The following is a 235,499-nucleotide window of genomic DNA, read 5'->3' as shown; positions in this document are numbered from 1 at the left end:
ACCTCCTGAGGTGGAAGAGGCACTATCGCACCTTCTTCACGATTGAATGGAGGTGTGTGGACCATTTAAATTCTTAGTGATTTGGACACTGAGGAACTTGGAGCTCTCGACCCGCTCCACTGCAGCCCCGTCGATGTGGATGGGGGAGTGTTCGGCCCCCCATTTCCTGCAGTCCACGATCAGCTCCTTGGTCTTACTGACGTTGAAGGAGAAGTTGATGTTCCGCCCCACAATGCCACGTCACTGATCTCCTTCCTGCAGGAGGGGACTAAGCCCTGTGGGGCCCCTGTGTTGAGGGTCAGCATGGTGGAGGTGATGTTGCCTACCCTCACCACCTGGGGTCGGACCATCAGGAAGTCCAGGATCCAGCTGCAGAGGGAGGTGTTCAGACCAAGGCTCCTAAGCTTGGTGACGAGCTTGGAGGGGACGATGGTGTTGAAAGCTGAGCTGTAGTCAATGAACAGCATTCTTACACAGGTATTCCTCTTATTTGGGTGGGTGAGGGCAGTGTGGAGTGCAATTCAGATTGCGTCGTCTTTGGATCTGCTGTGGCGGTATGCAAAATGGAGTGGGTCTAGGGTGTCTGGGATGATGGCGTTGATGTGTGCCATAATCAGCCTCTCAAAGCACTTAATGATTACCACAGATGTGAGTGCTACAGTGTGGTGGTCACTGTGATATGAAGCCATACATGCTGACCATACCACCCGGCTTGTGTGATTGAGCATTGCAAAATACATTTACATACACTATATACAGTGTATGCACGCCCAATTATTCAGTTTTTGATTTGTTAAAAAAGTGTGAAATATCCAATAAATGTCGTTCCACTTCATGATTGTGTCCCACTTGTTGTTGATTCTTCACCAAAAAATACAGTTTTATATCTTTATGTTTGAAGCCTGAAATGTGTCAAAAGGTCGCAAAGTTCAAGGGGGCCGAATACTTTCGCAAGGCACTGTATACACAAAAGTATGTGGCCACCCCTTCAAATTAGTGGATTCGGCTATTTCAGCCACACCGTTGCTGACAGGTGTATACAATTGAGCACACAGCCATACAATCTAGATAAACATACATTGGCAGTAGAATGGCTGTATTGAAGAGCTCAGTGACTTTCAACGTGGCACCGTCATAGGATGCCACCTTTCCAACAAGTCAGTTTGTCAAATTTCTGCCCTGCTAGAGCTGTCCCGGTCAACCGTAAGTGCTGTTATTGTGAAGTGGAAACGTCTAGGAGCAACAAAGGCTCAGCCGTGAAGTGGTAGGCCACACAAGCTCACAGAACGGGACTGCCGAGTGCTGAAATCGTCTGTCCTCGGTTGCAACACTTACCGAGTTCCAAACTGCCTCTGGAAGCAACATCAGCACAATAACTGTTTGTCGGGAGCTTCATGAAATGGGTTTACATGGCTGAGCAGCCACACACAAGCCTAGATCACCATGCACAATGCCAAGCGTAGGCTGGAGTGGTGTCATTAGAGTGGTGCCATTAGACTCTGGAGCAGTGGAAATGGGTTCTTTGGAGTGATGACTCAAGCATCGCCAACTGGCAAACTGAGGGACAAATCGGGGTTTGGTGGATGTCAGGGGAACGCTATTTAACCCAATGCATAGTGGCAACTGTAAAGTTTGGTGGATGAGGAATAATGTCTGAGGCTGTATTTCATGGTTTGGCCTAGTACCCTTAGCCTTCCCAGAAGAGTGGACGCTGTTATAGCAGCAAAGGAGGGACCAACTCCACATTAATGTCCATGATTTTGGAATGAGATGTTCAACGAGCAGGTGTCCACATACATTTTATCCAAACTACTCGAGAGTGTCTGCATAGCCAGGCTCTAAAACATAACTTGGTTCTAGTCCCTCCTCTCCCATCTCCTCATTGGTTTTTAGGAGCAATTACTGTACCCAGGTGGGTGATGAAAGATGAACTGAGGTCCACACTCCAGTCCAGTAATCCACAGAAATCCACAGAAGAAGAAGAAGCAGACTGAAGGAGGAGAGATCACTAGAAAGAAACAAGGTTTCCGCTTTGATCTGTGGATTAATTGTCGGAGTAGAGAACACATGATTGTGTAAAATGGGTTCTACAAAGATCCAAGAATAATAACAAATAACAACCTAATGTTTATATCCCTTGACAAATTAGCTAGCAACAACAAGCTAGCTAGCTAAATGTCCATAAATGTGTCATGTGTGTTTCAACCTGTCCTCAAATTAATATAGTTGTTTCAGAGTTCGTTTTGATATTTCAACCTGCGTGTCCTGATCACGTCTGGTGGGGATAGACAAACTCAACATGTGCATGATGGCACACATGGACGCACGCCTGGAGCAGGTTTGGTCATCATGTTAGAGTTCCTGGGAACAGGAATGATGGTGGTCATCATAAAACATGTGGGGATTACAGACTGGGACAAGGAGAGGTTGAAAATTACCGTGAATATACCTACCAGCTGTTCTGAGAATGCACCCTGAAATACCATTGGGCCCCGCGGCCTTGTGGGTATTGACCTGATTAAAGACTTCACTCACGTCGGCCTTGGAGAGCGAGATTTCCAAATCTTCTGGATCTGCAGCGAACCTCACACCCGGCTCAATGTTGTTATTGTCAAAGCGTGCCGAAAATGCATGGATTTCGTCTGGTAGAGAGACATTGTTGGGTCTTCGGTTGGCTCTTCCTTTCTAATCCGTAATTGACTGTAGCCCCTGCCACATGTGCCGGGCGTCGGAGCCTGTGTAATATGATTCCACCTTATTCCTAGATTGTCATTTGATGAGTCTGGTAAGGTCATAGCAGGACGTATTGTACGTGTTCCTGTCCTCAGCAGTAGCATCAGGATTGTTTGCAATAGCTCTGTGTGTGGTGGCCCTGTCCTTTAGTTTAGCACCAACCTCAGTGTTCATCCAGGGCTTTGATTGGGGAAGCAGAGAACCTTCACCGTGGGGACAACGTCCCCGATGCATTTCCAAATGAAGTCAGTGACGCAGGTGGTTAGCTCGTCGGTGTTATCCGCAGTCCTGAAAGTCTTGAAACATATTCCAATCAGCGCTAGCAAAGCAGTCCTGTAGCATAATCTCTGATTCTGGAGACAATTTCTCAACATAGCGAGTCACGGGTAATTCCTGTTTGAGCTTCTGCTTGTAAACAGGAAGCAGGTGTACAGAGTCATGATTTGATTTGCCGAATGGAGGATTAGGGGGGGCCTTGTATTCCAATTGGCTCCTTCATCCCCTCTCCCCCCCTGTAACTATTCCCTAGGTCATTGCTGTAATTGAAAATGTGTTCTCCGTCAACTTACCTGGTAAAATTAGGGTTATATAAAATGTAAATAAATAAAAATGGTATGCTTTCTTGTGGGTAGAATAACAGTGGTCTAGGACTTTATCGGCCCTAGCGGCGAGGGAGACGTGTTGATGGAAGTTGGTCATCACATGTCTTAATAACACAGAATTAAAATCGCTGGCAACCTGAAAAGCAGCGTCTGGATGTAAGTTTTCCTGCTTGGTTATCTTGTACAGTTTGTTAAGTGCCAGCTTGTTATTTTACTTGTCCTGGGGTTGAATGTATAGAACAGTCACTTCCACCATGCTCAAGTCATCACACCAGTTATTGTTGATGAACAGGCAAACCTCCTCCCCCCTGTATTTCCTCGACTCCACTGTTGGCACAGTGAATGGAGAATCCATCGAGTTGGATAGTCATGGGGGATATCTTGTCCGAGAGCCATGTTTCAGAAAAACAGAGAATATTGCAGTTTTGACAGTCCCATTGGTAGCAAATCTGCGATCGGAGGTCATCCATCTTATTATCAAGTGGCCAGTAGAATGTAGGAAAGAGGTGTCCGGTTCTCCCTTCGCCTTAATCTTACCAGGATCTCCCCTCGCCTTAATCTTACCAAGATCTCCACTCGCCTTAATCTTAACAGGATCTCCACTCGCCTTAATCTTAACAGGATCTCCACTCGCCTTAATCTTACCAGGATCTCCCCTCGCCTTAATCTTACCAGGATCTCCACTCGCCTTAATCTTACCAGGATCTCCCCTCGCCTTAATCTTACCAGGATCTCCCCTCTTGCCTCTGTAATGTCAGTGTTTCCACTTGGGTAGCCCAAAAATTGGGTTGAAATTACAAAAAGAGCTCAGGGAAGATGAGTCGAAGTCGAAGCCAGAATTGAGGTAATTAACTGCCGATCTGATGTTCAAAAGTTCTTGATAGCAGATATATTGAGAAAAAAAGGTAAAATAAACGATAAAAGAATCACAAAATATCCATCCAGTACGGTGCCATCTTTCGGCTAATCAATGTGGAGATGAATAATAAGCGACTGTTTTTTCTGAAATATGACTAAGGCTACAAATGAGTACAACTGGATCGATAGCCATGAAACACAGCCCATCGATTCCTCATCTCTCTCCATGTCTTTCTGGTTCTCTTTCTTTCTCTTTGTCTCCCTTTCTCAGCTTGTGTGATAACACAAGCGAGTAAACTCCCAATGCCTTCCATTCTTCTTGCTAACGTGCAATCATTAGAAAATAAAATTGATGACCTATTAACATTATGCTACCAAAGGGTAGATAAAAACTGTAACATCTTCACCAAGACGTGGCTGAACGAAGAAACAGACAATATAGAGCTTCCATGCACCAGCAGAACAGACACGCTGCCTCTGGTAAGACGAGGGGTGGGGGTATGTGTATTTCTGTCAATAACAGCTGGTGTGCAATGTCTAATATTAAAGAAGTCTTGAGGTATTGCTCGCCTGAGGTAGAGAACCTTACGATAAGCTTTTGTCCACACTATCTACAAATCGAGTTCTGTATTATTCGTAGCCGTCTATTTACCACCACAAAGCGAAGCTGGCACTAAGACCACCCTCAACCAACTCTATGAGGTCATCAGCAAAGAAGAAAATGCTCATCCTGAAGCGGCTCCCCTAGTGGCCGGGGACTTTAATGCAGGCAAACTTAAATCAGTTTTACTACATTTTTACCAGCATGTCTACTAGCTATTTGTTTGTTACCTACAGTTGAAGTCGGAAGTTTACATACACTTAGGTTGGAGTCCACAAATTTCTTGTTAACAAACTATAGTTTTGGCAAGTCGGTTAGGACATCTACTTTGTGCATGACAGTATTAATTTTTCCAACAATTGTTTACAGACAGATTATTTAATTTATAATTCACTGTATCACAATTCCAGTGGGTCAGAAGTTTACATACACTAAGTTGACTGTGCCTTTAAACAGCTTGGAATATTCCAGAAAATTATGTCATGGATTTAGAAGCTTCTGATAGGCTAATTGACATAATTCGAGTCAATTGGAGGTGTACCTATGGATGTATTTCAAGGCCTACCTTCAAACTCAGTGCCTCTTTGCTTGACATCATGGGAAAATCAAAAGAAATCAGCCAAGACCTCAGATTTTTTTTTTCAATCTCCACAAGTCTGGTTGATCCTTGGGAGCAATTTCCAAACCCCTGAAGGTACCACGTTCATCTGTACAAACAATAGTAAACAAGTATAAACACCATGGGACCAGCAGCCGTCATACCGCTCAGGAAGGAGACGCATTCTGTCTCCTAGAGATGAACATACTTTGGTGTGAGAAGTGCAAATCAATCCCAGAACAACAGCAAAGAACCTTGTGAAGATGCTGGAGGAAACAGGTACAAAAGTATCTATATCCACAGTAAAACGAGTCCTATATCGGCATAACATGAAAGGCTCCTCAGCAAGGTTGAAGCCACTGCTCCAAAACCGCCATACAAAAGCCAGACTACGGTTTGCAACTGCACGTAGGGACAAAGATCGTACTTTTGTAACTGCACATGGGGACAAAGATTGTACTTCTTGGTGAAATTTTCTCTGGTCTGATGAAACAAAAATAGAACTGTTTGGCCATAATGACCATCGACATGTTTGAAGGAAAAAGGGGTAGGCTGCAAAGCTGAAGAACACCATCCCAACCGTGAAGCATGGGGGTGGCAGCATCATGTTGTGCGGGTGCTTTGCTGCAGGTGGGACTAGTGCACTTCACAAAATAGATGGCATCATGAGGGAGGAAAATTACATGGGTAAATTGAAGCAACATCTCAAGACATCAGTCAGGAAGTCAAAGCTTGGTCGCAAATGGGTCTTCCAACTGGACAATGACCCCAAGCATACTTCCAAAGTTGTGGCAAAATGGCTTAAGGACAACAAAGTCAAGATATTGGAGTGGCCATCACAAAGCCCAGACCTCAATCCTATAGAAAATTTGTGGGCAAAACTAAAAAAGCTTGTGTGAGCAAGGAGGCCTACAAACCTGACTCAGTTACACCAGCTCTGTCAGGAGGAATGAGCCAAAATTCACCCAACTTATTGTGGGAAGCTTGTGGAAGGCTACCCGAAATGTTTGACCCAAGTTAAACAAATTAAACGCAATGCTACCAAATAGTATTTGAGTGTATGTAAACTTCTGACCCACTGGGAATGTGATGAAAGAAATACAAGCTGAAATAACTATTATTCTGACATTTTGTATTCTTAAAATAAAGTGGTGATCCTAACTGACCTAAGGCAGGGAATTTTTACTAGGATTAAATGTCAGGAATTGTGAAAAACTGAGTTTAAATGTATTCAACTGTAAGTATTCACACCCCTAAGTAAATACTTTGTAGGAGCACCTTTGGCAGCAATTACAGCTGTGTCTTTCTGGGTAAATTGCTAAGATTTTCCACACCTGGATTGTGCAACATTTGCAACATTTTTCAAACTCTGTCAAATGGGTTATTGATCATTGCTAGACAACCGTTTTCAGGTCTTGCCAAAGATTTTCAAGTAGATTTGAGCCAAAACTGTAACTCGGCCATTCAGGAACATTCACTGTGTTCTTGGTAAGCAACTTCAGTGTAGATTTAGCCTTGTGTTTTAGGTCATTGTCCTGCTGAAAGGTGAATTAATCTCCCTGTCTGGTGGAAAGCAGACGGCATCAAATTTCCCTCTAAGATTTTGTCTGTGCTTAGCTCCATTATGTTTATTTTTATCCTGAAAAACACTCCAATCCTTACCGATAACAGGCATACCCATAACATGATGCAGCCACCACTATGCTTGAAAATATGAAGAGTGGTACTCGGTAATTTGTTATATTGGACTTGCTCCAAACATAACACTTTGTATTCAGGACAGAAAGGTAATTGCTTTGCCAAATGTTTTACAGTATTACTTTATTGCCTTTTTGCAAACAGTATGCATGTTTTGGAATATTTGTATTCTGTACAGGCTTCATTCTTTTCACTCTGTTAATTAGTTTAATATTGTGGAGTAAATACAATGTTGTTGATCCATCCTCAGTTTTCTCCTATTACAGATAGGCCTTTCAACTCTGTAACTGTTTTAAAGTCACTATTGGCCTCATGATGAAATCCCTGAGTGGTTTCCTTCCTCTCCAGCAACTGAGTTAGGAAGGAAGACTGTATCTTTGTAGTAACTGGGTGTATTGATACACCATCCAAAGTGTAATGAATAACTAGCTTTTTAAATTTTTACCCATGTACCAATAGGTGCCCTTCTTTGCGAGGCATTGGAAAACCTCCATGGTCTTTGTGGTTGAATCTGTGTTTGAAATTCACTGCTCGACTGAGGGACCCTGCAGTACATACAATTGTATGTGTGGGGTACAAAGATGAGGTAGTCGTTCAAAGATTATGTTAAACACTATTATTGCACACAGAGTCCATGCAACTTAGTATGTGACTTGTTAAGCACATTTTTACTCCTAAACATATTTACAGTAGGCTTGCCATAACAAAGGGGTTGAATACTTATTGACTCAAGACATTTCAGCTTTCACTCTAAAATTATGGGCTATAGTGTGTAGGCCAGTGACAAAACATCTTGTTGTAATCCATTTTAAATTCAGGCTGTAACCCAACAAAATGTGGAAAAAGTCAAGGGGTGTGAATTGTTTCTGAAGGCACTATCAGCAAAATTGTATTTACACATAACATACATTTTTATTCAAAGCAACTTAGTCATGCGGGCATACATTTTACATATGGGTGGTCCTGGGAATCGAATCCAATACCCCGACGTTACAAGAGCCATGCTCTACCAATTGAGCTACAAAGGACCACAAAGGACTTTCTGTGTATGCATTCTTGTTGACTCACAGATGAACAAAAGTGTTTTGATTGATTACTGCTAGTGATAAAGTGGCGTTCGACAAACTAAAATGGTTCCAACAGGGCTTTTGCTCCCTTGCACACAGTGCTTTATGTTTGGATGGATTAAGGAACAAAATTTAAATTTGGTTGTTGGGAGGCTTTCCATCCGTCGTGATAATTGATCGTTCTGCTGAATGGTCGGAAAACAAATTAGTGTGCTCAGCTTGGCTCTCAGTCCGACTCCGCACTCTGTTTTACTACACTAGTTCCTCTTAAATGGCCTCTGTGGAAGTCTATAGCATTGTTTGTGTGACTCATCTAAGGAAAGGTTTAATTTAGTCATTTGTGTTGAGTCAGCCTTTGTTGATCATGTTGAATCTCTTGTCTAATTTGTTAAGTAGTGGTGATCTCCTTTGTATGATCATGTTGAATCTCTTTTGTCTAATTTGTTAAGTAGTGGTGTTCTCCTTTGTATGATCGGCAGTGCATTTGTTCAATTCAGTTTAACACCATCCAGTAAAAGTCTGACATCTCAGTTGTCTTTTCTCGGGAGTCTGGCACGATCTAGACATCCACCTCCCTATTTCCCCAACCCCCCTGCTGCCTTTCTTCACTTAGGGAATCCTGTTTTAAAAGACAATTGCTGCATTTCATAGAGCAGAGTTGGACAAATGGGCACGGCGCCAGTCTATATCTAATCTTTTCCCTATTCTTCTTTTCCCTTCAGTGGAGAACAGACGAGAGCGAAATGTCACGGCTGTCCGAGTGTAGAGGAACAGAGGTGGGTGGCCAAATGCCAAACGCTTCTCTGTCACAGCCTGGACCCTTCTACTGTACGGTAGAGGGATGAGAGAAGGAGATAGAGAGGGAGAGACAGAGACAGATGAAGGCAATGAGAGAGAGAGAGATACAGTAAAAGAGACATAAAAAGAGCGAGTTGATACCGAAAAAGACAGCAACACTGAGGCCCAGAGAGGCACAACGAAGTGAAGACACTTCAATCCACAAGATGGGAATAGAGAGTGTCTGACTGTATAGGGATCACTGTCTTGGGATCATTTCATCTCACATCTCCTCATCCCCCTCTCACAGTAAAGCAATGAGTAAACCTACACCGTACAGTACATCACTGTCCCACTCCCACCACTGTATAATCAATGGGATTCATGACAGTGGGTCAGATAAAACAAATACAGGATGCGTCCCAAAATGGCACACTATTCCCTATACAGTGCACTACTGCTATATAGTGCACTACTTTTGACCAAAGCTCTATAGTCCCTGGTCAGCACTGGTCAAATGTAGTGCACTATATAGGGAATAGTGTGCCTTTTGTGACGTACGCACAGTGTAGGGAAGAAAGACACTTCAAAGGGGAACTAATAGGATGTCTGTTCAGCTCTCCTCACCTGAGACATGTGCTCTCTAACCCCATAGAGTCACTGTGTTGGGTGTGTGTTTTTTATATTGTAGCTCAACCTTTTCTTACTGCTATGAGATCAGCTCTGGTCAGCTTTCAACTCTCTCTCCCATCTGATTCACTTAACATGCCATGCCTTCATCAAAATCCTGATTTAGTTCATACAGGTTGTGTATTGGTCAGAGAGCCACTGTGATATACCATTAATCCAGTGGTGGGTGGAGATATAGAAGTAAAATCAAATTGAATGGCTGGAATGGGATAAAGGAATGGTATGCGTTTGATACCTTTCCATTCAGTCCATTCCAGCCATTAAAATGAGTTGTCCCCCTATATCTCCACCCACCAATTTTCCAAGCTGGTTAAAGGCACAGTCAACTTAGTGTGTGTAAACTTCTGACCCACTGGAATTGTGATACAGTGGATTATAAGTGAAATAATCTGTCTGTAAACAATTGTTGGAAAAATGACTCGTGTCATGCACAAAGTAGATGTCCTAACCAACTTGCCAAAACTATAGTTTGTTAACAAGAAATTTGTAGAGTGGTTGAAAAACAAGTTTTTATGACTCCAACCTAAGTGTATGTAAACTTCTGACTTCAACTGTATATAAAGGAGACATTTCTGTATTTCAATTCCAAAACATTAAAAAAATTATGGGATAATGTGTGTAAATGGGTGAGAAAAATGTTTTATATTAAACAAATATTTTATCCATTTTGAATTCAGGCTGTACAATGTGGAATAAGTCGAGGGGTATGAATACTTTCTGAAGGCACTCTAGTCTCCACTCTGGTTGGTGTTAGTAGTCAACTGCACTGTTGTCCATAATAGTTTGTCTGCACATACAATGTTCATCAGAGGCGTCAAACCCATATGTCGTGTTAAAAAAAAGTATGTTGTTGTTGTTTCTCAGTGTTACCTCTAACCACAGCAGTTTTATGAAGTTGGCTTTAGCTAGACAAGATAGGTTCAGAGTAGCTAGTTTGTTTAACTACCTTAGCTGGCATGCCTGCTGGCAATGTTGGTAGCCTTTAAAAAAGCAAGCAAAAACTAAATGTACTGAATAAGACTCTTTTACCCAGATTTTTACAGAGAAGCATATTTAGTTTCTTTAAAAAACAAATCACTAGTCAGGAGGATACAGACAGCTCAAGAGGTGTGCAGACAGCTTAGATATGCAGACAGCTTAGGTATACAGACAGCTCAAGAGGTATGCAGACAGCTCAAGAGGTATGCAGACAGCTCAAGAGGTATGCAGACAGCTTAGGTATGCAGAAAAAGCTGTTTCAGGTGTTCGAAAAATGCGAACCACCTCCCAGCCATCCTCACATACTTTGTGCCTCTTTAGAGTTTTGGGGTGTTTGATGCCCCTGGAGTTCATTAAAGGACAGCCTTAGTGTCAGCAGGAGTTGTTTCATCCGTAGCTCTGACACTGTGTTATTGTATTGATGCTGGTGCGCTTGGCATGACCTTTCTCAAGACATTGAATTCAATTAGACTGAAGCAGCCAGGTGTCATGAAAAGGGCAAACGACTGTCAGTAGCCGTTTCCACCATGGAGAAAGCTGTCTCTGGGCAGAGCACTTTACCAGCAAAGACCCATACTGTGTCCCAAATGGAACCCTATTCCCTATTTAGTGCACTACTTTAAACCAGAGCCCATGGGGAATCGGGTGCCATTTGGGAAACTAGCTAGCTGTTATAAACACCCCAACACTTTACAACAACACTTACAACACTTACAAGGCCTCTGGAGTGTAGAGCCATAAGGCTGGAGAGTAAAGCCATAAGGAAGCTTTTACAAACCCCAGTCATTTGGTGTGCAGAGAGAAAGGGAGAGAGAGAGACAGACCGAGACAGTGCTGCCACCATGACTGGTTGGGATGTTTTTATACAAGCCTGGCAGGGATTGAACTGAGCAAATCCATCATCCCAATGCTAGATGACACACAGTAACCGTACAGTCATCCCCTGGTTAATATGACTACAGTTAGAAGGACTTTCATTCCTGTCGGGGGCTGTGGACACTGTGTACAATAATATTCCAAAATATATTTTAGAATTTAGACATAAATGGATTGAAGGCCCCCTCCAGAGTGAATTACAGAGCTATAATCAACATGTCATTCATTTACAGAGGGATAACAACAGGAATAAACCCACAAGATGACTTACATTCTCAATGATGCAGAGTCACATCCCAACGGGGATTTAAAGACACCCTATGTGTCCCAAATGGCACCCTATTCCCTATTTGGTGCACTGCTTTTGACCAGGGCCCATGGCACTGTGAAGTTTAATGTATCATTATTTAAAAGTTCGCCCCATAAGCTTTACAACAAATAACAACCATCATTGCTAGCTGTAAGCATCTCTGACTGACCCCATCTTGGTGAATGAGGTGCTACTTCTGAACATGACCAGTGGGTCGTAGCTGTGTGTTACCCTGTTAGTGTTACCTTCCATGCTATCCCACTGTCCTAGGGCTCTATTTTCGGCTGGTGGTAAGGAGGCACAAGTGTCAAAAGCACGTTAGTTTGCAATTTCATCGTGTGAAAACTGGTGCACTGGCATTTTCTAGCCCTAACACCAGGTTCGGCAATTTACTTGTCCAACATCAGCTGAGGTTGGAGGGGTGGCTATATTTGAGGCGTGTCCTTAAAAACACACGCCAAGGTGACAATTTCATGCAGCGCTAATGGGGCATTTTAAGACCCACACAAACATGTTGTTAAAGGTAACACAGTTGATAATGTCATGGATTTAGAGAGCAGAAGTGTAGCCTATCCAGCCAGTGTCCATGGATGAGAGATATGCATTTTCTGTTGGTGAATCTCGTTTTTAGAAACATAAAAAACTTTGGTTTTCCCCCCATTTTGTTTAATTTGATTAAAAACCAAGCATAGCTTACCCTCCACTTAATCAATGCTGGTTTAGCATAAAGTGATTTTAAATGGTCTACTGAGAGTGCTTTGAAATAATTTTGAGGTTTTTGCCCTCATGATTATTTACTCCTGTCTGTCCTGTGAGCGCCCCGGTGGCCCTTAAATTAAAATGAGAAAACCCTGGTGTCCATCGAGTCAACTGTCAGTTGGGCCTGGGCTTTGATCTGTGGCCCTCCAGGCTGCAATTAACCATCCATCACAATTCACATACCTGCATACTTCATTCCGATTGTTCGAGTAGGCTATCCACACTCTTAGAATTTTTTTCTCCCTTATAGAACCAAAAAAGGTTATATTGCTTGCTTCATATATGGTACCCCAAAAAGTTATATGCAGAACCCTTTTATAGGATTTGAACAGAACCCATGAGGTTCTTCTTCACTGAACCAAAATGGTTCCATATAGAACTCTGCATGGTGCCATTTATGAATTATTTAATAAACAGTAAAGTTATGGACAAAAGAATACCAGCATAGTTTTTAGAAAGTGTCATTATATGCATAGTTTGGAAATATGCACTGGTAGCCAGAGAGGCATCTCTTTGTTTGAATGACATGCCCAGATGACTATAGCCCCGTCGCGCTCACTTCGGTCATCATGAAGTGCTTTGAGAGGCTGATCATGGCCCACATCAAGGCTGGCATGCCAGGCACACTGGACCCACTCCAATGTGCTTACTGCTCCAACACAGCAGATTCATGGAAGATGCCATTTCCACCGCTATTCACACGGTCGTAACACATCTGGACAAGAGGATTACCTATGTGAGAATGCTGTTCATTGACTACAGTTCCGCACCACCCTCTGCAAATGGATCCTGGACTTCCTGACGGGCAGACACCTCCTCCACACTGACTCTTAACACAGGGCACCCCAGTCCTCTGCTGTACTCCCTGTTCACATACGACTACATGGCTTTGCACGACATCAACCCCATCATCATGTTTGCTGTCGACACCACGGTTGTAGGCCTGATAACCAACAACCACAAGTCAGCTTATAGGGAGGAAGTGAACTAGCATTGTGGTGTCATGACAATATCAGCAAAACAAAGGAATTAATTGTTGACTTCAGGAAGCAGAGTAGGGAACATGCCCTGATCCACATCAATGGGGCTGTAGTAGAGAGAGTCATGAGTTTTAAGTTATTCGGCGTCCACATCACCGAGGACCATGGACCAACAACACCACCATTCTTGTCAAGAGGGTGCAACAGTGTCTTTACTTCCTAAGGTGGCTGAAGAAATTCGGCACGCCTCTCCACAAACTACCGCTGCACCATTGAGAGTGTTCTGACCGGTTGCATCACGGTGTGATACGGAAATTGCTCCATCCACGACTGCAAAGCCCTGCAGCGGGTGGTGAAGATCACTGGAACCATGCTTCCATCCAACCAGGACATCTACTCAAAACAGGGCCTGAGCATGAGGCATCATCGAAGACCCCACACACCCCAGCCATGTGCTGTTCTCTGGGCAGAACATTCTGGACTAATATTGAGGGTGATAATGTGTTCAGAGCTGACAAACAGGGTACAGATGGTGGAGTAGCCATTCTTATTAAAGTCCTTTCTCTGTCTCTTTACTGAAATTAATTTATCTTGCCAAATAACTTTAGCTGCTATCTTTATGCCTTTGTCTGGGGAAAAATGTTTCCATAACTGTTATAGGAGTATATCGTCCTCTCTCAGCTAACCGTTGTGCACTCGAGGAGTTAACTAGTTTGTCTTCTTTTACTAAATCAGAAATTATTATGCTGGGTGACCTAAATTATAATTGGAAATTGCAGGCTTTAGACAATCTAAAAGGCGTGTAATGATCTCAACCAAACTCAGCTGGTGACTAAGCCTACACAGTTCAACCCCAAAGATCCTTCAAAGTTAACTCTGATTGATTGTATTTTACAGAATACACCAAAGAAATATGCTTCTACTGGTGTCTTTGCCCAAGACATTAGTGACCTTTGCCCAGTTGTTTGTGGTAGAGATGTGAGAATACAAAAATTGAAGCCTTGTATCATCACAACGAGGAACTTTAAAAACTTCAGTGAAAAGGCTTTTTTTCATGATGTTTATTTTAGTGACCTTGATTGTGTTTCAGCTATCCCTTTACCTGATATAGCTTTGAGCCTTTTTGATGATGTCTTCAATACTATTGTGGATAATCGTGCTCCATAAAAAAAAATGAAGGGTTAAAGGTAGATCGAATGCCTGGTACACTCCGGAATTATCAGAAGTCATTCATAAAAAAGAGGATGTTTGGGTCAAGGCTAGGAACACAGGCTTAGGCCCGGACTGGTAAGATTTTAAGCAACTGAGGAAACATTGTGTAAAACAAATCAGAAAGGCTAAATCTGATTAATATGTAATGTTTTTTTCAGATTGTAATGGGAACCTGGCTAAATTCTGGAAAACGGTCAAATCCCTGAAGGGTTCTACTTCCTCCTCTGCCACAACAAATTAATTCAGACACTTGCTTCATTACGGGAAAAAATTACATTAATGATGCATTTAATCACCATGTTATATCAGCGAGCTCTGTCTTTGAAATTACATCTAAGCCTATTCACAATGATATTGGGCTCGACCCTGATAGTGGAAACTTAATGAATTTTCAGGGAAATCAGAGTCAAATATTTTCTTTTAGGCTATTTAAAGAAAAATAAGACCTGGATGCTTAGCTAGCAATAAACATGAAATCAACAGAGGCCGACCAATTGGATCCTGGTCTGCTTAAGTGTGCATCGCCCATCATTGTTGGCTCCATAACACACCATAACACACATTTTTTATTTGCAGTTTTTTATGGTAGGGAAGATAGATGTGTTTGCTTTCTACTAAATGTATTGGTAAGTCATGTATTTAACAAACCTCAAAGTGCTTTTCTTAGGAGTGAATGGTCTGCCTGCAGGCAGCAGGAAGACAGACTGCACGCAGGAAGACAGACTGCACGCAGGCAGCTCGAGATCATTTGATTGACATTTCTGGTTGCCTTGTGAAGTGTTTCGATGTTTTCAATGAGAGCACAAATGCCATTGAGGTTGGCGTTTGAATGCCGTCAGCTGCCACAGTAGACAGGACTTGTCGCCTGAGTTAAATTATTTAAACGTTTGCCATCTGCCGTGCTGTTATATTTCTACCGCATGTTGATTTTCACTGATTGTTTACTGAAATCACCATAGCAATTCATACCGGCATACTGGCTTGCTTTTGCCATCACCCTCTTTCTTGCTTTCTTGTCCCTCTATGGCGACTGGTATGATGTTTTTTAGTTCTGCTTCAGAAGTGGCATTACTTTACAGACAAGATAAATGCCAGTTCAGTGGCGCTTCAAAACTATCTTTAGAGAAGGTGTTGTGGTGCCATTTAAAAAGCCGTAGTGTACCCTTTCAGACAAACAAACATGCCGTATCTGAAAGGGGTACAAGAGTCTGCGGAGCTCCTCCTTTTCCTCACCACTCTACAGAACGCTAACACACAGCTAGAGAAATGATATATTTCACCGGATGTATAAATGTGAAGCATCCGGTTGACGTTTCCACTCATACCATGTCGCAATTGTAAATGAGAACTTGTTCTCAACTTGCCTACCTGGTTAAATAAAGGTGAAATAAAAAAAATAAAAAAATACCAAATATGGTGATGAGAGGAAGCCCAGTGGGAGAAGATGGTGGATTTTGGCCGACATTCTGCAAATCTTCTGAAACATTTTATTTACATACAGTTTTCTGTTTCCAAAACTATATAGAATCTGTAACAAACCGTTTGAACTGTGTTTTGTTGATTTGACCTTTTGCCAAAGTCTGTAAGTTGTTGTTTTGTTTGTATTCAGATTTGGTTAGAATTATACAGTCTTTTAAGACCTTATCAATAACCTACTAAATTGTATCTTGCTTATTAACTATGTTTGGCATGTCTATCCCTAGCCTCTATATCAATGTGAATGCCGTAGTTTAACTATGTATTTCGATATTGAAGCAATGCAATTAGAACAATATGGACTGCAAACATGTTCAACATATTTTGCAAATGGGGCAGGCTAATTAACAAACTAGGCTATAATGGACTAACATTCCAATTGGAGTTGATGACAACGCAATACATAAAATGCCTTCAATACACAACTTGAAGCAACCACGTATTTAACCATGGAGCACATTCTGATTGGCCAGGGAGGGAGCAAGCCTCGACACACCCACAACTTGTTTGTTCAGAAAAACCCAGCCCTTTCACGCCACCGACTGCAAACCATAATTGTGGTAGCAAATATTTCTGACACACCCCCAAACCTACAGAGCTACCGCTATTCACTTAGCTTACCCATTCCATTAGATTTGTTAAAATAGAGGCCCTTGTCTGTATCCCACATGGCACCCTTTTCCCTATGTAGTTCACTACCTTTACCAGGGCCCATAGGGATCTCGTCAAAGGTAGTGTTAAGGGGTGTCAAACTCATTTTACCCCGGGGGCCGCAAAAAGGTCTTCAACGAGGTCCGGAGGGCCAGGTCCGTTCCATAGAGGGGCAAGGGTGGAGATGGACCTGCCTGCTACGCCTGTAATAACCCCATCAGTCAAAGTGTCAGCCCAGCTGGCTCCAGCTGGGAGCTGGGTCTCCCACCACACTGTCCCTCATAACAGTACACAGGGGGCCATTACAGAGCACAGGGCTGGAACATTACAGAAAAACACCAAAATTGACAAAACTATACACTGGAATAGACTATTGTAAAACTTGAATTAATAGCATGGGCTTTTATTTGCTGAAATGTGTGCCATTGGCCAGCTGTTAATTAAAAGGGACAGGTGGCTATTTGAGCCTCAGCATTTAATTGAAGTTTTACGGTAATAACGCACATTAAGGTTGCAGCATACTGTATGGATGCATGTTGAATCCATTGTGTGTGGGAGTGTGTGCGTGTCCGTGTTTTGACCTATGCTCCCTGAAAGTCGTCAAAAGCGTGTGTCTCGGCACCAGGATACCAGGTGTCCATTGAAGCGTTGTTCATTCTCCCCCCTGTCAAAAAAAGGTATGGGCCCAACACATCAGAGACGAGGCTATATTTAGATCCTGCTCCAATGCCTCCCCTTTCTTTTTCCTCATGGCCTAAAGTGAAATGTCTACATGCTGCTCACTAGAACAGAGGACATAACTGGTCCATAGCCATGTCCCCATTTCAATATATTCAGATGACAACATTGCCTTCCCTATCAAATCACATCAAACCACCATGCATCAAAACTCAGAGATGTAAAAAAAAAAAAAAAAAATTACTAGTTGAAGATTTCAGAAAAAACAGAACCAAAACAATCCCCTCCACTCAACAAGCACACACAGGTAAATTGTCTTTAAGATGACAATGAAGCATAAGGAGAAAGCAAGAGAGAGATGGAGTGAGGGAGGGAGATGGACAGAGGTAAAAAGACAAGAGTCTGGAACACAGCAAAGAGAGAGATGGAGTGAGGGAGGGAGATGGACAGAGGTAAAAAGACAAGAGTCTGGAACACAGCAAAGAGAGAGATGGAGTGAGGGAGGGAGATGGACAGAGGTAAAAAGACAAGAGTCTGGAACACAGCAAAGAGAGAGATGGAGTGAGGGAGGGAGATGGACAGAGGTAAAAAGACAAGAGTCTGGAACACAGCAAAGAGAGAGATGGAGTGAGGGAGGGAGATGGACAGAGGTAAAAAGACAAGAGTCTGGAACACAGCAAAGAGAGAGATGGAGTGAGGGAGGGAGATGGACAGAGGTAAAAAGACAAGAGTCTGGAACACAGCAAAGAGAGAGATGGAGAGAAAGAAACAGAAGTATTTTCCCTTGAAGCCCCTCTCGAATGTAATGATGATGTTGAGCCTTTGAGCCTCCTCCATCTTTGTCTACCTCTGTCTCTCGCCCTCCCTCCCGCTCTCTCTCCTGCTCTCGCTTTCTCTCACCCTAAATTTCCCTTGGGAGGTCTTGTCAGTCGCTACTAACACGGAGGATCAATATCCTGCCATGAGTGTGAGCCATTGATGGGAGTCTGATCCTTCAGCAGTGGCCACACTTCAACTGTCTTTCCTGTCCCTTAATGACCTAATGTGTGATAAACTAGGGAGAGAGAGAGAGAGAGAGAGAGAGAGAGAGAGAGAGAGAGAGAGAGAGAGAGAGAGAGAGAGAGATGATATTCAGCATTATGGACAGTTCTGGTGACCTCCTTAATTAACATGCCTGTCTTATCAGACATATTGTGAATGTTTGTATGTGTGTGTGAGTGAGTGCTAGCTGGGTTGGTGGTATTCTCAGAAGCTTGCGCTAGCTAAGGAAATATGTCACAAGAGGTTCAAAAGAAGTGCACTATGTAGGGAAAAGGTGCCATTTGGGACGCAAGCCATGTCGGTGGTTACCTTAAGTCCACCACACTCTGCGGCAGAACCCCGGTCCACTCCGGTGATGTAGATCCCCAAGGCATACTCTGCCCCACCCCGGATCATCAGACCTAGTGAACGGCCATCGTCCAATACCAGGTTCACCTGACAGAGAAGTGGAGGGAGGGGGAGAGAGAGATTTGACATAAAAAAAGCATTCAAAAAGCATCCAGCATTGTCTAAGATTCTGAATGCCCTGTCTTTTTTTACAACAAATTGAGCAGCTATTTGTAAGTGAGTTATTGTTGTCTAAGAAGAGTGAAGTGGACTAATTTGTCGAGACAATAAAACATGATGATTTATGTGAAATCCCTGAACAGCTGAATCTGGAAACGCCCAACACTAAATTACACTCTTAAATGCTAAACTAAGCCGTTTCAGAGGCCAGTGGTAATGTGAATGCTCAGTCTGAGTGGGCACCTGTGTGTGTGTTCAGTGACCTGTCACCCTAACAACCAACCAACTATAGGATCAAACCATGCACATCACAGCAGACCCTACAGAACTAGAGTGCTGGTATATGTGTATTTGTGTGTGTGCGCGTGTGTGTCTACATAGAAAACAGGCTCACCTTCTTCTCATCTCCCTCCTGCAGTATCTGCATGGTGCTGCGTTGTTGGCTGTCGGTGCGTCTCAGGGTGGCACTGCGGTGCTCTGGGAGGTCAGGGGGAGGGGGGACACTGTGACCCTGAGGGTCCACCCAGGTGTACACATGGTTAGTGACATAACCCCCTGGGATACGTCCCACCGACTGCACCGACAGGGACAGCTTCTTACTGCCCTTCAACACCTAGAGAGAGGAGAGGAGAGGAGATGAGAAGGTGGATGAGAGGAGAGGGGGGAGTAGGGGAGGAGAAGAGAGCAGGGGAAAGAGATGAGTCAATATTTCACAAATCATCCAAATCATCTATTCATACATGAGCAAGCACTTCAAAGCACGGAGTACATACAGATCATTCTGGCAATCAATCATACATTCACACATGCAAGCATGCACCTGTGTACACACACACACACACACACACACACACACACACACTTGATATGCTGAGACAAAACACTCTGAGTTGTCCCTCATTGATTTCTGATAGTCTGCTGTAACTGCAATCATGTTTGTGCAATGTGTTGCGTTGAATGCATCCATGTGTGAAAAAATCATACTATTCCTTTGTTGTACTGTCAAACAGTCAGATTCTAAAAAAGCCTGTCTTCCAGACTATTCTCCTAGCGCTGTATGCATCAAGCGTCTCAGAGTAGGAGTGCTGATCTAGGATCAGGTCCCCACTGTCCATGTAATCTTATTCATATATAAACAACTTATAAAGCCCAACACATACAAATAATATAAACAACTTATAAAGCCCCACACATACAAATAATATAAACAACATATAAAGCCCCACACATACAAATAATATAAATAACCTATAAAGCCCCACATATACAAATAATATAAATAACCTATAAAGCCCCACATATACAAATAATATAAATAACCTATAAAGCCCCACATATACAAATAATATAAACAACTTATAAAGCCCCACACATACAAATAATATAAATAACCTATAAAGCCCCACATATACAAATAATATAAATAACCTATAAAGCCCAACACATACAAATAATATAAACAACCTATAAAGCCCCACATATACAAATAATATAAACAACCTATAAAGCCCAACATATACAAATAATATAAACAACATATAAAGCCCCACACATACAAATAATATAAATAACCTATAAAGCCCCACATATACAAATAATATAAACAACTTATAAAGCCCCACACATACAAATAATATAAATAACCTATAAAGCCCCACATATACAAATAATATAAATAACCTATAAAGCCCCACACATACAAATAATATAAACAACCTATAAAGCCCAACACATACAAACAATATAAACAACATATAAAGCCCCACACATACAAATAAAATAAATAACCTATAAAGCCCCACATATACAAATAATATAAATAACCTATAAAGCCCCACATATACAAATAATATAAATAACCTATAAAGCCCCACACATACAAATAATATAAATAACCTATAAAGCCCCACATATACAAATAATATAAATAACCTATAAAGCCCCACACATACAATAATATAAACAACCTATAAAGCCCCACACATACAATAATATAAACAACCTATAAAGCCCCACACATACAATAATATAAATAACCTATTAAGCACAACACATACAATAATATAAATAACCTATTAAGCACAACACATACAATAATATAAAGAACTTATAAAGCACAACACATACTGTACAAATAATCTAAGCCTATGGGGAGGTTTTTCTCTGGTCACCGAGAGGCGGGGCAGGATGGTGCATGTAAAAGTATCTCGCTTGTTTATGAGAGTGGGGGGGCTTATGGGATAAGTGGTGGGGGTGGGCAGATAGAGATATGGGGGGGCTGACAACTACCTGGGTTGATAGGCGGGGGGGGGGGGGGGAGGGGTGGAAACATTTGTTTATTTTTCTTTAAATGTCAATTTTCTTAATACAAAATCCTGTGTGATCAATATGATAATTTCTTTGTATGTATTTATTTAGTTTTTCTTTTGAGTGTCAGCCCACGGGTACATGTAAACTGTTATGTAAACTGAATATATGAATTTAAATGAATACTGGACCTGTTACCCACCCCAACAAAAAATGCCATAACAAATTAAAGCATCTTTATTGTTAAAACCAACACATTTCAGACACAGCCTTCATCAGGGTTTGACACCTGGCTCAGAGCACTAGTTACACTAGTTACAGTTACAGTTCACATTACAATCACAGATGCATAATGAAAGTGCCATTACAAACACTTCTAAATTGATCAATCTCACCTAATAATCTTGGGACCCAAATCTTGTGTCAGCTAGCTGGCTACCTCCATTCTGTCACCAGAGATTACACCTGAAAAGCCTATTGTGGCACTAACATCATCAGTATTCTAGAGGAGGAGATGCAGATAAAGGAACAGACTTCATATTCTAGTGAGTCTGACAGTAAGGGACTAGATGTGCGTCTTTGCCAAGCAGCCTCTGAGTCTGTACTGCTGTGATTTATGTGATCCAACAGGCTCTCTCCCTCTGGTACGTGCCGCCTTGCTGGGCCCAGAAACGTTCCTTTGCATTTAGGGGAAAGAGAATAGGAAGCCGGAAAATTAACTGTTTAGATTAAATGGAAACTGAAAGGGCAGATACAGTTTGGTAGAGTAGTAATTAGGAAGGGGGGATGTGAGGAGAGGCAGAAGTGGGGAAGGTCGAAGGGAGAGAGAGGTGAAAGGAGAAGAGGGGGGTAACAACAGTAATTTAGGGCAGAGCTTCTCTACAGTGGCAGCAGCAGCGGTCCTAATGTGGTGTGTCCCAGCAGGAAAGTACGGACTGGGACGGTGCCTGATGGAGTGCATCGGTAAGGCCCACACCAACGACACATAATGGGTGGTAATGGGAAATAAAGGGAAATAAGAAGAAATGGTAAAGCCAAGTAATATACAGTGGCAATCAGGCAAGACCGTACAAAACAAGTTCCCTAATGAAAATCCAGACACACCCATATATGCTACAGGACCAGTACTATGCATGCGTGTATGTGTGTGTGTGTGTGTGTCTCAGATAAAAGGGTTGTGGTAGGGACAGTTGAAGACCCACATTGAGCCTCTAGAAGGACCAATGGATTTATGCCACCCAGAGAAAAGGCTCTTTCCTTGTATCCTGGTAAAACTGTTTTTTATGGGGCTACGTGGACGTCTTGGCTCCTATAGTGGAAACACTCAAGGCTAATTGTTCCCGGTAATTGGCGTCGCTTGGACGGTTTATTTAACTGGCATGCACACATGAATGCACACACATTGACACACGTGCACACACACACTGCCACTCCCTGTGTATTTACCGCTGTGTCCGAAGGGAATTATAAAACATCTGAGAGATGAACAGGGACGAGGGAAACAGCTCAGTGCTCAGTGAGAAAGAGAGGAATGTGTGTGTGTGGTAACGTTAGCATCGACAGGGGAACAGAAACACAGACGTACTAAACAGAGCATGTGTAAACATTAGCTTAACAAAAGAGGGCCAATTAGGGGATCATAAGAAGTAATTGGGTCTTTGCTGGCAGTGGCATGTGTTTAGAATGTTCAGAATGTGATTATATGATTACAAATGAGAGGGGGAAATACAGTTGGTCCAGAAAGGACATTTGCATTGGTTTGGTATGTTGTATTTATTTAAAAGCAGCAGTTACTCTTCCTGAGGTCCACATGAAACATGACATAATACATAGTACAGAACATTATTAGTCAAGGACTGAACTACATACATTTACAACGTTACACATAGCCTACATATCAGTACATACACATTATATTTAGGTCTAATACATAGCACTGTGCAAATTACAATACATGATGAATAAAATGGCTGTGTCTCTTCACAGTCCTCTTTGTGCAGTAAGCTGTGCTTTTATATGTTTTTTTAAACTGGTTTTATTGCTAGCTTGAGTTACAGAGAGTTCCATGTAGTCATGGCTCTATTTAATACTATACGTTTCCCAGCCTCTGTTCTGGACCTGGGGACTGAAGACAACAGGTCGCATGTCTTTGCTGACCGATGAGTGTCCGAACTGTGCCAGCTGCTTGATCAGACAGTTCGGTACCTTCAACACATCAATACCTCACACAAAGGCCAATAGTGATGCAATCAATCCTCCTCAACTTTGAGCCAGGAGAGATTGAAATGCATGGTACTGACACTTTCCCTCTACATCTGACTGTGATATGTGTTGCTTTGTTCTAGACCAACTGTCCTTCTTTGCCACACATGACCACACAGCTGGGCAGTAGTCCAGGTGTGACAAAACTAGGGCCTGTAGGACGTGTCTGGTCGACTGAGATGTCAAGAAGGCAGAGCAACGCCCTATCATGGACAGACCTCTTCCCATTTTAGTAACCATTGAGTCTATATATGTTTTGACCATGAAAGCTTGCTATCTAGGGTTACACCGAGCAGTTTAGTCTCCTCAACTTGCTCAATAGCCACATAATTCAATAATAGATCTAAATGAGGTTTAGCATTGAGAGAGGGATTTGTCAGAAAAATGATGCTTTTAAGTTGAGATATTTATCACCAGCCTATTGCTAGTTACTATTGATAGTTTCTTGATGGGAGCCTATCAGTAACCGGAAGAAGCAGTTTCATAAATGCTTCAAGTGCAGCGTCCAGATGTTCCTCATTACACACATCAGACCAACAAATATATTTCACATCTTCGACATAGGAATCCTTGCAAAACCTCTTGTATGAGCATTTATACACAATTTTAGGAACTATTACATTATGATCACTACATCCAATGGGTGTGGATCCTGCTTTAGAGCAGATTTCTCCAACATTAGTAAAGTTTTGATCAATAAATGTGGATGATTTATTTCCAGTTATTTTTGTAAATACCCTGGTAGGTTAACTAATGACTTGAACCAGATCACAGTCACTGGTTACAGCTTGGAGCTTCTTTTTCAGTGGGCAGTTTGATGACAACCAGTCAATATTTAGGTCACCTAGAAAATATACCTCTCTATTGATATCACATACATTTTCCAACATTTCACACATATAGTCTAAATACTGACTTTTAGCACTTGGTGGTCTATTGCAACTTCCTACGAGAATAGGCTTCAGGTGAGGCAGATGAACCTGTAGCCATATTAGTTCCACATCATCTGACATGAAATCCTCTCTCAGCTTAACAGGAATATGACTCTGGAGATGCATGGCAAAACCTCCTCCATTTGCATTTCTATATTTCCTATATTTTCTATAACCTTGTATAGTTACTATTGCATCAAATTAGCTACAGTGCCTTTGGAAAGTATTCCGACCCCTAGACTTTTTCCACATTTTGTTAAGTTAAAGCCTTACAATCTACACACAATACCCCATAATGACAAAGTGAAAACAGTATCCGCTCCGAGACAGGATTGTGTCGAGGCACAGATCTGGGGAAGGGTACCATAACATTTCTGCAGCATTGAAGGTCCCCAAGAACACACATCATTCTTAAATGGAATAAGTTTGGACTCTTCCGAGAGCCAGCCGCCTGGCCAAACTAAGCAATCGGGTGAGAAGGGCTTGGTCAGGAAGTTGACCACCAACCCGATGGTCACTCAGACAGAGCTCCAGAGTTCCTCTGTGGAGATGGGAGAACCTTCCAGAAGGACAGCCATCTCTGCAGCACTCCACCAATCAGGCCTTTTTGGTAGAGTTTCCAGATGGAAGCTACTCAGTAAAAGGCACAAGAAAGCCTGCTTGGAGTTTGCCAAAAGGAACCTAAATACTCTCAGACCATGAGGAACCAGATTCGCTGGTCTGATGAAACCAAGAATGAACTCTTTGGCCTGAATGCCAGAGCGTCACGTATGGAGGAAACCTGGCACCATGCTTAAGGTGAAGCATGGTGGTGGCAGCATCATGCTGTGGGGATGTTTTTCAGCAGCAGGGACAGGGAGACTAGTCGGGATCGAGGCAAAGATGAATGGATCAACATGAACCCGACTGAACATCTCTGGAGAGACCTAAAAATAGCTGTGGAGCAATGCACACCATCCAACCTGACAGAACTTGAGAGGATCTGCAGAGAAGAATGGGAGAAACTCCCAAAATAGAGGTGTGCCAAGCTTGTAGCGTCATACCCAAGAAGACTCAAGGCTGTAATAGCTGCCAAAGGTGCTGAGTAAAGGGTCTGAATACATACAGTTGCAGTCGGAAGTTTACATACACTTAGTTTGGAGTCATAAAAACTCGGTTTTTCAAACACTCCGCAAATTCCTTGTTAACAAACTATAGTTTTGGCAAGTTGGCTAGGACATCTTCTTTGTGCATGGCACAAGTCATTTTTCCAGCAATTGTTTACAGACATATTATTTCACTTATAATTCACTATATCACAATTCCAGTGGGTCAGAAGTTTACATACACTAAGTTGACTGCTTGGAAAATTCCAGAAAATTATGTCATGGCTTTAGAAGCTTCTGATAGGCTAATTGACATCATTTGAGTCAATTGGAGGTGTACCTATGGATGTATTTCAAGGCCTAACTTCAAACTCAGTGCCTCTTTGCTTGACATCATGGGAAAATCAAAAGAAATCAGCCAAGACCTCAGAAAAAAATATGTAGACCTCCACATGTCTGGTTCATCCTTGGAAGCAATTGCAAACCCCTGAAGGTACCACGTTCATCTGTACAAACAATAGTACGCAAGTATAAACAGCATGGGACCACGCAGCCGTCATACCGCTCAGGAAGGAGACGTGTTCTGCCTCCTAGAAATGAATGTACATTGGTACGAAAAGTGCAAATCAATCCCAGTATAATAGCAAAGGTCGTGAAGTTTTTGATGGAAACAGATACAAAAGTATCTATATCCACAGTAAAACGAGTCCTATATTGACATAACCTGAAAGGCCGCTCAGCAAGGAAGAAGCCACTGCTCCAAAACTGCCATAAAAAAGCCAGACTACGGTTTGCAACTGCACATGGGGACAAAGATCATGCTTTTTGGAGAAATGTCCTCTGGTCTGATGAAACAAAAATAGAACTGTTTGGCCATAATGACCATTGTTATGTTTGGAGGAAAAAGGGGGAGGCTTGCAAGCCGAAGATCACCATCCCAACCGTGAAGCACGGGGGTGGCAGCATCATGTTGTGGGGGTGCTTTGCTGCAGGAGGGACTGGTGCACTTCACACAATAGATGGCATCATGAGGGGGGAAAATTATTTGGATATATTGAAGCAACATCTCAAGACATCTCAAGACAAAAACTACCACAGCAATCTGTTTTGCCATGGATCCCAAAAACTATTAATTAAACACTAGCCAAATGGATGAGCTCCTTTTCTTAGAAATGTGAGTGCAGATTTGGGGCCTCAGGTGGGCCCGGTGCCTGGCGGTTTCTCCTATCATCAGCAACAGTGGATCAATTACAGTTCCTATTCTCATAGACACATTAATGTACTGCCACACTTTAACAATGCGCTCTCCACCTCCCCCCGCCGGCATTGGAAAGGCGTCTGAAATATAAAATGCAATGCTTTCAGAGTAATTATCAGCACTTTGCTCCAAACGCAGGAAAGTAAGAACAATTTGATTCATTCTGCCATTGGTTCCACCCTATAACTGTCTCATTCCAGGAAATGCAGATCTACAATTTTTACAAATAAGCTGCTTATCAGGTGAAATGTTGATGAGGGCCAGTCTATTCTCTCATTAGACATACAGTACATACTTAACCTGTACACTATCATATATTTATAATTTCATTGCAAGAATTGGCATTTCTGGAAAATACATAATATTATATGATCCATTGCTGGTGTTTAACTTACCATGTATGAATGGTACAGTATATGAATGACGTATCAAAGGTATATGAATGGTATATTGATGGTGTATGAATGGCCTAATACATGGCATTTTCATACAGCGGTAAAATGCTGTCATGACTTGTCCTCCTGGATGGAGATCAAAGGTGCCGGCTAACAAAAGATTTCAAGACCCCCCCCACTCCTGGGGGAGTTGGCCAGTTTTATTATGGTCATAAATACCTTGCAGGAACTCTCTCCCACTCTGCAGAAATGGAAGTTAAAAATCCCTTCGTTACAACAGAAAGAGATTTTGCAGTGCTGTAACATCAAAAGGTTGGACAATGAAACAATATTTCTAAAGTAAATATTGTGGGAAATGGTTGGTGGGACTTAAACAATAATCATATCAAATCAGTTGTTGTTATGCGATATCATTAAGGACAATATAACTAAACAACTGTATCTCTGAAAGTGTACGCATTCAAAGTGTCAGGTTTACATCTAAATGTTGTAAAACTTCTATGAGTAAATATTAAACTATTTGTGAGAAGATTAAATGTGATTTTAGCCTCCTAAATGAGACAATGGTTTTTCATATAGACTTTTGCCAAGTCAGTAACCACGTCCACGTGAGCACAGACATTGTGGCAACGGGATGGAACCGCCCTCCAAGGCAAGGGCTTAAAGGACTTGCTGATGAATTAATATATTAGACCAGAGAACGTGAGGATCATCCACATGTTGAAATGGTTGGAATCTCTACAGACCAGACAGCGTGGAGTGGTGGCTACACGGCTGAGAAATGGTTTAAAACTTAAGACCAGTATACGTGCAGCGCGAGCTGAATACATTACGAAATGGTTTGAAGACTACAATACCAAAAAATGTTGAGACCCTCTGAAACTCATTCCTCTCTCGAAGAAGACTACACAGGAACATTCAGTCTGCAGCTGTTTATGCACTGTTAGCCTAGCCTCTTTGGGCTAGGGGGCAGTATTTTGACATCCGAATGAAAAGCGTACCCAAAGTAAACTGCCTGTTACTCAGGCCCAGAAGCTAGGATATGCATATAATTGGTAGATTTCGATAGAAAACACTCTAGTTTCTAAAACTGTTAAAATAATGTCTGTGAGTATAACATAACTGAAATGGCAGGCAAAACCCAGAGGACAAACCATCCCCCCCAAAAAACATTTTCAACCTACCACTATTTTCAATGACTGTCACTTTTATTATAAGGCTAAATCCTCCCAGATTGCAGTTCCTAGGGCTTCCACTAGTTCCGCTAGTTTTTGTAAAAATGAGGTAGAAGTTGTAGTTCTTCTATGTGGCTCTCATTTTGGCTGTAGTGTTTCCATGTCTTTATCTCTTGTAAAGACAATAACGATCCTCCGTCTTGAATTTTATAGTTTATTTACGTATTAGGGTACCTAAGGTTTGATTATAAACGTTGTTTGACTTGTTTAGATTCATTTTATATGCATTTTGATTAAGGGAAACCGGTGGATTATTGACTGAAGCGCGCCAGCTAAACTGAGTTTTTATGGATATAAAGAAAGACTTTAGCGAACAAAATGACCATTTGTGATGTAACTGGGACCTTTTGGAGTGCCAACAGAAGAAGATCTTCAAAGGTAAGGCATTTATTATATCGCTATTTCTGACTTTCGTGTCGCAACTGCCTGGTTGAAAAATGATTTTCATGCATTTGTATGCGGGGCACTGTCCTCAGATAATCGCATGGTGTGCTTTCGCCGCAAAGCCTTTTTGAAAGCTGACACTGCGGCTGGATAAACAAGAAGTTAAGCATTATTTTGATGTTTTACACGTATATTGTCATGAATGTTAAATATGTATAATACTGTAGTTTGAATTTCGCGTTTTACAATTTTATCGGATGTTGACAAGGTGTCCCGCTAGCAGCACGTCTATCCGTAACAGGCTAGGAAACTAAACCGAAGACGAGAGACAAAGAACAGTTTCCTCTCACCACTATACAGTCATGGCCAAAAGTTTTGAGAATTACACAAATATTAATTTTCGCAAAGTCTGCTGCCTCAGTGTGTATGATGGCAATTTGCATAAACTCCAGAATGTTATGAAGAGTGATTTGATGAATTGCAATTAATTGCAAAGTCCCTCTTTGCCATGCAAATGAACTGAATCCCCCCCCAAAATTCCACTGCATTTCAGCCCTGCCACAAAAGGACCAGCTGACATCATGTCAGTGATTCTCTCAGTAACAGAAGTGTGAGTGTTGACGAGGACAAGGCTGGAGATCACTCTGTCAGGCTGATTGAGTTCGAATAACAGACTGGAAGCTTCAAAAGGAGGGTGGTGCTTGGAATCATTGTTCTTCCTCTGTCAACCATGGTTAGCTGCAAGGAAACACGTGTTGTCATCATTGCTTTGCACAAAAAGGGCTTCACAGGCAAGGATATTGCTGCCAGTAAGATTGCACCGAAATCAACCATTTATCGGATCATCAAGAACTTCAAGGAGAGCGGTTCAATTGTTGTGATAAGGCTTCAGGCCGCCCAAGAAAGTCCAGCAAGCACCAGGACCGTCTCCTAAAGTTGATTCAGCTGCGGGATTGGGGCACCACCAGTACAGAGCTTGCTCAGGAATGGCAGCAGGCAGGTGTGAGTGCATCTGCATGCACAGTGAGGCTGTCAGCGTCATGTGTATAGGTGGCAGGGAAGTCAGGCGCAGGAGAGTCAAAATGGAGTGTAAATGGAGTCTTTTAATAAATGTCAACAGAACATGCTCCATAACACTAAAAAGTACAGACATGAAAAAACATGGGTAAAAGGACCCGTCGCGCCTCAACACAACAAAATAACAACACTGACAATAAAACAATCTCTGACAAAGACATGAGGGGAAACAGAGGGTTAAATACACAACAGGTAATGAATGGGATTGAAAACAGGTGTGTGGGAAGACAAGACAAAACCAATGGAAAATGAAAAATGGATCAATGATGGCTAGAAGACCGGTGACGTCGAACGCCGAGCACCGCCCGAACAAGGAGAGGCAAAAGTCGTGACAGAGGCGAAGACTTTTGGAGGATGGCCTGGTGTCAAGAAGGGCAGCAAAGAAGCCACTTCTCTCCAGGAAAAACATCAGAGACAGACTTATATTCTGCAAGAGGTACAGGGATTGGACTGCTGAGGACTGGGGTAAAGTCATTTTCTCTGATGAATCCCCTTTCCGATTGTTTGGGGCATCTGAAAAAAATCATGTTCGAAGAAGACAAAGTGAGCGCTATCATCAGTCCTGTGTCATGCCATCAGTAAAGCATCCTGAGACCATTTATATGTGGGGTTGCTTCTCAGCCAAGGGAGTGGGCTCACTCACAATTTTGCCTAAGAACACAGCGATGAATAAAGAATGGTACCAACACATCCTCAGAGAGCAACTTCTAACCATCCAGGAACAGTTTGGTGATGAACAATGCCTTTTCCAGCATGGTGGAGCACCTTGCCATAAGGCAAAAGTGATAACTAAGTGGCTCGGGGAACAAAACATCTATATTTTTGGTCCATGGCCAGGAAACTCCCAAGACCTTAATCCCATTGAGAACTTGTGGTCAATCCTCAAGAGGCAGGTGGACAAATAAAACCGCACAAATTCTGACAAACTCCAAGCATTGATTATGCAAGAATGGGCTGCCATCAGTCAGGATGTGGCCCAGAAGTTAATTGACAGCATGCCAGGGCGGATTGCAGAGGCCTTGAAAAAGAAGGGTTAACACTGCAAATAATGACTCTTTGCATCAACTTCATGTAATTGTCAATAAAAGCCTTTGACACTTATGAAATGCTTGTAATTATACTTCAGTATTCCATAGTAAGATCTGACAAAAATATCTAAAGACACTGAAGCAGCAAACTTTGTGGAAATTAATATTGGTGTCATTCTCAAAACTTTTGGCCACGGCTGTAGGTTTCTCTATCTATTCTAAGCAAACAGAGCGACGGACAAGCGCCACTGAACACCGCGTGGTACACCTCTGGAAAATCTGTTCTTACAGACACTCCGAGACCAAGAAGCTACGACTACTGAGGACATGGTGTCCTCTGGTGGACAACCAGAGAATTACATAACCAGAGACTTTCTGTGGAACTATTCCACAGATTGATCGAGTGATTTCAACAGAGCGAGACGACAAAGACATACAAGAGTAAATATGTACTTTGCGTTTCAAAATACGAATGAGCGGTTGTTAGGGTGCTAAATATCCACATTTACGATGAGCGTATTCCTCAACTGTATGTACGATAATTGAATTCCTTTGTCTCTCCTCCTCCCGCTCTTTTGCACCCCCCCTTTCATTGTGTAACCTGTCGTCATATCGGGTTAGTCCACTAGGGACTTTCATTGCATTATGTAGTAATCAATGTGTAATCTATCCTTTGTGTGTGTTTATGTATTTCTGTGTGATTATTTAGTTGGTTAGTAAATCAATAATTAAGCCAATTGGTGTAAGATGATTCATCATGGAGACCCGGGTTCGTGCAGATTTATAGGATATTACGACGTTCAGAATGAGACTGAAATAGGAGCAAATGATTGATGGATGACGGATAGTATCTCGAGATATTCTGATATTTTTTTATAAATTCGGGATACGGTAACTCATTAAATAAACATTTCCCGTGGTGCCCCAGATTACTACTTAATTAATTGTTACATGTTTAAATTAATTGCATAATAATTGAACGTGGTATGTAATTATTAGATAACTAGCATTCATCGCATTAATGGTAGCAACTTCACGACAATGCTATTGTGTGGATATCTTAGAATAGATAGTTGAAAATGCTGTTCAGAAAGTAAAGTGCTTCCATCAGGTAAAGTCAGTGTGATGTTGATATTGTGCAGCTGCCTGCCTGCCAGCCATACAGAGAGAACATAGGAAACACACCCTCTGCTTGTTTAGCAACCTGCTAACCATCAACCATCTGTTCAGGCCGACCACAGCCTGTAGGGTTTCTCCGGATCCAAACGCACTGAAAGATAACAATACAACACACACACACACAGTCTTACACACACACACACAAATATCTCTATATTTGCACGTGCTGTTAAAGCACTACTAAATCTGTACGATAATGTAAATGTCATACGGGTGTCATTGCATTCAGATAATGTTGCACTAGAGATGCAGGGAGGGAGGAGGTTGGATAGGGAGGGAAGGAAAGATATTAAGTGATGATGATTGCTTATTCTCTTTAATCAGGACAGTGCTATCGGTGTAAAATCTATGTGAAAAGCTGTGTTTTACACATATTCTCTTTCTATTGATGAGAAAAGACTTGCTTCTCATACTGGAGAACTGCATTAGCTTGAGGATATGAGGATGTAAGAACATCCTTAGTTTCCTTCATTTTAGTCCTTACTTATAGCCTATATACTAATAGCAGACGGTTTAATCCAAAGCCACTTACTGTAGCGTGTGCATACATTTTCACATGGACGGTCCCAGTGGGAATCGAACACGACTGCAAGCACCATGCTCTACCAACTGAGCCACACAAAACCAGACGTCTTACATTTATGAGTTGCAGCAATTCATTGTCTTGTACCAAGTCCAATAAAATTATTTCACTGAGGCCCACATACACTTTATATTTACCAAGACATATAGACAGCCAGACAGACAGGTATACCAAAGGCCACATAATAAGTGAATCCACACGGTTGACTGACGGGATATTGAAAGCCTCGGCCTCATCCCCAGACTCAACCATCTTTTCCCACATATCTATCCCCCCCCCCCCCCCCTCTCCCGCTGGACTCCAAGAGAATGGAGAGTGCTTTTGTGATTAAAGAGTGAGCGTTCAGTGTTCAGTCCAAACCACATCCCTGCAGGGAGAAGAGATGAGAGGCAGGTGAACGTTGGCTTGACATGCAGGCAATGAACAACAGATAACATTCCACAGAAAACCACGGGAAAATGACAAACAAGTCAAATTGAGGCCTTAGACAATACTCTCTGCCGAGCAAACTATTACACCGGAGAAAGGGCTGAGGTAACGAACATAGCTCTGAGGCTTCCATATAGAATACAGTGGGATGTGAACTGTGCTATAGGGAACTCTTAAAAGCTCTATATCGCCCCTCCACCCTGCCAGTTAAAAGCTATTTAAGGCTTTTATTTCCTGTCCGTTTATGACTATATTGAAGATATTGATGGGGTTTTCATGGGCTTGCTGGCCCAGCAGTGCTGCCCTCAGAATTCTGCTGTCAGCAATTAAATAAATCACAGCATCTCAGAACAGAACTGAAGTTACTGTAGTACTGGAGAAGGATAGGACTCTTACTCCCTCAAACTAGACAGGCCGGTCTGTGATGAGACACTATGTCCCGACCCCTGAACTATAGCCTGAAGATGATTGGTTTCGATGGTTTGCTGCTGTATGTTACAGTGTTTCCATTTGGCCCATCAGGCTGGTGTTGCATCAGAGTCTTCTGGGCTGTCACAGTGCTGTCAGACAGTGCTGCTGGCGCACTGAGATGATGCATTGTCCCATGAGCGGCTCTTCGCTGCCACAAGCGACTGTTTTTCATAGTTTCAGTGCTCAGTTATGCGGAAAATGTACTCCCAAGAGCCAGGGTGAGTCCACTTCCAAAGGGGGAAGTATCAACACACACTCATTCATACATTCACTGACATTGCTTCAAATACACCCACTTTTAAACAAACAAACAAACAAACAAACAAAAACACACACACACACACACACACACACACACACACACACACACACACACACGGGCCATAGGCTACACAGATTCCCACACCATCATATAAACAATCTGATATACATCTGACAGTACATCTGATCTCACATCAGCAGTGACGATGAACTGGGCAGCTTTTCATTACATACGACAACCTTATGACATCGTATGTACCTCTCATATAACAGTGTATCAATTCCAATAATCTCTATCATTACTTCACTGGCACAGCATTCAGGAAGGGTTGTGTCAAGATCTGATTCCTGTGCCAGACATTGTGTGTCAGTGATAAGGGTGTGACAGAGGTGGAAAGTACCCTGATGCTGTCACCAGACACTCCTCCACCCACCAGGTCAGAACCAGGAACAGGGGAGACAGGCACATCTGGGGCTGCCAGTGCCAGCAGTCCTTTGGCAAGGAGGGGACGAGGAGAATACAGAAACATCTTACCTGATAAATAGAGGCACAGAAGAAGAGATTTTACGCTAAAACCAAACTGGTTCCTTGTTATGCACTACGAACACCAGCGACCATGTATCAAGCATCTCAGAGTAGGATTGCTGATCTAGGACCAGGTTTCTCCTCTCCACGAAATGTTATTCATTGTGATTGAAAAGACAACTGATTCTAAATCAGCACTCCTACTCTGACACATAGTTGAAATACACTCTACACTGTACATTCCTGTAGTTGGTATACACTCTACACTGTACATCTCTGTAGTTGGTATACACTATACCGTACATCTCTGTAGTTGGTATACACTCTACACTGTACATCCCTGTAGTTGGTATACACTCTACACTGTACATCTCTGTAGTTGGTATACACTATACCGTACATCTCTGTAGTTGGTATACACTCTACACTGTACATCCCTGTAGTTGGTATACACTCTACACTGTACATCTCTGTAGTTGGTATACACTATACCGTACATCCCTGTAGTTGGTATACACTCTACACTGTACATCCCTGTAGTTGGTATACACTATACCGTACATCTCTGTAGTTGGTATACACTCTACACTGTACATCCCTGTAGTTGGTATACACTATACCGTACATCTCTGTAGTTGGTATACACTCTACACTGTACATCCCTGTAGTTGGTATACACTATACCGTACATCTCTGTAGTTGGTATACACTCTACACTGTACATCCCTGTAGTTGGTATACACTCTACACTGTACATCCCAGTAGTTGGTATACACTACACTCTACATCCCTGTAGTTGGTATACACTCTACACTGTACATCCCTGTAGTTGGTATACGCTACACTGTACATCCCTGTAGTTGGTATACACTCTACACTGTACATCTCTGTAGTTGGTATACACTCTACACTGTACATCTCTGTAGTTGGTATACACTCTGCACCCCGGTAGTTGGAATACAACTCTATATCCCTGTAGTTGGTATACACTCTGCACCCCGGTAGTTGGAATACAACTCTATTTCCCTGTAGTTGGTATACACTCTGCACCCCGGTAGTTGGAATACAACTCTATATCCCTGTAGTTGGTATACACTCTAGATCGTCTAGTTGAATTAGCCCAGCTTCAAGCCTTATGCACAGAAATCATTTTGTCCACATGCTGGTTTTTAGTTCAAATCTCACTTAGAGAGAAGGCTAATAAACAGCGATTTCACTTAGGAGTGGAGCACACTCAGAAAACATTTCGTACATTGATTCTGTCAGTAGCTAGACCATAATGATGATGAAGAGTCCAAGTCCTTCATTATTCTCAGGTAGCATACGCTAATAGCTTTCATTAAAGTTCATTAACAGGTCTGTTGAATCAAACCATTTTGTAGACGTTGGGATTGCCACAAGCTATTTCTTCCAATGTACTAACGACATACCTCAAATGCATATATAATCTATAATTGAAAGACAATTAATTGTGTATGTGAGTGTTATTCATGATAATGTGCTTGCATGACTGAGTGTCCAAAATAATGTGTTCAATTATTATACATTGCGGTGCACTTTTGAGTCCAGACTGCCTCATATAATGAGACATTGTAGAACCCAAACATCCCCTGTCTACACCAACTCATTGCACTAGGAAACAAATGGCATCCTATTCCCTACATAGAGCACTAATTCTGGTCAAAAGTACTGCACTATTAGGGAATAGATTGCCATCTGGGACGTACCAAATCAAATCAAATCAAATCAAATCAAATTTTATTTGTCACATACACATGGTTAGCAGATGTTAATGCGAGTGTAGCGAAATGCTTGTGCTTCTAGTTCCGACAATGCAGTAATAACAAGTAATCTAACTAACAATTCCAAAACTACTGTCTTGTACACAGTGTAAGGGGATAAAGAATATGTACATAAGGATATATGAATGAGTGATGGTACAGAGCAGCATAGGCAAGATACAGTAGATGGTATCGGGTACAGTATGTACAAATGAGATGAGTATGTAAACAAAGTGGCATAGTATAGTATAAAGTGGCTAGTGATACATGTATTACATAAGGATACCGTCGATGATATAGAGTACAGTATATACGTATGCGTATGAGATGAATAATGTAGGGTAAGTAACATTTATATAAGGTAGCATTGTTTAAAGTGGCTAGTGATATATTTACATCATTTCCCATCAATTCCCATTATTAAAGTGGCTGGAGTTGAGTCAGTGTCAGTGTGTTGGCAGCAGCCACTCAGTGTTAGTGGTGGCTGTTTAACAGTCTGATGGCCTTGAGATAGAAGCTGTTTTTCAGTCTCTCGGTCCCAGCTTTGATGCACCTGTACTGACCTCGCCTTCTGGATGATAGCGGGGTGAACAGGCAGTGGCTCGGGTGGTTGATGTCCTTGATGATCTTTATGGCCTTCCTGTGACATCGGGTGGTGTAGGTGTCCTGGAGGGCAGGTAGTTTGCCCCCGGTGATGCGTTGTGCAGACCTCACTACCCTCTGGAGAGCCTTACGGTTGAGGGCGGTGCAGTTGCCATACCAGGCGGTGATACAGCCCGCCAGGATGCTCTCGATTGTGCATCTGTAGAAGTTTGTGAGTGCTTTTGGTGACAAGCCGAATTTCTTCAGCCTCCTGAGGTTGAAGAGGCGCTGCTGCGCCTTCTTCACGATGCTGTCTGTGTGAGTGGACCAATTCAGTTTGTCTGTGATGTGTATGCCGAGGAACTTAAAACTTGCTACCCTCTCCACTACTGTTCCATCGATGTGGATAGGGGGGTGTTCCCTCTGCTGTTTCCTGAAGTCCACAATCATCTCCTTAGTTTTGTTGACGTTGAGTGTGAGGTTGTTTACCAATACGCACTTCTATACAAAGACCATTCATTAAACAGGCCGCACTGTCACTGATGGCCTTTATAAAGGAGATGAGACCCGGTGTACCTGGTGACCAGCCTGGTGATGAGACCCAAACAGACATGTGAGCATGTCACCCAATATCTCCACATCACACCCAACCAAATCACAGATTCTGTCTGCAACGTCAGCGCAATTACACTGCAAGTAATCTGCTAAAGTTAAGTCTGAACACACACACACACACACACACACACACACACACACACACACACACACACACACACACACACACACACACACACACACACACACACACACACACACACACACACACACAAAGATACACATACTAGGACATGTAGTCATACACAAAAACAACCCCAAAGCCAATACACACACAAAGAACACACACTACAATCCACTTTCCTCCAAAGCTTAATCAGTAGCACTTTAACATCTACATTCAGTTACACAAGGTAATCTCTTAAAGTTGTGTTTAACACTCACACCCACACACATACATTCCACCCCCCCACCCCCACCCCCAGACGCACACACACACACACACAAAATACACACACACCCCACAAGCTACTCCCAGCATCACAAAAGCTAATTGAGGTGAGTCACCTCTAGATCAATCCAGCTCTCAACGTGTTCCTCTCAATCCTCACAGAAGAGGGGTTTAAAAACTGAAAGTGGACTTTTTTGTCGTCTTAGCCCCACTATTACACCTCTACTTCCCCTGGCAGGCAGACAGGCAGTACTGGCTGTTTTCTGTTTTGAAGCCTCTGGTCCTGAGACTAGCATCATAGTGGCCTTCATGATAGGTATAATAGCTACAGAGGCACTGCCTGCTTAGCCATCACACACATACACACATCATGCTTGTCACATGCACACCGGAAGTTTGTCTGCACACATGCACGCATGCACACAGGCCCACGCACAGTTTTCCTGTATATCTGAAGCTGATTATAATTACACAGCATACACACACCCACATGCACAAAACAACAGCAACCAACCAAATGCACTACCCTTTCCGACACAGCCAAAACATTTATATTCTAAATTGAATTTCACAGCAGTATATTTGTTATTGCTTCAAATAGTCTGCTGTTTACAAAACAATACAGGAGAAAAATGTGAAATGGGAGATGGTATTTCTCCTCCTGTGAACCCTGCCACAGACACAGCATCTCAACAGCCAGAACACAAACTAACATGACAACCCAGATGAAGCAGGCTGCTCCGTTTGATCACTGTCTATCAGCAGAGTTGCTGCAGTATTTCTCATTGCCTTTTCTCTCTGCATTGTTAAATCGAAACAAATGACATTTCCTCTTTCACGCAGCTATAGGCTTTCTCTCTTTCTGGTCCCAGAGTGCAGTAATTAGCTGGTCTGTTCCGTTCTGGTGCACTGGGCTGTATATGGACCTGCTGTTACTGTACAGGGCACTGAATAGAGTGGGGCTGCTAGCTACCAGACATGGACTGGGAGTGGAAGAGTCATGCATAGTTGGAGATAGAGGAGTAAGAGAAAAAGAGGGAGTGCGAGAGACAGACGGGCAGACAAACAAACGGACAGACTGGTTTATGGTGTTTGTGATTGAAGGTCTGGGAGACGAGGCAGCCGTCTGCAGCATTTAAAGGAGCGTTGATCTGGGTTAAACTGCCTTTCTAGGGTGATGAGAAAGCAGAGGAAAGAAAACACACACAGCTGCATATCAGAGGACTACAAAATGTTAGATCCCTGGGATCTACAAAGATTTTTCATCCCTTTCAACATGTCTCTTTTCTATTAATGCATTTCAAAAGAAGGATACGCTCAGGGCCTCCAGAGTGGCTCAGTGGTCTAAGGCACTACATCGCAGTGCTAGCTATGCCACTGGTTCGAGTCCAGGCTCTGTCGCAGCTGGCCACGACCGGGAGATCCATTGGGTGGCGCACAATTGTCCAAGCGTCTTCTGGGTTAGGGGAGGGTTTGGCTGGCAGGGATGTCCTTGTCCCATTGTGCTCTAGCGACTCAAAATCAAATCAAATTTATTTGTCACATACACATGGTTAGCAGATGTTAATGCGAGTGTAGCGAAATGCTTGTGCTTCTATTTCCGACAATGCAGTAATAACCAACGAGTAATCTAACCTAACAATTCCAAAACTACTACCTTCTACACACAAGTGTAAAGGGATAAAGAATATGTACATAATGATATATGAATGAGTGATGGTACAGAACGGCATAGGCAAGATGCAGTAGATGGTATTGAGTACAGTACATAGATATGAGATGAGTAATGTAGGGTATGTAAACAAAGTGGCATAGTTTAAAGTGGCTAGTGATACATGTATTACATAAAGATGATATAGAGTACAGTATATACATATACATATGAGATGAGTAATGTAGGGTATGTAAACATTATATTAAGTGGCATTGTTTAATGTGGCTAGTGATATATTTTACATCAATTTCCATAAATTCCCATTATTAAAGTGGCTGGAGTTGAGTCAGTGTCAGTGTGTTGGCAGCAGCCACTCAATGTTAGTGGTGGCTGTTTAACAGTCTGATGGCCTTGAGATAGAAGCTGCTTTTCAGTCTCTCGGTCTGCTTTGATGCACCTGTAATGACCTCGCCTTCTGGATGATAGCGGGGTGAACAGGCAGTGGCCCGGGTGGTTGTTGTCCTTGATGGCAGGTTGTTTGCCCCCGGTGATGAGTTGTGCAGACCTCACTACCCTCTGGAGAGCCTTACGGTTGTGGGCGGAGCAGTTGCCGTACCAGGCGGTGATACAGCCCGACAGGATGCTCTCGATTATGCATCTGTAGAAGTTTGTGAGTGCTTTTGGCGACATGCCAAATTTCTTCCGCCTTCTGAGGTTGAAGAGGCGCTGCTGCGCCTTCTTCACAACGCTGTCTGTGTGGGTGGACCAATTCAGTTTGTCCGTGATGTGTACGCAGAGGAACTTAAAACTTACTACCCTCTCCACTACTGTCCCATCGAAGGGGATAGGAGGGTGCTCCCTCTGCTGTTTCCTGAAGTCCACAATCATCTCCTTTGTTTTGTTGACGTTGAGTGTGAGGTTGTTTTCCTGACACCACACTCCGAGGGCCCTCACCTCCTCCCTGTAGGCCGTCTCATCGTTGTTGGTAATCAAGCCTACCACTGTAGTGTCGTCCGCAAACTTGATGATTGAGTTGGAGGTGTGCATGGCCACGCAGTCGTAGGTGAACAGGGAGTACAGGAGAGGGCTCAGAACGCACCCTTGTGGGGCCCCAGTGTTGAGGATCAGCGGGGTGGAGATGTTGTTACCTACCCTCACCACCTGGGGGCGGCCCGTCAGGAAGTCCAGTACCCAGTTGCACAGGGCGGGGTCGAGACCCAGGGTCTCGAGCTTGATGACGAGTTTGGAGGGTACTATGGTGTTAAATGCTGAGCTGTAGTCGATGAACAGCATTCTCACATAGGTATTCCTCTTGTCCAGATGGGTTAGGGCAGTGTGCAGTGTGGTTGAGATTGTGTCGTCTGTGGGCCTATTTGGGCGGTAAGCAAATTGGAGTGGGTCTAGGGTGTCAGGTAGGGTGGAGGTGATATGGTCCATGACTAGTCTCTCAAAGCACTTCATGATGACGGAAGTGAGTGCTACGTGGCGGTAGTCGTTTAGCTCAGTTACCCTAGCTTTCTTGGGAACAGGGACAATGGTGGCCCTCTTGAAGCATGTGGGAACAGTAGACTGGGATAGGGATTGATTGAATATGTCCGTAAACACACCAGACAGCTGGACTCCTGTGGCGGACCGGGGCAGTGTACACTGACATGGTCGCCAGGTGTACAGTGTTTCCTCCGACACATTGGTGCAGCCGGATTCTGTGTTAAGCAGGCATTGTGTCTGGAAGCAGTGTGGCTTCGTTGGGTTGTGTTTTCAAGGGACGCATGGCTCTCGACCTTCGCCACTCCCGAAAGGCATTTCACTGTACTTGTGCACGTGACAATAACAACTTGAAACTTGAGATCACCTGACAGTCACAGAGCCACTTCACCAACAACCTCTAGAGAGAAACTCTGCTCACTTCCGCTGAACCTCAACATTACTTGAAGACTTTGTTGCTATAACTACAAATGTGGAGACCACTGGCCCTTTCAGTAAGTAAATCAATATCAGTTTAGAGGCTATTTTGCTCTCTCTCTCTCTGCTGGTTTGCTGACACATGGACTCAGGGAGAGTTGAGGTGGTGCCATTACTCAAGACCTCCCAGCTTAGCTCCTCTTCAGCTGAATGGAGGCAAATGGAGGCAGATTGTGGAGGCACGACACAGTGTTCTTAGAGAGGGAAAGGAAACGCTATGGTTATGTTCCAAAATGCAGCCTATTCTCTATAGAGTGCACTACTCTTGACCAGGGCCCATTGGGAATACGGTGCATTTTGGAACTCAGGCATTGATCTAACACGCAAAGTGTTGAAAAACAAGTGCTAGCATCATCATGCCACAGACAATGCTCCACATGATGTTTGATTGACTATATGACAACGAGGTCTCTGTGTGTGTGCCTACTACCAGTGATCATCAATTAATGATGTGTTTACCATGCTCCAGTGACTGGTGTCTGTAGAGGAACCAATAAAAAGCCTTGTTAGGTTGAGCTCTACAGGGACTACAGGGCTCGGTGTTGGGTTATTTAGAGAGCAGGGTTGAGAGGAGAGGGCGAGGGAGGATTTTATAACCCTTATCGCCCCTCCTTATCCACTACCTAAATGCCTACTACTATACCTTTTGTCAAAATATCGTCGGATACACATATTACTCAAATGTATACTTGCGTACTTGCTAGGTCTAGACCCCTGCCTCTGGAGCGTAGACATTAACCTTTTACTGCAGTGGGCTAAATCAGGGTCACACAGCGTGATTCTAGTTCATCTTAAACAAATCTACTTTGAAACAAAAGAATACACCTCACACACATGGTTATGGGCTTACAAAAAAAAGACACCTGTACCATGTCAGAGTTGAAATGTATTACATTTTGAGTTTGCATCCCAATATTACACTTTATATACTTCACAGATGACTGAAATACCTGATCTGCTGCATAAAAAAACAAACATTTGGCCACTACCTCATTTGACTGCAGGAAAGGGCTACAACCAGTAGATAGAGAGAGTGCTGACATTCCTATGGAATGTCACTGTTAAGAACATTTTGTTCTCAACGTTCATAAACTGAACTTCAATTAACTACTCAGTCTGTAACCCAGAATTTGTAAGATACTGGTTGAAATGAAAACAGACAGAGGCCCAGCCTACAATAGTCAAATGTTTATTCACGGGAACGTTCTGAAGTCCACAATACAAAGACATCCATTTTATAGCGGCGCACATACTTCCACACAAACATTAGGTATCCTGCACACACACAAACAGGTATCCTACGCACACACTGTCCTACTACCCAGCCGACAAAGATTAGAGGAGGCCGTGAGAATCACTCCCCGTTCTCCCTCAAGATAGGGAGACCGTGGGAAGTACTTCCCATTCTTTCCCCAATCTCACAGAGGCCCTAGCCAGGTCGGCACCGAATTCTGCTACGACAGTCTGTGTTTAAGATACTGTAGAGACATATTTGTACAGATATATTGTTTGACTGACTAAAACTACACCCATCATTAATTAATTATGATTCATACAATTATATGGTTTCAGGGCGGAGTATTCTAATCATTCATTTAAACCTATAAATTCCATCAACAGTCACGTATTCCTATGTAAAACTCCCGATGGCGCATAAAGCCGGAAGAATTTACATTTAAAGAGTGCCATATTGTTGAATGGGACTGATGTCTCCAAAAAAATCACTAAGGATCAAGTGGCAGTAACTAGCAAAGGAACATGGTCAATCTAGCCGTCTTCATCCTGCCTGAGTTAACCCAGCGCTGCTAGATGACGTCGGCGTCAATACCGGAAGCCTTGGACATAAACAGTCGAGAACCCACCTTCTATGTTGAGAACACGCAACCAGATGTTACCTGCATTAACATTAATAAAAACATCTAGCTACATCCTATATTGTCTCTCGTGTTTTTAGTTTTTTTGTGTATTGGACCTCAGTTAACGATAGTATGTTCTCATGCATCCTCTAATATTAAACTAGTCCTAATACTCTTATGTACCTAATTCCTTATCATTTAGAACTCAATGGCTCTTTCCTGCAAATTGTTGCTGTATAGATTATTTGGATAAAATGTATTACCGTCCTTTTCGTATAATGTCTGGCGATAATAAAAGCAATCTGGACCAGTTTTGTCTAGTAGCTTAATATACCATTTGTCTACTCAGCTAACTTAATGCATCATGTTCATTTGATCTATTTATACAGTAAACACTTTTGAAAAGACCAATACTCAGCAAATGACATGTCTACAATGGGGTTCCTGCAATGCCATGCAATGTGGAGTATAAAGCTAATAGACAACAGTGCTTTAACCTCGCAAAATTGGATGATAAAAGATTGAGACGAAGAACACTGACATATGCATAATTCAATAGTCTTTATTACAATATTCTGTCTGTAACGAAAGGTTACAATAAAAAGATTTTACAGCAGATGTGTGTGTCTGTCTGTGTGTGTGTGTGTGTGTGGGGGGGGTTTACATTATTGTATTGCCAATGTTTGCCTATTTAAAATTATGTGCGGCAGAGTGTGTGTGAGAGTGTGCTTGAGAGTGTGTGTGCAAGAGAGAGAGAGCATGTGTGTTACAGCTGAGAAGGGGGCCAGAGAACAGTATATTTTCAGTCCCAGGTGGATGGCATTCAGAGAGATTGCAGAGTGGCAGTGAGATGAACACCATCCCTCAGAAATGGCTGTGGGGGACTGTGTTTAATGTCTGTGTGCTTTATTGCTGCTCCCCCCAATCCCCTGAAACAGACTGTCATCACATTGCTGACCCAGATCCATGCCCTGTTGATCTTCACTGGATGAGCATTCCTCCAGTGCACGCGTTGAATGATACAGGACTAGAGGACCTTCCTCGAGGGAGAACTCTGCACACCGACTCTGCATGTCTCTTCAAACCAGCTCCACACTTTTAAACCTTCCTAAATCCCAGTCCCCTGCATGCACGACCAGGATGTCAGGAGCAGGACAACACTCCGATACATGCCTCCTTGTCCAAACCAGGATGCTGTGGCATTCAGCCTGAGGTCACTCCCTAAAGTTTCGATAGCCCTCTGTTCAGCTCAGTGCACTAGACTGGAACCCACAATCCAAATCCTTTTCACTGTAATGAAAGTTTTTGCGTTCACTTCACTTGCCTCTTTCTTGGGTACATTGTATATAAATCCTTTTTTGGGCATGAAATGGTCCTAAAATAATGCCATCACCCTATCACAGCTTGTCATGAAAACGAAAGGACCAAATGAAGTTATAGCTAAATCGAACCGGTATGCCCATAACCTGCATAATCATGAAATAACCTGATGCTAGCCTACTGTTAAACCTTTGCAGCAGAAGGTTCATTTGAAAGCTCAGAGTTACCTAGAACCTAGCCAGGTCAACAATGGAAAACAAAACGGACAGCAAGTATTAACTATGATAATCAGAATTACAAAATAAAAAAAATGAAGATGAGACTCTTTTGAGTTTAGTACAGTTAAATACAGAACATGTCGGCATGCTGACTCTCTTTGTTTTGGGTTGGTGTGTGTAGGAGTGTGTGTGTGTGTAAAGGTTTCAAAGAGCAGGTTTGAAATAGAGAGTCAGACAGAGAGATAGAGAGAGACTGTAAGAGTTTTTTTTCTTCTCCTAATTATGTCTACATCATACTGTCAAATCAAATCAAACGTTATTTGTCACATCCGCCGAATACAACGGGTGTCGACCTTACAGTGAGACGCTTACTTACAAGCCCTTAAACAACAATGCAGTTTTAAGAAAATAGAGTTAAGAAAATATTTATTAAGTAAACTAAAGTAAAAAATAAAATAAATAAGTAACATAATAAAATAACAATAACGTGGCTATATACAGGGGCTACCGGTACTGAGTCAATGTGTGGGGGTAAAGGTTAGTCACGATAGCATGGTTAGATTATCAAACATGTTAGCAACCAAGTTTATATAGCCAACAATGAATAAGTCCATGCTGTCATGATTCCTACCGATGGTGGCGCCCCTTCCTGTTCGGGTGGCAGTCGGCGGTCGTCGTCACCGGCCTACTAGCTGCCACTGATCCTTTTTTCCCCTTGTCTGTTTATTAGTTACACCTGTGTTTAATTAGGTTTATTGGTGGGGCTTTATTATCCAGCCGGCCCTACTGGGTGTGCGGGATTATTCTCTGTGTACATTTGTGCACGACTGTAGGTCACGGTTGTCCGTGGATGTGTGTATTTTCTGGACTGTTTAGTTCCCCGTGTTTTGGGGCATTTGTTTGGGTTGGCGTCGGTTTCACCTGTGTGGTGAATTAAAAGTATCGCTACCCTGAACTCTCTGTTTCCTGTGCCTGACTTCTTCCTCCACTACACCCCAGGCATTACACATGTGGGGAGAAATGGAGGGATATGTTGCATGTGACAATGGCTCACAGGCTTATTGTCAAACAACCATACAATCTCTATCATAGAGAAATAACAGTATATAATATGTTTGAAACAACTTAATGTTACTTTCATTAGAGATCTGTGACTTCCTCCCAAATGGCACCCTATGAGTGCAGAAGATCCCTGGTTAAAAGTGGTGCAGTAGGGAATAGGGTGCCATTTGGAACTAATCCTTTCTGCATGATGTGTATCAATCAGTCCAGGATGTGGAGTACCTCTCTGTACACAATCCCTTGAGGTGTGGGCCAGGGTTCAGGGTGTAGGTCACTGATAGTCAATATCGCAGTAGGAGAAACAAACCCCTCCCTGCCCTCTGTTGTCTCCTGCCCCCATGTTGAGCTATTAAGAGCCACCACCAGCATGTTAGAGTCTATTCCAACTATGAGATGTGAAGGATAGTCTGAGGAGAGGGGTGGCAAAAGAGAATTCTACTTTTCAATTCACATTACGTTCTTGGTTTACCTTTCGCTGTGGCTGGCAACACAACATTATTGGCCCGCAGTGAAAATTGACCGTAAATATCATAGTAGCCCCTAGCCAGTAAGCAGTAAGCAAACTTTTCTTCTAAAATATATTAGACTATTGAATAATGCAACCAAACCATATTACACTCTTGAATAATGCAACAATTCACAAGCATGTACAGTATGTGCAGACAATTAAACGGTTAGTTTCTTGTCTGTAGGCTACACTCATTACGTTTGAACTTAAAGACAAAAGCACAGAGTTGTGGCCTCCCGAGTGGGGCAGCAGTCTAAGGCACTGTATCGCAGTGCTAGACGTGTCACTACAGACCCGGGTTCGATCCCAGGCTGTGTCACAGCTGGCCGAGACCGGGAGACCCATGAGGCAGCACACAATTGTCCCAGGGTCGTCCGAGTTAGGGGAGGTTTTGGCCGGCCGGGATATCATTGTCCCATCGTACTCTAGCGACTCCTTGTGGCAGGCTGGGCACCTGCAAGCTGACTTCAGTCGCCAGTTGTACGATGTTTCCTCTGATACATTGGTGCGGCTGGCTTCCGGGTTAAGCGAGCAGTGTTTCAAGAAGCAGTGCAGCTTGGCAGGGTCGTATTTCGGAGGGCGCATGACTATCAACCTTTGCCTCTCACGAGTCCGTATGGGAGTTGCAGCGATGGGACAAGACTGTAACTACCAATTTGGATATCACAAAAATAGGTAAAAGTAAAAAATAACAACAAAATACTAATATCCACTGCCATGCTTCAAAGACTTCCTGGTTGCTGCCGCCGACTCTATCCTATGGTTGTTCTATTTCTCTGGTTGTCTCCCACTCTATCCTACGGTTGTTCTATTTTCTCTGGTTGTCTCCCACTCTATCCTATGGTTGTTATATTTCTCTGGTTGTCTCCCACTCTATCCTATGGTTGTTCTATTTCTCTGGTTGTCTCCCACTCTATCCTATGGTTGTTCTATTTCTCTGGTTGTCTCCCACTCTATCCTATGGTTGTTCTATTTCTATGGTTGTCTCCCACTCTATCCTATGGTTGTTCTACTTCTATGGTTGTCTCCCACTCTATCCTATGGTTGTTCTACTTCTATGGTTGTCTCCCACTCTATCCTATAGAGAATTAGTTCATGCTGGTCCACAGTGCAGAGCCAGTGAGAAAATAGACCACTCTGACAACAGCTAGAATGAAGCATGGGTTTCAAGGGCTATTGTGCTCCAACAGCGGCACACGGCTCTCATCATGCAGGCACACTGAAGTGGCGTGGGTTGAAATTTGCGTTCTCCTACATGGTGTGTGTACGTGTTTGTTTGTGTGAGCGTGTGTGTCATGTACAGTAGACGACAGAAGTGGATATTTATAGGGAGAGGAAGAGGGTGAAAGCAGAGAGAGAACACCACTACTGACTTCAGATCAGGTTCTCTTCTCACCTCGTCCCACAATGAAAGCAAGTAGAGTACTAAAGAGGACCAAAGATTTAGGCCCTGTTTCGAATACTATGGAAATGCATCCTTTCCTTGATGTACAGTAAGCACAGATCTATATATGATTTATAGCTTTGAGAGGCTAGTTAAGGATCATATCACCTCCACCTTCCCCGACACCCTAGACCCACTACAATTTGCAAACTGCCCCGGGATTTCCGAGTGGCGCAGCAGTCTAAGGCACTCCATCTCAGGGCTAGAGGCATCACTACAGACCCTGGTTCGATCCTGGGCTGTATCACAACCGGCCGTGATCGTGAGTCCGATAGGGCGGCGCACAATTGGAGTAGCGTTGTCCGGGTTAGGGGAAGGTTTGGCCGGGGTAGAATTTCATTATAAAATAAGAATTTGTTCTTAACTGACTTGCCTAGTTAAATAAAAAAGGAACTGATCCACGGATGATGTAATCGCCATCACTGCACACAGCCCTATCCCATCTGGACAAGTAAGAATGCTGTTCATTGACTACAGCTCAGCCTTCAACACCATAGTGCCCTCCAAGGTCATCACTAAGCTTGGGGCCCTGGGTCTGAACCCCGCTCTGTGCAACTGGGTCCTAGACGTCCTGATGGGCTGACCCCAGGTCACGAAGGTAGGCAACAACACCACCGCTATGCTGATCCTTAACATGGGGGCCCACAATGGGGTGTTCCCCCTCCTATACTCCCTGTTCACCATTGACTGCGTGGCCACGCACGTCTCCAACTCAGTCATCAAGTTTCCAGACGACACTACATTTGTATGCCTGATTACCAACAACAACAAGGAGACAGCCTACAGCAGGGGTCTCCAACATTTTCTAGCATGAGATTTATACATTTTTTCTATCATTCAAATAGGCACATTCTTCTCTTCTCCGCTCCCCTGCAACTCTTCCCCAGGTCCTTGGTGTACAAGAGAAAGTAGTGCATGATGTTTTCTGTCAATATACCTGCTAAAATAATGGTTCATAAACAACTCTAACAGGGGCCCTATAAAATATTTTCTAAAGAGATTTTCTTCCCCAAAATGTTTCCTGATTCTGTTTTCTCCGATGTATTATTTCTGGATTTAGATTATTATTTTTTACTGTCAACATTTCAATTGTTCATTGACAATGTTTTTATTGGATGTTCTGAGTCCATGTCAATACTTAAAACTCATCAGAAGACCATTTTGTTTTAGGTATGGAAGAAAAATATATATATTGGGGTGTAATTTCCCTTTAATTGCGCATCTGACTCTTTGTGCATCTAGCAACTAAGGAATGTGCTGTCTAGTGTGTGCTGCTGCTGCTCATTCTATGGCCAAGTTTGCAAATAACAAATTATAGATACAAATTATATACTTACTCATGATATGCTTCTGCCAGGTAAGCCTAAATTGCAGTTAACATTTAACTGAGAAGGTTATGGGGAAAGTATTTCTGTCAACCCACAAGAAAGTTACCGTATCAACTGGCTACACACGGACGGAGTGACAGACAAACTTGCAGATATTGTGTTAGGTTTGGCTTTTTAAGCAATTGTGGCAAACCAGGGGTGGGATAATGTCAATGTTGCGTTGATTAGATAGTAGCAGGGAGCTTGCGGTATCTGATACTTGTGAAATTTGTTTATGATAGTTTGTGTGGAAAACATTAACAATTGCATGTACTTTCAGAATTGTTTGGCGAGCTACTCATATGTGCTACTGGTAGCTGGTGGTAGACCTGTTGGAGATCCCTGGCCTACAGGGAGGAGGTGAGGGCCCTGGCGGAGTGGTCCCAGGAAAATAATCTCTCCTTCAACGTCAACAAAACCTTAGGAGCTGATCGTGGACTTCAGGAGACCACATCGACGGGGCCACAGTGGAGAGGGTGAAAATCTTCATGTTCCTCGAGGTGCACATCATTGACAACCTGAAATGGCCCATCCACACAGACAGTGTGGTTAAGATGCAACTGCACCTCTTCAACCTCAGGAAACCTCAGAAATTTGCCTAGGCCCCTAAGACCCTCACAAACTTCTGCAGATGCACCATTGAGAGCATCCTGTTGGGCTGTATCACCACCCCTGGTACGGCAATTGCACCGTCCGCAACCGGCTGGGCTCTCCAGAGGGTGGTGCGGTCAGCCCAACGCAACATCGGAGGCACAATGTCTGCCCTCCAGGACATCTACAGCACTCGGTGTCACAGGAAGGTAAAGATCATCAAGGACCTTAGCAACCCAATGCCACGGCCTGTTCACCCCGCTACCACCTAGAAGGCAGAGACAGTACAGGTGCACCAAAGCTGGGACCGAGAGACTTCTATCTCCAGGCCATTAGACTGTTAAATAGTCACCATCCTGCCCTGAACTTAAACACCATTATTAGCCGGCTACCACCCGGTACTCTACCCTGCACCTTAGAGGCTGCTGCCCTATGTACATAGTCATTGAACACATGTCATTTTAATAATGTTTACATACTGATTTACCCATATCATATGTATATACTGTATTCTAGTCAAGGCTTGTCCTAAATTGCAACTGCTGTACACACCTTTTCTATAAATTTTCTGTCCATACTGTCTATATACATTATCATATACACACACACACATACAGTGCCTTGCGAAAGTATTCGGCCCCCTTGAACTTTGCGACCTTTTGCCACATTTCAGGCTTCAAACATAAAGATATAAAACTGTATTTTTTTGTGAAGAATCAACAACAAGTGGGACACAATCATGAAGTGGAACGACATTTATTGGATATTTCTAACTTTTTTAACAAATCAAAAACTGAAAAATTGGGCGTGCAAAATTATTCAGCCCCCTTAAGTTAATACTTTGTAGCGCCACCTTTTGCTGCGATTACAGCTGTAAGTCGCTTGGGGTATGTCTCTATCAGTTTTGCACATCGAGAGACTGAATTTTTTTCCCATTCCTCCTTGCAAAACAGCTTGAGCTCAGTGAGGTTGGATGGAGAGCATTTGTGAACAGCAGTTTTCAGTTATTTCCACAGATTCTCGATTGGATTCAGGTCTGGACTTTGACTTGGCCATTCTAACACCTGGATATGTTTATTTTTGAACCATTCCATTGTAGATTTTGCTTTATGTTTTGGATCATTGTCTTGTTGGAAGACAAATATCTGTCCCAGTCTCAGGTCTCCATCAGGTTTTCTTCCAGAATGGTCCTGTATTTGGCTCCATCCACATTCCCATCAATTTTAACCATCTTCCCTGTCCCTGCTGAATAAAAGCAGGCCCAAACCATGATGCTGCCACCACCATGTTTGACAGTGGGATGGTGTGTTCAGCTGTGTTGCTTTTACGCCAAACATAACGTTTTGCATTGTTGCCAAAAAGTTCAATTTTGGTTTCATCTGACCAGAGCACCTTCTTCCACATGTTTGGTGTGTCTCCCAGGTGGCTTGTGGCAAACTTTAAACGACACTTTTTATGGATATCTTTAAGAAATGGCTTTCTTCTTGCCACTCTTCCATAAAGGCCAGATTTGTGCAATATACGACTGATTGTTGTCCTATGGACAGAGTCTCCCACCTCAGCTGTAGATTTCTGCAGTTCATCCAGAGTGATCATGGGCCTCTTGGCTGCATCTCTGATCAGTCTTCTCCTTGTATGAGCTGAAAGTTTAGAGGGACGGCCAGGTCTTGGTAGATTTGCAGTGGTCTGATACTCCTTCCATTTCAATATTATCGCTTGCACAGTGCTCCTTGGGATGTTTAAAGCTTGGGAAATCTTTTTGTATCCAAATCCGGCTTTAAACTTCTTCACAACAGTATCTCGGACCTGCCTGGTGTGTTCCTTGTTCTTCATGATGCTCTCTGCGCTTTTAACGGACCTCTGAGACTATCACAGTGCAGGTGCATTTATACAGAGACTTGATTACACACATTTGGATTGTATTTATCATCATTAGTCATTTAGGTCAACATTGGATCATTCAGAGATCCTCACTGAACTTCTGGAGAGAGTTTGCTGCACTGAAAGTAAAGGGGCTGAATAATTTTGCACGCCCAATTTTTCAGTTTTTGATTTGTTAAAAAATTTTGAAATATCCAATAAATGTCGTTCCACTTCATGATTGTGTCCCACTTGTTGTTGATTCTTCACAAAAAATACAGTTTTATATCTTTATGTTTGAAGCCTGAAATGTGGCAAAAGGTCGCAAAGTTCAAGGGGGCCGAATACTTTCGCAAGGCACTGTATGTGTATATATATATATATATATATTCTGGACTCTGACATCGCTCATCCTGATATTTCTTAATAAGAAAATGTAATATTTGTATTGTTAGGTTGGGTATTACTGCACTGTTGGCGCTAGAAACATAAGCATTTTGCTGTACCTGCGATAACATCTGCAAAATGTGTACGTGACCAATAACATTTTATTTTATTTATACATGATTGGATAGTGTGTAAGCATGGTTACCACCCTGATACTTTCACCAATCCAACAAATTCAAGGAAGTAAGGATTTCTGAAGTATTCAAACAGGGCCTGAGAGGAAAAGCCTCATCCCCTTCACCCCCTTCCTCTGCTTAAATCTTGTGGCAACATACCACGTGGCCCCCTCCCCGTAAACCCCAACAGCATATTGTAACTCAATCAGCTCAATCTACTTTTACATCACATCAACTAAATCAAATGACAACAAACAGCATTGCCCTCAAAAGCATCAGTATTAACTCTGTCAGTTTACTTGAACAACTGATTCCTTAAACCTAATAGTGGACTTCTGTACAGTGAACAAATGAACACTATGCGTGCCTACTAACAAAGGGTTAAGCTGATTAGCCTGAGAATATTGTGGAAGCGGTTAAGTGTCTGTATCTAGTCCACATCATATGACTCTTTAATGCAGCCCTGCCCTGCCCTGCCCTGACCTGACCTGACCTGACCTGCACAACACCTCTGGGCTTTTATAACTAGTCTCAGACTTACCATTGAGCTAGCATCATGAATTAAAGCTGAACGTATCTTTTCATACACTAATAGAACCTGGCTGTGGAGTTGTGGAGCCAGAAAAAGCTCAAGAAAAATAGAGAGATAGAAGAGAGGGCTCTACACCCCAACCCGAGCACTCTGGTCTCTTGGCACGTCCAGCCCTACAGGAGGGCAGCTCCCACACTGCCCAGTCCAAGCTCTTCTCTGTCCTGAAGCTAGGAAAACAGAGTCCTTGCCCATCTTCCGAAAACATCTGAAAACATCCCCCCCCCCCCCCCCCACACACACACACACACACACACTTACTAGCTCTGACTTTGCTGATAGCTACTTTATTGAGGAAAAATTTACTTACTATGACTGTGATATGTGGTTGTCCCACCTAGCTATCTTAAGATAAATGCACTAACCGTAAATCGCTCTGGTTAAGAGCATCTGCTAAATGACTAAAATGTAGGTTAGGGAGTTGTGGAGCCAGATAAAGAGAGAGATGGAGAAGTAGAAAGGTGGAAGAGATGGAGGTACAAATGAACAGGCTGATCCGAGTAGCTCCTAATCCCCTTTAATTAACTCCAAAATCCTCGGCCGTTTCATCAAAGACAGCCAGGGGGAAGAGAAAATATTACAGATTGCGTGGGATGTCATTTTAAAATCCTCCCTCCTCTTCTCCATCTCCTCCCCCACTATGTGTGTGTGTGTGTGTATGATTGTTCCACAGGTCCTTCAGTGTTTCCGCCACGCTGCTCTGAGTGACTATTAACCAGACGCCACGACACGCCACAAGGCAAGCCAAGCCCTCCCAGAATGCATGGGGGCACAGCTTTTGTTACGGCGAGTTCCGTTATCCTAGCAACCAGACAGACACTCCCGCCTCTGTTGTATGTCCACTTAGGAATTGATTTTCTCAGTGCCACTGCCTACAAATAAACTGTATTGTGACAGCTTGGTTTACATGGAGATATGCTGTCACTCAAAGACAGTTTCTCTAGTCTATACAGTGGCAAGAAAAATTATGTGAACCCTTTGGAATTACCTGGATTTCTGCATAAATTGGTCATAAAATTTGATCTGACCTTCATCTAAGTCACAACAAAAGACAAACACAGTCTGCTTAAACTAATAACACATACATTATGTTATTTATCTTGTCTATATTGCGTACATCATTTAGACATTCACAGTATAGGTTGGAAAAAGTATGTGAACCCCTAGGCTAATGACTTCTCCAAAAGCTAATTGGAGTCAGGAGTCAGCTAACCTAGAGTCGAATAAATGAGACGAGATTGGAGATGTTGGTTAGAGCTGCCTTGCCCTATAATAAACTATCACAAAGTTTAAGTTTGCTATTCACAAGAAGCATTGCCTGATGTGAACCATGCCTCCAACATAAGAGATCTCAGAAGACCTAAGATTAAGAATTGCTGACTTGCATAAAGCTGGAAAGGGTTTACAATAGTATCTCTAAAAGCCTTGATGTTCATCAGTCCACGATAAGACAAATAGTCTATAAATGGAAAAAGTTCAGCACTGTTGCTACTCTCCCTATGAGTGGCCGTCCTGCAAAGATGACTGCAAGAACACAGCGCAGAATGCTAAATGAGGTTAAGAAGAATCCTAGTGTCAGCTAAAGACTTACAGAAATCTCTGGAACATGCTAACATCTCTGTTGACAAGTCTACGATACATAAAACACCAAACAAGAATGGTGTTCATGGGAGGACACCACAGAAGAAGCCACTGCTGTCCAAAAAAAACATTGCTGCATGTATGAAGATTGCAAAAGAGCACCTGGATGTTCCACAGCGCTACTGGCAAAATATTCTTGGTACAGATTAAACTAAAGTTGAGTTGTTTGGAAGGAACACACAACACTATGTGTGGAGAAAAAAGGCACAGCACACCATCATCAAAACCTCATCCCAACTGTAAAGTATGGTGGAGGATGCGTCATGGTTTGGGGCTGCTTTGATGCCTCTGGGCCTGGACAGCTTGCTATCATCAACGGAAAAATGATTTCTCAAGTTTATTTGCAGGAGAATGTAAGGCTATCTGTCCGCCAATTTCATCTCAACAGAAGTTTGGGGATGCAACAGGAGAACGACCCAGAAGTAAATCAACAACAGGATGGCTTCAACAGAATAAAGCCCGCCTTTTGGAGTGGCCCCGTCAGAGTCCTGACCTCAACCCAATTGAGATGCTGTGGCATGACCTCAAGAGACCGGTTCACACCAGACATCCCAAGAATATTGCTGAACTGAAACAGTTTGTAAAGAGGAATGTTCCAAAATTCCTCTTGAACGTTGTGCAGGTCTGATCCGCAACTACAGGACAAATTGGGTTGAGGTTATTGCTGCCAAAGGAGGGTCAAACAGTTATTAAATCCAAGGGTTCACATGCTTTTTCCACTATGCACTGTGAATGTTTACACGATGTTTTCAATAAAGACATGAAAACATATAATTGTTTGTTTGTTAATAGTTTAAGCACACTGTGTTTGTCTATTGTTGTGACTTAGACGAAGATCAGATCAAATTTTATGACCAATTTATGTAGAAATCCAGATAATTCCAAAGGGTTCACATAATTTTTCTTGCCACTGAATGTGTGAGCTGTGCAGAGAAGCTAGACTAAACTAGATAAATATAGTCACTGAAATTGCCAACTGACATTTTGACAGATGCTTTCCAAATTAACATTTGAATTCTTCTAAGAATAGGCCATGTTGGTGTGTGGTTAAGTAGGCTTAGAGCCAAACCAGTGGCTGGGATCTCAGAGGGAGGGGGAGAGAGGGAGGGAGGTCACTTGTCTGTGAGAAATAGATTCAGGAGTGGCTCCCTAAATTAACTGTCACCACTAATCTCCTGGCCAACTCCAACACCCCTCTCCCATTACCTACCTTACCCCTTTCCATCAATCTGCTCTCATCCCTCATCCCGCTCTCATGAGCACTCTGTCACACCGCCTGCAACCCTCCTTCTGAATCATCCTCCTCTCCTCCCATCGAGTGTGTGTATGCTCCCTCCACCCCCCCCCCCCCCCCTCTCCCTTTGCATCTCATCCATCCATCACTTCCTCCTTAGCGTATTGTCGGCTTTGTAATATTTACGTGTGAAAGGTGTGTCTGTGAGTCACGTGTCTATCCTATCCCCTCTTACATGTGTGTGTATGCTTGTGCGAGTGTGTTTGTTAGTCTGTCTGTGTCGTGCCAGGTTTGGGGATACAGTAATTCAGTCATATCAGGAAGTAAACTGAAATTCTAATTCTCCCTCATATCTTCTCTATAAGAAAAACATCTCGTGTTCAGGGACATCCAGGCAACGGTGTTATAGAAGGCAGATGGATAGATCAACATCTGTTGAGGTAAAAATGCAAAATGCCATGCAGCCTCCCAGACTAATGTATCTGCTATGTGTCGTGTTCGTCATTCCATCTTTCTCCTTGAGGCATCATTTACAGGACCCCAGAAGCCGGTACGACCACCCACCCACACAAGCACATACACACACACACGCCGACCGCCTACTCTCCAGCTGTCTGCGGTCCCCCAGGATCCTTCTCAATGGAAGCAAACTCTATGACAGATAACAACCTATCCAGAACATTCGAAAGGTTAGCTGCGTACATCGGACTTAGAGAAAAGCATTTGGATGAAATAATATGCCTGCGGTATAGTAGGCATAACTGAGAAATACTGAGAGATGTTTTTCAGCCTTTTACAACTTAGAGAAATGTCATAGGATGCATCCCAAATGGCACCCTATTCCCTATACAGTGCACTACTTTTCACCAGAGCCCTATGGGCACACACACATAGGGAAGGGAGGGACATTTGGGATAGATCCAACTCCTCTATTTGGCATTTGGTCAAAGTGCCACTCAATGGAGAGTCCCTATTTCACCTTGAGTTTAAACAACAGGCCACAAGTGTTTCTCTTACCTTCTACAGAGTGGTTCTGAGCTGATAGGAAGACTGACACAGAGGTGAGCAGCCTTATGTCTACATTGATCCACAGCTTCTATAATTAAATAACAAGTACTGTGATTCTGGGGATGTGTGTGTGTGTGTGTGTGTGTGTGTGTGTGTGTGTGTGTGTGTGTGTGTGTGTGTGTGTGTGTGTGTGTGTGTGTGTGTGTGTGTGTGTGGCGGGCTATGGTTAAGGGGGTGGGGGGCGGTGATGGGTTTAATTGCATCATGGGAGAAGCCAATGAATGGAATGAGGCAAACTGAGCACTTATCATAGAGCCCTATGGGAGCAATTACTTCCTCCACGCCTCCACTCCCCCTTAGAGACAGAAAGAATGCGCCCCAAATGACACCCTATTCCCTATATAGTTCACTAGTTTTGACCAAAGCCCAAGTGTGGCCAGGGTGTCATTTGGGGTGCAGACAGAAAGTGAAAAAACTGCCCTGGAGGTTCAGCCTCACTCACAGCTGGAGTCTCCACAGTGGGCAGTTCAGACGGAAGTTACTCAAACTAAGTGGTAGAGATTAGAGAGATTATTTTTCTGCTCCAAAAAGAATAATGACTAGATTGGGAGAAGACAGATTCCTTCTAGCCCCACATTGTGCGTGTGGGTTGTATGTGAACTCTGGCTATGTTCCAAAATGTACCCTATTCCCTTTATAGTGCACTACTTTTGACCAGATCACTAGTGCACTATATCGGGAATAGTGTGCCATTGAGATGCAGTCTGTGTCAGGTCTGGCCTATAGGGTCCAGTTTTTCACCTGTCTTTTTTCAGCAGCGGACACAAAGTTTGTGTCTGGGGGAGGGGTGGGGGTGTGGTAGTGGGCGTGGCCATCGACACCATCTCTGACCTACTCTTGGCCACAGAGACAACATTTAGCTGTTTTAAAGCATCTTCACATGGCTTATGCTGTGTTCTCATGCTATCTGAGTGACTCAAACAAAACAATAATAACAAAATAATTTGGAGTCCCATGCCATTTTGGGAATTTTAGTATTTAGGTGATTGTTAGTTCTCAAAGATGGTCTTATTTAAAATATATATATAGCTCCCTTTTCTTGTCTACATACTTTAAATCTGATTTCACTAAAAGTGCAGGCAAATCCCCTTCTGTGAAGTGGAGCCTCTAGGGAGCGGTTTGTCTCCCCAATGCTCAACCTGTCCTTAACCTGCCTGTCCACACTGAACTTCAGAACATGTCATACACTGCTGACTAAGCAAAACACCCATACACACACAAACACACCCACAGAGACCTGTGTGCACACATTCACACAGGCATTACCTAAGTTACAGTGGTGTAACGTACTTAAGTAAAAATACTTTAAAGTACCACTTTTTGGGGTATCTGTACTTTACTATCTATATTTTAGACGTTTACTTTTACATCACTACATTCCTAATCAAAACAATGTACTTTTTACTCCATACATTTTCCCTGACACCAAAAAGTACTGGTTAGAATTTGAATGCATTGCAGGACAGGAAAATGGTCCAATTCACACACTTGTCAAGATAGCATCCCTGGTCATCCCTACTGCCTCTGATCTGGCAGATTCACTAAACACACATGCGTCATTTGTAAATTATGTCTGAGTGTTGGAGTGTGCCCCTGGCTATCCGTAAATAACAAAAACAAAAGGATTAAGATATTATTTATACTTTTAATTTTGATACTTAAGTATATTTTAGCAATTGCATTTACTTTTGATACTTAAGTATATTTAAAACCAAATACTATTAGACTTTTACTCAAGTAGTATTTTACTGGGTGACTTTCACTTTTACTTGTCATTTTCTATTAATGTATATTTACTATTACTCAAGTATGACAATTGGGTACTTTTTCCACCTCTGCTAAGTTTGAACACAGCTGTGCAAGAAACAAAACACCTCTACATCCTCCAGTCACTAAGCCCCTCAGGCCTACAGTATAGTCACCACATGCCCACACACCAGCACAAACATGAAGAGTGACTATATTCTCGCCCCACCTACCCTCCATTTTGGTTCCAGGTAGAGCCCTTTTGGGTCCAGGTAGAACCATTTTAGGTTCCATCTAGATCCCTTTCCACAAAGGGTTCAACATGAAACCCAAAAGGGTTCTACATGGAACCCAAAAAGGATTCTTCAAAGGATTCTCCTATGGGGACAGCCAAAAAAGCCTTTTAGGTTCTAAATGTTTTTCTAAGAGCGTAGTCGTCATGTCTGTGATTGATCGAGAGTCTTTCATAAAGAAATAATGTTACAGATTATCTGCTTTGATGCAGCAGCACTGAGGAATAGATAATAATAGGAATAGCAGTGGGACAAAGCCAGCTCAATCACTCATCTAACTGTTCCTCCCAATCTCTGTGTTCACCGGTCTCTGTGGAACCATCTGTTTCATAATCAAGTACATGCAGATTCAGGAAACAATCGCAATGAAAAATAATCTGTCTTGAAACAGATTCAATTATCCAGCATGGTGGCGGGGTTGGCTGCTGGCTAAGTCTTAGAACATGGCTCCTCATATCACCTCAAACTATTCTAATCCACCCATCTAGCTCAGCTACAACTCATAATGAAACACTATGCCCTATGCTGACCTGTCCTTAATCTCTGGTGAATTACTCTCCCCATATTTCTCCTAGGTGGTGTCATGACGTTGGCCTGGGGAGTAGGTTTATGACAGTCATAAATACCTCTTCCCCCCTTTTTCCTCTCTCTACCCTACTGAGGTAACATTTGCAAAACCCTTGGTTAACATAGAGATTCTGGGAACTTCAGTAGGTGGGGGGAAATTAACTATATTCTGGTAATCCGAACAATTGAACATATGCGGTGGAATTTATGAATATGATGTCAGTTCGGATGTCATCTGAGACATTCTCATCAATGATAAGATGACATAAACTCTACAGTGGAAAGTCTACACATCAGAGTTATCGGATTCACATGGAATTATTGTTCAATTTAAATGTTTGAATATGAAATTATTTGTGATGGGATGAAATGTGATTTTAGCTTCTAAAATGTGAGATTTGGGTTTTCATAAGATATGGCTCTGCTCAATCAGTGGCCCACCCCTGTAAAGGGACATGGGCTATAAAACGTTTCAAACACGGCCTCCTCTCCCTTCCTATAGAAGCCCTTGACGACAATATAACTTCCTGTTCCGATGATGTGAGGACGACGGTCCTATGTCAGAATGGTTCAGATAATAATTACAGAACGAAGCCAACATCAGCGTGAGCTTTGGTTGCAAATGGTATGAACTTCGAACTCTTATTTACTACAGAAGTGATACCTCCTAGCCGTTGAGTTAGCAACAGCAGATGCAAACAAGGGTTAGGAAGGAACAGACAGAGTATCCCGTCTATCACACAACAAAATTACTACAACGTATCCAATTGACCATCAGAGCCATTCTTCAAAGGACTCGGTTGGGCAACACGGCCTTCCATCTACCACCAACCTACTGAAGCGTAGCTCAGAGTAAATATTTATTGCATTTTCCTTTTCCAAATGGGCGGTAATTTAGAATGCATAAGATACTGTATTTACGATAGCACAGCTTCTTCCCTTTGTTCCTCAGTCTTCCCGCTCTTTTACTCAAACCCAGCCCTTTTCTTTTGTGTAACAAGCTGTCATATCTGTTCCGCCCGCTAGGGACGTTTTCCTTTCTGATGTAATGTGTAATCAAGTTATGATTTAAATATGTGTATGTGTAATTCTGTGTGATTAGTTAGGTATTTAGTAAATAAATAATTAAACCCAATTTTGTATTGCTGATTCAAATTGTTAGCAAGGGTTCGTGCAGATAACCAAGAATTTACAACTTTCAGATGAGACTGAATTAAGATGAAGATTAATATTGACTGCTATTGATGTAAAATATTACTAGGTCTTTAAGAGTTTATTCGGAAGATAACAGCTCTATAAATATTATTTTGTGATGCCCGACTCTCTAGTTAATTACATTTAGCTCAATCAGATGATATTAATTACGGATAAATTATTTTATAGAATAGCATGTCATATCACTTAATCCGGCATAGCCAAAGACACGACAGTGGTGTCCTAAACGGCACCCTATTCCCTATATAGTGCACTACGGTCAAAAGTAGCTCACTATATAGGGACATGTTAGTAATATTGGATCCAGTCCACTCCAGTCCACTTCAGAACCTATTAGGAGAAGGAGATTTTAATCCTTGTCTATGGCGTCCCAATCATCCTTCAGTTTCCCATCGCTCTCCAGTGCTTTTAAAAAAAAACGGGCATTACTGTATGTTCTAATTTTAAAAGGAAATTGCTTTTTCATTGGACCAAAATTGGTGATAGGAAAACCGTAACTGTAAATGTGCTTCCCTGATGTAATAAAATTAGGAATTCAAAACAGAAGGAGGAAAATAATGTGCCCAGTATTGGCCCCAATAGGAGTCCATTACTTCAGGTTACCAGAATGGCATTGTCGTGGAAATTCTTACACAGGGCCACTCATAGTCAATCTTAAATGAATCATTGTTTATTTGGCAGCGCGCTGGAGAGGGTCCACCCAACTCAATGCACCATAGCAAACATGTCAATCAGGAGCTCTCCCTGGGGAGACCCAGTAGTTCTTATAGACGGCTATACTCAGACAAGTTATATTTGCATGATTTAGCATAATTAATTAATCATTACCGGTTTGTTCTATTCATGTGACGACCAATACTGTTTCATAACATGTGACAGACCAACACCTCACAAGGTTTCTCCTCTCTAAGCTGAGACCTTGAAACTGAGATATCTTTCGTTTGTTCTCAAAACACGATCTGTCCATACTGCCAAATTGCAGCTACTTATAGGTGGGATTTGTACAGTCAGCCATTTGCATGGGCACAGAATTTGGTTATTAGAACCGCACATGAACAGAACACAGAAATCAATCATAGCACAAACATAAACATTCCCCTTACAGCAAAATAGATAACTGCATTTGGAGGACAATGAAACATAAGAAGCCAACAACGTTTCAGTGCATACAAAAAGTATTCAGACTCCTTGACTTTTTCCACATTTTGATTAGGGATGCACGATATATCGGTGAGCATATCGGAATTGGCCGATATCAGCTTAAAATTCCAACATTGGCATCGGCCCGATGTCTAGTTTAAAGACAATGTGCAAAACCGATGTCATTACGTACCTATATAACGTAGGTAGAGGACGTAATGACGCCACGGGGGCTGTCATGTAATTTTACTGAGGAGTCGCTTCCATCTGGCCACTCTAACATAAAGATTGGTGGAGTGCTGCAGAGTTGGCTGTCCTTCTGAAAGGTTCTCCCATCTCTACAGAGGAACTCTAGAGCTCTGTCAGAGTGACCATTGGGTTCTTTGTCAGTTCCCTGAACCCTCCCCCGATTCCTCAATTTGGCCGGGTGGCCAGCTCTAGCAAAAGTCTTGGTGGTTCCAAACTTCTTTCTTTTAAGAATGATGGAGGCCACTGTGTTATTGGGACCTTCAATGCTGCAGAAATGTTTTGGTACCCTTGCCCAGATCTTTGCCTCAAAACAATCCGGTCTCGGGACTCTATGGAAAATTCCTTCAAACTCATGGCTTGGTTTTTTCTCTGACATGCACTGTCATCTGTGGGACCTTATATAGACATGTGTGTGCCTTTCCAAATCATGTCCAATCAAATGAATTTACCACAGGTGGACACCAATCAAATTGTAGAAACATCTCAAGGATGATTATTGGAATCAGGATGCAATAGAAACAGGATGCAAAGGGAAACCCAGCCGCAGGCTCCCAATGACGCGAGCCTACCAGATGGGCTAAATGCCTATAATGCTCGCTTCGAGGCAAGCAACACTGAAGCATGCATGAGAGTAACTGCTGTTCAAGACGACTGTGTGATCACGCTCTCTTTAGCCAATGTGAGAAAGACCATTAAACAGGTCAACATTCAAAAGGCCACAGGACGGATTACCAGGACGTGTGCTCAGAGCATGCGCGGACCAACTGGCAAGTGTCTTCACTGACATTTTAATACCTACATGTTTCAAGCAGACCATCATTTACATTTTAATTTTTTTTTACTTTAGTTTATTTAGTAAATATTTGTTTAACTGTATTTTCTTAAAACTGTATTGTTGGTTAAGGGCTTCTAAGTAAGCATTTCATGGTAATGTTTACACCTGTGGAAAAATAGAAGGGGTCTGAATACTTTCCGAATGCACTGTATGTACTGTATCATTGTGGCCAAAATGTCACCCTATTCCTTATGTAATGGAGCATAAGGCTCTTGTCAAAGGGTAGTGCATTATATGGACTAGGGTGCCAGTTCGGAAGCCAACAGAGGGACCATATATCTGGCTTTAATGGCTATGCTGTGGCTGTGACCCGGTACTCTGAATGACACCTGGGTCAGTTGTGTGACTGTCATGATCTAACACAGATTCCCACATACATGCAAACATGCATGCATGCATGCATGCAAGCACACATATGCACGGCATTGCAGGCCCATATGTAAACACATGCCCACAGTCCAAATCCGATCGGACTCTCCAGTGGTCATGCAGAGGTCGGGTCACCGATGTGTGTGTGAAGCAGGGTGGGGGTCAATTTGAATTGAAGTTAGTCAATTCCGCGAAGTAAACGAAAATTCCAATAATTAATGAAATGTAAACTATTTTCATTGACTTCTCAATAAACTGAGAAGTGGAAGCTACTTATTTCAAATGTTTTTTCTTCCATTTGAATTGACCTCAACCCTGGTGTGAAGGTCTATGGCCATGGTAAGCTAGGTGCAGCTAGACAACGGTTGCAAAAGTACAGTAACTTTCCCAAAATGGCTAGGTATTCCAGAAGTGTTCACACTGGAATTTGTGTGACCCTACACCAGACTGGTTTGCACATTATGGATTGGCCCTGTAGCGCTTGTCCCGTGCCAGAGCATTGATTAGAGAGTGTGACAACAACGACACAGACTCAAAACCGGAAGGGCAATGTAGCACAAATGACAACAGATGCTATTAAATGCTGTGTGGGGAATACACACCCAGAGTACACAGAGACAAACCCACTGGATCAATTATCAATACTAGAGCAAGCCAGCAGCTATTGGCAGTCTCTAATATAGTCTAGAGCTGAGAGTTTCTGGCTGGGAGTGTTGTGTGGTTAAGAGTTGACACTGTTCCAGGAGCAATATGAAAAATACAAATCACAGAGGACAAATTCATCCAATGACCCCCAAAGCTTAATGGTTTGTACTCTCTCTATCACTCTCTTTCTCTTTCCCTCTTTTATAGACACGGATAATGAGGTAAGGGTTAGCTCTTGTTCAATAATTCAGACCCAGGTAACCCTGAGCAGAGGACACAGCCAATCAGACCTCCAAGGAGAGGGGACTGGGCACCCAGGCTCTCCCGTACGCTTTAAATTGATACTTTCCCAGATCACTCATTATCAATGCAAATGCAAACAGCTAGCAGTGGTACACAGAGCTCTTCAGCACAGTACAAGAAGGGCACATGTTCACTGTGTCTTTGTCTCTGTCTCCTTGCCTTCTCAAATATGTGTGTGTGTGTGTGTGTGTGTGTCCGCAGACTGTGTGTCCAGGGTCATGTGATGTGGGAGAGAGGAGGCTCGAGGATGACGTGTATCAAATGACGCCGGAGAGAGACAGAGCTCCTCCCAGGGGAACTTGGAGATAATTCAGTTATCTGGATCTCCTAGATACAAGTTGTGTCCCGGCACCATATATCCCTACATACATTAGTAGGATCTTAATTTGACAGCAAGAAAATAATCCTGCAGCAACAGGAAATGTAAATTATTGTGTGGGTTATAATAAATTGACATTTTTGTAGGGGTTGATCCATTTTTAGCAAATCAAGTCTAACATTTGAAAGTGGAAATGAATAACTTTAGAAGTGTTATTCAATCCTTAAATACAAGTTTCCTGCTGTGCAGGACATTTCCTGAAACAACAGGGTGATCAAATTATGATCCTACATCTGTAGGGCACTGACCTACGAGCCCTGGTCAAAAGTAGTGCACTATATAGGGAATAGGGTGCCACTTGGGATGCATAGAAAGACAAAGTTTTCATACTATCATGCTCTGTAGATAGATCCTTGTTGTAGCTATAGGGCAAATCATTATCTATTGACCCCATGACACAGTTTGATGACTGGATTAGTAGAATCGACTAGACCAATTAGCGCACTATGTCATGCCAGACTCAACAATGCATGCAGTTGAACATAGGTGTTCCTTTTGTCCAGGTGGGAAAGGACAGTGTGGAGTGCAATAGAGATTGCATAATTTGTGGATCTGTGCGGTTTGCAAATTGGAGTGGGTCTAGAGTTTATGGGAGAATGGTGTTGATGTGAGTGATAATTTTATGACTACAGACATGAGTGCTACAGGTTGGTAGTCATTTAGGCAGGTTACCTTAGTGTTCTTGGGCACAGGGACTATGGTGGTCTGCTTGAAATACGTTGGTATTACAGACTCGGTCAGGGAGAGGTTACAAATGTCAGTGAAGACACTTGCCAGTTGGTCTGCGCATGCTTTCAGTACACATCCTGGTAATCCATCAGGCCCAGCGGCCTTGTGAATGTTGACTTGTTTAAAGGTCTTACTCACATTGGCTGCGGAGAGCGTGATCACACAGTCATCCGAAACAGCTGACGCTCCTGCATGTTTCAGTGTTACTTGTCTCGAAGCGAGTATAGAAGTTATTTAGCTTGTCTGGTAGGTTTGTGTCACAGCTCCTGCATGTTTCAGTGTTACTTGTCTCGAAGCGAGCAGAGAAGTTATTTAGCTTGTCTGGTAGGTTTGTGTCACAGCTCCTGCATGTTTCAGTGTTACTTGTCTCGAAGCGAGCATAGAAGTTATTTAGCTTGTCTGGTAGGTTTGTGTCACTGGGCAGCTCTCGACTGTGCTTCCCTTTGTAGTCTGTTATAGGTTGCAAGCCCTGCCACATCCGACGAGCGTCGGAGCCGGACTAGTACGATTCGATCTTAGTCCTGTATTGATACTTTGCCTGTTTGATGGTTCGTTGGAGGGCATAGTGGGATTTCTTATAAGCTTCCGGGGTTAGAGTCCCGCTCCTTGAAAGTGGCAGCTCTACCCTTTAGCTCAGTGCGAATGTTACCTGTTGGGGTATGTACGTACAGTCACTGTGGGGACGACGTCCTCAATGCACTTATTGATAACTATCTAACTACCTTAGCTGGCATGCCTGCTGGCAATGTTAGACTTTAGAAAAGCAACAATTACTAAATGTACTAAATAAGGCATTCATTTTAATCTTTTACACCGATTTTAGCAGAGATTCAGAGAAGCATATTTAGTTTCCCTGCCAAGAAGATGGATACAGGCACCTCGAGGTATGCGAATAAATAAACACTTTTTGAATAGAATTAATGATTATGGCTCGAGATTGCAGGAAATTTATTTTTGCAAGTGTTTGAAAAATTCGAAATTCTCCAACTTCCTGACGGGGAATAAAGGAAAAATAATAAGCAATATATTGTAATAACTTGATGTTCCTAAACGGACTTCCTACAGTCACTGACACCTTTCATTCAATGGGCATCGCACATAGGCTTAATGAGTCCAAAACTTTTCAGAGAAGCTGCATGGACAAAAATAATGTCCAATGTAAAGAAAAAACTGCTGCTCGTGATATTTTAATAAAACATTGGTTAGGCTACTGATTAGGCTACTGATTAGGCTACTGATTAGGCTACTGATTAGGCTACTGATTAGGCTACTGATTAGGCTACTGATTAGGCTACTGATTAGGCTACTGATTAGGCTACTGATTAGGCTACTGATTAGGCTACTGTGCGCCTCCGCTGGCAAACTCGAAGCCATAACCAACTGCATTACCGCTATAACCAGCTTTCTGTGAGTCTTAAAAATCGGCAGTAGCGCTGCTTGAAATTGGCACATTAGCACTCGTGTTTTAAGGACACACCCAGAGTTGGAAAATACCAAAGCGCTGGCTTTTACAAGTCAAATTTTCCAAAGAGTGTAAATTCGACACTAGCAACGCATTTAACGCCAGCCGAAAATAGAGACCTGGGTCCTGTAACTAGGGACCTGGGGCTTTTTCTGTTCATGTCTTGTGGTTAGGAACACTTCTGGTCCTGAACATGAGTATACCACAGTGAAACATCAGAGAACTTTCCAGGAAGTCATATCCCTTGACATTCTTCCATTCCTATACCATTCTGCAACTCTATCAAATCCCCCCTCTTTCTATCTCTCTCTCTTCCTAAACTGGAGGGAAATTGTTAGCTGGCGGCACACATCAGGCTGTGAGCAGCAGCAGTGACTGTGTGTGTGAGAGAGTGAGAGGGAGAGAGAGAAAGAGGGAGATACTGTATGTTTGTTTGAACTTCTCAAACCAAAAAGATTTTCTCTCGGCATGTTTCAGTGTGATACTCTTGAAAAGCCCCTGATGCGCTCCTCTTTCTTCCTCTCTCATCCTCAGAGAGCAAAAACAGATCATCAACACACCAGCCAATGTGGTCTTCCTTTCCTCTGCAGGATAACTAAGCCACAAGTGTGTGTGTGTGTGTGTGTGTGTGTGTGTGTGTGTGTGTGTGTGTGTGTGTGTGTGTGTGTGTGTGTGTGTACACCTGTGTCAGCACGCCTGTGTAAATCCCAATCCTATATCAAACAAACACCTGCCAAAAGCCACTGAACTAAAAAATGGGCCCTGGTCAGATGTAGTGCACTAAATAGGGAATAGGGTTCCATTTGGGATGCAAATGAAGTAATAAAGCTGCAAGTCCCAGACCAGCGTTTCCTTTGTCTGAGTTTAGCCCTAAATTCTCATGGTGTCAACTAAACCATGTACCACCCAGACAACTTAACTGTCACTTTAATAGTGCTCCTAATACAGTCTCCATTGAAATCAATGTCAGTACGGTATAAGTGAACCGACCCGGACACTAATAGAATGAGTGATATTTCTGCACATATCTGACCACAGCTCTGAGCAGTGAATATAGGATATTATTGGCTAGTTAAGCGACACTCTGCCAGCAGAGAACAAGTGAGAACAGGTGATAGATTAGAGACATGTTGGTCATGAACCAAACCTTCCCTGCAGTCCATTGTAAAACAATTACACAGACACAATGGAGTCCCTTTAGCAGGGCAGGTGTGGAAGACCCCAGGAGAGACTGGGGTGAACACAAACAGTGCTTTGAGACAGACAGGGGGTGAAAAAAGTTGACAGAGAGAAGCTCAGTCTGACAGTGTTCTTTTTGTGTGTGTGTGGGTGAGTGTGAGTGCCTACGTGACCGATATATGCCCAGGGTGAATGTATACTAAGCATAACGCAGCAGCATAAAAGGGGGAAAAAACATATCATATCAACAAAGACAGTACCATTGCCAGAAAGAGACACTGTGTTTTCTGTTCATGATAATGAAATATAGAAAGATGAGTTTGAGTATGAGCGCCAACAAAAAGAGTGGAAGGATGATGGCTTAAAGATTGTGTGAAGGATAGCCTCATCTTCTCCCCTGGCTGTCAAGGCATACATTGTGGTCAGTGAGACGGATGTGACTTTTCTGCATCCCAAATGCCACCCTATTCCCAATAGAGCCATGGTCAAAAGTAGTGCACTACATAGGGAATAGGGTACCATTTGGGATGAAATCTTCATTCTACTCTCCTTGTTCTTCATCTACGCCGGTAAACATTTCAATATTAATCACACCAGAGCACAGTCAATCTGAGGCAAGAGGAATTAGTCTCCGCTTGCATAATTAAAGCATTTGATAAATAATTCACTTCATAATTAAAAAAGGGAATGGAATCAAGAGAACACAGCAGACCCCACCTGGCCTCAGCACTTAGTACAGGCCTCTGTTTTCTTCCTAAGCCATCTGTGTGGAGAGGACAACACAAATCAGACCCCCTTGTCATTACAAACGTGGGTTGGCCCTACTTTTAAACAACAAATGGTGAGCAAAAAGACCCTGGCCCGGACCACAACTCTTTCGGGCAGAAAACATAGGGGTGTCACAGCTGTTTGAAGGAGAGGACCAAGGTGCAGCGTGGTGAGCGTACATGATCTTTTAATGGTCAAAAATGAAGCCGACAAAACAATAAACAATACAAAAACAAACCGTGAAGCTCAAAGGGAAAGTGCCATAAACAAAGTCAACTTCCCACCAAGACAGGTGGGAAAAAAGGCACCTAAGTATGGTTCCCAATCAGAGACAACGATAGACAGATGTCCCTGATTGAGCACCATACCCGGCCAAAACGTAAGAGATAGAAACACAACACATAGAAATGCCCACCCCAACTCGCGCCCTGACCAAACCAAAATAGAGACATAAAAAGGATCTCCAAAGTCAGGGCGTAACAAGGGGTTGTTGAGCTGCAGCCAAAGTTTATTTTGGTAAATCATTATCTGTTGCCCAAGAGACTGCAATTTGTAGCAAAGGTCCACCTTTTAAAGTGCTTAAAATGTTTAAGTTACCTGTCGAAAACACCCCTCTCCCTTGTGGAGAATACATTTAGCAGAAGTGTAAACATAAACAGCACTGAGCTCTGTTAATCCGGGATAGGAGTCCTGCTAACGGTGAAACTGGCGCGCAATTCAAATAAATAAATCATAAATATTATGGATTTGAAACATTTAGGTACATAGAAGTGTCTTATAGCGGCTGAAAGCTTAAATTCCTGTTAATCTAACTGCACTGTACGATTTACCGTACAGTGGGGCAAAAAAGTATTTAGTCAGCCACCAATTGTGCAAGTTCTCCCACTTAAAAAGATGAGAGGCCTGTAATTTTCATCATAGGTACACTTCAACTATGACAGACAAAATGAGAAAAAAATCTAGAAAATCACATTGTAGGATTTTTAATGAATTTATTTGCAAATTATGGCGAAAATAAGTATTTGGTCAATAACAAAAGTTTATCTCAATACTTATACCCTTTGTTGGCAATGACAGAGGTCAAACGTTTTCTGTAAGTCTTCACAAGGTTTTCTGGCCCATTCCTCCATGCAGATCTCCTCTAGAGCAGTGATGTTTTGGGGCTGTTGCTGGACAACACGGACTTTCAACTCCCTCCAAAGATTTTCTATGGTGTTGAGATCTGGACCACTCCAGGACCTTGAAATGCTTCTTACGAAGCCACTCCTTCGTTTCCCGGGCGGTGAGTTTGGGATCATTGTCATGCTGAAAGACCCAGCCACATTTCATCTTCAATGCCCTTGCTGATGGAAGGAGGTTTTCACTCAAAATCTCATGATACATGGCCCCATTCATTCTTTCCGTTACATGGATCAGTCGTCCTGGTCCCTTTGCAGAAAAACAGCCCCAAAGCATGATGTTTCCACCCCCATGCTTCACAGTAGGTATGGTGTTCTTTGGATGCAACTCAGCATTCTTTGTCCTCCAAACACCACAAGTTGAGTTTTTACCAAAAAGTTATATTTTGGTTTCATCTGACCATATGATATTCTCCCAATCTTCTTCTGGATCATCCAAATGATCTCTAGCAAACTTCAGACGGGCCTGGACATGTACTGGCTTAAGCAGGGGGACATGTCTGGCACTGCAGGATTTGAGTCCCTGGCGGCGTAGTGTGTTACTGATGGTAGGCTTTGTTACTTTGGTCCCAGCTCTCTGCAGGTCATTCATTAGGTCCCCCCGTGTGGTTAGGGGATTTTTGCTCACCGTTCTTGTGATCATTTTGACCCCACGGGGTGAGATCGTGCGTGGAGCCCCAGATCGAGGGAGATTATCAGTGGTCTTGTATGTCTTCCATTTCCTAATAATTGCTCCCACAGTTGATTTCTTCAAACCAAGCTGCTTACCTATTGCAGATTCAGTCTTCCCAGCCTGGTGCAGGTCTACAATTTTCTTTCTGGTGTCCTTTGACAGCTCTTTGGTCTTGGACATAGTGGAGTTTGGAGTGTGACTGTTTGAGGTTGTGGACAGGTGTCTTTTATACTGATAACAAGTTCAAACAGGTAACGAGTGGAGGACAGAGGAGCCTCTTAAAGAAGAAGTTACAGGTCTGTGAGAGCCAGAAATCTTGCTTGTTTGTAGGTGACCAAATACTTATTTTCCACCATAATTTGCAAATAAATTCATTAAAAATCCTACAGTTATTTTCTGGATTTTTTTCTCTCATTTCGTCTGTCATAGTTGAAGTGCACCTATGATGAAAATTACAGGCCTCTCTCATCTTCTTAAGTGGGAGAACTTGCACAATTGGTGGCTGACTAAATACTTTTTTGCCCCACTGTAGCTATTACAGCGAAAAATGCCATGCGATTGTCTGAGGATGGCACCCCACATCAAAATATTTTTCCACCGGCACAGGTTTTATACATTCACATATAATGATAAAATAGTCACTTACTTTTTGAAAATCTTCCTCTGATTTGTCATCCAAAGGGTCCCAGCTATAACATGTTGTGTAATTTTGTTAGATAAAATTCTTCTTTATATCCCAAAAAGTCTGTTTAGTTGGCGCCATCGATTTGAGTAATCCACTTGTTCAATTTACAGAGAAAGGAATCCAAAGATCTACCCCTAAACTTTGTTTCAACAAGTCAAAATCCGTTTCTATTTCCTCCTCAGATACCCTAAAATTGTAATCAAACAATAATATTTCTTTCGGAAAGTAGTATGTTCAATAGGAAACTGATTTTAGCAGGTGTGTAATGTCTTCATGGCGCGTGCAAACACATATTTCCAAGACTGTGTCCCTTTACTAAAACTGGTATTTATTATTTGTTTTTGAAGTTACAAGCCTGAAACCTTGAACATAGACTGCTGACACCCTGTGGAAGCCATATGAATTCCAGGGAGCTAATTTTTAATATGACCTTTCTCTTGCCTTTCTAAGAGGATGATCTCACTCTCAAAAACATTCTGGTTGGTTTATCTTTGTATTTTATCCTACCATATCTATTGTGTTATATTCTCCTACATTATTTTAACATTTCTACAAACTTTAAAGTGTTATCTTTCCAATGGTACCAATTATATGCATATCCTGGCTTCAGGGCCTGAGCTACAGACGGTTTACTTTGGGCACGTCATTCAGAAAGGAAGTGGAGAAAAAAAGAGGCCTAGCCCTAAGAAGTTATTAAGCTATGACCACTCAGTATGACCCTATAGTGTAGCCTGAGCTATGAGGAATAGTCAACAGAAGTACTCTAAAAGTCTCATAAGAAATACATAGTAAACATGTTGCTCTTTGAACCTCTGGACACAGAAAGAAGAAGGAAGAGAAATACAGGAGTGCTTCCCCCAGCCATTCACACACAGGCAGCTCAGACAGCAGCACAAGTCCTAGTGGAGTTTGTTTTTCAGCTGCAAGATCCCAATAGCATATCATGCTCCGTGACTGGTATGAACTCAATTTACCGAGTCAGATAGCTAGCTACCTGTTCATTCCTAAACAGCAAAAGAGTGAGCTGCCTTGGGACCCTCTGCCTATGCCTCTTCCCAATCTCTCTTCTTCTGGCCATTCCTCTGCTGGGCACCACACCACCTCAGACCTCAGCCCAACCCAGAGAGCCTGCACTCAATTCTCTCCATATTGTAATCCTCAAGGAGCTGTCAGCCTTGCAGGGACCAGCTGCCCATCACAAGCTGTGTTGGCACCAAGAGAGGGAGAGGGAGAAAAGAGAGAGGGAGAAAAGAGAGAGGGAGAGAGAGAGAGAGAGGGAGAGAGGAGAGACTGTAGAGAGGAAGAGACTAGCAAAACCAAAGGGAAGGTAATTTAATCTCCTGCCTCCTCTGTTTCACAGACTCAGAGACTCAGATCAATCTGATTAAGCGGTAGGTAGACAGACGTCTTTCTCTGCTGCAACCGATTGGACGTGGCCCCAGGAGGGCAGGATTTATGACCCTGTTCCCGTCACGGTGCTGGTCCTCGCCGCCAAGCATGTCATGGAAAAGATTATCCTAAAAAAGCTCTAAGCGCTGACTGTGGGGCACACCCTGGCACAAGATCCAGGAAGAAGAGCCAAGACAGGCTCTTAGGAGACTGGTCAGCTAAAGAGCTTCAGGGGAAGTTTCAAACAAAGTGGAGCAGGGGAGAGCTGGTAGAGGTAGGATGTACAGTGGGAGTAAACATATTGTAAACGAGCAATGCTGCTGTAAATCTATGAAGTTCTGCTTGAAGGTATTTCCTCTCTGTCTGTCTGTCTGTCTGTCTGTCTGTCTGTCTGTCTGTCTGTCTGTCTGTCTGTCTGTCTGTCAGTCAAAGAGAGGAGAGGGAGAGAGAGAGCGAGAGGGAGAAAGAGGCCACCGTAGGCCGACCTGGCTCTCAAGAGAAGACAGGCAATGTGCACACTGCCCACAAAATGAAAAAAAATGAAGTGGAAACCGGGTTGCACTTCCTAATCTCCTGCCAAATGTATGACCATATTAGAGACATATATTTGCCTCAGACTACACAGACCCACAAAGAAAATTAAAAACAAATCCAATTTTGTTAAACTCCCATATATTTTGGGTAAAATACCACAGTGTGTCAACACAGCAGCAAGATTTGTGACCTGTTGCCACCCACAAGAAAATGGCAACCAGTGAAGAACAAACACCACTGTAAATACCACCCATATTTATGTTTATATATTTTCACTTTTGTACTTTAACCATTTGCATATCATTAAAAACACTGTACATAGCCATAATATAACATTTGAAATGTCTCTATTCCTTTACAACTTGTGTTAGTGTAATGTTTACTGTTTATTTTTGATTGTTTATTTAACTTTTGTTTATTATCTATTTCACCTGCCCTTTGAATTGGAGACCGAGACAGAGAGAGACCGAGAGAGTTACCATAGAGGACTTACGATTCAGCACCATGGACAGCACAACTAGCACCATTAGTCGCGGTAGATGCGATCCATACTATTCAACACCATGGACAGCGCTCAATACCTCAACACCGTACTCTTGTTTTATCAGACCTATCTAATGGATAAATTACTATATAAATATGCTCTTATCTTATCAGTTAATAAGTCAATTATATAGCCGGTTGAGGCAAAGATTCAAAGACATTTGTTTACCAACAACCTTTTCGGTACAATTTCAATTGACACAAAAAAATACTACTGATTATGGGAGACATGAGTCGACCATGGACAGCTTAGTTGACAGTGTTCAATTACAAGGTTCCGGTGCTACACCAGGCGGCACAATAACCGGCCTGTGACTACAAGTCAACCGCTACAGGGCTTACATGAACCAATTCCTCTCGATAACGAAAGTTATAAATCACTGGCCTGTTTGCTCCAGGGGTCCATTTCAGCCACCGTGGCCAAATACATGATTAACCACGGATTTGGGGTCAGAGGCGCAGGCCAGTGTAAACGACGCACATCATTCTGCCATTGGCACATTTGGAGCCACTGGCCCCGGATCCATGCGTTGGTTGCATGGCCTTGGCTTGCCCATGGGCGCATTATATTTCTCTACGTGTAGGCTAGTGACCCTGGCGACTGGTGAGGGCAGTTACTTCTTGTAGGCCTGTGTATTAACTCTATACTGTGCTATCTTAAGTGCCATACATTGCTTGGCTGAAACGTGACAGCCAATAAACACACACACACACACACACACACACACTTACCTTCACCGCTTCAGCGTGCGTGACTTTATCGAACACTGTGCTGTTGACTTTCATAATCTGATCCCCAATCCTCAATCCCTCTTTCTCGGCCAGGGATCCTGGCTCCACCAGAGACACATAGATTCCGACCCCGTGCTCTGAGCCGCCGCGGATACTGAAACCCAAGCCCTCGTTGCTCTTGTGCCGTTTCAGGGTCACCTGTCGGACCTCTCCTGGAGGCTCGTGCAGGAAGCTTCTCCCGAGCAGCGGCACGAGGGGAACTTTCCCATCACTGCATGTGCTGAAACTATCCGGAGAGCTGCGCAGCGCAACCTGAGATCCGGGGGGAGTTGGACTCGCACTGGAACCTTCGCCCACCGCTTCGGCGCTCCCATTTCTGGCAAGTAAATCCGATTTCAAGTAAAGGCCCTCCGAGGTGTACTGGTCAAACAAAAGCTGGTCGGAGCGGGGAATGACCAGCCGTAGCATGGGCAGAAGTTGGCGTTTGCTGGGCGCATTGAGAATGACTTTGAGGGTCTGAACCAGGTCGTAGACATTACGCTTGGAGTGGTACACGTTGAGGCAGTGAATGAACTGCTCCCGCTCCAAGTCGTTAAGCAGCAGGTTGAGCGCGTTGTGCAGCTTCTTGACGTTGGCTGACAGCGTGCGGGCACTCGAGGCCACAGAGTTGGCCGAGGAGGAGTTGAGCGACATGTGCTCTAGATCCGTGCTCATCCTAGACGTGTGACTGGGTCACAGAGCCACGCTGGAGCAGGGAGACATTAGTCATTAGGCCGAGAGCGCTGGGCTGTGCTCCTTTAAAACGGAGCCTGGCATAGCGTTTTGTGCAGGACGTCCACTCCACTAATATACATATTGGCTAGGTCTGAGGCTGAGGGCTGTCTAACACAACCGGCTGAATTACAACAGTCTTTGATCGCATCCTTGAGCAATAACTAAAACAACGTTTCAATGTTAGAATTTCAAACACAAATTATATAACATTTTCATACGATTTTCAGTTTAATAATAGCCTATGATATGAACTTCAGTACTTCGTTTGGCTAATCAACCGTCAAAAAGGCACATGAAATAGACTAAAGCACATAGAATAAACATTTCATAGCCTTGGTCTTGTTTGCGTGCATTAAGGTAGCGAGCTGCTTCTCAGGTATCCACATATATCACCTCGTCAACAGGCACAAGAAGCTCGAGCGCCAAAAGAATAGGGCTACTACAAATTAATATCAATTGATAAACGTACTACTATATGAACACAAGATTCGGAAAATAATACCCAAGACGTTCTAGATAGAAGTTGGTATTTTGCTTGGTTCCTTTACCGGAGACCGAAGTTCATTTTGTGGAGTTGTTTTATCCCTTGCAAATATGTCCAGCCGGAGCTTTAAACGTGTTCCAAATAACGCAAAGATAATTAAGCCATTTTCAAGTAAAGTTAATGTTTCCCCCGGTAGCTTTTGGTTTATATAACTATTTACTTGATTCCAGCCGTGCGTTGACAGTCGGCTGTTGTCTCCGCAAGATTCCCGACCAGCTGCTAAATGCTGCTGTACTGTCTGGGGTATCGCTCCCTCCCTCCAATCGCTTGTCAGGAGGAAATGACGCAGCCGATCGTGTGGAACGAATACGTTGCTTGGTAACCAACAACACACCCTCGTGGGAACCACCAAGTGCAGCAATAACTCTAATTTGCAAAACCTGCGTGGGGTTATTTTTAGTTTGATTGAAAATGTTAACATTCGAAGCTCACTACAGAATCACGCAACCGTTATGCACGCACACTCAGGTGCATGCATAATAATAAGGACGAAAATATACATGGCATCAATATCCAGTGAGTGAGACAATTCTGCTTCAATTGGCTTTACCACAGAGATCATATGTAATTATATAGCCTTTAGTACACAGACAATGTATTCCATTCCCCTGTGAATAGACCTATTCTAAAAGTCTAAGAATGACACAGTCTAACACTTGCCAAGGTAAACATTTTAACCAAGAACCCCCAAAAACGGTGATAGTAGAAAGATAACAATATTACTAATTATAGTCAGAGATTGTTATCATTGAGTGGGTAGCATGGCAGGTGGCACACATATACGCATGACTTATCTCACTGGAAACATGATATCACATCTAGCAGTCTAATTGTAGACTATCTGTGATACTGGATTATCATTGGTCAGAATTATCCTGCCAGTCCACTTTGTCCACTGACCAATTGATGGATGGGAGTTAAATAGTAAATAAACACAGAAGTGAGCCACATGACAGAAGAGCAGGGCAATGTTCAGTAGGCAAGCGTTGCAGATAGAAGTATCACAAAGAGCCAAGGTTGGGGAGTAACGGATTACAAAACTAAACAGTAAGGATAATCCCTTACTTTACCAGCAAAAATATCGTAATCAAATTACCAATACTTTTGAAAAACTAGATGATTACTTCGAAGATTACTTTTAAATTCAGAAAGTGTGTTTGCGAAAACAAAATCTTTGACACTTCTCAGAAGTTTACATACTCATTTAGTATTTGGTAGCATTGCCTTTCAATTGTTTAACTTGGGTCAAACGTTTCATGCAGCCTTCCACAAGCTTCCCACAATAAATTGGGTGAAATTTGGCCCATTCCTCTGGACAGAGGTGGTGTAACTGAGGCAGGTTTGTAGGCCTCCATGCTCGCACACGATTTTTCAGTTTTGCCCACACATTTTCTATACGATGGAGGTCAGGGCTTTGTGATGGCCAATCCAATACCTTGACTTTGTTGTCCTTAAGCCATTTTGCCACAACTTTGGAAGTATGCTTGGGGTCATTGTCCATTTGGAAGACCCATTTGCGACCAAGCTTTAACTTCCTGACTGATGTCTTGAGATGTTGCTTCAATATATCCACATCATTTTCCTCCCTCATGATGCCATCTATTTTGGGAAGTGCACAAGTCCCTCCTGCAGCAAAGCACCCACACATCATGATGCTGCCACCTCCGTGCTTCACGGTTGGGATGGTGTTCTTCGGCTTGCAAGCCTCCCCCTTTTTCCTCCAAACATAATGATGGTCATTATGGCCAAACAGTTCTATTTTTGTTTCATCAGACCAGAGGACATTTCTCCAAAAAGTACTATCTTTGTCCTCATGTGCAGTTGCAAACCGTAGTCTGGCTTTTTTTTGTCAGTTATGGAGCAATGGCTTCTTCCTTGCAGAGTGGCCTTTCAGGTTATGTCGATGTAGGACTCGTTTTACTGTGCATATACTTGTACCTGTTTCCTCCATCATCTTCACAAGGTCCTTTGCTGTTATTCTGGGATTGACTTGCACTTTTCTCACCAAAGTACATTCATCTCTAGGAGACAGAACGCGTCTACTTCCTGAGCGGTATGAAGGTTGCCTGGTCCAATGGTGTTTATACCTGTGTACTATTGTTTTACAGATGAACGTGGTACCTTCAGGCGTTTGGAAATTGCTCCCAAGGATGAACCAGACTTGTGGAGGTCTACCATTTTCTTTCTGAGGTCTTGGCTGATTTCTTTTGATTTTATGATTATGTCAAGCAAAGAAGCACTGAGTTTGAAGGTAGGTCTTGAAATACATCCACAGGTACACCTCCAATTGACTCAAATTATGTCAATTAGCCTATCAGAAGCTTCTAAAGCCATTATATAATTTTCTGGAATTTTCCAAGCTGTTTAAAGGCACAGTCATCTTAGTGTATGTAAACTTCTGACCCACTGGAATTGTGATACAGGGAATCATAAGTGAAATAATCTGTCTGTAAACAATTGTTGGAAAAATTACTTGTGTCATGCTCAAAGTAGATGTCCTAACCGACTTGCCAAAACTATAGTTTGTTAACAAGACATTTGTGGAGTGGTTGAAAAACGAGTTTTAATGACTCCAACCTAAGTGTATGTAAACTTCTGACTTCAACTGTATATATGTAACGAATCCCGCCGAAGATGGTGCCTCTTCCTGTTCGGGCAGCGCTCGGCGGTCGTCGTCGCCGGCCTACTGGCTGCCACCGATCCCCTTTTCTGTTTCATTTAGTTGTGTCTGATTAGTTGCACCTGTTTTGTGTTTAGGTTTGGTTGTGGGCTATTTAAACCCAGTAGGCCCACCGGCTTTTGTGCGGGCTTGTTTTTCTGTTTATGGTGTTTGATTATTCTTGTGGTTTCTTTTTTCCGATCAGTTTCGTCCTGTTTGTTTGGACTGGGACTTTACGCGCCCTTGTGTGCATGGCGTGACCGTGTCTCTGGTTTTGTTGGAATATTAAAGATCCACATCTTTTTGAACTACCCTGCTCTCTGCCCCTGACTCCTGCACACACTACTTATTGAAGCCGTGACAATATATTAGATATATATGCATTGATTCTTGAGGAATATAACTTGTAAATGTCTCATGAGCTTAGTTCAACTGTCACACTCCATGAGAACACAAAATATAAGCTTGTTTTACTCCAATGTTTGTAAACAGTGTAAATGTAAACAAACACTGTATAGCCTCATAACGTGGTTAAAACAATACTTTTTATATCATGGATGGTCAATCATAGCACACATAGCTCTGTCTATTAATCTGAGAATGGTTACATTTCTCTAGGCACATCCCTCAGCTTTTACCAAGGCGGGGTGCCCATTTTGTTATTGTTTCATCTGTGGATTTTCCCTTTAAACAGCTGCATATTATCAAGATATCAAAGTGTCACCAACAAAAAGGTAAACAATAGGCCTATAGCAAATGCAGCATATGACATTCATTTTTCACATGTACTATAAATAGAACTTTTCAGTAGTGCTCAAAGCATGCCATTCCATGAGCGCAGCATTTATTTTTCATCTCCAAACAATAAGCCCATTCAGTCCTCCATAAACAAGAGTAGGGCTGGCTAATAAGTCCTTTGTTTTGGGGTCACGCTAACGTAAAACAATTTGGCTGATTTATACTTCCATATTTCCAAGTCCTATTCTTGAAGCTCAAGAAGTATAACATTTATTGGAATGACTGGAATTCTGATAGACTTTGGTTTTTAATGTAAAGACATAGTTGAATTGTATTATTATATGTAGTAGAAAGCGATGGGTTAGAAGAAACCTACATAACCAACCCATAAAGTCAAATTTAACATCCATACTGTATATGACCAGCTATGTAAACTTCAACATTGTTTTATCCTGCAATGGCTGTTGTTCAAATGGTTACATACATGTTTGTCTTTTTCTAATGCCTCTTAAGGGAAAAGTCATCTAAAATGAATGGAATGTAATCAGATTCTGTTACTGAGTTTGGGTAATCCAAAAGTTATGTTACTGATTACAATTTTGGATTACTTTTAGAAAGTAACGTAACCAACCCTTCAAAGAGCTGACGTGATTCTATATGTCAGACTCAGAGAGGCATGTTTGTTCTAAATCATTATTCTTTTTTGAATGTTCCACAATTCTGTACCCTGCTGAACGTGTCCCGGTTTCCCAGTTTCCCAGAGGAATCTTTTTAAAACAATGTCAATTGAACTGTGCTTTACACCATGCACAATGCATCACGCCATTAGCATGTATTTTTTTTTGGTTTTGTTTTGTTTTTTTGAATTTTACCCCTTTTTCTCCCCAATTTCGTGGTATCCAATTGTTGTAGTAGCTACTATCTTGTCTCATTGCTACAACTCCCGTACGGGCTCGGGAGAGATGAAGGCTGAATGTCATGCGTCCTCCGATACACAACCCAACCAGCCGTACTGCTTCTTAACACATCGCGCATCCAACCCGGAAGCCAGCCGCACCAATGTGTCGGAGGCTACACCATGCACCTGGCAACCTTGGCTAGCGTGCACTGCGCCCGGCCCGCCACAGGAGTCGCTGGTACGCGATGAGACAAGGAAATCCCTACCGACCAATCCCTCCCTAACCCGGACGACGCTAGGCCAATTGTGCGTCGCCCCACGGACCTCCCGGTCGCGGCCGGTTACGACAGAGCCTGGGCGCGAACCCAGGGACTCTGAAGGCACAGCTGGCGCTGCAGTACAGCGCCCTTAACCACTGCGCCACCCGGGAGGCCATGCCATTGGCATGTTAAACCTCCAACCTCGATGTCTGCATCACTGTGGAAATCTAATCAGAATAATACAAAAATCCCCATCAAAATATGTCTGTTTAAACTAGAGATATCCTAAAATTCTAAATCAAATAGCTAATTAATCCTTGGTATGACCATCTTAAAACAATTCCATATATTAGCTTAATAGTACATCCCCCCCCCCCCCCCCCCCTTTCCAAAGGTTCCCTATGATATCTGTTTATGACACAGAAGCACAGGCATGTTCAATTATGCTAATCTGAGAGACATCCAGGGGGCTCTGTGAGATACGGTCCAATCGTCTCTGTAAAGGATAACCTCTGAAGAATAATGAGGAATGGAGTCCTTGTCTTCAGTGAGCTGAGCTGTGGGTATGGGAGAAAAGTAGAGGGAGAGAGGGAGGGAGGGAGAGAGAGATGGGGGAGTGATTTATAGGACTAATTAAAGGAGTTAGGGGGCAATCGCCAAGGGAAAGCAAAAGTAAACACTATTATAAAGCAAAGCATCCTCAATCGGACGGAGATAGAGTGACAAAAAAGCTACATTCCACTACAATATACACAGTAGAGAGAGAGAGGCAATTAACTGACTCTCTTCCCTCACAGCACCGGCACAGCTTTGGCTATCAGCTTGATTTTCAATTTCTACTGCAGACTGTTGCAGCTCCTCATTGCGATTGCAGAAACAGACAAATCCTAATCCTTATAGTTCATAGTGGCAGACAAAGTATAATTGAGGCACCGACCACTGTATGCCATCACCAACAGAGCCATCTGAATGGTCTTAGGTGTGTGTGTGTGTGAGAGCTGCAGTAAGGAGATAACATTCAGCACTTTGAACAGTGTTTGTGTGTGTGTTTCAAGTGTTTTACCTATCAGCGGTTGTGAATGACATAGATAATGAAAAATTATATGAATAGTAAACACATCTGAATTATCACTTGAACTGTTCCCGATTATTTTAATCATTTTGTACAGAGAAAGAGACTTAAGCACTTTATATAATAGGCTTAGCTGAATCTGACTCAGTCCTATCCCGTCATTGGTTTTGTGCAAATGGAAACTGTTTATGCCCTCCACACTGCTGGAATGGACTCAATCAAACATCAGAAACTTGAAAAACAAAACAAAATCCATATAAACTGAACAAAAATCAAAACGCAACATAAAACAATTTCAAATATTTTGCTGAGTTACAGCTCATATAAGGAAATCAGTCAATTGAAATAAATTAATTAACTTCTCTAGGGTAGGTAGCAGCATTCTGAATTTAGGATGAAAAGCATGCCCAAATTAAACGGCCTGCTACTCGGGCCCAGAATATATCATATGCATGTAACTGGTAGATTTGGATAGAAAACACTCTAAAGTTTCCAAAACTGTTAAAATAGGTGTCTGTGAGTATAACATAACTGATTTGGCAGGCGAAATCCTGAGAAAAATCCATTCAGGAAGTATTTTTTTTGTTGGCTTTGTAGTATTCTATTCAATGCCATTACAGTATCCATTGACTTAGGACTCAATTTGCAGTTCCTATGCCTTCCACTAGATGTCAACAGTATTTAGAAATTGTTTCAAGCTTGTATTTTTATGAATGAGGGAGTAAGACCAGTCTGAATGAGTGGACCCTGACGTGTCACAGAGCTTTTTCGATCGCAATCCTGAGAGAGTGCATTTCTTGTTTACCTTTTATATTGGCGACGTTATTGTCCGGTTGAAATATTATAGTTCATTTAGGCTAAAACAACCTGAGGGTTGAATATAAACATCGTCTGACATGTTTCTATGAACTTTATGGAAACAATTTTGATTTTTTTGTCTGCCTATTTTGACTGCGTTTGAGCCTGTGGATTACTGAATAAAACGCGCAAACAAAACAGAGGTTTTTGGATATAAAGAGACTTTATCGAACAAAAGGAACATTTATTGAGTAAATTAATGTCTTCTGAGTGCAACCATATGAAGACCATCAAAGGTAAGGGATTAATTTTATGTCTATTTCTGAGTTTTGTAATGCCAACTGGGCTATGTTCTCAAATAATCGTAAGGTATGCTTTCGCCATAAAGCATTTTTTAAATCTGACACAGTGGTTGGATTCACAAGAAGTTGATCTTTAAACCTATGTAAAATATGGTTTGTTTTCTGAATTTTTTAATTAGTATTTCTGTATTTGAATTTGGCGGTCTGCAATCTCACTGGATGTTGGCCAGATGGGACGCTAGCGTTCCACATACCCTAGAGGGGTTTTAAGCCCTAATCTATGGATTTCATATGACTGGGCAGGTGACTGACGATCCCGCAGGTGAAGAAGCCGGATGTGGATGTCCTGGGCTGGGCTGGCGTGGTTACACATGGTCTGCAGTTGTAAGGCCGGTTGGATGTACTGCCAAATTTTCTAAAACGACGTTAGAGGCGGCTTATGGTAGAGAAATTAACATCATCTGGCAACAGCTCTGGTGGAGATTCCTTCAGTCAGCATGCCAATTGCACATTCCCTCAAAACCTGAGACATCTGTGGCATTGTGTTGTGTGAAAAAACTGCACATTTTAGAGAGGCCTTTTATTGTCCCCCGGCACAAGGTGCACCTATGTAATGACCATGCTGTTTAATCAGCTTGTTGATATGCCACACCTGTCAGGTGGATGGATTATTTTGGCAAAGGAGAAATGCTCACTAACAGGGATGTAAATACATTTGTGGACAAAATTTGAGAGATAAATTATATTTTTTGTTAAATAAAGGTTATATAAATAAAATGGAACATTTCTGGGATCTTTTATTTCAGCTCATGAAACATGGCACCAACACTCCACATGTCATGTTTAGATTTTTGTTCAGTGTATCATGATTACAATGTCCTATTACCACTCCTAGTAGAAAGAGCCATTTTTGTAGTTAGCTCATTACAGAAAAATATGCTGTAGTCATAGATGGGTTAATAACAGTTAATAACAAACACTGTAATAACAAACCTTCTGATACAGATAACAGTATGATATTCCTGAACTGGGATAGTGACTTTGGTAAGCAATTTGACTGAGAGCTTAGTGCATTAATTGAGTTTAAGTGGAGTAAAAAAAGGCTGTTGAACTGGAAGAAAGAGTTCCTTGGGGATTAGCAACAATGCTTAACCTATATTTCATGCATGCATTTATTTATTTTGGTCCATTGCACAGCATCAGGAAGTTAATTTGTATTGCGTGTTATCCAGAATGAGTAAAGGTGATCTGTCCCTAGATTCATATACATACTTAGGCAATAATGCCCAAGGAGATGTGGTATATGGCCAATATACCACAGGTAAGGGCTGTTCTTAAAGCGGAGTGCCTGCATACAGCCCGTAGCCGTGGTATATTGACCATATACCACAAACCTCTGAAGTGACAAATTTGCTAATTTAAACCGGTTACCATTGTAATTAGAACATACCCATGGAATACATCTGATATACCATGGCTGTCAGCCAATCAGCATTCAGGGCTTGAACCACTCAGTTTAAAAATATAATTATACAGCCAATCAGCATTCAGGGCTCGAACCACCCAGTTTGAAAATATAATTAAAAACTGGGTGGTTTGAGGCCTGAATGCTGATTGATATACTGGTACCACACCTCCTCTGGCCATATTGCTTAAATATACACTGCTCAAAAAAATAAAGGGAACACTTAAACAACACAATGTAACTCGAAGTCAATCACACTTCTGTGAAATCAAACTGTCCACTTAGGAAGCAACACTGACAATTAATTTCACATGCTGTTGTGCAAATGGAATAGACAACAGGTGGAAATTATAGGCAATTAGCAAGACACCCCCAATAAAGGAGTGGTTCTGCAGGTGATAACCACAGATCACTTCTCAGTTCCTATGCTTCCTGGCTGATGTTTTGGTCACTTTTGAATGCTGGTGGTGCTTTCACTCTAGTGGTAGCATGAGTTGGAGTCTACAACCCACACAATTGGCTCAGGTAGTGCAGCTCATCCAGGATGGCACATCAATGCGAGCTGTGGCAAGAAGGTTTTCTGTGTCTGTCAGCGTAGTGTCCAGAGCATGGAGGCGCTACCAGGAGACAGGCAAATACATCAGGAGACGTGGAGGAGGCCGTAGGAGGGCAACAACCCAGCAGCAGGACCGCTACCTCCGCCTTTGTGCAAGGAGGAGCAGGAGGAGCACTGCCAGAGCCCTGCAAAATGACCTCCAGCAGGCCACAAATGTGCATGTGTCTGCTCAAACGGTCAGAAACAGACTCCATGAGGGTGGTATGAGGGCCCGACGTCCACAGGTGGGGGTTGTGCTTACAGCCCAACACCGTGCAGGACGTTTGGCATTTGCCAGAGAACACCAAGATTGGCAAATTCGCCACTGGCGCCCTGTGCCCTTCACAGATGAAAGCAGGTTCACACTGAGCACATGTGACAGACGTGACAGAGTCTGGAGACGCCGTAGAGAACGTTCTGCTGCCTGCAACATCCTCCAGCATGACCGGTTTGGCGGTGGGTCAGTCATGGTGTGGGGTGGCATTTCTTTGGGGTGCCGCACAGCCCTCCATGTGCTCGCCAGAGGTAGCCTGACTGCCAGTATTTACTGAGATGAGATCCTCATGACCCCTTGTGAGACATTATGCTGGTGCGGTTGGCCCTGGGTTCCTCCTAATGCATGACAATGCTAGACCTCATGTGGCTGGAGGGTGTCAGCAGTTCCTGCAAGAGGAAGGCATCCAATTGAGCACATCTGGGACATCATGTCTCGCTCCATCCACCAACGCCACGCGGCACCACAGACTGTCCAGGAGTTGGCGGATGCTTTAGTCCAGGTCTGGGAGGAGATCCCTCAGGAGACCATCCGCCACCTCATCAGGAGCATGCCCAGGCGATGTAGGGAGGTCATACAGCCACGTGGAGGCCACACACACTACTGAGCCTCATTTTAATTACATCAAAGTTGGATCAGCCTGTAGTGTGGTTTTCCACTTTCATTTTGAGTGTGACTCCAAATCCAGACCTCCATGGGTTGATACATTTGATTTCCATTGATAATTTTTGTGTGATTTTGTTGTCAGCACATTCAACTATGTAAAGAAAAAAGTATTTAATAACAATATCTCATTCATTCAGATCTAGGATGTGTTATTTTAGTGTTCCCTTTATTTTTTTGAGCAGTGTATATCTCTAGCCCTTCCCATTACCGAACATTCTCTATTTTTATTTGTATCCCTGTTAAAGCCAAGCACTTGTCAGGTAATGCTCGCTACACCATTGAATTGCAGGAATAATTTACTTCAGCTATCCACTCCCATTCCTCCAAGGCTGTATGAAGATGGAAACCGACCAAGGCTGTCATGGTAGTTTGCTACTATGCTAGTTTTACTATAAATGGTACACTCTCAGCTGTGGGATGTTTAAATAAAGATAGCTCAGTCCCTATGATACAAATATGGGTCCTGATCATGTTGTATCCCATCATTATTTCCCATCATAGGCCTATGTGATACCATTTACTTACAAATGACAAAACAACTTGGGACTAAATTTAATTGAGTTTTTAATGGATTGTTTCAGCCTTGGACTACAGGGAGAGACACAACCATCTCAAACAATCAATAGGTGTTTTCGAACAAGCTCTACTATTTACTATGAGAGTTGTTCGATGAGGCAGCAGGAGCAAAAGTTGGGAGACAGAGACTGTATCCCCACCAAATTGTCAGCATTTTAAGTTGAGATACTTAACCATGTACACTTAACACATAAACAACCCAATGCAAGTACAGTAGCCAGCAAGAAAATGTAACATGAACTGGGTTTGCCCAATGTGCTCGATCATGCTCACAGCATAACGATAACGGGTAAATCCAAGGTGAGTATCTATGCAGAAGGCTGTGGTGCATATTGCAGGTTTCTACCCTTATCCAGTTGATTTCTCTAAACATATCAGTGTGATGAAAAAGGTAATTCTACAGCGTCCACTACACAAAGTAAGCAATTTTCCAGCTGATTAGCTCACAGTCTATGGTAGCTCCCCTGTTATGTACAGGTAACTATCAAAATAAAGAGGAATACCAAGTATATTGAAAGCAGGTGCTTCCACACAGGTGTAGTTCCTGAGTTAATTAAGCAATTAACATCCCATCATGCTTAGGGTCATGTATCTTGGTCTTCAACCAAGATCTCAGCGATCACTGCCTCATTGCCTGCATCCGTAATGGGTCAGCGGTCAAATGACCACTCATCCACTCATCACTGTCAAACGCTCCCTGAAACACTTCAGCGAGCAAGCCTTTCTAATCAACCTGGCCGGGGTATCCTGGAAGGATATTGATTTCATCCCGTCAGTAGAGGATGCCTGGTTATTTAAAAAGAAATGCCTTCCTAACCATCTTAAATAAGCATGCCCCATTCAAGAAATTTAGAACCAGGAACAGATATAGCCCTTGGGGTGCCACAGGGTTCAATTCTTGGGCCGACTCTCTTCTCTGTATACATCAATGATGTCGCTCTTGCTGCTGGTGAGTCTCTACGCAGACGACACCAATCTGTGTACTTCTGGCCCTTCTTTGGACACTGTTAACAACCCTCCAGGCAAGCTTCAATGCTATACAATTCTCCTTCCATGGCCTCCAATTGCTCTTAAATACAAGTAAAACTAAATGCATGCTCTTCAACTGATCGCTGCCTGCACCTGCCCGCCTGTCCAACATCACTACTCTGGACGGCTCTGACTTAGAATACGTGGACAACTACAAATACCTAGGTGTCTGGTTAGACTGTAAACTCTCCTTCCAGACCCACATCAAACATCTCCAATCCAAAGTTAAATCTAGATTTGGCTCCCTATTTCACAACAAAGCATCCTTCACTCATGCTGCCAAACATACCCTTTTAAAACTGACCATACTACCAATCCTCGACTTCGGCGATGTCATTTACAAAATAGCCTCCAATAACCTACTCAACAAATTGGATGCAGTCTATCACAGTGCCATCCGTTTTGTCACCAAAGCCCCATATACTACCCACCATTGCGACCTGTACGCTCTCGTTGGCTGGCCCTCGCTTCATACTCGTCGCCAAACCCACTGGCTCCATGTCATCTACAAGACCCTGTTAGGTAAAGTCCCCCCCCTTATCTCAAAAGACAATAAAAAAAATTACAAAATTGAAATTGAAATTTGCGATCGTAAATGTTAGCAACACCTCCGCCTTTCCGGGATGCATGGGGGATATGGTCACTTGTGTAACCAGGAGGTGAGGCCTCCTTTAACACAGTAAATTCATCAGGCTTAAGCCATGTTTCAGTCAGGCCAATCACATCAAGATTATGATCAGCGATTAGTTCATTGACTATAACTGCCTTTGAAGTGAGGGATCTAACATTAAGTAGCCCTATTTTGAGATGTGAGATAACACAATCTCTTTCAATAATGTCAGGAATGGAGGAGGTCTTTATTCTAGTGAGATTGCTAAGGCAAACACCGCCATGTTTAGTTCTGCCCAACCTAGGTCAAGGCACAGACACGGTCTCAATGGGGATAGCTGAGCTGACTACACTGACTGTGCTAGTGGCAGACTCCACTAAGCTGGCAGGCTGGCTAACAGCCTGCTACCTGGCCTGCACCCTATTTTATTGTGGAGCTAGGGGAGTTAGAGCCCTGTCTATGTTCGTAGATAAGATGAGAGCACCCCTCCAGCTAGGATGAAGTCTGTCACTCCTCAACAGGCCAGGCTTGATCCTGTTTGTGGGTGAGTCCCACCTCAATTTGCATACCGCCCAAACAGATCCACAGATGATGCAATCTCTATTGCATTCCATACTGCCCAATCCCACCTGGACAAAAGGAACACCTATGTGAGAATGCTATTCATTGACTACAGCTCAGTGTTCAACACCATAGTACCCTCAAAGCTCATCACTAAGCTAAGGAACTTGGGACTAAACACCTCCCTCTGCAACTTGATCCTGGAATTCCTGATGGGCCGCCCCCAGGTGGTGAGGGTTGGGTAGCAACACATCTGCCACGCTGATCCTCAACACTGGAGCTCCCCAGGGGTGCGTGCTCAGTCCCCTCCTGTACTCCCTGTTCACCCATGACTGCATGGCTGGGCACGACTCAAATACCATCATTAACCTCTCTTGGATAGGGGGCAGTATTTTGATGTCTGGATGAAAAGCGTGCCCAAAGTAAACTGCCTTATAAGGCAAAATCCTCCCAGATTGCAGTTCCTAGTGCTTCCACTAGATTTCAACAGTCTTTAGAAAGAGTTTCCTGTTGGTTTTTGGAAATATAAGCCAGAAATGTAAGTTTTTCTAGGTGTGGAAGAGAGCGCCTTTGGTATTTTTCTCCGGTAAAGACGATAACAATACTCCGTCTTTAATTTGATCATTTATTTACATATTAGGGTACCTAAGGTTTGATTATAAATGTTGTTGGACTTGTTTGGAAAGTTTATTACTAACGTTTGGGATTCATTTTGCATGCAATTTGGTTGAAGGGAAACTGGGTGGAAACTGGTTGGATTATTGAAACTATTTGCATTGTGTTCATCCCCCCAACCCCTCTTTTACACTGCTGCTACTCTCTGTTTATCATATATGCATAGTCACTTTAACTATACATTCATGTACATACTACCTCAATTGGCCTGACCAACCAGTGCTCCCGCACATTGGCTAACCGGGCTATCTGCATTGTGTCCCACCACCCGCCAACCCCTCTTTTTACGCTACTGCTACTCTCTGTTCATCATATATGCATAGTCCCTTTAACCATACCTACATGTACATACTACCTCAATAAGTCTGACTAACCGGTGTCTGTATATAGCCTTGCTACTGTTATTTTCAAATGTCTTTTTACTTCTTTACTTACCCACACACACACACACACACACCTTTTTTTCGCACTATTGGTTAGAGCCTGTAAGTAAGCATTTCACTCTAAGGTCTACACCTGTTTTATTCGGCGCACATGACAAATAAACTTTGATTTGAGTTGATACGTAAATGCCAACAAAATAACTTTTTGGTCAGTGTAGTGTGGGGTATATCCTGCCTCTTTGGCCCTGTCCGGGGGGTATCATCGGATGGGGCACAGTGTCTCCTGACCCCTCCTGTCTCAGCCTCCAGTATTTATGCTGCAGTAGTTTATGTGTCGGCGGGCTAGGGTCGGTCTGTTATATCTGGAGTATTTCTCCTGTCTTCTCCGGTGTCCTGTGTGAATTTAAGTATGCTCTCTCTAATTCTCTCTTTATTTCTCTCTCTTGGAGGACCTGAGCCCTAGGACCATGCCTCAGGACTACCTGGCATGATGACTCCTTGCTGTCCCCAGTCCACATGGCCGTGCTGCTACTCCAGTTTCAACTATTCTGCCTGTGGCTATGGAACCCTGCCCTGTTCACCGGACGTGCTACCTGTCAACTCTCTAGAGACAGCAGGTGCGGTAGAGATACTCTCAATGATCGACTATGAAAAGCCAACTGACATTTACTCCTGAGGTGCTGACCTGTTGCACCCCTGATAACCTCAATGATTATTATTATTTGACCCTGCTGGTCATCTATGAACATTTGAAGATCTTGGCCATGTTCTGTTATAATCTCCACCCGGCACCGCCAGAAGAGGACTGGCCACCCCTCATAGCCTGGTTCCTCTCTAGGTTTCTTCCTAGGTTTTGGCCTTTCTATGGAGTTTTTCTTAGCCACTGTGCTTCTACACCGGCATTGCTTGCTGTTTGGGGTTTTAGGCTGGGTTTCTGTACAGCACTTTGATATATCAGCTGATGTAAGAAGGGCTATATAAATACATTTGATTTGATTTAGTGTGGTGTGTGTGTAACCTTTTATTTAACTAGGCAAGTCAGTTAAGAACAAATTCTTACTTACAATGACGGCCTACCCCGGCCAAACCCGGACGATGCTGGGCCAATTGTGCGCCTCCCTATGGGACTCCCAATCACGGCCGGATGTGATACAGCCTGGATTCGAACCAGGGACTGTAGTGACGCCTCTTGAATTGTGCCTTAGACCGCTGTGTCCATGTGTGTGTTAACTATATAACTGTACTAGAATGCTTAAAAGGCCGCTAACATTTTAAAAATCGGTTATAGGTATCGTTTTTAATTTGGCAAGGAAAATATTGAGATATCAGTATCGGCCAAAAATTTAATATCAGTGCATCATGAGTAATGGTCATGCTGTTTAATCAGGTTCTTGATATGCCACACCTGTTAGGTAGATGGATTATCTTGGCAGGTGAAAAATGCTCACTAACAAGGAAGTAAACACATTTGTGCACCAAATTTCAGAGATATTAACATTTTTGTCCATATGGAATATTTATTTTATTTCAGTTCAACTGTACTTGCACTTTGAAACTCAGAGCACCACTTTTAGCAAGGGGAAGTATTTGACTTTTTCAGGGGGTATGTTTAAAAGGGGCTGGATATGCTTGGAGGGTAACTTATTTCTGTGGGTGTCTTCATAGATCTTTCAGAGCCCAATTTCCTAGCAAGGGGCTTACTGACAGCTTGTGGAAACTCCCAAATTCCCTTCCAGGCAACAATTAGAAGCTTCCAGAAGTAAAGTTCCATAGTAAAGTTGTATGTTCTCACATTGCCCCGTGCTGCTGTCCATCCCATCACGAACTGATAAGAGTTCTAATTAGAGATACCCTCCAGGCAGAAGGTTTCTGTTTTGGCAGATGAAGAAATGCTGAGACAGACGAGGGGCTGTTTTGACACCAGATTAAATCCACACCTGTGGTTTAGTGACTCCAGAAATCCTGCAAGGCCTTAATAATGCTTAATGTTACATTCTCTACAAGCTCTCGTCCATGTTTCTTAAACCTCAAATTTCAAAGTTGTTACAAATGTCAAGTTTAGAAGTGTTTAATGTTAAGTTTAGTCATTAACTACACATTTTAAGGTTAAGTTTAGGCATTAACTCAGAATTCTTAAGGTAAGAGTTAATGTTTGGGATAGGCAGAAAAATAATACAATTTAAATAAATACTGTATTTGTATTTGTATTGCTGGATTTGAAAATGCAAACTTTGGAACCAGAGGTAGATGCTTACGTCCACACCGGCCAAGCAAAACCGAAGTTGAAGGTAACAGCTAACACTGTTGCCCCTAGTGGACGGTTTGCACATCTTCTCCCAACGTCCTCAGACATGGATGAACGTCAAATACTGACTTGTATCATGTGTGATCTGACTGACATTCCTACTCTTCTGTTCTGAAGCAATCCAAATGCATACAACATACAGTTGAAGTCTTACACTTAGCTTGGAGTCATTCAAATTCAACCACTCCACAAATTTCTTGTTAACAAACTATAGTTTTGGCAAGTCGGTTAGGACATCTACTTTGTGCATGACACAAGTCTTTTTTCCAACAATTGTTTACAGACAGATTATTTCACTTATAATTCACTGTATCACAATTCCAGTGGGTCAGAAGTTTACATACACTAAGTTGACTGTGCCTTTAAATAGCTTGTAAAATGCCAGAAAATGACGTCATGGCTTTAGAAGCTTCTGATAAAATAATGGACATAATTTGAGTCAATTGGAGGTGTAGCTGTGGATGTATTTCAAGGCCTACCTTCAAACTCAGTGCCTCTTGCTTGACATCATGGGAAAATCAAAATAAATCATTCAAGACTTCAGAAAAACATTTGTAGACCTCCACAAGTCTGGTTCATCCTTGGGAGCAATTTCCAAATGCTTGAAGGTAACACGTTCATCTGTACAATCAATAGTACGCAAGTGTAAACACCATGGGACCACGCAGCCGTCATACCACAAAGGTGCAAATCAATCCCAGAACAACAGCAAAGGACCTTGTGAAGATGCTGGAGGAAACAAGTACAAAAGTATCTATATCCACAGTAAGAGTCCTATATCGACATAACCTGAAAGGCCGTTCAGCAAGGAAGAAGCCACTGCTCCAAAACCGCCATAAAACAAGCCAGACTACGGTTTGCAACTGCACATGGGGACAAAGATCGTACTTTTTGGAGAAGTGTCCTCTGGTCTGATGAAACAAAAATAGAACTGTTTGGCCATAATGACCATCGTTATGTTTGGAGGAAAAAGGGGGTGCACTTCACAAAATAGAAGGCATCATGAGGCAGGAAAATTATGTGGATATGTTGAAGCAACATCCCAAGACATCAGTCAGGAAGTTAAAGCTTGGTTGCAAATGGGTCTTCCAAGTGGACAATGACTATACTTCCAAAGTTGTGGCAAAATGGCTCAAGGACAACAAAGTCAAGGTATTGGAGTGGCCATCACAAAGCCCCGACCTCAATCCTATAGAAAATTTGTGGGCAGAACTAAAAAAGCGTGTGCGAGCATGGTGGCCTACCAACCTGACTCAATTACACCAGCTCTGTCAGGAGAAATGGGCCAAAATGTATGGGCCAAATGAGCCAAAACGTATTGTGGGAAGCTTGTGGAAGGCTGCCCGAAACGTTTGAATCAAGTTAAACAATTTTAAAGGCAATGCTACCAAATACTAATTGAGTGTATGTAAACTTCTGACCCACTGGGAATGTGATGAAATAAATAAAAGCTGAAATAAATAATTCTCTCTACTATTATTATGACATTTCACATTCTTCAAATAAAGTGGTGTTCCTAACTGACCTAAGACAGGACATTTTTACTGGGATTAAATGTCATTATTTTTGAAAAACTGAGTTTAAATGCATTTGGCTAAGGTGTATGTAAACTTCCAACTGCAACTGTATGCTAAACACTTGACATGGAATGTACTGTATCAGTGCTCCAATAAAAATAACGTCACTTTTAAAGGCCAAAGTCATAACATTGAATTGGAAAGGTTTATTGAGGTAAATGAAGAGGTACTCAAAACCACTGTGGCCCCTCATGATGAGTTCCACTTTTTTTAGGGCCCCCACCCCCATCAAAGTTGCCCATCCCTGGTTTAGATGAAGGAGAGGAGACAGGTTAAAGGATTTTTAAGCGTTGAGACAATTGAGACATGGATTGTGTGTGCCATTCAGAGGGTGAATGGGCAAGACAAAATATTTAAGTGCCTTTGACCGGGGTATGGTAGCATTGACAACTTCGTCAGGAAACAAATACTGTAAACACTTACCGGAGACTCTCTGCACAGCCACAGGTTGCAAACTGACTTATATAGTTAGGCTAATTAACACTGCAAGCTCGCGCTAGCTGTGACGTCAGTCACTCTTAAAGGGACAGGCTTTCTACCAGGTGAATAAAACAGAAATGAATATAGAACTGTTGTTTTCGATCACTGAAAATGTTGTAAATAATGGTGTTGTATTGTGCTGGAACTAATGACAACAAAATATAATTTAATGGATTCAATTAAGAAAAAAGTTATAATAGAATTCTGATTGGGTTGACAAAATGCAACAAGAAATCAAAAACTTATGGGATCCAATCAAATTGCTTTTGATTTACAATAGCAAAACAAGTAGATTCCAATAGGATTACTTTTGATTTACAATAGCAAAACAAGTAGACTCCAATAGGATTACGTTTGATTTACAATAGGAAAAAATATAGGATTCCAATAGAGGAGAAACAAAATCCTATTGGAAAAATCACTAATCCTATAGGAATTGACTAGGGAGTGGGACAGAGAGGAGATGTCCACATGGCATCATATCTACAGACAGCCTGATCACAACACAACATAACTCTGCACTTACAGACAAACAGCTGAGTGCACAGGAGACACACACCAACCCACCCCGATATTTATTTAACAGTTATTTTACCAGGTAAGTTGACTAAGAACACATTCTAATTTACAGCAACGACCTGGGGAATAGTTACAGGGGATAAATGAGCCAATTGTAAGCTGGGGATGATTAGGTGACCATGATGGTGAGGGCCAGATTGGGAATTTAGCCAGGACATCAGGGTTAACACCCCTACTCTTACAATAAGTGCCATGGGATCTGTAGTGACCACAGAGAGTCAGGAGACCTGTTTAACATCCCACCCTACACAGGGCAATGTCCCCAATCACTTCCCTGGGGCATTGGGATATTTTATTTTAGACCAGAGGAAAGAGTGCCTCCTACTGGCCCTCCAACACATCTTCCAGCAGCATCTGGTCTCCCGTCTAGTGACTGACCAGGACCAACCCTGCTTAGCTTCAGAAGCAAGCCAGCAGTGGGATAGAGGGTGGTATGCTGCTGGCCTTGGGCCCTGGTTAAAAGTAGTGCACTATATAGGGAGTAAGATGCCATTTGGGACACAGTAACAGTGAGATCTTTCCATTCGTCCTCAGATCAGATGCAGTCTTACCTTGTCATTGTGAGCAACTGATAGAAATAAGCCCCATTCCTATTTGCTGACTGACACTTAATTGAAGGCAGAAGCACAAATGACAGATGATAGCAGTACCCAAATCCGATCTAAAAAAGTGTCAATCTAAATTAGAACACACACATGCACAATCAAAAGCTTGATATTGACAAACCTCATGCTTTGGTTATAAAATCTCAAATTCAAGCAAAACTTCAAGCTTCAAGGTAAAACACAAAGGTACACATTAATCGTGTTTTTGCTGCCCCCTGGTGTTACAACTATGTACGGTATAAATAAACACGTGGGTGTATGAATTAACCAGTTGGCAACCCATCCCTTATGGGATTGATTGACACATAAACAAACATTATAATAATTCACTGTGATAATTCAGTGATCATTATTCTTCCGGTGTTCTCTGCAATGCAGTGAAAAAAAATCTATACATAACAGTAAAATAAGCTTGTCCAAACAATAATTATATCCCTAGGGCTTTAAAAAATATATACATACATATACATGTATGGAAAGCGAAACAGCTAAACTGAGCAGATTTGTTGCCACTCAACCGTTTTGCATGACTGATTGGGCTGCAAGACAAGTCTATAAGAAGGGATCCAGCTTTTGTCAAATTAACGTCAGATTTTACTTTTATTTAGTTATTCCAACATGCTACGAAAAGTTAACGTAGCAGGTCATGAGAATTAGGTTAAGGTTAGGAAAAGGGATAGGGTTAACTAAAATGCTTTTTTGTTTTTTTTGTTACTTTTGACAAAAGCTGGATCCCTTCTAACCATGACCGTAGACTAGTGGCGGTTGCGTTAGCTAACATAGGTCAAGCTTGGGTGTTGTATGGCGGTATCTGCCGACCTGAGGTGTTTCCCACTGGGCATCTGTATCACAGTGTCGCCGGCGTTAGCTAACATAGGTCAGGCTTAGGTGTTGTATCGAGGTGCCTGCCAACCAGAAGTGCCTCCCAATAGGCAGTTGAAGTGCCTCCCATTAAGTGCCTCCCATTATATTATTTAAAGTAGGCTAGCTGCCCATAGCCGCAGGAAGTAGGGATGATGCAGGACCCCCTGATAAATGGAAAAATAATTAGAAATAAATGTGGGAATTCCTTCAAGACTGTTGGAAAAGCATTCCTCATGAAGCTGGTTGGGAGAATGCCAAGAGTTTGCAAAGCTGTCACCAAGGCAAAGGGTTGCTACTTTGAAGAATCTCAAATGTATTTTGATTTGTTTAACACTTTTTTGGTTACTACATGATTCCATGTGTTATTTCATAGTTTTGATGTCTTCACCATTATTCTACAATGTAGAAAATAGTAAAAATAAAGAATAACATTGGAATGAGTACCGGTAGGTGTGTCCAAACTTTTGACTGGTACTGTATATATAAATATATGCTGCCAAATTAGTACACTAGGCCTTTATTTCTTCTGTATCAGCTGAGAAAAAAATACTCGTCAGCAGAGCAGAGAAAAATACTCCTCAGCACTCCCCTGGTCAACAAAAAATCTCCTAAACCTACACAAGTAATAACTAATATTGATAACCATGTAGATCACCTTGATACTGTGTACTCAATGGGGAGGTCATAAACGGCAACAACACCGGGACAGTGTCCTTCGCTGCCGCCTGGCAAGCACTGTTGTGTAGTGACAGCCAATATCAGAGTGACAGTTACAGTAAGCACACACATATAACGCATACAAGCAACAATACACCCATCATCAGTACTTTTAATGGAAAATAAACAATCATCAGTTTTAATAGCTAAAAATTAATAATTATTTGTTACAGGGAAATACAACTCAGACTCATCCTCTGGCTTCAAAACAGAAGTCCAAACTCTCGCAGTACGGTAAATAATAACAGCTAAACTGAGCATAATAAATAATGAAAAACAACACCGCTCAATCCAAACCGTCCAATAATGGAGCGCTGATGTTACACCCTGACACATCGCTGTTGATCCACCCACTTCTTTCACCACGCCCACTTTCAGACACACTTCAAGTATGCAGTTAGCTTTTTTAACAGGAACAATTTCAAAGTAAATGTTTACTTTAAAAGCCGGGTCTGAGTCATAATTTGCACACCGAATAGACACTTATGGATATAAACCCCAGATTATTGTTTTAAAACTTCTTCGGGCTAGGGGGCAGTATACTGAAAACTGCCTGTTACTCAGGCCCAGAGGCTAGGATATGCATATAATTGGTAGAATTAGATAGAAAATACCTTGAAGTTTCTAAAACTGTTAAAATAACATATGTGAGTATTACAGAACTGATATGGCAGGTGAAAACCTGAAGAAAATCCATCCAGACTTTCTTTTCTTTGGAGTTCACAGACCATTCCAATGGAAGTCTATGGGTCTATATATCAAAATTAAGCTATGGCTTCCACTAGATGTCAACAGTCTTTATCCTGGGTTTCAGGCTTGTTTCTTGAAAAACAAACGAGTAGTTGTAGTTTATCCAAGGTGTTGTCATCGGGAAAGGTAGGCTTTTGGCGCGCATTAATGAGGGCGCACTCTTCGTTATTTTCCTTTCCTATTGGACACCGTTCTTTCCATCTGAAATATGATCATTTATTTACATATTAGGGTACCTGAGGATTGCATAGAAACATTGTTTCACTTGTTTGGACGAAGTTTACCGGTAGCTTTTTGGATTCCTTTGTATGCATGTTGAAGGAGTGGATTACCGAAATTAATGACACCAACTAAACAGACTTTTTTGGATACAAAGAAGACTTTATCGAACAAAACAAACATTCATTGTGTAGCTGGGACCCTTGGGATTGCAAACAGAGGAAGATCTTCAAAGGTAAGTGATTTATTTTATCGCTATTTGTGATTTTTGTGAAGCCGGTGCATGTTCAAAAGGTATTTTGATGTGGGGCACTGTCCTCAGATAATCTCACGGTATGCTTTCGCCGTAAAGCCTTTTTGAAATCTGACAATGCAGTTGGATTAACAAGAAGTTAAGCTTCTAAATGATGTAAGACACTTGTATGTTCATTAATGTTTATTGTATGTTCATGAATGTTTAATATTACTATTTTGTCATTTGAATTTGGCGCTCTCCAATTTCACCGGATGTTGTCGGAATTATCCCGCTAGCGGGACACCTAGCCCAAAGATTAACCTCTAAAACAATTTTAGGATCCCTTCAGCCTTTACAAAACTGAACAAAAATATAAACGCAACATGTTAAATGTTGGCCCCATGTTTTATGAGCTGAAATAAAAGATCCCAGAAAAGTTCCATATGCACTTAAAGCTTATCTCAAATTTTGTGCACAAATGTGTTTACATCCCTGTTAGTGAGCATTACACACTAGCCAATATAATCCAGCCACTTGACAAGTGTGACATATCAAGAAGCTAATTAAACAGCATGATCATTACACAGGTACACCTTGTGAAAAAAAAAGATGGCGCCGAAGAACATGGCTGACGTTTTACATTCTCCCAAACAATTGTGCTATCTATCTTTTTTAAAATTGTGTTTTGTGTAACTTATTTTTTTACATATTGTGTACATAATGTCGTTGCTACCATCTCTTATGACCAAAAATAACTTCTGGACATCAGAAAAGTGATTACTCAACGCGGACTGGAAGAAACCTTTTCCTTTAACAAGTCCGACGAGAAGGATATCCTGCTTTCACTTTCCACGCCTTTTGCGTGAAGAAAAGATGCTGGAAAAGGGGACGCAGATCGGGGATCCTTCTGAGAATCCGTAGGCGAGCAAGTAAACTCCCAATGCCTTCCATTCTTCTTGCTAACGTGCAATCATTGAAAAATTGATGAAGTTAAGTTATCCTACCAACAGGAAATTAAAAACTGCAAACATCTTATGTTTCACCGAGACGTGGCTGAATGAAGATACGGACAATATAGAGCTTGCGGGATTTTCCATGCACCGGCAGAACAGAGACGCTGCCTCAGGTAAGACGAGGGGTGGGGGTGTGTGTCTTTTTATCAGTAACAGCTGGTGCGCATGTCTAATATTAAAGAAGTATCGAGGTGTTGCTCACCTGAGGTAGAATACCTTTTGTTAAGCTGCAGACCACATTATCTACCAAGAGAGTTCTCATCTGTATTATTTGTAACCGTCTATTTACCAACACAAACCAAAGATGGCACTAAGACCGCTCTCAAACAACTCTATAAGGCCATAAGCGAAGAAGAAAATGCTCCCACAGGAGCGGCGCTCCTAGTGGCCATGGACTTTAATGCAGGCAAACTTAAATCAGTTTTACCAAATTTTTACCAGCATGTCACATGTGCAACCAAGGGGAAAAAATCCTAGACCACCTTTACTCCACACACAGAGATGCATACAAAGCTCTCCCCCGCCCTTCATTTGGTAAATCTGACCATAATTCTATCCTCCTGATTCCTGCTTACAAGCAAAAACTAAAGCAAGAAGTACCAGTGACCCGCTCAAAATGGAAGTGGTCAGATGTAGCTAAGCTCCAGGACTGTTTTGCTAGCACAGACTGGAATATGTTCCGGGATTCATCCAGTGGCATTGAGGAATACACCACCTCAGTCATCGGCTTCATCAATAAGTGCATCGATGACGTCGTCCCCACAGTGACTGTACGTACATATCCCAACCAGAAGCCATGGATTACAGGCAACATCCGCATCGAGCTAAAGGCTAGAGCTGCTGCTTTCAAGGAGCGGGAGACTAATCCGGACGATTATAAGAAATCCCGCTATGCCCTCAGACAAACCATCAAACAAGCAAAGCGTCAATACAGGATTAAGATTGAATCCTACTACACCGGCTCTGACGCTCGTCGGATGTGGCAGGGCTTGAAAACTATTACGGACTACAAAGGGAAACCCAGACGCGAGCTGCCCAGTGACACGAGCCTACCAGATGAGCCAAATATATTTTATGCTCGCTTCGAGGCAAGTAACACTGAAGCATGCATGAGAGCACCAGCTGTTCTGGATGACTGTGTGATAACTCTCTCGGTAGCCAATGTGAACAAAACCTTTAAACAGGTCAACATTCACAAAGCCGCTGGGCCAGATGGATTACCAGGATGTGTACTCAAAGCATGCGCGGACCAACTGGCAAGTGTCTTCACTGACATTTTCAACCTCTCCCTGACCAAGTCTGTTTCAATCAGACCACCATAGTCCCTGTGCCCAAGGAAGTGAAAGTAACCTGCCTAAAAGATTACCGCCCCGTGGCACTCACGTTTGTAGACATGAAGCAGGAGCAGGTGACAGATATAGGGGAGACAATCAATAACATGATGGAGTCCAGGTGAGTCCAATGAAGCGCGCGTAACGATGGTGATAGGTGTGCGCAATGATGAGCAGCCTGGCGACCTCGAGCGCTAGAGGGGAAGTGGGAGCAGACGTGACAGTACCCCCCTCTAGTGGCGCCACCTGGTGTCCTACCTGGGCGAGCATGATGGGCCGGCCGAGGCGCAGGAGCCCGACGAACCGGCTGAGGCATGCCCGGTTGCTTCGGCAGCGGCACCCGGACCCAACATCACCAACAAAAAAACACAAAAAAACGAATTAATGCTTCCAATTGTGGTGTCTGCATTCTGTAACGGTTCCGTAACCAGACGCTCGGAGACGGGAAGCAAGTACAGGGTGAGGAATTAATAATAAATAGACATGAAACTAAACAAGAACAGCGCCTGGACAAGAGAAACAAAACAACATCAATGCAGACACGGGAATGAAACTGAGGAAGTGACAGATATATGGGAGGCAATCAATAACGAGTCCAGGTGAGTCCGATGAAGCGCTGGTGCACGTAACCAGTGGCGGATTTAGGTACAGGCGACATGGGCAGCCACCCAGGGCGGCATCTTGCCGGGGGCGGCACGGGGCACCCGCACAAAATTATTTGGAATGGTGACATTTGTTCGATCGGTTTTCTATCGCTCATTTGCACGTCACTTCAATGGTATCATGTCACCATGTGGGACTGTGGATCAATTAACCTTGTCGGAGAGGGCACCCTGATTCTAGTTTGTGAGTTAGGCAGGCTACTGCTGGGAAGGTCTGTGAATACAGTGCCTTGCGAAAGTATTCGGCCCCCTTGAACTTTGCGACATTTTGCCACATTTCAGGTTTCAAACATAAAGATATAAAACTGTATTTTTTTGTGAAGAATCAACAACAAGTGGGACACAATCATGAAGTGGAACGACATTTATTGGATATTTCAAACTTTTTTAACAAATCAAAAACTGAAAAATTGGGCGTGCAAAATTATTCAGGCCCTTTACTTTCAGTGCAGCAAACTCTCTCCAGAAGTTCAGTGAGAATCTCTGAATGATCCAATGTTGACCTAAATGACTAATGATGATAAATACAATCCACCTGTGTGTAATCAAGTCTCCGTATAAATGCACCTGCACTGTGATAGTCTCAGAGGTCCGTTAAAAGCGCAGAGAGCATCATGAAGAACAAGGAACACACCAGGCAGGTCCGAGATACTGTTGTGAAGAAGTTTAAAGCCGGATACACGGGTGCAGCACTTTTTGGATACAAAAAGATTTCCCAAGCTTTAAACATCCCAAGGAGCACTGTGCAAGCGATAATATTGAAATGGAAGGAGTATCAGACCACTGCAAATCTACCAAGACCTGGCCGTCCCTCTAAACTTTCAGCTCATACAAGGAGAAGACTGATCAGAGATGCAGCCAAGAGGCCCATGATCACTCTGGATGAACTGCAGAGATCTACAGCTGAGGTGGGAGACTCTATCCATAGGACAACAATCAGTCGTATATTGTACAAATCTGGCCTTTATGGAAGAGTGGCAAGAAGAAAGCCATTTCTTAAAGATATCCATAAAAAGTGTCGTTTAAAGTTTGCCACAAGCCACCTGGGAGACACACCAAACATGTGGAAGAAGGTGCTCTGGTCAGATGAAACCAAAATTGAACTTTTTGGCAACAATGCAAAACGTTATGTTTGGCGTAAAAGCAACACAGCTGAACACACCATCCCCACTGTCAAACATGGTGGTGGCAGCATCATGGTTTGGGCCTGCTTTTCTTCAGCAGGGACAGGGAAGATGGTTAAAATTGATGGGAAGATGGATGGAGCCAAATACAGGACCATTCTGGAAGAAAACCTGATGGAGTCTGCAAAAGACCTGAGACTGGGACGGAGATGTGTCTTCCAACAAGACAATGATCCAAAATATAAAGCAAAATCTACAATGGAATGGTTCAAAAATAAACATATCCAGGTGTTAGAATGGCCAAGTCAAAGTCCAGACCTGAATCCAATCGAGAATCTGTGGAAAGAACTGAAAACTGCTGTTCACAAATGCTCTCCATCCAACCTCACTGAGCTCGAGCTGTTTTGCAAGGAGGAATGGGAAAAAATGTCAGTCTCTCCATGTGCAAAACTGATAGAGACATATCCCAAGCGACTTACAGCTGTAATCGCAGCAAAAGGTGGCGCTACAAAGTATTAACTTAAGGGGGCTGAATAATTTTGCACGCCCAATTTTTCAGGTTTTGATTTGTTAAAAAAGTTTGAAATATCCAATAAATGTCGTTCCACTTCATGATTGTGTCCCACTTGTTGTTGATTCTTCACAAAAAAATACAGTTTTATATCTTTATGTTTGAAGCCTGAAATGTGGCAAAAGGTCGCAAAGTTCAAGGGGGCCGAATACTTTCGCAAGGCACTGTATATAGTTTCACATACATATTGTTGCATTTTTTTCTGGTTTGTGCAAAATCATTGCGAATAATATAAAACCAGTCTGCACACCACCAAGGTGAATTGGTTTAGTCTTGACACTTGGTTGACAGTGTTGGGGGATGGGTAATGTATTGATGCTCGAGTGCCAAATCAACACACATTTGTTTCTGTCTTTGTTACTTCTTTTTGATATTTATGAGTCTTATTTTTGTATATACGCTGCTCAAAAAAATAAAGGGAACACTAAAATAACACATCCTAGATCTGAATTAATGAAATATTCGTATTAAATACTTTTTTCTCTACATAGTTGAATGTGCTGACAACAAAATCACACAAAAATTATCAATGGAAATCAAATTTATCAACCCATGGAGGTCTGGATTTGGAGTCACACTAAAAATTAAAGTGGAAAACCACACTACAGGCAGATCCAACTTTGATGTAATGTCCTTAAAACAAGTCAAAATGAGGCTCAGTAGTGTGTGTGGCCTCCACGTGCCTGTATGACCTCCCTACAACGCCTGGGTATGCTCCTGGACAGTCTGTGGTGCAACGTGGCGTTGGTGGATGGAGCGAGACATGATGTCCCAGATGTGTTCCCCAGATTCAGGTCTGGGGAACGGGCGGGCCAGTCCATAGCATCAATGCCTTCCTCTTTTGCAGGAACTGCTGACACACTCCAGCCACATGAGGTCTAGCATTGTCTTGCATTAGGAGGAACCCAGGGCCAACCGCACCAGCATATGGTCTCACAAGGGGTCTGAGGATCTCATCTCGGTACCTAATGACAGTCAGGCTACCTCTGGCGAGCACATGGAGGGCTGTGGGGCCCCCCAAAGAAATGCCACCCCACACCATGACTGACCCACCGCCAAACCGGTCATGCTGGAGGATGTTGCAGGCAGCAGAACGTTCTCCACGGCGTCTCCAGACTCTGTCACGTCTGTCACATGTGCTCAGTGTGAACCTGCTTTCATCTGTGAAGAGCACAGGGCGCCAGTGGCGAATTTGCCAATCTTGGTGTTCTCTGGCAAATGCCAAACGTCCTGCACGGTGTTGGGCTGTAAGCATAACCCCCACCTGTGGACGTCGGGCCCTCATACCACCCTCATGGAGTCTGTTTCTGACCGTTTGAGCAGACACATGCACATTTGTGGCCTGCTGGAGGTCATTTTGCAGGGCTCTGGCAGTGCTCCTCCTGCTCCTCCTTGAACAAAGGCGGAGGTAGCGGTCCTGCTGCTGGGTTGTTTTCCTCCTTCCTCCTCCACGTCTCCTGATGTACTGGCCTGTCTCCTGGTAGCGCCTCCATGCTCTGGACACTACGCTGACAGACACAGCAAACCTTCTTGCCACAGCTTGCATTGATGTGCCATCCTGGATGAGCTGCACTACCTGAGCCACTTGTGTGGGTTGTAGACTCCGTCTCATGCTACCACTAGAGTGAAAGCACCGCCAGCATTCAAAAGTGACCAAAACATCAGCCAGGAAGCATAGGAACTGAGAAGTGGTCTGTGGTCACCACCTGCAGAACCACTCCTTTATTGGGGGTGTCTTGCTAATTGCCTATAATTTCCACCTGTTGTCTATTCCATTTGCACAACAGCATGTGCAATTTATTGTCAATCAGTGTTGCTTCCTAAGTGGACAGTTTAATTTCACAGAAGTGTGATTGACTTGGAGTTACATTGTGTTGTTTAAGTGGTATTTGTTTGAGCAGTGTATTTTTTATATTTATAGAGTTTTAAATGTTATGATTATTTATTTGTGTTGTTCCAAATATCTGATTTAAAAATGACAGTTTGTGCAGGGATGAGCAGCCTGGCGACCTCGAGCGCCAGGGAGGGGGAGCAGACGTGACATAATTAATTTATTACAATTGACTGACTTCCTTATATGAAATGTAACAGAGTAAAATCTTTGAAATTGTTGCATGTTGCATTTATATTTTTGTTTAGTACACTATATCCCATAGAAACACATTAAATAACAGATTCATAAATGGCAAAAAATACAGTCAAACATTAAATCATAAGGAATAAGGTTTTGACGTGTCTGTCCTATATCTAGGAGATATAAGAAAGCTCAGGATATATTTGAGTTTTTTGGACACATACTTATCCCCATATTTCTGTTGGACCCTTCTCTAATGACGCTACTCCTTAAACAGCGCAATCAATTGGTCTTGGATGCCACGGTCACATTTGCAATCTCCGCAAACAGATTACTACATGGAAGAGCATGTTATCAATCTATAAATCAGTATTGAATGGATTACTTTTAAAACACACATCACTTCAGTGAGAGGGCTATTACCTAATTGTGAATAATTTCTTAAAATGTTTATATTTAATTTCCATTCCAATAAAAGTACTATTGGCGGATCTTAATTCAATCTTTGGACACTTTTCATTATGGTCATGTAGCAGAATCAAAAGGAAAAATGATTATGTGTTAAATATAAAAGGACCTTTCTGAAACTTTCTGAATAGCGTAATGAAGTATTTGCCGTGGTGACAAATGACTCTGTTCCTTTTAATCCCCTCCAATGTTTAAACCTCACACCAACTAAGCACACATGGCGATCATTAATATTTGAGTTTAGAGCCCGGCTGGGGCCAAAGCTGAGAGAAGCAATTATAGGAACAGCACACTGAGTGCTTATCTGAGGAAGCTGCCACTCGCTAGTCACTATGGCTTGGAAGGCACAACATTAGAGAGACACTAGAAAAACTCCCAACACACCACAAAGGTGGTAGGGAAGGTAAGCTGTGCAGTGGATGATGGAGGAGGATGCTGCCAAGCACTGGTGCAGGGCCAGGTCTGCCTGTTCAAGTCCTGATGGTTGAGGTCAGGATTGGGGCACAGAAAAATCAGATCCTAGTGCAGTGTTTAAAGGGATACTTCAAGACTTTGGCAATGAGGCCCTTTATGTACTTCATCACTCAGAATAACTCATGGATACCATTTTCATGTCTCGGCGTGCAGTTTGAAGGAAGTTGCTAACTAGCACTAGCATAATTGCTAACTAGCGTTAGCGCAGTGAGATACCATACACCTCCAGTTACTATGCTAACGCTAGTTAGCTTTGGCTCACGAAACTACCTCAAACTTCCTTCTTACTGGGCACAGAGACATACAAATGGTATCCACGAGTTCATCTGACTTTGGGAAAGTAGATAAAGGGCCTCCTTTATCAAATCCTTCAAATCCTGAAGTGTCCCTTTAAGGACCATGTCTGCCTGGAGTATGAAAGAGAAGCCGATGCAATATAGCCTTCTGTAGCTAGTTATTTTAAGTTGTGCTTGGCTAAATTATGTATTTTGAAATATACAGCAGTTGATCAACTAGAATAATTATAGTTAAACACAAACAGAAGCACAATATGAGCCATGTCTTAGGCCAATTAAATTGAGCAATTAATGTCAGACAACTAGTGTGACTTCAGGGCAAACTATGTGTGCATCTGAAATGGAAACCTATTTCCTATATAGTGCACTACTTTTGACCAGGGCTCTGGTAATGTAGTGCACCATATAGGGAATAGGGTGCCATTTGGGACACACACCATCTCTCCACCTCACGGTTTACATATTGCATACTGGGAGAAGCACAAAGAAGCAGAAGTGACACCGTTGCTTAACACATCAGTAGGGGAGCACAATCACAACATTCAGTAGACAATTTAAAAACAATGCCCACAAAATATTTACACATAATCCCACTCAATATTTTACTTGAATCCCCAAAATAGGGAGCTATAAGGAGACATCTCCCTGGCCAAAGTGCTCTACATAAATAACTAATGACTTAACATCGCTTCAGCAGGCACAGCATCCAATTGGGGGAAACAACCATTTCATGATTGGGCGTATTGTATGCCTAACTAACTATGTTCCCACCCATCCAGGACATCTACATGAAAAGGTGGCTGAGGAAGTCTGGCAGCATCACCAAGGAGCCCACACACCCCAGCCACGAACTGTTCACAATTTAAAACACTTGGTAACGTCTGCGTCCAACTCACACTCCCAAACACTTAGATCCCCGGAACGCAAACCCACTTTCCAGCTCACTCTCCAGAGTCCAATCACCTGAATTATAATCACCTGTTCACACACCTGTATGTCATAATCCCACACCATTTAGTTCAGATCCTTGTACTCCATCACTGTGAGGTATTGTTTGTTTTTAGACACACTTTTGCTGAGTTCTGTTTTTTCCCGTCCTTCCTCTATTATACTTATGCTAAAATGTTTATTCTACTCTACTGAGCCATGAACTTTATTTGTGTATTATTTCATTATTTGTTATTGTTGTTGCATTATCGAGAAGGAACCTGCAAGTAAGTGTTTTGTTGAACGGTGTATACCATGTACAGCGCCTTCAGAAAGTATTCACACCCCTTTACCTTTTACACATTTTGTTGTTACAACCTGAATTTAAAATAGATTACATTTAGATGTTTTTTGTCACAATAACCCATATTGTCAAAGTGGAATTATGTTTTTTGACATTTTTACAAATGAATAAAAAATGTAAAGCTGAAATGTCTTGAGTCAATAAGTATTCAACCACTTTATTATGGCAAGCCTAACGTTAAGGAGTAAAAATGTGCTTAACAAGTCACATAAGTTGCATGGATAATAGTGTAAGACTTTTTTATAAAAAAATATAGAAATAAAATTAATGACTACCTCATCTCTACATCCCACACATATAATTATCTGTAAAGTCCTTCAGAGGTTTTCCAATGCCTCGCAAAGAAGGGCATCTATTGCTAGATAAAAAACAAACAACAGACATTGAATATCCCATTGAGCATGGTGAAGTTATTAATTACACTTTAGATGGTGTATCAATATACCCAGTCACTACAAAGATACAGTTCTTCCTAACACTGGAAGGAAACCGCTCAGGGATTTCACCACGAGGCCAATGGTGACTTTAATTACAGAGTTTAATGGCTGTGGTAGGAAAAAACTGAGGATGGACCAACAACATTGTAGTCACTCCACAATACTAACCTAATTGACAGAGTGAAAAGAAGGAAGCCTGTACAAAATTTAAATATTCAAAAACATGCATCTTGTTTACAACAAGGCACTAAAGTAATACTGCAAAATAAAATTTGACCTGAATACAAAGTGCTATGTTTGCAGCAAATCCAATACAACACATTACTGAGTACCACTCTCCATATTTTTATGCATAGTGGTGGCTTCATCATGTTATGTGTATGCTTGTAATTGTTAAGGCCTGAGGAATGTTGCAGGATAAAAAAAAGAAAAAGAATGGAGCTAAGCTCAGGCAAAATCCTGGTTCAGTCTGCTTTGCACAATCCAGGTGTGGAAAGCTCTTCAAGACTGACCCAGAAAGATATGAAGCTCTAATCGCTGCCAAAGGAGCTTCTAAAAAGTATTGACTCAGAGGTGTGAACTTATGTACATTTGATATTTCTGTATTTCAAACACAATAAATGTGAAAACAAATTATAAAACATGTTTTCACTTTGTTATTATGGGGTATTGTGTGTGGATGGGTGAGAATTCAGGCTGTAATGTAGAATAAGTCAAGTGGTATGAATACTTTCTGAAGGCACTAATAAAACCTAAACTTGTAAGGAAAACATTAACCATTATCACCCACACCTCAAGAAAACAAGTACCCTTCTCATAGGGACTGACTAGTCTATATTCATTCTGGTAGTTCATTAGCCTAATTCTGATAATACTTCTGACTGATGATGAGTCTGGGTTTGTAGATTTAATTCAAGCAAACAAGAAAATATTCTACCCAGAATAGAAACATCTAAAACATGAGAATGCTGTGTGGCAGCACATCACTTTAATTAGGCAGTGGCATGTTGATTCATCTCGGAACCCAAATCTCACAGTTCAGTCATGAGAGACGAGCCTACAGGTCGATTGCATAAACTTGAACTCCCTCATGATGAGACGGATTCAGACATATTGGCCCAAATAAAATATGCATTCAATTCTCATCACATAACAATATTGAGTTATTTAGCTACACAAATGATGTCTGCATTGGATAAATCACATTATCCAAACTGACCATTACTTCATTGCCTAGAAGACATTACACTCTCAATTACCCTTCATACAATCCCATGATACGGGACAGTTAGACTTCTCATAATTGCTCACAAAAAACTGTACGGCATTACGGCATCATTGATTTGAATGGAGACCATTCTACTCATTCTATTTCTGTGGTAATTGTAACGGCATTCAGAGGTGGAAGAAGGATCGGACCAAAGCGCAGCATGGTAAGTTTTCATAATGTAATATTTAATGAAACGAACTGAACACTGAAATACAAAACAATAACGTGAACGAACGAAAACCGAAACAGTACCGTGTGGACCAAACACTCACACGGAAAACAAACACCCACAAACCAAAAGTGAAACCCAGGCTAAGTATGATTCTCAATCAGGGACAACAATTGACAGCTGCCTCTGATTGAGAACCATATTAGGCCCAACTCAAAAACCAACATAGAAAAACAAACAGACTGCCCACCCCAACTCACGCCCTGACCATACTAAAACACAGACAAAAATAAAAAGGAACTAAGGTCAGAACGTGACAGTAATGCCTATCAAGGAGAGGGACTAGTGAAAGAGCCTTGAGATAGGAGCGTTCCCTCTACCATTATAGGCTCTCAACATGCCAACCGATGTATTCAGTATTCACTTCTTCAAGGCGACTCATGCTTGAACATAAATGTACAGGAACAATCTGTGCAAAACCATGACCAACTTGAGGTATTTCCACCATATTTAATATTCTTTGTCAGCCCGCCAGGGACGGGAAGGGAGAGGATGATATTACTGTCTGTGTTAGAAAATAATCAAACAGGTACCTGGGGAGGCTTAGTCTAATTTCTCTCCTAGTCATCCCACCTCTGCAATAAACCTACATGTAGTATATTTTAAGTTAATTTCGTAGACCTGTCGTCTTGTTTCTTTTGAACTGAAAATAAAGCCACCCATGTTCTCAAATTAAAAATCCTTAGTACAACAGAGACCAGCTCTATGGCATCGCCCCGATCCCAGGATAAACCCAAACTTCTCCACTTGAAAGCCTATTGAGTCTTTGACTGTGCACCGGCACACCACAGTGAGTCAAGCCGGATCCCTTGAGAAGAAGCCAGCCGTTTGGCTTCTAAACCCTAGAAAGGAGGTTAAAACCAGGATCTTGGTGGTAAGTCACTCCTCTATGACATCACTTCATGTCTCAGACCGGAGGAGATTGCCAGATGGGTAATGGGTGGGCCTCGGTGTTGAACACATACTTGTCCAGGCTGAGCAGCTCCAGGTTATTATTTTTTACATTGTAGAATAATAGCGAAGACATCAAAACTATGAAATAACACATATGGAATCATGTAGTAACCAAAAAAGTTATTCTTAAAACTAACCACCCTTTGCCTTGATGACAGCTTTACACACTCTTGGCATTCTCTCAACCAGCTTCACCTGGAATGCTTTTCCAGCTGTCTTGAAGGAGTTCCCACATATACTGAGCACTTGTCGGCTGTTTTTCCTTCACTCTGTGACCCAACTCATCCCAAACCATCTCAATTCGGTTGAGGTCAGGTGATTGTGGAGGCCAGGTCACCTGATGCAGCACTCCATCACTCTCCTCCTTGGTCAAATAGCCCTTACACAGCCTGGTGGTGTCCTGTTGAAAAACTAATTATAGTCCAACTAAGCGCAAACCAGATGGGATGGCGTATTACTTCAGAATGCTGTGGTAGCCATGCTGGTTAAGTGTGCCTTGAATTATAAATAAATCACTGACAGTGTCAGCAGCAAAGCACCCCCACACCATCACATCACCTCCTCCATGCTCCTTCATGGTGGGAACGAAACCTGGTCTGCGTCTCACAAAGACACGGCAGTTGGAACTAAAAATCTCAAATTTGGACTCATCAGAGCAAAGGACAGATTTTCACTGGTCTAATGTCCATTGCTCGTGTTTCTTGGCCCAAGCAATTCTCTTCTTCTTGTTGGTTTCCTATAGTACTAGTTTCTTTGCAGCAATTAGTCCATGAAGGCCGGATTCACACAGTCTCCTCTGAGCAGTTGATGTTGAGATGTGTCTGTTACTTGAACTCTGTGAACCATTTATTTGGGATGCAAACTTATCCTCTGCAGCAGAGGTAACTCTGGTTCTTCCTTTCCTGTGGCGGTCCTCATGAGAGCCAGTTTCATCATAACCCTTGATGGTTTTTGCGACTGCACTTGAAGAAAAGTTTTTCTAACAAATGAGTTAGACAGGAGGAAACCAAAAAAATGGTCAAAAGCCACATACCCATCCCGAAAACTAGTATATAGTGTCAGTTCTCTATGTCTGACAAGTATTATGAAGCTGCAGCTTTAAGTATTGTTTCTTCATCCTATGTAATGTATTTCCAGAGGATTTTGGTGATGTTTTTTTTTTACCCTGTTCAGCTAAATTAATTATTAAGTTGTTAATTAATTAAGTTGTTAAGTTTATGCCCCATCCTACCTCCTGATATTACCAGGTTCAGACCACTAGATAATGCTGTTCCAGGTGATTTTTTCTTTAAATGGATAGTTCACCCAAATTACAAAAATACATATTTGATTGTTTATCCTGTAAGCAGTCTAAGGATAAGGCATGACAGCAATCCATGCGTTGGTTTTGGTGTCTACTGTTTCTAGCATTTGTGGCACAAATCCCATGCAGGTCAATGGTACCTATATTAGCATGTTGGTCCAGATAAACAAAACCAAAGCATGAGTTGCCCTCATACCTTGTCCATAAACTGCTCACAGGGTAAGGAAACCAATCTGTCTTTCTGTAATTTGTGTGAACTATTACCTTTAATATTGAGACGTTCTTAAAAAAAATCACCTAAGTAGTAACAGCAGCATTCAGAACTTGGTAATATCAGGATGTAGGATCGGATATAAATCTAACCTTAATGACTAACGGGGAAAAAAAACAGAGAATACATTAGATAGGATGAAGAAAGAAAAATACTCAGAGCCACAGCTCCATACTACTTGTCAGACATAGAGAACGGATACTGTATACTCGTTTTTAGGGTGGGATAGGAGTGGGGTGGCTTTTTATTTGGGGGGGGGGGGGGGGGGGGGGGGGAATTCCTTGTTAGAAAAAAGTTTGGTCCAAATCAAATGTCAAGTACCCTATTTATTGAATGTTATAAGAATCCTATAAATTAAAATGGTCAATTTGGGTGCAATCAATTCGCTCAATTTCTCAGAGATCAAATTAGATTTAAAAATAATACAGTTGCAGGAATGCTAATCTTATTTTTTCTTAACTACATAAATGATTTCAGAACAATCTGAAATGGTGGGTGTCATGGCTTGCTGAAATGACATGGAACAACCCCACAGTGAGTCATGTAGGATCCCTTGAGAAGGCGGCATTGGTATCACAGCTCAGATGATTATGTTGATTGAGAATTTCAAGTAGGCTCACCCTATTGTCTTCCGACAGATGGCGTCATTCTAACGAGACTGCATTGCCATGAGCCATCTATCATGCAAATCGTAGCGCTAATCTTTAACAATAAAGATTCCTCTGCATCCGCATGAAAGTAGGATCTGGGTTTTAGAAATGACTGCATTCTCGCATTGACACGCTATGAACCAGCTGGCAGATTCAATGACTATCTGAAACCATGCACCAGTCTGTCAGTTGATCAAACTTGTTGTATTTAGCAGAACACAGCTTACTGACATAAATGTGCTAGCTTGTTTAAATGGCCCTTACGGTAGCTAGTTAGCCAGCATGCTAATAAAGTTGACCTGCACAAAATTATGGGACTGTTCTCATAATTTAGCTCATTTGGCTTCTTAATTCAGCCAGTGAGACTAAGCTAGCTATTATTTCATACTTAATAAATACTGCTTCCTCAACTACAAAACTCCTTAGCTTGATGTAGAATTTGGTAGTTAAGAAAACGTAAAAATTGCCTACAGGTTTATAGTTTTGTTAAGATAAATTCTGACTGTCAGGGGGTTTGTTAGACGAAGTCACTTTAGTAACATTTTCTAATGTTATGCAGCATATTGTTGCCAAATGACTTTTGATCTATCCAATAAAAGTTTGCAAGTTATCAGACAGATCAGTCCAGAGAGAACTGTTGCGCTATCTGGCGTAAGACATTGGACTCACCCTGGTGTATCTGTTGAAGCTCTCTAGAATGTCCCAGTCCCAGTCTCTGTATTTAGTTTCCTGAGTGAATCTGTACAGGTAGAACAGACTCTCCACTATTTCTGGTCTCAGGAAGTTGTGTCTGTCTGCAGGCTGCACGAGAAAAGACATGCAAACACACATAGGGTCTCTGAAATTGCACCCTATTGTCTATATAGTGCATTACTTTTAAGCAATAGGGTGCCATTTAAAAATCAACAATACACATTGACAGTCTTGTGAAAAGTGTTATGAAATGTAATGTCATGTAATATTTTAAGTTGCATTGAATTGTCTTAATGTTGCTGGACCCCCAGGAAGAGTAGCTTATGCCTTGGAAGCAGCTAATGAGGATCCTTAATAAATACAAATGCTTATCAGGAGGACAGACAACCAGAACCAGCAGCATACCACCCTGTATCCCACTGCTGGCTTGCTTCTGAAGCTAAGTAGGGCTGGTCCCTGGATGAGAGACCAGATGCTGCTGGAAAGGGTGTTGGAGGGCCAGTAGGGGCCACCCTTTCATCTGGTATAAAACAATTATACCCCAGGGCAGTGATTTGGGCATTGGTTTAAGGCACTGCATCTCAGTGCTACAGGCGACTTTCGGGTGGGATGTTAAACGGGTGTCCTGACTCTCTGTGGTCACTAAAGCTCCCATGGCACTTAATTGTAAGAGTAGGGGTGTTAACCTCAGTGTCCTGGCTAAATTCCTAATCTGGCCCTCATACCATCATGGTCTCCTAATCATCCCCAGTTTACAATTGGCTCATTCATCCCCTGTAATTATTCCTGTGTCGTTGCTGTAAATGACCATGTGTTTTCAGTCAACTTACCTGGTAAAATAAAATGGTCCAATTCACACTTATCAAGGGAACATCCCTGGTTATGCCTTTGATCTAGGAGACTCACTAAACACACTTAGTTTGTAAATGGTGTTGATGTGTGCCCCTGGCTAAAAATGTAATGGTGCCGTCTGGTTTGCTTAATATAAGGAATTTTAAATGATTTATACTTTTTAAAATACTTTATGATTTATTAGATTTACTTTTGATACTTAAGTATATATATAAAAACAAATACTTTTACTCAAGTAGTATTTTACTGGGAGACTTTCACTTTTTTTAAGGTATCTTTACTTTTACTCAAGTACGACAATGATGTACTTTTCCCACCACTGTTGAAGAACTCTTTGTTGAAGCGGTTGACACCCCTGATATAGTCTCTCACTCACCATTTTAGTGTTGAAGCGGTTGACACCCCTGATATAGTCTCTCACTCACCATTTTAGTGTTGAAGCGGTTGACACCCCTGATATAGTCTCTCACTCACCATTTTAGTGTTGAAGCGGTTGACACCCCTGATATAGTCTCTCACTCACCATTTTAGTGTTGAAGCGGTTGTGGTCAGCGTGCTGGGGCCCGTGGGAGGTGCTTCTTTACCCCCTCCACTGTCTCTAGGTAGTCCTCCAACAGACTGAGCATAACATACCCCTACATCTCTATTAGTTTATCTGTAATGCTGCAAGACAAGTCTCCTCAACGCGAATGTGATCTGATTGAAACAAATATACAGTAGAATGCAACATTGCTTTAACTCCCAGGTTTAAGAAATCAAGGGAATAAGCAAGAAATCTGGAATCCTCCAACCAGGATATCCAGGAATTTGCAAACAGAATAGAAAGGTGCTAACTCTGGTTCAGTCTTGCCTCTCTGTATCCACTGTTTGAGCAGGTACTCGTAGTAGCTGTCTGCCCAGGCCCCCAGGGTGAACTCTGCTTTGTGGCTGAACAAGCCGCTGTTGGTGTTGATGAACATTGTCACCAGGCCGTCATGTTTCCCTGGCAGCTTATGGATCAGCCTCATCACCTCATTCACCACCTCCTAGGGAGGCATAGGCAGGTTGATAAATACTTTATTATTAGAGCACACAGTAGAAAAACATTTTGCAAAGGAAAACTTCTTCTCAAGTTCAAACCTATGCAATAATGAGTTAAACTCCTTTAACTTCCATCTATGCGGTCAGACAGATATTTTGTGTCCAGAAATTACAGATTGAACCAACGTTGGTTTTTCAATGGGGGTCATCCGTTGACAGATAATGGAGATCATTGTCTGTCAAAAAACACAATATGTCTTCATAGTTGACTTGAATTGTTGACAGACGTAGCCTACACCCAGAAAACACAACATGACCCACAGGAGGCACAGAGCACCTCTCTCTGGCCTCACCTGGCACTGAGGGTCGTGGGTAAGACGCCTGAGCACTCTGAACTCCAGCTGGACACTGGTGACCTCGGCCAGGGTGCTGTCGGACATCCAGCGAGGTGTGTGGGCCGTGCCCTTCCCAATGTTCACATCAGAGAAGGGGATCTTGGAGGGGGTTTTGAAGGCAGGGATCAACCTCAACCCAATATCTTTCTACAGGAGCAGAAGGGAAGAAAAGACCAGAAAATACGTATCAATCACCATCAACAGTCATTACTAAATTAGCTAATTGAATTAGGTACTTGTCTGACTTATTCATTCTTAAAGGGAAGAGAAGAGCATTTATCCTGCTTTGATAATAATGTCAGTCATGAGAAACAGTGAACAGGGGAATTAAAGCGTGAAGCAAGAGACGGAGGTATAGTCAGAAGTAAAGACCTTACTCTTGTCTAGTAGCCCTGTGACAATCTGTCCTAGCCTTCCTTCCCATGTCACTCACAGCCTTCTCCAGGAACATCTCATCCCCAGTCAGGTGGTAGGTGCTCAGCATGACTCCCACAATCCGGATGGTGCTCTCAAACAGGTTAACGTCCATATTCTTAGAGATCAACAACTCAGTCTCCAACCACTTCCTCGCCTCCTCAAACTTTGCATATGAGAGAGAGAAACAGACCTTTTCTATGGAATATATAGATATTCCATAGAAAATCAGGCGTTTCCAGCTACAATAGTAATTTACAACATTAACAATGTCTACACTGTATCTCTGATCAATTTGATGTTATTTTAATGGACGAAAAATGTGCTTTTCTTTCAAAAACAAGGACATTTCTAAGTGACCCGAAACTTTTGAAAGGTAGTGCATATTTGTGAAGCCAAAAACACAACTGTTCAAGCTGTGGAGTGGGTAACGATGTACAGTATGGTTGAGGGTATGAGATGGTGCGTGTGGCAGAGACTTACCTCGTGCCAGTGGGGCAGCATCCTCAGGGTTGATTAGTACAGCGGGCACAGCTGTATCCTTCTCATGTGCAGAGGCTGGGCGTTCTGTAGCCTGCTCCGCCTCGATCATGGCACCTCGCAAACTACATGCATGAAACAAGCAACACACAAATTATAAAGGATATGAAACTGTAAACAAATAGTAAGAACAGTATTACAGCAGAATGGCCCTGATTGGTCAAGAGATTAATTCAATATCAAATGTGGTTAATCATGACAATATGTAAAGTAAACAGAGAGGTCTGCTTTCTTGGGGACCTGAATATCCGCTGGTTTTTCATCAAGCTGTCCACTCAAGAGGAAGCTTTTCACTGTAACCAGTGCCTGTAATCTGGTTTAGGTTATTAATCAACCTACCAGGGTTTTCACAAACACTACAGTAGCAAGATCATCCACATGTATCAATCACATGTTTACTATTACTGTAGAACTTTGTTCTAAAGCTGTATCCGTACCCATTGGATGCAGTGATCACAATATAGTGGCTAAATCCAGGAAAGCCAAAGTTCCAACAGCTGGACCTAAAATAGTATATTAGTGATCATACAAAAGATTTTGCCGTGACTCTTATGTGGGTGATGTTAAAAATATTTGTTGGTCTGATGTCTTTCATAAGGGGCATGCAGACATTGCTTCTTCCAATTATTGATAAACATGCACCTGTTAAGATACTAACTGTTAGAACTGTTAAGCCTCCATGGATTGATGAGGAAATTAAAAACTGTATGGTTGAAAGAGATGGGGCAAAAGAAGTGGCTTATATGTCTGGCTGCACATCAGATTGGCTGATTCACTGCAAATTGAGAAATTATGTGACTAACCTCAACAACAACAAGAAGAAACTGTAATATGAAGCCAAGATCAATATAAAGAATGATGGAAAAAGCACTTTGGAGTACTTTAAATGAAATTATGGGCAGAAAGACAAATTCAACTGCTTTCATCGAATCAAGTGGCTCAATCATCACAAAACCGTTTGATGTTAAAACCTCTTACTTCTACCCCCTCCTTTTTCGAACATTCTGTTAAAAATCGCGCAACTTTTCAGCGTCCTGCTACTCATGCCAGGAATATAGTATATGCATATGATTAGTATGTGTGGATAGAAAACACTCTGAAGTTTCTAAAACTGGTTAAATCACGGCTGTGACTATAACAGATCGTGTGTTTCATTGAAAAACGCAAGAAAAACTGCTCTCTGAAAGCTAAAAATAATTTCCATAAGTCACTTTCATGGGTTGTTAAAAGAGGACAAAATGTAATATCGACCTGCATGCAATTCATACAAATTCGTCATTTTCAATTGAATTTTTTGTTGGAAAATCCAACTATCTGGCTTCCGTTTCTTCCAGTCTCCACCAGGACGCTGTAAATGTGGACATTGGCAGCCATTGATTTGCAGACGAGGAGCTATTGAATATACATCGCCCTGTAATCATTTTGATAGATTATAAACGTTTACTAATACCTAAAGTTGGATTACAAAAGGATTTCGAAGTGTTTTGTGAAAGTTTATCGTCGACTTTTTTAATTTTAAAAAATGACGCAGCGTTTAAAAACGATGTTTTTTTCTGAATGACACAGCTTCCATAGAAAGCTATTTTGGGTATATATGGACCGATTTAAACGAAAAAAAGACCCAATAGTGATGTTTATGGGGCATATAGGAGTGCCAAGAAAGAAGCTCGTCAAAGGTAATGAATGTTTTATATTTTATTTCTGCGTTTTGTCTTTGTTTACGTCGCATTCAGGCATTTTGAGGTGGTGCATGCTATCAGATAATACCTTCTCATGCTTTCGCCGAAAAGCATTTTAAAAATCTGACTTGTTGGCTAGGTTCACAACGAGTGTAGCTTTAATTCAATACCCTGCTTGTGAATTTTGATCAAGGTTTGAGTTTTAACGAGTACATTTAGCATTTAGCATAGCGCATTTGCATTTCCAGGTGCCTACTTGAGACATATGCGTCTCAAGTAGAATCAAGAAGTTAATGATTACTTAATGGGCAAAGGGGGCAAATTTAGGCAGAAAATGCCAACAGTGAGCCATCGTACTCAAGCATAAAAAATCTAATAATGAAAGAAAAGCATTGCAAGTTTGAATTGTGTAAAGTTAGTGTAGGAGAGGTGGACAAATTATTGTTATCAATCAATAATTACAAACCTCCTGGCATTGACAACTTAAATTGAAAGCTCTTGAGGATGGTAGCTGGCTCTATAGACACTCCTATCTGTCGTATCTTTAATCTGAGCCTTGAGGAAAGTCTTTGTCCTCAAGCCTGGAGGGAAGCAAAAGTCATTCCACTACCCAAGAGAGTGGTAAAGCAGCCTTTACTGGTTCTAACAGAAAACTGCCAGCTCTTAGCAACCTGTTGGAAACATTGTGTTTGACCAAATACAATGCTATTTCGCTGTCAACAAATTAACAACAGACTGCTTACAGAGAAGGGCACTCAACATGTATTGCACTGAATTCACAGAAATACTCATTATAATTGTTGATGAAAATTCTAGTGTTATGCATGGAACTTTAGATACACTTCTCCTTAATGCAACCGCTGTGTCAGATTTCAAAAAAACTTTATGGAAAAAGCATAATCTGAGAATGGCGCTCAGAGCCCAAACCAGCCAGAGAAATATCCACTATGTTGGGTAGTCAACATTATTCATAAATAGCATTATAAATATTCACTTACCTTTGATGATCTTCATCAGAATACACTCCCAGGAATCGCAGTTCCACAATAAATGCTTGTTTTGTTTGATAATGTCCATAATTTATGTCCATTTATGTCCAATAGCTTCTTTTGTTAGGGCGTTTGGTAAACAAATCCAAAAGAGTGATCTGGTCCAGTCGGACAAAACGTTCAAAAAGTTATATTACAGGTCGAAGAAACTTGTCAAACTAAGTATAGAATCAATCTTTAGGATGTTTTCATCATAAAAGTTCAATAATGTTCCAACCCGGAGAATTTCATTGTCTGTAGAAAAGCCATGGAACGAGAGCTAACTCTCTCGTGACCGCGCGTCATGAGGCTGTGACACTCTGCCAGACCACTGACTCAAAGAGCTCTCATCCGGTCCCACTTCACAGTAGAAGCCTCATTCAAATTTCTAAAGATGGTTGACATCTAGTGGAAGCCTTAGGAAGTGCATCTTGACCCATATCCCACGGTGTATTCGATAGGGCCGAGTTCAAAAACTACAAAGCCTCAGATTTCCAGATTTTCTCAGGTTTTTGCCTACCATATGAGTTATGTTATACTCACAGACATCGTTCAAACAGTTTTAGAAACTTCAGAGTGTTTTCTATCCAATACTACTAATAATTTGCATATATTAGCATCTGGGACTGAGTAGGAGGCACGCTGGGCACAAAAGTGAAAATGCTAATGCTTAATAGGACCACAGGGAAGTCACTAACTATAGTTTCAATGGCCACGGTAAGACAAAGAAATGTAGCGAAAAAACATCAAAAGCGTAGGGAGATAGTCCCACATCTAAAACAGGGAGCTATCGGACTTTGGAAGAATGTGTGTAAGTAGGAATGGAACCTTCTGCATTCGGAGGAAATGCCTCTATGCAAGTTGGTGCATTTTTCAATTTGATCAATAGTGATTCATAGAGATTACAGTGTCTATGTGAAGGAAGACGTATGAGATCACATCTTACCTAACTTTTTAGTGGAGGCCAGGAATCAAATATTGCGGATTCCTTATGATGAGAAATTGGCTAAATTGGCACAGGAAAACATATTTTGGGTTGAAGAATCTAGGCAAAATGCCAGGGGGATGGATTCTAAAGGTTAAATTGTTTAATTATATGGCCAAACACTCCTTGTAAACTCAGAAAGCCTTGGGGTTTTTTTTGATCACGAGACATTTTATGTGGTTTTATTCTGAAATATATTTCTAGAATGTACGAAAAGGTGGAGGGGTAACGAGGAATTAGCAAAGGGGTTACTAAATCTAAAATTAACAGTTTTTTAGATTTACAATTATCATGTTTGATTTATAATTACTACTTTTGGATTGCTGATTAAAATATAGCATAGTGAATGCCAATGAAATGTAAACTTTCTTTTCCAGAAGGGGAGGTTTCATTATCTCTCGTTGAAATGTCCCCAGAGACTGTGGTATTGGGGAGAGCAGTAAGTAATATTTGGCAGATTTAAATATAAATGTATCTGGATTAGGCCATATACGGAGTTCCAGATAAGTAAGGCCTGTTCATGTGTGTTTTTGATTTACGGTTCACCAGCACGCACGCACGCACAATTTAACAGTTACAAATATGCATTAGTGGTGTTGATACAGTGGGATGTATTTTGGATGGGGTCTTTTCGAATCAGTTTTAAATTGGGTCTGCAGAAAGATGGAAATGTTTGGAAGGTTTTGAAATGGTTTCTGAAGGACAGGGAAAGAAAAGGGAGAGGAAATATTTAATGGTGTCGAATGCCCTGTATCCTGACTTTCTGGTGAGGCCTGATCAATCTCACTAGAAATGATAGAAACAGGTGGGATTTAATTATAAAATGAATGAGAAATACCAGTTTCTGTTCTATTTTTCCATTACTTTGTGAGATATTATTATTTCCTTATGGGGTTATCAATAATTCTACTTTCATTGGTTATTTGAATTTGTTTCTTTTTTATTTAACATTTTTGAATCACGATGTGAATCATGTGTTTGAAGGGAAAATTACCAATTCCCTGGGATCTTTGGTCTTTGGTTAAATATACAAATGGAATTTGTTCAGTCTGCATATAGAAGGGAAAATATATATTAAATAGGGATGACAGTTACTCCAAATGGATTGTGATATGTGAATTGTTGATTTTCCATTTGTGTTTTTGTTTCGATACAAATTTCACCGGATTAGGATACTGGAGTGTTGGATTCTGCGAGGGGTTAGGGTGCTAACTTCCTGATCTGGTAACTCTTCCGAGAGGTCGACAGTAAAATAAGGGAGTATGAACTAATTTTGAAAATGGTTTTAGCAGTAACAGTATGTTGTTATGCTCTTTGACATGTGTCATAGAGATAATGTTATTAAGAAAAGGTTCATGTAATAATTTGTCAAATAGTCCATGCTTGTCTGGATTTCCTGAAACAGAAATGAATTAAACTGTTGTTCTGATCTGTGCTTTTTTGAGGTTATCATGGAAGGTGACGTCAGATCGTGTCTTAAGAAAGGCATTGATGTTTATGGTTAGGTACATTTGTGAAACGATTGTGCTTTTTTCATAAATGCGCTTAAATCATCACCCGTTTGGCGAAGTTGAAGTAGGCTGTGATTCGATGATAAATTAACAGGCACCGGATTGATTATATGCAACGCAGGACAAGCTAGTTAACCTAGTAATATCAACCATGTTTAGTTAACTAGTGATTATGTGAAGATTGATTGTTTAATGATAAGTTTAATGCTAGCAACTTACCTTGGCTCCTTGCAACCACAAGGTTCTTTTGATGCTGCACTCGCGTAACAGCTGGTCAGCCTGCCACGCAGTCTCCTCGTGGATTGCAATGTAATCGGCCATAATCGGCATCAAAAAAGGCAGATTACCGATTGTTATGAAAACTTGAAATCGTCCCTAATTAATCGGCCATGCCGATTAATCGGTTGACCTCAAGTGCTGAGTAATCTCAAGAGGATGTAGCATTGATTATGGATACGCACTTGCCAATCAGGTAACATACCTATCAGGTGACAATGTGGGAGATAGGGAACAAAGTGAAAATGACTTGGCTTGGGAACAACTCTTGGAACCTGGGACAGGAAAGGGGAAGACTGGGCGAAAGCATAAGGAGGCTTTTTAGGGCTTTCATTTTTGGGGAATCCATCAGAAAAGTATCCTAGAGGCATAGAGTCAGGTGAAGAGAGATTGGGAATTGTCATGGTCTCAGACTGATTTTCATGCACATGTAATTATGCATAGCTTACCACATTGTTAACACTGTTTTGTTTTGTGTGTCTTTTTGTTGTTTTCCAAGTCTTATGCTATCACTCTCTTAGGAACCAGAAGGAGAAAGTGGAGAAACTAAAAGCAGCTCTAGCTGGAGGGGAGAAAGCCAACAGATTCAGCTGGAATGGCATTCTGTTGTATGATGAGAGATGGAAGTAAGAGGGTGCATATATATATATATAGAACAGAGGCCATAAGCCTAACTGTGAATGTTAATAATGTTTTATTTTTTGTTCATGTTTTATTATTATTGTTTGTCCAATTCTAAGTAATTTCCAAGTGAATGTAATGTTGAACAGTGTGGAGTTAAAATTTTCAAAACGGGGGATTTTTAGATTATGGGTTAAACTTGGAACATTGTTATACTCAGAAATATTGTATCTAAGGAGTGATAGAGACTGGTTTCAGAGGTTAATGGTTATCTGTAGGAGCCAGATGGCTTTGGAATGTGTTGGGTGGACGGGAGGAAGTCGCAGGATTGCTATAGGGGATACGGATGGACATCTGTGGATTAGTCAAATGAGTGGTTGAGGTCAGGTCAGATCCCCTTAAGGGAGAAATTACGTTTTTATACCCTATTACCCTCTTCCTGTCGAACCATAATTGATGTAAGGATTGGAGAGAAGGAGGAGTGCCTAAATTGGAGTATATATACTTGTGAGTATATATAATTGGAGTATATATACTCTAATGTGAAACATGTAAAGTGTGGTGTACTGAAGGGCAGCTCTCTAGGTCCTCTACTCTTTTCTTTTTTTTACCAATGACCTGACACTGGCATTAAACAGAGCATGTGTGTCCATGTATTCTGATGATTCAACCATATACACGTCAGCAACCACAGTTAAGGAAGTCACTAAAACCCTTAACAAAGAGTTGCAGTCTGTTTTGGAATGGATGGATAGTAATAAACTGGTCCTAAATATCTCTAAAGCTATGAGCATTGGATTTGGTACAAATCATTCCCTAAGCTCAGCTGAATTTGTTAATGAATGGTTTGGCTGGTGAACAAACTGAGGAGACTAAATGACTTGGTTTTACCTTACATTGTAAACTTTCATGGTCAAAACATATAGGATAAATGGTTGTAAAGCTGGTGAGACGTCTGTTCGAAAAAAAAGAGATGCTCCGCTTTCTTGACACCACACTCCAAAAAGCAAGTTATGCAGGCTCTTGTTTTATCTTATCTTGATTGTCCAGTTGTGTGGTCGAGCGCTGCAAGGAAAGACCTAGTTAAGCTCCAGCTGGCCAAGAACAGAACGTCTTGCTCTTTATTGTAATCAGAGGGCTAATACAAATACTATGAATGCCAGTTGCTCTTGGCTAAGAGTTGAGGAGACACTAACTGCTTCACTTATTTTTAAAAGGAACATTAATGTGTTGAAAATACCAAATTGTATGCATGGTCCACTTACAGCTCTGACACACACACTTACCCCACCAGACATGCCACCAGGGGTCTTTTCACAGTCCCCAAATCCAGAAAAAAATTAAGAAAGTGTACAGTATTAAATAGAGCCATTATTGCATGGAGCTCGGTTCCATCTCATATTGCTCAAATGAACAGCAAACCTGGTTTAACAAAAGCAACACCTCAGGCACAACACCTCTCCCTTATTTGACCTAGATTGTTTGTTTGTATGTATTGATGGGCTACATGTGCCTTTTTTAAATTGATGTAATTCTGTCCTTGAGCTGTTCTTGTCTATTTATGTTCTGTATTAAGTCATGTTTCATGTTTTGTGTGGACCCCAGGAAAAGTAGCAGCTGCTTTCGCAACAGCTAATGGGGATCCTAATAAAATACCAAATAGGGTTTTCCCTGACAAGCGGCTTCTCTCCCTGCTCTTCCTCTTCAGCTTTCTTTTTCAGCTAGTTTTACCAGTGAATCGGATACATTCCCCTCCTTCTGCAGGCTTGGAGGTCCTCTCTTGTTTGGGAATAGTCTCTTCTATGTAGGTAAACACAGTTAATTACAATAGATTACAGTATGTTCTGACAAAGGCGCTGAAGGACAGCCAAAACAGTTGCTTCACTGTCTGTTCTTGGACCCAGAATCACTTGAATGTTTGGTAGGTTTAATTAAACATAAAATCAATCGAAACTGATAATTTACTACAATAGCCAGACTGGTCCTGACTTTGGCTACGGGTTTGGGTAGAGAAGGGACTTTTGGTCTTTGGGGTTCTGGTATGAGTCCTGGAACCACTGCTGGACCCAGCTCTGGGCCGACAGCTACACCCGCCAGGCCAACAGCTGGACCTCCAGCTGGGCCGATGGTTGACCCCTGGGGGGACGGGTTTCAGGCCTCTTTCCCTGTCTCCATCCCAGTTATCCCTTACCGCCCTGTCAAACATGCCTAAGCGCACATAAACACACCACGACACAGAAATCAATACATAGCAATACAAAGCACATGATCCTGCGCGTTGTACTCTCTGTGGTCACTAAAGATCCCATGGCATTTATCGTAAGAGTAGGGGTGTTAACTCCGGTGTCCTCCCAATCTGGCCCTCATGCCATCATGGCGATCATCCCTAGCTTCCAAGTGGCTAATTCATCCCCCTTCTCTCCCCTGTAACTATTACCCAGGTCTTTGCTGTAAATTAAAATGTGTTCTCAGTCAACTTACCTGGTAAAATAAGGGTTCAATAAATAGACATCAACAGCAGCATACAAATACAAAATACTAATCAGCTTTCTTTATCTAACAGCCAGTGGAGTGTGGGAAAGGAGAACTACCTCTCCATTGCTCTGAGAACCTGGGGTAGGAGAGCAATCCACATATCAGCAGCAGAGCTAGCAGGAAGAGGATGAGACTGCGCTGCAGCTGAGACAGCTGGAAAAAGCACTCAAAAGCAATCTCTCAATTCAAATGACAGTAGGACCCCGGATAATTTCCCCATACCAGATCACCATTAAAGAGGGACAAAAGCTTTTGACAGACTCTGTGATAGCTATTGTTTTACTTGCCTGGTACAACTCCAACATCTCTAGATGGTTGTTTTTCCACTAGCTCACAAACTGATCTAACCAGGGTGAGAGCAAGCAGTGAGGATTGAGGGATGCTCTCTCTTGGGAGACAACAAAAATAGCTAGAGGCACAACAAGCTACACTCAGACTGGCCACCTACCATAATTAACACCTGTGCTGAGCCACAAATGCCTATGTGAGCAATTATCAGTGAACCATGATGAAAAACAATGCATCATTGTCTCAAGAGGCTTTGTCACTGGAATATATCTAAATAAAACAATACCCAAGAAAATGTAGCCTAGTCTGCCCTATACAAATTAAAACTTCTCCTCACATTCATGACACTGCTTTTGCATATTGCCTGGGGCCGTATGTCTCAAGCCTCTCTGAGTATAAGTTCTGATTTAGGATCAGTTTAGCCTTTTAGATCACCCTGAATAAGATTCAACAGACAGGGGGTCGCTCTTACTTTGAGTCGCTTGATACATATGGCCCCCATTCACAGTACTGTTGTGAGCGTTTTGACAGGTGTGTGGCTGTGGGACAGTGGTCACCAACCTTTTCTGAGTCAAAATGCAAGCTAAGATATACTGCTCATTTTTTCTTTAATAATGGATGGACTCCCTATGTGTGCAATAATAGTGTTTAACATTATTTTTGAATGACTACCTCATCTCTGTACCCCACACACATAGCTGTGGGAAGTAGGGGTGCTGCAGCACCCCCTGAAAAAACACATTTTCAGATCAAGCATAAATTGGCTTTTAGCGGACCAATATATCCATCTGTAGCATGGGCGATATTTGCATTATTTGTATTTATTTTTAAATTCACAAAAGTAGTGCACTGGGCCTTTACTAGTCCTGTATTAACAGACCGATATTGCCGCCTGTAGCATGGCCATTAAGCAATGGGCCTTTAGTAGTGCTGTATTAGCAGACCGATATAGCCGTGGGCAAAATAAAAATAGCGGCATCCCCACCCCAAAACATTTTCCGGCAGCTATGCCCAAACATACAATTATCTGTAAGGTCCTCAATCGAGCAGTATCTTTCAAACATAGATTCAACCAAAGACTAGAGCTTTTCCAAATGGAAAACTTTGGACGGTGTTTCAATAAACCCAGTCAATACAAAGGTACAGGCGTCCTTCCTAACTCAGTTGCAGGATAGGAAGGAAACCGCTCAGGGATTTCACAATGAGACCAATGGTGACTTTAAAACAGTAAAAGTTTCATGGCTGCGATAGGAGCAAACTGAGGATGTACATTGTAATTACTCCACAATACTAACCTAATTGACAAAGTGAAAAGAAGGTAGCTTGTACAGAATAAAAATATTCCAAAACATGCATCCTGTTTGCAACGAGGCACTAAAGTAACACAAACAAAATGTGGCAAAGCAATTCACTTTTTGTCTTGAATACAAAGTGTTTTGTTTGGGGCAAATCCAATACAACACATTACTGAGTACCACTCTCCATATGTTCAAGCATATTGCTGCTTTGCATCATGTTATGGGTATGCTCGTTACGTAATGGGGAGTCTTTCAGGATAAAAAAAAAATAGAATGGAGCTAAGCACAGGCAAAATCCTAGAGAAAAATCTGGTAGATGTACTCACTTTAAAGCAGGAAAATAACCTAAAACACAAGTCCAAATCTACAATGGAGTTGCTTACCATGAAGACAGTGAATGTTCCTGAGTGGCCGAGTTACAGTTTATACCTCAAATTTACTTAACCTGTTGAGTGTAGGGGGCAGTATTTTGATGTTTTGATGAAAAACGTACCCAAATGAAACTGCCTATTTCTCAGGCCTAGAATCTAGAATATGCATATAATTGTCAGATTAGGATAGAAAACACTCTAAAGTTTCCAAAACTGTCAAAATATTGTCTGTGAGTATAACAGAATTGATATTGCAGGCGGACACCTGAGGAAAATCCAACCAGGAAGTGCTGTTTTTCCTGAAACCTCTCTGTTCCATTGCATGCCTTCCCTCCATTTAAAGGGATATCAACCAGATTCCTTTTCCTACGACTTCCACATGGTGTGAAGAGTCTTTAGACATAGTTTCAGGCTTTTATTCTGAAAAATGAGTGAGAACGATCACATCGCATCAGTGGATGGCTGGGTGCCAGCAGAGTTTTGCATGCACAACAGCTTGGAGCAGACATTTTCTCTCTATTGAAAAAGCTACGGTCAGGTTGAAATATTATCGATTATTTATTGTAAAAACAACCTGAGGATTGATTATAAAAAAAGTTTGACATGTTTCTACGAACTTTACGGATACTATTTGGAATTTTCGTCTGCCCATCATGACCTGCACGAGTCATTACATACATTGACAAGTGGTTTGATTTTTCACCAGAACATGTATTGGTAAAACTGATCGGCCTCTATGAGGATCTCTCCTTCACTGACCTGGAGCAGGTGGTTGCCCTCAAAATGACAGAGACAGTCAGTATGGACCAACTCTATGAAGAGTGTTGTGCTAGCCAGGAGGAAATACAGAAAGCCAGGCAGGATACCACAAAATCCACCCGTGAGAAGTAGGCAGTTTTCCAAAACCTAGGAAAAGCCAACTTGATCAACATGTTCAGGATTGTCTCATTTGTCCTCAGTGTACCAGGCTCAAATGCCTTTGTAGAGAGGATTTTCTGTCTAATGACCATTAAATGGTCAGATTAAAGAAACTGATGTAGCACAGAGCTGATCAAAAATTAACTTCAAATATCTGGGAACTGTGACTCTGGCTATGCAAGAGGAGAAAAGAAAGGACTGCTTGAATCAGTCAAGAGCATCAAAAAATATGTAGACTTTGTGAGTGACTCATGCCCCTTTTCCTCTTTTGCATCTTTTTGCTGTAAAAGATCCAAATTGTGATTTCTTTGATAATTTATTTTGGAGGTATATTCACATAAGTTTACATAATGATACAGTTTTAGTAAAGCTATAGGCTAATTGGAATATACAAATGTTTTGCCTTTCCAATTGAATAAGAATACACAACACCATACCCCGGTGACACCGTGCACTGGCACTAGACCTTTTGTCCCTTATTTGGTAGTGAGAAAGTTGGCAACCCTACCTACAACCGAATATATTTGCTCCTTGCTAGCTATCCAATTGTTGACTTGTAACGTTACTTTTGAGAATTGATCCACATTTTTCGCAAGTGAAGAGAGAATACCTTTCATTTTCCCAAGTAACATGGCAAGCTAGCTTGTTAGCTAACGTTCTATTTTTTACTTTTCGTTTGCTCCCAAACAGTGGACGGTTTTGCAAAGACCAACGTTTAGCTACATTCGGGTGCCCAGTGTAGTAGATTTTACAAACCTCAACTGCTGAAAATGGTAGTTTAGCAGCAGTTGCATCCTCGTAAACACAACTCACCAGTGACAGTTCAGTGTGGGTCACATGACTCGAGGCCGCGTCATCATTGGTTACGCGTGCGTTAACCCATACTCACATTCCGTACTGTCTATGCCCATACTTTCTGAGATTGAACAAAGCACAAGCTAGTCTTGGAAATCCTAGACCTAGAGCAACTGAAAGATTGTTTACATTGTGGGAGGCAACCGGTCTACCTATGGAGATTAAGCATCATTAACCTTTTTACATCAAGAAACCGTTTCTTTTAAATAAACCCATGGTCTTTTGGGCTATAGTTGATACAATATGAAAGTACAGAATACTGTTATGTGATTTTTTTTATTTAGCTAATACATTTCTCTGAATGAGATGCTGAATTATACACAGGTATTAACATGTCCAGTATATAATTTTCTGACAATAATAACATAAAATCAAATGATGAGAATTTTTACAAAACAAAAACTAAAAAAGCACCAATGATCAGTCTCAGCCAGCTAAGGCAATCATGTTGAATGTTGATGTTAGGCTACCAATTGCATGTGTTTAGGATACCAAAAAAATGGGATAAATTAATAACACATTGACTTTCTAATAAACCCTGAACATTGTTCCTGAGAAATCAAATCAAATGTTATCTGTCACATGCACCGAATACAACCTTACTGTGAAATAATTACACCTACCTATCCCCCCTACCTATCAGTGATCCAAGTGTGTTCGGAGACAACATTTAGAGAATAAGCCTTCTACCCTTTTACCAAACATTTATATCAGCAATGCTTGGAAAGTTCTTTCTGGAGTTTGTAATGGAAGGTGGTTACTGATTTGGGGTTGAGTACTTATAAGACGTAACATAATACATATTCCTTTATGCAAGCTACTGCATGCTAAGACTGAACGCTCCCTGAGACCTTCCTGAATTCCCTGTTCGTTGGTTGGCCGTTACGCATAGAGACAGACCACTACAGCACTGAATTGTTCTGTGACTGAAAATATTAAATGCACTGCTCTCAATGGCCCATATTCACAGTCTCAGAGTAGGAGGGCTGATCGAGGATCAGGTCCCCATATCCATATAATTATGATCTAATAGGCTAAACTGATCCTTGATCAGCGCTCCTACACTAAAATGTTTTGTGAACACAGGCCAATGAAACCACCTCTTCAGCAATCCTAGCTTTGCTGAGCAGCTACAGTGTACACTGCCCTTCTTTGAGCCTCAGCACTTAATTGGTTGAACAAAGAGAGGACTCGGAAAGCGATTGCTCAGTGCTAAAGCAGGAGAGCCAGCAGCCCAACATAATGCCCCTTTATTAGAACACCTAAAACAGATTTAAAACACATCCAATGAGTTATGTTTTTAATCATACACATCACGTAGTGTGCACATCAGTGTCTGTGTTGAATATCAAGACTGTACCTGAGACTGTACCATAAGAATGAGCTGAAACAAGCACGGACAGTATGCGGTACATCATTTTTTTACAAATAAGAAATAGGCCAGTAACAGAACATGTCAAGCATGAATGAAATAAGGTTTCTTGCCTCAATCACTGCCAAAAGGGAGGGAATAGGTTCATTACAAGAGATCAGGGTTTTAAAACCTATTGGTTCTTATCTCATCTAAAGAAACAAGATCAACAACTCAACAGCAAGTTTTTTGGACTCCTCAAGTACAAGCAGTGGTTTCTCAGTAAGCACCTTTTGAAAGGTCAGTGATGACCCATAAGACAACATTAGTCGTGTCCAAATGGAACACATTGTTGACCGCTTGAATCTACTGCATCAGATAAAAAACAGACCATTCTGGAATAGGACTGTTCATACAGATGTAGGATCTAATTTGAGCCAGTTTGCTACAGCAGGAAAAGAATCCTGCATCAACAGGAAATGTGAATTATTATGTGGATTGTAATTAATGGACATTTTAGGGGTTGATACATTTGTTTTGTTACGGCAAATAAAGTCTGACATTTTCAAATGGAAATTACAAACTTTAGAAGCCGTTTTTAACATTGAATACACTACACGTTTGCATGTCCTGCTGTGCAGAAAAATTATCAGCAACAAAAGAGTGATTAAATATCTGTATACAAAATAAGTTGTTGGCTGTAATGGAAGGCTTTACAGCATAAACTGCTGTTCTAAAATGTTTTTGAAAAAATTCTAAATAACCATTACATATAGAAATCAAAACAACATTATATAAATTATTCATTACACAACAAATGTCTCTGTAAACAAAAATACAATTGTCCGAAAGAATTTGAGCCTGTGGAAGTTAATGCCCTCTCAAATATTAATTTATGTGGAGCCAGTCGACAAGAGAATTGATCGATGTTCTCCAACGAATATATCACATGGAAAGAGGAGTGATGCCCTCACAAAATGGTGGAGCGATTCCCTTTGTCCTCTTGTTCTCTAGATGTATTGGGGTCCTGAACACAGGCTCTTGTCCTGGCTCTGTGAGTCCAAGCAAGTTGAAAAGGAGCATTAAGGGCCCCCTCTCTCCCTCTCTAGCTGAAACAGATGGGCCCGATGGTGAAGCCAAATTCATGTGTGAAGTTTCCACCCCCGAAGACAGCCACATCTCTCACAGGAAGCAGGTTGAGGTCCTCAAATTCAAACACAGACTCCCGCGGCTCCAGCGAATCCACCTCTTCTCCAGGCTGTCCCAGCATAAACACAGAAACACAGTGAATCAGAAATAGTTGAATCAGTAACACATTTGAATCAGTAACACAGTTGAATCAGTAACACAGTTGGCCTGGGATAAGCATCAGAAATCCTGCAAACAGATGTCTTTCATGCTTGATATGCAGATATTGTATCTCTTTAATGATACAGTTACTTTAACAATGGGTGAAATATTTAAATAAATGTTTGTCTATTGCATCAAAATCAATGTACCATACAGTCTTTAAGTGCTCCCAAGAAACTCTGCCTCCTTGTGTCTGCCAGGAACTTGACCTCTCTGTCTGTGTGACCCAGCCTGTGTCCCGGGTGGCATGAGTAGATGATCCTTTGCACGGCTTTACAACTCTGCAACCTCAGGAAACGCATCTGAACCACATTGGCCCCTGGGTAATAGAACTGCCAGTGGCCAGGGGAGACGGAGTGGTTGTTTGTGAACAATTATTCTTTATACCTCTGCTAATGACAGTCTGAGAGACACCAGTACAAATTGAAAACAGCCAGTTGATGCATTTTTTATTGAATTGAAGTAACTATGAATTGGCATGTTCAGAGAATAGTTGACAGAGGAGAGAGAGCATGACAGGCTGAGGAAGAGCATGCATCAAAGAGGAGAGTGAGAGAGTGATAGAGAATGATATCATGAAAGAGATAACAGTAAACCTGAAATCCTTGTTCCTGCTTGCTGAGCCATTGGAACGAGCTGTTTGTCTCTGAATCCTTTAGCCAGGCCTTCATGGTCATCTACAGGTATAAACAATTATGATTATGTATGAGTATGGGTATTAAGTATGAATATGATTGTGGACATTAGGTTTCAATTGTCAGACACAGAATGCTTGATGTCTTGAGTTCTAAAACGTTGACACTGATATCTGGAGGCAAATCACTTAAAAATGTGTCTGTTCACAGTCCTTGATATTAGCATTTAGCTCAAAGGCAAACAAATCTATTGGATTCCTGTCATAAATGGATTTGTTCTCCGCTAGTCCAGACAGTATCTCATTATTCTGTAGCCACCTGCTGTATTTGGTATTGCAGGAGCATCCCCACTGAGGGATAAATAGAGAGGTGTGAGAGGTGAGGTGTGTGGGGTACTGATGATGTTGTTGTCTACCTGGGCGTCTCGGGGGTGAAGGCAGGTCTGTGCGGGTGTGCCAGAGAAGTTGCAGTAGACTAGGAGAGCATCATTGGGGCTGCCCTGGTTGGGGTCAATATAATACATCCCTGTATAGACACACAGCAACCATAACCTCAGAGTTAGTGTACCCTCATCCTAACCTGAAAAGCTCCTGTATATTCACTAGTTTTCATGTGAAAATTAGTGAATAGGGACACATTCTCTAGCGTGCACTTCTCTAGGGACATATTCTCTAGGGACACATTCTCTTGCGGGTACTTTTCTGGGGACACATTCTCCAGGGACACATTCTCTAGGGACACATTCTCTAGCGGGTACTTCTCTAGGGACACATTCTTTAGGGACACATTCTCTAGTGATTACTTATAGGTTGAAAGGCCCAGCGGTTCTAAATCAAATCAAATTGTATTTGTCACATGCACCGAATACAACAGGTATAGATAGACCTTACTGTGAAATGCTTGCTTACTTAAGACATTTTTTATTAAATAAACTAAATAAAAAATTAAAAGTAACACAATAAAATAACAATAAAGAGGCTACACTGTATATACAGGGGGTACAGGTTAGTCAAGGTAATTTGCACATGTAAGTAGGAGTATAGATAAGCATAGATAAGAAACAGTGAGTAGCAGCAGTGTAAAAACAAAGGGGGGGGGTCAATGCAAATAGCCCGGGTGGCCATTTAATGAATTGTTCAGCGGTCTTATGGCTTGGGGGTAGACGCTGTTAAGGAGCCTTTTAGACCTAGACTTGACACTCCGGAACAGCTTGCTGTGCGGTAGCAGAGAGAACAGTCTATGACCTGGGTGATTGGAGTCTGACACTTTTTTTGGCCTTTCTCTGACACCGCCTATTATATAGGTCCTGGATGGCAGGAAGCTTGGCCCCAGCGATGTACTGGGCCGTACGCACTACCCTCTGTAGCACCTTATGGTTGGATGCCGAGCAGTTGCCATACCAGGTGATGCAACCCGCCAGGAAACTCTTGATGGTGCAGCTGTAGAACTTGGAGGAACTGGGGACCCATGCCAAATCTTTTCAGTCTCCTGAGGGGGGAAAGGCGCTGTCGTACCATTCTCACGTTGAGGGAGAGGTTGTTGTAATGGCACCACACTGCCAGGTCTCTGACCTCCTCCCTGTAGACTATCTCATCATTGTAGGTGATCAGACTGTTGTGTCGTCAGCAAACGTAATGATAGTGCTGGAGTCATGCTTGGCAACGCAGTCGTGGGTGAACAGGGAGTACAGGAGGGAACAAAGCATGCAGGATCCAGTTTCAGAGGGAGGTGTTTAGTCCCAGGGTCCTTAGCTTAGTGATGAGCTTTGTGGGCACTATGGTATTGAATGATGAGCTCTAGTCATTGAACAGCATTCTCACATAGGTGTTCCTTTTGTCCATGTGGGAAAGGGAAGTGTGGAGTGTGATTGAGATTGCGTCATCTGTGGATCTGTTGGGGCGGAAAGCAATTGGAGTGGGTCTAGCGTTTCCGGGATGATTGGTGTTGATGTGAGCCATGACCAGCCTTTCAAAGCACTTCATGTCTACCGACGTGAGTGATACGGGGCGGTAGTCATTTAGGCAGGTTAACTTCACTTTCTTGGGCACAGAGACTATGGCGGTCTGCTTGAAACATGTAGGTATTACAGAGGGAGAGGTCAGGGAGAGGTTGAAAATGTCAGTGAAGACACTTGCCAGTTGGTCTGCGCATGCTCTGAGTACACGTCCTGGTAAACCGTCTGGCCGTAATCCGTCTTGTGAATGTTGACCTGTTTAAAGGTCTTGCTCACATCGGCAACGGAAAGCGTGATCACAGTCGTCTGGAACAGCTGGTACTCTCATGCATGCTTCAGTGTTGCTTGCCTCGAAGCAAGCATAAAATGAATTTAGCCCGTCTGGTAGGCTCGCATTACTGGTTAGCTCACGGCTAGGTTTCTCTTTGTAGTCCATAATAGTTTGCAAGCCCTGCCACATCCTACGAGCATCAGAGCCAGTATAGTATGATTAAATCTTAGTCCTGTATTGATGCTTTGCCTGTTTGATGGTTTGTCTGAGGGTATAGCGGGATTTCTTATTAGCGTTCGGATTAGTGTTGTGCTCCTTGAAAGTGGCAGCTCTAGCCTTTAGCTTGGTGCGAACGTTGCCTGTAATCCATGGCTTCTGGTTGGGATATGTACATTTGGTCACTGTGGGGACGACGTCTTCGATGCACTTATTGATTCTAATTTGCATTGAAAACGTGAGAGTCCTGAGATTAGGATGCTGTGGCCATTCTTATGTGCCTTTAAATTAGCTTTGGGTTATAGATATACAGTACAGGTATAGACAGAGAGTTTCTGACCGCTGGCGTAGTCGGGGTGGCAGAGCCACAGCTCCATGCAGGTGGTGGAAGGGTGCTCCTTGCTGCCATCAGGGGGGTCTACCAGCAGCCTCAGGTCCTGGTGCAGAGAGTCCAGCAGGGTCTGGATCAGGGGGTAGTTGGGCTTATCTGACAGGTACTGAAGGTCCTACAATTGTGATGAGAATGATATGATCATTATGGAGTTATTCCCTCCACCAGTTCATCTAATGGCCTATTACATCTGCATCCCAAAAGTAGTGCACTAGGTAGGGAATACAATTTGGGACACAGACCTACTTGCTGATCATAAATGACTTGCCTTGAGTTGAGTAAGGGTCATGTTTACTGAGGGTCCTGGAAGTCCTGGGAGGCCAGGTGCCCCCTGAAACAAACGCAACAAAAGAGTGGGACTAGAGTTGGAAAATTCCAGTAACTTTCCCAAAATTCCCAGGTTTTCCAGATATCCTGGTTGGAATAATGCTACAATCAGGTGGTAATATGCAGGAAATCGGGGAATCTTCCAAGCAGGATTTCTGGAAAACCTGGGAATTTTGGGAAAGTAACCGGAATTGTGCAACCTTAAGTGCTGTGTAATGGATGCAATGGTATTGAGTCTCTGTGGTCAATGGACCAATGCATATGAAATCAATGTCACTTACCGGCAGGCCCCTTGTCCCAGGTTGCCCAGGAAATCCCTCAAAGCCTTTCAAACCCTATGGAAATACAGCCCATAATGCGATGAGAGTGGACTTATACCATTCCATACTTGCAATGGCATATTCAAATGTAATTTGATAAGGAAATGCACAATTCCTATTACGTTCCTTTGTATCTTCCAGTGTGATGACATGATGTGGTTGTGAATGTTTTCTTTTAATCTAGACACTGTGAGACAAAGCTAACACACAACTCTACATGGGGTTTGGTTTTGAAAGAAGATAATGTGTGTATGATTTGAAAAGACGAGAAAATAAGATGTTATATCATACCTTCTCGCCAAACAAACCCTACAGATAAAGAGAGAATAAAAGGAGATGAGTTTGAATATCAGTTCTGAAGCACACTGCTCTGCACTAACAGCTGTTTCAATCTTTCAATGCATTCACTGCATTACGCTCACATTAGCCACAGCTTCACTGCTTTTAGAGGCGTCTTCAATGGCGTCTTCAATGGCCACAAGTTGAAAAGAGTAATAATCTACAGCTAAACCCGGAGAGAATGGCATAATGGCAGGACAGTCTGGTGATAATAAGGAAATGGACTTGAGTTAACAGAGTCTTGCTTATTAAGACAGTCTGCAATTAAAATGGAATTCGAGACATTATCCTAATCGTCATAATAACGCCTCGATGAAGCATGCATAGTCTTCGTCTTGATGGTTAATAGACAGGGGGGTTTTTAAGCTACGTGGCTGAAAGATGAACTTTGTGGTCTAGTGCTCGTTTGTCCTCGCAAGAACTACGATTTCCCATTGGCTGTGCCCCAAATGGCACCCTATTCTATACTGCAGTACATAAGGAATAGAGGGCCATTTGGGCGGCAGTGAGTGTTGTGCCAGTAATCGAAATGTCACCGGTTCAAATCCCCGAGCCAACTAGATGAAAAATCTGTTGATGTGCCCTTGAGCAAGGCACTTAACCCTATTTGCTCCTGTAAGTCGCTCTGAATAAGTGTGTCTGCTAAATGACTAAAATGTCAAATGTGTGAAGATTTAAAAGGGATTGAGAAAATATTTCTGAGATTATCCAGAAGGGGGACTTACAGGTAGTCCTGGCATCCCAGGTGTTCCTCTTGGCCCAGACGGTCCAATATTCCCCTGGTGGGAAATAATAGATAATGAAACGTCAATGAAAAGTTATCAATCAATCTTTTCAGAAAGTAAAATAATCAAAACTCTGATAGATCAGTTTAGATTGAATGAGCCTCATCATGGCTTTTGGCAATTGTTACTAGTGGATATGGTGTTATCATAGCAAGAGTTCTTGCTATAGATGTTTTGAGAGGAACAGTGTGTTTAGATAGTGTTGTTTTACCTGATCTCCCTTCGGGCCCACCTGTCCTGGCACCCCAAAAGGACCCAGACTACCCTGTAAAACAAAGTTTGTCAGTCTGTCTGTCCTGGCACCCCAACAGGACCCAGACTACTCTGTAAAACATAAAGTTAGTCAGTCTGTCTGTCCTGGCACCCCAACAGGACCCAGACTACTCTGTAAAACATAACGTTAGTCAGTCTGTCTGTCCTGGCACCCCAACAGGACCCAGACTACTCTGTAAAACATAAAGTTAGTCAGTCTGTCTGTCCTGGCACCCCAACAGGACCCAGACTACTCTGTAAAACATAACGTTAGTCAGTTTGTCTGTCCTGGCACTCCAACAGGACCCAGACTACTCTGTAAAACATAACGTTAGTCAGTCTGTCTGTCCTGGCACCCCAACAGGACCCAGACTACTCTGTAAAACATAACGTTAGTCAGTCTGTCTGTCCTGGCACCCCAACAGGACCCAGACTACTCTGTAAAAAATAAAGTTAGTCAGTCTGTCTGTCCTGGCACCCCAAAAGGACCCAGACTACTCTGTAAAACATAACGTTAGTCAGTCTGTCTGTCCTGGCACCCCAACAGGACCCAGACTACTCTGTAAAACATAACGTTAGTCAGTCTGTCTGTCCTGGCACCCCAACAGGACCCAGACTACTCTGTAAAACATAAAGTTAGTCAGTCTGTCTGTCCTGGCACCCCAACAGGACCCAGACTACTCTGTAAAACATAACGTTAGTCAGTTTGTCTGTCCTGGCACTCCAACAGGACCCAGACTACTCTGTAAAACATAACGTTAGTCAGTCTGTCTGTCCTGGCACCCCAACAGGACCCAGACTACTCTGTAAAACATAACGTTAGTCAGTCTGTCTGTCCTGGCACCCCAAAAGGACCCAGACTACTCTGTAAAACATAACGTTAGTCAGTCTGTCTGTCCTGGCACCCCAACAGGACCCAGACTACTCTGTAAAACATAACGTTAGTCAGTCTGTCTGTCCTGGCACCCCAACAGGACCCAGACTACTCTGTAAAACATAAAGTTAGTCAGTCTGTCTGTCCTGGCACCCCAACAGGACCCAGACTACCCTGTAAAACATAACGTTAGTCAGTCTGTCTGTCCTGGCACCCCAACAGGACCCAGACTACTCTGTAAAACATAAAGTTAGTCAGTCTGTCTGTCCTGGCACCCCAACAGGACCCAGACTACTCTGTAAAACATAAAGTTAGTCAGTCTGTCTGTCCTGGCACCCCAACAGGACCCAGACTACTCTGTAAAACATAATGTTAGTCAGTCTGTCTGTCCTGGCACCCCAACAGGACCCAGACTACTCTGTAAAACATAACGTTAGTCAGTCTGTCCTGGCACCCCAACAGGACCCTGACTACTCTGTAAAACATAACGGTAGTCAGTCTGTCTGTCCTGGCACCCCAACAGGACCCAGACTACTCTGTAAAACATAACGTTAGTCAGTCTGTCTGTCCTGGCACCCCAACAGGACCCAGACTACTCTGTAAAACATAAAGTTAGTCAGTCTGTCTGTCCTGGCACCCCAACAGGACCCAGACTACTCTGTAAAACATAACGTTAGTCAGTCTGTCTGGCACCCCAACAGGACCCTGACTACCCTGTAAAACATAACGTTAGTCAGTCTGTCTGTCCTGGCACCCCAACAGGACCCAGACTACTCTGTAAAACATAACGTTAGTCAGTCTGTCTGTCCTGGCACCCCAACAGGACCCAGACTACTCTGTAAAACATAAAGTTAGTCAGTCTGTCTGTCCTGGCACCCCAACAGGACCCAGACTACTCTGTAAAACATAACGTTAGTCAGTCTGTCTGTCCTGGCACCCCAACAGGACCCAGACTACTCTGTAAAACATAAAGTTAGTCAGTCTGTCTGTCCTGGCACCCCAACAGGACCCAGACTACTCTGTAAAACATAACGTTAGTCAGTCTGTCTGTCCTGGCACCCCAACAGGACCCAGACTACTCTGTAAAACATAACGTTAGTCAGTTTGTCTGTCCTGGCACCCCAACAGGACCCTGATTACCTTGTAAAACTTACGTCTGTCACAGCCCATCTACTATTTACAGCAGAGTATTTTAGGAAACGTCATATTTCTAGATTGTTGCCAAACCTGTCAGTATGTCGTTTTTCTATGGTGTTAAAACTGACACCAGGGCTCGTTTGTAGTGTCTCAGATTAAGAGTGCTGATCTGGAGACTTTTTATGAATGCCAGAAGTTTTTCACACAGAAGTCAGAACTAGAAGTACCTTTAGGCCATCACGCCCTGGCAGACCGAGCGGCCCTATGTTCCCCTTTTCTCCCTGTGGGGAGAGGAACACAGAGGGTGAAGTCTTCACAGTGCATTTCTCTCTAAATTCACTAGTATCAATAATTCAGCCTGATCTATTCATACCTCACTCCCTTTTTCACCCTGATCCCCCCTGTCTCCTCCCAAGCCTGGGATTCCCTGAGAGAGAAAAGACATCCATCAGTTGTGTATCAATCATCAGCTGATCTAAAGCATTATCATGTAGCAATGCATTGCTTTCAACATCCTTTTCTCTAATCAAATAATACTTCTGACAAAGGTGAAGTACATAAGAGACTCTCCTGCCTGGGATTGAATTATGAAATGGTGAAATAGATGACGACAGTCCTAATTGATGAGAGTAGAAATCTGTTGGACTTACTATAGACCCCACCCATCCTGGAACACCAATCAATCCGACATGTCCCCTCTCTCCCTGTAGGAATGACAGGAAATGTTGGTGCACGCCATGAAATATTATAGTATCATGGTTAAGAGATCGTTGTGTATGTGTGCGTGACCCTTCACATCACCCAACATCTTACCTTTGGTCCTCTCTCTCCTCTTGTGCCCCTGATTCCAGCCTTGCCTCTTTTCCCCTGTGGATGTTTACAATGTTGGTGAACGAGGCAATACACACAGGGTAAAACACACTGACACATCTCGGTCATCTCCAAAATGACACCCTATTCCCTTTATAGTCCACTCAAAAGTAATGCACTATAAAGGGAATAGCGTGTCATGTATATATGGAACAGGGCGCCATTTGGGATGCATCCCTCATCTTTCATTCAGGAACCTGAATAATATTTGTTATTTTTCTAGAATACACCCCTTTTATTTACACTGTTACATTGAATGGATTGAAGGAAGGGGCTCTTACACTCCTTCCGATGTGACCTGTCTTTCCAGGTGATCCATCTCTGCCGTCATCTCCCTGTAGAGAAAACACAGCATCAACAAACAGGGGGACCTAGTCTAGCCTCTCTGTATGCATGAGTGTCTCCAGAGAGGTGAGGAGAATATGGGACCTGAGACTGGGTTTCACAGCACAAGAAGAGAAGAGAACAATAGAGAAACAGAGAATCCTGATCTCACCTTCTCTCCTTTCAGTCCCTGCTTTCCCTCAGGTCCTGGGTTTCCCCTGACACCCTGAAACATTCAACACAGTAGAATGACTTAAAGAAACTTACCAGATTTCAGAGAAAGATAATAGGGTAGAAAATATCAGTGACCTTCTGGTAGTGCTGCTAGTTTTTCAATATCACAATATGCCCATTTGACACTGCTTGAGGTCATCAATATCGGCTAAATAATAAACTTAGACGGACATCGGTTGCTATAAGAGCATAATGAACTAATTACATAATCTGTGGCGTTCCTTTGCCCCACCCCTGTGTTTGTGAACTCACCAATGCCCCTAGGGGACCTTCTGGCCCCTGGGCTCCCACCTCACCCTGTGGCCCCTGTGGTGGGAGAGGAGACAACAACAAACAAGGAAGAATGAAGCAGAAGCAAAGAGTAAAATATAGTACAGAGTTAATGGTAGATATGTGTATGAGGAAATATTTTTGCTAGCCTGAGTGCGGGACATGTTTGACTTGATAATGAGCAATGGAGTTGGCAAGTATACAAGCAGATCTGGGACCAGGCTAAGATGTTGCTGTTCTTTACCTCCAAACCAAGAAGCGCTGGGGGCCCTCTGATGCCTGGCAGACCGTCAACCCCCTAGAGAAACAATTACAAAATCAAAACATACATTGTAGACTATTTTTGATTTGGTACAGTATATTTTGAAAATGATATTCATAATAAAACCCGACATTAAATTGGGGTTAAATGGGCTACTGTCTATTTCCCATGAACATTGGACTTTCTTTAGGGGCCAAACTGACTGCAACACTGAATGGGCTCACCTGTTCTCCTGGCTCGCCTGGGCCCCCTGGCTCCCCTTTCTCTCCATCTAGTCCTGGCTCACCTTTATGGCCCAAGTCTCCCTCAGTCCCAACCTTCCCTACTGGACCCTGCAATAGATACCACACCAGCACATGGACAATGTTATTTGTAGGAGAATCACTGGGAACATGGCTGACTTGACTAGACCATGGTCTAAGAGACAGTGAGACACTGACCTGTGGTCCTGGCTTCCCTGTGTCACCTCTGACTCCTTGAAGTCCAGCCACCCCCTTAGAATACAACAACAAGACAACATGAAATCAGACCAAAAGGACAAATGGATAATGCCATTCACCATGCACTTAGGTTATGAAGCGACTCTTACCGGAGGTCCTGTTTTGCCTTGAGGTCCGATGGCTCTGCTAGGCCCAGACTCCCCCTGGGGAGAAAGGGACAGAGAAAACAAATTGGAATTATAGATGGAAGCATTTATAATTTCCCTATCCTGAATTGCTACTCCATTTGGTGTGCAGGCCAGGGAATCAAGATATTACCTTCTCTCCTTGAGGTCCATCTGGCCCTGGAGGCCCCCTAGGGCCCATAATACCCTGGGAAGAAATAGAAGAGACCAACGGATCACTGTACATCCTGACAACACTCATCGCAAACCTGCTTTCCCCGATTCCTTGCATCCTATCTCCTTGCTTCCTTCTCAACCATACTGGAGGAGAAGATTCAAGGTCCCTCACTTCAGGCCTTCTTCTCCAATGGGTTTTGAGAAAGAAGCAAGAAAAGTGGGTGTGAGGAGTCGAGGAAAAATGAATCGAGAAAGGGCCTAACAGAACAGAGAAGTCTAACCTATTGGGAAATAATTAGTGCAAAAGTGGACATTGATCAATGCCAGTTAATGTCAACTTTTTTACATTTATTTTTTACTTTACTCTTATTTTTTACTTCGACATATATAGTATCTGATGCTTGTCAAAAAAAAACACGTCACTTCCTGACTCACCTGTAGCCCTGACAAGCCTGCAGGTCCTATTTCTCCCATGAATCCTGACTGACTCTGGTGGATACAGAACAGAGGTGATGTACCAGTCATCAAATTGATCACCCAAAGTCACGTCTAAAAAATCATATTGAAAATCACTTCAGTTGATTCCATTTCATGGTTTCAAAACATAAACTAGAATGTGCAATTCATTATGTATTGGCATCTGGGCACTCACCATAAGTCCGATGTGGCCCTTCTCTCCTTTTGGTCCCTTCTCCCCATTTTCCCCCAAGGTCCCCCATGGACCCTCCCGCCCTGTGGGCCCCAGAGGCCCCACATCACCCTACAAATAACAGCCATGTCAGTCAGACATCACCATGATGTAATTTATTTTTATTTTTTTATGTTTTGAATTCTACCCCATTTTCTCCCCAATTTCGTGGTATCCAATTGTTAGTAGTTACTATCTTGTCTCATCGCTACAACTCCCGTACGGGCTCGGGAGAGACGAAGGTCCAAAGCCATGCGTAACACAACCCAACCAAGCCGCACTACTCCTTAACACAGCGCGCATCCAACCCGGAAGCCAGCCGCACCAATGTGTCGGAGGAAACACCGTGCACCTGGCGACCTGGTTAGCGTGCACTGCGCCCGGCCCGCCACAGGAGTCCCTAGTACGCGATGAGACAAGGATATCCCTACCGGCCAAACCCTCCCTAACCCGACGACGCTAGGCCAATTGTGCGTGCCCCACGGACCTCCCGGTCGCCGCCAGCTGCGACAGAGCCTGGGCTCGAACCCAGAGTCTCTGGTATATGATGTAATTTCAACCAAATGTTAAACTGTTTGTAATGAGGTTATTTCAACCACAAATCAACCCATTTGTAATTTCATTATTTCAACAAGATTTTAACCTGTTTGTAATTACTTTATTTCAACCAGATTTCAACTTGTTTGTAACCACAACCAACACTTATATGGCCCTGTCAATAATTTGTGTCAAACGCACAAATCTTAATCAATGACTGTACACACAGCACATTTATATTGATGGCTTAAATATGTAAATCACTGAGTGCCGAAAAGTCAGTGTTTGTTAACCTTCTCCCCTTTGGAACCTGGACCACCAGCATCGCCAAGAGGTCCAACATCACCCTGAGAACCAAAGGAGACATCTCTTGAATTACTGTACACTGCTGAGTATACTGTATGTGTATGGTCTGGCTGTGTGTATGATGCCTGGGTAAATGGATGTGCACTAGGTACACATGTGAGAATCTACAGGTGATGGTTCAGGTATGTACAGTAGATGTCCAATGCCATAGGCAGGTGACGGTGCTCACCTCTTTTCCCATTGGTCCAGGAGAGCCTTGTAACCCTTTGAGTCCTTGTAGACCTCGAGCTCCAGGCTGCCCTGGAGGACCAAGTTTCCCACAAGGCCCTAAGTCTCCCTGGAATACACATGAAGTAGTGAGAAGTGAAAGATGGTGAAATATATCTCTAGGTGTTTGTTTAGGCATCATAGTGTCACTATCACCAACCTTTTCCCCATTCGTTCCTGTTTGCCCCTCCAACCCCGATTGGCCAGGAGTGCCCTGGAAATAGGAAATGGAAGAGAACTGTCAGAAAACTCACCTGGCTGAGACCACAGAGTTCCTGTTCGGAGTGTGTCCTACAAACCTGTTCGCCATCCAGTCCAGGAGGACCTAGATCACCAGAAGGTCCCAGCATACCCTGTGATGTTCCAAAAAAGTGTGGTTTAACACACATCACAAATTGCTAGATTATACATACAGTTGAAGTCAGAAGTTTACATAAACAAGTTTTAATGACTCCAACCTGAGTGTTTCAACCACTCCACAAATTTCTTGTTAACAAACTATAGTTTTGGCAAGTCGGTAATTTTTGCAACAATTGTTTACAGACAGATTATTTCACTTATAATTCACTGTATCACAACTCCAGTGGGCCAGAAGTTTGCATACACCAAGTTGACTGTGCCTTTAAACAGCTTGGAAAATTCCTGAAAATGATGTCAAGGCTTTAGAAGCTTCTGATAGGCTAATTGACATCATTTGAGTCAATTGGAGGTGTACCTGTGGATGTATTTCAAGGCCTACCTTCAAACTCAGTGCCTCTTTGCTTGACATCATGGGAAAATCAAAAGAAATCAGCCAAGACCTCAGAAAAACAATTGTAGACCTCCCCAAGTCTGGTTCATCCTTGGAAGCAATTTTCAAACCCCTGAAGGTACCACGTTCATCTGTACAAACAATAGTATGCAAGTACTATACACCATGGGACCACGCAGCCGCCATACCGCTCATGAAGGAGACGCATTCTGTTTCCTAGAGATGAACGTACTTTGGTGCGAAAAGTGCAAATCAATCCCAGAACAACAGCAAAGGACCTTGTGAAGATGCTGGGTACAAAGTATCTATATCAACAGTAAAACGATTCCTATATCGACATAACCTGAAAGGCCGCTCAGCAAGGAAGAAGCCATTGCTCCAAAACCGCCATAAAAAAGCCAGACTACGGTTTGCAACTGCACATGGGGACAAAGATCGTACTTTTTGGAGAAATATCCTCTGGTCTGATGAAACAAAAATAGAACTGTTTGGCCATAATGACCATCGTTATGTTTGGAGCAAAATGGGGGCTTGCAAGCCGAAGAACACCATCCCAACCGTGAAGCACGAGGGTGCCAGCATCATGCTGTGGGGGTGCTTTGCTGCAGGATGGACTGGTGCTCTTCACAAACTAAATGGCATCATGAGGAAAAATTATGTGGATATATTGAATCAACATCTCAAGACGTCAGTCAGGAAGTTAAAGCTTGGTCGCAAATGGGTGTTCCAAATGAACAATGACCCCAAGCATACTTCCAAAGTTGTGGCAAAATGGCTTAAGGACAACAAAGTCAAGGTACTGGAGTGGCCATCACAAAGCCCTGACCACGATCCTATAGAACATTTGTGGGCAGAACTGAAAAACTGTGTGCGAGCAAGGAGGCCTATAAACCAGACTCAGTTACACCAGCTCTGTCAGGAGGAATGGGCCAAAATTCACCCAACTTGTTGTGGGAAGCTTGTGGAAGGCTACCCAAAACTTTTGACCCAAGTTAAATGATGTAAAGGCAATGCTACCAAATACTAATTGAGTGTATGTAAACTTCTGACCCCCTGGGAATGTGATGAAAGAAATACAAGCTGAAATAAATCATTCTGTCTACTATTATTCTGACATATCACATTCTTAAAATAAAGTGGTGATCCTAACTGACCTAAGTCAGGGATTTTTTACTTAAATTTGGCTAATGTGTATGTAAACTTCGGACCTCAACTGTATATAGGGGTGCAAAATTGTGGTAACATTCCCAAATCAGGGAATAAGCAGGAACCAGGATTAACCAGGATTTCTTGAAAACCTGGAACATTTTGGGAAAGTTACCACAATTTTGCAACCCTAGACATATCATTATCATCTATTACAATTGCTGTACTTACCATTTCTCCTCTTTCCCCCGCTGGTCCAATTAGTCCACCAGCACCTGTCATTCCCTGAGGATGGACCACACAAGGTTTACAAAGAAGGACAACAAAGCATCATAATGGAACACAGATGACATTTTTTGATGACATTTTTATTTATCCACATGCACAGGATCGCAGATGTAGTTGCACTCAAATATAAAATATATTTTTTGGTTACTACATGATTCCATATTTATTATTTCGTAGTTTTGATGTCTTCACTATTATTCTACAATGTAGAAAATAGTACAAATAAATAAAAATGCAGGAATGAGTAGGTGTGACCAAACTTTTGACTGGTACTGTATACATGTTTACAACTGTGACAATGATGAATATAAATGTCCAAGCTAAAGGGCTGTGCTTGGCATCCCAAGCCATGCCAAATAAGCATCCAATGGGCTTTGAATCGTAAGCCATGTAATAAATTACAAATAAATGTATTGAATTCACCCACTGAAGCCTGACATAAAATGCATCCAACAGGCATCAGAGACTTAATGTCCCATAGCCTAGGAGTTTAGGAGGTTCTATAGAGGTTCTACACACTTAGAAAAACGTTTTTTTTTTCTAGGGTTCTTTGGTTAGGGAGATGGTTTTATGTGGAACCATAATGACTCAAAGAATGCTTTGAGCCGTTCAATGGTTATTTGCCATTCAGAAAATGGTTCTTTCATCTTTTAGTGATAATTAAAACGTAGGCGTGGCGGCTCATTCGAATATTTTGGGGCACGATTTGCTCACAGCTCTTTTTGTGCAACTTTGAGTGAGAGTGTCATTCCAATTGATCTAATCTGTTGTGTTATGTCATTACATGTAAAATATGAGCATGGCCAGCAACAGTGTCTTGTGAAAGAGTAACGTAAGGCCTTGTGTCAACTGAGAACTGTTGACTAAATCAGTGGTTCTCAATTTTCCCCTCAGGGACCCCCAGCCATTCCAGACACCTATGGAATTTTAACAATATAATATGGCTAACCAGAATACAAAACCTTGTATGGATGTTCAAAAAGTTATTTGTAGAACCATTGAGATGGTTACAACCCTTTTTTGGTGCTTTAAATAACCTTTGTTTAATGGCCGTCTTAATGGTTGTCTTTTTTTTATGGAACATTCAAAAAAGGGTTCTATATTGCACCAAAAAGGTACCCGCTATGGTGACAAGCCAAATAACCCTTATTTGGCACAATATAGAACCATTACACACTTTTTAGTGTGTACAGAGGTTACAGTCCTCAGAGGTTGTTTAGAGGAGAAGAGAGCAGTGTCTGCAAAGTAGTACCCACTAGGATTCCTGCTGGTCCGTTAGAGCCTTGTGGCCCCGGAGGCCCCCTGCTTCCCCTTGGTCCCGGTTTCCCCGTGGCTCCATCTGAGCCCTGCAGACCCGAGGGGCCCTGGAACACACATACAGGTGAGTAGCTTCATCTATTAGTCTTGTTCCCATTGTGTATTGTGTCTACACCATTGCTCTGGCCAAGCAAGACTAACTATATATTGGCAGTGTATAGAGCATGGATCTATAAGAACTGCTGAGGGAGTAGTGAAAAGGCCTGTTCTGCTGTAATTTACCTGTGGGCCCTCTAGCCCTGTGGGTCCCAGATCCCCTAGCCGACCCTGAGGAGAAAACCCAGAGACACCATTGATAGGGAAAGGCATGGACTACATTGCAGATTGATTTTTCAAGATATTTAGGAAATGTAGTTCTGGTATGTGATTCCTGTTGATCTCACCTGAGGTCCTGGAGGGCCTCTATCCCCATGAGGTCCTGATACACCCTATAAAATACAGCCCAGTCAGAACAGGCTCAATACACACATAATTTAAACTAACACCAGACTCAATGAAGTTGTCTACAAGGACTTGTCACATACTGTATGTGGACTTGTTAATGACAGCACAGTTACTTACTGGAGGTCCAGGCTTCCCAGTAAGACCAGACAGGCCTCTTACACCAGTCTCCCCCTGGGACACCAACACACAGTCCACCACACCAACCATTACACATTTGAAAGGAAATACACAATGTGTTGCTGTTGGTATAAATTGAGGCCCACAGGTCTGGGATGGCCATTTGGAATAATGTCCACTGATTACATGACTCAAATGCTGTGTCCTTACCCTATGTCCGGTGTGACCATTTGTGCCACGCATTCCCATGCTACCCGGGAAACCCTGGGGGACGAGAAACACAGGACTGGTAACATAAATAAGCTAAGTTGCACACACAGGATGACATGGCAGTGTCTTCAGTCAAAAATACCAAACAGAGACATTGTCAGTGTGTCGGTCAAACCCCTTGCCCTGTAGGCCCTACAGAAGCATCACTTACATACATGCCTACTGGCCCCTGGGGTCCCTCCACACCTTCCTTCCCAGTGAAGCCCTGATGCAGAGAGACAGCAACACACACACACGGTTCAAACCTGTCCTATTTGAGAATCACATCAATCACATCCATCTTAAATGTGTCACTTACCCTCTCTCCCAGTGGCCCAGGGATACCTGTTGGTCCTGTCCGTCCAGGTGGGCCCTGTCGTGGGACAGTAGTCAGTATCACTGCACTCTGTGTGTGATGATGGCCTAAGTCCCCAACACTAAATCAGTATTGGTTGCAATAGTGCTGTCTACTCATGCAAGACTCACCAGAGGGCCTGAACGGCCATCTGGACCTGGCTCTCCAGCAATGCCCTGGAATCCCTGGATGAAGGACAAAGAAGGTGAGAGCGTGATGGAGAGAGTATGAGTAGAGGATGAGAGAACGATAGAGAGAGGAAGAAAGAAGACTTATCGCATGGGTCCAGACAATGAGAACCATTTAAATGCTAATATTAAACAAATCCGAATGGATTACTTACAATCAAATTAAGATGTAAGCACAACGCTGTGAGTCACATCAGTGTTTAATTTAGTTTATTATTTTTTTGCTTACAGTTGTTTAATCTTCTGATTAATGACTTTGTAATTATGATTATATATGCGGGGCTATTGAGTAATTGTGTCTCTGGTTATGTACAGAGGTTAACTGCACCCAATTTAATGATGTAAACATCAACAATGAAGCAAAACTGTACCAATGTTCCTGCAAAGGACATTAAATCAATGAAGAACCTTCAGTTATTTACAGGTATTAATGAATATGTAGATGTCACATAACTTTTTCAAATGGATCATTATTGGTCATATTGCCCAGATGCCACAAATATTTATCTTAGTCATCCCTCTTCCTCTGCTTCCTACTCCTGTCTCCCTGTCCCCCCTCACTATTCTCTCTGCCTGGGTATGAGTCTATATTATATAGCAGAGGTTGTAATACAATACACTGGCCAGGTGACTAACTGGGGTACAAACCACTTTCACGCCACCTCATATTATATTATTCACATCCCACATAATCATACGTTTATATGAGAGTGTGTGTGCGCGAATGCACAGGTGTGTGTGTGTGTGCCTGTGTGTGTAGTGATGATGCAATATCCCTGACCTACCACCTCATAGTCCTAAACCTTTTAATGCTCCCGTTTACAAGTATGGAGAGACACCTGATATCGTTAACTAGCTCAGTAGCAGGTACTTTTCTGCCCTATTAAAATGTTTGCCCTAGTCTGCGTTTGTAGTGGTCATCATCATATAAAACCCATCATATAATCCAGGGGTGTCCTATAAATGAGATAAGGTGTTTATATTTGCTACCTTGCACTGCCCGGCCAAAAATAGCTGAGCCTGGAGAATGATATAATTTGCCAACCAATGAATTTAAACATAAAGGTCACTATGAGACTGAGTAACTATAAGAAGTTCTTAGAGTTACTTATACTGAACCAGAATATAAACGCAACATGTAAAGTGTTGGTCCCATGTTTCATGAGCTGAAATAAAGAAATCAGAGAAATGTTCCACTCGCACAAAAAGCTTATTTCTCTCAAATTGTAAGCAGAAATTAGTTTACATCCCTGTTAGTGAGCATTTCTCCTTTGCCAAGATAATTAATCCACCTGACAGGTGTGGCATATCAACAAGCTTATGATCATTACACAGGTGCACCTTGTGCGGGGGACAATAAATGGCCACTCTAAAATGTGCAGTTTTGTCACACAACATAATGTCTCAAGTTTTGAGGGAGCGTGCAATTGGCATGCTGACTGCAGGAATGTCCACCAGAGCTGATGCCAAAATTGAATGTTCATTTGTCTATCATAAGCTGCCTCCAACGTCATTTTAGAGAATTTGTCAGTACATCCAACCTGCCTCACAACCACAGATCACATGTAACCACGCCAGCCCAGGACTTCCACATCCGGCTTCTTCATCTGCGGGATTGTCTGAGACCAGCCACCCGGACATTTGATGAAACTGAGGAGTATTTCTCTGCAATAAAGCCCTTTTGTGGGGAAAAAATATATTCTGATTGGCTGGGCCTGGCTCCCCAGGTTGGCCTGGCTCCCAAGTGGATGGGCCTATGCCCTCCAAGGCCCACCCATGGCTGCGCCCCTGCCCAGTCAAGTGAAATCCATAAATTTGGGTCTTATTCATTCATTTCATAGAACCTCATTTCATTCAATTGACTGATTTCCTTATATGAACTGTAACTCAGTAAAATTGTTGAAATTGTTGCATGTTGCATTCATATTTTTGTTCAGTAGTTTCATAGTGACCTTTAAGTGAACCACATGTATTGTGTTTCTGTCTCCATGATAGGACTATGCATACTGCTTGTACTGTACCTTTAGGCCTTTATCGCCAGTTATTCCCACTGAACCAGAGAGACCCTGTAACACATGAGAAACAAGTGTCAACTCAATACACATCAACAGAGGTCATATTGTATACACAAGCACTAATGTGAAGAAGACACACAGGGCTAACCATTAACAACTACAGTAACTACATAACTACACATATTAAACAAGGACACAAATTCATTAATCTTGTCATAATAACTTTAGAATGTAATGATATGAGGTTGAAGTTGATAGGTGATTAATTAAAGTTGAAAATTCCCCACATACATTGACAATCATTTGTGAATCTGTCACATTGAGCAGGGTTGTGAAGATTGCCATCTGCTGTTCAGAACCAGAATGACTACAGTTGTCCAGCTATTGTACTGTATATACAGAAACTCTCAGGAGTATGTTTGCAAAATTTGCACTTCCAGGAATTTTCCCCAACTGGGAATTCTGGAAAACTGGGAAAGGTAACAGAATTAACCATTTTGGGAAAGTTAACAGAATTTCTCAACCCTACTCAGGAGACATTTTACTAGAATCCTTTCTGATTACACTAATAGTTTTCTTGAGCAATCTTTCAAATATTTTCTCAATTATATGTCAATATACAGATGTAGGATCTTAATTTCAGCCAGTTTGCTACAGCAGAAAAATGATCCTGCAGCAACAGGAAATGTGAATTATTATGTGGATTATAGTTAATGGAAAAAAATAGTGGGGGGATGCAACATTTTTTGTAAGGGAAAATCAAGTCCAAAATTCCAAACTTCAGATGCCTTTTTAAACCTCAAAATCACTAAAAGTTTGAAGTGTCCTGCATTGCAGGAAGGTTCTGCCGCAACAGGGTGATACAATTAAGATCCTACATCAGTATGCAGTACAGACAGGGGGGAAAAAACAGACAAAATACATTTGAGATCTATTTTGTGACATTGCTCTATGTATACATAGTGCCTTGCAAAAGTTTGTTTAGGCAAGCCTAAATTACTTCAGGAGTAAAAATGTGGCTTAAGAAATCACATAAGTTATATGAACCTCACTCTGTGTGAAATAATAGTGGTTGATATGATTTTTGAATGACTAACCTTTTCTCTGTCCCCCATACACACAACATCTCCAAGGTCCCTCAGTCAAGTATTGCATTTCAAGCACAGATTCAACTACAAAGACCAGGGAGCTTTTTAGAAAGCCTCATAAAGAAGGAAAGTGGTTGGTAGATGGTTAACAATAATAAATCAGACATTGAATATCTCTTTAAACATGGTCAGGTTAATAATTATGCTGTGGGTTATGTATTAAACCACCCAGACACATCAAATATGCAGTTGTCCTTCTGAATTAAGCTGCAGGACAGGAATGAAACTCCCTAGGGAGTTTTCATTCCTTCTTGTGGGAAGTTACTATAGACCACCAAGTGCTAACAGTCCGTATCTGTGAAATGCTTGATAATGTATGTGATATCAACAGAGAAGTATCTTTTTTTCTGGGAGACCTACATATTGACTGGCTTTCATCAAGTTGTCCATTTAAGAAAAAGCTGCAAACTGTAATCTGTGCCTGCAACCTGGTTCAGGTTATCAGTCAACCTACCAGGGTATTTATAAACTGCACAGGAATGAAATAATCTACATGTACTGATCACATCTTTACCGAGGCTGCAGAAATCTGTTCTGAAGCAGTATCCACATCCATCAGATATAGTGATCATAATATAGTAGCAATATCGAGAAAAAAACAAGGTTCCAAAGGCTAGGTCCTAATATAGTGTATATGATATATATATATTTTTTACCTTTATTTAACTAGGCAAGTCAATTAATAACAAATTCTTATTTTCAATGACGGCCTAGGAACAGTGGGTTGACTGCCTGTTCAGGGGCAGAACAACAGATTTGTACCTTGTCAGCTCGGGGATTTGATCGGTTACTAGTCCAATGCTCTAACCACTAGGCTACTCTGCCACCCCGATATCATACACAAGGTTTTGTAGTGATTCCTATGTTGAAGAATTGCTCATTCCAGCTACTAATAAGCATGCACCCATTAAGAAAATGACTGTAAAAATGGTGAAGTCCCTGTGGATTGATGAGGAATTGAAATATTTTATAGTTGAGAGGGATGATGCAAAAGGATTGGCAAATACAGTGCATTCGGAAAGTATTCAGACCTCTTGACATTTTCCACATTTTGCAAAAACAGTTTTTAGACATTTTTGCAAATTTATACAACATAAAAAGTATTCAGACCCTTTGCTATGAGACACAAAAATGAGTTCAGGTGCATTCTGTTTACATTGATCATCATTGAGATGTTTCTACAACTTGATTGGAGTCCACCAGTGGTAAATTCGATTGATTGGACACGATTTGGAAAGGCATACATCTTTTTATATAAGGTCCCATATGAGGTCCCATAGTTGACCGTCCATGTCAGAGCAAAAACCAAGCCATGAGGTCGAAGGAATTGTCCGCAGAGCTCCGAGACAGGATTATTTCGAGGCACAGATCTGGGGAAGGGTACCAACACATTACTGCAGAATTGAAGGTCCCCAAGAACACAGTGCCTCCATCATTCTTAAATTGAAGAAGTTTGGAACCACCAAGACTTCCTAGAGCTGGCCGCCCGGCCAAACTGAGCAATTGGAGAAGAAGGACCTTGGTCAGGGAGGTGAGCAATAACCTGATGGTCACTCTGACAGAGCTCCAGTTCCTCTGTGGAGATGGGAGAACATTCCAGGAGGACAAGCATCTCTGCAGCATTCCACCAATCAGGTGATACAGCGTCCAGATGGAAGCCACTCCTCAGTAAAAGGCACATGACAGCCCGTTTGGAGTTTGCCAAAAGGCACCTTTGGCCAGAGCCTGGACTTAAACCCGAACGAACATCTCTGAAGAGACTTGAAAATAGCTGTGCAGCGACGCTCCCCATCCAAACTGACACACTGTCTGGCTGCACAGCCGATTGGTAAACATACTGTGAATTGAGAAATCGTGTGACTAAACTAAATAAAACGAAGAAAAAAACTGTTAAGATAACTGATATAAAGGATAATAGTAAAAAGATTTTGAGCATCTTAAATTAAATGTTGGGCAAAAAGGCGAGCTCAGTTTCATCATTCATTGAATTAGATGGCTAATTTATCACGAAACCCACTGATATTGGCAGATATTACTTTAATGACATGCCAACAACAACTTATGAACCTACACCTCAATGCGTAACTGACCAAATTATGAAAAACAAGCATTGTAATTTTGAATTCAGTAAAGTGAGTGTGTAAGAGGTGAAAAATGTATTGTTGTCTGCCAACAATGACAAGCCACCTGGGTCTGACAACTTGGAAGGAAAATTAATGAGGATGATATTGGACTATAATATTATTGCCACTCCTATTTTCCATCTCTTTAATCTAAACCTACAAGTTAGTGTGTGCCCTCAGGCCTGGAGGGAAGCAAATGTAATTCCCAATAATAGCAAAGTACACTTTACTGGCTCAAACAGCTGACCAACAACCTGTTACCAACCGTTAGCCAAATTTTGGAAAGAAATGTGTTTGACCAGATACAGTGCTATTCCACAGTAAACAAATATACAACAACTTTCATCACACTAATAGGGATGGGCACTCAACATGTCCAGTACTTACACAAATGACTGACGATTAGCTGAAAGAAAATTATAATAAGAAGATTGTGGGAGCGGTTTTGTTAATCTGCTGCTGTAAAAATATACAGTACCAGTCAGAGGTTTGGACACACCTACTCATTCCAGGGTTTTTCTTTATTTTTACTATTTTCAACATTGTAGGATAATAGTGAAGACATCAAAACCTTGAAATAACACATACAGTATGGAATCATGGAATCATGTCTCCAAAAAAGTGTTATATTTTATATTTCAGATTCTTCAAAGTAGCCACCCTTTCCCTTGATGACAGCTTTGCACACTCTTGGCATCCTCTCAACCAGCTTCATGAGGTAGCCACCTGGAATGCATTTCAGTTAACAGGTGTGCCTTGTTAAAAGTTAATTTGTGGAATTTCTTTCCTTCTTAATGTGTTTTAGCCAATCAGTTGTGTTTTGACAAGGTAGGGGTGGTATACAGAAGATAACCCTATTTGGTAAAAGACCATGTCCATATTATGGCAAGAACAGCTCAAATAAGCAAAGTGAAATAACAGTCTATCATTACTTTAAGACATGATGGTCAATCCAGAAAATGTCAAAAACCTTGAAAGTTTCTTCAAGTGCAGTCGCAAAAACCATCAAGCGCTGTGATGAAACTGGCTCTCATGAGGACCGCAACAGGAAAGGAAGACCCAGAGTTACCTCTTCTGCAGAAGATAAGTTCATTAGAGTTAACTGCACTTCAGAATCCAGCCCAAATAAATCCTTCACAGAGTTCAAGTAACAGACACACCTCATCTCAACATCAACTGCTCAGAGGAGAATGTGTGAATCAGGCCTTCATGGTCAAATTGCTGCAACAAAAAAAACACCACTAAAGGACACCAACAATAATAAGAGACTTGCTTGGGCTAAGAAACACGAGCAATGACATTAGACCGGTGGAAATCTGTCTTTTGGTCTGATGAGTCCAAATTTGAGATTTTTGGTTCCAACCACCATGTCTTTGTGAGACGTAGTGTAGCTGAATGGATGATCTCTCCGCATATGTGGTTCCCACCGCGAAGAATGGAGGAGGACGTGTGATGGTGTGGATTGCTTTGCTGGTAACACTGTCTGTGATTTAATTCGAATTTAAGGCACACTTAACCAGCATGGCTACCACACCGATACGCCATCCCATCTGGTTTGGGCTTAGTGGGACTATCATTTGTTTTTCAACATGATAATGACCAAAAACACACATCCAGGCCGTGTAAGGGCTATTTGAACAAGAAGGAGAGTGATGGAGTGCTGCATCAGATGACCTGGCCTCCACAATCACCTGACCTCAACCCAATTGGACTGCAGAGTGAAGGAAAAACAGCCAACAAGTGATCAGCATATGTGGGAACTCCTTCAAGGCTGTTGGCATTCCAGGTGAAGCTGGTTGATAGAATGCCAAAAGTGTGCAAAGCTGTCATCAAGGAAAAGGGTGGCTACTTTGAAGAATCTAAAATCTAAAATATATTTTTATTTATTTAACATGATTCCATGTGATATTTCATAGTTTTGATGTCTTCACAAGTAAGTGTGTTATGTCTTTACATCTCCTGCAATGTCGTGAATCAAGAGGTACCTGTCTAACAGAACACAGAGGGTGTTCTTTAAAGGAAGCCTTGTCAACATAATTTAGGTAGAGTCAGGCATTCCCCGGGGCAGCTGTCTGGGCCACTTACTTTTTTTTCAATCTTTACTATTGACCTGCCAACTGGCACTCAGTAAATCCTGTGTGTCTATGTATGCTGATGACTCAACACTATACAAGTCAGCTACCACAGCAAGTGAAATCTCAACAAACGCTTAACAAAGAGCTCCAGTCAGTTTTAGAATGGGGTGGCCAGAAATAAGCTGGTCCTAAATATTTCAAAAAGTTAAAGCATTGTATTTGGGACAAATAATTCACTAAACCCTAAACCTCAACCACATATTGTAATGTATAATGTGTAAATTGAGCACGTCGAGGAGAATAAACTGCTTGGAGTAAGCCTGGACTGTAAAACTGTCATGGTCAAAACAAATATATGCAACAGTAGCTAAGATGGGGAGAGTATAATAAAACGATGCTCTGCTTCCTTGACATCACTATTAACAAAACAAGTCCAACAGCCACATGTTTTGTCGCACCTGGATTACTGCCCAGCCATATGGTCAAGTGCCACAAAGAGGGACACAGGTTAATTACAGTTGGCCCAGAACAGAGCAGCACAGCTGGCCCTTAAATGTACATGGAGAGCTAACATCAATAACATGCATGTCAATCTCTCCTGGCTCAAAGTAGAGGAGAGATTGACTGCATCACTACTTGTCTTTGTGAGAAGCATTGACATCTTGAAAGCACTGAGTTGTCTGTTTAAATGATGAGCACACAGCTCAGATACCTATGCATACCGCACAAGACACGTCACCAGGGGTCTCTTCACAGTCCCCAAGTCCAGAACAGACTATGGGAAACACACAGTACTACATAGAGCCTTGACTAGATGGAACTATATTCCACATCAAGTAACTCATGCAAGCAGTAAAATCACATTTAAAAATCTGATAAAACTACATCTTATGGAACATTGCGAACTGTGAAGAGACACACACACACACACAAAGGCACACGCATTCCACACACATGCTAAGCCACGCACTGTACACTTCAATATTGCTGTATTATAGATTTTTGAAGATATGTTGTGGTAGAGTAGTATGTAATAATGTGTTGTGTGATGTACTGTTTTATTTTGTATGTAATTACCTTCATCTTGTTTGGACCCCAGGAAGAGTAGCTGCTGACATGGTAGCAGCTAATGGGGAACCGTAATAAAATACAAATACCATGAAGCCATTGGTGATTGACAGAGTTACAGAGTTCAATGGCTGTGATGGGAGAAAACTGAGGATGGATCAACAACATTGTAGTGATTCCACAAATGACTTAAATGACAGAGTGAAAAGAAGAATACAAATATACAGAATAAACACGGCAAAGAAATACACTTTTTGGCCTAAATGCAAAGTCTTATTTTTGGGGCAAATCTAACACAACACTCCCTATTTTCAAGATGGTGTGGGCTGCATCATGGTAGGGGTATGCTTGACATCCAAAAATACTGGGGTTTCTCAGGATAAAAAGAAATGGAACTAAGCCCAGGCAAAATTCTAGAGGAAAACCCGCTTCAGTCTGCTTTACACCAGACACTCGGAGAGGAATTCACCATTCAGCAGCACAATAACCTACAGCACTTGGCCAAATCTACACTGGAGTTTCTCACCAAAAAGACAGTGAATGTTCCTGAGTGGCCAAGTTACAGTTTGGACTTAAATCAACTTGAAAATGACTGTCTAGCCATGATCCCCTACATCTTGAAAGAGCTTGAAGAATTATGAATAGATGAATGGACTAATATTGCACAATCCAAGTGTGAAAGGCACTTGTAATCGCTGCCAAAGGTGTTCCTAACATGTATTGACTCAGGGAGCTGACTATATTTTAGTTCATTTATATACAATTATTTGTGTTTTTTTTTCATTCTTCCACTTTGACATTACAGAGTATTTTGTGTAGATTGATGACAAAAAAATACAATTAAATCCATTTTAATTAGACTTTGTAACACAAAAGGTGAATAAATCCAATGGGTGTGAATATTTTTGCAAGGCACTGTATACAAGCTCAGTGTCTTCAGGGGTGTGATCATGGTATTGAAATATGATATAGAATGGGAACCTGTGTACCAGGCTTTCCTTCTGGTCCCTCTGTCCCAGGTGGGCCTGGCAAACCCTGTTGGAGACAAGTACACACACTCATAATAAGTGTACTGTGATTACGTAATATTCAGCAGCCTACAGTATTCACCAAGGTGGCCGGGGGGGGGGGGGTCAATAGTGGGATGATGGACGGTAATTCACACTAGCTTTTAGTCAGCTCCATTAGATAAGCCCATACAGCCTTGGATGCTCTTCATCACCAAGCAGAAGTGTTAGTATTAAGTGTTTTGCCACTTATCTGCACACACACCACAGATCTGCTGTTCTGACAATCACAGATGTTGCCCATTGAGGTGTATACTGTATATCTGATTTGTCAAGAATATTGATGTGTTTTTCATTGCAAATTGATCAAGTAGATGGCTCCACTAGTGTTTGTCTGTGCATGGTATGTGCTTACCAGTGAACCAGGCTGGCCATCATTCCCTCTCTGTCCGATGCGACCCTGGGTAGAAGAAGGCAGTGCCAATCAGGTTACCATTCAAATATCAAGAGCAGGACTAAAATCACGCTTTACTAAATACTAAGGTTGAACAAAAATTCCTGTAGAATTCCAAATCCCAGAAATTCTGGATAACATGGACATTTTGTGAAAGTTCCCAGAATGTTCCAACCCTCATAAACACATTCAATAGGAGAGGGTCCTACCTTGGTCCCTCTGTGTCCAGGCTGGCCGTTGCGCCCATCTGGACCCCTATTCCCCTTCAGAGAAACAGACATTTTTTATGAGACTATAGCTGTTTCCCAAATGGCACCTCCTACAGGACTCAAAGTAGTGCACTATATACTGTAGGGTATCGGGTGCCATTTGGGACACACGTTTTAGGACATGAAATCCACAGTTTTATCATCATTTTGACCAATCTTAACAGGCAGGCTGATGAAAGAATGACAATCTAAATGTTACTTTCACTATAATGCATCAATTTTTTAAGTCTTCTCTGACCTTCAGCCCATCTCTGCCCAGTTTTCCCTGAGGGCCAGTTTCTCCATTCTCTCCCTAAAAGAGGAGACACAAAATCCATCAGTCTTCCAGTGGTAAAGTAGCAGTCTATATAACTGTAGATACAGTGATAAGGCAGGGAGACAACCTACCCCAATGCCTTTAGTGCCAGGTTGACCATTGAGCCCTGTAAAGCCAGGGAAGCCACTAGGACCACTCTCTCCCTGAGGCCCTTGGATGCCCGAAGCACCCTGAACACACTGAGAGATAGAACGAGAGAGAGAAGACAAATGTGTAACTCATAATTTAGATGTCAAAGAGTATGAATCAAGAGTTTTAGTTTTGTTGAATGTCTACACATCTCCAGAGGCTGGGTTCTTACTCTCTCCCCCTTCAGTCCAGGGTCCCCTTTGTCCCCGTCTGGTCCCCTCTTACCCTGTGGAGGTCAGAGAGGAGTCAGAGGACTGCAGGTACAGTAAGTAGTTGAAAAGCATGCAACCTGATTCTTCAAAGTGTTTTGAATCAATCTAAGGACAATACAACAATGTATTATGTCTAATTCAAAATGTATTTCAGTAAAACGCAGAAGCAGTACTAATACTTACAGTAATTCCAGGGAAACCCTTTGGACCTTGTGTTCCCAGTGGCCCCTTCAATCAAAGAATGACAGAAAAGGGATTGAAGTGTTAGTTCCTTTTAGTTAGATTTTCTTGCTTCAAGTAGATAGACATGGAGGCATGTAACATCATGGCTCCAAAACTCCAGAAATATTTCACAAAATCTTCCCTTTCATGATGATCTCATTGTCTAATCTATAGCCACACTTCAGCCATACTGATTGACAATGTAAACTGACTAGACTGAAAACCTTTTTTCCTCACATTTCCAAAGAATACATTTATATTTTCCAACAGGGCTATACATTTGGGTGAGTTTTTTTTCTCGCCTGAGTAGCCTCGTTTCACTGCCAAAAATAAAATTAAACCATCTAGTGGTCAGCGAAATAACAACAAGGTCAAATACAGGTAGCCTAGTCAATAGTTAACATCTAATCACATTAACCGTTACTCTCTCGCAGGAAACCTTCACTCTTGCGCAGATATTTAGAAACAAAACATGACAATTTTGAAAAATAAGCGAGAATAAAGATGACTTTCGAGTAGTAAGACGTATAAAAGCAACAGATACCATTAATAAGAAGGGTCTAGAAGCGACTTATACGGTGAGCTACCGAGTGGCTAGGACAGGCAAGCCCCATTCTATTGTGGAGGACTTAATTCTTCCTGCTGCCGTGGATATGGCTGGGACAGTGCTGAGGGAAAAGGCCAACAAAACTATACAGACAATGCCTTCATCAAACAACACTGTTTCACAACGCATCAGTGAATTATATGCGTTACAGCTAGATGAGTCAACAGACGTGGCGGGCCTGGCACAGCTCCTGTCCATTACGTTTATGGGGGGTCAATTAAGGAAGACATTCTCTTCTGCGAACCACTGGAAACCAGCACCAGAGTGAACTGGGTGCGCAATTACGCAGGTACTTTCCCGAAATGGACGACACAAACAACTGCATTCGTTATCCCTTTCATGCCCTGCCTCCAGTCCACTTACCGATATCTGAACAAGAGAGCCTCATCGAACTTGCAACAAGCAGTTCTGTGAAAATGTAATTTAATCAGAAGCCACTGACAGATTTCTGGATAGGGCTGCGCTCAGAGTATCCTGCCTTGGCAAATCATGCTGTTAAGACACTGATGCCCTTTGCAACCACGTACCTATGTAAGAGTGGATTCTCGGCCCTCACTAGCATGAAAACTAAATACAGGCACAGACGTGTATGGAAAATTATTTCAGACTGAGACTCTCTCCAATACAACCCAGCATTGCATTGAGTTATGTGCATCCTTTCAAGCACACCCTTCTCATTAACCTGGGAGTTATTCACAATTTTTTGATGAACAAATAAGGTTTAATATGTATGATGGCTAAATAAAGAGCAAAATGATTGATTATTAATATATTATTATTTGTGCCCTGGTCCTATAAGACCTTTTTGTCACTTCCCATGAGCCGGGTTGTAACAAAAACTCACACTCATTCTTATGTTTAATAAATGTATTGTGTGTGTGTGTGTGGCAGGCTTACAATGATGGCAAAAAACAACATTAGAGAGTGTGCTTCCCCTGGTGCTATAGAGGGGGTACGCAGCTGGAGGTTGAACGTTTGAAGGGGTACGGGACTATAAAACGTTTGGGAACCACTGGCCTTAGAGGAAGTCTGGATAACAGCTAAACTCACATGCAAACCGCCTGGGGATGGGTTTCTACACTATGGCAATCTAGCAGTTTACAACTTCTCCAAATGGGTGTTTAATATCACACAGAGATACAGTGTGTTCATCATTCAGACCAGTGTTAATTTTGCATCTTTTTTAGATATAGTCTAGTCTTAGTCATTTTGATGACAAAAGTGGGGCATTTTAGTTAACTTAATGTCCTTTCATTTTAGTCACATCACATTTGTATTGCCTCATTAACCTATACTAAACACAAATCCCTGTCTTGTGCACAGACATGCAAAGCCTTGTCCTACCAACATAGTTTCCTGCATAACATGCTATTCTCTTCCCAGCAGAAATACTGTATCACAAACATATACACTGTGTACAAAGCATTAAGAACACCTGCTCTTTCCATGACAGACTGACCAGGTGAATCAAGGTGCAATCTATGATCCCTTATTGTTAAACTTGTTAAATTCACTATAAATCAGAGTAGATGAAGGGGAAGAGACAGGTTAAAGAACGATGTTAAATCCTTGAGACAACTGAGACATGGAATGTATATGTGTCATTCAGAGGGTGAATGGGCAAGACAAAAGATTGAAGTGCCTTTGAACGGGGTATAGTAGTAGAGAACTGCAACGTTGCTGTCAAGAACTGCAAGGCTGCTGGGTTTTTCACGCTCAACAAAAAGTATTGACAAAGTAGTATGGGTTGCACCTCCGTCACTCGGTTGTGGCATTATGATTGTTATCAATATTCCACAGACGCCGAAGCCGCATTGGTGTCCAAAAGTAAAAAGAGGACTAATGACTTTGAATGGGAGTTAATGTTTCGCCCAGTGATGTGACTTAAACCTGGAGTCCAAATCGAGTCCCAACTCCCCTGTGCTCCAAGTCCAAGTCACCAATGGTTGAGTCACGAGTCCAGTGACGAGTCCCCATGGCTGAAGTCCGAGTCCCAGTGCTCAAGTCCTGGTCCAAGTGCTCAAGTCTGAGTTATTGGGCCCCATTAACCCAAAATAAAGTTGTTAACGCAGTCAGATACAGTGTAGTGGCAAGAGGAATTTAGTCAACAAATGGTTTACTGTTCCTTCTCCTTCCTTTCTGTGCCACCAAATGTTAGCATATAGGCTACTGGTAATGTTGCCAGGGCCACGTTCAGCTGCAAAACGTTCTCGAATATTGCAGACAGAAAGTCCATGAATTTGGAGTCTAGCTTAACCCTCCCACTTTCCCCACTGCATTTGCTCCAGGTTCTGTAGCCAACGTAGCCAAGTCTCCATCTTTTCCTCTGGCTTGATTCTAGCCCAACCGTTCGAAAGATATGACCCATAATACCGGCGCTATGTTTTTTTCTTTTGGCGGGCTGCATTTTACATTCATAAAGCATATCGTGGGCCGTTCTAAAAACTAGGCGACTTGCGGACTGGACCGTTAACCATTTGTTTAGACTACACCTTGTTCAGTCATGTTACCTCATTAGCTAGCTATAGCTAACGACCTGGGACGTGATCAGCAGTACGCAAAGTATACATGATTTGATTCCTTATTCAACATCACAGAGAGGCATGTTTGTTCAACATATCATATTTCTATCTGAATGTTCCAAAATGTTGTGTCCTACTGAACGTGCCCCAGGTTGTTATCTACAGTATAGCTATTGCTAGCGAATGTGGTGTGTCCATCCCACTGCTGAACAGAACTGAGCTGCGCATCTGTGTTGCAAATATTAATTGAGCTTATTACTGAAAAGCTCTCAATCTCTCCAAAAAACTATTGTCCAGTCCACTTAGTATCCGTCACATCTCATATTAGTGAACAGAAATGAAAAATATATATATATTTTTTTTTTTTCTGGGTCTATTTAGTCAGTTATAGTCTTGTAATTTTTAAAAATAGGTTTTTGACAAATATTTTAGTCACATTATTTGGGTTACTCTCTTAAGCTAGAGGATAAGGCTATCAGAAGATCATACAGCTTGAGGATAGAGCTTTCACCCATTAGCTAAGATCAGCGCTCCACAACACATAAAAGCTTCAATATGTAGGAGATGGGATACACACTGAGTAGTATCATCAGTAGCCTGATGCTGTGACTTAAAACTGGAATCCTTAGTTGCTACATACAACTTATAAATACATCATCAGCTTAGTTCAATTTATTACCCCATCAGAACACAAAATATAAGCTTGTTTTACTATGTTTGTAAACAATGTACAGTAAATGTAAACAAACACTGTATAGCCTAAAAAAAATGTTTTACTATAATTTGGATATAATGGATAGTCAGTACTTGCATCGATAGCTCTGTCTATGAATTTTAAAGTGGTTACATCTCTCTAGATCTTTCCCTCAGCTTTTTACCAAAACACTGGTGGGGTAACCACTTGGTTATTGTTTTAATTAAGGATTCTTTAAGTGACAGGTACTGTGAGGTTGCTATGTGTGTGTGTCTCTGGAAGGAAGAGTGGGGTTTAGGTGGTCAGTCCACTGGGTACTGTGCTACTCACCATGGGCCCCTCGAACCCTGGCTCACCCCGGATACCCATTGTCCCCATAGGCCCCTGAGGTAGACAGAGGAAAATAAGGAAGGAAAAGAGGGGGTTGGAGAGAGACATTTATTTACAAGAGCAAAATTAACTTTTTGAGAGAAGAGAGGAGAGACTTACAGGATCACCTTTCGGACCAAGGGCACCACTCATCCCAGGCTGTCCCTGTGAAAATATGAAAACAGTACAGATGACCTTTAACCCCCTGATATTATATATTATTATAGTGAGAAATCCCTCTGAAAAAGATATGTTTCCAAATACATTAGTCAATCATCTGGTCCCAAGTTAGGAATCTGGTCCCAAGTTAGGGAACATTACTGTGCAGCTGAGTGAGACTGACCTGGATTCCCCTGAGTCCTGGAGGCCCACTCTCGCCATCTAAACCCTGGGGTCCCTGGTGAAATAAATAGAAAACAGGTCATTTTAAAACATGTTGTATAGTATGTGTGTAATATTTCCCGTATAGTCTTACGAGCATTGAGTTCTGTTAAATGTGACCCAACTTTAGGCAAGAAAACACAACAAGCAAACGCCTCCTCTTACCTGGGGGCCTCTGGGGCCGATGACTCCAACAGGCCCCAACTCTCCCTAGAAGGTAAATGCAGGCTACCTTTGGTGAAGGCTGACATATTCAGAAAGAGCTACCAGTAAAGTAGTTAACTAAAAAAATTATGGGAAGACCCTCATCTTCTGGGGTCAAAATGTCCCCTCACCTGTGAGCCGTTAACTCCCTGATCGCCAACACGGCCTGTGAAACCAGTGGCTCCCTACACAAAACAATAATATACACACTGAGTGATATGGGATGAGTGACATAGCATTAGGAATTGGGGCCCATTATGATATTGTGCTGTACTGTATGTTGGAATACATACATGTAGTACACTCTTAGGGGAAAAAAAGGTGATATCTAGAACCTTAAATGGTTCTTTGGCTGTCCCCACAGGAGAACCTTTTGAAGAACACGTTTTGGTTCCAGGTAGAAAGAACCCTTTTAGTTCCAGATCGAACCCTTTTGGGTTCCATTTAAAACCCTTTCCACAGTTATACATGGACACCAAAAGGGTTCTAAAATAATCCTTTTGGAACCCTTTTTTCTAAGAGTGTATGGAAGGTACAGACTTGTTTGCTGTCTACTCACCACTGTCCCAGGAGGCCCTGGAGGCCCATCAAACCCTGCCTCCCCCTGGAGAGTCAAACACATGGACACAAGTCAGTGACACACTCAATTACTGATGAATAACACCCTAAAGTATTCAGAATTGTTTGAATCTGTAAATCTGAAACAAGGTGTAGTATTGTTACTGTGGGTCACTCACATCAGGTCCAGGGTTTCCCTCTGAGCCTGTGAACCCTCTGACTCCCTGAGGCCCCTGAAGAAAAGACAGACATAGGGTTAGACCTTTTACAAAGTATGTCAAAAGGGTGAAAATTAGGGTGCAAACCAAAAAAGGCAGCTTGAAAGAAAAGAGACAGTGGACACATCTCAAATGGCACACTATTCCCTAATTAGTGCACTACTTTTGACCAGGGTCCATAAGGTGCTGGTAAAAAAAAATGGTTCACTATAAAGGGAATACGGGTGCTATTTGGACACATACAGCGAGACTTACTGGTGGACCAACATAACCGGGACGGCCTGGTAAACCAAAAGAGCCCTACAGGACACACAAAGTTCCGATGTTAAGCTCTCAATAGAGAGGGTTATCAACACAAAAGCCTTCAGTAAAATGCATACATGAGCATTACAGGAATATGAGTAAAAACATTTGATGTGAACTGTACAAGCAGGGCATTCAGCTCTCATAGTACTTCATCTTTCCACTAAGGGGCAGCATATTCCAAATAATAATCTAGACCAGTGAAGACTGGGGACTGGGGATGACTTTAATTCAGTGTGACTAATTCAGTAATAAAGGAACAATAGTCAGCAATCATACTTGAGTCTTACCTTCGCGCCCAGTTCTCCAATATGTCCTCGTGGGCCCTTGGCTCCAAGAAGGCCCTATAAGGCATTATAAAATACATTATAAAGCATTATACATACAGTGCCTTTGGAAAGTATTCAGACCCCTTGACTTTTTTCACATTTTGTTATGTTACAGCCTTATTCTAAAATTAATTAAATGTGTTTTTTTTCATCATCAATTTACACTTAATACCCCATCATGACAAAGCAAAAATAGCTTTTTAGAAATTTTGCACATTTATTAAAAATAAAAAACTGAAATATCACATTTACAGAAGTATTCAGACCATTTACTCAGTACTTTGTTGAAGCACCTTTGGCAGCGATTAAAGCCTCGAGTCTTCTTGGGTATTAATTAGGTCGATTTCAAGTTTTCATAACAATCGGTAATCAGCATTTTTGGACACCGATCATGGCCGATTACATTGCACTTCACGAGGAGACTGCGTGGCAGGCTGACTACCAACGCGAGTGCAGCAAGGAGCCAAGATAAGGTGCTAGATAGCATTAAACGTATCTAAAAAAAACAATCAATCTTAACATAATCACTAGTTAACTACACATGGTTGATATTACTAGTTTATTTAGCTTGTCCTGCGTTGCATATAATCGATTTGGTGCCTGATAATGCATCATTGAATCACAGCCTACTTTGCCAAACGGGTGATTTGACAAGCGCATTCGCGAAAAAAACACTGTCGTTGCACCAATGTGTACCTAACCATAAACATCAACACCTTTCTTAAAATCAATACACAAGTATATATTTTTAAACCTGCATATTTAGTTAATATTGCCTGCTAACATGAATTTCTTTTAACTATGGAAATTGTGACACTTCTCTTGCGTTCTGTGCAACAGTCAGGGTATATGCAGCAGTCTGGGCCGCCTGGCTCGTTGCGAACTGTGAAGACTATTTCTTCCTAACAAAGACAGCCAACTTCACCAAACGGGGGATGATTTAACAAAAGCGCATTTGCAAAAAAAACATAATCGTTGCACGAATGTACCTAACCATAAACATCAATGCCTTTCTTAAAATCAATACACAGATGTATATATTTTTAAACCTGCATATTTAGTTATAAGAAATTCATGTTAGCAGGCAATATTAAACTAGGGAAATTGTGTCACTTCTCTTGCGTTCATTGCACGCAGAGTCAGGGTATATGCAACAGTTTGGGCCGCCTGGCTCGTTGCGAACTAATTTGCCAGAATTTTACATAATTATGACATAACTGTAACGGTTTTCTTTCGGTGAAAGAGAGTCAGACCAAAATGCGGCGTGGCTATTGCGAGCCATGTTTAATAAAACAAGGTAAACACGAATCAAATACAAAAACAATAAACGTAACACGAAAACCAAAACAGCCTAATACTGGTGCAAAGTAACACAGAGACAGGAACAAGGACAATCACCCACAAACACACAGTGAAACCCAGGCTACCTAAATATGGTTCCCAATCAGAGACAATGACGAACACCTGCCTCTGATTGAGAACCATATCAGGCCAAACATAGAACTAGACAAACTAGACTTGTAACATAGAATGCCCACTCAGCTCACACCCTGACCAACCAAAACATAGAAACATACAAAGCAAAACATGGTCAGGGTGTGACAATAACATTGAAGGTTGTGCAATTTAACAGGAATATTTAGATTTATGGATGCCATCCATTAGATAAAATACGGAGCGGTTCCGTATTTCACTGAAAGAATAAACGTTTTATTTTCAAAATGATAGTTTCCGGATTTGACCATATTAATGACCTGTGTGTTATTATGTTATAATTAAGTGTATGATTTGATATTTGATAGAGCAGTCTGACTGAGCGGTAGTTGGCAGCAGCAGGCTCATAAGCATTCATTCAAACAGCACTTTAGTGCGTTTTGCCAGCAGCTCTTCACAATGCTTCAAGCATTGCGCTGTTTATGACTTCAAGCCTATCAACTCCCGAGATTAGGCTGGTGTAACCAATGTGAAATGGCTAGCTAGTTAGTGGGGTGCGCGCTAATAGCGTTTCAAACGTCACTCGCTCTGAGACTTGGAGTGGTTGTTTCCCGAAGGCTTTTGTGGAGAGATGCGTAAAGATGCTTCGAGGGTGGCTGTTGTCGATGTGTTCCTGGTTCGAGCCCAGGGAGGAGCGAGGAGAGGGACGGAAGCTATACTGTTACACTGGCAATAGTAAAGTGCCTATAAGAACATCCAATAATCAAAGGTATATGAAATACAAATGGTATAGAAATAAATAGTCCTCTAATTCCTATAATTACCTCAACCTAAAACTTCTTACCTGGGAATATTGAAGACTCATGTTAAAAGGAACCACCAGCTTTCATATGTTCTCATGTTCTGAGCAAGTAACTTAAACATTAGCTTTTTTACGTGGCACAAATTGCACTTTTACTTTCTTCTCCAACACTTTGTTTTTGCATTATTTAAACCAAATTGAACATGATTTATTTGAGGCTAAATTGATTTGAGTGATGTATTATATTAAGTTAAAATAAAAGTGTTAATTTAGTATTGTTGGTAATGTCATTATTACAAATAAATAAATAAATAGTCCAATTATTCGGTATCGGCTTATTTTGTTCCTCCAATTATTCGGTATCGGCTTATTTTGGTCCTCCAATTATTCGGTATCGGCTTATTTTGGTCCTCCAATAATCGGTATTGGCGTTGAAAAATCATAATCGGTTGACTTCTACTACAAGCTGGGCACACCTATATTTGGGGAGCTTCTCCCATTCTTCTCTGCAGATCCTCTCAAGCTCTGTCAGGTTGGATGGGGAGTGTTGCTGCACAGCTGTTTTCAGGTATCTCCAGAGATGTTTGATCGGGTTCAAGTCTGGGCTCTGGATGGGCAACTCAAGGACATTCAGAGACCTGTCCCGAAGCCACTCCTGTGTTGACATGGCTGTATACTTAGGGTTGTTCTGTTGGAAGGTGAAATTTCGCCCCAGTCTGAGTTTGTGAGCGCTCTGGAGCAGGTTTTCATCAAGGATTTCTCTGTTCTTTGCTCTGTTCATCTGTGCATCGATCCTGACTAGTCTCCCAGTCCCTGCCGCTGAAAAACATCCCCACAGCATGATGCTGCCACCACCATGCTTCACCATAGGCATGGTGCTAGGTTTCCTCCAGACGTGACGCTTGGCATTCAGTTCAATAATGGTTTCATCGGACCAGCGAATCTTGTATTTCATGGTCTGAGAGTCTTTAGGTGCCTTTTGGCAAACTCCAAGAGGGCTGTCATGTGTCTTTTACTGAGGAATGGCTTCTGTCTGGCCACTCTACCATGAATGCCTGATTGGTGGAGTGTTGCAGAGATGGTTGTCCTTCTGGAAGGTTCTCCCATCTCCACAGAGGAACTCTATAGCTCTGTCAGAGTGACCATTGGGTTCTTGGTCACCGCCAAGGCCCTTCTCCCCCGGTTGCTCAGTTTGGCCGGTCGGCCAGTTCTAGGAAGAGTCTTGGTGGTTCCAAACTTCTTCCATTTAAGAATGTTAGAGGCCACTGTGTTCTTTGCTCTGACTGTGTTCTTTGCTCTGACATGCACTGTCAACTGTGGGACCTTATATAGACAGCTGTGTGCCTTTCCAAGAGCTGCAAAATCTGAACCCCTACAAATCAGCCAGGCTAGACAATCTGGACCCTCTTTTCTAAAATGATCCGCAGAAATTGGGGCAATCCCTATTATTAGCCTGTTCAACCTCTCTTTCATATCGTCTGAGATCCCCAAAGATTAGAAAGCTGCCACGGTCATCCCCCTCTTCAACAGGGGAGACACTATAGACCCAAACTGCTACAGACCTAAATCTATCCTACCCAACCTTTCTAAGGATTTCGAAAGCAAAGTTAACAAACAGATCACAGACCATTTCGAATCCTACCGTACCTTCTCCGCTGTGCAATCTGGTTTCTGAGCTGGCCATGGGTGCACCTCAGCCAAACTCAAGGTCCTAAATGATATCATAACCGCCATCGATAAGAGACAATATTGTGCAGCTGTATTCATAAACTCTCCTTCCAGACTCACATTAAGCATCTCCAATCCAAAATGTAATTTAGAATCGGCTCCCTATTTCGCAACAAAGCATCCTTTACTCATGCTGCCAAACATACCCTCGTAAAACTGACCATCCTACCAATCCTTGACTTCGGCGATGTCATTTACAAAATAGCCTCCAACAATATACTCAGCAAATTGGATGCAGTCTATCACAGTGCCATCCGTTTTGTCATCAAAGCCCCATATACTACCCACCACTGCGACCTGTATGCTCTCGTTGGCTGGCCCTCGCTTCATATTCGTCGCCAAACCCACTGGCTCCAGGTCATCTATAAGTCTTCGCTAGGTAAAGCCCCACATTATCTCAGCTCACTGGTCACCATAGCAGCACCCACCCGTAGCACACGCTCCAGCAGGTATATTTCACTGGTCAACCCCAAAGCCAATTCCTCCTTCGGCCGCCTTTCCTTCCAGTTCTCTGCTATCAATGACTGGAACGAACTGAAAAAATCACTGAAGCTGGAGACTCATATCTCCCTTACTAGCTTTAAGCACCAGCTGTCAGAGCTGCTCAGAGATCACTGTACCTGTACATAGCCCATATGTAAATAGCCCATATGTAAATAGCCCATCCAACTTCCTCATCCCCATACTGTTATTTATTTTGCTCTTTTGTACCCCAGTACTTGCACACTCACCTTCTGCACATCTATCATTCCAGTGTTTAATTGCTATATTGTAATTATTTTGCCGTTGTCATGACGTTGGCCTGGGGATAGGTTTATGACAATCATAAATACCTCTTTCCCCCTTTTTCCTCTCTCTACCCTACTGATGTGAAATTTGAAAAACCCTTTTTTAACATAGAGATTCTGGGAACACCAGGAGGTGGGGGGAAATGAACTATATTCTGGTAATCTGACCAATTGAACATATGCGGTGGTACTTAATGAATATGATGTCAGTTCGGTTGTCATCTGAGACATTCTCATCAATGATAAGATGACAAACTCTACAGTGGAAAGTCTGCACATTGTAGTTATCGGATTCACATGGAATCGTTGTTCAATATAAATGTTTGAATATTAAATTATTGGTGAAGAGATGAAATGTAATTTTAGCTTCCAAATGAGAGATTTGGGTTTTCATAAGGTTAGGGCTCTGCTCAATCAGTGGCCCGCACCTGTGAAGGGACATAGGTTATAAAACCTTTCAAACACGCCCTCCTCTCCCTTCCTATATAAAGCCTTGACGACAATATAACCTCCTGTTCCAAGGATGTGAGGACGAAGGTCCGATGTCAGAATGGTTCAGATAATAACTACAGAACGAAGCCAACATCAGCGTGAGCTTTGGTTGCGAATGGTTTGAACTTTGAACTCTTATTCACTACAGAAGTAATACCTCCTAGCCGTTGAGTTAGCAACGGCAGCTGCAAACGAGGGTTAGGAAGGAACAGACAGAGTATCCCGTCTATCACACAACGACGTTACTACAACGTATGCAATTGACCACCAGAGACATTCTTCAAAGGACAAAGGGCTCGGTTTGGCAACACGGCCTTCTATCTACCACCAACCTACCGAAGCGCAGCTCAGAGTAAATAGTTATTGCATTTTCCTTTTCCAAATGGGCGGTAATTTAGAATGCATAAAATACTGTATTTACGATAGCTCAGCTTCTTCCTTTGGTCCTCAGTCTTCCCGCTCTTTCACTCAAACCCAGCACTTTTCTTTTGTGTAACCAGCTGTCATATCTGTTCCGCCCGCTATGGACGTTTTCCTTTATGACGTAATTTGTAATCAAGTTATGATTTAATTATGTGTATGTGTAATTCTGTGTGATTAGTTAGGTATTTAGTAAATAAATAATTAAACCCAATTTTGCATCGCTGATTCAACTTGTTAGCCAGGGTTCGTGAATATAAAGAATTTACAACTTTCAGATGAGACTGAATTAAGGTGACGATTAATATTGACTGCTATTGATGTAAAATATGACTAGGTCTTATTCGGAAGATAACAGCTCTATAAATATTATTTTGTGGTGCCCCGACTCTCTAGTTAATTACATTTACATGATTAGCTCAATCAGGTAATATTAATTACGGAAAAATTATTTTATAGAATAGCATGTCATATCACTTAATCCGGCATAGCCAAAGACACGACACCGCTATGGCCTATTTATTGCCTAACCTCCCTTATACTACCTCATTTGCACACACTGTATATATACTTTTTCTATTGTATTATTGACTGTATGTTTGTTTATTACATGTGTAACTCTGTGTTGTTGTTTGTGTCACACTGCTTTGTTTTATCTTTGCCAGGTCGCAGTTGTAAATGAGAACTTGTTCTCAACTAGCCTACCTGGTTAAAAAAAGGTGATTTTTTATATATTTTTAAATGCCCTATCAACTGAATTTACCACAGGTGGATTCCAATCAAGTTGAAGAAACATATCAAGGATGATCAGTGGAAACCGGATGCACCTGGGTCTGAATACTTATGTAAATAAAGTATTTCTGTTTTTTTATTTTGTATACATTTGCAAACATTTCTGAAAACCTGATTTCGTTTTGTCATTATGGGGTATTGTGTGTAGATTTCTGAGGAATTGTTTGTACATAATCCATTTAATAAAAAGGCTGAAATACTTTCCCAAAGCACTGTATGTACTTCATAGAAAGTACACATGACTTATGCTCTTCATTGGTACACTCATTAGACCAATATTTCAGAATTTATAAGGGCACTGTTTCAACCCCCTTACCTCGTCCCCTTTTTCTCCTTTGGAACCGCCTTCTCCCCTATACCCGAAGGGTCCCTAAGCAAAATGAGACAGCAATCATTGATATAATCAGAGATAAAAACAGAAATAGCACCCTATTCCCTATATAGTGCACTTCTTAGGAAATACTTACTGGTCAAAAGTAGTACACTAAATATAGGGAATGGCTAGAATCGTTGTTTCTGAGAACAGATGGGTTCATAATAAGAAGGTTATCATGTAATCACCAAGTGGTGCCCTCACCTGTCGCCCAGGGTCACCCGGCATCCCAGGCTGACCGTCCAGCCCATTCTCTCCATATTTCCCATGGAGCCCTGCTCTGCCCACCACCCCCTTTTGGCCCGGCTCACCCTGCAATATAACAGACACCATCACCCAATAAGAGACTGTGGATCTGTGACAGAGACACCATCACCCAATCAAAGGCTGTGGATCCATGACATAGACACTATCATCCATTCAGTCTATGGTTCTGTGACAGGGACACCATTACCCGATCCGAGACTGTGTAAACCTGTGACACAGTAAGGACACATCATAACACACCTGGGCTACATCCCAAATGGCACCCTATTCCTATATATAGGGCTCAAAAGTGGTGCAATATACAGTACCAGTCAAAAGTTTGGGCACACCGACTCATTCAAGTTTTTTTTTACTATTTTCTACATTGTGAAATAATAGCGAAGACATCAAAACTATGAAATAACACATATGGAATCAGGTAGTAAGCAAAAAAGTTAAACAAATCAAAATAGATTTTAGATTCTTCAAATAGCCACCCTTTGCCTTGATGACAGCTTTGCACACTCTTGGCATCCTCTTATCCAACAGTCGTGAAGGAGTTCCCACATATGCTGAGCACTTGTTGGCTGCTTTTCCTCCACTCTGCGGTCCAACTCATCCCAAACCATCTCAATTGAGTTGCGGCCAGGTGATTGTGGAGGCCAGTACTCCATCACTCTCCTTCTTGGTCAAATAGCCCTTACACAGCCTGCAGGTATGTTTTGGGTCATTGTTCTGTCGAAAAACAAATGATAGTCCCACTAAGTGCAAACCAGATAGGATGGCGTATCGCTGTAGTAGCCATGCTGGTTAAGTGTGCCTTGAATTCTTATTAAATCACAGACAGCATTACCAGCAAAGCACCCCCTCACCATCACACCTCATCCTCCATGCTTCACGGTGGGAACCACACATGCGGTGATCATCCGTTCACCTACTCTGCGTCTCACAAATAGACAGGGGTTGGAACCAAAAATCTCACATTTGGACTCATCAGACCAAAGTACAGATTTCCACCGGTCTAATGTCCATTGCTCATGTTTCTTGGCCCAAGCAAGTCTCTTCTTATTATTGGTGTCCTTTAGTAGTTTTTTTGCAGCAATTTGACCATGAAGGCCTGATTCACACAGTCTCCTCTGAACAGTTGATGTTGAGATGGGTCTGTTACTTGAACTCTGTGAGCATTTATTTGGGCTGGAATCTGAGGTGCAGTTAACTCTAATGAACTTATCCTCTGCAGCAGAGGTAACTCCGGGTTTTCATTTCCTGTGGCGGACCTCATGAGAGCCAGTTTCATCATGGCGCTTGATGATTTTTGTGATGGCACTTGTAAGAAACTTTAAAGGTTCTTGACATTTCTGGATTGACTGACCTTCATGTCTTACAGTAATGATGGACTGTCGTTTCTCTTTGCTTATTTGAGTTGTTCTTGCCATAATATGGACATTGTCTTTTACCAAATAGGGCTATCTTCTGTATACCACCCCTCCCTTGTCACAACACAACTGATTGGCTCAAACGCATTAAGAGGGAAAGAAATTCCACAAATTAAGAATGCACACCTGTTAACTGAAATGCATGAAACATCATGAAGCTGGTTGAGAGAATGCCAAGAGTGTGCCAAGAGTGTACAAAGCTGTCATCGAGGCAAAGGGTGGCTATATAAAATATATTTTGATTTGATTAACACTTTTTTGGTTACTACATGATTCAATGTGTTATTTCATAAGTTTTGACATCTTCACTATTATTATACTATGTAGAAAATAGTAAAACGAAAGAAAATTCCTGGAATGATTAGGTGTGTCCAAACCTTTGACTAGTACTGTACAGGAATGCTATTTAAGACACCCTGCCCAATAGGGTGTCACTGAGAGCTTATCAAGAGGATGAGAAGTGGTGGCATTATTTGTTTATCTTTATGTTAGACTTTAGACCCCCTTGTCATCAATAACTTGCACTGCAGACAGGTGGAGAACATGTACAAATCAGATAGCTTAAACACCTGTTAGCTCTTGGCAGTTTGGTCAGTGTGGACTGTTATATTTCTGGGCCTGAACAGTGATTGATATTTTATGTGTGTGTGTGCGTGCGTATGTGTGTGTGGACAGTAATTGATATTGTACATGCAGAAGCTCGCCAGACTGATAAATTAGTTCTCAGGTGCACATATTAGGGATGTATTATATATCGGTGAACATATCGGAATCTAGTCTAGTTTAACGCCAATGTTAAAAAAACGATGTCAAAGGTACTGTGCATACCTATATAACGTAGGTACATGATGTAATGACGCCATGTAAAATTTAGCGCTACACGTGCAACACAGCATTCCTAAACAGCATTCCTAACCTAACCCACACAATGTCTGCTGTGTGGATCAAGCAGTCAAGTCGAGCAGTCATTTGAAAGAGTAAGAACATTTCAGCGAGACAACTCAAAGGGGAAATCCATTAAAGCCAAGATAATGGAATTCAATCAACTGTTCTCTGTCGTGGGTGATGTTGGCTTTCACCGACTGGTTGAGCACCGGTACACACTACCAAGTGCTCTATTTTTCAGATGTTGCCCTACCGGAATTACACAGTAATAGTGTCGTTGCTATTAGCTTCACGACATACATACTATGGAACGCTGTTTGGGTATTTGCGTGCCAAAAAAAGATACAATAGCACTGTCAAAGCTGTCCAAAAAAGTTTGCAAACAAGCAAACACCAACCACGAACGATCTGCTAACCATTACCAACCATTGGTAATAAAGCATAATTCGTTCAACCGCAACTTCTGGGGTAGCTAGTTTTAGCTTGGTACCAAACTAGCACCAATACAACCAGCCACTAGAAACTGTAGTAATTTCATTATTCTTAGCAATGATTTAGGAATCCTTGTGAGTAAGTATTAGCTATGTTTCCACTTGATGATCGCCAATTGAAAATGAATTTCAGTTCATGAAAATAAATAGCGAGCCAACTATTTAACCCTGCTGCCCAAAGCTAACGTTATAAGCAGCCAGATAGCTTCATCTGCCTAGTGGGGCTCAACTGGACCGGGTTATGTGTTGTGAAGCTAGCCACAATAAGGCACAATAGTGGAATTTGCAGTTTGCCTGCAAAATAAAAGTATGTCATTGACAGTGATGCAAATTAATATAAATAGTAGAATTATGCCATACTTTTATTTTGAAGGTTAACCACTAAGTCCACTATTGTGCCTAGCTTCACATGGTTGGGTCCGACAACCATTAATCAAATAAAAACTGTCTTATAAATGAGGGTTATTTTAGATGATGACACCTAGCTATATAGTTAGCTAGCTAACTGTAGCTACTGAAACAGATTATGTCGTGTTATTTGACACGTCAAATAGTGTTATTTAACGTGTATCTTTTTTGACACGCAGAGACTCATACGGCCTTCCATAGAAATTCTGGTTGAGAATGAAACGAGTGAAAGAAATAGGTTTTGATTATGTTTTACTGGTAATGGGGACATACGTAAATGCCAACAAAATAACCTTCTGGTCAGTGTGGTGTGTGTGTGTGTGTGTGTGTGTGTAACCTATATTTAACAAGGCAAGTCAGTTTAGAACAAATCCTTATCTACAATGACGGCCCGGACGACACTGGGCCAATTGTGCGCCACCCTATGGGACTCCCAATCACGGCTGGATGTGATACAGCCTGGATTCGAACCAGAGACTGTAGTGACGCCTCTTGCACTGAGTGCCTTAGACCACTGTGTCCATGTTAACTATTTAAAAGGCTGCTAAATTGTTAAATATTGATTATCAGTATCAGGGTTTTTTGTCAAGGAAAATATTGGATATCGGTATTGGCCAAAAATGTCATATCGGTGCATCACTAGCACATATACATACTGTATCTGTGTATACACACACACACACACACACACACACACACACACACATACATACATACATACATACATACATACATACATACATACATACATACATACAGCCATTCTCCACGTCACGTGTGTGCCACACAGCCCAGACATTGTAGCTTTCGTATTGGGGAGAGAGAGGAAGTGTTACCAACTGTACCCAAAACCTCAGCAGTTTATGATGTGGGCCGTCTTGTTAGGCCAGTAGCGTCAGTGCTCAGTTCAGCTGAGGTCTCTGACTGGCTAAGACACAACATAGCAAAGCCTCTCTCTATTTTTTTCTGTGTTTTTCTGTTGCCACAAAGCCACAGCTTGGAAATCAGGCTCCAAGCCTTGTGCTAATGTGTTTGTGTGGTTGTGAGGGATGTGGGAAGAGCCTGAGATGCTAATACCTTTAGCTCTACAAAGTGCTAACTGCTAAACAGATTCTCCCACGCTTTCTTTAAGTACATGTTTAGTACAGTCAAATCCTCATAGCATTATGGCATCTATTAATTCAGCTGCAAAACAACTTGAGCCATTTTGATTTGACCAATTTCCCAGGGACAACAATGGGGTCATTGGGTGTTATTGTATAACAGTAATGCGCCTAAACCCAGAATGGATGTCATCAGTACTCAAAAATATTTATTTTGATTTGATAACAGAAAGATCCTCACACTCTATGATCCTAATGATCACCTTTAATGGCAACGTTTCCATCCAGAGGATTTTCATCACGTCATCTTGGATTGAAATATAGTGTGCAGGCCTTTCTGTTATTTTTACAGTATGTACACTTTATTAGTACAGCCCCTATACTTTTAAGGATGTGCGTACGACAACAAACATTGCTTCTGTCATCAGTACTTACCATTTCTCCAATTATTCCTGGAGGCCCTCGTTGGCCAGGATCCCCTGTTGGCCCCTGGGTGGGATAAGAAAGAGAGAAAGAAAGAGAGAGGGGGGAGGCAAGACAGACAGGCAGAGACAGAAAAATGTGTAACTCACTTATAGGTCCAACAGTATGAATCAACTATTTTGCTGAGTGTTGATTCATTGATCAGGCATTCATCTCAACTGCATCATGACATTTAAACCAGTATTCATGGTATACTACCCAGATGATGAGACTCTCTACCAAACCTAAAGTAGGACCAAATATGCAGGGAAGGGGTTTCGCTCACCTGTGGGCCTGTTTTTCCCATCTCCCCAGCTGGTCCTGGGGGTCCCTGCTCCCTCTGCAAGCACACAGAGAAGAAAACAGTGCCAGGAAGAACCAAAACACACCCTGCTGTATTTTATGACCCATATACTCTATAAGACCCTTAATGTCTCCCAAATGGCACCCTATTCCTGTTATAGTGCACCATTTTTACCAAGACCCATAGGGCTCTGGTCAAAAGTAGTGCACTATACAGGGAATAGGGTGCCATTTGGGATGCATTCCCAGTCTAGTCCTAGTCATGGGTGTCCATTACTTACAGGCCAGCCAGCATAGAGCAAATGGTAGAAAGATGTTTGCTGGAAGAAACATGGAGACATTACAAATTATTTAAAGTTTCACGAGTCAGGAATCAAAACGATAAGAAAATGTAATGTATTCCTTCAACCATAATTCATAGCATTGCCATCTTAATGGGACATTTCACTCATAAATAAAAGTGTCAGCTGTTTTCAGACCTGGTTTTCTTAGTTTTATTCTGTGCCTTATTCTCTCAAGAAAAAGCACTGGGGCTAAAATCAAAGTTTTATCATCCCTACTCATTTGAAATAGATAGCAGTATCTGATCGCTGTCTGACCACATGGCTCAGTTCAAAGCCCAGAGTAACAAATGGCCTTTTATTCTTACACAGCATCTTTATTCAATAATGGCCATGCAGTTTTCTGTCACGCTGATAGTCATGCTGTACTATACAGCCTGCAGCTGCGGTCAGTCTCAGACTCAGAGCAGGCAGGGGGATTAAACTGATGAGGGATCGATGGAGCACCGGCTCACACGCACCAGCAGTGTGGGGTCAAAGAATGCACAGCTAGCCTGGGAAAACCTCTGGGCAATACCTGGGAATTTCGGGGAAAGTTACCAGAATTTTGCAACCCTGCACAGGCAGTCTATAGCCTAATACTGTATGTCCTTGTGGAGTTGAGGTAAGGCATCTGCATGCTTCCCATCCGAAACAGTTCGTGTATATACTTTTAGGATTGATTTTCTTACTTGAGAAATACTGCACCAAACATATTAGTTGGATATAAAAGTTTGCGACAAAGACCTCCTCAGCAAAAATGTGAAAATGAATTACAAATTTCTTGAGTTTTATCTAAGACGAATTTTGACTACATTGAGGCCACGTCATCTCAAAAGGGACAGGCAGTACTACTGCCACCTTTTTCTAGTTTTTCAAGCGAAGGTCTTATAAAGGAGTATGCAAGGCACAGACGTTCACTTCACCTAGCCGCGTTCTGCTAGGAGCAAACTGAACCTAGTATTCAGACACCTTTAGGTGAGAGTTGGGGCAAGGTTGTGTTATTGCTGGGGGTGGGATTTGGGGGTGGAGTTGACATGTGACAGGTTTGAGTTGGGGGTTGGGGTGAGGCTGATTTTAAGTGAGATGTGGTGAGGTATTAGTATTTATTAGGGATCACCATTAGCTGTTCGCAAGGCAGCAGCTACTCTTCTTGTGGTCCAAACACATTAAGGCACTTACATCATACAAAACCCCCAAAATAAAACAGTACATCATATAACATTGTTACACCACTACATATGTACAATACAATGCACGTGTGTGTAGAGTGTGTGTGCTAGTGTTTGTGTGCGTATGTGTGTGTGTGTCCCTGTGTGTGTCTCTTCACAGTTCACATTGTTCCATAAGGTGTAGTTGTATCTGTTTTTTAAATGTGATTTTACTGCTTGCATGAGTTACTTGATGTGGAATATAGTTCCATGTAGTCAAGGCTCTATGTAGTACTGTGTGTTTCCCATAGTCTGTTCTGGACTTGGGGACTGTGAAGAGACCCCTGGTGACGTGTCTTGTGGGGTATGCATAGGTATCTGAGCTGTGTGCTAGTAGTTTGAACAGACAGCTTGTGCAATCAACACGACAATACCTCTCACAAAGACAAGTAGTGATGCAGTCAATCTCTCCTCTACTTTGAGCCAAGAGAGATTGACATGCATGTTATTGATGTTAGCTCTCCATGTACATTTAAGGGCCAGCTGTGCTGCTCTGTTCTGGGCCAACTGTAATTAACCTGTGTCCCTCTTTGTGGCACTTGACCATATGGCTGGGCAGTAATCCAGGTGCGACAAAACTAGTGCTTGTAGGACTTGTTTTGTTAATAGTGATGTCAAGGAAGCAGAGCATCGTTTTATTATGGACAGACCTTTCCCCATCTTAGCTACTGTTGCAACTATATGTTTTGACCATGACAGTTTACAGTCCAGGGTTACAACAAGCAGTTTAGTCTCCTCAACGTGCTCAATTTACACATTATTCATTGCAAGATTTGGTTGAGGTTTAGGGTTCAGTGAATGATTTGTCGCAAATACAATGATTTTAGTTTTTGGAAATATTGAATTCTAGGTAAAGCATGAGCGTGAGGTTGGAGTGGGATTTGGGATGGAATGGGGGTTGTCAACTCACCCGAAAAGCAGCCCACTCCTCAATAGTGTTCTTCCACAGGTAGAAGGACGGCAGACCAGGTGGGCCGGGGGGACCTGGATCCCCCTGTCGCCCTGCACGCCCCTCAGGCCCAAGCTGGCCCTGTGAGAAACATCATAGGTACTAGTTATCTACACCTAGAATGAGTAAGCTGAAGTCATACAGTCAGTCATAATGGACTGAGAGATTTTACAGGAGGACTTGGAGTCAAAGAGAGGCTGAAAAGCTAGGGGTTTATTGCTGTAAACACATGACTTACTTCAGTTAGTGCTAAATACGGCTGCTAGAATCCTGACTAGAACCAAAAAATGTGATCATATTACTCCAGTGCTAGCCTCTCTACACTGGCTTCCTGTCAAAGCAAGGGCTGATTTCAAGGTTTTACTGCTAACCTACAAAGCATTACATGGGCTTGCTCCTACCTATCTCTCTGATTTGGTCCTGCCGTACATACCTACACGTACGCTATGGTCACAAGACGCAGGCCTCCTAATTGTCCCTAGAATTTTTAAGCAAACAGCTTTCTCCTATAGAGCTCCATTTTTATGGAACGGTCTGCCTACCCATGTCAGAGACGCAAACTCGGTCTCAACCTTTAAGTCTCTACTGAAGACTCATCTCTTCAGTGGGTCATATGATTGAGTGTAGTCTGGCCCAGGAGTGGGAGGGTGAACGGAAAGGCTCTGGAGCAACGAACCGCCCTTGCTGTCTCTGCCTGGCCGGTTCCCCTCTTTCCACTGGGATTCTCTGCCTCTAACCCTATTACAGGGGCTGAGTCACTGGCTTTACTGGGGCTCTCTCATGCCGTCCCTGGAGGGGGTGCGTCACCTGAGTGGGTTGAGTCACTGATGTGGTCATCCTGTCTGGGTTGCCCCCCCCCCCCCCCCCCCTTGGGTTGTGCCGTGGAGGAGGTCTTTGTGGGCTATACTCAGCCTTGTCTCAGGATGGTAAGTTGGTGGTTGAAGATATCCCTCTAGTGGTGTGGGGGCTGTGCTTTGGCAAAGTGGGTGGGGTTATATCCTTCCTGTTTGGCCCTGTCCGGGGGTGTCCTCGGAGTGGGCCACAGTGTCTCCTGACCCCTCCTGTCTCAGCCTCCAGTATTTATGCTGCAGTAGTTTATGTGTCGGGGGGCTAGGGTCAGTTTGTTATATCTGGAGTACTTCTCCTGTCCTATTCGGTGTCCTGTGTGAATCTAAGTGTGCGTTCTCTAATTCTCTCCTTCTCTCTTTCTCTCTCTCGGAGGACCTGAGCCCTAGGACCATGCCCCAGGACTACCTGACATGATGACTCCTTGCTGTCCCCAGTCCACCTGGCTGTGCTGCTGCTCCAGTTTCAACTGTTCTGCCTTATTATTATTCGACCATGCTGGTCATTTATGAACATTTGAACATCTTGGCCATGTTCTGTTATAATCTCCACCCGGCACAGCCAGAAGAGGACTGGCCATCCCACATATGCTCTCTCTAATTCTCTCTTTCTTTCTCTCTCTCGGAGGACCTGAGCCCTAGGACCATGCCCCAGGAATACCTGACATGATGACTCCTTGCTGTCCCCAGTCCACCTGACTGTGCTGCTGCTCCAGTTTCAACTATTCTGCCTTATTATTATTCGACCATGCTGGTCATCTATGAACATTTGAACATCTTGACCATGTTTTGTTATAATCTCCACCCGGCACAGCCAATAGAGGACTGGCCACCCCACATAGCCTGGTTCCTCTCTAGGTTTCTTCCTAGGTTTTGGCCTTTCTAGGGAGTTTTTCCTAGCCACCGTGCTTCTACACCTGCATTGCTTGCTGTTTGGGGTTTTAGGCTGGGTTTCTGTACAGCACTTTGAGATATCAGCTGATGTACGAAGGGCTATATAAATAAATTTGATTTGATTTGATTTAACTTATTATGTCAACTTCAGTCGTAAAACAATTAGCTACTCATGCTCTGATCCTAACGCAGTTCCATAATTTACAAAGACAAAGTTAAGGGGCATTCAAATGTGAGGTCAAGCAGACTAACCCAAAGGCCATTGTCATAAATTGAAGCCACCTCAAGCCATTCCAAAATGTCAGCTCCTCTTACCCTGTCACCTTTAAACCCACGTAAGCCAGCGTGACCGGGAAAGCCCTGGAGAAAGTACATGAGAAATGAAAGAGAACAGAACATGTGAGACATTAATTCAAGTTAACTCAGAGATGTAGTGGAGTACAGAGGACTTCTTAACTTCTCATATACAGAGATGTAGCTCCTGTATCATACAATCAAACGTGAAGTAACCAATGCTCTTGTAAGCTCAAGCACAACAAAAAACAACAACACATTGATTAACAGACTAAACTTAAAATCCAAATCAGTGTTGACAAAGAGCCCATCATATGCATCTACAGCTTAATATCGTACTGTTATAAACATGAACTACCAAATGTTTTACATCTACCCTGTCCACTATTAACAGACTGAGACAGGCAGCCAGAGGAGAGCAGCTGACCCCTGTAAAGCTTTCCTTCACCAGGGTTTCCACCACGGCCCGCTGCCTATGAAAGTCAACAGACTTCCTCCCCACCGTTTTGCTCCATACGTGCAGTAGTATCTAACAATTCACAACAATACACACAAATCTAACAGTAAAAGAATGGAATTAAGAAACATAAATATTAGGACGAGCAATGTCGGAGTGGCATTGACTAAAATACAGTAAAATAGAATACAGCATATATATATATATGAGACGAGTAAAGCAGTATGTAAACATTATTATTGTCTAGTGTTCCATTATTAAAGTGACCAGTGTTCCATTATTAAAGTGACCAATGTTCCATTTTTAAAGTGACCAGTGATTCAATGTCTATGTGTATAGGGCAGCAGGTTCTGGTCTTTTTAGTCAGCTATCATACACTGAGTGTACAAAACATCCCTCCCGCTCTCCCTCCCTCTCTCTCTCCATCTACCGCACCTGCTGTCTCGATCTCTGAATGCTTGGCTATGAAGAGCCAACTGACATTTACTCCTGAGGTGCTGATCTGTTGCACCCTCTACAACCACTGTGATTATTATTTGACCCTGCTAGTCATCTACGAACGTTTGAACATCTTGAAGAACGATCTGGCCTTAATGGCCATGTACTCTTATAATCTCCACCTGGCACAGCCAGAAGAGGACTGGCCACCCCTCAGGGCCTGGTTCCTCTATAGGTTTCTTCCTAGGTTCCTCCCTTTTTAGAGAGTTTTTTCCTAGCCACCGTGCTTCTACATCTGCATTGCTTGCTGTTTGGGGATTTAGTCTGGGTTTCTATATGAGCACTTTGTGACATCTGCTGATGTTATAAGGGCTTTATAAATACATTTGACTGATTGATTAATTAAGAACACTTTCTTAATGTTGAGTTGCACCCCCTTTTGCCCTCAGAACAGCCTCAATTCGTCGGGCATAGATAGACTCAAGGTGTCGAAAGCGTTCCACAGGGATGCTGGCCCATGTTGACTCCATTGCTTCCCACAGTTGTGTCAAGTTGGCTGGATGTCCTCTGGGTGGTGGACCATTCTTGATACACAAGGGAAACTGTTGAGCATGAAAACCCAGCAGCATTGCAGTTCTTGACACACTCAAACTGGTGCACCTGGCACCTACTACCATACCCCGTTAAAAAAAAGACAAATATTTTGTCTTGCCCATTCATACTCTGAATGGCACACATACACAATCCATGTTTCAATTGTCTCAAGGCTTAAAAATCATTATTTAACCTGTCTCCTCCCCTTCGTCTACACTGATTGAAGCAGATTTAACAAGTGACATCAATAAGGGATCATAGCTTTCACCTGGATTCATCTGGTCAGTCTATGTCATGGAAAGATGTGTTCCTAATGTTTAGTCCACTCAGTGTATATGTCACATCAAATATCACAGAAGATTTACATGCAACGAGGACATAAAAATTCCTCAAATGCCGTCCATGTCATTTGAGGGAGATATAGCCAGACCAGCCTCACCTAACAGTCACACACACACACACACAAGCATGCACACACACACACACACACCCTCCGCAGGCCTGACATACAACACAATCGCCAGGACATCTAGACCATAAGACCATAGCCTTGCTTTACATGAGAGGGGGCTTAATTATTGCAGCCTTCTCCACTACAGAGCCATTTACTCCTGGCCAGCAGGACATCTATCATGTTCGATACAGCCGGGATAAATCACAGTAATGGTGCAGAGTGATCCCAGGCTTTTATGGCAGCAAGAGAGCCAGGCTGAGGCTCCAGGACCAGGACCAAAATGGGCCAGATGTTGCTCCATCTGGGACTGGTTCTGGCGGCCCTAAGGGCTTCACGCCCCCTCCACCAATCAAAGAGGCTTGTTGATATGCTTGCTGCGACTAATGCAGTGAAGGCATTGACACTTATGGTGCCATTTGGAGCTGTGGAGTAGCTAATGTAAGGAGAGGAACATTAAAGACATCAGGGTTAACTCATGTTTTAACTAGATCAAGGCTGTTGATTATATTCAGATTGATGCCGCACCTAAAGACCAAACACAGAATATATTTTCTGATTTCATAATGCTCCACACATTATTTTATGATGTGAAGGACTTTGTTACTTGTATTGAAAAGCGCTATTCAAATAAAGTTATTCATATTATAATCATTATTATTATTACTATTATTATTATGTTAGGTTTGTTTTCTTGTTTACACAAAAAAAGTGGTAAGCAAGACAACGATCTCTGCTCTAACATCAAAACCACTAATGAACTGTCCCAAGCAGTAAGCATCACCCTCCATAAACATGAACATTAAAAGTTATACAACATGACACATGAGCACTGGCACAGCGAAAAAGTTGAGGAAGATGTTGAAGACACTTACCTCCTTTCCTGGGGGCCCCATTCGGCCTGGGGGCCCTCTCTGGAGCCTATACATCTGGCCATCAGAGCCCAGAACCAGATCCCCTTCCCTGTGTACGATGGACACTGTGCGTGGGCGTTCTGGTCCTCGTTCCACAGTGATAGCCCGGTCAGAGTCTGGCTGGGTGGGGATGTGTGTGGTGGGTCTCCTCTCCTCAGTTACAGCCTCCACAGGGGGGACAGGGGGCTCTGAGGTGGGGGTGAAGGCAGTCTGAGAAGGGGTCTGAGGCCACTCCACCTCCTCTCTCAGCAGGTTAGAGTCTGGGTGCTCCTGGTCCAGGGGGGTCTCTATCCGAGTCTTATCGACATGGGGAAACTCCACTGAGGGCTTCTTCGGGGAAAACCCAGGGTCCAAATCAATAATGATGTCATCCAAGGGTTTTGCGGGAAACAGGCCGACGCCCCTCCCTCCAGAGTCTTTTGTCTTCTTGTCCGTGGTGATGTTCTCCTCCAAGAGTTTGGAGGAGGGCTCAGGCTTGCCCTCACGGCTGCCTTTGGGGCCCTGACTGCTGGGTTTCCACTGAGGGTTGCGGTGTCCCCCCTGGAGGTTTGGATCAGCCAGGTCTGTGTCCTCGTCCACCACAAAGACATCCCCTCGTCCCACCGAGCCTTTCTGGCGGGGACCCCATGTCCCGTCCCCACGCCGACTCCCACTCTGCCCAAACACATCCTATGGAGACACAACATAAACACAAGTCATGTATTGTGGTGCTGAATATCAGTATATGAGATCATAGGTTAGATTACATATTTATCAGAGATATTTATTTCTTGTTGTGTATGCATAACTTGTGGAAAGCTGTGGAAAGAATTACTTAGAAAAAAAACGATTTTAAAATACAATACACATCATTGACCTATCTATCAATCATGCATCCCTAGCCTCAAAGCATGTGCAGACCACCTGGCAGGTGTGTTTTTCGAACATATTCCATATCTCCCTATCCCAGTCTGCTGTCCCCACATGCTTCAAGATGGCCAACATTGTTCCTGTACCCAAGAAGGTAAAGGTAACTGAACTAAATGACTATCGTCCCGTAGCACTCACTTCTGTCATCATGAAGTGCTTTGAGAGACTAGTGGAGAAGGAGTAAAGTTTTAAGTTCCTCGGAGTACATATCACAGACAAACTGAAATGGTCCACCCACACAGACAGTATAGTGGAGAAGGCACAAAGCGCCTCTTCAACCTCAGGAGGCTGAAGAAATTTGGCATGTCACCTAAAACCCTCACAAACTTTTACAATGCACAATTGAGAACATCCTGTCGGGCTGTATCATCGTCTGGTTCGGCAACTGCACCGCCCACAACCACAGGGCTCTCCAGAGGGTGGTGCGGTCTGCACAACGCATCACAGGGGGCAAACTACCTGCCCTCCAGGACACCTACAGCACCTGTTCACCCCGCTACCATCATCTCATATTGGCCAGAAAATTGTCAGTCTATTCTTCTTCTGAGAAATGAAGGCTATTCCAAGCGAGAAATTACCAAGAAACTGAAGATCTCGTACAGCGCTGTGTACTACTCCCTTCACAGAACAGCGCAAACCGGCTCTAACCAGAATAGAAGGAGGAGTGGGAGGCCCCGGTGCACAACTGAACAAGAGGACAAGTACATTTTTATTGGCCAGTCTGAGATATGGCTTTTTCATTGCAACTCTGCCTAGAAGGCAAGCATCCAGGAGTCGCCTGTTCACTGTTGACGTTGAGACTGGTGTTTTGTGGGTACTATTTAATGAAGCTGCCAGTTGAGGACTTGTGAGGCGTCTGTTTCTCAAACTAGACAATCGAACGTACTTGTCCTCTTGTTCAGTTGTGCACCGGGGCCTCCCACTCCTCTTTCTATTCTGGTTAGAGTCAGATTGTGCTGTTCTGTGAAGGGAGTAGTACACAGCGTTGTACGAGATCTTCAGCCAAGCAAGCCAAGTCGTAAGCATCCTCTCAAACTCCATGTGTGGGGGTCAATTTCTCGCTAGGGACCAGGTCCATATTTGATTTTTGATGGTAAGTTTGGCTATATACAAAGCAAAAGGTATATAGTAAAACAGAAGGTTAAATAAAATAACAGTATACAGTTTAAGTCGGAAGTTGACATACACCTTAGCCAAATACATTTAAACTCACTTTTACACAATTCCTGACATTTAATCCTAGTAAAAAGTCCCTGTCTAAGGTCAGATAGGATCACCACTTTATTTTAAGAATGTGAAATGTCAGAATAACAGTAGAGAGAATGATTTATTTCAGCTTTTCTTTCTTTCATCACATTCCCAGTGGGTCAGAAGTTTACATACACTTAATTAGTATTTGGTAGCATTGCCTTTAAATGATTTAACTTGGGTCAAACATTTTGTGTAGCCTTCCACAAGCTTTCCACAATAAGTTGACTGAATTTTGGCTCATTCCCCCTGACTGAGATGGCGTAACTGCACAAGCTTTTTCAGTTCTGCCCACAAATTTTCTATAGGATTGAGATCAGGGCTTTGTGATGGCCACTCCAATACCTTGACTTTGTTGTCCTTAAGCCATTTTTCCACAACTTTGGAAGAATGCTTGGGGTCATTGTCCATTTGGAAGACCCATTTGCGACCAAGCTTTAACTTCCTGACTGATGTCTTGAGATGTTGCTTCAATATATCCACATAATTTTCCATCCTCATGATGCCATCTATTTTCTGAAGTGCACCAGTCCCTCCTGCAGCAAAGCACCCCCACAACATGATGCTGCTACCCCCATGTTTCACGGTTGGGATGGTGTTCTTCGGCTTGCAAGCCTCCCCCTTTTATCTCCAAACATAACGATGGTCATTATGGCCAAACAGTTCTATTTTTGTTTCATCGGACCAGAGGACATTTCTCCAAAAAGTATGATCTTTGTACCCATGTGCAGTTGCAAACCGTAGTCTGGCTTTTTTATGGCGGTTTTGGAGCACTGGCTTCTTCCTTGCTGAGCGGCCTTTCAGGTTATGTCGATATAGGACTCATTTTACTGTGGATATAGATACTTTTGTACCTGTTTCCTCCAGCATCTTCACAAGGTCCTTTGCTGTTGTTCTGGGATTGATTTGCCCTTTTCACACCAAAGTATGTTCATCTCTAAAAGACAGAACGCGTCTCCTTCCAGAGCGGTATGACAGCTGCGTGGTCCCATGTTGTTTATACTTGCGTACTATTGTTTGTACAGATGGACGTGGTACCTTCAGGCGTTTGGAAATTGCTCCCAAGGATGAACCAGACTTGTGGAGGTCTACAATTATTTTTATGAGGTCTTGGCTGATTTCCTTTGATTTTTTTTCTTTAGAAGAGGCACTGAGTTTGAAGGTAGGCCTTGAAATACATCCACAGGTACACCTCCAATTGACTCAAATGCTGTCAATTAGCCCATCAGAAGCTTCTAAAGCCATGACATCATTTTCTGGAATTTTCCAAGCTGTTTAAAGGCACAGTCAATTTAGCATATGTATACTTCTGACCCACTGGAATTGTGATACAAGTGAAATAATCTGTCTGTAAACAATTGTTGGAGAAATTACTTGTGTCATGCACAAAGTAGATGTCCTAACCTACTTGAAAAAAATATAGGTTGTTAACAAGATATGTGTGCAGTCGTTGAAAAACGAATTTTAATGATATTTGAATATTTTCGTTTCTCCATGCATGTCTCAGAGCAGTGCGAAACGGTGCTGAAATAGATGTCCACAGCGGGAAGACTACGTATTCTGTGCCGACTAGTGATATCTCTCTTCGGTTACACATCAGTGGAATAGCGGAACAGCATAATGGTCCGGGCAGCCCTTGCTGTGCCTGGTGAGCAGTTGATCTGTTGTCAGAAGAGGAATGGAAATGTCAGGGTGAACCGAGGACCTGAGACCCGCCACATATGTTGACTCTGCCTGTTCCAGAGCTCACAGGTGTGCCTTGCATGGATTGTGACTCCATCTCGTTCCTCGCCCTTCTCCTTTTCAACGCGTGAGTGAGTCAATGATTCCAATGATTCGTCTGACAAACAAAAAACTTTGCGTCCTGCAGGCCCAGGCATGGATCAAAGCTGGCGAGACATTCAATAACGTCATCTTTACAGACTAATTAACTGTGGCCCTTGAGCAATTTGCTCAAAATTGCCACAAAAAAAGAGAGATCAAGAAGATTAACGAAAGCATAAAGATGTTGATGAAGAAATGCTGTTTTGAGTTAGAAATGTACACTTTAGAGTACTTAAGCATTGAATACATTGCAAATTGAGGGATTTTCACAACTGTAGCCGGGCTATAAAAACTCTATTGTCCTGCTAATAGGAAACATTTGCATGATGGGCTACATTCTTTATTGTAACCACAATGTCACACATCATTTATATCTATCTACCTTTCCAATTACTTGTATAGTTTGGGATTTAGAAATGTGCACTTTTAATTATTAGTTCCATTGTTTAGATCGAATGTGCAGACTTTTTTTCTTTAAATGATTGTTCTATGTAGGATGCTGCATTTTAGACCAGTTGCAATTATAAGTAGGCCTAATAAAGCCTCGTAGCCTACCTCAGCAGGTTAAGTTATTTTATATAGGTCAAGGCTCCAAATAATCACACCTAGCTCGGCTATTAGACAATTATTTAGTAAAGGTTGAATAGTCTATTGTTCAGCTAATAGCCCACCCTGCTACACTTATTAAAAACTAGTAATAATACTTTTCCCCCTTTCCACAAGTTAAAGATTCCAATAGATCAAGTGTTTTTAGCCACAATCGGCCCCAACCCCAATTAATACATTTGGTCACAGTTGATAGCGTGCTGGACTTCGCGTTAGAATGTTGAGGGTTCAAAACCTGCTCCCTGCTTGTTTCGTTACATTATTATGCCGGTCTCAGAGCAAACAGCCTGGATAGTTACTCCCATCTGGTTCCTCGCTCTCTTCCACGTGTCATTCAGCACGCTTGTGGGCGTGAATGTACTGTCTTTTTATTCTGTATATATGAATTACAAATCAGCCATTACTTGAATGATGTTTCTAGTCTATTGCATAGTTACAATGTGTAATCATTGATGTCCCAGGAGCAGGAGTGGTAAACACTGTTGAAGTGTATAATTGTAATACATACATGCAGACACAGCATCATTCAAATAATGGAGTTTGATACACCTGGTATTGGATATGACTGTAAAAAAACTTTCTAAATAGCGATTTTCGTAAATTACTTTTTGACAAAAAAACATGCACAATCGTTTGTCTCTACATTAAAACTTCTTAGGGATCGGAGTCCCGTCAACAGGACAGTTGTAAATCATGCAGCGCCTTGTGTCACGATCGCAGATTATAGAGAAACAACAAATGTTGTTACATATAAGTGTCTTACATCGGCTGAAAGCTTAAATACGTATTAATATAACTGCACTGTCCAATTTACAGCAGCTATTACTGTGAGAAAATGCCATGCTATTGTTTGAGGAGAGCTCCAATCAACAAAACACTTTTTTCACCGCAATATGTTTGATAAATTCACCTCTGAATTTAAGGTCCATATAGCTTGCACGATCGATTTTGTATTTCCACTCGTTCAATTTGCAAAGAAAGAAATCTGTGAAAATCTGACCCTAAACGTTGTTTCAACCAGTCAAATCACGTTCGTATGTATTCCTCATAGATCCTAGAACGTAACCAGACTTCACTGTATCATTAGGGGTGTAGTATATCCTACTGGACACCACAAATTTGGTCAGAGAGCGACACCTTCATGGCACGCTGATGACGCGAGTGGTCTTCACTTGATCAACTGTAACTTTGTTAAATAAGAACAAATCGGGGTAAAACAAAGCTAGCTAGATAGCCAATGAGCTGGGCTTTACGGGAGTATCCGGAGTACCCCTTATCTGTCGTAAAATGTAGCTGCTAACCTTCTGCCACAGCAAGCCTTTTCCTTTTGGACAAAAATTCTAAGAATATGGAGAGTTATGAAGTTATGAAAACTGGTTGTTTTGCAAATGTTGAACTTATAATAGGGCTACTAATACTGGAAAAGCTAAATCAATGTGCAAGTATACAGATTTGACGATATTCTCGCAGAAAGATGTAATGCGAATGTTAATGTGCCCTTCGTGATTTGCCCAAATGTAACTGGGTGACTTCACACTAGTCATGTAGTTTGCTCATTCTTCAAGTTATCCATCTGAAACTTTGCACACACACTGCTGCCATCTTGTGGACACCATTGGAATTAACCAGAATGATGGCTAGATGTGGACCCTTTCTGTTGCATTTCAAAGTTGGTGGTAGAGGGGGAAAAACGGTTGTTTTTTACATTCAATTCCCATTTCCACAAACTTCAAAGTGTTTCCTTTCAAATAGTATCAATAATATGCATATCCTTGCTTCAGGGCCTGAGCTACAGGCATTTAGATTAGTCCTTTTAGGCGGAAATAAAAAAAAATGGGTCTATTTGTTTTGTCAGCCGTCTTCGCTGAAGAAAGTCACCAGAGACGGGTGGCTCACGTCAAATTTGCCATTGGAACCTCTCAATATGATTGGTCATATAAAAACCTTGGGACCCAAATGCATAATGAGTGCTCTAACTCTCCCTTGTGGTGGTCTGGAGCAATGAAGCCTGGCTACCTCTAAGCTCGCAACTTTTAAAGGAGGAACCACTGCATGTGTACACCCTCCTCACTCAACTACCACACTAAAAACATCCCCTCTTTAGAACTGTGTACTTCCCTTCCCATTTCAACACATACACCATCTAACTACCTGTACACCATCTAACTACCTGTACACCATCTAACTACCTGTAACTGACCTCAGATGTTGAAACTCCTCATACAAAACAAGTCCGCAACAACCTGAAGTTACATTCCCCTCCCTCCCAGTGCACATCGCTAGCTCAGGAGAGGGTGTTGGGCCTAGGGGAAAGTGGAGCAGAGAGGAGCCTGCTTGGGGTGAGGGGTTGTAAATTCTGTTTGATGACCCAGATGGGCCGCCACAGCAGGGAGCAGTAAAGTTAAGCTGGTCTGGGAGGCATGTGGGGAGCAGCAGCCTGCCTGCCCGGCTGTGTGTGTGTGTGTGTGTGTGTGTGTGGGGGGGGGGGGGGGTTTGACAGTGTGAAGTTCAGAATCAGTGCAAAACTAGGCGCCACAAGGTACATATACTTTCTCTCATCAAAGCTCAATGTAATATGAAACAGAGAGTTAGAGATCCAAACTCAAGGGCACTCGGGTGACTGAGCAAGGGGGGCCAGTGAGGGGCTGAGGTGGGCTGGTACGGGGTGCTCCACTGCTGGAAACAAAGGTTCTTTCTCAAGTTCCTCTGCCTGGCCCGCAGTGACTCCTCTCTGATAAGCCGACACTGGATCTGTCCCTGGCTTCTGGCGCCTCTCCAGCTTATCTACTGTATTGCCTGCCTGATATCCCAGCCTGGTAGGCTGTGCTTACTTGGGGTACCATTACAGTGCACGCGCACACACACGCGCACACACACACACACACACACACACACACACACAGCCAAATCAGACAGGAGCCAGGGGTACTGAGCTGTTGTAGTAATACTCAGTACCCCACTAGGGGGCAGACAGCACAATGATGTTTTCCATTATGATCCAGCAAGGTCTTGGCAATCTCGAAGTGATGTTTTTCAGTACTTCAGTGCCAAGACAATATGCCCTATTTGCTCCCTTTACCCAGGGGCCTCTGCAGCAACAGGCTCAAGCAGGCACTGTATGTGTCATCAACAGTAGCGCTTTCAACCAGCGTGCTGAGACACAATGAGGAAATGTGAACTCAGCACAAACAGAGGAATAGGTGGAGGGTGGAGAGGGCCAGATGTGCTGGTGAGAGACAGTTATATAGCATGTTGGTATGTCTGTAGGTTCATAGCAAGGCACTAACAGCCATAACACAAACACTTTGCATAAGACAGTTAACTTTCAAATCAAATCAAATTTTATTGGTCACATAGACATGGTTAGCAGATGTTACTGCGAATGTAGAAAAATGCTTGTGCTTCTAGTTCCGTCTAACAAGTAATCTAACAATTTCACAACAACTACCTAATACACACAAGTGTAAAGGAATGAATAATAATATGTACATATAAATATATGGATGAGCGATGGCCGCACAGCATAGGCAAGATGCAGTAGATGGTATAGAGTACAGTATATACATATGAGATGAGTAATGTAGGGTATGTAAACATTATATAAAGTAGAATTGTTTAAAGTGACTACATTTATTTTAATTATTAAAGTGGCTAGAGATATGAGTCAGTATGTTGGCAGCAGCCACTCAATGTTAGTGATGGCTGTTTAACAGTCTGATGGCCTTGAGATAGAAGCTGTTTTTCAGTCTCTCGATCCCAGCTTTGATGCACCTGTACTTCTTCACTACGCTGTCTGTGTGGGTGGACCATTTCAGTTTGTCCGTGATGTGTACGCTGAGGAACTTAAAAACTTTCCACCTTCCACCTTCTCCACTAGAATGAATGTGTCTGGGGTCTAGGCTGCATGCCACAATACAAACAAATGACTCTTCCTGTTAATTTTACATGCTCTTTGTTGACCCAGCTATGCCCACTTGGAAATTCTCCATCACAGGCGGTCGGGGGCACCTTAATTCGGGAAGACGGGCTCATAGCAATGGCTGGAACGGAATAATTGGATCGGTATCCAACAAATCAAACATATTTTCCATGTGGTTGATGCCATTCCATTCACTCCATTCCAGACATTATTATGAGCTGTCATCCCCTCAGCAGCCTCCTGTGTTCATCTATTGATTTCTTCTACTCTCAGTGGATTTCAGGGGGAAAATGGGAAATTCCTAGGATTCATCATATATGTCAGATCTTTAGTGGCACACCTGGGATGGAGACAAATGGTTATTTCTAATTGGGGTGATATCCCTCTGTCAGCGCCAGTCTCAGTCTGTTCTGGTAGCCTCCATGTCTCTGGAGCTGACAGCTCTCCACTCTACAGGCCATCCTGAGAGATCTATGGAGGCCAACCACTGACACAACTGCTCTAGGCATAGGTGCTACCCCCCCCCCCCACCACCCCCCACCACCACACACACACACACACACACACACACACACACACACACACACACAAAGGCCAAATCAAGCAGTAAGGTTCGTAAATCTATCCCAGACACAGGTATGTCTGTAGGCAATCTCAAACTGGCTGGGTCTTGCAGCAGGAGGTAGAAAAATTGGCTTTAAAAAAACACCACAAAAACACCACAATGCTCAGGACTTCCCTGGTGAAAAGAGAAGTAAACATTGAAAAACATTGAATTGACACAAATTGGAAACCAGAAAATAATAGCAAGGAAAATGTAGTGGAAATAGCCATAAGAATATGGCTGTTGAAAAAGATGCTATGTTATATATGAATATACCGAGCTGAAAGAAAATGGACATTACAAAAAGGAACAAAGAAGCGCTGTCAGCTTTAAGGCTAGAGGACTCTGGACAGACTTACAGTACAGACATGATCAAAGAGGATGAATAACATGGAGTGAAATATTGAGTAGAAGAGTAACAGTAGGCCAACATTCCCACTTCCCAGTAGGAGAAATCCCTCAGAGTACGGGTCAGCTCTTATTCCCAACTCCAACCAACTGAAAAAGCCTCAAGTACAACTTCAGAATCAGAGGATTGCTGTAATCGTACTTTTGACATTTGAAGTTGATGTTTTACTCCTGTTAACATTGCACTTACAAAATGACTTGGATATAACAATTACATTTCACTCAACATAGGCCTAGTAATAGTGCAATGAAACAGAACCTGCCAAGGTTGAACAAATCACATGTATTTATAAAGCCCTTCTTACATCAGCTGATGTCACAAAGTGCTGTACAGAAACTCAGCCTAAAATCCCAAACAGCAATGCAGGTGTAGAAGCACGATGGCTAGGAAAAACTCCCTAGAAAGGCCAGAACCTAGGAAGAAACCTAGAGAGGAACCAGGCTATGAGGGGTGGCCAGTCCTCTTCTGGCTGTGCTGGGTGGAGATTATAACAGAACATGGCCAAGATGTTAAAATGTTCATAGATAACCAGCAGGGTCAAATAATAATAATCACAGTGGTTGTAAAGGGTGCAACAAGTCAGCACCTCAGGAGTAAAGGTCAGTTGGCTTTTCATAGCCGATCATTCAGAGTATCTCTACTGCTCCTGCTGTCTCTAGAGAGTTGAAAACAGCAGGTCTGGGACTTGTAGCACATCCGGTGAACAGGTCAGGGTTCCATAGCAAATCCATAACAAATCTCCCCAGTACTCAGTGTTGTAATGTTGAACAATAACTCAACCAAAGGGATCGTTTAGGTTAAAACAGATCACTGATGACTGTTCTTCTGTCTAACCAACAAAAACCGCTGTGAACCTCTTAGATCTAAAACCTCAAAACCACAAGCAACATTCAGTGTGTTGTTAACACACAAACATTAAACAAACTTAACGACCTCTATAATCAAGCCGATCCGTTGCACAGTTATTAACATGAACAAGCCGACCCGTTGCACCGTTATTAACATGAAATTGAACTCAATTAAAGCATTATCAAGCCCTTTGTAACAGTTATGCTAATGTATTCATTATGTGGATATTTCTCTCACATACCAAAGTGACTGAACATATCCTATCTAGGACATACACATCTCTGGCCCTGTCATGATGCCACATTGAGGACCTACTAAAGTGCGCTTAAGGACCACATTAATAATTCTACATCAATGGAACATAATCACACTACACCAACCCAATAGACACATATGGGTGTTTTTACTTGAATGACATTATTGTCTCCATGGGGAAATGTTGTTGCAGTATCATGTACACGTTTAAAGTGGGCGTTTAAATACTGTAGACAAGAACATTCACAACAGTTACATACCAATAAAAGAGACTAGCCTGCTGGCTTTACAGGGTCGATAGGAACATGAGCCCAAGCTGTTAAGCAGGGGTATCACACCTGGCACAAATGATTGTCTAGTTCTGTTTTTCCTGCCAGGGTGCCCTATACCTGCCCTCAGAGGGGAGTAGTTCAAAGTCCGGGTGAGGCCCTACCTCTTTCCTCTTTGACTTTGGTATCCTTTGTCCCTCCAGACAAGCTCCAAGTAAATCCAGTAGCAGGCACCCAAGAACCAAGTACCATCCAAGATGGTAGTGCATGACTGCATCAGACATGGGGCTCTCTGCTCCCAGTAGATTCACAATACCCCCAGCCACACACACTCACTGTGAGGAGAGGCTAGTCCAACTCAAAGCAGACACACCCATAGCCCCACACACCTAACGGATACACAACACACACACACTGGCACAAATCTTACACAGGGCAAAGTACAGCTCTAATCCTGGGTTGCTCCACGAAATGAGTGCCTTTTACTCATTTTTTAAGTAGAAATTGTGCACCAGTATTTAAAAAAAGACCACATGGATAATTCAATGAATCAGATATTTTATATTAATTTGCTAAAGTGCCAAAATTCAGCATTTGGACATGTCCCTCCGTGCACCCTCTGACTTCGAGAGATTTTAACCCACTTAACCACAAATGTTAGGTTTTCACCATCATTGTAAAGCCCTAGTTATTATGTAGCTTTGACAAAGTAATCTCTGAAGATGATTATTTATTTCATGTGATTAGTGATTTGTTTTAAGGAAAAACAGCTGGCCCACATTTTAAGGTCAACCCTGTTATGTGAACTGAACTCTCATTTTAATATGGTGAAACCATTCATTTCTTTATTCTTCTTTCAAAAGAAACAAAGCACATCTAATAGTCAAATCTACTATTCTACAATTTTTTGGCCATTTTCAGTTTTTCGTTGTTGTGGTGGAACCCAGAGTGGGTCGAGCATAACACATCAACCATGTTACCCATAGATAGATAGGCTGGAAATGTTTTAATAATTACACCTTTTTTGTGAAGCTTGTATTCAATTGCCCCTCCCTGATGCACACAAGGGAAATGTTTAATATGAAATCGTCAACCCTGGCACTTAATAGGCACCCTTGGCACTTAATATAGTCATTTTTTCACTTAGCCTCTTGAAATGTATTAAGTTGAACATGTATGTGCTCTTTTTGACAGAATGTTGAAATTAGGCGTTTTTTTTTTTTTTTACCAAGTTACACATTTCAAAAGGCACTGAATTGGTGGAACGACCTTCCTACGTTCAGAATATCACTATTATAGCAGACCTTACAGCAACTACTTGCTTTACAGATTTCTGATCCTGCCCAACTTCTCCTGTGTGTGTGTATGTGTGTGTGTGTGTGTGTGTGTGTGTGTGTGTGTGTGTGTGTGTGTGTGTGTGTGTGTGTGTGTGTGTGTGTGTGTGTGTGTGTGTGTGTGTGTGTGTGTGTGAGAGAGTGTTAATGTTTGCTCGATGAGGGACACAAAAACCTCAACCTCAACCATGACCTACGATTTACACCCAGAATACATGGGATCTCATGCAATGCATGTGTTGTAAATGCTGAATGAAGCTTGTGTCTACAACATGACTCACTCTAACCAAGGCCTAACCAAGTTATATTTAGGGTGAAAGTAAACATCTGATTATGGACATCCATTGGCACAACAATAGAAACAGCGGTTTCATGGACAACCAAGTGTCTCGACTTGAGTGAATCCCCTAACAGACCCCAAGCCAGAGCTGAGGGGAAGAAGATGAGGCTCAGCATCAGATGTAAAAAGAATCCCCACTGTTTTCAGACGTGTATGGTTCTGTCTGTTCGACTCTAGAAACGTGGATGGAGGTTCGAGGTGGAGGGAGGCCACAGAACCCACATGGATGACATGCTCTGGAGCAGAAAACTCTCCCCAAAACAGAGCTCCAGAAGAAAACACAGTTGAAAGCAGAAGATGGTAACATTTACTGGAGAATTTCAGAGGTTCAATTGAATTATATGAGGGGGAGGAAGACGAGACCTACAGCGCACTGAATCACAGGCCATAACATAGTGGGTCGTTCCCAAAGACACGAAGAATTTCTTCATGTATATGGGAACAAAGAAAAACCACACTAATGCAACTATAAGCTATTCTAAAGCATGAGAGGGGTTGAGTTGGTGTGACAGTCCCAGTTGGGGATTCTCTGAGACTGTGGGTGTATGAGTGTGGGGTCAGTGGTTCCCTTCCATCACATCCCAGCCTTCCCCACTAGCTAATAGCTTCCAGAGAGCTCCAATGTCTCCTATAGGATAGTATTCCCTATAAAACACTGGTTTGGTGCAGAGCTGTGGCTGAGTGGTCACACTTCCCGGTCTCCACTTACGATTCTGTGTTGGAGAACAGGGTTCAATCCCTGAGTCAACCCTTCTAACTTTCTCTCCTCTTGTAATTTCTACTGTCTGAAGGAAGGTTGAATGAAAAAGAACATTGGTTTGGAGGAACCAGTTTAATGTACTGCATTTTTGAGGGAGCGAGAACACAAGCGATTCGCTGCACCTTTAATACCTGCAGTAAACGCTGTACATGCCGAATACAATTAGATTTTATTTGGCTATCCTACGAACCCACTAAACCTACCTTTGGGACTCCATGATACAGGTATGGTTGGGTGTGAGAGATAGAAAACAAAACAGGGCTGCCTCTTTCTCCACCTTTATCTCCCCTGCTCCTCCATCTCCACGTCCTCCCCCTCTTGCCCAACACCTACTCCACTTTCTCTTCTCATCCATGACATATACACTATGAACACCCTTTGTCTCTGTCAAGGAGCCAGTCTAGAAGCATTTAGCCTATTGTTTATCACAAGGGTACCCACTGGGTACCCACTACATTAAGTGCCTATTAAGTGCCAGGGTTAACGATTTCATCTTAAATCTGCCATACATTTCCCTTGTGTGCATCAGGGAGGGCAATTGAATACTAGCTTCACACACTAGTTGAATCAACATTGTTTCCACTTCATTTCAATGAAATCACCTTGATTTATATGTCCAGTGGGTATATATTTCACAACTGAAACCTTTGGCTGTAGTATTAAATAAAACATTAACATTATACAGAATCTTCCTGACGAGGAAACAAACAGCGCATATAATTCAGAAGTCTAAAGACGTTTCACAACAAACAAAGTCGTTTATGAGTGGGGGTGAGTGCCCTGTGGCTTGCTTCTTCAAACTCTCAAAGAAATAGTGCCCAAGGGAGAGATGGGGTATGTCCCAAATGGCATCATATTTTGTATTTAGTGCACTATATATAGTAGGGATTATGATGCCATGGGATGCATGTGATCTCCAGCCTCCTAATTAACACAGGGTTCTGGGAACCTCCGGATCCCATCAAACTTAACCTGGATGGTGGATTCTTTCATCCTTTGATGAAAGAGTGAAGAAAGATGAAAGAGTGAGTGAAAGATGTGTTCCCTTCTTTCTTCATATGAGAGTTCTTGATGCTGGATGGACGTTTGCTCTGACTTGCTCTGGCTGCTGTGTCATCTGTTCCTCAAAAACACGAGTTCTATAGGGCATCAGAGATGGAATACACAGAGAAACAAAAAAAGGTTTTCCAGATATTGTGTTAGCCTCTCTAACCCCCTTCCATTTCATGATCCACAAACCATCCTTACTGAGGTTCCATTATAAGTGTCAAAAGATTACAACTCTGTCAGAATAATCAAAATGGGTCTATTGCCAATGACCGTCATCAATAACAACCCAGGTATGATGAGAATGGATATTACAGTGCTAACATGTAAAGTGCTTATCCAATGTCAAAACTCACATATGTGTAGGCAGGCACACGTGTATAAGGGTGTGGATACATACATGTCTTTCAGTGTGTGTGCATGTGTGTTTGTTCGTGTGTGTGGTTTGTATGTGTGTGTGTGTGTGTGTGTGTGCGTTCGCGTGTGTGCGTCTCATGTGTGTATACATCAGTGGAGGCTCCTCAGAGGCAGAAGGGGAGGACCATCCTACTCAGTAAATTACAATTCTGAAACAAAACGTTTTCTTATTTTTAGATAAAAATATACTAAATATACACACGTCACCAAATATCTGATTAAAATACACTGTTTTGCAATGAAGATCTACAGTAGCTTCAACAGCACCCTCTAGAGTAGCACCATGATGTAGCCGGAGGACAGCTATTTTGCGTCCTCCTCTGGGTTCATTGACTTAAATTCAGAACCTAGGAGGCTCATGGTTCTCACCCCCTTGCATAGAGTAGTTGACTCAAAGAGAGAGAAAGACAATAGTTGAACAGTTTTTTACACATTAATTTCTTCAAAAATTAAGGAGAAGAAGCAGAGAGAGAGAAAGCAATTATTGTATTTGTTTTGTTTTGTCTGTTTACCTTTCACTTAAGCTTTCGGGTTTATAAATGTATTGCCACCGGGGCCTGCCAGTGTAACTGGTAGACTGTTTGCTGTACACTGCATTGTGTGATAGTAAACCCAAAATCCAATCTGTGTTTACAATCGCGTTAGTTCTAGTTTTCTGACTATGAAGTTCATAGGGTGACAGCAATTTAGGCTGTGTGGCGGTTAGCGGTTAGCTAAAGGTGAGAGGAGAAGAGCACGAAGATGCGAGAAGGAATTATACAACGAGCAAGTGATAATGCAATATGTGGCTGCTATGAAAGTGAATTGTGTGTGCAGGTGATCAGGGATGTATTCATTCCGCCGATTCTGTTGCAAAATGTTTCTTAAATGGAAGCAAACAGAACGAAATGAAACACTTTGTTTTGCAACTGTTTGGACTAATGATTACACCCCAGATTAGCTAGATGCAGGCAAGAGTGTGCAATGCGGTATTGAATGTGTGTGTCACACAATGATTTGTCTAATTTGTCTCTCGACCTTTGCATCTACGTTATAAACGTTCATTTGTAGGCTAGGTTGTACCAACCTCATGATGGGTTTAGGGTACATTTGAGTAGCCTAAACCTATCGCTGTTACATTGAACTGGTTGAATGGAATATGAATGACAGTCATCCAATATGCTGTAATAGAAATAAAGCCGTGCACATACATTATATTTTTTTTAATCCTCCCTAATCTTAAACGGCACCAACCGCCACTGGTATCCTTGAACATGATAGCCCAAACAGCCCCTGTCTGAGAGTTGGCTGATCTTTCAGCACCAGAAAAAGGGTAGGTAGGGTGGAGATGTACAGATAATTACCCTTATTATATCATAGGCTTCATCATGACAGCTCCAATGCAGTAGTAAAGCAAAAGCAGACAACTACTTAATCATCCCATCTGAGGACAAGAAGAACAAATGCAGCCAACAGATACACACTGTACTTTACTTTATTCAGCAGATCAAGGTCATATTCGTTAGTGCACATCAGTTCAAAACGTAGCAAAATGTTTTGCAACGGAAAAGGAAAACAAGCTTTTTTTATATTGGACAACGGCAGGTAGATCCCTCCCTGTTTCAATCCATTTTCTTCTGTTTGGTGCCTAATGAATTCGATCCAGGTCTGATCATCTCTGAGGTGTGTTTGATTTATTCTGTCAGGTTGGCAGAGCACCATACCATCCAGGAATAGGATATACCACGCTGACACACAGGTTACTCATCTACTAGTGCCAGCATCTACTGCTGCTGGCAATGGAACATTACCAAAGGTGCCTTCTGTCTGAACGATAACGAGCTCTGTCTGTCGACACTCCTACCCCGCCGCTCCCCGTCGCTAGGCAACCGCACAAACCTGTCTGTGTTTTGTAACCTCATCCCCTCGCCTTCTGAACTACAGGGGAAAAGAATGATTTGGAGGCGAACGTCAGGATCAGGAAAATGAGATTGAGGAAAAAAATGAAAAACCCTGGAAAGCGATCTCTGGTATGTATGACATGGGAGAATGTTGGTCTTGGCTGGCATTGCAGAGTTTTGGCCTGTAGCGTATGTACTGTACATGTCTTACAGATGAATAGGCAACAATGGACAGTCTCCATTTTTCGTTTCTTTTCCCACATTAATGCACATTCCTATACAAATCATCATATCCGGAAAGGCAAGTGGTCATACTGATCCTGGCAGAGCTTGATCTGTGACTAGATACAGTGCCTTGCGAAAGTATTCGGCCCCCTTGAACTTTGCGACCTTTTGCCACATTTCAGGCTTCAAACATAAAGATATAAAACTGTATTTCTTTGTGAAGAATCAACAACAAGTGGGACACAATCATAAAATGGAACGACATTTATTGGATATTTCAAACTTTTTTAACAAATCAAAAACTGAAAAATTGGGCGTTATTCAAAAAAAATTATTCAGCCCCCTTAAGTTAATACTTTGTAGCGCCACCTTTTGCTGCGATTACAGCTGTAAGTCGCTTGGGGTATGTCTCTATCAGTTTTGCACATCGAGAGACTGACATTTTTTCCCATTCCTCCTTGCAAAACAGCTCGAGCTCAGTGAGGTTGGATGGAGAGCATTTGTGAACAGCAGTTTTCAGTTCTTTCCACAGATTCTCGATTGGATTCAGGTCTGGACTTTGACTTGGCCATTCTAACACCTGGATATGTTTATTTTTGAACCATTACATTGTAGATTTTGCTTTATGTTTTGGATCATTGTCTTGTTGGAAGACAAATCTCCGTCCCAGTCTCAGGTCTTTTGCAGACTCCATCAGGTTTTCTTCCAGAATGGTCCTGTATTTGGCTCCATCCATCTTCCCATCAATTTTAACCATCTTCCCTGTCCCTGCTGAAGAAAAGCAGGCCCAAACCATGATGCTGCCACCACCATGTTTGACAGTGGGGATGGTGTGTTCAGCTGTGTTGCTTTTACGCCAAACATAACATTTTGCATTGTTGCCAAAAAGTTCAATTTTGGTTTCATCTGACCAGAGCACCTTCTTCCACATGTTTGGTGTGTCTCCCAGGTGGCTTGTCGCAAACTTTAAACGACACTTTTTATGGATATCTTTAAGAAATGGCTTTCTTCTTGCCACTCTTCCATAAAGGCCAGATTTGTGCAATATACGACTGATTGTTGTCCTATGGACAGAGTCTCCCACCTCAGCTGTAGATCTCTGCAGTTCATCCAGAGTGATCATGGGCCTCTTGGCTGCATCTCTGATCAGTCTTCTCCTTGTATGAGCTGAAAGTTTAGAAGGACGGCCAGGTCTTGGTAGATTTGCAGTGGTCTGATACTCCTTCCATTTCAATATTATCGCTTGCACAGTGCTCCTTGGGATGTTTAAAGCTTGGGAAATCTTTTTATATCCAAATCCGGCTTTAAACTTCTTCACAACAGTATCTCGGACCTGCCTGGTGTGTTCCTTGTTCTTCATGATGCTCTCTGCGCATTTAACGGACCTCTGAGACTATCACAGTGCAGGTGCATTTATACGGAGACTTATATACAATCCACCTGTGTGTAATCATCATCATTAGTCATTTAGGTCAACATTGGATCATTCAGAGATCCCCACTGAACTTCTGGAGAGAGTTTGCTGCACTGAAAGTAAAGGGGCTGAATAATTTTGCACTTTATGTTTGAATTCTGAAATGTGGCAAAAGGTCGCAAAGTTCAAGGGGGCCGAATACTTTCGCAAGGCACTGTACCTTATAACTAGAGATAGCGTATACAGATTAGAGATAGAGATAGATTAGAGATATTAGGCCAGAGGTAGTGTGGTGTGTGTGTGTTTGGTTTTACTATCCTTGTGGGGACTAGGAGTCCTCACAAGGATATTAAAACAAGGAAAATTCAGCAAGTGGAGACATTTCGCCAGTCCCCACAAGGAAAAGGGCTATTTTAGGATTAGAATTAGGGTTAGGAGTTAAGGTTAGGTTAGGGGTTAGGGATAGGTTTAGGGAAAATAGGATTTTGAATGGGAATCAATTGTTTGGTCCCCACAAGGATTGTAAACAATTGTGTTGTAGGTCTTTCCTAACATTACCTCTCTTTCCAGGTGCTCCCTCTGGCCAACTAACCAACTTGACTAGGCGTGTAAGAATTCACGAAAGCTTCCAGCATTTCACATGCATGAAAAACATACTATAGTATACTATGGTACAAATACTATTGTATTACTATATTTCTATACTATAATATTCACTGTAGTGTTTTTGCGTAAATTAGTGTAGTATTTTCTGTAGTGTTTTTGCAGACATGACTGTAGTATACTGTGGTACTTACTGTAGTGTTTTTGCAGAGATGACTGTAATATACTGTAGTATTTACTATTGTGTTTTTGCTTTATTATCTTTGACATAGAAGTGGGGTCTTTCTCCTTGAGGAAACCTAATGGACAAATACTAAAAGGGCACATTTTCTATAACCTGTAGGTAGATAGGACTGGAGTCTAAATGGATAGTTCAGAGCTTCTGCTCTTTTCTATAGCCAAATATGGTCTATACTTGGCATGTAGGTTTCTCATTCATGAGTGGTGTATTTACTATAATATTCTACAGAATTCAAAAAATATATATAAGTACTACACCTGCTCGAGGGATACTACAGCGTGTAGTGTATTCTACAGTGTACTACAATATACTACATTAAGCACTACATAATCAATGGATACTACAGTGTGTAGTATAGTACAGTGGGTCCTCATTTAAAAGTTTAATCATACCGCAGCGCAGCTTGCGGGATATTGCGCAATGTTACGGCATGTTGGAGTGCATGACATCATAGTATTTTACCATCAGCCATTGTTGCCTTTGATGCTAGTTTGACCACCAGAGGGCATCTTTGAGGGTGTCTTAATGAAGCATGTTGGTGCTTGCTTACTTTTCCATAAAATCCGACAGAGGTCCATGCAGGCAAGACGTTTTGATTGCTAAACCCTATCCGAAAGTGCATATTCCAATGTTTTTAATTAACCCAGTTTTGCCAAGCAACACAACATGTTTTACAGATGGTCTCTCTTTCAGAGTGAAACGGTGCTGAAATAGTTGACCACACTCCAGTTGACCACACACTTCAAATCCTATCATAACAATTGGATGACTTTGGGTGTTTCAGTATGTAACAATTTCATGCCATCAATTGCATTAGCCTACTTTATTCCACTATTTCTCTCATTCAGTGATTTATTCCCATAGTAATTCGTTATGGATCCATCCAGATGTGGTTAGAAAACAGTGCATGTGGTGGGCTATGCAAAGAGATGGGTGAAGTGACATGCCTCGCAAACATCCATTAATACATTTAAAGTCCCTAAACTCGGCAAGAGTCTATTGTCCTGCTAAACCATTTACACCTGGCCCACAGCCTTGTACTTCCAGTACGGTGCACTTTCACTCCATTCTCCGCATGACTCTCTGCCACCAGATACTTCTTCCTATTGTTGAGATCTATTCGGTAACATTCCACAGGTAAATGTAATAAATGAAACACATAGCTCTGGTCTGGAAAACATGTTAAACCTGTTGGGGGGTTTTATTAATCTGTGTTTAGTAGCTGAGGCTTTATGGCTTCGTCATCAACTTGTTAATTTAGCAGACATCACTTGCAGTAAACCATATATTTTATGAATATAACAGAATATAACGTAACATTTGAGTTTCTCTTAGAATAAAAACCTTATAGTGTAACAACAGTTGTAGTAAGTAACAGCTACAGAGGAAGAGCAATTCTTACACTATTGTTCTAAATTCAATCACCCTCTTCTTCTTCATCCTCCTCATCATTCAGCTCATTAAAATTCAATTGTAATACAATTTGTCACTCCCGTTCAACAACTCCAATATTTTTTTGCATGTGCTCCAAAGGGATAACTTGAAATAACATGATATAGGTTAATTAAATAATCCAAATAAAAAATGTTATTATTTATTATCGTCAGTGAACATGTCAAACGTAATTGTGCCATTGTATTAACCCAAGTTCTCTCTCAACTCCAGGACCACTTGCTAGCAAATGTTGTTGTTGCCTGATGCAGGACTCCAGTACCAGAGGAGACTATAGGACTGAAACATTCACACCTCCATTCATTTACAAAAATATAGTCTAATAGCTTGGCTAGGTGTGAAAAATCCCCCAAATTGTGCCACAGTTTAGACTACCGATATATCAGCGTTATAATTCCTCCTTGTGACAGTGTTGCGCAATGACAGAAGGACGCAATTTACCACCATCCACCACAAACTGTTACGGCATAAGCTCAAAACTTTTAATTGGGGAACTACTGTATTCTACAGTATACTACAAAATGCTATAGTATGGACTACACATGATAAAGGGATACTACATTGTGTAGTATAGTATTCTACAGTATACTACAAAATGCTATAGTATGGACTACACATGCTTGAGGGATACCACAGTATACTACAAAATTCTATATCAAATCAATGTTGATTTGTCACGAGTGCCGAATACAGTGAAATGCTTACTTACAAGCCCAAATCAACAGCGCAATTTTTAAGTAAAAAATAGGTAGTAGGTAAACAATAGATAAGTAAATAAATAGATACGCATTATCAAGGGATACCACAGTGTGGAGTATAGTATTCTACAGTATACTACAACATTTGATAGTAAGTACTATAGTATTCTAGTATTCCAGTAAACTGAAGTATTTTTTTATGTGGGCAGTCCGCCCTGCGGTGTGCTGAGCAATAGACTGACTGACCCTCCCTCACACACCTGTGTCTGTGCCTGTATGCTGTGTCTATAATCCCAAGGGCACTCTTTCTCTCTCATGTCTGCCAGACTGTATTGTATTCAACTTAATCAGTAGCATAGGAAACTGACCTTACATTCTAAGGACTCTGACCAGTAGCATTTTAGCAATGGCATTATACATTCCATGGTGGTAGTACAATATAGAGGGCTGCCAGTTGACGTACGACGCCTTCTGGCGGCCATGTTGGAAGTCCACCGCATCAATTCTTTCAACAATAGCTGAGTGGCTACTCCAAGCTACGTAGTAACAGTGCCTAAAACTAGGTGATTCATCACCACGGTCAATTTCAGGGCAGTATTTGGCTGCTCTAACAAGGCAGGAAAGGCAACAGGAAAAACATATACAGATTACTCACAATCATGAAACACCAAGGAGATAAGACTCAAGAACTGTCAGAGAAGCAAAGAAACCTGACTCTGGTCTTCCAACATGGCACTTGGTGCGGTTGCTAGATGATTTGTGACGCAACTGTAAGCTGGTTATTTGTGCATGACCTATATGGATTAGAGTAAGAAAACACTTGGTTTCACTATCCCCACACCCTTAAAACATCAAGATCAGCTCTATTAGATCTATTAAACACTCCTGTACACAGCAGGCTTCAGTAATAAAATCACAACACTTTTCTCTTGTTGGATTAAAATCCTTACCTGAATAACAAACGTCTGACAGTAGCTATTTCAGATGACGCTTAAAAATATATCACTCAATGCCAAATCAAAACTAACAATAGGCTATACAAAGTCATGAAAATGCTAGCTGGGTAAAGTCATTTAAAAAGGCAAACGCTGCCAAGCTTATCTTTAAAGAGAATATGGTACAGTATGAAAGCAGTAACTTTACACAGTCATGGAAAGTGTCAAATTAAGGATGGATGTTTTTTCCCACTTGTTTTTGGTCCTTAACTTGACAGTTGAAAGAAATCATTTAGAACGTTTCATAAAAGTGTCAAACTGACATTTGTCAAACTGACATTTGCTGGTGTTGAGAGTTCTGGACCTTGGGTTATGAAGGTTCAAAAGCATCAGCTAATGTTAAAACCCATTGCTTTGACTTTAGTAATGATGTCTTTACCTAAGGACTCTGACGTCCAGAAGTGTTTCATATCTTTGGGGTGCATTGTGGGAGTTGATGATTAACTACTCAAGTGGCATGGCACTACATGGAGCACCTGTCAAGGGAGTTGAGGTCTCAGACGGAATATGCATCAAAATCAGGAACAGCAACAACAGACCCCAACAATCACAGACTACAGAGGCCTCGGCTTCAAAGAGCAGAGAGAGCAGACCTCTAAGAAAAACACATTCAGGTTATGTGGGCTGTATCTCAAATGACACCCTACATAGTGCACTACTTTTGACAAGAGCTCTGTGGCCATAAGGCTCAGGACAAAACTAGTGTACTATACTGAATAGTGCCAGTTGGTAGTGGGACTCAGTCTGTTTCAGGTCTCAGGACTGGAGCCTTCATCATGCACTGCCTAAGAAGTTCCTTTCCATCTAGTAGAGCCAACAGAGCAGAAGAACTGTAGTGGATGTAGTTGGTATCGTAACACTGTGCTGCTGACATTAGTTAGTGCTGGGTGGGTGGACACAGGGCATGGCATGACATAAAAGGTTTTACAAGTTTATTCTCATAAGTAGGTTTCCATCCAATTGGAATATTCTAAAATCGGCATAAAAACAATATGCGCATTTTCCCACCAGAGATGTGTTTCCATCAAATTGAGTTGTGGATAAAAGACTGTGCGTGATGTTGTAGTGCACAAAAAATACCTTTTAAATACCAGTTAAATGGATTTCCTTCGCATTTTCAACTCTGATGGTTTTCTCACACAAAATGTCTCATTATATAGTGAGTGTGCCCACTCTGGTATTTACACGTGCGCTCTAGCCAACAGCTCGTAGATTCAGTACGGGAATAGCCTACATGATGAGATCATTATTATGGATTATTTATATTTGTCAAATGGCAGCCAAGCATTGATGATCATGTCACCAGAATAAGACTCTCCATATTGAAAACGAGCATCAAGCTCATCTTGCACTTTCACCACCCTGTGAAGTTTATCTTAACTTATTTCATCTGTAGCCTAATAACCTGCATGCTTCCCTGACGAGTGGTAGTGGGAGGACCACACAACATGCCATCACGTGACTTAGTTTACTTTGATTTGATGGTTATTTATCAATATTTGCGTGTAAAAGCGTTTCTGACCGACATTCTCTGTATTATTCATTTTACCGAAATAAAATGATCCCACCTCGTATAGCGTATTTTGTTTTGTCGACATTGGGGAAAGTATACCAACAAATGTTCTGTTTCCATCAGGCCTGTCATTATATTTTTTTATCCGTTGTACTTGAATTGTATAAAAAGGTTGGCTGGAAACCTTGTTCGAGAGGAAGATAACAGTCACTCCCTTATCCATGTGTAAAGACTTCCAGATGAAATGTATCCATTTGAAGAATGCATACATTTGCATATAGTGCAAAATTCTGAGTTAAATTTAGCCGTGCTTTTACTATTGTGTATACAAACATTGACTGTGTTTCCATATCAGTTTATAATCCTGCCAAATACGACCATTATTTCAGGAATACGTTTATTTATTATAGGAAACTAAACACAACTGAGGCTTTACACCTTAATCAAAAACAGCATCAAGATATATCATGATAAGTAATATTATCACATAGTTGTGATATAATTCTCAGGCTCCAAGTGAAAATAATTGAGGAAGTTTGTGTATGTAAGATGAATTATTGAGATAAGAGCTCCTTATGTGCCCATATATATATTCACATTTAAATTTGCCCCCCTGAGGCATTTGTTATTCATCATAATATTACGATCTAAGTGTGCTTACAATCTCAAAATACACACACACACACACACACACACACACACACACACACACACACACACACACACACACACACACACACACACACACACACACACACACACACACACACACACACAGCGGTCAGCCAAAGGGTTGGTTGGGATCTCAGGTCCACAATGCTAATTAATCATAGTCCTCCCTGTTTATGATGGAACAAAACAGAACAGATCAGTGGTGTTTTATATTGGGACTAATGAAAAACCAGGGCCGGTCCCTTCTCTGTTGTCTGCATGTCACTGGCTGTGGCTGCAATTGGGGACTATTCTAGATTATACAATGGGTGGGTCTAATCCTGAATGCTGATTGGTTAAAAGCGCATTCCAGCCGGTGTCTATTTGACAAATTACCAAGGGCTAAATCACACATTATCACTTAAATCTACACCTTGCGGCCTATACTGCTGGTCAGTTTCCTTGATTAAACCAGTAGTACGTATCACTGTAATGCAACAAGGAGTCCATCCTGTGCCAAACCAAGCTCAAGAGAAGCACTTAATCTGTGAATCCAGTCAAAGGGCTGTTTCTGTCTAAATCATGGCAGGTAGAAACAGAGCACAGGGAATATGCCACGTCCCCCTTTACAAGAGAGGTTTCTTACCCCAATGGTTTTTTCCTGGTTAAATAAAGAACAATTACATTCAGCTAGACTTGGGATTCCCCTTGAATCAGATAGACCTTTATACTCACAGTCTTCCCCACTTGCACATCCAAGAAAGAGTCCTTGGATCTCTCTAGCAGGTCCACCAGGTCATTTGAGGACAGCAGGAGCTTCTGGGTGGAAAGAAAGGGAATTAAAACAGTCCAGCGCAAAACTAATGAACAAGAAAAAGCCCTGGTTACGTCTCAAATTGCATTTATAGTGCACTACTTTTGACTAGAGACCATAGGGTGTGATTTGGGAAGCAACCACTCGGAGTAATGAAATTTACCAGAATGGATCAAACCACAAGAGGAGTGCCAGTCTTGTTGATTCTCTATTGGTAGCTATGATCACAGCGTGCTGTACTGTACAGGGAGTCTGTCGACAGGGTCTTAACTCCTGGAGTCTGTGTGTCTGGTCTGCACACAGCACTCTGACAGGCACCTGGCCCTTTTATCTCCAACACACTACAGTACTTCGACCATAAACACATAGCCCCTGTGCCAGGGCTTTTCATTCTATGCACTTGTATATAGTACTCATAAGACTATCATTTGTACCATTTGGAGTCAATGCAGTGGCACAAACCACTAGAACATGACCTCAATCCTTCCTAAGCGTCCCCCCCCTCTCCCTCTCTTTATGTTGTATAACCATTATTTTGGGTCAGCATAACATTGTTTGAATGTTTTTCTGTGTCATTTAAACATTGTCTAAACGTTAGTTTGGATCAGTCTAATGTTGTTGAGAGCTGCAGCGTACCTCTAGGGCGTGGTTGGTACGTGGGGAGCGGGGGGACTTGAACCCGGCCCCCCCACATTGGGCAGGGTGAAGAGTGCAGTGATGGTGGCCGGCATCTGTGTCGCCCATCAGGAACGTCAGCTGTCGGAATTGGCCCTGTGGAGACAGAGCCGTCAAACACACTCACCTGATCCCCAAAGGTCACGAGAGGTCACTATGTTCAGACAGAATCCCCAGAGGACCCTTCCTCCGTCAGGGCCTCTGAGACACTGAGACAAATATGATGGACAGACAGACTTTAGAGACCTCTACCTCTACATACATTTATCTACACCAGCTAGTGCTCTACTCCCCAAGCTATGTTTACAAGTGTGTGTGTTAGCGTGTGTGAGGTCCTGTGTGTGTGATTAAATGTTAAGTATTTTATGTAAACAGAAAGATCGCTCCCTTTGCCGCAGACAAAGAGCACCAGACATCATTTGTCTTTTTTGAAGAATAAAAACGTGTTACAGTGTAAAATGCAAATGAATCTGTGCTTTAGCTATAGACTCAGACCATGCATTCCTTAACTGTTTACACATCAAACCTTTAATGATGATAAAATATGGCTTATAATTAGTGCCAAACTAAACAAATAACTGTATCGCGTGAAATATGGACTAAATAATTGTTAGAAGCTAAATAAAATTGAGAGAGAAAGAGAGAGAGAGAGAAATACAGCACACGGTAGGCATACTTTTTCCCCACCTCTCTCTTTTTGGTCCTAATGTGTCATGATTAAACTTGTGTGTCCAAATGAAGCATGGCTTAATGAATACATGTAGAAATGAAAATGTTTACATCTGAGTGTCTGAGTGTGTTGGAGAGGGTCCTGGTAGGGCACTGGGCTCGCTAAGGCTCTCTGTCTAAAGCTCATGGTGCATTAAAGGGACAGTTCACCGAAATAGCAGAATATATTGGTTTCCTTGTCCTGTAAGTAGTCTATGGACAAGGTAATATGCAGCCCATGCTTTGGTTTTGTAAGTCATTTTGGAATCTAGGTGAACTATCTGTTTAACTTTTCCATCCACTAAACAGTAACATTCTCTGTCTCATACACTATCACAACCTTCTCCTTTATCATCCATCCTTATCTCATCTTCTAAAATCAATTAAATCCTCTTCCGACATGCCAGTGGATTCAAGGGCATTTCTTTCTTTCTTTGTCTGTCTGTCTGTCTGTCTGTCTGTCTGTCTGTCTGTCTGTCTGTCTGTCTGTCTGTCTGTCTGTAGACTAATGCTCTTGTAGTATGGGATGGGTGCACAGAGATACAGTGACAAGGTCCTGAGGCCCATTGTCATGCCATTCATCCGCCGCCATCCCCTCATGTTTCAGCATAATACACGGCCCCATGTCACAATGATCTGTACACAATTCCTGGAAGCTGAAAATGTCCCAGTTCTTCCATGGTCTGAATACTCACCAGACATCTCACCCATGGGATGCTCTGGATCAACATGTATGACAGTGTGTTCCAGTTCCCGCCAATATCCAGCAACTTCGCACAGCCATTGACAAGTAGTGAGATAACATTCCACAGGCCACAATCAACAGCCTGATCCACTCTACCGAAGGAGATGTGTCGCGCTGTATGAGGCAAACGGTGGTCACACCAAATACTGACTGCTTTTCTGTTTCACGCCCCTAGCTTTTTTAAAAAGGTACTGTATCTGTGACTAAGAGATGTACAATTGAAGTCGGAAGTTTACATACACTTAGGTTGGAGTCATTAAAATTTGTTTTTCAACCAGTCCACAAATTTCTTGTTAAAAAATCTATAGTTTTGGGAAGTCGGTTAGGACATCTACTTTGTGCATGGCACAAGTCATTTTTCCAACAATTGTTTACAGACAGATTATTTCACTTGTAATTCACGGTATCACAGTTTCAGTGGGTCAGAAGTTTACATACACTAAGTTGACTGTGCCTTTAAACAGCTTGGAAAATTCCATAAAATGATGTCATGGCTTTAGAAGCTTCTGATAGGCTAATTGACATTATTTGAGTCAAATAGAGGTGTACCTATGGATGTATTTCAAGGCCTACCTTCAAACTCAGTGCCTCTTTGCTTGACATCATGGGAAAATCAAAGGAAATCAGCCAAGACCTCAGGGAACAAAAATTTCAGACCTTAACAAGTCTGGTTCATCCTTGGGAGCAATTTCCAAATGCCTGAAGGTACCATGTTCCTCTGTACAAACAATAGTACAAACACCATGGGACCACGCAGCCGTCATTCCGCTCAGGAAGGAGACATGTTCTGTCTCCTAGAGATGAATGTACTTTGGTGCAAAAAGTGCCATTCAATCCCAGAACAACAGCAAAGGACCTTGTGAAGATGCTTGAGGACACCGGTACAAAAGTATCTATATCCACAGTAAAACGACAAAGATTGTACGTTTTGGAGAAATGTCCTCTGGTCTGATGGAACAAAAATAGAACTTTTTGACCATAATGACCATCATTATGTTTGGAGGAAAAAGGGGGAGGCTTGCAAGCCGAAGAACACCATCCCAACCATGAAGAACGGGGGTGGCAGCATCATGTTGTGAGGGTGCTTTCTGTAGGACTTCACTTCACAAAATAGATGACATCATGAGGAAGAACAATTATGTGGATGTATTGAAGCAACATGTCAAGACATCAGTCAGGAAGTTAAAGCCTGGTCGCAAATGGGTCTTCCAAATGTACAATGACCCCAAGCATACTTCCGAAGTTGTGGCAAAAGGCCTTAAGGACAACAAAGTCAAGGTATTGGAGTGGCCATCACAAATCCTTGACCTCAATCCTATAGAAAATTTGTGGGCAGAACTGAAAAAGCGTGTGCGAGCAAGGAGGCCTACAAACCTGACTCAATTACACCAGCTCTGTCAGGAGGAATGGAAGGCTGCCCGAAACGTTTGACCAAAGTTAAACAATTTAAAGACAATGCTACCAAATACTAATTGAGTGTATGTAAACTGCTGACCCACTGGGAATGTGATGAAAGAAATAAAAGCTGAAATAAATAATTATCTCTACTATTATTCTGACATTTCACATTCTTAAAATAAAGTGGTGATCTTAACTGACCTAAGATTGGGAATTTTTACTAGGATTAAATATTCAGGATTTGTTGAAAAACTGAGTTTAAATGTATTTGGCTAAGGTGTATGTAAATTTCCAACTTCAGGGCCTCCCGGGTGGTGCAGTGGTTAAGGGCGCTGTACTGCAGCGCCAGCTGTGCCATCAGAGTCCTGGGTTCGCGCCCAGGCTCTGTCGTAACCGGCCGCGACCGGGAGGTCCGTGGGGCGACGCACAATTGGCCTAGCGTCGCCCGGGTTAGGGAGGGCTTGGTCGGTAGGGGTGTCCTTGTCTCATCGCGCACCAGCGACTCCTGTGGCGGGCTGGGCGCAGTGTACGCTAGCCAAGGTGGCCAGGTGCACGGTGTTTCCTCCGGCGCATTGGTGCGGCTGGCTTCCGGGTTGGATGTGCGCTGTGTTAAAGAAGCAGCGGCTTGGTTGGTTGTGTATCGGAGGACGCATGACTTTCAACCTTCGTCTCTCCCGAGCCCGTACGGGAGTTGTAGCGATGAGACAAGATAGTAGCTACTACAACAATTGGATACTACGAAATTGGGGAGAAAAAGGGGTAAAATTCACAAAAAAAAAAAAATCCAACTGTATCTGTATTCCCAGTCATGTGAAATCCTTATGAATTTATTTACATTGACTGATTTCCTTATATATTATATTATAAAGTAAAACCTTCTAAATTGTTGCATGTTGCGATTATATATATTTTTCAGTATATTTATTCAAAGGAAAAGGAAAAAAAAAGGAACTGTCTGCACAAATGCCTACCTTTTCTCTGTGGAGGAACAACAAACCAATTAAAACTGGTTTTAAAGCCTGCTTAACCTTCACGAAAACCCATTTGCAAAGGCCTCATCTATATCAGTCTTTATTGTGCTGTAACTGTAGAGAAAGGAAATGGATCAACTGACAATAAATAAATAAAACACAGACAGGGCAAGGTGTTTTCCTCCCCTAGTTGTCCTGAGGTGGATGACCGTTAAGGTGAAAAATGAAGGGGTGCTAAAGTTCCAGTAATGAGGAACCTAGCGAGAGAAGAATGTTACCACCTCAGAGAGAGAAAGCTCAATCCTCTGAGGGGTTGTCATAAAGACCTGTCGCTGTGGGAGAGAAGGCCTGAGCTGAGCACAAAGCCAGATGCTGCCTGCTGTCTGCCCCATTCTGCTCTTCTCTCGCCCCCCCTTGCACTCTGCACTCATACTGTACTCTCTAACACGCATCCTTCATAAACACTGGCTCTGGCTGCTGGCTTCCGCTATGGACAGCACAGGGATGTCTTCATGTGTCTTGGGGAATGGGGGCAGTTGATGGGGTCAGGGCAATGGGAGGAACCCCCATCCCAACTCACCCCCCTAAACCTCCCTTACAGGTTGGGTAGGGGGATAGCTAGACCATTGGGTTCCTATACAGTGTGCTTATTCACAGTGTTTTTTGGCTACAAGATTTGACAGTACCTACATCCTGCAGAACGTTACTGATCGTCTATGATAAATTACCCACCATTCAACAGAAAGGGCACTCAGTTCTTGAGTCACTCTGAACAGCAGGAGATGAAGCTGTATAGCCTATGTTGCATAATGTGTTGCTGGTATGTTGCATGATGATTTAGGCAGATACATCCTCTTGTATGGAAACATGTAGGAAAAGGCAGGAGGAGTGGAGAGAGTAGAGGAAAGGAAAGGAAAGGAGAAAAGGGGAGAACAGAGGAGAGAGGAGAGAAGAGGAGAGGAGAGAAAAGGAGAGGAGGAGACGACAGAGGAAAAGAGAATGGAACTGGAGATGAGGAAAAAGAAGAGAAAGGAGAGGAAATAAAGAGGTGGAACAGTAAGTCCAGTACTTACCTCAAAGGGTGTCTCGAAGCCCTCTATGATCCCTCCCAACAATAGTAGGCCTTCAGATGTGATGCCCATACCCTGGTACACCCAGTCCACACTCTCCACCAGGGCACAGTCCACATACAGCGCCAGCCTAACAGATGATACACTCACAGCTACGTGGTGCCACTGGCCGTCAGACAGAACACTGACCGGGAACCTGGGAATCGGGTCAAAACAATGTAATGGGTGATGTCATACAGTATGGCAAACATCATTGAGAAGGAAGTGCATGTCTCTGTTATTTGCTGTTTTGGCAATAATGTGAAGTGTGTGGTGCACGTTTGCCCTCTAAAAGCTTCACTTCCAAGACAGTGTTGAGATTAAAATATAGTCACACCTCAAATATCAGCTATAAATCTCATGCACTATACAAGAACCAAGGCAACAAAATGACTCTGTCCATCTTCTGGCCAAGTCTTTTGTCTGTCTAACAGTGATGTATTGCTTAAAATCCACTGTGGCTTAAGAAGAGAGGAACAAGCAACCTGCCAGTAGGCTTTAGAAAAACAGCCCTTGAATCGTTTCAACCTCAGTCAACATATACACACACACGATTTTGCAACTGGGCCCTTTTGTCATGTCTTATATTAAAAAAAGATTTAGTTTCTTGAAAAATACGTTAAGCAACATAAATACTTTTCTCATTTTACCAGGAACCAAACTGGTATTGGCTGTGACCATTTTATTCAACAATACATTGAATTTACTCCATTGTCCCAAAACTGTTTCTGCACAAAGCGTTTACATCACATCATAAAACATTACATTTTAGTTTAAAACTGAATCACAAACAAAATGAGTTTGGGGATTATTTGGTTTACCTGATTTATTTAGAAAATATGATTTTAATTCCTTATTGAATACATATGTCTGTTTGCTTCTTGTGCTTGTAAACCTGCACTGAGGCTACCATAAACAATATAATTACTTGTTGAAATTGTTATGTATTTAATATTTTTAAGTAGTTATATTGAGAATAAGTAAGTACTTTACACCTAAAGACAGGAGTGTGATATTTATTTACTGTTTCAATACATTTTGATTGTGGTGGTAATTACTGTGTAATGACAGGGTAATGGTCAAATGCATTGCTACAAAATATTAAGTGATAAGCAGTACTGAGCCGGGAGGGGTATACCCATTTTACACTTTATGGTGGTAATAACCTGGAAATCTTCATTACAGACAGTAAGGACACAAAATAAAATATTATCTTGACAAATTCAAATGTACTTTTCTTGGAGGTAGAGATCTGTGAACGATCTGAGAGACAAGGCAAGAAGGGCATTCTATGCCATCAAAATAAACATAAATTTCAACATACCAATTAGGATTTGGCTAAAAATACTTGAATCAGTCATAGAGCCCATTGCCCTTTATGGTTGTGAGGTCTGGGGTCCGCTCACCAACCAAGACTTCACAAAATGGGACAAACACCAAATTGAGACTCTGCACGCAGAATTCTGAAAAAATATCCTCCGTGTACAACGTAGAACACCAAATAATGCATGCAGAGCAGAATTAGGCCGATACCCACTAATTATCAAAATCCAGAAAAGAGCCGTTAAATTCTACAACCACCTAAAAGGAAGCGATTCACAAACCTTCCATAACAAAGCCATCACCTACAGAGAGATGAACCTGGAGAAGAGTCCCCTAAGCAAGCTGGTCCTGGGGCTCTGTTCACAAACACAAACACACCCTACAGAGCCCCAGGACAACAGCACAATTAGACCCAACCAAATCATGAGAAAACAAAAAGATAATTACTTGACACATTGGAAAGAATTAACAAAAAAACAGAGCAAACTAGAATGCTATTTGGCCCTACACAGAGAGTACACAGCGGCAGAATACCTGACCACTGTGACTGACCCAAAATTAAGGAAAGCTTTGACTATGTACAGACTCAGTGAGCATAGCCTTGCTATTGAGAAAGGCCGCCGTAGGCAGACATGGCTCTCAAGAGAAGACAGGCTATGTGCTCACTGCCCACAAAATGAGGTGGAAACTGAGCTGCACTTCCTAACCTCCTGCCCAATGTATGACCATATTAGAGAGACATATTTCCCTCAGATTACACAGATCCACAAAGAATTTGAAAACAAATCCAATTTTGAAAAACTCCCATACCTACTGGGTGAAATTCCACAGTGTGCCATCACAGCAGCAAGATTTGTGACCTGTTGCCACGAGAAAAGGGCAACCAGTGAAGAACACACACCATTGTAAATACAACCCATATTTATGCTTATTTATTTTATCTTGTGTCCTTTAACCATTTGTACATTGTTAAAACACTGTATATATATATATAATATAACATTTGTAATGTCTTTACTGTTTTGAAACCTCTGTATGTGTAATGTTTACTATTCATTTTTGTTGTTTTTCACTTTATATATTCACTTTGTATGTTGTCTACCTCACTTGCTTTGGCAATGTTAACACATGTTTCCCATGCCAATAAAGCCCTTGAATTGAATTGAATTGATATAATATCACAAACTCTCTACCTCATATCCATGTTCACCACTGTCACTTCCCAGTTCTTGTGTGAATTGATTTGTAAAATGTTGATTATTACTACAATTGATCACTTTATTCAGTGTGATGGTGATGATGTAAAACTGTGGGACAACTGTATTTCGTAAAACAAAATATATATTTAGTGCTTGTGAACATATCAAAGTACATAACTTTAATTTATTTTACTTTTTTTAAACAGCTGCATCTACTATTTTCAAATTATCAAAATTCTTCGTATTGAAATACATAGCAGTAGATCAAAAGTCAGGGTGTGGGACAACTGCCTTGTCAATTCAAAACAGTGAAATACAGAAATAAAATGCTTTCGAAAATGAACAATAAAACATATATTTGAAAAATTCAAACAAAAGTTTAAGGTTGATTTGTGACAACTTAACATAGGTAATAGATTAAAATCAATTATTATTATTGTTTTTAAATTGCATCTACCCGAGAGACAAAAGAAACTGTACTTTCAAAATCGCCACAGACGTGCAGATAGACATACTCAGACAAACAGACTCACTCGTAATGGCGCTGTTGCGTGCTGATGAAGGTGAGTGTGTATGCGCTGATGCGTAGTTGCAGCAGGATGTGGCTGTCATGGCTGAGCAGGGTGAGCACGCTGCGTTCATCTCGCTGTGGGCTTCGCAACTGCACCAACAGGCTGAACTCATCTGCAAACCTGTACAACACAATGCCGGTACACAGTGTCAGTCTCAGTGTGTACAGTCGTGGCAAAAAGTTTTGAGAATGACACAAATATTAATTTTCACAAGGTCTGCTGCCTCAGTTTGTATGATAGCAATTTGCATAAACTCCAGAATGTTATGAAGAAGGATCAGATGAATAGCAATTAATTGCAAAGTCCCTCTTGCCATGCAAATGAACTGAATCCCTAAAAAACATTTCCACTGCATTTCAGCCCTGCCACAAAAGGACCAGCTGACATCATGTCAGTGATTCTCTCTTTAACACTGGTGTGAGTGTTGACGAGGACAAGGCTGGAGATCACTCTGTCATGCTGATTGAGTTCGAATAACAGACTGGAAGCTTCAAAAGGAGGGTGGTGCTTGGAATAATTGTTCTTCCTCTGTCATCCATGGTTACTTGCAAGGAAACACATGCCGTCATCATTGCTTTGCACAAAAAGAGCTTCACAGGCAAGGATATTGCTGCCAGTAAGATTGCACCTAAATCAACCATTTATCGGATCATCAAGAACTTCAAGGAGAGCGGTTCAATTGTTGTGAAGAAGGCTTCAGGGCGCCCAAGAAAGTCCAGCAAGAGCAAGGACCAGCTCCTAAAGTTGATTCAGCTGCGGGATTGGGGCACCACCAGTACAGAGCTTGCTCAGGAATGGCAGCAGGCAGGTGTGAGTGCATCTGCACGCACAGTGAGGCAAAGACTTTTGGAGGATGGCCTGGTGTTAAGAAGGGTAGCAAAGAAGCCACTTCTCTCCAGGAAAAACATCAGGGACAGACTGGTATTCTGCTAAAGGTACAGGGATTGGACTGCTGAGGACTGGGGTAAAGTCATTTTCTCTGATGAACCCCTTTCCAATTGTTTGGGGCATCTGGAAAAAAGCTTGTCCGGAGAAGACAAGGTGAACGCTACCATCAGTCCTGTGTCATGCCAACAGTAAAGCATCCTGAGACCATTCATGTGTGGGGTTGCTTCTCAGCCAAGGGAGTGGGCTCACTCACAATTTTGTATAAGAACACAGCCATGAATAAATAATGGTAGCAACACATCCTCCGAGAGCAACTTCTTCCAACCATCCAGGAACAGTTAGGTGAAGAACAATGCCTTTTCCAGCAGGGGGCAGGGCTATCAACGTTTAGGCTAATCTGAAGATGGTGCTGGCTAAAGCTAAAACCAGCGAGTGTAGAGAGTATAGAGATATTGTTATCCACGTCGGCACCAACGACTTTAGGACGAAACAGTCCGAGGTCACCAAGCGCAACACAGCTTCAGCGTGTAAATCAGCTAGAAAGATGTGTCGGCATCGAGTAATTGTCTCTGGCCCCCTCCCAGTTAGGGGGAGTGATGAGCTCTACAGCAGAGTCTCACAACTCAATCGCTGGTTGAAAACTGTTTTCTGCCCCTCCCAATAGATAGAATTTGTAGATAATTGGTCCTCTTTCTGGGACTCACCGACAAACAGGACCAAGCCTGGCCTGCTGAGGAGTGACAGACTCCATCCTAGCTGGAGGGGTTCTCTCATCTTATCTACCAACATAGACACGGCTCTAACTCCACAATGAAATAGGGTGCAGTCCAGGCAGCAGGCTGTTAGCCAGCCTGCCAGTTTAGTGGAGTCTGCCACTAGCACAGTCAGTGTAATCAGCTCGGCTATCCCCATTGTGACCGTGTCTGTGCCTCAACCTAGGTTGGACAAAACTAAAGATGGTGGTGTTCGCCTTAGCAATCTCACTAGAATAAATACCTCCTCCATTCCTGCCATTATTGAAAGAGATTGTGATACCTCACATCTCAAAATAGGGCTACTTAATGTTAGATCCCTCATTTCAAAGGCAATTATAGTCAATGAACTAATCACTGATCATAATCTTGATGTGATTGGCCTGACTGAAACATGGCTTAAGCCTGATGAATGTACTGTGTTAAATGAGGCCTCCCCTCCTGGTTACACTAGTGACCATATCCCCCGTGCATCCCGCAAAAGCAGAGGTGTTGTTAACATTTACGATAGCAAATTTGAATTCTCAAAAAATAAAAATGAGGTTTTTGTCTTTTGAGCTTCTAGTCATGAAATCTATGCAGCCTACTCAATCACTTTTTACAGCTACTGTTTACAGGTCTCCTGGGCCATATACAGTGTTCCTCACTGAGTTCCCTGAATTCCTATCGGACCTTGCAGTCATAGCAGATAATATTCACATTTTTGGTGATTTTAATATTCACATGGAAAAGTCCACAGACCCACTCCAAAAGGCTTTCGGAGCCATCATCGACTCAGTGGATTTTGTCCAACATGTCTCTGGACCTACTCACTGTCACAGTCATACTCTGGACCTAGTTTTGTCCCATGGAATAAATGTTGTGGATCTTAATGTTTTTCCTCATAATCCTCATAATCGGCCCACCATTTTATAATGTTTGCAATCGCAACAAATAATCTGCTCAGACCCCAACCAAGGAGCATCAAAAGTCGTGCTATAAATTCTCAGACAACCCAAAGATTCCTTGATGCCATTCCAGACTCCCTCTGCTTACCCAAGGACGTCAGAGGACAAAACTCAGTTAACTTCTTCGATATAGGGGGTGCTCTTTTAATTTTTGGATGAAAAACGTTCCCGTTTTAAACAAGATATTTTGTCACGAAAAGATGCTCGACTATGCATATAATTGACAGCTTTGGAAAGAAAACACTCTGACGCTTCCAAAACTGCAAATATATTGTCTGTGAGTGCCACAGAACTGATGTTACAGAAAAAAACCAGATAAAAATACAATCAGGAAGTGCCGCATTTTTTTAAACCGCCTCATGGCAATGACTCCTTATATGGCTGTGGAGGAGCTAGGAGTCAGCTTACCTTTTCTACGTTTTCCCCAAGGTGTCTGCAGCATTTTGACGTATTTGTAGGCATATCATTGGAAGATTGACCATAAGAGACTACATTTACCAGGTGGTCGCTTGGTGTCCTCCGTCGCAATTATTGCGTAATCTCCAGCTGCAGTATTTTTCCGTTTGGCTCTGATGAGAAACCGACTGCCAGGAATGATTTTTCATCGAATAGAATTGTGAAAAACACCTTGAGGATTGATTATAAACAACGTTTGCCATGTTTGTCGATATTATGGAGCTAATTTGGAAAAAAGTTCGGTGTTGTAAGTGACTGCATTTTTGTTTTTTTTTCTTAGCCAAACATGATGAACAAAACGGAGCTATTTCTCTTACACAAATAATATTTTTGGAAAAAATGAACATTTGCTATCTAACAGAGTCTCGTCATTGAAAACATCCAAAGTTCTTCAAAGGTGAATTATTTTGAATGCTTTTCTTGTTTTTGTGAAAATGTTGCCTGCTGAATGCTAGGCTTAATGCTATGCTAGGCTATCAATATTCTTACACAAATGCTTGTGTAGCTTTGGTTAAAGCATATTTTGAAAATCTGAGATGACAGTGTTGTCAACAAAAGGCTAAGCTTGTGTTTCAATATATTTATTTCATTTCATTTGCGATTTTCATGAATAGGAAACGTTGCGTTATGGTAATGAGCTTGAGGCTATGATTACGCTCCCGGATACGGGATTGCTCGACGCTAGAGGTTAACCACCTAACTGACAAACTCAATTTAACCTTGCACAATACCCTAGATGCAGTTGCACCCCTAAAAACTAAAAATATTTGTCATAAGAAATTAGCTCCTTGGTATACAGAAAATACCCGAACTCTGAAGCAAGATTCCAGAAAATTGGAAAGGAAATGGCGCCACACCAAACTGGAAGTCTTCGGAATAGCTTGGAAAGACAGTACCGTGCAGTATCGAAGAGCCCTCACTGCTGCTCGATCATACTATTTTTCCAACTTAATTGAGGAAAATAAGAACAATCCTACATTTATTTTTGATACTGTCGCAAAGCTAACTAAAAAGCAGCATTCCTCAAGAGAGGATGGCTTTCACTTCAGCAGTAATAAATTAATTAATTTCTTTGAGGAAAAGATCATGATCATTAGAAAGCAAATTCCTCTTTAAATCTGCGTATTCCTCCAAAGCTCAGTTGTCCTGAGTCTGCACAACTCTGCCAGGAGTAGGATCAAGAGAGACTCTCAAGTGTTTTAGTACTATATCCCTTGACACAATGATGAAAATAATTATGGCCTCTAAACCTTCAAGCTGCATACTGGACCCTATTCTACTGAGAGAGCTGCTTCCTGTGCTTGGCCCCTCCTATGTTGAACATAATAATAAACGGCTCTCTATCCACCGGATGTGTACCAAACTCACTAAAAGTGGCAGTAATAACGCCTCTCTTGAAAAAGCCAAACCTTGACCCAGAAAATATTAAAAAATTAAATCGGCCTATATCGACTCTTCCATTCCTCTCAAAAAAAAATAGTTGAGCTGTTGAGCTGCAACTCACTGTCTTCCTGAAGACAAACAATGTATTCCAAATGCTAAAGTCTGGTTTTAGACCCTATCATAGCACTGAGACTGCACTTGTGAAGGTGGTAAATTACCTTTTAATGGCGTCAGACCGAGGCTCTGCATCTGTCCTCGTGCTCCTAGACCTTAGTGCTGCTTTTGATACCATTGATCACCACATTATTTTGGAGAGATTGGAAACCCAAATTGATCTACATGGACAAGTTCTGGCCTGGTTAAGATCTTATCTGTCGGAAAGATATCAGTTTGTCTCTGTAAATGGTTTGTCCTCTGACAAATCAACTGTACATTTCGGTGTTCCTCAAGGTTCCGTTTTAGGACCACTATTGTTTTCACTATATATTTGACCTCTTGGGAATGTCTTTCGAAAACATAATGTTAACTTTCACTGCTATGCGGATGACACACAGCTGTACAATTCAATGAAACATGGTGAAGCCCCAAAATTGCCCTCGCTAGAAGCCTTTGTTTCAGACATAAGGAAGTGGATGGCTGCAAACTTTCTACTTTTAAACTCAGACAAAACAGAGATGCTTGATCTAGGTCCCAAGAAACAAAGAGATCTTCTGTTGAATCTGACAATTAATCTGGATGGTTGTACAGTCGTCTCAAATAAAACTGTGAAGGACCTTACTCTGGACCCTGATCTCTCTTTTGACGAACATATCAAGACTGTTTCAAGGGCAATTTTTTTCCATCTACATAACATTGCAAAAATCAGAAACTTTCTGTCCAAAAATGATGCTGAAAAATTAATCCATGCTTTTGTTACTTCAAGGTTAGACTACTGCAATGCTCTACTTTCCAGCTACCTGGATAAAGCACTAAATAAACTTCAGTTAGTGCTAAATATGGCTGCTAGAATCCTGACTAGAACCACAAAATTTGATCATATTAACCAGTGCTAGCCACCCTACACTGGCTTCCTGTTAAGGCAAGGGATGATTTCAAGATTTCCGATTTGGTCCTGCCGTACATACCTACACGTACACTATGGTCACAAGACGCAGGCCCCCTAATTGTCCCTAGAATTTCTAAGCAAACAGCTGGAGGCAGGGCTTTCTCCTTTAGAGCTCCATTTTTATGGAATGGTAATGTAAGAGACGCAGACTCAGTCTCAACCTTTAAGTCTTTACTGAAAACTCATCTCTTTAGTGGGTCATATGATTTAGTGTAGTCTGGCCCAGGAGTGTGAAGGTGAACGGAAAGGCTCTGGAGCAACGAACCACCCTTGCTGTCTCTGCCTGGCTGGTTCCCCTCTCTCCACTGGGATTCTCTGCCTCTAACCCTATTACAGGGGCTGAGTCACTGGCTTACTGGTGCTCTTCCATGCCGTCACTAGGAGGGGTGCGTCACTTGAGTGGGTTGAGTCACTGACGTGATCTTCCTGTCTGGGTTAGCGCCCCCACTTGGGTTGTGCCGTGGCAGAGATCTTTGTGGGCTATACTCAACCTTGTCTCAGGATGGTAAGTTGGTGGTTTAAGATATCTCTCTAGTGTTGTGGGGGCTGTACTTCTAGACCTGCATTGCTTGCTGTTTGGGGTTTTAGGCTGTGTTTCTGTAGAGCACTTTGATATATCAGCTGATGTAAGAAGGGCTATATAAATACATTTGATTTGAATTTGATTTGATGGAGCACCTTGTCATAAGGCAAAAGTGATAACTAAGTGGCTCGGGGAACAAAACATTGATATTTTGGGTTCATGGCCAGGAAACTCCCCAGACCTTAATCCCATTGAGAACTTGTGGTCAATCCTCAAGAGGCAGGTGGACAAAAACAAACCACAGATTCTGACAAACTCCAAGCATTGATTATGCAATAATGGACTGCCATCAGTCAGGATGTGGCCCAGAAGTTAGTTGACGGCATGCCTGGGCGGATTGCAGAGGACTTGTAAAAGAAGGGTCAACGCTGCAAATATTGACTCTTTGCATCAAATTCATGTAATTGTCAATAAAAGCCTTTGACACTTCAGTATTCCATAGTAACATCTGAGAAAAATATTTAAAGACACTGAAGCAGCAAACTTTGTGGAAATAAATATTTGTGTCATTCTTAAAACTTTTGGCCATGACTGTGTGTGTGTGTGTGTGTGTGTGTGTGTGTGTGTGTGTGTGTGTGTGTGTGTGTGGGGAGATTTACCCGTTAGTGAAGAGTTGTGCTAGGGGCAGGGACAGGGTGGAGTACTGTCCCACCTGCAGCACCGGACACCTCAGAGCATCCAGAGACATGGAGGCATTGCTGCTGTTGGACACCTGCAGCGAGAGCTCCTCTAGAAGGTTCACCTCTGTGGAGAGAAAGAAAGGACAGACACACAGTGAAATAAAGTCACGAGCAGCCATGTCGGAGTTCAAACCTTAACTGTCAACTAACAGACAGATAACAATTCTGTTGTATTATGAGGCAGACCTCAATCCACTCCTCTGTAACACTCAGCTACCATTCCGAAGATCACCCTGTGAAAAGAAACTCCTTGTACCCCTCTCAATGGACTTCTGACCATAATGTTCCACACAGTAAGCTTAATTTTCTGTGAAATGAGGGTCAAAAACAGCCACCTCATTCCATCCACTTTGCCCATCAATTAATATACTAAATTGGTAGAAACTATTTTTGGGAACCATTCCTTCTGGACTGTTGAGGGCTAGAACAAATACCAATAGTTTCAAAATGGTGGTGCTGTTGTGTGTACCATAGTGCCCTCCATTGTTTTGGTTTTCCTTCCATTGTTTTGTTTGTGGACGCAAGCACAAGAGGCCTTTCTGTTTGTGTAACACGCCATAGTGGGGTCTGTGGGCTGTTGATGAGGAGCTGTGGGCTGAGGAGCCCCTCCTAAGGGTTATGAATACAGCAGTTGATCAATGGTGGAGAAAATGACTCAAGTCAGCATTGAAAGACATGTATTGTTGTGTATTGATTGGGCTGTAACCTGCAGTGCCTGGCCTTATTCTAAGGTCACCTGGGAACTACACTATCTAAGATGAGGAGGGCTTGAGGCCAATTAGACAAACAGGCAGTACTTTAGCACAGCAGGCACTGCAGGCAGGCAAATCAATTAGCCTAGACTGAACTAACCTTCCCCTGTAAGAAGCAGGAAGGAGAGAACAGCAGAGTTAAGTCAGGATTGCAATAGCAGCACTTAACATAGACTTCAATGGTTTGACCACAGCGAACATGCTTCATACCACCACAGGGCTTTTCTCCATGGAAGGGGAGATGCTCTTAGAGCAGGGGTGTCAAACATCGCCTACTTACAGGGTCCAATCCGGCCCGTGGGTGGTTTTAGTAAAACAAAAAAACTGAAAAGAACATTGTCACACCCTGATCTGTTTCACCTGTCCTCGTTATTGTCTCCACCCCCTCCAGGTGTCGCTTATTTTCCCCAGTGTATGTATCCCTGTGTTTCCTCTCTCTGTGCCAGTTCATCTTGTATGTTTCCAAGTCAACCAGCGGTTTTCCCGTTCTCCTGCTATTTGCATTCTCCTTTTTCTAGTCCTGGTTTCGACCCTTGCCTGTTTCTGGACTTTGTACCCACCTGCCTGACCATTCTGCCTATCTTCACCATGAGCCTGTCTGCCACGCTGTACCTCCTGGACTCTGATCTGGTTTTGCCCTTTTTGCCTGTCCACGACCATTCTCTTGCCTACCTCTATAGATTAATAAGCATTGTAAGTCTCCAACCATCTGCCTCCTGTGTCTGCATTTGGGTCTCGCCTTGTGCATTGATATACATATATATACAGTACCATTCAAAAGGTTGGACACACCTACTCATTCAAGGGTTTTTCTATATTTTTACTATTTTCCACATTGTAGAATAATAGTGAAGACATCAAAACTATGAAATAACACATATAGAATGAAGTAGTAAACCAAAAAGTTTTTTTTGCTTGGGCCAAAACACGAGCAATGGACATTAGACTGGTGGAAATGTGAGATTTTCGGTTCCAACCGCCGTGTCTTTCTGACACAGAGTAGGTGAACAGATGATCTTCGCATTTGTGGTTCCCACCATGGAGCATGGAGGAGGAGGTGTGATGGTGTGGGGGTGCATTACTGGTGACACTGTCACCATGTTTCACTGTAGGTATGGTGTTCTTCTCTTTGAAAGATTCATTTTTTCATCTGTGAACATAGAGCTGATGTGACTTGGCAAAAAGCTCCAGTTTTGACTCATCTGTCCTAAGGGCTTTCTCCAAGAAGGATTGTGGCTTGTCAATATGCATTTTAGCAAATTCCAGTCTGGCTTTTTAATGTTTTTCTTTCAAACATGCTCCTCCTGGGTCTTCTTCCATGAAGCTCACTTTCACTCAAAAACTGACGTACCTTCACCTTGGAGTTCAGCTTTTATCTCTTTGGCAGTTTTCCTTGGTTCTTTTCTACCATTCGCGCTATCCTTCTGTTCAATCTGGGGTCGATTATCCCGAGGTCGATTTTCCTGGAGTCGATTTTCCTATAGTTCCACGGACCTTAAACTTCTTTATAATTTTTGCAACTGCTATCACAGGAACATCAAGCTGCTTGGAGATGGTCTTGTAGCCTTTAACTTTACCATGCTTGGCTATTATTTCTTTCTGATCTCATCAGACAAATCTCTCCTTTGCTTTCTCTGGTCCATGTTCAGTGTGGTGACCACAATGATACCAAACAGCACAGTGACTACTTTACTCTGGTCCATGTTCAGTGTGGTGCACACAATGATACCAAACAGCACAGTGACTACTTTACTCTGGTCCATGTTCAGTGTGGTGACCACAATGACACCAAACAGCACAGTGACTACTTTACTCTGGTCCATGTTCAGTGTGGTGACCACAATGACACCAAACAGCACAGTGACTACTTTACTCTGGTCCATGTTCAGTGTGGTTCACACAATGATACCAAACAGCACAGTGACTACTTTACTCTGGTCCATGTTCAGTGTGGTGACCACAATGATACCAAACAGCACAGTGACTACTTTACTCTGGTCCATGTTCAGTGTGGTTCACACAATGATACCAAACAGCACAGTGACTACTTTACTCTGGTCCATGTTCAGTGTGGTGACCACAATGATACCAAACAGCACAGTGACAACTTTACTCTGGTCCATGTTCAGTGTGGTGCACACAATGATACCAAACAGCACAGTGACTACTTTACTCTGGTCCATGTTCAGTGTGGTTCACACAATGATACCAAACAGCACAGTGACTACTTTACTCTGGTCCATGTTCAGTGTGGTGACCACAATGATACCAAACAGCACAGTGACTACTTTACTCTGGTCCATGTTCAGTGTGGTGACCACAATGACACCAAACAGCACAGTGACTACTTTACTCTGGTCGATGTTCAGTGTGGTGACCACAATGATACCAAACAGCACAGTGACTACTTTACTCTGGTCCATGTTCAGTGTGGTGACCACAATGATACCAAACAGCACAGTGACTACTTTACTCTGGTCCATGTTCAGTGTGGTGCACACAATGATACCAAACAGCACAGTGACTACTTTACTCTGGTCGATGTTCAGTGTGGTGACCACAATGATACCAAACAGCACAGTGACTACTTTACTCTGGTCCATGTTCAGTGTGGTGCACACAATGATACCAAACAGCACAGTGACTACTTTACTCTGGTCCATGTTCAGTGTGGTGCACACAATGACACCAAACAGCACAGTGACTACTTTACTCTGGTCCGTGTTCAGTGTGGTGACCACAATGACACCAAACAGCACGGTGACTACTTTACTCTGGTCCATGTTCAGTGTGGTGCACACAATGATACCAAACAGCACAGTGACTACTTTACTCTGGTCGATGTTCAGTGTGGTGACCACAATGACACCAAACAGCACAGTGACTACTTTACTCTGGTCGATGTTCAGTGTGGTGACCACAATGATACCAAACAGCACAGTGACTACTTTACTCTGGTCCATGTTCAGTGTGGTGACCACAATGATACCAAACAGCACAGTGACTACTTTACTCTGGTCCATGTTCAGTGTGGTGCACACAATGATACCAAACAGCACAGTGACTACTTTACTCTGGTCCATGTTCAGTGTGGTGCACACAATGATACCAAACAGCACAGTGACTACTTTACTCTGGTCCATGTTCAGTGTGGTGACCACAATGATACCAAACAGCACAGTGACTACTTTACTCTGGTCCATGTTCAGTGTGGTGACCACAATGACACCAAACAGCACAGTGACTACTTTTCTCCATTTAAATAGGCTGAATCACTGATTACGAGATTGGAAACATGTGTGATACTAATTCATGAAAAAAATGAGTTTGAAATATCACTATAATCCAATTACTTATTATATTTTCTAAGGGGTACCAACAAATGTGTCCATATTATAGAATATCTTTGTAGAATAAGCCATAATGAATCTCTTTTCACAGCTTCTTTTCTTTATTCTATGACATACCAAAGACATGATAAAATAGCTTTTAATTTCAACACTTTTCAGGAGGAATTACGCATTATTTCAATGAGCTGTAAGGGTACCAACAAATTTGAGCACGTCTGTATATAAATATATACACACAGTGCTTTCAGAAAGTATTCCTACTTATCCATATTTTGTTGTGTTTTACAGCCCATCTACACACAATACCCCATAATGACAACATGAAAACATGTTGAGTCATTTTTGCAAATGTATTGAAAATGAAATGCAGAAATATTTCATTTACATAAGTATTCACACCCCTTTGCTATGACACTCCAAATTGAGCTCAGGTGCATCCAATTTCCTTCGATCATCCTTGAGATGTCACTACAACTTTATTGGAGTCCACCTGCGGCAAATGCAATTGTTTGGACATGATTTAGAAATAAACACACCTGTCTATATTAAGGTCCCACAGTTGACAGTGCATGTTAGAGGAGAAACTATACCTTGAAGTCCAAAGAACTATTCGTTGATCTCTGAAAATTGTGATGAGGCACGTATCTATCTGGAGAAGGGTATAAAACAATTTCTGGAGTGTTGAACGTTTCCAAGAGCACAGTGGTCTTCATCATTGGGAAATTGAAAAAATATAGCACTACCCAGACTCTGCCTAGAGCTGGCTGTCTGAGCAACCGGGCAAAAAGGACCTTGGTCAGGGAGGTGACCAAGAACCCAATGATCACTCTGACAGAACTACAGAGTTCTTTGGCTGACATGGGAGAACCTGCCAGAAGAATAACAGTTTCTACAGCACTTCACCAATCTGAGCTTTATGGGAGAGTGGCCAGACGGAAGCCACTCCTGAGAATAAGGCACATGAGAGCACGCCTGCAGTTTGCAAAAAGGCACCTGAAAGACTGAGCATGTGGTCTGATGAGACAATTGATCTCTTTGGTGTGAATGCAAAGCTCTATGTCTGGAGAAAACCAGGCAGTTCATCACCCTTCTAACACCATCCCTACCGTGAAGCTTGGGTGGCAGCATCATGCTTTGCGGATGCTTTTCAGCGGCAGGGACTGGGAGACTGGTAAGGATAGAGGGAACAATGAATGGAGCCTAATACAGGCAAATCCTTGATGAGAACCTGCTTCAGAGTGTGAATGACCTTAAGTGGGGCTAAGATTTATGTTCAAACGGGACAATGACCCCAAGCATACAGCCAAAGCAAAGCTGGAATGGCTTCAGAACAAGAATGTGAAAGTCCTTGAGTGGCCCAGCAAAAAGCCCAGTCTCCCATTGAACATCTGTGGGAAGATGTATAGATTGCTGTTCACTGCCACTCCCCATCTAATTTAGATTATATATATTTTTTTAGATTAGATGAAAAAATCTGCAAGGAAGAATGTGCAAGTCTGATACAGACATACCAAGATGACTCAACTGTAATCGCCGTCAGAGGTGCTTCTACAAAGATTTGACTCAGGGGTGTGAATAATTACGTAAATTAGATTTCTGTATTTCATTTTCAATAAATTTGCAAATATTATTAAAAGGTTTTCACTTTGTCATTATGGGGTATTGTGTGTAAATGGGTAAGAGAAAATATTTTATAAATGTTTAATTCAGGCTGAATGTGTAAAGTCAAGGAGTATAAATACCTTATGAAGGCACACAGCACAGTACATTTAATTGTTATACATTTTGCTTGACATCATGGGAAAATTAAAAAAATCAGCCAAGACCTCAGAAAAAAAAATGTAGACCTTAACAAGTCTGGTTCATCCTTGGAAGCAATTTCCAAATGCTTGAAGGTACCATATTCATATGTACAAACAATAGCACGTAAGAATAAACACCATAGGACCACGCAGCCGTCACAACGCTCAGGAAGAAGCCGTGTTCTGTCTCCTAGAGATTAATGTGCGAAAAGTGCAAATCATTCCCAGAATAACAGCAAAGGACCTTGTAAAGATGCTGGAGGAAACAGGTACAAAAGTATCTGTATCCACAGTAAAACGAGTCCTACATCGACATAACCTGAAAGGCCGCTCAGCAAGGAAGAAGCCAGTGCTCCAAATCCCCCATAAAAAAGGGAGAAATGTCCTCTGGTCTGATGAAATAAAAATATAACTGTTTGGCCATGATCATCATCGTTATGTTTGGAGGAAAAAGGGGGAGACTTGCAAGCCGAAGAACACCATCCCAACCGTGAAGCACGGTGGTAGCAGCATCATGTTGTGGGGGTGCTTTTTGCAGGAGGGACTGGTGCACTTCACAAAATAGAAGTCATCATGAGGAAGAACAATTATGTGGATATATTGAAGCAACATCTCAAGACATCAGTCAGGAAGTTAAAGCTTGGTCACAAATGGGTCTTCCAAATGGACAATGACCCCAAGCATACTTCCAAAGTTGTGGGAAAATGGCTTAAGGACAACAAAGTCAAGGTATTAGAGTGGCCATCACAAAGCCCAGATCTCAATCCTATAGAAAATGTGTGGTCAAAACTGAAAAAGTGTGTGCGAGCAAGGAGGCCTACAAACCTGACTTAATTACACCAGCTCTGTCAGGAGGAATGGGCCAAAATTCACCCAACTTATTGTGGGAAGTTTGTGGAAGGCTGCCTGAAACATTTGACCAAAGTTAAACAATTTAAAGGCAATGCTACCAAATACTAATTGAGTGTATGTAAACTTCTGACCCACTGGGAATGTGATGAAAGAAATAAAAGCTGAAATAAAGCATTCTCTCTACTATTATTCTGACATTTCACATTCTTAAAATAAAGTGGTAATCCTAACTGACCTAAGACAGGGAATTTTTACTAGGATTAAACGTCAGGAATTGTGAAAAACTGAGTTTAAATGTATTTGGCTAAGGTGCATGTAATCTTCCGACTTCAACTGTATCAGGAGAGCCAGGACTAGCTATATGGTCACACTGTGTTGCCATCTGGAATGGAGCTGAAGGACTATAACCCTATCTGGTGTCACAGTCAGCATACCAGCATTCCACTGGTCCACATGTATAAGATGGCCGAAATATGTTTGGTAACCAGAAACGCTAGGAAAAGCCATTGATTTGAGTAATGGCTTAGTAACCTCTTTCTGCTAGCAGGACAATTCGGAGCAAGAGATCAAGTTAGTCTGAAACTAATTTGTTTAACATCTGATTTCGGATCAGAGTAGTTCATAATGGAAGACAGCTATTGAATATTTGGGCTGCTCATTCATGGCTAACTCACTCTCTCTGAAATGAAGTCCACGTGGTGATAGTATCATCTTAGATTACATTTAGCTTAAAATGTTCACATCTTATGGAAAATCGTGCAGTTTCAGATAGCAATCTCACAAATCTGCTAGTAATATTACTGTAGGTAGGTGGAGGTACGAACCATGCTTGGGAATTGGGATTTACAACTTCAACTGTGCTTGCTGCTGTAAGCAGATCTCTTGAAACTTTTCAGTTGCCTCAGGCATGTTTTAATCAGGGGTTGAAACCGGTTCAGGGAACAGAATATCCACCCCCCCCAAAATAACGGAATCTTTCAAGGAACAGAAATGGAACCTGAAATGAAAGTGATCCATACTGATCCGGAGCAGAACTCTTTAAAAGCATGGGAACCGGTTAATAATGTTATTTTACGTTCCAGGCATTTTTTCTAGTCCCACAAAAAAATGTCTACGCAAAGCCCTCACTCTGTCACTCAGAAACGTATTCCAGTGTCTGCCTGCAAGCTGAACATTTTTGCCAGTGTATGTGTGTTTAGGCTACCTGCCCCTCCCCCCTCCGAAGCATAGGCTACTGTACTAATATTACAATCATGATTCAGAAGATAGGGAGAAAGATTTTTAGCTAGAGAAGAATGGATTAACTTTTCAATGCTAGTTAAGGATACTACAGAGAGAAATAGTAATGGTGTCTTTTTGTAGTCACTAACTCCGCCATGGTTTGTTGGACAAAGCTTACGAGGAAGATGAATGGTGTTTTGTAGGGTTTTTGGAAACGTCGAAAATAAGGTCTGTGGTAAACACAGGCTTAGGAGATTTTATACATTTGGTTCTATGAGATAATCTTCATCAGTTAACGTCACTTTTTATGAAATTTGATGAATTTATGTGATAATAAAAAACAAAATCACAAATTCATAAAGGTCATGTTTACTGACAGATATTAATTCATAGAACAAAACGTATAAGATCTCCTAAGCCTGTGTTAACCTCATACCTTATTGTTTCAGTTTAGTCCAAAATCCTATTCTTTCCCCATTCATTTTTCCCATAGGAATGGTTGAACAAACCAGAGGTAACTTATTTCCGGGTTTTAGGACTACAAACTGGTGAGCTCTATAGGCCTACTTATCACGTTTCACATTGGATTTATTAACTACAAAAAAGGTAAGACGTATTTTTAATTCTGGTGCTGCTCTGCACACACAGGCTTTTTAACTAGCTAGCTCATTAAATAGTACCTGAAAAACACCAGTCTCAAAGTCAGATGGGATGCTGGCCTTCTAGGCAGAGTTCCTCTGTCCAGTGTCTGTGTTATTTTGCCCATCTTAATCTTTTATTTTTATTGGCCCGTCTTGAGATATGGCTTTATCTTTGCAACTCTGCCTAGAAGGCCAGCATCTCAGAGTAAACGTTTCACTGTTGATGTTGAGACTGGTGTTTTGTGGGTACTATTTAATGAAGCTGCCAGTTGAGGACTTGTGAGGCATCTGTTTCTCAAACTAGACACTATAATGTACTTGTCCTTTTGCTCAGTTGTGCACCAGGGCCTCACACTATGAGATATTCAGTTTCTTGGCAATTTCTCGCATGGTATAGCCTTAATTTCTCAGAACAAGAATAGACTGACAACTAGTCTAAATAAGGCCCGTTTTATTGCTTCTTTAATCAGAACAACAGTTTTCAGCTGTGCTAACATAATTGCAAAAGGGTTTTCTAATGATCAATTAGCCTTTTAAAATGATTAACTTGGATTAGCTAACACAACGTGCCATTGGAACACTGGAGTGATGGTTGCTGATAATGGGCCTCTGTACACCTATGTAGATATTCCATTAACAATCAGCCTTTCCAGCTACAATAGTCATTTACAACATTAACAATGTCTACACTTTATTTCTGAGCAATTTTATGTTATTTTAATGGACCAAAAATGTGATTTTCTTTCAAAAACAAGGACATTTCTTAGTGACCCCAAACTTTTGAACAGTAGTGTAAGTAAACAACTAGCTTGCCTGCTCTATCCGAACTGATTGGTGAAGTAGTTTAATGAGCTAAATGTAAAAAACTGTTGATTTCCCAGATCAAAAAAGGAACAGAAAGGAAAAATATAAACCAGTACTTTTTGGGGGTTTGAACCGGTTCAGAACTTTATTTTGCAGGTCGGAACAGTGGAATGGAACAAGAACGAAACCATTGGAAAATAATGTAGGTTCCAACCCCTGGTTTTAATATGTGTGAACAATTGGATTAATAGAGTTCACTACGACCTGGCTTTATGGCAACATATCAATTCCATCTGCCCCCCCCCCCCCCCCATCTGAATTGTATGGCCAAGTAAATTTATTGATGCTTTTTTACCACAAACAAACACTCTAATTTCTGTATTTGATCCAAGAGTTATGGACAAAATACCTTTATATCTCAACATCTTTTATGGATTGTGTGAGCTGGCTTCAGTTCACATGCTAGCATTGCCAGTCCATGAGTCAATGGGTAATGCAGTGATTGACTGAATGCTGTGTGTGTTGGGATACATATCCAGTCCTTTTCATGGGAGAGAGAGACTCTCCCACACTGGGGCATTCCTCTCAGACACCTCATGTCTGTTGCCCTGCTGCTCACACACACACG

At 42.1% G+C, this 235,499-nt stretch overlaps 3 protein-coding genes and 1 pseudogene across 3 annotated transcripts in view; all 4 read right to left on the bottom strand.

Moving 5' to 3' along the window:
- Positions 1-75,137, bottom strand: part of LOC139409911 (whirlin a) — a 135,079-nt gene extending 59,942 nt beyond the window's left edge. The window contains exons 1-3 of the mRNA XM_071155323.1: positions 74,424-75,137; positions 19,487-19,705; positions 18,895-19,020 (exon numbers count right to left, since the gene is read on the bottom strand). Coding sequence (XP_071011424.1) covers positions 18,895-19,020; positions 19,487-19,705; positions 74,424-75,137 — 1,059 coding nt within the window. The remainder of the gene's footprint in view (positions 1-18,894; positions 19,021-19,486; positions 19,706-74,423) is intronic.
- A 39,007-nt stretch (positions 75,138-114,144) lies between these two features.
- LOC139409664 (endoplasmic reticulum mannosyl-oligosaccharide 1,2-alpha-mannosidase-like) lies at positions 114,145-124,905 on the bottom strand (annotated as a pseudogene).
- A 4,686-nt stretch (positions 124,906-129,591) lies between these two features.
- Positions 129,592-135,672, bottom strand: LOC139409663 (collagen alpha-2(V) chain-like). Its single transcript, XM_071155081.1, has 9 exons — positions 135,568-135,672; positions 135,437-135,454; positions 135,107-135,160; positions 134,767-134,829; positions 134,448-134,613; positions 132,082-132,191; positions 131,628-131,708; positions 131,181-131,363; positions 129,592-130,939 (listed from the first exon to the last, which is right to left on the bottom strand). The coding sequence occupies exons 1-9, from the start codon at positions 135,670-135,672 to the stop codon at positions 130,787-130,789; spliced, it is 933 nt and encodes a 310-aa protein (XP_071011182.1). The 3' UTR covers positions 129,592-130,786.
- Positions 135,673-139,641: 3,969 nt separating this feature from the next.
- Positions 139,642-228,984, bottom strand: LOC139409662 (collagen alpha-2(I) chain-like). Its single transcript, XM_071155080.1, has 48 exons — positions 228,915-228,984; positions 225,369-225,513; positions 218,617-218,775; positions 215,526-215,718; positions 210,592-210,726; positions 209,877-209,960; positions 184,842-185,348; positions 184,641-184,759; positions 181,847-181,891; positions 179,754-179,873; positions 177,594-177,632; positions 177,296-177,349; positions 172,433-172,453; positions 172,183-172,290; positions 171,922-171,975; positions 165,111-165,164; positions 164,790-164,817; positions 164,479-164,532; positions 164,301-164,345; positions 163,873-163,926; positions 163,703-163,747; positions 163,500-163,553; positions 163,118-163,171; positions 158,703-158,756; positions 158,473-158,580; positions 158,324-158,377; positions 158,026-158,079; positions 149,948-149,992; positions 147,870-147,923; positions 147,556-147,609; positions 147,345-147,398; positions 147,135-147,188; positions 146,796-146,840; positions 146,513-146,620; positions 143,371-143,424; positions 143,232-143,285; positions 143,034-143,104; positions 142,809-142,845; positions 141,926-142,033; positions 141,709-141,762; positions 141,251-141,304; positions 141,082-141,135; positions 140,933-140,986; positions 140,717-140,824; positions 140,475-140,528; positions 140,213-140,266; positions 139,899-139,952; positions 139,642-139,737 (listed from the first exon to the last, which is right to left on the bottom strand). Exons 1-48 carry the CDS (start codon positions 228,982-228,984, stop codon positions 139,642-139,644), a joined length of 3,831 nt encoding a protein of 1,276 aa, XP_071011181.1.
- Positions 228,985-235,499: the final 6,515 nt, after the last annotated feature.

The sequence above is a fragment of the Oncorhynchus clarkii genome, chromosome 5 (genome assembly GCF_045791955.1).
Source record: "Oncorhynchus clarkii lewisi isolate Uvic-CL-2024 chromosome 5, UVic_Ocla_1.0, whole genome shotgun sequence".
NCBI lineage: Eukaryota > Metazoa > Chordata > Actinopteri > Salmoniformes > Salmonidae > Oncorhynchus > Oncorhynchus clarkii.
The sequence above is the reverse complement of the archived record's forward strand: the minus strand, read 5'-3'. Positions and strand labels throughout refer to the sequence as shown.

Bases quoted from the DNA above. Each gene is read 5' to 3' on its own strand.
- LOC139409662 (XM_071155080.1), bottom strand. From the start codon at position 228,984: ATGGACCAGAGTAAAGTAGTCACCGTGCTGTTTGGTGTCATTGTGGTC. The intron at 225,514-228,914 runs GTAAAGTAGTCA...TTCTCTCCACAG, and splicing joins CACACTGAACACGGACCAGA to AGGTGAACCTTCTAGAGGAG. The intron at 140,987-141,081 runs GTAAGAGTCGCT...TTGTATTCTAAG, and splicing joins AAGGCAAAACAGGACCTCCG to GGGGTGGCTGGACTTCAAGG.
- LOC139409663 (XM_071155081.1), bottom strand. From the start codon at position 135,672: ATGCCATTCTCTCCGGGTTTAGCTGTAGATTATTACTCTTTTCAACTT. The intron at 134,830-135,106 runs GTAAGTGACATT...CGTTTGTTTCAG, and splicing joins CTGGGACAAGGGGCCTGCCG to GGGGCACCTGGCCTCCCAGG. The intron at 131,709-132,081 runs GTAGACAACAAC...TTATACCTGTAG, and splicing joins TTCACCCCCGAGACGCCCAG to ATGACCATGAAGGCCTGGCT.